Here is a 288,358-nt window from a genome sequence, read left to right as displayed (position 1 = left end):
TCTATGATTTTGCAAGTTTTCTCACCTACAAAGAATGGAGGCAAGCAGCTTGGTGAGAAGGCAACAACTTTTGGCACAATTATTAGAAAATGGAAGAAACACAAGATGATGGTCAAACATCATGGCAGCATGGTGGCTCAGTAGTTAACACTGCAGCCTTGTAGCGCTGGGGTCCTGGGTTTAAATTTCACCAAAGGACAACATCTGCAAGGCGTTTGTATGTTCTCCCATTGTTTGCGTGGGTTTCCTCCAGGTTCTTTGGTTCCATCTCACACTCCAAAGACATACTGATAGGGAATTTAGATTGTGAACCCCAATGGGGACAGCAACAATAATGTTTGGTGGAATTAATGGCACTATATAAGTGTGTAACATAAATAAATAAAATCTTCCTCGATATGGGTGTCAATGCAAAATATCACATCGTGGGGTAAGGATGATTCTGTGAAAGGTCAGGAATTATCTCAGAACTACACAGGAGGACATGATCAATGACCTGAAGAGAACTGGGACTAGAGTCTCAAACATTACCATTAGTAACACATTACGTCGTCATGGATAAAAATCCCACAGGGCATCCAAGGTACCCCTGATCATACCAACACATGTTCGGGCTCATTTGAAGTTCATCAATGACCAGCTGGATGATCCAGAGGAGACATGGAAGAAGGTCATGTGTTCAGATGAGACGAAAATATACCCTTTTAGTATCAACTCCACTGGCTGTGTTTGGGGGAAGAAGGACGAGTACAAACCCAAGAACACTGTTCCAACCATGAAGCGTGGTGAAGGAAACATCATATTTTGGAGGTGCTTCTCTGCAAAGGGGTCAGGAAGATTGGAATGTATTGAAGGGAGGATGGATAAGGTCATGTATTGTGAGATTTTGGCCAACAATCTCTTTCCCTCAGTAAGAGCATTGAAGATTGGTCGTGGCTGGGTCTTGCAGCATGACAATGACCTGAAACACACAGCCAAGGCAACTAAGGAGTGGCTCCATAAGAAACATTTCAAGGTCCTGGAACTGCCTAGCCAATTTCCAGACCTGACACCAAGGGAAAATCTTTGGGGGGAGCTGAAACTCAATGTTGCCTAGCGACAGCTCCAAAACCTGAAAGATGTGGAGAAGAAATGTATGAAAGAGTGGGACAAAATCCCTGCCTCAATGTGGGCAAACTTGGTCAAGAACTTGAGGAAATGTCTGACAATTGTAATTGCAAACAAATATTTCTGCACCAAATATTAAGTTCTGTTTTGCTGCTGTATCAAATATTTATTTAATATAATAAAATGCAAATTAATTATGTAAAAATCATGTAATGTGATTTACTGGTTTTTATTTTTAGATTCTGTCTCTCACAGTTGAAGTGTATGATAAAAATTACAGACCTAATGTCACACACAGTGTGGGAAGATTAAGTGCAACACGAGGGGAAGAGGGGAAGGAAGAAGGAAGCCCAAACGCAAGAGAAAGGTCAAATAGAGACCCCTAGGTAGATCTCGCATATAGCATACTGCGTCCCCTACTGTCCCTATATTGGTTCCACACCAATCGCCAAGCAGGAACCTAAGCCCTGTATATCTCTAGATCCAGACCTTGAATAGGGAAGGGGGATGACCACTGGTCAGTCCCCACTGAACACTAAAGAAAAGGAGGGAGACAAACAAGGGGAAGCAAATTAACTTGAGCAGACTCCAGAGAGATAACACCAAATGTCATCCAACTGCACCAAAGAGAATATAAGCCAACTACTAAAGCTCCAAGCCTTCACAAGGGGAAAATGTGAATATCACCAGCAACTCCCTGAAGCAGACTGGGAGTCTATAAACACTCAGGTGTAGGTGTGTCAATTAGAGCCAGAGGGAGGTTGCCACTGGGTCCAAAAGTCAGAAGGATTAAGAAGGCGTCTGCAATGCCAAACACAGAGACCTTCCACAGCCAGATGCAGAGTGACTGTCTGTAGCAGCTGACACGCCTGTGACAGTACCACTTCTTCTACGAGTGGCCTCTGGACACTCAGGACCAAATTTCTCAGGACAAGAGCTGTGGAATGAACAAACCAACCTTGGGGCATTCACTTCAGATGCTGAAACCCACATCCTTTCCTCTGGGCCATAACCCTTCCAATGCACCAAGTATTGTAGGAAACAACATTGGAGGCAGAATCTACAATCCTCGAAATCTGAAACTCTAGATTTCCAGCAACTATTATTGAGGGCGGTGTTAGGGGTGAGGTCTCAAGACATTCCACATATTTTTTAAGCAGAGACATGTGAAAGATATTGCGAATCTTATGGGCCTAGGGAAGATGAAGACAAAATGCTGCTGAGTTAAGGACGGCGGTTATTTTATATAGGCCAATAAATCTAGGACCCAATTTCCAGGATGGCACCCTCAGCTTGATATTCCTTGTAGACAACCACACAAAGTCATTCACATTCAGGTCCGGACCTGGCAATTGTTTCCTGTCATACGTTTGTACCTGTCTCCCATGATCTTCAAATTATTCAAAGCCCCTCACCACGTCAATGAGAGTGATGAAGCAAAACGTTCCTCCTCAGGAACTCCAAAGCCCCTTCTCCACTAAAAGTACCAAACTGTGGATGGTAACCGTACGCACCAAAAAAAGGTTGACTTGCCGGTAGATTCTTGTCGATGAATATTAATAGCAAATTCTGGCAGCGGTAAGTAGTATGCCCAATCCTCCTGATTCTTGGAGACAAAACACCTGAGGTAAGTCTCCAAATTCTGATTATCGTGCTCAGTCTGTCCAGTCGACTGGGGATGGAAGGCAGAGGAAAAGGACAACTGCACCCTCAGTCGAGAACAGAATGCCCCACAGAACTTGGAAACAAATTGGGTCCCTCAATATGACAACATATCAAAGGGAACCCCATGAAGCTTCACTAGCTCATTTAAAAACACCTAAGCAAGAGTCTTGGCATTCGGAAGTGTCGGTAATGTGATGAAATGAACCATTTTACTGAACCTATGTACAACCATCATAATCACTGTCTAGCCTGCAGATACTGGTAGGTCAGTAATAAAATCCATGTAAAAGTGCGTCCATGGCCTGCTAGGAATACGTAGCGGAAGAAGAGTACCAGACGGATGGGTATGCGATACCTTAGAATGTGCGCAGACACAAGCAGATACGTGTTCAACCACATCCCAATGCAAACCTGGCCACCAAAAATTACAAGAAACGAGGTCCGCAGTTGCCTTGCCACCTGGTTGGCCAGCAAGCACAGAGTTGTGATGTTCCTTAATTCCTTTGCAGCACAGGTTAGATGGTACAAATAACCTTCCCAAAAGGCAGGAGGCTGGGGCGTCCCCCTGGGCATCCAACACCTCAACCTCCAGCTCAGGGTACAATGCCAAAATGACTACTCCCTTCTGCAAAATCGGGGCAGGGTTCATTAGCCTTGACATTTTTGACTACTGTGCAGAAAGTGACAACCAAATTGAACCTAGTAAAAACAGGGACCATCTAGCTTGCCTAGGCTTGAGACATTTAGTCGATTGAAGATATGAGAGGTTCTTATGGTCAGTAATAACAGTAATGGGATGGACAGCCCCCTCCTACCAATGTCGCCATTCTTCAAATGGCAATTTAATCGCCAAAAGTTCCCATTTGCCCACGTCATAATTTCTCTCAGACGAAGACAATTTCTTAGAAAAGAAAGTACATGGATACTATTTACCAAGGGACGGATGGACCCTGAAACAGGACAGCTCCAACCCCCACCTCCGACACATCAACGTGTTGACTGAGTATGGGGATGTGGCAAAACAGCTCTTTTGGGAGGAAAAAGCCTGCAGGGTGGCATCCAACCATTTTGAAAAATCAGACCCCTTCCTTGTCATGTCAGTAAGGGGTTTCACAACTACAAAATAATTTTGGATGAATTTCTGGTAAAAATTAGTAAAGCCCAGAAAACGTTGTAGAGACTTCAGGTTCTTGGGACAGTTCCAATCAAGGACAGTTCTGACCTTCTCCAGATACAGCCGAAAACCCGAACATGACAACAGGTTCCCCAAAAAGTGTACCTCCTGGATGGCAAAAACACATTTTTCTAGTTTGGCATTTAGTTTGTTATCCCTTAATATTTGCAACACATGCCTCTGTTGTGTCTCAAAATCCGTTGAGTAAATCAAAATGTCATCTAGATAGACCACCACAAACCTGCCCACCAAATGATGGAAAATATTATTAATGAAATGTTGGAAAACCGCAGGTACATTGGTCAGACCAAAAATCATGGCCAGACTCTCGAAATGACCCTCAGCTGTATTAAATGCCATTTTCCATTCATCCCCTTCTCTGATTCTAACCAGGTTGCCTTAAATTAAACTTGAAGAACACTTTAGCTTCCACAACCTATCTGAACAGATCTAGAATCAGAGGAAGAGGGTATGGATCCTGGAAAATTTGATTTAATTCCTGGAATTCTAAACAGGGACATAGACAGACATATTTTTTCTTCACAAACAACCCTGCCGCCATGGGTGAAGATTTGGGTCGGGTATGTCCCTTCTCTTTTTCCACAATGAAATCCTTAAACAGTTCTCATGGCAGTAATCTCCCCACTCAATGATCTCACTGGTTTGCCAATCCACCGACGGATTGTTTCACCAACCAGGGAAGACCGAATACAATTGGGGTGGGAAGACCATCCAGGACATAGCAAGGATTTATCTCACAATGAATTGACCCCACCCTCAATCTCACATTATGTACAATCTGAGTGAGAGCTTTTTGTTTTGTGTAAGTGGCGGTGAGTTGATGGCAAAGATGGGAGTAGGCTTAACTAAAATACAGCAAACCAGCACATAAGTTCTAGCAAACTCAGCATCAATCATGCTGACTCCAACTCCACTGTCAACAAACACAGAAGTCTCCTAGGTTTTGCTCTCCAGCACCAACTCTGCTGTCAGGACAAATGGGGAACTGAAGGTTGACAATAAATGCACCCCTTGCTTATTTGACTTCAGACTACCAAGGGTTAAACAAATCTCCTTTTGCTTAGGCATCAAAGGACAGGCCACAATAAAATGTCCCTTTTTTACACAAAAAAAATACACTCTCTTCTTATTGCTAATCTCTAGGGAAAATGTATGATACAGAGGCAACCTCTAACTGCATGGGTTCCTCCACCTTCCCCAGAACTGGTTCATCGCTAGACCACTCCCCTGGCAAATGGGCAATACCCTGAAAAAGAGGCTCTGGTGAAGATGGTCTTACCCACCTGTCTCAAAGGCATCTATCAACACGTATAGCTAACGACATAGCAGCCTCCAAGAACTCATGGGTTTTATACACCCATAACAACCTTCAACCTCTCAGGAAGGCCCTGAAGAAATTGTCTTCTGAGAGCCGGGTCATTCCATTTTGTATCAATTTCCCATCTGTGGAATTTGGAGCTATACATCTCCACTGACCCATTCCCCTACTGAACGCAACCTGGACTCAGCCAAGGATACTTGGTCAAGGACATCAAAGATAAGGGTTAGAGCCCAAAAAAATTCCTCCACAGACTGGAGACAAACCGAATTTCACTCCTGAAATCAGGTAATTTCCTCCTTCCTCGTCCCGACTTTTAATAAGCTCTGCCCTTGGATCCCTGCTATGTAGCAATACCACCATGGGAAGGCTACAGCATGTCTCCTAAGCGGCTGACAGCACCACCACATAGAGCATTTCCTATGTCCCCCAGCATACCACACAAGATGGGTCAACAAAACAGGGAAGATATGGGGACACATAAACAGAACAACAACAAATAGAAAAAGTAACAGATAAAAACTGTTAGGAGGTAATTTGAGGGAATAAAATGTATTTACACTGAATTTAAATGTACATGTCAAAGGGGAAAAGCTCAACTTCAGGGAACCATCACAATGCATCATGGTGGTCAATCATAAAACCCTTGTAGTGGACTTTGGCTTGTTTTTAAAGAAAACATTTAAACTTCTCGCATTTGGACATGAATAGGTTTAATGCATCAACATCCTAAATATAACTTGTTTTTACTGCTTTTTGTTGGTTTAATATTTTTGTGCTTAAAATTATTTATTCTTTTTCTATTACTTCTAAAAGTTGTTGGTACTTGTTTCTATATTTTATTCAGAGTTTATTATACCACACATTTATTCCTTGAATGTTGCAGTTATTCTTTTTATAGGATTTACTTCTTTCCTCAACAACAATCTTAACAAGTAATCTCTTTCCATTTTTGGTATGCCATTTAAATTCTCTGGTACTCTTCTGAGAAATGTATGAATACATTGATAAGTGGGCATTACCATTCTTCTTGTCAATAGGATGTGTTTCTACACCTTCTGGCACTGTCAGTATAGAATGGACATTCTAGTTTTAAAACTAATGCCAATGTATAAACTGGTCACAACTTATTGATGATCTATCCTTTAAATAGTTCACTAATATTAGATCTATGGAAGTCTAACACCCAGCACCCTTCCCCGATCAGCTGCTATTTGCTCCAGTGGCAGCAAGATGTCACAGTTTCTCACATGTCATCATGTATATACAGCAGTCTTAGAGTCTCTTATATAATATACATTGAGTATGGAAAGTATTCAGACCCATTTAAAATTTTCAATCTTTGTTTCATTGCAGCCATTTGGTAAATTCAAAAAAGTTTGTTTTTTCACATTGATGTACACTTTGCACCCCATCTTGACTGAAAAAAACAGAAATGTAGAAATGTTTGCAAATCTAATAAAAAAGAAAAACTGAAGTATCACATGGTCATAAGTGTTCAAACCCTTTGCTCAGACACTCATGACTCCTGTGCAGGCGTACTTTATCTGCCCTGTGGAGGGCAGAGCAAAGTACTGTAGTGCACAGGTGCCGGGAAAGGACACAGAGGCCCGGCGCCTGCACACTGCAGTACTTTGCTCTCCCTCAACAGGGCAGATAAAGTACGCCTGCGCAGGAGCTGCAGCAGGAAGCAAAGAAGAGGACACCATCGTATGAAGATGGGAGGTGCTGGACCCAGACCACAATGCCCATCGGACTGGACCGCACCGGTACCGCCCCTGGGTGAGTATATTATAACTTGTTTTTCTTCTCTTTCAGGTTACATCAGGAGGTTATCTACAGCATTACAGAATGCTGTAGATAAGCCGCTGATGCCGGTGGCCTTAGCTTATAGGCGAATTTAGGGGTGACAAATTCCCTTTAAGTCACAAGCTGTCCATTTCCTTGTGACCCTCCTTGAGATGGTTCAACTCCTTCATTGGAGTCTAGCTGTGTTTAATTAATCTGATAGGACTTAATTTAGAAAGGCACACACCTGTCTATATAAGACCTCACAGCTCACAGTGCATATTAGACCAAATGAGAATCATAAGGTCAAAGTAACTGGCCAAGAAGCTCAGAGACAGAATTCTGGCAAGACACAGATCTGGCCAAGGTTGCAACAAAAGTTCTGCAGTACTCAAGGTTCCTATGAGCACAGTGGCCTCCATAATCCTTAAATGGAGGAAGTTTAGGAACAAATAAGTCTTCCTAGATCTGGCCATCCAGACAAACTGAGCAATCATGGGAGAAGAGCATTGGTGAAAGAGGTAAAGAAGAACCTAAAGATCACTGTGTCTGAGCTCCAGAGCTGCAGTAGGGAAATGGGAGAAAGTTCCATAAAGTCAACTATACCTCCAGCCCTCCACCAGTCGGGCCTTTATGACTAAGTGGCCCGACAGAATACTCCCATCAGTGCAAGACATATAAAAGCCCGCACAGAGTTTGCTAAAAAACACATGAAGGACACCCAGACTATGACAAATAAGATTCTCTGGTCTGATGAGATGAAGCTAGACCTTTTTGGTTATAATTCTAAGTGGTATGTGTGGAGAAAACCAGGCACTGCTCATCACCTGCCCAATACAATCCCAACAGTGAAACATGGAGGTGGCAGCATCATGCTATGGGGGTGCTTTTCATCTGCAGGGACAAAACAACTGGTTTTCATTGAAGGAAACATGAATGCAGCCAATTACAGAGTTATCCTGGACGAAAACCTCTTCCATAGTGTTCTGAACCTCAAACTTGGTCGAAGGTTCACCTTCTAACAAGACAATGACCCTAAGCACACAGCTAAAATAACAAAGGAGTGGCTTCAGAAAAACTCTGTGACCATTCTTGACTGGCCCAACCAGAGCCCTGACCTAAACCCAATTGAGCATCTCTGGAGAGACCTGAAAATGGCTGTCCAAAAATGTTCACCATCTAACCTGACGGAACTGGAGATTATCTGCAAGGAATAATGTCAGCGGATCCCCAAATCCAGGTGTGAAAAACTTGTTGCATCATTCCCAAGAAGCCTCATGGCTGTACTAGCTCAAAAGAGTGGTTCTACTCAATTTTGAGCAAAGGTCTGAATACTTATGACCATGCGATACTTCAGTTTTTCTTTTTTAATAAATTAGCAAAAATTACTACATTTCTGTTTTTTTTCAGTAAAGATGGGGTAAAGAGTGTACATTAATATGAAAAAAAATGATCTTTTTTGAATTTAACAAATGGCTGCAACGAAACAAAGAAAATTTTAAAGGAGTCTGAATACTTTCCGCACCCACTGTATGCACACCAGCCCCAGTGTCTCCTATGAGATGTACATACAGCAGTCTCATTGTCTCCTATGTGATGTAAACTTCATATCTCTCACTACTTAAGTTCTATAAGTGTAAAAAGAGCAGTGAAATTTGCACTGTGAGGAGACTTGCAGTTTAATATATATCTGTGTTCAGAGCAACTCACCGCTGAGATCAGTTCTTTACAAAACTTATTTTGAAAAGTTTACTGCTCTCCAGATCGTTGCAAATCTGGAAGAACAGTTGCAAGTAGCAACATAGTCAATACCACCTAACATCATATATCTTACCAAAAAGAAACCATCTCATTAGGGGTGAGGTAATTGTTTGACCAAATATAGCAGGATAATTTTCAAGTTGATAATTTTGTACTGCCTGCAAATGGGGTTATAAATATCAAAATGGCCATTGGTAGAAAAAAAGGTTCTCTCCCCTGTCATTAAGTATCCAATTACATCCCTAACCTTGAAGTGAGTACACCACCCTAACCTGCCACTGATGCCTTAACAAATTTGTCTTTATCCACAGTCCCCAGTGCTAACCACTCATGCTGATGATGAACTCAGCCAACACTTCCAAAGAAAACATTAGTGACCTAACTTCTTAGTTTAGCACAGATCTCCATCGCAACACCAACCTTCAGTTCACCACCTCCACCTCTATACAAATTAACCAACTTGTTCCTGGGTGACCAGCTTCAGACCTAAATACTACACAGTCCATCAGCATTTAGATCTATCACATAACATCAAGCATTAAAATAAAAATGGCAGAAATTATTTCCTATTGGGTTCTCCCTAAAAAATATTATTGTGCACCATTATAAACAAAGCTTTTGCTTGAAATCATCTGGTTGAATTAAAAAACCGTTACTCCCAGGAATGGTTGGTTGATATTCCTGTATTGATGCCATGATTTTCAAAAAAGTAAGTTGCATATTTGTGGTTTGCAGGGTATACCCTTCTAAAAAGAAAAATACTGTCTCTTAAAAAATAATCTACAATCTTATCAATAAAATTGGCCGAATATTCAGAAATCACATCTAGGAAGAAAAAAACACATCTTTTATGTAGCAGTTTTTTAAGCCCTTACAAATGGAAAAAAATGATGCTAGAATGATGTTAAATCAAATTCAGTTCACAAGATATTGCTATCAAATTTGGTGACAAATTGCTTTTTTTGTAAGCTAATTTCTTTTTCATGCATAGGATGGCATACATCAGTTTAGAAGGAGACAAGAGGTGTTTTTAACATCATCACGAAGTTTAATAAAATAAAAATAGCTCCAGTTAAATTATCCATACAAGTTAAACGTTTCAAGTGTGGAAAAGATCTAATATGCTACAGTATGACATCATTTCACCATATGGCTGTATACCAATTTGTATTTTATTATAGCTATTGAGCTATTTTATTTCTTGACCCAGGACCATTACATAATATGAATTTTACAGCTGCCTCCTTTGCATAACAGTGACAATATTGAAGTCATGATTACTCATGTTAAGAAAAAAGTTTAAAAAGTGGCCAAAAAGTTACTGAAGTTTTTATTAGATTTATATAAAATAAAGTGGATACAATTTCTGTCAAGCACAATAACATTTGTAATGTTATATTCCAATACCAAGGACTTTGTCAAGAAAATGACATTTTATTGCTGTGTATACTTTATGCTCTGATGTACATCACATTTGCATAATTATAGTAAATGCATATCGAAAATGAAAGATTAAGCGTATTCCTTATATTTTAATTAAGATTTTTTTTTTTTAAATTGAAACAACCACATATTTAATTTTAATATCTAACACCCTCAGGGAATATAATATATCCATAGTGAATTTGCTTTTACTGCCTTCCATATTGTTGTTTTTACTTAGAACTAGTGTTGAGCGATACCGTCCGATATTTGAAAGTATCGGTATCGGATTGTATCGGCCGATATCCGAAAAATATCGGATATCGCCGATACCGATACCCGATACCATTACAAGTCAATGGGACACAAATATCGGAAGTGATCCTGGATGGTTTCCAGGGTCTGAAGGAGAGGAAACTCTCCTTCAGGCCCTGGGATCCATATTCATGTGTAAAATAAAGAATAAAAATAAAAAATAGGGATATACTCACCCTCTGACGCGCCCTGGTTGTAACCGCTGCAACCGGCAGCCTCCGTTCCTAAGAATGAGCGATTGAAGGACATTCGATGATGTCGCGGCTTGTGATTGATCGCGTGAGCGGTCACATGAGCGGTTACACGACCAATCACAAGACCGCGACGTCATCGCAGGTCCTTCACTCGCTCATTTTTAGGAACGGAGGCTGCCGGTTGCAGCAGTTACAACCAGGGCGCATCAGAGGGTGAGTATATCCCTATTTTTTATTTTTATTCTTTATTTTACACATGAATATGCATCCCGATCCCGATTCCCGATATCGCAAAAATATCGGAACTCGGTATCTGAATTCCGATACCGCAAATATCGGCTGATACCCGATACTTGCGGAATCAGAATGCTCAACACTACTTAGAACTTAAAGCGGTATTTGACAGAATACAGTTGTGCTCAAACGTTTACATACTCTGGCAGATTTTTTGCTTTTTCAGAGAATATGAATGATAACACCAAAACTCCACTCATGGCTAGTGTTTGGGTGAAGCCATTTATTGTGAAACTACTGTGTTTTCTCTTTTTTAATTCATAATGACAACCCAAAACATCCAAATGACCTTGATTAAAAGTTTACATACCCCATTTATTAATACCGTGTATTGCCCCCTCTAACATCAATGACAGCTTGAAGTCTTGTGTGGCAGTTGTGGATGAGGTTCTTTATTTTCTCAGATGGTAAAGCTGCCCATTTTTCTTGGCAAAAAGTCTCCAGTTCCTGTAAATTCCTAGGTTGTCTAGCACAAACTGCACGCTTGATATCTCCCCAGAGTGGCTCAATGATATTGAGGTCAGGAAACTGAGATGGCCACTCCAGAACCTTCACTTTGTTCTGCTGTAGCCAATGACAGTTTGACTTGGCCTTTTGTTTTGGATTGTTGTCATGTTGGAACATCCAAGTACATCCCATACACATCCAATCACACATCTCCAAAACATCAGCGATACACCTCCATGCTATACAGTAGGAATGGTGTTCCTTTCATCATAGGCTTTGTTGACCTCTTTCTAAATATAACGTTTATGGTTGTGGCAAAAAACGTCAATTTTGAGGCTTGTCTCTGTGCTGTTTTGCATATTGTAGGCACGATGCTTTGTAGCATTTTCGCTGTAATGGCTTTCATCTAGCAACTCAACCATGCAGCCCATTTTTCTTCAAGTGCCTCCTTATTGTGCATCTTGAAACTGCCACACCGCTAATTTTCAGAGAGTCCTGTATTTAAGCTGATATTATTTGTGGGTTTTTCTCCCAATCCCGAACAATTTTCCTGGCAGTTGTGGATGAAATTTTTGTTCGTCTATCTGACCGTGGTTTTGATTTTAAAGAGCCCCTGATTTTTCATATGTTAATCACACTTTGAACACTGCTGACTTGCATTATCAATTCCTTGGTTATCTTTTTGTATCCCTTTCCTGTTTTATACAGTTCAGCTACCTTTTCCCGCAGATCCGTTAACAATTCTTTTGCTTTCCCCATGACTCACAATCCAGAAATGGCAGTGGCTGGCTGAAAGATGCAACAATAAACGAATGGCTAGCACACGACTTGAGTTTGGATTAAAGGTGCTAGTGAACGGGAAACGTGATTCCCTATGTACGTACAAGTCAATGATCACAGCACACTTAATAGGAATTTTGCTTCAAGTGAGAAATATTTATTGATAGGTGATAAGCGACAAGCAAAAAGACATTTCGGCCACTCGGTGGCCTTGATCACAGTGTCGCGTTATATTGGTGCGTCAATAGGTCGTACTTGTACGTTCCGTAGGGGAAAGTTATAATTGGTAAGTATGTCCCCATTCACTGCAGTTAATGCTGAGGCCGCAATCTAGATAATGACTAGCGTATGTCTCGCCTGTTAGATAAAGACGGTACTGGGGCTGCAAAGCCGTATTTGATGAGCGTACATAATGCGGCGGTGTCCGGTATGTGGTGCCTGTTACAAGTCGACATAATGGTGGAGTGGGAAGGCTGGCACGGCTGTGCCTTAGCGTGGAGACATACGCTGGTCATTATCTAGATTGCGGACTCAGCATTAACTGCAGTGAATGGGGACATACTTACCAATTATAACTTTCCCCTACGGAACGTACAAGTACGACCTATTGACGCACCAATATAACGCGACACTGTGATCAAGGCCACCGAGTGGCCGAAACGTCTTTTTGCTTGTCGCTTATCACCTATCAATAAATATTTCTCACTTGAAGCATAATTCATATTAAGTGTGCAGTGATCATTGACTTGAAAGATGCAAGAGTCTGTCTGGATCCTGGAAACTGCCTCAGCCTTTATGCGCGCACACACTGATTACAAGAAAACATTTGTGTCAACTTCTGTGCATGTTATCAGGCCAAAATCACCAGGGTATGTGAACGTTTGATCAGGGTCATTTGGAGGTTTTGGGTTGTCATTATGATTTAAAAGGAGAAAATACAGTAGTTTGACAATAAATAGCTTCACCCAAACACTAACCATGAGTGGAGAAAACATGTTGGTGTTATCTATCTATATAATCATCTAAGGGGTACTTCCATCTGTTTGTCTGTTTGTCTGTAATGGAAATCCCATGTCGCTGATTGGTCGCGGTCGGGAGACCGCGACCAATCAGCAACAGGCTTAAGGTACCTTCACACGAAACGACATCGCTAGCGATCCGTGACGTTGCAGCGTCCTGGCTAGCGATATCGTTTCGTTTGACACGCAGCAGCGATCAGGATCCTGCTGTGATGTCGCTGGTCGCTGAATAAAGTCCAGAACTTTATTTGGTCGCCCGATCGCTGTGTATCGTTGTGTTTGAAAGCAAAAGCAACGATACCCAGCGATGTTTTACACTGGTAACCAGGGTAAACATCGGGTTACCAAGCGCAGGGCCGCGCTTAGTAACCCGATGTTTACCCTGGTTACCAGCGTAAAAGTAAAAAAAACAAACAGCACATACTTACATGCGTCCCCCAGCGTCCGCTTCCTGACACTGACTGAGCGCCGGCACCTAAAGTGAAAGTGAAAGCACAGCAGTGACGTCACCGCTCTGCTGTTAGGGCCGGAGCTCAGTCAGTGTCAGGAAGCAGACGCTGGGGGACGCATGTAAATATGTGCTGTTTGTTTTTTTTACTTTTACGCTGGTAACCAGGGTAAACATCGGGTTACTAAGCGCGGCCCTGCGCTTAGCAACCCGATGTTTACCCTAGTTACCCGGGGACCTCGGCATCGTTGGTCGCTGGAGAGCGGTCTGTGTGACAGCTCTCCAGCGATCAAACAGCGACGCTGCAGCGATCGGCATCGTTGTCGCTATCGCTGCAGCGTCGCTTCGTGTGAAGGTACCTTTAGTCTGGCCTCGAATTGGCCCCTCCCTAATCTCCTCCAGTCAGTGCCCCCTCACTACTCCCCTCCAGTCAGCGCCAGTGTGTTGCCCCATCCCGGAACAACTTTTTACTATTGATGCTGGCTATGGAACATCAATAGTAAAAAGATATAATGTTAAAAATAATAAAAAAAATTAAAAATCATGCTATTCTCACCTTCCGTCGCCTCCGCAGCTGTCCCGCTCCTTGCGATGCGGCCGGCAGCTTCCGTTACCAGAGATGCATTGCGAAATTACCCAGATGACTTAGCGGTCTCATGAGACCGCTACGTCATCTGGGTAATTTTGCAATGCATCACTGGGAACGGAAGCTGGCGGCAGCATCGAGCGCATCGGGACAGCTTCGCTGGACGCCTGAGGGTGAGTATATAACTATTTTTTACTTTGATCATTTTTTTCACAGGGATATGGTGCCCACACTGCGGGCTGTGCTATATACTACATGGCCTGTGTTATATACCACGTGGGCTGTGTTATATACTATGTGGCTGCTATATACTACATCGCTGTGCTGTATACTACGTGGCTGTGCTATATACTACGTTTCTGCTATATACTACATGACTGCTATATACTATGTGGCTGTCTGTGATATATGCTACGTGGCTGCTGTGTATTATGTCACTGTGCTTTATACTACATGGGCTGTGCTTTATACTACGTGGCTGTGCTATATACTATGTGGCTGCTATATATTACGTGGCTGCTATATACTACGTGGCTGCTATATACTACATGTCTGCTGTATACTACGTGGCTGTCTGTGTTATATACTACGTGGCTGCTATGTATTACGTCGCTGTGCTATGTACTACGTGGGCTGTGCTATATACCACGTGGCTGCTATATACTACATCGCTGTGATATATACTACGTGCCTGTGCTATATACTATGTGACTGTGCTATATACTACATGACTGTGCTATCTACTGCGTGGGCTGTGTTATATACAACATCGTTGTGCTATATACTACGTTTCTGCTATATACTACATGACTGCTATATACTACGTGGCTGTCTGTGTTATATACTACGTGGCTGCTATGTATTACGTCGCTGTGCTATGTACTACGTGGGCTGTGCTATATACCACGTGGCTGCTATATACTACATCGCTGTGATATATACTACGTGCCTGTGCTATATACTATGTGGCTGTGCTATATACTACATGACTGTGCTATCTACTGCGTGGGCTGTGTTATATACAACATCGTTGTGCTATATACTACGTTTCTGCTATATACTACATGACTGCTATATACTACGTGGCTGTCTGTGTTATATGCTACATGGCTGCTGTATATTTTGTCACTGTGCTATATACTATGTGGGCTGTGCTTTATACTACGTGGCTGTGCTATATACTACGTGGCTGCTATATATTATGTGGCTGCTATATACTACGTGGCTGATATATACTACGTGACTGCTATATACTATGTGGCTGTCTGTGTTATATACTACGTGGCTGCTATGTATTATGTCGCTATGCTATATACTACTTGGGCTGTGCTATATACTGCGTAGCTGCTATATACTACATCACTGTGTTATATACTACGTGCCTGTGCTATATACTATGTAGCTGTGCTATATACTATGTGGCTGTGCTATCTACTGCGTGGGCTGTGTGATATACAACATCGCTGTGCTATATACTACGTGGCTGTGCTATATACTACATGGCTGCTATATACTACGTGGCTGTGCTATATACAACACGGCAGGCCATGACCAATCAGCGATATTGCCGCGGGATTTAAACACCACTTCGGTGATTAGTCGTGCCCGGCCAACTGCGACCATTTAGCGAAACGCAGTCTGGCCGCGAATTGGTGCGGGATTTCAACGACGCTTCGCTGATTGGCGATTTTGGCGCTGAATTTAACCCCCACTCACAGCGCGACGTACATACATATTCTAGAATACCCGATGCTTTAGAATCGGGCCACCTTCTAGTCATTCATATTCTCTGAAAAAAGGCAAAGAAAGCAATTTCTGCTGGGGTATGTAAACTTTTGAGCACAACTGTATATACATATAACTGTTTTTAAAAGAGTAGTACTCAATCCCTATGCCACCTAGTGAGCTAACCTTGCCCCCTTTCTTCTAGAGAGAAATAATGGAGAAGGGGTTGTGCCTGTGTTAATGTTTATGAGAATTGCTGACTTCTGTTGAAGCTATTAATGTGTAATATGAGAATATCCTATAAATACATCTAATGCCAAGGAAGGAGAATATTAAAACCAATTGTTATACAATAGTACAATTTCAATTAGTTTAACAGTAGTGTTAATGTAAGAATGGAAAAATCACAAAAGAATTAAATTCCTAAATTATTCCCAAAATTAAAATGTGGTCTTCTAGTAATGTGCACATACTGTACAGTACAAATGTTTTAGGCAAGTGAGGAAAAAATACTGCAGAGTAAGAATGATTTCAAATAGAATAGTTTATTTTTATCAATTAACAAAAGTGCAATGTAAAAGAGGAAAGGAGAATTAAAGTCCAATCAATATATGGTGTGATCTCCCTTTGCCTTTGAAACCACATCAATTTTTCTAGTTACACTTGCAAGCAGTTTTTGAAGGGACTTGGCATGGAGTCTTTTCAAAACAACATAGAGACCTACCACAGATCATCTGTGAATGTAGGCTCCTGTAAATCCTACAGCCTCTTCATGTGATCCCACACAGATTTTTAGATCAGGGCTTTCTGTGGGGCAATATCATCACTTCCTGAAGTCCTTCTTTTTTATGCTGAAGACAGTTCTTAATGACATATGTTTACGATTGTTGTCCTGCTGCAGAATACTGTAAATTTTAAGCCAATTAGACACTTTCCTGATGGTATTGCATGATGGATGAAGTATCTGGTCTGTATTTCTTAGCCCTGAGGACAACATTAATCTTGACCAAATTCTCCATTTTCTGTAATGCAGTTGAAACTTATAAGTAACTTCTTCCATGATTCATTGTTGCTTGCAGACTCTCATTATTGTACCACTCTCCATCTCCTCCTGAACAAACTACCTTCTGTTACAGCCACATATTTCAAGTCTTGATTCATCAGGTCAGAGGACCTGCTGGCATTTTTCTGCATCCTTGTATTTTTTTTTATAAATAGCTGAGTAACTTGGCCTTGTTTCAATGTTGACTATATGGCTTTTTAGACACAATGCTTCCATGAAGACCACTTCTGGCCAGACTTTTTCAAATAGTAGATAGGTGTAGCTGGGTCCTATGGATTGCTGTTAGTTCTGGGCTCATGGCTATACTGCACAATTTCTAATTTTAATTTTAAAGATAAGACAGCAGAGATGATTAAATCTTTTGAAACTCAGCAGGAGACGCAGCCGGAGACTTGCGTGAGAAGGCTTGGCATGGTGACGGAGGAGAAAGAAGCTGCAGATAGGGTTGATAGAACAGCTGATGGTTGGCTAGTCCCCATTTTAGAGCAGTGTGATTCACACACTAAGGCATATTGATCGCATATGTGCTGGTTCATGCATGCAGTTGTCAAATTATTGCAATATTTGCCTCTACTGAGTTTTTTCTTTGCAAATTTGACGTGTGTTGGGTCATCCTTTGCCATCTTAAAAAAGGCCCAGGCTAGGCAACCCTTTCGAGCCCTGTGAACTACACACTCATGACTGGCCACAGTGTTATGACCTGGTGGTTAAGGAGCAACACTGATATGACCTGGTGGTTAAAGAGCAACATGGGACAAGCTCTGAGGAGGTGGTATCTTTACTAACCGCAGTTCCTAATCCTAACACCAACACTAGAAATAGCCGTGGAGTGTTCCTGTCTCTCCCTAGACACCTCGTCACAGCCTGAGAACTAACTACCCCTAAAGATGGAAACAGAAAGCTATCTTGCCTCAGAGAAATTCCCAAAAGGAAAGATAGCCCCCTACAAATATTGACTGTGAGTGGAGAGGGAAATAACATATACAGAAATAAAAACAGATTTTAGCAAAGGAGGCCAATACTAATCTAAATAGACAGAATAGGAAAGGATACTGTGCGGTCAGTATTAAAAACTAAAAATCCACGCAGAGTTTACAAAAATGATCTCCACACCGACTCACGGTGTGGAGGGCAAATCTGCTTCCCCAGAGCTTCCAGCTAGCCTGAATATATCATAATGACAAGCTGGACAAAAGGAAACATAACATGAGCTGAGCAATAAAGTCCAAAGCAAATGGACAACAAAGAACTAGCAAAAACTTATCTTTTGCCGAAATGGACAGGCCATCAGAGAAATCCAAGGAGAGATCTGAATCCAAACCAGAAACATTGACAGCTGGCATGAACTGAAGACCAGAGCCAGGTTAAATAGCAAAGCCAGGAGAGACGATCAGTGAAAGCAGCTGCTACAGCTAAACTCAAGGAGCAGCAGTTCCACTCGAAACCACCCCGGGAACCCAAGGGCAGAACTCACAAAAGTACCATTCACAACCACAGGAGGAAGCCCAAGGACGGAATTCACAACAGTACCCCCCCCTTGAGGAGGGGTCACCGAACCCTCACCAGAGCCCCCAGGCCGATCAGGATGAGCCAAGTGAAAAAGCACGAACCAAATCAGCAGCATGGACATCGGAGGCAACAACCCAAGAATTATCCTCCTAGCCATGACCCTTCCACTTGACCAGATACTGAAGCTTCCGCCTCGAAAAACGAGAATCCAAAATCTTTTCCACCACATATTCCAACTCCCCCTCAACCAACACCGGAGCAGGAGGATCAACGGAGGGAACCATGGGCACCACATATCTCCGCAACAAAGATCTATGAAAAACGTTATGAATAGAAAAAGAAGCTGGAAGGGCCAAACGAAAAGACACCGGATTGATAATTTCAGAAATCTTATAAGGACCAATAAAGCGAGGCTTGAACTTAGGGGAAGAAACCTTCATAGGAACATGACGAGAAGACAACCAGACCAAATCCCCAACACGAAGCCGGGGACCAACACACCGACGACGGTTAGCAAAACGTTCAGCCTTTTCCTGAGACAACATTAAATTGTCCACCACATGAGTCCAAATCTGCTGTAACCTGTCCACCACAGAATCCACACCAGGACAGTCAGAAGGCTCAACTGCCCTGAAGAAAAACGAGGATGAAAACCAAAGTTACAAAAGAAAGGCGAAACCAAGGTAGCCGAACTAGCCCGATTATTAAGGGCAAACTCGGCCAACGGCAAGAAGGTCACCCAATCATCCTGATCAGCAGACACAAAGCATCTCAAATAGGTTTCCAAGGTCCGATTGGTTTGCTCCGTTTGGCCATTTGTCTGAGGATGAAATGCTGAAGAAAAAGACAAATCAATGCCCATTCTAGCAAAAAAGGACCGCCAAAACCTAGAAACAAACTGGGAACCTCTGTCAGACACAATATTCTCCGGAATGCCATGCAAACGAACCACATGCTGAAAAAATAATGGAACCAAATCAGAGGAGGAAGGCAACTTAGGCAAAGGTACCAAATAGACCATCTTAGAAAACCGGTCACAAACCACCCAGATGACAGACATCTTCTGGGAAACAGGAAGATCAGAAATAAAATCCATGGAAATATGCGTCCAGGGCCTCTCAGGGACCGGCAAAGGCAAAAGCAACCCACTAGCATGGGAACAGCAAGGCTTGACCCGGGCACTAGTCCCACAGGACTGCACAAAAGAACGCACATCCCGCGACAAGGAAGGCCACCAAAAGGACCTAGCAACCAACTCTCTGGTACCAAAAATCCCAGGATGACCAGCCAATACTGAACAATGAACCTCAGAAATTACCTTACTAGTCCATCTATCAGGAACAAACAGTTTCCCCACTGGACAGCGGTCAGGTTTATCAGCCTGAAACTCCCGAAGCACCCGCCGTAAATCAGGAGAGATGGCAGAAAGAATCACCCCTTCCTTGAGAATACCAGTAGGCTCAAGGACTCACGGAGAATCAGGCAAAAAACTCCTAGAAAGGGCATCAGCCTTCACATTCTTAGATCCCGGAAGATACGAGACCACAAAATCAAAACGGGAGAAAAACAGAGACCATCGAGCTTGTCTAGGATTCAACCGCTTGGCAGACTCAAGGTAAATCAGATTCTTATGATCGGTCAAGACCACAACGCGATGCTTGGCTCCCTCAAGCCAATGTCGCCACTCCTCAAATGCCCACTTCATAGCCAACAACTCCCGATTGCCGACATCATAATTATGCTCAGCAGGCAAAAACTTTCTGGAGAAGAACGCACACGGTTTCATCAAAGAGCCATCAGAACTTCTCTGAGACAAAACGGCCCCTGCCCCAATCTCAGAAGCGTCAACCTCAACCTGAAAAGGGGGAGAAACATCTGGCTGACGCAACACAGGGGCAGAAGTAAAATGACGTTTAAGCTCCTGAAAGGCCTCAACAGCCGCAGAGGACCAATTCATCACATCAGCGCCTTTCTTCGTCAAATCGGTCAGAGGCTTAACCACACTGGAAAAATTAGCAATGAAGCGGCGATAAAAATTAGCAAAGCCCAAAAATTTCTGAAGGCTCTTCACAGATGTGGGTTGAGTCCAATCATGAATGGCCTGGACCTTAACAGGGTCCATCTCAATAGCCGAGGGAGAAAAAATGAAACCCAAAAACAAAACCTTCTGAACTCCAAAGAGGCACTTAGACCCCTTCACAAACAACGCATTAGCACGAAGGATCTGAAATACCATCCTGACCTGCTTCACATGAGACTCCCAATCATCGGAAAAAACCAAAATATCATCCAAATATACAATCATAAATTTATCCAGATAATTCCGGAAGATATCATGCATAAAGGACTGAAACACAGATGGAGCATTAGAGAACCCGAATGGCATCACAAGGTATTCAAAATGGCCTTCGGGCGTATTAAATGCTGTTTTCCATTCATCATCCTGTTTAATACGAACAAGATTATACGCCCCTCGAAGGTCAATCTTGGTAAACCAACTAGCCCCCTTAATCCGAGCAAACAAATCAGAAAGCAAAGGTAAAGGGTACTGGAATTTGACCGTGATCTTATTGAGAAGGCGATAATCTATACAGGGCCTCAAAGAGCCATCCTTCTTGGCAACAAAAAAGAACCCCGCTCCCAACGGTGACGAAGACGGGCGAATATGCCCCTTCTCCAAAGACTCCTTTACATAACTCCGGCATGCTCTGGCACAGACAGATTGAAAAGTCGACCCTTAGGGAACTTACAGCCAGGAATCAAGTTAATAGCACAATCGCAGTCCCTATGAGGAGGAAGGGAACTGGACTTGGGCTCATCAAATATATCCTGGAAATCTGACAAAAACTCAGGAACTTCAGAAGAGGGGGAAGAGGAAATTGACATCAAAGGAACATCACTATGTATCCCTTGACAACCCCAACTAGTCACAGACATAGATTTCCAATCCAGCACTGGATTATGTACCTGTAACCATGGAAAACCCAGCACAACAACATCATGCAAATTATGCAACACCAAAAAACGAATATTTTCCTGATGTGCTGGAGCCATGTACATGGTCAACTGTGTCCAGTACTGAGGTTTATTCTTGGTCAATGGCGTAGCATCAATCCCCCTCAAGGGAAAAGGGCTCCGCAAAGGCTCCAAGGAAAAACCACAGTGTTTGGCAAATTCCGTCCATTAAGTTCAGGGCAGCGCCTGAATCCACAAATGCCATAACAGAAAAGGACAACAATGAGCAAATCAGGGTAACAGACAAGAGAAATTTAGGCTGTACAGTATTAATGGTAACAGACCTAGCGACCTCTTAGTACGCTTAGGACAATCAGAAATAGCTTGAGTAGAGTCACCACAGTAAAAACACAGCCCATTCTGACGTCTGAATTCCTGCCGTTCCGCTCTAGTCAAAATCCTATCACATTGCATAGGCTCAGGACTCTGCCCAGAGGACACCGCCATATGGTGCACCACCTTGCGCTCGCGCAGGCGCCGATCAATCTGAATGGCCAAAGACATTGATTTGTTCAAACCAGCAGGCGTGGGGAACCCCACCATAACATCTTTAAGGGCTTCAGAAAGACCCTTTCTGAAAATTGCTGCCAGGGCATACTCATTCCATTTTGTGAGCACAGACCACTTTCTAAATTTCTGGCAGTATACTTCTGCCGCTTCCTGACCCTGACACAGAGCCAGCAAGGTTTTTTCTGCCTGATCCACAGAATTAGGTTTGTCATACAGCAATCCGAGCGCTGGAAAAAATGCGTCTATATTGAGCAATGCAGGATTTCCTGGCTCAAGGGAGAATGCCCAGTCCTGCGGGTCTCCACGCAGCAGAGAAATGACAATCTTCACCTGCTGAATGGGGTCACCAGAGGAGCGGGGTCTCAGAGCAAAAAACAATCTGCAGTTATTTTTAAAGTTCAAAAATTTAGATCTATCCCCAGAAAACAAATCAGGAATAGGAATTCTAGGCTCTAAAACCGGAGTGTGAACAACATAATCTTGGATACTCTGTACTCTTGCAGCGACTTGATCCACACGCGAGGACAGACCCTGAACCTCCATGTCAGCACCGGAATCCTGAACCACCCAGAGATTAAGGGGAAAAAAAAGACAAAACAGGCTGTAAAGGAAAAGAAAAAAAAATGGCTCAGAACTTTTTTTTTCCCTCTTTTGAGATGCATTCAACACATTGAGGGCCAGCTGTACTGTTATGACCTGGTGGTTAAGGAGCAACACTGATATGACCTGGTGGTTAAAGAGCTCAGAGGAGGTGGTATCTTTACTGACCGCAGTTCCTAATCCTAACACCAACACTAGAAATAGCCGTGGAGTGTTCCTGTCTCTCCCTAGACACCTCGTCACAGCCTGAGAACTAACTACCCCTAAAGATGGAAACAGAAAGCTATCTTGCCTCAGAGAAATTCCCAAAAGGAAAGATAGCCCCCCACAAATATTGACTGTGAGTGGAGAGGGAAATAACATACACAGAAATAAAAACAGATTTTAGCAAAGGAGGCCAATACTAATCTAAATAGACAGAATAGGAAAGGATACTGTGCGGTCAGTATTAAAAACTAAAAATCCACGCAGAGTTTACAAAAATGATCTCCACACCGACTCACGGTGTGGAGGGCAAATCTGCTTCCCCAGAGCTTCCAGCTAGCCTGAATATATCATAATGACAAGCTGGACAAAATGAAACATAACATGAGCTGAGCAATAAAGTCCAAAGCAAATGGACAACAAAGAACTAGCAAAAACTTATCTTTTGCCGAAATGGACAGGCCATCAGAGAAATCCAAGGAGAGATCTGAATCCAAACCAGAAACATTGACAGCTGGCATGAACTGAAGACCAGAGCCAGGTTAAATAGCAAAGCCAGGAGAGACGATCAGTGAAAGCAGCTGCTACAGCTAAACTCAAGGAGTAGCAGTTCCACTCGAAACCACCAGAGGGAGCCCAAGGGCAGAACTCACAAAAGTACCATTCACAACCACAGGAGGGAGCCCAAGGACGGAATTCACAACACCACAGCCAGAGATGGGGCTGAGGATGCAGTGCTTGCCGTGGTTGCATCACTTCATGTCTGTGGGGGAAACTGCAATGTAGCCTCCTCATTGTCCTCCTCTGCCTCCTCTGCTGCGCACCTGTCATGATCCAGACCAGGTTTTGGTTTTGCCTTTCCTTTCCCAATCTGATCACGTCAGGGATCAACTTCCCCTGCCTCGTTCCCGTGTCTGGTCTGCTATATCTTGGTGCTGCTACCTGTGTGCAGTGCCAGCTATATTGCTTGCCTTCGGCGTGCTAGCTTGCTCTGGTGAGTTCCTGATCTGTCCTGCTGCACTTTTCTGACCCGACCCATGTCTGTTTACCTTCCACCTACCCGTACCTGCCCCTTTTTCCTTTGTGTGTTTGGATTTCCCGGTATTGACTTTAGCTTTGCTTTGACCTGATACTGTCTCTCCCTTCTGGTATTTCTGCTACTGACCGATACTGATCTTTTGCTCTTCTCTGTCTCTGCTCTTTGGTTTTCCCTCGATACTGCGTTATCTCCTGGTATCGACTCGGCTCTCTGATTACTCCGCTGCCACCTAGTGGTAGCTCCGCTGTATTACTGTGGGTCTGCTTTATAGCAGGATTCTCAGCTCACTCTCCACTCTATTGCCATCTAACAAAACCACTGGGAAAATAGTGCCATAGTCCAATAATCATGAAGTTTATAGAAAAGTTTATTAGAAAATAATAATAAACTTTTTCTATAAACTTCATGATTATTGGACTATGGCCCTATTTTCCCAGTGGTTTTGTTGTTTGTAACAATAGTGTGTCCCACACTTTTCCATGTTCTGGCTGATTCCATGGGATGTACCTTTTTGGTATTATGACTATATATTCCCATAGCAGCTAGCAGTGTTTGCCTTGCTTTTCATGCTTTCTATTGCCATCTAGTGGAGTCTGTGTTAATCAGCATTAACCCTCAGTACTACAGCATGACATTATAACTGGTCTGAACATTTTTTTCCTCACTCTATAGATCCCCTTCGTACTCTTGCAGGTCAGATGTCAAATTTGAACCACATGATGCAGGATTTGTCAGTGGAACATAGAGCCCTTGCCAATTCCCATAACCAACTTCAGGGGGGAACTTACTGAAGCAGTTAAGATCTATGACACAATCAGTCATTAGGCAATCCGATCCCATTGATATTTCTTTACCCTCTCCTGAACCTACTGTCAGGCTCCCAGATACTTTCTCCGGAGAAAAGGAGAAGTTTCATACATTCAGAGACAGTTGTAAGCTACTTTTCTCCCTTAGACCCAAGGTCCTCTGGAAATGAGAGTCAACGGGTGGGAATAATTATCTCTCTTCTCCAGGAGGGTCCTCAAAACTTGAGATTTATCTTTACCTGTTACTGCCCCTGAATGTATGTCTGTAGATAGGTTCTTTGAGGCTTTAGAACTGATTTATGACATACCAGACTGGGTCAGGGTGGCAGAGGACACGATCTTGGGTCTCTCCCAGGGTAAAATTAATGCTGAATGGTATTATTCTGAGTATAGATGGTAGCCCACCGAGGTGTCTTGGAATGACTCTGCTTTAAGATTCCAGTTCAGGAGAAGACTTTGGGATCATCTTAAGGATGCTCTGGCTCTCCATCCACCACCTAGCGCTTTGGAGGAGGCCATGACTCAGGCCATTCGCATGGATCGGAGATTGCGGGAGAGAGGAGTAATCCAGCAAGAGGCTCCAGAACACCCTGGAAGTGATGCCATATATGGAACCTATGGAGGTTGGGGCCACTAATGTCACGGTGAAGGAGAGGAAGCGGCGATGCGAAGGTAGATTATGTTTCTACTGTGGAAATTTGGGACTTTGGAAGAAGGACTGCCCCTCTTGCTCACCATCTAACAAGCTGCCAGGAAACGCTTAAGTCTGGGTGATTGTCGAGGAGGTCACCCAGACTCCCAGGTACCATTTTCCTAATTCCAAGAGATTCTGTCAGAGGTGGAATTTTTTACGAACATGGTTACGCACCCACTTCAGCTTTTGTGGACTGTGGGTTATATATGAACTTTATTAACTATTCTGGTGTCCAAGAGTAAGTTAGGGACAGTTAGGTTAAACACTCCCATCCATATCATTGCCATTGATAAGACACCATTGGCTCAGAATGTAGTCAAGTTTGTATCTGAGGAGTTTTTCCTCAAGGTGGGTTCTTTACGAACAAAATGCATGTTACGTTCTGGATAACCTTCCTGCGGGACTGGTTTTGGGATTCCCCTGGTTACAGTTGCATAATCCTGTTATTGACTGGGAATCTCGGGATATTGTTAAATGGGGTCCTAATTGTTCTAATAGTTGTCTTTCTGCTGTTTCTGTGTCTTCCGTTAATCTGAAGGGTATTCCGGGGTACCTGAAAGTTTTTGGAGATGTGTTTTCCGAGAGAGAGGCTAAGGTCTTGCCACCACATTGCCCCTATGATTGTACCATTAATCTGATTCCAGGTGCTAAATTGCCCAAGGCCCATTTGTACAATCTTTCTGGCCTGAAACGCACCGCTATGAAAGATTATGTCTCTGAAAGTTTACAAAACGGTCACATCCTTCCCTTTGTCTCACCTGTGGCTGCTGGATTCTTTTTTGTTAAAAAAAAGCTGGTGGTTTACGCCCTTGCATCGATGTTCGAGAACTAAATAAAATTACGATGAGAAATACCTACCCCCTACCGCTCATTCCAGATCTTTACAACCAATTATTTAGGGCTAAGTGGTTTATCAAGTTGGATCTCAGGGCAGCGTATAACCTTATCCGTATTCAGGAAGGGGATGAGTGGAAAACAGCATTTCTCACCTCTGAGGGTTTGTTTGAAAACTTAGTCATGCCCTTTGGCCTTATGAACGCGCCTGCTGTATTTTAAAAATTCATTAATGCTGTATTTATGGTTGCGTAGATGGATGACATTCTTATTTTTTCACCTGACAAAGAATATCACATAGGTCATGTACGTGATGTTCTTCTTAGGTTACGGGAGTGCTTCCTGTTCGCTAAACCTGAGAAGTGTTTATTTTGTGTCCAAGAGTTTTCCTTTCTGGGGTTCATCCTCTCTGCGAATGGGTTTCGTATGGACCCCGGAAAGGTACAGGCCATTGTTGATTGGGTGCAGCCCAGAGAACTCAAAGGCCTTCAGCGCTTTTTGGGGTTCGCCAACTATTATCGTAAATTTATCAAGGGGTTTTCTCAGGTGGTCAAGCCAATCTTGCTTGTAAGGGGGCTGATCTTAAAGTCTGGTGGTCTCAGGCAGTTGAAGCATTTTCAGCATTGAAGAAGTGTTTTATGTCAGTTCCTGTGTTGGTTCAGCCTGATCCATCAAAACCATTCATTGTTGAGGTGGATGCATCGGAGGTGGGAGTGGGGGTGGTGCTGTCTCAGGGATCCGTCACTTTGATTAATTTAAGACCATGTGCTTTTTTCTCCAGAAAATTTTGTCCTGCGGAGAGAAATAATGATGTCGGTAATCGGTAGTTGTAGTTGTTGGCCATAAAAATGGCTTTTGAAGAATGGAGGCTGTTCATCGGATCATGGTGATTACAGATCACAAGAACTTGTATTACATTGATTCTGCCAAATGTTTGACTCCTAGATAGGCTAGGTGGTTGTTTTTTTTCACATTTTCATTTTCCTATCACCTTTCGGCCCGGTTCCTAGAATGTCAAGGCTGATGTCTTATCTTGCAGCTTGGATCCAATTTCACCTCCCTCCTCCATTTTTCAGCATAGGGTGGTCGCTGCTGGGGTGTCCTCTGAATTGGAACTTGAAATACGTGAGGCTCAGTCTCTTGCTCCTCCGTCATTGCCTGATAGCAAGCTTTTTGTCCCAGTTGAGTATCGATTGTGGGTTCTCCAGGAGTTTCACGACTCTGCTCTCAGTGAGCATCCTGAAGTCTCGGCTACCCAGAGAGCTATTGCAAGACTGTTTTGGTGGCCCTCCATGTCTGCTGATGTCGCTGTGTTTGTGTCTGCTTGTGATACTTGTGCTCGTGCTAAAGTCTCCCATAACCGGCCAGCTGGGGAGCTGGTGCCACTGTCAATTCCGGATAGACCATGGACTCATTTGTCCATGGATTTTATTACTGATTTCCCCCTTTCCAATGGCAAGACAGTGGTCTGGGTAGTGGTTGACAGGTTTAGCAAATAGGCGCATTTTGTTCCCTTGCAGGACTACCTAATGCTGAAACACTATCTAAATTGTTTATTGAGCACATTGTACAGTTGCATGGCGTGCCTCTGAACTTGGTGTCTAACAGAGGGGGTGCAATTTGTGTCTAAGTTTTGGAGGGCTTTTTGCAAGAGATTGGGTATTAACTTGACTTTTGCCTACAATCCTGATACTATTGGTCAGAGAGGACCAATCAGTCTCTGGAACAGATTTTACGGTGTCTTGCTTCATCTCAGCAGGATGATTGGTCTTCCTCATTGCCCGTGGCTGAGTTTGCATTCAATAACTGGATTAATCAGTCCACTGGTACCTCTCCGTTTTTCTGTAATTACGGTTTTCACCCCCATTTTGGTGAATTTTCCAGGCTTAATTTGGGGTGTCCAGGGGCTGATTCAGGTTCAACAGATGGGGAAGGTTTGGAGGGAGGTTCAGAAGAACATTGGTGGTTCAAGGCAGACAGAAACATTTTGCAGATAAGCGACGATCTGTAGGACCTAAGTTTCTGGTAGGAGATAAAGTGTGGTTGTCTACCAAGAACATATGTCGGAAACTTCTCTCCATCAAGCTGGGTCCCAAGTTTATTGGTTCTTACGAGATCATTGAGGTTGTCAACCCTGTTGCCTTTCACTTACGCTTGCCTCTGTCGCTTCCTATCTCCATTGTATTTCATAGGTCCCTTCTTAAATTGTTTGTACCTTCCTCTACTGAGTTGTCCCCCCTCCACCTCCTGTTTCTGTGAATGGACAAACAGAATATGAAGTTGAATGTATTCTCGACTCTCGAATGTTTCGAAGCTCGCTTCAATGTTTGGTACATTGGTGTGTTTATGGTCCGGAGGATCGATCGTTTGGGTCCCGTTGCGATCAGTCAATGGTGATCGTTTAGTGCAGGTTTTTTATACACATTTTCCTGGGAAAACCCCCCCTTGAGAGGAGGGTACTGTCATGATCCCGGGTTTTGGTTTTGCCTTTCCTTTCCCGGTCTGATCATGTCAGGGGTTAACTTTCCCTACCTCGTTCCCGTGTCCGGTCTGCTATATCTTGGTACTGCTACCTATGTGCAGTGCCAGTGCTAGCTTGCTCTGGTGAATTCCTGATCTGTCCTGCTGCGCTTTTCTGACCCGACCCGTGTCTGTTTACCTTCCACCTACTCGTTCCTGCCCCTTTTTCCCTTAAGTGTTTGGATTCCCCGGTATTGACTTTAGCTTGGCTCTGATTCTTTCTCTCCCTTCTGGTATTTCTGCTACTGATCAGTACTGATCTTTTGCTCTTGTCTGACTCTGTTATTTGGTTTTCCCGTGATACTGCATTATCTCCTGGTATTGACTCGGCTGTGTGACTACTCTGCTGCCACCTACTGGTAGCTTCGCTGTATACTGTGGGTTCTCAACTCACTCTCCACTCTGTTGCGACCTTGTGGAGTCTGTGTTAATCAGCATTAACCCTCAGTACTACAGCTTGACAGTACCTATGGGTTCACATCAAGTGGGATCTATAACCTCATAGTCAGCCTCTCTGTTCTCAAATACCTCATGCTGAGAGTCACCCTCCTCCTCTTTCTGCCAAGACACCACAATAAAGTCCACATGCACCTCTGGTATCTAAGTGTCATCAGCATCACCTCCACCCTTGGTGCTTAAAGTCTGGTGACGAGCGTTTGGATTCTGATGGGACCTTACTTCGTTTGGCCCCGGATCCAAAATGAAAACATTTTAGGCATCGGTCCTGATGCTTTCCTCCTCTGGATTCTGTGATTCTTTGGAGCAGATTTCTGTTGCCCATGGAATAAAATGTGTAAATAGCTCTGCAAAATGGCCCATTTGATGTTCCTGAAAGTCAGTTGGGCGTTTGGAAATTTTTGACATGGGGAAACAAGGGTGATTGGGTTGCCACCTCTGAGGAAAGTACTGTGTGTAATGTTGAGGTGGAGGAAGAGGAGGAGAGGCTACTTGATGCAGCGCTTGCAATCCACTGTAGCACATGATCTTTCTACGCCTCATCTACAGTGCGTACCACTGTGCAGATGCCAAAGAAAGAAAGTGGAGTAGCCCAGCCAGTAGCATGTTGTCAGTGGTCTTTGGATAGGATGAGATGGTGTTTGTTCAATTGAGCTTTCATTAACATTAACACCCAACCCATGTACACGTCAAACACCAAGCCTATTCCCCCTTCTACCACAACCTTGCTTTTTCCCACTCATGTTGTAAGTAGTCTTCTCCTCTTGTAACAAATGATTTGGAGTAGCTAATTGGGCCTTGTGTCTGCACCCCAATATTAGACCGAACAATTTTTAAGTGGAAATCTGGCCTTCCGATATTTCTCTGAAACAGAGTTTTATCACAGATGATTTGGAGTAGCTAATTGGGCCTTGTGGCTGCAGCCCAATATTAGGCCTAATGATTTTTAAGTGGAAATCTGGCCTTCTGATTTGCCACTGAAACACAGTTTTATTACAAACAATTTGGATTAGCTAATTGGCCCTCCAGGCTGCACCTCAATAATAGGCCTAATGACTTTTAAGTGGAAATCTGGCCTTCTGATTTGTCACTGAAACACAGTTTTATCACCATCGATTTGGAGTAGCTAATTGGGCCTTTTGACTGCACACCAATATTAGGCCTAATGATTTTTAAGCGGAAATCTGGCTTTCTGATTTGTCTCTGAAACACAGTTTTATAAAAAATGATTTGGAGGAACTAATTAGGCCTCGTGGCTGCAGTGCAATATTAGGCCAAATTATTTTTAAGTGGAAAACTGGCCTTCTGATTTGTTACTAAAGCACAGTTTTATCACAAGCAATTTGGACTAGCTAATTCAGCCTCATGGCTGCACCCCGATCTAAGGCCTAATGATTTTTAAGTGGAAATCTGGCCTTCTGATTTGCCACTGAAACACAGATTCATCTCAAACAATTTTGAGTAAGAAACGGTGCCTCCAGAGACTGACACACAGTTTTGCACAATCTAGTAAGATGCTAGAAAATCGATTTCACACAGGACAGGATCCTATCTATTTAGCTGACAAGTTCATTTTCAGCTATAGCACTAGCACAGGAGTGACCTCTGTGCACTGTGACACTGAAATAAAGGTGCCAGCAAAAACAAGATGTCCGCTTTTTATGTGGACAGGGACATGTGACTTCGGCAGCCAATAACAGAAGACCTTGTGTCATGATAATGGGCATGGTTACTGCGCCCTGATTAGCTGCCAGAATCAACACACAAAAAGTTAAGGGAAGAAAAAGAGCACCCCACTCCACTAACCTCTCCACATGGTCTTCTATCCTCTCCAAATCCCCCTCCCCTCATCAAACATGTCTCCCCATTTCCCCCACTCATCATACAGCACCACAATCCTAGCCAAAGTAATAACAAAAGAATTAGTAGAAACAGTGATTTACCGAACTGTGACCAAATTTTGCCGACTTTGAGTAAAAATGCTCACAAATCCGAATGTGCTACGTTCGTGCCAAATTTGAGATTAGCGAATGTTTTCCGAACAAGTTCGCTCGTCTCTAATTCTGACTCTGATTTGTCTAACCTGTATCCCGCTCTCATTCCTGACCTGTCTGTTAACCAACAGCTGCACAGTGTTGATTAGTATCAGTGGTCTCCCTGATTTCTATTCTGAAAGATGGACAGTTTGAACCTGAACCAGTGGCTGTCCTGTCTGCTTTCCAGAAGCCGCACAGTCTGAGCCCATACCAGTGGCCATCCTGTCCTGCTTGGGACACACAAATCTGATCCCTAGGGGTCTGCTGCTACTGTTCTGGACAATGCCCTTCAATGTTACCTGGCAGCTACCTGCCGCACAAGCCTGACCTCACCTTCAGATGCTTCAGTGAATACCAGGTAGCTCCTTAGTTACGCCCCTCCAAGGTAAGTCTGACCATAGCGCAGTTGGCCCACAATCAACAGGCATGACAGTTATCTCAAGTCATGGCCCCAATACCACTCCACTTTCCAAGTTAGATCAGTGGATGACCCAGTAATGTGAGCAGCTGCTGCAAATTTTTAACAATCTTCGATCAGTTAACACCTTGCTTAACACTTCGGTGCCAGCTACTTCTCCCTCTCCAGCATTTGTTCAAGTGTATACCACCACGGCAGCTGCCATTCCAATGCCTGTACCTGGTCTGCATCTATCTGCCCCAAAAAGGTTTCATTAACCAGTGCATGCTGCACTATGAACTGTTGGCTTACCACTTCACCTCCTACCATTCCATGATGGCTTTTCTTATGCATCATCTGGGAGGAGAAGCTCTCACTTGGCTCAACCCTCTGTAGAATGAAGATCCAGTGATCTCAGACCTACAGGATTTCCTCTGACTGTTCTGCAAAGTCTTTGATGAGCCTTTGATGAGCCGGGTCATGTTTCCTCAACCACATCCTCTCACCTTATACTTCATCAAGGCCGCCTTTCACTAGATCAGTTTGCTGTCCGGTTCTGCACCTTGTCATCTGACCTCGGCTGCAACAATGAAGCCCTGGTAGCTGCCTTCTGGAAGGGATTATCCGGGAAGATTAAAGATGAATTGGCGGGCTGTAACATCCCTACAACCCTTGATGAAGTAATTTCCCTGGCTCGTTTCATTGACATAAGGTTGCACGAAAGCGCCAGGGAAGTGGTGCGTGAAAGAAAACCACCTTCCTTGCAAAGGCCGCTTATTCTCCAACAGCAGTAGGTCTCTGCAAGTTCTCCTGAGCTTATGTAGGTAGACCATGTTAGAATGGCCTGGCAACGACAAGAACTTTGTGGAACCAAAGGTTTATGCTACTACCCCGATAGTACGGAACACCTTATCCACTTCTGTCCAGAGAAGTCAGGAAACCTCCAAGCCTAGGGTCAGTTGGAAGGGCCACTTTGGGCGAAAGTAATTATTCTCCACCATTGACTCTATCGATGTCTGTGACAAGTGGCCCTGAGATGACCTAGCTTGATTACAGTGCAGCTAGAAAATTCATGCAAAGAGTCCATGGTGGAACGGTTCTGGATTCCTGTCATCCACCTTCAGAGTTCTTTGATGGTATCATCTGTTGATGGTAAAGTACTGTCTTAAGTCATGAACTTTGTTCATCCAGAATTCATCCTCACCAGCAGGAGCTGGTGTCTTTGGTAAGAAAAAGGACAGAACTTTCCTGACTTATATTGATTATAGGACTCTCAACCAGATCACAATCAAAAACAAGTGTCCCTTGCAGCGGATTCCTGAATTGCTTGATCGCCTTAGAGGAGCCAGGATTCTCATAAAGCTCGATTTGAGAGGTACATATAATCTTATCCGCATTTTTCAAGGAGGTGAATGGAAGACCACTTTCAACACCCGTGATGGCCACTATGAATACCATGTTATGTTGTTTGTGCTCAGTAATGCCCAGTTGTCTTCCATGAGTTTGTGAAGGACATCTTCAGAGATCTCCTCTACTCATGTAAGGTGGTTTATCTGGATGATATCCTGTTTTTTTCTCCAACTCTGTCCTCTCATAGACCAAACTTTCATCAGGTCCTGCAAAGACTTAGAGAGAATTGACTGTGCGCCAAATATGAGGAATGCATATTTGAACAGGATATCCTGCCTTTCCTAGGCTATGAATCAAACTGACCATAAGAGATAGGGAGAAAAAAGGGGAACAAATGATGAGCATGATCTAAGTGTAGTGAAAACTGTTTCTAAATTGCACGCTATAATAGTTGCACTCATCAGAAACAGGCGAAATGAGGCATAAACAGGATCCCACAGGAATCCCGTGGAGGCGGACTGCAGCTCGATCAGCTGGGCTCACAGGAGGCTTCAGACAACTGTGGTGAAAGCAATCAATAGACAGAATGATATACATATTTTTTAAATAACCTGAAGAAGACTCCGGGATGTTGAAGTCAAAACGCGTTTTGTCCTTTAACTCCTAAATAAACGATTATATTTGATTTCCATGAAAATCTTGTGACTGAAGTGCCGACAACTATCTGGGTATCTCCCGTCTATTGATTTCCTAGGCTATATCATTTCTGCCATGAGCCTGAAGATGGATCCTGAAAGTTGACTTCCATCCTTAAGAGCTTGCATCCTACTGGTGTAAGGAAATCCAAAAGATGCTGGGAGTTTATTACTTATTTCTCATCCCGGACTACTCCCATCACTTCTTTGATCCATATCGGTGCTAATTACAAAGTTTGGACTGCAGAGGATGAGGAATATTTATCTCTCGTAAAAAGGGCGTTTTCTTCTGCTTCTGTGCTTCACAGATCCAAAATCAACAAGCAATTCTTTCTGGAGTGAATACTTCTTCATCTGGAGCAGGGGTGCTTTTCACACAAAAATCATCCTACAGTTGTATGGTAATCTGTGTTTTTTTCACCAAGATCTTCTCCATCCCTGAAAGAAACTACTCAATTGGCGACCAGAGTTGCTGGCAATCAGTATGGCTCAGGAGGAATTGCATGGTTTACTTTTAGGAGCAGTTCATCCAGTCATCATATGCACCAACCGTAAGAACCAGGCCTACCTACAGTCTGTGCAAAAGCTGAATCCATGCCATGCTAAGTGGTCGCTGTTCTTTTCCCACCTTGACTTCATCTTACATTTTCACCCACCCGGCTGACAAGAACATTGAGGCAGACAAAATCTCTAGGTCCTTTCTAAATCCTGATCAAGAGGATAAACCCAGCATATTATTAAAGCCTCAAGAATGGTGACTGTGACACCTGTTAACTTGTTTCTAGATATTTAATTCTCTTCTGCTTGTCCTTATGCCAAGAGTTCGCATAACTGTTTTTCAAAGGGGTTTATGATCCATGTAGACCTGGACATTTGTTTATCTGATCACTACATTTATTGTGCCCTGCTGTCTCAATTGAGTTAGATTGATTGGTAACGAGAGGGGGGAAGACCAAAAAAAAAAAATAAAAAGTGAGATCTAAGAGCTGGCCACCTATAAATGTAGATAGAGCTTGGGGAAGCATTCATGCAGGGGGCATTCGTGCACTATTATTCGTGTACATTTTTTTTTTTTTTTTTTTTTCAAAGTACTTTTTTTTCTAAGTATTCAGCAGTTATAACATGGCAGTTAGACAGGGCAGGAGACAGGTAAGACAATCAAAATCTATTCCCTATTCAGTTGGCACACAGCAAATACTCACCATATGTATTTGTATAATCTATATCATGGCTGCTGCTTTCACTCACATTCACCGCCCTTGCATCAACTCTTTACACTCCATCCATATTGGCCCCTCTGTTCTTGCCTCTCCTATGTATAGCACTCATGCTCTGTTCACATTGCTTAACAGCACAGATCCATTCAGTCCCACCATCCAACACAAGAGACGCTCTCACAAATCACTTAACCATCTGCTCACTCTTTCTATCCTCCTTCTCCTAGTTGCTGGAGACATCTCTCCGAACCCCGGCCCCCCATGTTATAGCCAGTCAAACCTCCCAACTGCTACACCCAGAAACCCCTCTAACCTTATTAATATTCCATGCATGCCTTCTGTCTCTTTCAATTGTGCCCTTTGGAATTCTCGCTCTGTGTGTAATAAACTCTCCTTCATTCATGACTTCTTCCTTTCTAATTCTCTTAATCTCCTGGCTCTTACTGAAACCTGGATCCAGCAGTCAGACACCACCGCTGCTGCTGCTCTCTCATTTGGTGGACTACACTTTTCTCATACCCCAAGATCAGACAACAGAGCAGGTGGAGGCGTTGGTCTGCTCCTTTCACCCAAATGTACCTTCCAAGTTATCCCCCAAGTACCCTCACTTGTATTCCCTTCCTTTGAGGTCCATGCTGTCAGATTCTACGTCCCCTTCTCCATGCGAGTGGCGGTGGTGTATCGTCCTCCCGGCCCCTCTCACCAGTTCCTGGATCATTTTGCCACCTGGCTTCCACACTTTCTCTCTTATGACACCCCCACCCTCATCATGGGTGATTTCAATATCCCAATTGCTTCTCCCCTCTCCCCATCTGCTTCTCACCTTTTATCTCTAACCTCCTCCTTCGGCCTCTCGCAGCATACTAACTCTCCAACACATGATGATGGAAACTCCCTTGACTTGGTCTTCTCCCGGCTTTGCTCACTGGATGATTTCACAAACTCCCCTCTCCCGCTCTCTGACCACAACCTTCTTTCATTCTCTATCAAGAACTGCCATCCCGCTCAGGTCATCCCCACTTTCCACACTTATAGAAACATACAGGCCATTAACACCCAGAAACTTATGAAGAACTTGCAGTCTTCATTGGCCCCAATCTCCTCCATCTCTTGTCCTGATTCTGCTCTGAAGCATTACAATGAAACCCTGCAAAGTGCCCTGGAAGAAGCTGCACCTCCTATACATAGAACAACTCGGCACAGACGGCGACAACCGTGGCACACGCTGCAAACACGTTTCCTGCAGCGGTGCTCCAGGTGCGCCGAACGTCTGTGGAGAAAATCTAATCTGCCCGAAGATTTCATCCATTATAAGTTCATGTTAAAAACATACAACTCTGCCCTTCACCTCTCCAAACAAACCTATTTCAACACCCTCATCACCTCGCTGTCCAATAACCCTAAACGTCTCTTTGACACTTTCCGGTCCCTACTCAACCCAAGAGAGCAGGCCCCAACCACAGATCTCCACGCTGACGATCTGGCCAATTACTTCAAAGAAAAAATTGACCACATTCGACAGGAAATCATTTCCCAATCTCTTCATACCAAGCACTGTCCTCCCTCCCCCACTGCATCTAGTTCACTCTCTGACTTTGAACCAGTTACAGAAGAAGAAGTAAGCAGGCTCCTTGCATCTTCTCGCCCGACCACTTGCACCAGCGACCCCATTCCGTCGCATCTCCTCCAGTCCCTTTCCCCGGCTGTCACCTCTCACCTAACAAAAATATTCAACCTTTCCCTCACTTCCGGTATTTTTCCCTCCTCATTTAAGCATGCCATCATACATCCACTACTTAAAAAACCCTCCCTCAACCAAAACTGTGCCGCTAATTATAGACCTGTCTCTAATCTTCCCTTCATCTCTAAACTCCTGGAACGCCTGGTCCACTCCCGTCTTACCCGCTATCTCTCAGATAACTCTCTTCTCGACCCTCTTCAATCTGGTTTCCGCTCTTTACACTCTACTGAAACTGCCCTCACTAAAGTCTCTAATGACCTACTAACAGCTAAATCTAAAGGTCACTACTCCATGCTAATTCTCTTGGATCTCTCCGCAGCATTCGACACTGTGGATCATCAGCTCCTCCTCACTATGCTCCGCTCCATCGGCCTCAAGGACACCGTTCTCTCTTGGTTCTCCTCCTATCTCTCTGGCCGATCCTTCACTGTTTGTTTTGCTGGTTCCTCCTCCTCTCACCTTCCCCTTACTGTTGGGGTTCCTCAAGGATCAGTCCTAGGCCCCCTCCTCTTCTCTTTGTATACTGCCCCTATTGGACAAACAATCAGTAGATTTGGTTTCCAGTACCATCTCTATGCTGACGACACCCAATTATATACCTCTTCTCCTGTTATCACGCCGACCTTTTTAGAAAACACCAGTGATTGTCTTACCGCTGTCTCTAACATCATGTCCTCCCTCTATCTGAAACTGAACCTGTCAAAAACTGAACTCCTCGTGTTCTCTCCCTCTACAAACCTACCTTTGCCCGACATTGCCATCTCTGTGTGCGGTTCCACCATTACTCCAAAGCAACATGCCCGCTGCCTTGGAGTCATCCTTGATTCCGAGCTTTCATTCACCCCCCACATCCGATCACTGGCTCGCTCTTCTTATCTGCATCTCAAAAACATTTCCAGAATTCGCCCTTTTCTTACTTTCGACTCTGCAAAAACTCTTACTGTCTCACTTATTCATTCTCGTCTGGACTATTGTAACTCTCTACTAATTGGCCTACCTTTTACCAGACTCTCCCCGCTCCAATCTGTCCTGAATGCTGCTGCCAGGATCATATTCCTCGCCAACCGTTACACCGATGCCTCTACCTTGTGCCAGTCATTACACTGGCTACCCATCCAATCCAGAATCCAGTACAAAACTACTACCCTCATCCACAAAGCACTCCATGGCTCAGCACCACCCTACATCTCCTCTTTGGTCTCAGTCTACCAACCTACCCGTGCCCTCCGCTCTGCTAATGACCTCAGGTTAGCATCCTCAATAATCAGAACCTCCCACTCCCGTCTCAAAGACTTTACACGTGCGGCGCCGATTCTTTGGAATGCACTACCTAGGTTAATACAATTAATCCCCAATCCCCACAGTTTTAAGCGTGCACTAAAAACTTATTTGTTCAGATTGGCCTACCGCCTCAACGCATTAACCTAACTATCCCTGTGTGGCCCATTCACAAAACTTAAACCATAATCAGGTTCCTCGCATCATGTTCTCATACACTTTATGCAGTTAATAGCCTCTGTGTCTGTACTGTTACATACTTAGGCAGTTAACTGGTTCATGCAGCTTTACATGAACACCCGAGCCTTACACTATGGCTGGTCCAAATAACTAAAGCAATTGTTACCATCCACCTCTCGTGTCTCCCCTTTTCCTCATAGATTGTAAGCTTGCGAGCAGCAGGGCCCTCATTCCTCCTGGTATCTGTTTTGAACTGTGATTTCTGTTATGCTGTAATGTCTGTTGTCTGTATAAGTCCCCTCTATAAGTTGTAAAGCGCTGCGGAATATGTTGGCGCTATATAAATAAAATTATTATTATTATTATTATTATTATTAACTTGCCTCTGGTTCCTCCCGGGAAGACTTTAGTGGCAGAATCGGATAGAAAGCGAGTTCTTCAGTGGGGGCACTCCTCTGCCCCCACTGAGGAACTTGCTTCCTATCTGATTCTGTCACTAAAGTCTTCTGGGGAGGAACCAGAGTCAAGTTTACAGGTAGGCTGACCATGTTGCGCAGAAGACTACTGAACTTATTTCTTGTCATTATTGGTGGCCTAGAATGAGAAAAGACATTATGCAATATGTTTATGCCTGTCCTTCCTGTGCTTGGAACCAAACCCTTAAGCATCTTCCATCTGGGTGTCTTCTATTCCATTATGGATGTTATTATGGACTTCCCTGTGTCCTCTGGCTGCTCTGTCATCTGGGTCATAGTGGACCGTTTTTCTAGAAGATGGCTCACTTCACTCCTTTTCCGGGCCTCCCATCTGCTGCTGGGCTCACTGAGAGGCTCATACACAACATCTTCTGCCTTCATGGGTTTCCTCTCCCCACTGTGTCCGACAAAGGCATCCAGTTAATGTCTATGTTCTGGACAGCTACTTGTAAGCTGTTGAATGTGGTCTTGGAGTTACCATCCTCAGTCATACGGTAAGGTGGAGAGAGTTAACCAGCCAATAGCTGCGAGATACTTATTAGTTAAGCACCTCCACCTGTTGAAAGGTGCCTGAGCAACGTTTGTACAAAGTTAGTTAATACTTGCCTGCCGGCTGCTAGGTCCCCTTGTCTGGTTTGTCTGGCCCTGACCCTGATTTGTCTAACCTGTATCTCATTTGCATTCCTGAGGGGGTCTGCAGCACTGAGAAGCAAATTTTTCTTGAAATTGTAGTTATAGTAGATCAGAATACGACAACCCATTCAGTTGTGTGAAGCTGGATGCACAGAGGGGCAGATAGACATGAAAAAGACACAGGTACAGGAAAAAAACTTTATATTGGGCTTAGCCTGAATAATAATCATAAGTATGAAATTACTGAGCTTTGTGAAAAATTATGCGATTCTGGGAATAACTCTTTAATGCCAGAATCCAGAAGAGTAACTGGAAGCTTTAGCGTTCCAGTGCAAAATGTGTAGTATGGATCGATATGTGCTGTTTTTAACATTCATAGTTTTTAATATAGCAAAACTCCATTAAATCATTGCTAGTACAGAAGACGATCTGCCCTGCCCCCCCACCCTCCCTTTCCTGGCAAAATCATTTGGATTGGATGACAAATCTTACCTGCCCGTATTTAGATACAACGGCATTAAATGTGACAACTGACTATTTCATTGCTTCAAAATGTGTGCCATGACTTAACAATTATGAGCTCACCTGGTTATGCAGGAGAGTCGAGAGTCAAATCTGTGGACGGCACAGGAAAAACATATATATATATAAGCAATTTTAAACCTTTTCACAGGAGTGTAGTAGATTAACAGAGTTAACCCCTTAACGAACCCACCAATACGCATTAAAATGGCGGCAGCTAAGGGGCCTTATTCCCTCATTACTGTTTTAAAACTGCAATCGGGATTAAGTGTATAGCATCTGACAGAGTCCAAAAATCTCCAGGGTCTCAGGAACCAGGGGTAGCTATTAAAATAATTTCTCTATCTTCTGACATGATATAAAATGTCAGATGGGAGAGAAATTATGTCCCCAGGCCCTCCATACCCTGACCATCTTGCTTCATAACCCGGCCATTCACTTCCTCTTCATGAAGAGAAATCGTGGGTGTCTGCACAGAGCGCACGCCGAGATCTGTCTGCCAGCAACGGCACGGATTTTTCTTATTGGTTCCCTTCACCCTATCACCCTGATCAAATGCCCAATAATTAGTAAATGATCCTCCCCTTGTGTAATCCCTTTAGTCAGATTACATTTTTTCATTTATTTTTATTTCTTTCACTCTTTACCATTAGAGATAGAATTGGGCTTAGGGTTAGGGTTGGGCTTAGGGTTGAGCTTAGGGTTAGGATTGGACTTAAGGTTGGGCTTAGGGTTGGGGGATTTTCAAAAATTAAAAAAAAAGGTGACAATATGACCACCTATTCAATAGGACAACCTAATGTTACCAAATTCCGAGTAGCACCTGTGAGTTCAAAATGCTTAATATACATCTGGATAAAATTCTTGAGGAGTGCATTCTCCAAAGTGGGGTCAGTTGTGGGAGGTTTTTGCAGTTTGGGCACCTTAGGAGTCCTGTAAATGTGACAGGACACCCGCAATCTATTTTAGCCAATTTGTGTTCCAAGATTAAAATATTGCTCCTTCCTTTCCAAGTTCTGCAGTTTGTCCAAACAGAGCTTTTTGACTGCACATGGGGTATTGAAAGGCAGTGTGTAACTAACTGTACATTCCACTTTTTGGTGTTACCTCTTAAAAAGGTGAAAAAATTGGGGCTAAAACAACATTTTAGAGGAAACATTCCAATTATTTTTTTTCACTACACTTTGAATTCATTCTTGTGTAGCACGCTAAGGGTTTAAAAATGTAATGACAACAGTTTTGAAGAATTTGCGGTTTTTAAAATGGTATCATTTTTGGGGACTTTCCAATATGTATATAGTTATCATTTTAGCACATTTGCCACATTAATATAAGCTCACAATACATTTCTGTCAAATTATTTCATTTTTACAATGTTTGTTTACATACAATTTAAGCCTTTTTGGAAGGAAAAAGCCTGAATACACCATATCAAGACTCTAAACAAATTTATTGCTAGAGATTTTGTTCCCTAAACGAAGGTGTCGTTACTAGATTAAACCTCATGTGAAAGCTTTTGGCAAGCAGCTGTGAAATAATCTACAAATCTGGTATGTTGTCACTGTAACTCAGGTACAATGAATCAAATAACAAAACTGATTATAGCGACATCATCCCTGAACGCTTCCCCTCTCAGGGATGCCTACTCATTCACTGACGTAGCCACCGTCCTGTATTTCTTCCTCCTGCTGCTGCTGCCCGGAGTCTGAGCATGGCTTGCTGATCTCTGGGCACTGTGCTTAGGGTACGTGCGTGCACTCCCACCCTCTTAAAGGGACAGTGTGCATCATCCTAAAGTGTTCCTAGCCAATGGCGCTATCTTGGAGAAGGAATTTTTCTTCTTCTCCATCAACATAGTGCCGCCGGCGCATGTGCAATAGGAGCTATCGGATCACAGCTATAGACACCGATGGCTGCTACTGCGCAGCCATTTTCAAATTGATTTTTTTTCCCAAGCTGAATGACATAAAGAAAATTTATTTTTGGAACATAAAACTTGCAATTATGCTGCAGAGCACCTGCCTGTAGAGCACCTGTCTTTTTTTAAGCATATACACATATTCATTATGTAAACTAGGGGGCAGGTCAGTGAGGGATCAGTGACCTGTCAGCAAGTCTGCATTATGAATATCTAATCAGAGCACCTCATGCAGACCCCCCTCCAGGTCCGCCCTGTGTCACAAGCATATACTTAGCACAAAACTGAAAATACAGATTAAAGAAAAACCATAAGACGGATCTCATCAACTAAGGTATCATTTTTATCAGTATAATAGGGCCAACCTGACACTGTCTGTAGTTACTGAGCACAATCCTGCTGACAGGTTCCCTTTAATGACAGAGGTCAGGCAAACAGGTGTTCCTATCCTGCTGCACTCTTAGATTTGGGGCACATACCTGGACTGATTATTCTGAAGGTTTGAGATTTAACAGACTGCCCCATATTTACATTTCTGAGCTCTATTAACCTTAAGCAGACATTTGTACTTACATCATCATCATTCCAAGCATAGTTATTAAACACATTAGATAACAGTCAGCTCAAGGTACTTTCGAATAATAACTCAATATACATGTGCACTCCACTTAACTAAGCATGCTTTCAAGGGGTTGGTGTGGTTTGGGGTGGCCCTTGATAGTAAAGTGCTTCCCCTTTGATGGCAGAAATACTGTATATGGTCGAACACGTATCATATTGAAGATTAGAGCCTTACATAAAGCAAGGAGTTTCATCACTTCAACAATCTAGCAAGAGGCAACAACTTGATTTAAACATAGACAATTGGTGTTGTTGACCTCAATTTGCTGATATTTGCTATGCTGGAAATATGTGCAGAACCATCTCCTTTACTTACAACAGTCTGTCTCTTTTTAAGTAGTATCTCTCTTTACTGACAGAACTTTTCTCCACTCAACTGTCACCTCAAATTTACATGACAGTCCCTCATATACAGGCATCGGTCTCCCAGTAGTCCCTGGCATGGCACTCCTCATCACAATCAGGTAACTCTTTACAAATTCCTCTGATGTGGTTAGTTCTCTCTTCTTATTGGCAGGTAATATCTAGCTTTTCTGAGCTACACTCTGTTCACAGTCAGGCATGCTCGCCTCTGCTATAGTAATTATTTCCCCAATGGCAATACTTTCTTGCAGGTGAGTTAGTCTCCTCTACTTGGTATAAATGATAATGGGTGCATCTCAGGAGGGAGCTCTTTTATACTACTGTGTGGCCTCTACTAATCCATGAAGTGGTATATTATAACGGTAATACTTACTCCCACTTGCTAGCTAGCTGTGGTGCAATTGATTCTTATGTGCTGCATAGCTTCTCTTCCCGAGGCTGTTCCATATGCACATGTTTGACTTCTACTGGTGGTTAAGTCCAGGCTTTTAAGCCCTCTGGGTGTTCCAAGGTGAACCTATGACCCAAACATGTCACCAGAAACTCAGTGAACATTAACCCAAGGATACAGATCAATCTCCTAACAAGCAAACCTTGCATAAGTCATTTTTTGAAGAGTGTGCCTCCAATTTATCTGAGGTGGTTTAGTGAATCCTGCATTGTACAGGGGGTTAGACATGATGACCCTTGAGGTCCATTCCAGCTCTAACATTCTATGATTCTATGATTCATTTTTCACTATGATATCAGTACTCACTAAAGACCATGCGGTCTCTCAGACATGTATTTCACAAGTGTAGATATGTTGCATCACAGACATAATAGAGAAATATAATTGCTCAAATATACAGTACCTAAAAGTGTTATACTTCCTTAGGGAAATATCCTTCTGGCGATACACAGCACATATAAGATAATGTTATGTCACATGGCATATAATATACAAATTACCTCTTCATAGAGGAAGAGAACTAGAACTCTAGTGCCACCTATTGGAAATAGCGATCCTAAACATCAATATCGACCCTTTAACGAGCCTTACCACACAATTTATGATAAAAGCCAAACCAGAAACTCAATTTGCAGACACTGTGTTTCGGGGTGCTGCCCCTCATCAGTGCAAAGTATGAGATCTGGTTTGGCTGGGTGAGAGGCGTCTGACTGGGATCCAAGAGGTAATATTTCTCCCTGGGTTGTGTTGGCAAGTCACGCTTGATAAGGAGAAATATTACTCCTTGGATCCATGGCATATAATAAGCACATATATGGCAAAAAAGTGACACCTGCATAGGAATAAAACAATGTAGGTGATTAAAAGGTATTCCACTGTGAGGGTGTGCAAGTACCTGCAGCAACTAACAAAGGATAAAGCAGGACTGGACAATGAAGCACATAACAGTGAGGGTCATCTGATATTAGTCCTTAGTTTTATAAGATGGTTGCAAACCTATTTTCTATTTTGCCAGATCCTTTATCACCCGTGACAATGGTCGGGTATATTGAATTTTAGCATGCCTGATCCTTTTTGTCATTTGATGCTTGAATCGCTTGGCCTCTATACATATTGCATCATTGGTAAAACCCCATGGAAATCATTTCTTCTAATGTGCATGGGCACTTTAACCAAGGTTTTAGTTTATCAGTCACAATAAAGAAGGGTGGCTTTATACCTTTTTATTTTGTAGATAATATACACATGTAGCAGAGCTGAATTTGCAATATGCAGTTAAGCTGGAATTATCATTAATACAATATGGTATGTGTAGTATTACAATAATCTACTGACTGATCGCTCCTCAGTTATCACAATGTCACACAATGCTGCTCTCTAGTGTTAAATGACACGTTCAGCTCTGCTACGTCGTTCTGTGCGTGGAAGGTACACGATATTTGCAAGCATTCACAACAAAATAAAGTGATAACATTATTTAATGACAAATACTTTGCAAGAATATGCCAAAAAACAGCAGAATAAAAACAAACAAGGAATAAGGAAGAGTGACACAAATAATATTAGAGACACAAAAGGAAATACAATGTTGAGGGGAGAAAGAAAGAGAGAAAAAGGGGGAAAGACAGAGATTAGAAAATAAATAGGATGAGTTATACTGAAGAGAGGGAGAGATGGGATGAGTGACAGGAACATCGCATCACTGAGGAGGACCTGGGACTCTATTTAAAGGCAGAGGATCCAGTGCAGACTCCTCAAGGCAGCTCACAGCTCTACAGGAGAGGATCAGTGACTCCAACATCCAGGTACAGCACCCGCTACATGAGCCAATGGGCTATCTGACCTGTTTCCTTCTAGGATATACTGTATCTTTACATTCTGTTAATATGTTTATTTTAGCTAAGTGATACTGTATGAATAGGACTAAGTAGGGATTGTAGGATGTGTTTTATTCTACTGATCGCAGGATGGATTTAGCTGAATTTTGTATTAACAATGACTTAATTCATTCCAATGACTGATGTTTGATCATTTACAAAACTGTAACACAATCTGCACCCAAGCAAACAACTATGTGATGCGCAAAGAGCACAGAAGTAAAGTACAGCACAGACTTCATCACAACCAGCAATGTATATATGTATGTATGTATGTATAGATGTATATATGTATATATATATTTATAAACACAGTCTACTAATTCATTGTAGTTAGAGAATATATCCCCTAAGTATCTACACCTAATGATAATGATAGTTTAAAATAACCAATGTTTATTTCAACACATAATGGAATGGATCCTCTTTCCCTACATTAAATTATTTGGGGAGGTGGAGATAATGTGTATATATATATATATATATATATATATATATATATATATATATATATATATATATATATACGTATATGTATGTATGTATGTATGTATGTATATATATATATATATATATAAAAATCTGTGTGTATGTATATTATATATATATATATATGTATATGTATGCATATATATATGTATGTATATATATATATCTGTATGTATATGTAGGTAATGTATATATGTATGTATATGTATGCATGTATATGTATGTATGCATATATATGTATGTATGTTTGTTGCATACAAATAGACCGTTTACTAAGCACATTCTTGTAATCTGGTATATAACCCCTTTAAATCCATCTCTGTCTGAAATAATCATTGAATAGCACCCATGTGAATAATGCAATTCTGTCAATGTTTTATAACTGATAAAACTTTATGCTGATGATGTCGTCAGCATTAGAGAACGTAGAAAGCAGAGTGGTAACAGCAAATAATGACATAGATGATGAAGACAACCCCTTTTGCTAAGGTTTTTATAGCAGATACTTAATGGAGGTGACATCAACATTAGTCTACACTTTTAACTCTTCCATATCCACATTATTCTGCGTAGATAGGAAGGGAATATTATTTACAAACTTAGGCTATGTTCACATGACCATATTTTCGTCCAAGCTGTGACCTTACACATTCAGCACTCGGGCAGCTTGGATAATGTTTTTTTTTTTACATTGACCTAATGTCCACGTGACACAAATTGCAGCATCCACTAGTTTCTTCCGCATTTCAGATGAGACTTATTCATGTCTATGTGGATCAACTGTATATTATCCGATTATAGATACATTGCCATTATTAACATAGGAAACTATTTTTAGTCTTGCAAATTAGTTCACTGCTGATTTATAACAATAAATGCCATAAGGATGCTATACAGATGAAACTGTCCAATTTTTCTGCATGAAAATTGGACAATTTTCCTAAACTCGTGTGAATTTAGAGTAGTAAGAGAATCCAAATGACTAAGTAGCCAACATCTTGCATAGATAAATGCATGGAGCCATGCTGTAAATATCCTCCAGCAATGATCAAGTATGTAAGAATAATAGAAATGAAACATAAGCGGATGGGTGACAGTAATATGGAAGAGCTAGTAACAGTTATGGCCGGAGTTGTGTCCACATCGCATCTGGTAAGGGATACTTATCTGACTAGTCTCGTATGTAGAAGTCAATCTCTTCGATTTTAAGTAACACTGGATATAGGCACAAGCTATGATAGAAAAGGAACATTCTTCAGGTTTCACAATGTGCCCCTTATAAGAAGATGCAGCAAGTGACACTGTGTAAAACACCATCGTAATAACTGCAAAACTATAGCACTCTCCAATTACATAAATTAATAATTAGCCTCTAAACGTACAGTAATGATAAAGCTAATGACTATACACCACAATAAAGAATGGTGTCTTTTTAGCTTTAATTATGCAGTAACTGGCGCTTTGGGAAATATTCCACGCAGTGTTTATCTCATATCATTATGGACATGATACTTAGAAGAAGAGTAAGCACTCTGACAAACATCCATGTGGATAGGAAAAGGATTCTACTGCCGTGATAAGGTCGTTTATCCTATAGTGATTTGATGTTGCCTATATCTTCTACAAGAATGATCATGGCACACAATCGCCTCTTCCTCCAGAGGGGATCACAATGTAACCTGCTGATATCATACACCGCCAATTACTAAAGCAGCACTTCGCATGCCCACCTTATGATTACCCATCTTATCATTAGCATACATGCGGATGGAATAAGATAATAACCTAGCACGCCATTCTGTTAGATTGTATCTTCCTTCCTGATACTTGCAAATAATGGAAAGAGGAGGCTGGAAAAAGTCTATCACTGCCAGGGTGGATAATCTGTTAGGGGATTTGGATATTGAAGTGAACTATGGTATTAAAGTCAAAGAATTACCTCCATTGATATTGTTCTTGTACTGAATGATTTGCTACCACATTGTTCCCACATATAAAAATTAGCTCCTTGTTATCAAAAATCCTTAAAAAGAAGACGAGCCATACTTTCCACAATTTAAAGAAAAATCCTCACAATGAAAGATCGCTTCGACAGAGCACCCACATACAATACATTTAGACCAGATTCACGTCTCAGCCATTCTAACTATCTATATCTGTTGTAAACACAATTTACAATTTTCTGAGACTGGTTTTAAATGAAACACCGTATGAGGATAAATATTACAAACACAGCAGACTTTTTGCAGAAGATGATGGTCATCAGTTGGTCAAAAACATTATTAATTGTTAACTTTCACCTGGTGAATGGTTAAAATAACTATTTTCATCAACTTTTGTCTGATGCATATGGCCACGTTAAGAAATGCAGTCTGTCGCTAGATGGTTATATTTGGATCCGAGGTAAGTTGTGCACATAACTACATTGGGCATGTACAGTTGTCATTATAGAGCACAATTGATATTTAATAATATTTAACTAGAAAGAGTTATCTAAACCGAAATAACAAATTTACATATGTAACTGGAAATATAAATTCCTCTATAGTTATCTCTTGGGGCATTTTTTCACATGTTGTGTAGTCCTCAATAATTGAACTTTTTCGATTTAGCAATGTTTTGTTACCCTGATTCAGCAGGTCCTCAGCTTCCAAATAGATGTCTACTTTAGATAAACCTCTAAAGGAGTTCTGCAGAGCTTGTATGACACTCGTGAACTATTCAAAGACAAGCTTAAATGACAGGGGGGGGGGGGGGTTGCCACCAAATGACCAAATAAGAAGTGATAATAACCTTTATTAACCTTTATTTTTATTTGGCGCTAACATATTCCGCAGCGCTTTACAGTTTTGCACACATTATCATCGCTGTCCCCCATGGGGCTCACAATCTAAATTCCCTATCAGTATGTCTTTGGAATGTGGGAGGAAACCGGAGTGCCCGGAGGAAACCCACGCAAACACGGGGAGAAAATACAAACTCCTTGCAGATGTTGTTCTTGGTGGGATTTCTCTTTTTAAATAGTTTTAATTTTAAGTAAAAATATTCTACTATTTTGCGTCTGTAATTTCCATGGTAATAGACTACAAATTAATTCTGTAGATACTATAGCTTTCCATTAGTGTTGAGCGATACTGTCCGATACTTGAAAGTATCGGTATCGGATAGTATCGGCCGATACCCGAAAAGTATCGGATCTAATCCGATACCGATTCCCGATACCAATACAAGTCAATGGGACACCAAGTATCGGAAGGTATCCTGTATGGTTCCCAGGGTCTGAAGGAGAGGAAACTCTCCTTCAGGCCCTGGGATCCATATTAATGTGTAAAATAAAGAATAAAAATAAAAAATATTGATATACTCACCTCTCCGACGCAGCCTGGACCTTACCGATGTAACCGGCAGCTTCCGTTCCTAAGAATGAGCACTTGAAAGACCTTAGATGACGTGGCGGCTTGTGATTGGTCACGTGGCGGTCACGTGACCGCTCACGTGACCAATCACAGGCCGCGATGTCATCTAAGGTCTTTCAAGCGCTCATTCTTAGGAACGGAAGCTGCCGGTTACATCGGTAAGGTCCAGGCTGCATCGGAGAGGTGAGTATATCAATATTTTTTATTTTTATTCTTTATTTTACACATTAATATCGATCCCGATACCGATTCCCAATATCACAAAAGTATCGGATCTCGGTATCGGAATTCCGATACAGCAAATATCGGCCGATACCCAATACTTGCGGTATCGGAATGCTCAACACTACTTTCCATCTGTGCCCTAATAAGTTCTAAACTACTGAATGTAAGATAGGAAGATGTAGAAACAGATACAAAATTCCTAACTGTCCAAATTTTATCAGTTTTCTCTGTGAAACAGACCTTAAAGAGGTAAGTTTTATATAATTGCACCTTAACTCCTTAAGGGTTGAGCCACTTTGTACGTTAATGACCGAGCCTCAATTTTTTAAATCTGACCAGTGTCACTTTATAAGGTAATAAGAACTCTGGAATGCTTCAACGGATCCCACTGATTCTGAGAATATTTTTTCGTGACATATTTTGCTTCATGATGGTGGTATCATTTGTTCAATATGACTTGCGTTTATTTGTGAAAGTAATTTGACAAAAATTTCACAATTTTCAAACTTTGAATTCTTTTACCCTTAAACCAGAAAGTTATATCACACAAAATAGTTAATAAACAACATTTACTGCATGTTTACTTTTCATCAGAATGGAAAGAATTCCGGAACTCACGCGTAGAATAATTTCTTATTTATTCCCGTGAAATCCAAACAACAGAAGTTTCAGCCCACCCCAGGCTTTTCTCAATGACTTGTTAATGTTTTCACTGGACTAATCACCATCCATCCTGATGGAACTGGAGAGGATCTGCAAGGAAGAATGGCAGAGGATCCCCAAATCCAGGGGTGAAAAACTTGATGCATCATTCCCAAGAAGACTCATGGCTTTACTAGCTTAAAAGGGGCTTCTACTCAACACTGAGCAAAGGGCCTGAATACTTATGACTATGTGAAATTTCAGTTTTTCGTTTTTAATAAATTTGCAAAAATTATTACATTTCTGTTTTTTTCAGTCAAGATGGGGTGCAGAGTGTACATTAATGAGAAAAAAATGAACTTTTTTGAATTTACCAAATGGCTGCAATGAAACAAAGAGTGAAACATGGAAAGGGGTCTGAATACTTTCCATACCCACTGTATATCATCCGAGACTCGCCAATGCAAGTCTATGGGTGCGAGAAAAACTCAGACACGGCATGGACTAGCTTGCGACAAATACGCACACATTTTCCTCATTGCAGCCCATTGAGCCATTAAATTCAATGGGGAAAAGCAATGAGAAATGTAAAGTCATACGCATGTCATACGGATGTCATGGATGCAAGAAAATCACATCATCATATTGCAAACTCATTACACACGGATGACCATATGGAGAACACTTGTGCGACTCCTGGCAGGGAGACTCGGACCGATTTTTCTTACGTTAAGTGTGACCCCAACCTTAGACTGTGGATGGAAAGCTGGAGAAAAAGCAAGATGAATCCACAAATGAGCGCAAAATGTTTCTAAAATTTGGAAATAAATTGCACCCCCTGGTTGGAAACAATATCAGTAGGAATCCCATGTAACTTCACAAATTCTTTGATAAACATTTGAGCCAAAGATCTTGTCGTTAGGTAAAGTGGGTAACGCAATGAAATGAGACATGTAAAAAATGGTAAAAATTATGTTATGTGTTAACTTACATAATGTTGCTAGTGAGATTAGCCAGTGTGATCAGCCACCAGAGTCTGGTAAGTATGGGTAGTAATAACAGGCTGAGGAGTTAACTCCCAAGATCCCAGTAAGCTCTCTCCAGCCCATTCATTTCGGAGCAGTAAGCTGCTCACCTCCAACTACTTTTCATCTCATAACAATAATAATAATTTTATTTCTATAGCACCAACACATACAACAGCAATTTAGATATCAGAGCTGACATGTATGAACTATAAAAGACATTGAACAGCAATACATTATTCAAAAATTAAATAAGATTAGTGAGAGCCCTGCTCACAAGCTTACAATCTATGATGAACAGAAGCTGCTATCAGTCTTGAAACATGACAATCCCTTGCCTTACTTTTTGGCAGTTTCCATAGCAGTACTCCTATTCATTACTCATTTGAACAGTGTGCTTATTCAAATGCCCTGTTATCTCTATATGCAAACAGTGTAGACTCCAGAACAAGCATTGACAGACTGGCAATGTGGCACAGAACCATAAACTCAGCAGCAGAAAACTAAACCAGAACTGTCACTCAAGAAGAAATTCCTGCCCTACCACTCCCTAGCTAAAAGAAAGTGAAAGAAACTAGAGAGCTATACTGTGTTAGGGTATGTGCACACGTCCGGATTTCTTGCAGAAATTTCCTGAAGAAAACCGGAAATTTTCTGCAAGAAATCCGCATTTTTTTTTGCGTTTTTTTTCCGTTTTTTTCGCGTTTTTTTTTAGCATTCTGCAAGCATAATTAGCTTGCAGAATGCTAAAGTTTTTCAAGCGATCTGTAGCATTGCTTGGAAAACTGACTGACAGGTTGGTCACACTTGTCAAACATACTGTTTGACAAGTGTGACCAACTTTTTACTATAGATGCTGCTTATGCAGCATCTATAGTAAAAGATAGAATGTTTAAAAGTAATAAAAAAAATAAAAAAAATGCTTATACTCACCCAGACGATCTCTTCAGCGGCGTCCGTTCCTCTTCCTATAGCTGGTGTGTGCGCGCAAGGACCTTCCATGACGTCGCGGTCATGTGAGCGGTCACATGACCGCTCACGACCAATCACAAGACAGTGACGTCATCATCACAGGTCCTTCACCGCACACCAGCTATGAGAACCGAAGCGGCAGCATACAGCGGTGAGGCGGGAACACTCCGGAGACCTCGAAGGTGAGTATAGGACTATTTTTTATTTTAATTCTTTTATTTTTTACCACTTATATGGTGCCCAGTGCGTGGAGGAGAGTCTCCTCTCCTCCACCCTGGGTACCAACCGCATATAATCTGCTTACTTCCCGCATGGTGTGCACAGCCCCGTGCGGGAAGTAAGCAGATCAATGGACTCCTAGGTGTGCGGAATCCCCGCAATTCCGCATTTTTAATGAACATGTTGCTTTTTTTTCCGCGATGCGATTTTTTTGCGGAAAAAATCGCAACATTTGCACAAAAAATGCGGAATACACGGTAAATAATAGGAGGCATATGTTAGCATTTTTTTCGCGTTTTTATCACGTTTTTATAGCGAAAAAACGCAAAAAAACCGCTAAAAATCCTGAACGTGTGCACATGGCCTTAGAGACAACTTGAGAATCTTCCATTAACACCTTCATGGCATTTGACGTAAGCAATCATGCGGGCACAGGAGCAGTGACCGCACTATCGCTGCCAGGAGAACGGTTTAAATGAAAGTCATGTCTGTCACTGCAAGGAGCGGTGTCTGCACTTCCCTGGGCCAGTTAACCCTCTAAGCACCATGATTGATAGCGAATGCAGTATTTAGAATGCGGAGAGAGAAAGGGGGCTTCCTTTCCCTTCAAATCAGCTTTTCCACAACATCATTGCTAGGGTCTAATCATCGGGGTCAATTAGCTGTGACAAGCTTGTTAGACCATGCGTGGTCTTAGAGGCTTCTATCAGTGCAGCACTCACATTGCAATGCATTATACCAATAAAAGTTAAAGTCCCTTAGAGGGACTAAATAAAACACTTTTAAAAATCTTTAAAACAATGGAAATATATAAAAAAATTATAAAATAACTAAACAAAAAAATGAAAAAAATATTAAACCATCAAATAGGTATATTTATGTAAAAAATGATCAAACAGAATACACATATTTGGTATTGTCGCATTTGGAACCACCTGACTAGAGATGGGCAAACACTTGGATGTTCGGGTCTGGCGGGTTCAGCCGAACAGATAGGCTGGAGTTATACACATAAAAAATCGGTCCATTTTACACGAACGAGAATCGCAGAAATTTTCCCTGAACAGTGACCCATTTGTCATTCGTGTGCAGTGTGATGATGCAATTTCCTTGCATCTAGGCATCCATGTGACATCCGTATGGTATCCATATGGCGAGATTTTCTCGCCGGCTTGCAAAATGGACATATAATGGATCCATGGCCTCAAATATTTGTGAAAATATATATACAGTCTATATATATACAGTCATATGAAAAAGTTTGGGCACCCCTAGTAATGTTAACCTTTTTTCTTTATAACAATTTGGGTTTTTGCAACAGCTATTTCAGTTTCATATATCTAATAACTAATGGACTTAGTAATATTTCTGGATTGAAATGAGGTTTATTGTACTAACAGAAAATGTGCAATCTGCATTTAAACAAAATTTGACAGGTGCATAAGTATGGGCACCCTTATCATTTTCTTGATTTGAACACGCCTAACTACTTTTTACTGACTTCCTGAAGCACTAAATTGGTTTTGTAACCTCATTGAGCTTTGAACTTCATAGCCTGGTGTATGCAATGATGAGAAAAGCTACTTAAAGTGGCCCCTTGCAAGTTGCTCTCCTGTTTGAATCTCCTCTGAAGAGTGGCATCATGGGCTCCTCAAAACGACTGTCAAATGATCTGAAAACAAAGATTATTCAACATAGTTGTTCAGGGGAAGGATTCAAAAAGTTGTCTCAGAGATTTAACCTGTCAGTTTCCACTGTGATGAACATAGTAAGGAAATGGAAGAACACAGGTACAGTTCTTGTTCAGCCCAGAAGTGGCAGACCAAGAAAAATATCAGAAAGGCAGAGAAGAAGAATGGTGAGAACAGTCAAGGACAATTCTCAGACCACCTCCAGAGAGCTGCAGCATCAACTTGCTGCAGATGGTGTCACTGTGCATCGGTCAACTATACAATGCACTTTGCACAAGGAGAAGCTGTATGGGAGAGTGATGCGAAAGAAGCCGTTTCTGCAAGCACGCCACAAACAGAGTCGGCTGAGGTATGCAAAAGCACATTTGGAGAAGCCAATTTCTTTTTGGAAGAAGGTCCTGTGGACTGATGAAACTGAGATTGAGTTGCTTGGTCATACAAAAAGGCGTTATGCATGGCGGCAAAAAAAACACAGCATTCCAAGAAAAACACTTGCTACCCACAGTAAAATTTGGTGGAGGTTCCATCATGCTTTGGGGCTGTGTGGCCAATGCCGGCACCGGGAATCTTGTTAAAGTTGAGGGACGCATGGATTCCTCTCAGTATCAGCAGATTCTTGACAATAATGTGCAAGAATCAGTGACGAAGTTGAAGTTACGCAGGGGATGGATCTTTCAGCAAGACAATGATCCAAAACACCGCTCCAAATCTACTCAGATATTCATGCAGAGGAACAATTACACTGTTCTGGAATGGCCCAGTCCCCAGACCTGAATATCATTGAACATCTGTGGGATCATTTGAAGAGGGCTGTCCATGCTTGGCGACCATCAAACTTAACTGAAGTGGAATTGTTTTGTAAACAGGAATGGTCAAAAATACCTTCATCCAGGATCCAGGAACTCATTAAAAGCTACAGTAAGCGAATAGAGGCTGTTATTTTTGCAAAAGGAGGATCTACAAAATATTAATGTCACTTTTATGTTGAGGTGCCCATACTTATGCACCTGTCAAATTTTGTTTAAATGCAGATTGCACATTTTCTGTTAGTACAATAAACCTCATTTCAATCCAGAAATATTACTGTGTCCAACAGTTATTAGATATATGAAACTGAAATAGCTGTTGCAAAAACCCAAATTGTTATGAAGAAAAAAGGTTAACATTAATAGGGGTGCCCAAACTTTTTCATATGACTGTATATTAATAATAAAAATTATAATAATAATCTTTATTTATATAGCTCCAACATATTCCGCAGCGCTTTACAGCTTAACAGTTCCACACCCAAGTCATAAGTAACAACGTTAACAATACAATAATTAAAGCACAATAAGATGACCCTGCTCGTGAGAGCTTACAATCTACAATGAGGTGGTGGAAATACAAAGTACAGGAGCTTATTTACAATGATGTATTTACAATGACGGTCCAGCCATCTTCATGGGGTGGGGGATAGATGAAGATAGTGAATTGGGCAACCATCCCTTACACATAGAATGACTTTTATTAGGGAACGTGATAGGCCGCTCTGAACAAATATGTTTTGAGGGAGCGCCTAAAACTATACAAATTGTGAATGGTCCTAATTTCTTGGGGTAGAGCATTCCAGAGAATCGGCACAGCACCGCGGGAGAAGTCTTGGAGACGGGAGTGAGAAGTACAGATTTGTGCAGAGGTTAGTCGAAAGTCATTTGCAGAGCACAGTGGTCGGCTAGGCCGATAGACAGAAATAAGGGGGGGGATGTAAGGGGGTGCTGCACTGTGAAGAGCTTTGTGGGTGAGAACAAGTACTTTGAATTGGATCCTATAATGAATGAGCAGCCAGTGTAATGACTGGTGAAGAGCAGCTGCATCTGAATACCGATTAGCCAGGTAGATGACCCTGGCTGCTTCATTAAGGATAGACTGGAGAGGGGAAAGTTGAGTGAGGGGGAGGCCAATAAATGAAAAGTTACAGAAATCAAGGCGGAAGTGGATCAAGGCGACAGTGAGAGTTTTTGTTGTTTCCATGGTGAGAAAAGGGTGGATTCTAGAGATGTTCTTTAGGTGTAAGCGGCAAGAGAGGGCAAGAGATTGTATATGGGATGTGAAGGAGAAATCGGAGTCAAACATAACACCCAGACAGGGTGCCTGCTGCCGGGGTGTTATTATGGTGCCACCCACGGAGAGGGAAATGTAAAGTTTAAGGAGATTAGTAGACAGTGGGAGCAGAAAAAGTTCAGTTTTGGAGAGGTTGAGTTTTAGATAGAGAGCAGACATGATGTTGGAGACTTAGGACAGTCACTGGCATTCTGTAGTACAGCGGAGTAAGGTCAAGGGATGACGTATATAGTTGTGTGTCATTGGCATAAACATGGCACTGAAAGCCAAATCTGCTGATGGTCTGTCCAATTGGGGCCGTGTATAGGGAGAAGAGAAGTGGGCCAAGAACTGAGCCCTGAGGTACCCCGACAGTGAGAGGAAGAGGGGATAAAGAGGAGCCAACGAACGATACACTGAAGGAGCGGTCATAAAGATAGGAAGAGAACCAGGAGAGAGCAGAGTCCTTAATGCCTAGTGACTGGAGCCTAGACAGTAGGAGATGGTGGTCAACAGTGTCGAAAGCTGCAGAAAGGTCGAGAAGAATGAACAGAGAGTGGTCACCATTACACTTTGCTGTCAGAAGGTCATTGGTCACATTGATGAGTGCAGTTTCTGTCGAATGTAGGGGGCGGAAGTTGGACTGTGAAGGGTCTAGGAGGGAGTGAGTGGAGAAGTATCTGGTAAGGTGGGACCAGGCGCTCCGAAAGTTTAGAGATGAAGGGGAGATTTGAGACCAGTCTTTAGTTACAGGACAAGTGACTTGCAGCTGTAGTCGCAGCAAAAGGTGGCGCAACAAAGTATTAACTTAAAGGGGCCGAATAATATTGCACGCCCCACTTTTCAGTTTTTGAATTTCCACAAAAATGTAAAATAACTAATAAATTTTGTTCAACTTCACAATTGTGTTTCACTTGTTGTTGATTCTTCACCAAAAATTTACATTTGGTATCTTTATGTTTGAAGCATGATGTGTGGGAAAAGGTTGAAAAGTTCAAGGGGGCCCGAATACTTTCGCAAGGCACTGTATTTGTGCAGGATGGATCGAGAGAGGGTTTCTTTAGTAATGGAGTACTGATAGAGTGTTTGAAGGAGGGGAAAATGCCAGAGGAGACGTAAAGATTAAGGGCTCATACTCACATGCGAGAAATTCGGATGAGTCTCGCATGTCAATACCAGGCACTGCACCCGGAACTCAGGAGCGAAGCGTGCGGCTGCATGTATTGCTGTGCGGTCGCATGCTCCGCTCCTGAGTGCTGGGTGCAGTGCCGGGTATTGACATGTGAGACTCATCCGAGTTTGTAGTTAGGTGACTTGTGACGACTGGAGAGAGCGACTGGAGGAGGTGTGAGGGAATGGGGACAATAGTGCATGTAGTCGGATGATAAGAAGAGAGGAGCCTGGAGACTTCTTCTTCTGTGATGGGATCAAGTGTGGAGAGTGAGCCAGGGGAAATACAACATTGTAAATACACACCTGTACTTTGTATCTCCCCCACCTCATTGTAGATTGTAAGCTCTCACGAGCAGGGTCGTCTTATGTTGCTTTAATTATTATATTGTTAACATTGTTACTTATGACTGTTGTGTTTGAAACTGTTAAATTGTAAAGCGCTACGGAATATGTTGGCGCTATATAAATAAAGATTATTATTATTTATTAAATGCATGGAGGGATGAGAGTCACTGCACTTGGTGGCTGAGAGCGGATTTCGTGATGGATATTATCTATTTTCTCTATAAAGTGGGGGGCCAGGTCATCAGCAGAAATGTCTGTGATAGGGGTTTGTGATTTTGGCCTGAGGAGGGAGTGAAAGGTGTCAAAAAGTTTTTTGGGGTTGTTGTATAGCAAGGAGATCAGGGTGGTGAAGTAGGTCTGTTTGGCAAGGTGAAGGGCAGAATTATAGGTTCTTAACATAAATGTGAAGTGGATGAACTTTTCTGGTGTGCGAGTTTTCTTCCATAAGGGTTCAGCACTTCTAGAGCATAGCTGGAGAAGCCGAGTTTGCGATGTGATCCAGGGCTGTTTTACTCTGTGTTTGGAGGTTCTGAGGGTGAGGGGCGCTACTTGGTCTAGGGTGCTTCTAAGAGTGTCATTGTAGTGATGTACAGCCAGATCAGGACAGGAAAAAGAGGAGATTGGGGACAGTGAAGAGTGTAAGGAGTCTGAAAGAGTAAGAGAGTTAATGGCGTGTAGATTTCTGAATGTGTGGTAGGTAGGAGTATGCTGAGGTAGGCGAGGAATTGTGAGTGTGAAGGAGAGAATGTCAGAGAGGGAAGCAGTGAGTTATCTTGGTAGTAGATTGAGCAGAGCCGGGCGAAGACCAGGTCAAGGGTGTTACCATCTTTGTGTGTTTCAGAGGTTGAGAGCTGTGAGAGGCCGAGAGAAGTGGTTAGTGATAGAAGCTGGGATGCAGATGTGGAAGTGGGGCTGTTTATGGGGATGGTGAAGTCTCCCAAGATAAGGGTTGGAGTTCTGAGGACATGAAGTGTGGCAGCCAGGCAGAGAAATGGTCCAGGAAGTGGGTGGGCGAGCCTGGGAGCCGGTATATGACCGCTACTCTGAGGGAGAGGGGACGAAAGAGCCTGATGGTGTGGACCTCAAAAGAAGGGAATGAGAGTGATGGAACTGGGCGGATGACCTGGAAGGTGCATTGTGGGGACAGGAGTATGTCTGTTTGTGGGTCTCGGGAAATGGGAGAATTGTAGGCCACCATGGGAAATGGCAGCAGGGGAGACAGTGTCAGAATCCTGAATCCAGGTTTCAGTGAGGGCCAACAGATTCAGAGAGTTGTTCAGAAAGTAATTGTGCAGAAAATAAAATTTATTACATACAGACTGTGGATTTCAAGAGCACAATTAAAACAAGGATATGAAGGAGTGGAAGTAATATTAATAAGATTAGTGTGGTTATGATACGAGGTAGGATAGGGGTTGAGGTTGGGGAATGGTGGACCAGGGTTTGGAGAGATATCCCCCGAGATCAGAAGGAGTAGGAGGATAAAGAGCAAGTAGTTTTTGAAATTGTACAAAGTATTTTTGTGCAGTGTGTTTGGGCAAGATGGGCTGAGGTTTTTCAGGAAGGTCAGAAGTGCAGGGGAGCTGTACATGGGAGAGGGAAGGAGAGAGGAGCTGATGTATATGAGTCGTGATGTCGGGGGGATGGGGCATTGAACGTGGATGTCAAGGGAACATACGAGGATAGGAATATAGCACATGGATAGAAGGGAGAGCAGAGTGTGGGTTACATGACTCCTGCCCTGACTAACTGCCATGGAATAACTGCTTTATCTCGATGCTTATCTTCCGGATGCTTTGCTTCGAGAATGCTCGCGTGCACCCCCACATGCGCGCACCCCTAAGGATGTTTCTAAATTTATAGTCCAGAATGCTGGGTCAGAAGAGATGTATTGTGGGAACTGATTAGGGATAATTTGGCAGCTGGGGCCAGCACACCAGGGGGTGGTTAGAAGATCAAAGACATTGGGGCTGGCTACATCTACACTGTGTGCAGAATTATTAAGCAAGTTGTATTTTGATCACATGATACTTTTTATACATGTTGTCCTACTCCAAGCTGTTCAGGCTTGAGAGCCAACTACCAATTAAGTAAATCAGGTGATGTGCATCTCTGTAATGAGGAGGGGTGTTGTCTAATGACATCAAAACCCTATATAAGGTGTGCTTAATTATTAGGCAAAATGGGTCAGAAGAGAGATTTGACGGACTCTGAAAAGTCCAAAATTGTGAGATGTCTTGCAGAGGAATGCAGCAGTCTTGAAATTGCCAGACTTTTGAAGCGTGATTACCGAACAATCAAGCTTTTCATGGCAAATAGCCAACAGGGTCGCAAGAAGCGTGTTGGGCAAAAAAGGCGCAAAATAACTTTCCTTGAATTGATGAAAATCAAGCGTGAAGCTGCCAAGATTTGCCACCAGTTTTGCCATATTTCAGAGCTGCAATGTTACTGGAGTAACAAAAATCACAATGTGTGCGATACTCAGGGACATGGCCAAGGTAAGGAAGGCTGAAAAACGACCACATTTGAACAAGAAACATAAGATAAAACATCAAGACTGGGCCAAGAAATATCTTAAGACCGACTTTTCAAAGGTTTTATGGACTGATGAAATGAGAGTGACTCTTGATGGGCCAGATGGATGGGCCAGAGGCTGGATCAGTAAAGGGCAGAGAGCTCCACTCCAACTCAGACGCCAGCAAGGTGAAGGTGGGTTACTGGTATGGGCTGGTATCATCAAAGATGAACTTGTGGGACCTTTTCGGGTTGAGGATGGAGTGAAGCTCAACCCCCAGACCTACTGCCAGTTTCTGGAAGACAACTTCTTCAAGCAGTGGTACAGGAAGAAGTCGGTATCGTTCAAGAAAAACATGATTTTCATGCAGGACAATGCTTCATCACATGCCTCCAACTACTCCACAGCGTGGCTGGCCAGTAACGGACTCAAGAAAAAATAATGACATGGCCCCTTTGTTCACCTGATCTGAACCCCATAGAGAACCTGTGGTCCCTCATAAAATGTGAGATCTACAGGGAGGGAAAACATTACGCCTCTTGGAACAGTGTCTGGGATGCTGTGGTGGCTGCTGCAGGCAATGTTGATCGTAAACAGATCAAACAACTGACATAATCTATGGATGGAAGGCTGTTGAGTGTCATCATAAAGAAAGGTGGCTATATTGGTTACTAATTTTTAGGGGTTTTGTTTTTGCATGTCAGAAATGTTTATTTCTAAATTTTGTGCAGTTATATTGGTTTACCTGGTGAAAATAAACAAGTGAGATGGGAATATATTTGGTTTTTATTAAGTTGCCTAATAATTCTGCTCAGTAATAGTTACCTGCACAAACAGATATCCTCCTAAGATAGCCAAATCTAAAAAAAAAAAACACTCCAACTTCCAAAAATATTAAGCTTTGATATTTGAGTCTTTTGGGTTGATTGAGAGCATAATTGTTGATCAATAAAAAAATAATCCTGTAAAATACAACTTGCCTAATAATTCTGCACACAGTGTATATGCTATAACACCTGCCACCAATTAACATCTGGAGTGACCACAGTCATGGATATACATCAAACAGTGAGTAAAACGTACAATGCAACAAATGAATTATACCAATCATTAAGCAGGCACATTAAAATATGTTGCTAAATGGTAAAGTGGCAGATGACAAAGAGCAAGCAGAGGTGGGAGGTTGTACCATTAGAGTCTATTGCAGCAATGGAATAACTGCTTTATCTCGATGCTTATCTTCGGGATGCTTTGTCAGTGAGACACACACACATATATATACAGTACAGAGCAAAAGTTTGGACACACCTTCTCATTTAAAGATTTTTCTGTATTTTCATGACTATGAAAATTGTAAATTCACACTGAAGGCATCAAAACTATAAATTAACACATGTGGAATTATATACTTAACAAAAAAGCCCTCGTTCTTCTGTAAAAAATTCCAAAATCAAAAAGCAACAATATCCCATACCTGTCAAGTCCCACGCTGCAATCCATCTCAGGGGGTTAAATAATTTAAAACCTGGAGCAGTGCTAATGCTACCAGAAGGGCTGCAAGCCACGGAGGAATGAATGAAAAGCTGCCTGCGCAGCCTCCCCGCCTTACCGAACATGAATTCATTAGCGTGGGAAAGTTTCTGACCATTTTCCCACGCTGTCAAATTCACCGCATCAGGCTGGGAGTCTGCGCAGCCTCAGTGACTACCACTAACCAGGCTTAATGTCACCTTACAATAGTAAGGTGACATTAACCCCTTATCACCCCATATGCCTCCGCTACAGGGCAATGGGAAAAGAGAGACTAAGTGCCGGTTTTCTGGGGTGGCTGGGGCAGATGTTTTAAGCTAGGGGGGCAATAACATGGTCCTTCTCTAGGCTATGAATATCTGCCCATAGTCACTGGCTTTCCCTCCCTGGCAGAGAAAATTGCTTGGGAGCCCATGCCAGTTTTTTCCGTGAATTAATCCTTTAATTTAACACCTACAGCTCCAAAATTTTACACACATACACTACTAACATTATTAGTCAGGGACATACATAAATCTAATGGATAAGCAATGGTTTACTTTATGTAAACAATGTGTCATATCCTATCGGGTTCTGCAATGATTTTACAGAGCCTGACAATTGAATTATCGGCTATTCTGCTATTTAACTATCTATGAAATATAAGGATATATATACACTCACTGGCCACTTTATTAGGTACACCTGTCCAACTTCTTGTTAACACTTAATTTCTAATCAGCCAATCACATGGCGGCAACTCAGTGCATTTAGGCATGTAGACATGGTCAAGACAATCTCCTGCAGTTCAAACCGAGCATCAGTATGGGGAAGAAAGGTGATTTGAGTGCCTTTGAACGTGGCATGGTTGTTGGTGCCAGAAGGGCTGGTCTGAGTATTTCAGAAACTGCTGATCTACTGGGATTTTCACGCACAACCATCTCTAGGGTTTACAGAGAATGGTCCGAAAAAGAAAAAAAATCCAGTGAGCGGCAGTTCTGTGGGCGGAAATGCCTTGTTGATGCCAGAGGTCAGAGGAGAATGGGCAGACTGGTTCCAGCTGATAGAAAGGCAACAGTGACTCAAATCGCCACCCGTTACAACCAAGGTAGGCCTAAGAGCATCTCTGAACGCACAGTGCGTCGAACTTTGAGGCAGATGGGCTACAGCAGCAGAAGACCACACCGGGTACCACTCCTTTCAGCTAAGAACAGGAAACTGAGGCTACAATTTGTACAAGCTCATCGAAATTGGACAGTAGAAGATTGGAAAAACGTTGCTTGGTCTGATGAGTCTCGATTTCTGCTGCGACATTCGGATGGTAGGGTCAGAATTTGGCGTAAACAACATGAAAGCATGGATCCATCCTGCCTTGTATGGAGCATCTTTGGGATGTGCAGCCGACAAATCTGCGGCAACTGTGTGATGCCATCATGTCAATATGGACCAAAATCTCTGAGGAATGCTTCCAGCACCTTGTTGAATCTATGCCACGAAGAATTGAGGCAGTTCTGAAGGCAAAAGGGGGTCCAACCCGTTACTAGCATGGTGTACCTAATAAAGTGGCCGGTGAGTGTATATATATATATATATACACTATGTGCAGACATTTATTTTATCTATTCTATTTTAACCTGTCAGTGTGATTTTACTGTACACCGCACTGAACTGCCGGCTTTTCTATAGGACACGGATGCATATTTCTCGCAAGTCACACTGATGGTCCATGTGGTGTGCGAGTTTTTCTCTCACCCATAGACTTTCATTGGCGAGTCCCGGCCGATATATGGTGCAAATCGTAGCATACTGCGATTTGTCTCGCACGTATAATATGGCTAAGAAAATAATGGATGATGGGAGCTGCCCCATATATTAACATTGGTCCAAGTGCTATGCGATTTTTTATACAGTGGCAGGTAAAAGTTTAGGCACCCCTGGTCAAAATTACTGTTATTGTGAACAGTTAAACAAGTTGAAGATGAAATGGTCTCTAAAAGGCCTAAAGATGAAGATGACACATTACCTTTGTATTTTAGGCAAATATATGTATAGTCATTTTTTACATTTTAAAAACTACAAAATGGGCCAATGCAAAAGTTTGGGCACCCTTGGAGATTTGTTTGCTTAGATAATTCTCATCAAGGTTGCAGACATTAATTTGCCTGTTAGGGTTATGACATCTTCACTATCATTGTTAGGAAAGGCCAGATTATGCAAATTTGACAGCTTTATAAAAACCCAGCCTCCTCTACCCTTGTGCCAGAAACAGCAGCCATGGGTTATTCTAAGCATCTGCTAAGCACTTTGAAAATAAAAATGGCTGGGGCCTACAAAGCAGAAGAGTGCTATAAGAAGATACCAACATGTTTTCAAGTTGCCCTTTCCTCAGTTCAAAAAGTAATTAAGAAAGGGCAGTTAACAGGAACAATGGAGGTCAAGGTAAGGTCTTTAAGACCAAGCTAAATTTCTGCTCGTAGGATTGCTGGAATACAGATCCCCCACTTGACTACAAAAGACCTCTAGAAATATTTAGGAGACTCTGGAGTTGCAGTACATTGTTCTACTGTTCAAAGACACCAGCACAAATATGGCCTTCATGGAAGAGTCATTAGAAGAAGATCTCTCCTGCATCCTCACCATAAAAATCAGCATCAGAAGTAGGCAAAACAACATCTAAACAGGTCTGATGTATTTTGGAAACAAGTCCAGTGGAACGTTGAGGTTAAAATAGAACTCATTGACCACAATGATCAAAGGTTGATTATGAGAAAAAAGGGCACAGAATTTCAGGAATAGAACATTTAGCCAACCATTAGGCATGGGGGTTGGATCAATCATGCTTTGGGGTGGTGTTGCAGCCAATAGCACTGGGGAACCTTTCACAGATAGATGGAAAAATGTATTCAATGAAATTTCAACAAATTCTTGCAAACATAATACCATCTGCAAAAAAGCTAAAGTTGAAAAAAGGATGGCTTCTACAAATGGATAATGATCAGGCTCGGACTGGACAACAAGGTAACAGGGGAATCCCCCGATGGGCCCCTATGCAGATCTGGGCCACCAACCCCACTGTATGGGCAGTACTTGGCATAATTCACATGATATACTCTCTACAGAAAAAAAACAGCATCTCATTCAGTAACCAAACTACCTAGCTTATTATTATGTAGAGATAAAGGTAAATTTGTGAATGAGGGTAGTCAAATATTTGTATGCAGGTGAAAAGTGGGCCTCCAAAGTCAATGTTACTGGTGGGCCCTTGGCATGCCAGTCCGACACTGATAATGATGATTCTAAACAAACTTCAAAATAATAATATAATAATAATCTTTATTTTTATATAGCGCTAACATATTCCGCAGCGCTTTACAGTTTTTACACACATTATCATCACTGTCCCCAATGGGGCTCACACTCTAAATTCCCTATCAGTATGTCTTTGGAATGTGGGAGGAAACCGGAGTACCTGGAGGAAACCCACGCAAACATGGGGAGAACATACAAACTCCTTGCAGATGTTGTCCAAGGTGGGATTAGAACCCCGGACTCCAGTGCTGCAAGGCTGCAGTGCTATCCACTGAGCCACCGTGCTACCCCCAATAGACTACCTCAAAAGGCACAAGCTGAAGGTTATACAACGGCCCTCATAGTCCTCTGATCTGAACATCATTGAAATTCTGTGGCTAGACCTCAAAATAGCAGTGCATGCAATACAAAACAGAAATGTCACAGAACTGGAAGAATTTTCCAAGGAAGAGTGGATGAAAATCCCTCAAACAGGAATTGAAAAACTATTGAATGGCTAGACAAAGCGTTTACAAGCTATGATACTTTCAAAAGGGGGTGCTACTAGGTGCTAACCGTGCAGGGTGCCTAAACTTTTCCATTGGCCCATTTTCTTTTTAACATTTTTAAAATGTAAAAGATGAAAATATATACACATACTGTGCCTAAAATACAAAGGAAATGTGTCATCTTTAATTTCAGGCCTCTTAGAGATCATTTCTTTTCCAACTGTATATCTAATAGATGGAACTGTGGATATAAAATGGCATGATATTGTTATACATTTTGTTAACTGTGTTTTATATCAGCATTGGAGCAACAAAAAATGGTAAAGAAGTTTAACGTGTCATATACCACTATTCAGTTAATAGCAATTACACTATGTTATGCAAATTAGAAGTGGGAACAGAATAAAACACTTACATCTTTGGTATGTGTGCGTGTACGCAATTTGACATCAGTTCCATAATTATAGGCATATAGCATTTCATACTGTACAAGACATACTGTTATTTAGACTTCACAGTTCTGAAGTAAATTATGTTAGCAATATTTACTCTATTAGATAAGGTGAACTAAGATCCATTTTCATCCAGTATCAATAAACGTGTATTTGTTTTTAAATAGTAACCCTTCTCCCCATCCATCGCCCCAAAGACCAAACAGTTATGAGTTGTCCCCTACTGGACAACCCCTTGTATATAGGCACAAGAAAAAGAAGAAAAAATAAAACAGAATATTCACTTCAAGGAAAGTCTCCACTCCTCCATGCTTAGCATTGTCTCCCCTGCCTGTCTCCTGGTATTGACATGAACCCATTGAATGGATTCTGTCACCACATTTAATGTACCATATTTTCTGGTTTATAAGACGACTGGGCGTATAAGACGACCCCCAACTTTTCCATATAAAATATGGAATTTGGGATATGCCCGCTGTATAAGACGGGGGTCATCTTATACGCCCAGTCATCTTATACGGCGTGTGGTTCCCAGGGTCTGAAGGAGAGGAGACTCTCCTTCAGGCCCTGGGATCCATATTCATGTAAAAAATAAAGAATAAAAATAAAAAATATGTATATACTCACCCCTCCGAGAAGCCTGGCTGTCACTGCTGCAAGCGTCTGCCTCCGTTCCTAAGAATTGCAGAGCATGAAGGACCCTCGATGACGTCGCAGTCCTGTGATTGGTCCGTGACCGCTCATGTGACCGGTCACCTGACCGTGACGTCATCGAAGGTCCTTCACGCTCTGCAATTCTTAGGAACGGAGGCAGACGCTTGCAGCGGTGACAGCCAGGCTTCTCGGAGGGGTGAGTATATACATATTTTTTATTTTTATTCTTTATTTTTTACATGAATATGGATCCCAGGGCCTGTAGGAGAGTTTCCTCTCCTTTAGACCCTGGGAACATCCAGGATCGCTCCCTGCACATGCCGTACCTGGCGTATAAGACGACCCCCGACTTTTGGGACAATTTTTAGGGGTTAAAAAGTCGTCTTATACGCCGGAAAATACGTCATATAAACTATTAGTATGGGCATACAGGTTATAGACTGCTAAAAAGACCTACCTGTGTGTCTCATATCAGATGCCTTGTTGTTGACAAATAATATTTTATTTCTTCATATAAATGGTGTCTTCTAGGCTATGTGGAGGATGGTGCCTGGAAAATAACTCTGCCTCCAGAGCTTATTTTACATGAAGGAGAGTTACCACTGTGAGACAAGTAACTAACACAGAACAGGAAAAATTTAATTTGTTTTCTTGCAAAAACATTTTTGCTTGCCTCTGAGCTCTGCTCCAGGCAGCAATTCTGAAGGCAAAGAAGAACACCATAGCCTAGAGCAGGGGTCCCCAACCTGTGGCTCGGGAGCCACATGTGGCTCTCGGGCTCATGATATGTGGCTCGCGACTGCCTGCCCGCTTGGTGCATTAGCATTAGGTCTACCAAACAACTATGAAGAGTAGGTCTCCAGATGGTGAATTTTGTGGGTAGCCCTGTACAAAAGAGCAGATCTGAATGTGCATATTCTGGCCTTGGGGGATAGGAAATAATTTAAGTATGTTAAGCTGGAGACCAGATGATGTGAAATGTCAAGTGGAGGTGCGTAAAGCTAGATGCGACAATATGGTAGGGGTGGTTGATGTGAGAAGACTCTCTCTTGGACCTAAATGTGGCCCGCGACCTTCTCTCAAAGCTGAATGTGGCTCTCGTGACAGAAAGGATGGGGATCATTGGCCTAGCGCATGCTATTCTTGTGTGAAAATGTAATGAAATACAGCCAGATCTCACTGGAAGAGCAATTAAAAGTTGCTTTGGGCACAGCAGATTTAAGTGGCATTACTGACACCTTTGGACTTTCATCTCCTTGGAGTCCTTTTGTGTTGGGGTGATGGGGTGGGCTGGACAGCTGAGTTTAGCAATGTTACATTACAGTTATCAGCTCTCCTTTTCTCAAAGCACTTGAACCTCTGCTGTACTATCTCTCTCTCCATAGTGCCTCTCTGGAGATGAAAGCTGTCTGAAATTCACTCAGGTCTGTTGTGCTCAATTTCTCAATGGTTTGCATGTTTTATTCTGCTCTACAGCCGCTATTACTTCCTCTGTCCAATTCACCTTTAAACATTTGGTGAAAGGTTATTTTTAAATATCATAGCTAACGTTTATTAGGTGAATATGATTCAAGGAAAACAGAAAAAAACAGATTTAATGGAAAGATTAATCAAATTGTAATTTTGTATTGTAATAAATGTGATCATCATCACTAATCAATCCTGTATACACATAGATACAATAGTTCAGATTGATGTTGCCCAGATTCAGACACTGGAGCCAACTCTACGTATTCAATAATGACATACTACTAGCCTACATGGTTAACATAAACATGGTGATATAACCTTCCCTCTCCTCTTTGAAAGATGTTTAATCCTGTATAAATCAACATCACACCAGACCTACGGAAGTTTCTAGGATAGCACCCTGGGGCTCCCAATTGCTTTTGACTTCAGATAAAAGGGCAGTGTTGGCAGCTGGGAGATCCCCTTCAAAGCAAGGATAAAGTCAGCTTGTAAGAAGTTCTAGGAAGATAGTGGATGAGCTGTGGACTGCAGTAATTTATATGTGCATCTCATAACAAGCGGAAGGAGGAATCCAGTTTCACAGGATAAAACTTACCTTTATTGAACACACTCAAATAAAAAAGTTAAAGATAAAAACATGGATGGAATATCACAAAAACTTCATTGTACTAGTAATAGAAGCTGTAGGAGGCAAAGGAGCGCAGATAGGGTCTTATCCCACAGATTTCAATATTAGTTTTTTACCAAAAACTTCTCACCTGGTAGTATAGAAAGAAAGCATATGTGTCAGCTGCCGCGGGTCCACGGGTCGGCAAACAACCATAACAGAAATGTTATAGAGGAGATTTGTGGATTGTATCCGCGCTGCCAGACAATTCAAATGCAGACGTGGTTGAAAACGTAATGGTGGTTTATTCTACGCGTTTCGAAGTCTCTATGACATCTTCTTCATGAAATACCACATCACTATTTAGGAAAAAAAATGTTGGTTTGTTAGAGCTAATTTATCAGCAAATGTTGCAATAGATGCAGTAAGGCGATGACAAATGAAAATGGGAATACAATTTATAAAAAGATATATGGATTAAGCATAGTGTTGGGGATGCAACTCCGCTGCCTCCAATCACCAAGACAATTAGGCAATTGGCTGATGATTGATGAACGAGGCCACAGTTGCTTTCACTACTAGGCTGGATATTAGGGAGCTCACAGTGAATGTATAGTACCGTATTTTTCGTATTATGAGACACACTTTTTTTCCCCAAATTTTTTTGGGGGAAATGGGGGTGCGTCTTTTAGTGCAGATATACCTTACTGGCCTCGGTGGAGCAGGGTCCAAGGGTTGCTGCTGGAGGAGGCAAAAGTGGAGCGTTGCTGCAGGCCACGAACTGGGATGAAGGGGTGTTCAAATGTGCGCCGCTGCGGGTGTTCGGTGCCGACATTTTGTGAAAGCCCAGATCCCCCGCACTTACATGGTTTACTATGCGGTAGACTCTGGTTAAATGGCTCCCGGGGGTGGCGCATGCACAGATGGAGATCTCGGCATTTTTTCAGCAGGATTATCACTACATGATTATTATTATTGTATATGGTACCTCCTATTCAACTGCTTTGTGTAATCTCGCCCCACCACTGATTAGCAGCTTTGGTCAGTTTACAGTGTACGCAGAAATCTGCCAATCAGTGGTGTGGGCGGGGTTATACAGAGCGCAGCATTATGAGTGCCACCAGATAAGCAGTATAGAAAACATTGATTGTATAAAATGACAGCAGGAGGATAAGCAACTGACACATCAATGGAATTAGGATCTTTGTCCCTCCCTATACCATGTTTCAAATTATTATGCAAATTATATTTTTCTCGGATATTCCTAAATGGTCGGTGCAAATGACAGTCAGTCTAATAAAAGTCATCACCCGTTAGAGTATACATCAAATTTTATTAAAGAAACCTCCCAATGATAACAGTATAATCTCCAAAATGAATAACAACTCAAAATGCACTGTTCCAAATTATTAGGCACAGTAGAATTTCTAAACATTTGATATGTTTTAAAGAACTGAAAATGCTCATTTGTGGAATTTGCAGCATTAGGAGGTCACATTCACTGAACAAAAAAGCTATTTAACTCCAAAATATCCAGGCCAAGTTACATGTTAACATAGGAACCCTTCTTTGATATCACCTTCACAATTCTTGCATCCATTAAACTTGTGGGTTTTTGGAGAGTTTCTTCTTGTATTTCTTTGCAAGAAGTCAGAATAGCCTCCCAGAGCTGCTGTTTTGATGTGAACTGCCTCCCACTCTCATAAATCTTTTGCTTGATGATACTCCAAAGGTTCTCTAGAGGGTTGAGGTTAAGGGAAGGTGGTGGCCACGCCATGAGTTTATCTCCTTTTATGACCATAGCAGTCAATGACTCAGAGGTATTCTTTGCAGCATGAGATGGTGCATTGTCATGCATGAAGATGATTTTGCTCATGAAGGCACGTTTTTGCTTTTTATACCATGGAAGAAAGTTGTCAGAAACTCTATATACTTTGCAGAGGTCATTTTCACACCTTCAGAAACCTTAAAGGGTCCTACCAGCTGTTTCCCCATGATTCCGGCCCAAAACATGACTCCTCCACCTCCTTGCTGATGTCGCAGCCTTGTTGGGACATGGTGGCCATCCACCAACCATCCACTACTCCATCCATCTGGACCATCCAGGGTTACTCGACACTCATCAGTAAACAAGACTGTTTGGAAATTAGTCTTCATGTATGTCTGGGCCCACTGCAACCATTTCTGCTTGTGAACACTGTTTAGGGGTGGCCGAATAGTAGCTTTATGCACCACAGCAAGCCTTTGAATGATCCTACACCTTGAGGTTCGAGGGACTCCAGAGGCACCAGCAGCTTCAAATAACCGCTGCGTTGTAATGGTATGTTGGCAGCTGCTCTCTTAATCCAATGAATTTGTTCGGCAGAAACCTTCCTCATTAGGCCTTTATCTGCATGAACTCTGTCTGTGCTCTGTTTCAGTCACAAATCTCTTCACAGTATGATATCACTCTTACGTTTTCGTGAAATATCTAATGTTTTCATACCTTGTCCAAGGCATTGCACTATTTAACGCTTTTCAGCAGCAGAGAGATCCTTTTTATTTACCATATTGCTTCAAACCTGTGGTCTGCTTAATAATGTGGAACATCATTTTTAAGTAGTTTTCCTTTAATTAGAATCACCTGGAAAACTAATTATCACATGTGTTTAAAATTGATTTCAGTGATCCATTGAGCCCTGAGACACAATACCATCCACGAGTTTATTTGAAAAACAAAACAATTAAATATTTATGACACTTAAATCCAATTAGCATAATAATTTGGAACACAGTGTATATCATGCTGCTCTCAGACTACATAGGAAAAACCTGCTGACAGATTCACTTTAACAATCTTGTAATTATATGTGAAATAGAATGCAGAAAGTGAATTTTACGGAGGAAGTGTTAGGCGACAGGATTCTCCTGCTGCTTGGGATAGATCCCAAGCCTTATCTGCCTCCGCTAGTATCATTTATGTGCGGCTATGTGAGTGAAGACTCTATCTCTCTATGTGCATGTGTTGTATGTCTGCCTAGCTCTGCACTGTACACGTAGGCAGGCAGCTAGCGTCAGTGGAGGCAATTAGCCACTTGGCTTAGCATCTGTTACCTACATGTGTTCGGTTAGCACAGTAGAGTTTCAGAGCAAGCTCAACCCGTAGTCAGGGTTTTATACTCAGCATCGGTTTCGTTCCTGTGTGCAACTGACATGGTTCAGTTGCAGTGCGAGTTCAATTCATGTGCTTGTCCTGTGACATTCAGGACATGGCACTTAGTACTCATTTGTACTGTTTCTTTCCTGTGGCGTAACCGAGCTTGGAACTCAGCTTTCTATTCACACTGAGTGGCGGAAACTCAGTGTGTATAAGGCTGGTTTCACATTTGCGTTCATGGGCTTTGAGGAGGGCTGCGTACTTCCTCAGTTAAGCTCCGCCTATTTCCGCTTACTTCTGCATGCCTCCGGGGTACCTATCTTTAACATTGGGTATGCAGGACATGCGGATGTATGTTGATGCGTTGTTTTGACGCGCCCGCCAACAGCACAGGAACGCAACAAGTTGCATCATAACGGAGGAAGTACGCAGCCCTCTGCAAAGCCCCCAAATGCAAATGTGAACTTAGCCTAAGTAATGGCTTGCCGTGTGTTCTGTCATTGCCCACTAGCAGCAGTTTAACATCTCTGCACAGTGCACCCTGGGTTGCGATTGCACTTTATTATTTATTTTATTTAGTGCAATCCGTCAACCCTTATAATAAAACTTCAACAGGAAGTTTTATTATAACTGCAATGGACATGTATTTGGCCTTGTACAGGAATCTATCTTACAATTAATAAAAAATGCTTAGATGAAAAAAAACCATTTCTTTAACCTGATATAAAATTATTCCATTATCCACACACAAATAAAATAATGATAAAACTAGACATGTAAGGCTACGTTCTCACATTCAGTATTTGATCAGCCTTTTACATCAGTATGTGTAAGCCAAAACCAGGAGAGGATGAAAGTGGTGACGTGTTTCTATTAGTGATGAGCAAATATACTCATTACTCGAGATTTCCCGAGCATGCTCGGGTGTCCTCCGAGTATTTTTTTAGTGCTGGAAAATTTAGTTTTTATTGCAGCTGAATGATTTACATCTGTTAGCCAGCATAAGTACATGTGGGGGTTACTTGGTTGCTAGGGAATCCCATGTACTTATGCTGGCTAACAGATGTAAATCATCCAGCTGCGGCAATAAAAACTAAATCTCCGAGTACTAAAAAATACTCGGAGGACACCCGAGCATGCTCGAGAAATCTCGAGTAACGAGTATATTCGCTCATCACTAGTTTCTATTATTCTCCTCTGATTGATAAACGTCTAATTTTAGCTTACAAATACTGATGTGAAATATTGACCAAATACTGAATGTGTGAATGTGGACTCAGAAAAGGAGTATTTTATGAAGATATAGCAATAGAGTCAAAACAACTATTCGGGATGATTGCGACAAGAAATGAGCAGATAGATTCACACCGGACTCTGGTCCAGCATTCAGGTCAGTGGTACCGGGTTCCTGGACGAGAAGACCTAGAACCTCTTACCTTTTGTCTTCCCCAGCGTGGCTTTTGATTAGCCAGGACTAACATAACATCATCTGTGCAAAAATGTAACAAAACTCTAATTCTGAGGCAGTGTTCGCACTTAGCGTAAATGGTGCATTTTTTCCACTGATTTTTTCTCTGCACATTTTCTGCAGGTGTCCGCACCAAATGACGCAATGACAATTTCCCGAGATCCTTGCTGCATTTTTTTATGCATCTCCCCCCTATATTTGATATGTTTTTGGTGCAGAGGTGGAGCTGCGATTTTAACATTTTTTTAATAATAGAGAAAAGCACATCCAGTAAGCACATCAGGTGAAATTGGCATCTGAGGGCAGCTGCTCCCGTATAGTCCAGGTCAGGGTCACACTCTCTGTGACCAGGACCGTTATGCCCCTGTCCACATAGAAGTCTCTAGAGAAAAGAAGCACTAAAACTGCACATTTTTGCAGCGTCTTAGATGCACAGTGGGCGTAGTTTTCATGAAATCACATCCGATTTGCTTGGAGACTTAAACTGAGCAGAATTTTTTCTGGAATTCTCAATAAAAAATTTCTGAAAATGAGGTATGCATTACATAACTGTCTGTATCTCCTGACCCAATCTTTGTTGCAAATACAGTAGGCACCCTAGCCAGTCTGCTATCGTTGCCCAGACCCTACAAGCATTTCTATATAGTATTACCTCATAATTCACTAGTGTTTTGTCATTTGCTGTACATAAAATCTTCTCAGTGCTAAATCATTGATTTATTTATCTTTGATTTCCAGTTGTTCCTCTCAGTGACAGAAGAAGACCATTGTCCTTGATAAGATGAGGAGTTTCGCCCTAGGCCTGGCATTACTTTTTTTCATGGCAGTGAGAACTTGTCGAGGAAGTTGTCCAGAACCACAAGATTCACAGGACTCTGGTGCACAGTTTAAGGTAGGACAGTTATTTCTTAGGCCCCCTTCACACATCCTGGTCAATCCTGTACTAGAAAAAACAGTACTGGTGAAATCCGTGGTCCATGTCCATATGATTCGTGTGTACGTATGTGAAATTCATGTGACATCCATTTGTCTGTGTACTGTCATTCTGCTGTCAATATAACCAAGAAACTGTAGGAGAAATCAGCGCAAATAAGGTCTTATCCGAGAAATATAAAGTTAGTTTAGCTCTCAGATTAAACTCACCTGTTCAATCTGTTAAAGACTCATAATATAGAAAATCAGCCGCAGCAGATCCACGGGTCAGCAAGCAACCATCAGGCATCAGACTGTAGAGGGAGTTAGTGGACAATATTCCGTGCTGCCGACAGAATGGAAACGTATAACCAGTATGCTACAGTAAGAAGAAGTTACTGTATATATTTCGAAATGCGTTAATATAAACCACCACCTTACTGTACCATACTGGGATATACGTCTCCATTCAGTCGGCAGCGCGGAATATTGTCCACTAACTGCCTCTACAGTCTGAAGTCTGCTGTCATTGTGACACCTATGGAATGAAATAGAGCATAGCTATTAAAGAGTTTTATGCATTAAAGATGTTCAAAGATAGAGATAGATAGCAATGAGGAACATTGAATTTAGATAGATAGATAGATAGATAGATAGATAGATAGATAGATAGATAGATAGATAGATAGATAGATAGATAGATAGATAAAAAAGAAAAAAGGAGGCAGCACTCCAATAAATGATGGAGAAAGGCTTGAGAAAGGCTGGTCACAGCCGAAACATTGCCACACTATTTAGACTAATAAAAGTCCACTTTTTTCATCATTTATTGGAGTGCTGCCTCCTTTTTTCTTTTTTATTATTTATACAAATGAATATTTGTTTGGAGGGCCCTGCACCCTGAAATCATCTATACGGTGCTGTTCCATTTTTTTCTTCTAGATAGATAGATAGATAGAATAGATATGTATGGAGAAAAACTTCAGCACTAAAGTTGTACAGTATGTGAGGAACATGATAGATAGATAGATAGATAGATAGATAGATAGATAGATAGATAGATAGATAGATAGATAGATAGATAGATAGATAGATAGAATAGATATGTATGGAGAAAAACTTCAAGTTGTATATGAGGAACATGATAAATAGAAATATTTTAGTGTGATTTCTATTCAGTGCTTTGCATGCATTTTTTTTGTACTTGTATTTATTGTTTAAATAAATAAAAAAAAATGGCATGGGGTCCCCCTTAACTTTCAGAATCAGCTGACGGAAAGCCAATGTTAATATTTTAGGAAGGGGCAAATAGCCATAAACATTCCCAGGCTATTAGTATCAGCTCACAGCTGTTTGCTTAGCCTCTACTGGTTATTATAGGGGCCCCCTAAAAATGATGCGGGAGCCCCCCCCTATATTTAACCAGCAAAGGCTAAACAGACAGCTGCGGACTTATATTAATAGCATATATACAAGATAAGCATCAGTTGTAAGTGTCCAAAAGAAAAGTAATAATGGCGACTCAAATAACAATCATATAACTCAGGAGAACTGTGAGTCCAAAAATAGCCAATTAATAAATATTCTCATATTAAATTTTATTGAAAAAATTCAACTTAACATAATACAAAAATGTTACCATATATTAAAATCATGTGAAAGATCTGTGGATACAGCAAATGACCCGAGATCAAGGACAGGGACACTGCTGGACATGCCAAATGTAAGCACGTATTTATAAACTGTACAGCCAGTATGCCGCCATCATGTCCGTTGAACTATCCATAGAATGTGGCGATTAAATTGAATAATTTAAACTGCATCATAAATGCTGGTAATATCGCCACATACCTGTGTACAAAATAGTATGCCACGCCCCCTAAGGAAGCGGGATTTACCATACGCGAAACACGCGTTGGGGTATTTTTGACCGGGATCTGGACGGGACCTGTCGCATCTATGGGTAATTGACTTTTCCTTTGTTATTTGGCATACTATTTTGTACACAGGTATATGGCGATATTACCTACATTTATGATGATGGTTATTGTAGGCTGTAGGCTTTCCTGAAGAGTTGGGTTTTCAGGTTCCATCTGAAGGATCCGAGGGTGGTGGATAATCGGATGTGTTGAGGCGTGGAATTCCAGATGATGGGGGATATTCGGGAGAAATCTTGGAGGCGGTTGTGTGAGGAACGAATAAGTGTAGCGGAGAGTAGGAGGTCTTGGGAGGATCAGAGATTACGTGAGGGAAGATATTGAGAGATTAGTTCAGAGATATAGGGAGGGGACAGGTTGTGGATGGCTTTGTAGATCAGTGTTAGTAGTTTGAACTGGATTCGTTGGGGAATTGCGAGCCAGTGGAGGGATTTGCAGAGGGGAGAAGCAGGGGAGTAGCGAGGAGAGAGGTGGATTAGTCGGGCAGCAGAGTTGAGGACAGACTGGAGTGGTGCAAGAGAGTTAGCGGGGAGGCCACAGAGGAGGGTGTTGCAGTAATCGAGGTGGGAGATGATGAGAGCATGCACAAGAGTTTTGGTAGATTGTGAGCTGAGGAAGGGACAGATTCTGGCAATATTTTTGTGTTGGAGGCGACAGGAGGTGGCAAGAGTTTGGACGTTTGGTTTGAAGGACAGGGCAGAGTCAAGAGTTTCTCCGAGGCAGCAGATTTCAGGTGCGGGAGAGAGCGTGATGCTGCTTACCATAATAGAAAGATCAGGTAGGGGGTGATATAGAAGGGTTAATGTTTTGCTTTTAATTGCCTATTTAGCCTTTAATTGCTAGAATTGCTAGAATTTATTCTTATGACACTGTAGTCTGGTAGTCTCCTCTTCAAGGATTGTATTCTTCTTATCTTATATGTTTTCAATAGTCAGCAAACAGCATGTTCTGGGTACGTGGGAAATAAAGGTCAGCATGGCCTGGGGTAACAGGGGGGAGGGCTACATGAATTAAATTGAGAGTTACATTTGTTGTAAATGGTATAAAATACTGCCTCTTGCTCCATTAGATCAGATAAAGTGACTTTGCTCACAGCATGTGTGCAGTTTCCTTTTTCTCCAAGCGCGCTTGTCAATGAAGGGCGTAACCTTCTGATTTGGCCTCACTGGTGATCTGGCATATCTGACATTGGGTCAGAACCCAAACAGCTATGACAGGGGGATACGCGAGATGGGGGAAAGATGATGAGTTTGGTTTTGTCTACATTGAGTTTTAGGAAGCGAGAGGTGAAGAAGGAGGATATGGCTGACAGACACTCCGGGATTCTGGACAGCGGAGAGGTGACATCTGGGCCAGAGAGGTAGATTTGAGTGCTATCTGCATAAAGGTGGTACTGGAAGCCATGGGACTTTATGAGTTGTCCTAGGCCAAGGGTATAGATGGAAAAAAGTAGGGGCCCCAGGACAGAGCCTTGAGGGACTCCAACAGAGAGAGGACAAATATGCAAATATGATTAGTTTACCTTCAGTTCCCATATCTAAGTCATTTATAAAAATGTTGAATAACACTGGGGCCAGGACAGAGCCTTATGGTACACAACTTGAAACACTCTCCCAATTGGATGTGCAAGCATTTATTACCACTCTTTGAGGATGATCACTGAGCCAGTTATTAATCCACCTAATGTAGCCTTGTCAATCCCATTACTGGTCATTTTTTCAATAAGAATGAATAGTATGAGATACTTTATCACATGCTTTGCTGAAGTCGAGATATACTATATGTATCACACTTCCCTGATGCACCCAGTCAGTAATTCCATCATAGAAGGAAATTAGATTAGTCTGGCATGACTTGTTTGCTACAAACCCATGCTGGCCATGGTTAGTTACTGTATTCTTATCCAAATACTTATATACATGCTGTTTAATAATTTGTTCAAAGATCTTTCCTGGTATAGAAGTAAGGCTGGCCTGTAATTTCCTGGCTCCATCTTCTTTCCTTTTTTCAAGATAGGAACAACATTTGCCCTTTTCCAATCCTAAGGGACTTCTCCTGTTCTCCAGGATTTGTCAAAGATTCTGGCTAGTGTTTCTGCAATATCCTCTGCTAACTCTTTCAGTACCCTAGGATATATCTCGTCTAGGCCAGGAGATTTACATTTATTTAAATTAGCTAAGTGTTTTCTTGACATTTTTCTGTTTATAGATAGTGTGGATTCTATTATTCCTTCAATGGCACCGTGAACATCAGTTAATGTTACAATTGCTTTCTTAGAGAACACAGATGCAAAATAGGAATTTACAAGTTCGGCCTTGTCAACATCATTTTTTGGCCACTTCACCCTTTTCATCCTGTAAAAATCCTATAGCATTTTTGACTTTTCTTTTGCTTTTAACATACTCCCAAAATGCTTTTCTCCTGCTTTTGGTCTCCCCTGCAATCCTCACTTCATTACTGACTGTAGCATATTTAACGCTTGTCCTGCATTCCCTGCAAACAGCATTACATTCTTTTTTAGATATGCCCCCTCTTTCCATTTAATATACATTTCTTTTTTCCTTTTTAACAGTTGATTAAGTTTTGTGTTCATCCTTCCTGTTCTCTTTAAGTGCTCCCAATTCTTTCTTCTTTTCGGGATTGTTACTGATTATGCAGTGGGAATTTCATTTAGCAAAATCTCCCATCCATCTTGGACATTTCTATCCTTTAGAACATCCAGCCATTGGACCTTTCCTACCCTCTTTCTGAATTTATTACAATCTGCCTTTCTGAAGTCCAGCTTTAGGCTGCGTTCACACGGTGCGGTTTTTGGTGCGGATCCGCAGCGGAATTGCAGCTGCGGATCCGCATCCTTTTTCCATGCAGGTTACAGTACAATGTAACCCAATGGAAAACAAAACCCGCTGTGCCGACGATCCTTTTTTTCGCAGGAAAATCCGCGCGGATTTGCCTGCGGAAAAAATAAGTACCATGTCAATTATTTCTGCGGATTCCGCTGCGGGTTTCCAACAGCACCAATAGGAAACTGCAGTTGGAAACCCGCAGTGGAATCCGCAGTAGAAAAAGGATCAAAAACCGCAGTGAAAAGCACTGCGGTTTTCACTGCGGATTTTCCAAAAAAAGGACCTGAAAAATCCGCAGTGAAAAAAGGATCGTGTGAACGTAGCCTTTAAAGTCTGAGTCCTCGCTGGTCTTCCTCCTCTTGTAATCTAAGATTTGAGGATAGCATGATCGCTGCCTCCTAGATTCCCAGCCACCTTTACTTCCTCAATCATTTTCTCCCTTTTGGTAAAAATTAAGTCCAAGACTTATCCTTATCTACAGGAAAACATCTACAGGAATACAGTGGGATTGACCGACATCTCTCCCACACATCAGTCTGTCAGCACTCCAATATATTTTTGTTTGCTAAACCCACTGATATCGGCGGATTCGTCCAACATTAGCCTAATGTGTATGGGGGCCTTTAGGTACAGTGATTGCAACATGATGCCTACTCAATCATCCCTCTCGCAGCGTAGGCCATGTTCACACGATCCTTTTGTTTATCCTTTTTTTTTCAGGTCCTGATTTGGAAAACCCGCAGTGCAAAACTGCACTGCTGATTTTCCTGCAGTTTCTTCTGCAGATTCCTCTGCGGGTTTTCAACAGCACTTTCCTATTGGTGCCTGTTGAAAACAGGAGCTGAATCCGCAGAAAGAAGTGACATGGTACTTCTTTTTTTCTGCAGGCAAATCAGCGCGGATTTGCCTGAGAAAAAAAGGATAGTGGGCACAGCGGTTTTTGTTTTCCATAGGGTAACATTGTACTGTACCCTGCATGGAAAAAGGATGCGAATCCGCAGCCTGAAAAGCGCTGCGGAACAGCAGCAAAAAAAGGATCGTGTGAACATAGCCTTACTCTGTGTGGAATTTTTTCAATGACTCTTTTAACTGATTTTTGGTGAATGAACAGCTTTCTGAACAATTACTTAGATCTTGCAGTCAGGGAAAGGAAACAAAAGAGTGCTTAGTAGGGTTTAGCGAAACGGATCAGACAAATTCAAAAACCGCCGACTTTCGGCAAAGTCGGGTTTCATGAAACCCGACCCGATCCTAGTGTGGGATCGGCCATGAGGTCGGCGATCTGCGCGCAAAAGTTGCATTTCGTATGACGCTTTCAGCACCATTATTCAGCCAATGAAGGAGGACGCAGAGTGTGGGCAGCGTGATGACATAGGTCTCGGTCCCCACCATCTTAGAGAAGGGCATGACAATGATTGGCTTGCTTTCTGCGGCTTCACAGGGGCTATAAAGGGGCGTGCATGCCGACCGCCATCTTACTTCTGCCGATCTTAGCATAGGAAGAGGTTGCTGCAGCTTCATCAGAAGAAGGGATATAGTTAGGGAGGGAAGATTAACCCCCAAACCGCTTGTGCTGTAGCGATTTCCACTGTCCAACACCACATTTTTGCAGGGACAGTGGAGGCTATATTTTTGTGCATCAGCTCTGTAGCTTATTAGGCTGCCTTATAAGGCTCCCTGATAGCTGCATTGCTGTTTGCCGCTGCTGTGCAAACCAACTGCTTTTTTAAAAGCAAAAATCCTGTTGCTCTTTTCTGCACAGTTATCTTGTTTATTTGTCCACACTTTTGTGTGCAGCAGTCCTTTTTATTGCTGCCATGTTTGTCCTGAGATCATTGTAGGGAGATTAAAATTGTACTAGAGTCCTTGTATTTTTTCATATATCTTCCAGCCACTTTATGCCACTTACATTGTGTTGTTTTATACACTGGGCCTCAGTTTTGGTTCAGTCTCCCCCCAAAAAAGTGAGATTCAAATTCTCACAAAGTGGATATACTTCAGTCCTGTTAGTTTGTCGTATATCAGCCAACCACTTTCCGCCACCTACATTGTGTTGTTGTATACACTGGGCCTGAGTTTTGGTTCAGTCTCCCCCCAAAAAAGTGAGATTCAAATTCTCTCAAAGTGGATATACTTCAGTCCTGTTAGTTTGTCGTATATCAGCCAGCCACTTTCTGCCACTTACATTGTGTTGTTTTATACACTGGGCCTGAGTTTTGGTTCAGTCTCCCCCCAAAAAAAGGGAGATTTAAATTCTCAACAAGTTTATATACACCTTCTACCTTGTTTTACAGTACCATATAACGGTTGTTATTTTGGTTACACTTTCCAAAAAATGAGGAAGTCTGGTGGAAGAGGCCGTGGGTGGTCGTTGCCAGCTGGTACTGATGGTGGTGGTGGTGCATCTGGTGGTAGTGGGAAAAGCACAATAGCACGTAAGGCTGGAGGTGTTGAGCCATTGTCATCGTCTGGCTACACATGGCCTCGAAGGCTCCCTTATCTGGGAGTAGTAAAACAGCTTTTAAAGCCAGAGCAGCAGCAAAATGTTTTGGCTTTCCTTGCTGACTCAGCCTCTAGCTCTTTCGCCTCCTCTTCAGAAAGTTTCAAATATAAAAGCAGCGAGTCGTCAGTGGATGCTCCCGGTCAGGAACAAGACGTTTCCTTGTGTCCTTCACCCAAACCAAAAGTGAAGATGCGTCAGGCGACACTACAGGTTACTCCATGGAGCTCTTTACACATACCGTGCCTGGGTTAGAAAGGGAAATTGTTAACTGCCCATTACAAGATGAATCGGACATGGAGTGCACTGATGCACAGCCACAGCTAGATTATTATGCTGTTCCATTGACTCAGATCACTACATTGCCCTCGCAGTGTACTGAGCCAGAATCTGACCCTGATGAGACTATGGTGCCCCGTCCTGAACGCTATAGCACCTTACACGGTGACACAGAGGAAGGTGCACATGACATTAAAAAGGAGGTGATAGATGACCCAGTTGTTGATCCAGATTGGCAGACATTGGGGGAAGAGGGTGCCGCTGCCAGTAGCTCAGAAGCGGAGGAGGATGATCTGCAGCAGCCATCTACATCGCAACAGCTGTCATCTGGCAGGCCCGTATCAGGCCAAAAACGTTTGTCAAAAACAAAAACAGTTTTAGGACAGCATGGCCATCCGTTGAAAGTAGCACAGCGTGCAATGCCTGAAAAGGTATTCCTTAGTAGGAAGAGTGTAGTGTGGCAATTTTTTAACCAAGATCCAAATGATCAGTGCAAAGTTATCTGTAAGAAATGCTCAAAGACCTTTAGCAGAGGGAAGAATCTTCAAAATTTAAATACAACGTGCATGCTTAGACATTTAACCAGCATGCACTTGCAAGCCTGGACTAACTACCAAACGTCACGAACCGTTGGTGCACCAGCTCAGAATGAAGGTAGTCAGCAACGCTACATTGCTTCCCTCACTGTAAGCCCACCGGTTAGGACACCACCAGCAGCAAATGTGGAGGTATCGTCGCAAGGCCAAAGCAGTCAGGGAATCACAAGGTTATTGGTAGGAAACACTGTATGTAGGCCAACATCAAGAATGCCATCACCAACCCTCTCTCAATCTGCCATGTCCACCACCACCACCGCTAGTTCCACCATATGCAGCTCTCCAGTCCAGCTCACCCTACAAGAGACTCTCATTAGGAAAAGAAAGTACTCATCCTCTCATCCGCGTACACAGGGTTTGAACGCCCACATTGCTATACTAATCTCGTTAGAGATGATGCCCTACCTGTTGGTTGAAAGCGAAGCTTTCAAAGACCTGATGGCCTACGCAGTACCATGCTGTGACCTACCCAGTCGGCACTTCTTTGCGAGAAAAGCCATCCCAGCCCTCCACCAGCATGTCAAAGACCGCATTGTCCATGCACTGAGGAAATTAGTCAGTGGAAAGGTGCACCTCACAACAGATGCATGGACCAGTAGGCATGGCCAGGGACGTTACGTGTCCATCACGGCACACTGGGCTAATGTGGTGGATGCAGGGTCCACAGGGGACAGCCATAGTGGGACAGTTCTGCCAAGCCCACAGTCTAGAAAACAGTTGTCTGTAGGCATTCACCACCCCTCCTCCTCCTCCTCCTCCAGAAGCGAAAGCTCGTCCACAGAGCGCAGTCACCCTACCACTCCATCCGCAGCTGCCAGTGTTGCAGACGAGGTGTCCCATTATCGAACAGCTAGTGTAAGCGTCACCAGGCTGTGTTACAAATTAAGTGTTTGGGCAACAACAGACACACCGCGGAAGTACTGGCCGAGTACTTGCAGCAATAAACTCAGTCATGGCTTGGCAGTGTACATCTTGATGCAGGCAAGGTAGTCAGTGATAACGGAAGGAATTTTATGGCTGCCATAGCCCTTTCAGAACTGAAACACATACCTTGCCTGGCTCACACCTTGAACCTGGTGGTGTAGTGCTTCCTCAAAAATTATCCGGGGTTACCAGCCCTGCTCCTGAAGGTGCGAAGAATTTGCTCGCACATCCGCCAGTCGCCCATACACTCCAGCCGTATGCTGAACCATCAGCGATCGCAGAATCTTCCCCAGCACCACCTAATAATCGACGATGCAACAAGGTGGAACTCCACACTGCACATGGTTCAGAGGCTGTGCGCACAGAGGCGTGCTGTAATTAATTTGTGGGAGGATACACATACACGGGCAGGCACTTGGATGGCAGACATGGAGTTGTCTGGTGTGCAGTGGTCGAAGCTACAAGACCTCTGTCAAGTCCTTCAGTGTTTTGAGGAATGCACACGGCTGGTAAGTGCAGACAACGCCATCATAAGCATGAGCATCCCACTAATGTGTCTGCTGATGCAAAGTTTGACGTACATTAAGGAGCAGGCATCTGCAGCCGAGGAGGAGGGAAGCCTTGATGACAGTCAGCCATTGTCTGCTCAGGGAACTCTCCTGGACGAGGTGGCGGACGAAGAGGAGGAGGAGGATGGGGATGAATATTTATGGGAGGAGAATGCTTCTCAGGCTGGCATTAGAAACTGGTGGCGTTGCAAGGTCAGGTACAGGGTTTTTGCGGGACACAAGTGATGTTGATTTGCAAGAAAGTGCTCCTCAACCCAGCACAAGCAGTGAATTGACACCTGGAACATTGGCCCACATGGCTGAGTATGCCTTGCGTATCCTAAAAAGGGACCCCCGCATTATCAAAATGATGACCGATGATGATTACTGGTTGGCCTGCCTCCTGGATCCATGATATAAAGGAAAATTACAACATTTCATGCCACATGAGAACCTTGAGCAAATATTGGCAACCAAACAAGCAACTCTTGTAGACCGTTTGGTTCAGACATTCCCAGCACACAGCGGCGGTGATGGTTCTCACACGAGCCGTAGGGCGCAACATGGCAGAGATGTTAGAGTTGCACAAATCTGAAGTGGCTTTGGACAGAGGGGTTTTATGACAAGGTTGTGGAGTGATTTCGCAATGACCGCTGGCACGACAGGTACTGCTGCATCGATTCAAAGTGACAGGAGACCGCATTTGTCCAGTATGGTTACGAAGACTTTTCCTCCCTTATCGATGTTCTCTGTTGTGAAATTGGATTCTGGGCTCCCCCGGTGGCCACTTGTGGAATTGTACTTGTGTGCATCATCCCCTCTGTTCACCTGCTCCTATCAGGATGTGGGAGTCGCTATATAACCTTGCTCCTCTGTCAGTTTCATGCCGGTCTGCAATGTAATCAGAAGCCTTTCTGTGCATGTTCCTGCTACTAGACAACTCCCAGCTAAGTTGGACTTTTGTCCTTGTGTGTTTTTGCATTTTGTTCCTGTTCACAGCTGCTGTTTCGTTACTGTGTCTGGAAAGCTCTTGTGAGCGGAAATTGCCACTCTGGTGTTATGAGTTAATGCTAGAGTCTTAAAGTAATTTCTGGATGGTGTTTTGATAGGGTTTTCTGCTGACCATGAAAGTGCCCTTTCTGTCTTCTTTCTATCTAGTAAGCGGACCTCGATTTTTGCTAAACCTATTTTCATACTACGTTTGTCATTTCATCTAAAATCACCGCCAATATATGTGGGGGCCTCTGTCTGCCTTTTGGGAAAATTTCTCTAGAGGTGAGCCAGGACTGTCTTTTCCTCTGCTAGGATTAGGTAGTTCTCCGGCTGGCGCTGGGCATCTAGGGATAAAAAAACGTAGGCATGCTACCCGGCCACTTCTAGTTGTGCGGCAGGTTTAGTTCATGGTCAGTATAGTTTCCATCTTCCAAGAGCTAGTTCTCATATATGCTGGGCTATGTTCTCTCGCCATTGAGAATCATGACAGTTTGACCGGCCCAAAAAAAAGGGTTAAATTACTGGCTGAGAAAGGAGAGAAAAAAGAAGTCTGCTACAATTTTTTTTTTTTTTTTTTTTTTTCCCCCTCTAGTTCTGAGTGTGCTCTTAATTGAATCACTTGCTAGTCTGCCTATACTGCAGCCTTCCTCTCTTTCTCTCCTTCTTATCCTTGAATGGCTCTGTGTTCACCTGTTTCAAATGGATCTTCAGAGTGTAGCTACAGGTTTGAATAATCTCGCCACAAAGGTACAAAATTTGCAAGATTTCGTTGTTCATGCACCTATGTCTGAGCCTAGAATTCCTTTGCCTGAATTCTTCTCAGGGAATAGATCTCACTTTCAAAATTTTAAAAATAATTGCAAATTGTTTTTGTCCCTGAAGTCTCGCTCTGCCGGAGACCCTGCACAGCAGGTCAGGATTGTAATTTCCTTGCTCCGGGGCGACCCTCAAGACTGGGCTTTTGCATTGGCACCAGGGGATCCTGCGTTGCTCAATGTGGATGCGTTTTTTCTGGCCTTGGGGTTGCTTTATGAGGAACCTCATTTAGAGCTTCAGGCGGAAAAGGCCTTGATGTCCTTGTCTCAGGGGCAAGATGAAGCTGAAATATACTGCCAAAAATTCCGCAAATGGTCTGTGCTTACTCAGTGGAATGAGTGCGCCCTGGCGGCGATTTTCAGAGAAGGTCTCTCTGATGCCATTAAGGATGTTATGGTGGGGTTCCCTGTGCCTGCGAGTCTGAATGAGTCCATGACGATGGCTATTCAGATCGATAGGCGTCTGCGGGAGCGCAAACCTGTGCACCATTTGGCGGTGTCTACTGAGAAAACGCCAGAAAATATGCAATGTGATAGAATTCTGTCCAGAAGCGAGCGGCAGAATTTTAGACGAAAAAATGGGTTGTGCTTCTATTGTGGTGATTCAACTCATGTTATATCAGCATGCTTTAAGAGTACTAAGAAGCCTGACAAGTCTGTTTCAATTAGCACTTTACAGTCTAAGTTTATTCTATCTGTGACCCTGATTTGTTCTTTGTCATCTATTACCGCGGACGCCTATGTCGACTCTGGCGCTGCTTTGAGTCTTATGGATTGGTCCTTTGCCAAACGCTGTGGGTATGATTTGGAGCCATTGGAGGCTCCGATACCTCTGAAAGGGATTGACTCCACCCCATTGGCTAGTAATAAACCACAATACTGGACACAAGTGACTATGCGTGTTAATCCGGATCACCAGGAGGTTATTCGCTTTCTGGTGCTGTATAATCTACATGATGTTTTGGTGCTGGGATTGCCATGGCTGCAATCTCATAACCCAGTCCTCGACTGGAGAGCTATGTCTGTGTTAAGCTGGGGATGTAAAGGAACTCATGGGGACGTACCTTTGGTTTCCATTTCATCATCTATTCCCTCTGAGATTCCTGAATTCTTGTCTGACTTTCGTGACGTTTTTGAAGAACCCAAGGTTGGTTCACTACCTCCGCACCGGGAGTGCGATTGTGCCATAGACTTGATCCCGGGTAGTAAATACCCTAAGGGTCGTTTATTTAATCTGTCTGTGCCTGAACACGCGGCTATGCGAGAATATATAAAGGAGTCCTTGGAAAAGGGACATATTCGTCCTTCGTCATCTCCCTTAGGAGCCGGTTTTTTCTTTGTGTCTAAGAAAGACGGCTCTTTGAGGCCGTGTATTGATTATCGACTTTTGAATAAAATCACGGTTAAATATCAATATCCGTTACCACTGCTTACTGATTTGTTTGCTCGTATAAAGGGGGCCAAGTGGTTCTCTAAGATTGATCTCCGTGGGGCGTATAATTTGGTGCGAATCAAGCAGGGGGATGAGTGGAAAACCGCATTTAATACGCCCGAGGGCCATTTTGAGTATTTGGTGATGCCTTTTGGTCTTTCAAATGCCCCTTCAGTCTTCCAGTCCTTTATGCATGACATTTTCCGCGATTATTTGGACAAATTTATGATTGTGTATCTGGATGATATTCTGATTTTTTCGGATGACTGGGACTCTCATATCCAGCAGGTCAGGAGGGTTTTTCAGGTTTTGCGGTCTAATTCCTTGTGTGTGAAGGGTTCTAAGTGTGTTTTTGGGGTTCAAAAGATTTCCTTCTTGGGATACATTTTTTCCCCCTCTTCCATCGAGATGGATCCTGTCAAGGTTCAGGCTATTGGTGATTGGACGCAACCCTCTTCTCTTAAGAGTCTTCAGAAATTTTTGGGCTTTGCTAACTTTTATCGTCGATTTATTGCTGGTTTTTCTGATGTTGTAAAACCATTGACTGATTTGACTAAGAAGGGTGCTGATGTTGCTGATTGGTCCCCTGATGCTGTGGAGGCCTTTCGGGAGCTCAAGCGCCGCTTTTCTTCCGCCCCAGTGTTGCGTCAGCCTGATGTTGCTCTTCCTTTTCAGGTTGAGGTCGACGCTTCTGAAATCGGAGCTGGGGCGGTGTTGTCGCAGAGAAGTTCCGACTGCTCCGTGATGAGACCTTGTGCTTTTTTTTCCCGTAAATTTTCGCCCACCGAGCGGAATTATGATATTGGGAATCGGGAGCTTTTGGCCATGAAGTGGGCTTTTGAGGAGTGGCGTCACTGGCTTGAGGGGGCCAGACATCAGGTGGTGGTATTGACTGACCACAAAAATTTAATTTACCTTGAGTCTGCCAGGCGCCTGAATCCTAGACAGGCGCGCTGGTCGTTGTTTTTCTCTCGGTTTAATTTTGTGGTGTCTTACCTACCGGGTTCTAAGAATGTTAAGGCGGATGCCCTTTCTAGGAGTTTTGAGCCTGACTCCCCTGGTAATTCTGAGCCCACAGGTATCCTTAAAGATGGAGTGATATTGTCTGCCGTTTCTCCAGACCTGCGGCGGGCCTTGCAGGAGTTTCAGGCGGATAGACCTGATCGTTGCCCACCTGGTAGACTGTTTGTTCCTGATGATTGGACCAGTAGAGTCATCTCTGAGGTTCATTCTTCTGCGTTGACAGGTCATCCTGGAATCTTTGGTACCAGGGATTTGGTGGCAAGGTCCTTCTGGTGGCCTTCCCTGTCACGAGATGTGCGAGGCTTTGTGCAGTCTTGTGACGTTTGTGCTCGGGCCAAGCCTTGTTGTTCTCGGGCTAGTGGATTGTTGTTACCCTTGCCTATCCCGAAGAGGCCTTGGACGCACATCTCGATGGATTTTATTTCGGATCTGCCTGTTTCTCATAAGATGTCTGTCATCTGGGTGGTGTGTGACCGTTTCTCTAAGATGGTCCATCTGGTTCCCTTGCCTAAGTTGCCTTCTTCTTCCGAGTTGGTTCCTCTGTTTTTTCAAAATGTTGTTCGTTTGCATGGTATTCCGGAGAATATCGTTTCTGACAGAGGGACCCAATTCGTGTCTAGATTTTGGCGGGCATTCTGTGCTAGGATGGGCATAGATTTGTCTTTTTCGTCTGCTTTCCATCCTCAGACTAATGGCCAGACCGAGCGGACTAATCAGACCTTGGAGACATATTTGAGGTGTTTTGTGTCTGCGGATCAGGATGATTGGGTTGCTTTTTTGCCTTTGGCGGAGTTCGCCCTCAATAATCGGGCCAGCTCTGCCACCTTGGTGTCCCCGTTTTTCTGTATTTCGGGGTTTCATCCTCGATTTTCCTCCGGTCAAGTGGAATCTTCGGATTGTCCTGGAGTGGATGCTGTGGTGGAGAGGTTGCATCAGATTTGGGGGCAGGTGGTGGACAATTTGAAGTTGTCCCAGGAGAAGACTCAGCTTTTTGCCAACCGCCGTCGTCGTGTTGGTCCTCGGCTTTGTGTTGGGGACTTGGTGTGGTTGTCTTCTCGTTTTGTCCCTATGAGGGTTTCTTCTCCTAAGTTTAAGCCTCGGTTCATCGGCCCGTACAAGATATTGGAGATTCTTAACCCTGTGTCCTTCCGTTTGGACCTCCCTGCATCCTTTTCGATTCATAATGTTTTTCATCGGTCATTGTTGCGCAGGTATGAGGTACCGGCTGTGCCTTCCGTTGAGCCTCCTGCTCCGGTGTTGGTTGAGGGTGAGTTGGAGTACGTTGTGGAAAAGATCTTGGACTCTCGTGTTTCCAGACGGAAACTCCAGTATCTGGTCAAATGGAAGGGATACGGTCAGGAGGATAATTCTTGGGTCACTGCCTCTGATGTTCATGCCTCCGATCTTGTCCGTGCCTTTCATAGGGCTCATCCTGATCGCCCTGGTGGTTCTGGTGAGGGTTCGGTGCCCCCTCCTTGAGGGGGGGGGTACTGTTGTGAAATTGGATTCTGGGCTCCCCCGGTGGCCACTTGTGGAATTGTACTTGTGTGCATCATCCCCTCTGTTCACCTGCTCCTATCAGGATGTGGGAGTCGCTATATAACCTTGCTCCTCTGTCAGTTTCATGCCGGTCTGCAATGTAATCAGAAGCCTTTCTGTGCATGTTCCTGCTACTAGACAACTCCCAGCTAAGTTGGACTTTTGTCCTTGTGTGTTTTTGCATTTTGTTCCTGTTCACAGCTGCTGTTTCGTTACTGTGTCTGGAAAGCTCTTGTGAGCGGAAATTGCCACTCTGGTGTTATGAGTTAATGCTAGAGTCTTAAAGTAATTTCTGGATGGTGTTTTGATAGGGTTTTCTGCTGACCATGAAAGTGCCCTTTCTGTCTTCTTTCTATCTAGTAAGCGGACCTCGATTTTTGCTAAACCTATTTTCATACTACGTTTGTCATTTCATCTAAAATCACCGCCAATATATGTGGGGGCCTCTGTCTGCCTTTTGGGAAAATTTCTCTAGAGGTGAGCCAGGACTGTCTTTTCCTCTGCTAGGATTAGGTAGTTCTCCGGCTGGCGCTGGGCATCTAGGGATAAAAAAACGTAGGCATGCTACCCGGCCACTTCTAGTTGTGCGGCAGGTTTAGTTCATGGTCAGTATAGTTTCCATCTTCCAAGAGCTAGTTCTCATATATGCTGGGCTATGTTCTCTCGCCATTGAGAATCATGACAGTTCTCCCTCACACGTCATTCCCCTTTGATTACTGGGCATCTAAAATAGACACCTGGCCTGAATTGGCAGAATATGCATTACAGGAGCTCGCTTGCCCTGCTGCTAGTGTGCTATCAGAAAGAGTCTCCAGTGCTGCTGGTTCAATACTGACCGAAAAAAGGACACGTCTGGCTACCCGAAATGTTGATGATCCAACCTTCACTAAAATGAACCAATCATGCATTTCATATTATTTGGCCCCACCTTCCCCTGCTCAGGGCCGGCGTCAGCACCCGGCGCACCCGGGCAAGTGCCGGGGCCCTGGCGAGACTGGGGGGCCCATAACGGTAAGGCACAGTAGACACTTATTATGCTGACACTGATGCACAGCGCATCATGCGCTCCTGGGGGGCCCCCGAAGCCTGACTACATCATCATTCCCGAGTCTCTGACCCTCCCTCCCTCCCTGTGCTAGTGTGCTGTGTGCTGCACTCACTGTCTGTGTGACTCCAGCCAGGAGTCGGAGGCGAAGCTGGAGCAGTGGAGCCGGAATGCGGATATATGATTTCTCAGCAGCAGGAGGCGGGACTCCCTGACTGGGACAGGAATACTCACCAATCACCTCCATGGGGATAGGAGAGTCACTTCCGGGCCGGCGGTCGTCACTTCCGGGTGAGAGTGAGGAGCTCATCATCCTAAGAAGAGCAGCGCAGCGCTGAAACACACAGCAGATCGTCCGGGTCCGGGACCAGCGTCCACCGTCCAGTAGTTCCAGCGCAGCGAGGAGCAGAAAGAGGAGCAGCAGTCCACAACGGTCGGGGCGACGGCGATGGCGTGGTGGTGGGTGAGTGAGAGTCGACTCGTGACTGACTGGTGACTGAGTGACGTCACGTGACGTTAAAGTGAAGCAGTGTGACTGACTGTCTTCCTTTCAAGTTCCTGGTCCCAAGCATTGCGGGGGGAATGGATGCAGCCTGCCTGGGACTTGTAGTCAGAGTCCTACACTACACAGACAGACCTCTACAGTATGGCATCTGATGATGCTGGGACAGGACTTGTTGACTATATACTACATGGCTGGCTGTGCTATATTATATACTATGTAGGCTGCGTGTGTTATATACTATTCTACGTGCAACGTGGGCTGCATGTGTTATATACTACGTGGGCTGCCTGTGTGTTATATACTACGTGGGCTGCCTGTGTTATATACTACGTGGGCTGCCTGTGTTATATACTACGTGGGCTGCCTGTGTTATATACTACGTGGGCTGTGCTATATACTACGTGGGCTGTGCTATATACTACGTGGCTGTGCTATATGCTACGTGGGCTGTGGTATATGCTACGTGGGCTGTGGTATATGCTACGTGGGCTGTGGTATATGCTACGTGGGCTGTGGTATATGCTACGTGGGCTGTGAAAAATGCTACGTGGGCTGTGAAAAATGCTACATGGCCTGGGCTATATGCTACGTGGCCTGGGCTATATGCTACGTGGCCTGGGCTATATGCTACTTGGCTGTGGTATATTTCTCTGCTGTATCTGTGCATCATGAATCGTGGTATGTGTTAAAGAGGGGGCCCACTGAGACTCTTTCGCCCGGGGCCCTCAAAAACCTGGAGCCGGCCCTGCCCCTGCTGACACGTAGCTTGCCTGAAAAATGTCTTGCTTTTGGCCTCCTCTTACTGACTTCTCCAGTTCCTCCATTTGCAGCTGCTGAATGTCCACCATAGGCCATTTTTATACCTCCCTAAATGGGCTGACTCCCCCCACAGGGCCGTGGTCACCACCTGGTGCAAGCACCCGTGCGAGTGCCATTTGCCTGGACAGGTGGGTGTGCCCACTCTTGGGAGACGGCACTGGCACAGGGTCCCTCATAGTACAATGAAGTGTCTCTGATGGTGGTGGTGCACAACCAACGTCTGACACACCGTCGTAATATGAGGGGCCCTGTGCCAGTACCGCCGCCCACGAGAGAGTGTTCCCTGTTGTGAATTCTGTCTGGGCTCCCTCTGGTGGCCTTTAGCGATACTGCGGGTCTGGAGCTGGGCTCAGCTGCCTCATTTCCTGCTATGCTGGTTCCTATTTAACTCCACCTGCACCTTTGTTTGTTGCCTGCTGTCGTTGTATTCAGTACTGGTTCTGATCTCTCTGGACTTCCTTGTGACCTGTCTCCATCCGGAGAAGCTAAGTCTTGCTAGTTCATGTTTGCTCATTTTTCTCTTGAAAATATGTTTCATTATATGATGAGTTCAGTCCAGCTTGCTTATATGTGATTTTTTGCTTGCTGGAAGTTCTGGGGTGCAGAGTGCGCCCCTCACATCGTGAGTCGGTGTGGGGGTTCTTGTATTTTCTGCGTGGATAGTTTTTGATAGTTTTTGTACTGACCGCACAGATCCCTTGCTATCTTCAGTCTATTTAGCGTTAGCGGGCCTCATTTGCTTAAACCTGTTTTTCATTACTACGTTTGTTGTGTATCCGCTTTTTGGGCTCCCCTGGTGGTTGCTGGTGGTACTGGTGACTTGTTTGCACTTTGCTGCTTCTGTTCACCTGCTTCCATCAGTGTTTGGGAGTTTCCTATTTAGCCTTGCTCTCCAGTCATTTCCTTGCCGGTCATCATTGTAACCAGAGCCTTCGGTTGCATGTTCCTGCTACTAGTCTGCTGATCAGCTAAGTGGACTTTGTCCTTTTGTTTTGTACCTTTTGTCCAGTTTGCAGTTTTTGTAATTCTCTGTAGCTGGAAGCTCTTGCGGGCTGAAATTGCCACTCCTGTGTCATGAGTTGACACAGGAGTCTTAAAGTAATTTCAGGATGGTTTTTGAAAGGGTTTTCAGTTGACCGTGAAGTCCTCTTTTGTATCCTTCTGCTATCTAGTAAGTGGACCTCTCTTTGCTAAATCTACTTTCATACTGTGTATGTCTTTTCATCTTAATTCACCGTTATTACATGTGGGGGGCTGCTATCATCTTTTGGGGTATTTCCCTAGAGGTAAGCCAGGTCTGTTTCTTCCTCTACCAGGCGTAGTTAGTCCTCTGGCTGGCGCGTGGCATATAGGAAGCCGTAGGTATGCTCCCTGGCTACTGTTAGTTGTGTGGTAGATTTAGCTCACGGTCAACTCGAGTTTCCATCACCCGAGAGCTCGTTCGTTACTTATATGTTTCTTACGTTCCCTTGCCATTGGGAACCATGACAGTATGACCGGCCTGTGTTAAACTTATTGGCAGAAGAAAGGAGAGAAAAAATAAGTCTGTAAATTTTTTTTTTCCCCTTTTTCCCCTATGCTTGCTCCATAGTTGGATCAGTTGTATTTCAGCTTTAATTACAGCCTTTGCCTTTCTCTCCTTATAATCCTTGAATGGCTCTGAGCTCACCTGTTTAAAGATGGATCCTCAGAGTTTGGCTGCAGGTTTAAATAATCTTGCTACGAAGGTTCAAAATTTACAAGATTTTGTTATACATGCTCCTATTTCTGAACCTAAAATCCCTACACCAGAGGTGTTTTCCGGAGATAGATCTCGGTTTTTGAATTTCAAATATAATTGTAAATTATTCCTTTCTCTCAGACCTCACTCCTCAGGAGATCCTGTCCAGCAGGTTAAGATTGTAATCTCTTTGCTGCGAGGTGACCCTCAAAATTGGGCATTTTCATTGGCACCAGGGGATCCTGCGTTGCTCAATGTGGATGCGTTTTTCCTGGCTTTAGGGTTGCTTTATGAGGAACCTAATTTGGAGATTCAAGCTGAAAAAGCTTTGATAGCCCTATCTCAAGGGCAAGATGAAGCGGAGATATACTGCCAAAAATTTCGTAGGTGGTCTGTGCTTACTCAGTGGAATGAGTGCGCCTTAGCGGCAAATTTCAGAGAGGGCCTTTCTGATGCCGTTAAAGATGTTATGGTCGGGTTCCCTGCGCCTACAGGTCTGAATGAGTCCATGACAATGGCAATTCAGATTGATCGGCGTTTGCGGGAGCGCAAACCCGTGCACCATTTGGCGGTATCTTCTGAAGAGACGCCAGAGAAAATGCAATGTGACAGAGTTATGTCCAGAAGCGAGCGGCAGAATTATAGGCGTAAAAATGGGTTATGCTTCTATTGTGGTGATTCTGCTCATGTTATATCGGCATGCTCTAAGCGTACTAGGAAGGTTGACAAGTCCATTTCAATTGACACTTTACAGTCCAAATTTATTTTGTCTGTAACCTTGATTTGTTCATTATCAGTTATTACCGTGGATGCCTATGTGGACTCTGGCGCCGCTCTGAGTCTTATGGACTGGTCCTTTGCCAGGCGCTGTGGGTTTGATTTAGAGCCTCTGGAAGTCCCTATACCTCTGAAGGGTATTGATTCTACACCTTTGGCTTGTAATAAACCACAGTTCTGGACGCAAGTGACTATGCGTATGACTCCAGACCATCAGGAGGTGATTCGCTTCCTTGTGTTGTACAATTTACATGATGTTTTGGTGCTTGGATTACCATGGTTACAGTCTCATAACCCAGTCCTTGACTGGAAGGCTATGTCTGTGTTAAGCTGGGGATGTCGGGGGGCTCATGGGGACACTCCTATGGTGTCCATTTCGTCATCTATTCCATCTGAGATTCCGGCATTTTTGTCTGATTATCGTGATATTTTTGAAGAGCCTAAGATTGGTTCACTCCCTCCTCACAGGGATTGTGATTGCGCCATAGATCTGATTCCTGGCAGTAAATTTCCAAAGGGTCGTTTGTTTAACCTATCTGTACCTGAACATGCTGCTATGCGCGAGTATATTAAGGAGTGGCGTCATTGGCTTGAGGGTGCCAGACATCAGGTGGTAGTTTTGACTGATCACAAGAATTTAATTTATTTGGAGTCTGCCAGGCGCCTGAATCCTAGACAGGCACGTTGGTCGTTGTTCTTTTCCCGGTTTAATTTTGTGGTCTCGTACTTACCGGGTTCTAGGAATGTGAAAGCAGATGCTCTTTCTAGGAGTTTTGAGCCTGACTCTCCTGGGAATTCTGAACCTGCTGGTGTCCTTAAGGATGGAGTGGTTTTGTCTGCTGTCTCTCCAGATTTGCGACGTGCTTTGCAAGAATTTCAGGCGGATAGACCTGATCGTTGTCCGTCTGGTAGACTGTTTGTTCCTGACAAGTGGACCACTAGAGTCATCTCGGAAGTTCATTCTTCTACTCTGGCAGGTCATCCGGGAATTTTTGGCACCAGAGATTTGGTGGCTAGATCCTTCTAGTGGCCTTCCCTGTCTCGAGATGTGCGTGTTTTTGTGCAGTCTTGCGATGTGTGTGCTCGGGCCAAGCCTTGTTGTTCTAGGGCTAGTGGGTTGTTGTTGCCCTTGCCTATTCCGAAGAGGCCTTGGACGCACATCTCTATGGACTTTATCTCGGATCTCCCTGTTTCTCAGAAGATGTCTGTCATCTGGGTGGTGTGTGACCGTTTTTCTAAAATGGTTCATTTGGTGCCATTGCCTAAGTTGCCTTCCTCATCTGAGTTGGTCCCTCTGTTTTTTCAAAATGTGGTTCGCTGGCATGGTATTCCGGAAAACATCGTTTCTGACAGGGGTACCCAGTTCGTGTCTAGATTTTGGCGGGCAGTCTGTGCCAGGTTGGGCATTGATTTGTCCTTTTCGTCTGCATTCCATCCTCAGACCAATGGCCAGACGGAGCGAACTAATCAAACTTTGGAGACTTATTTGAGGTGTTTTGTGTCTGCGGATCAGGATGATTGGGTTGCCTTTCTGCCGTTGGCGGAGTTTGCTCTTAATAATCGGGCTAGTTCTGCCACTTTGGTTTCTCCTTTCTTTTGCAATTCAGGGTTTCATCCGCGTTTTTCATCTGGTCAGGTTGAATCTTCGGATTGTCCTGGAGTGGATGCGGTGGTGGATCGGTTGCATCGGATTTGGGGACAAGTGGTGGATAATTTGGAATTGTCCCAGGAGAGGACTCAGCAGTTTGCTAACCATCGTCGTCGTGTTGGTCCCCACCTTCGCGTTGGGGACTTGGTGTGGTTGTCTTCCCGTTTAGTCCCTATGGTTTCTTCTCCCAAATTTAAGCCTCGGTTCATCGGTCCTTATAGGATTTTGGAGATTCTTAACCCTGTTTCCTTTCGTTTGGACCTCCCGGCATCTTTCGCTATCCATAATGTGTTCCATCGGTCGTTGTTGCGGAGATATGAGGTACCGGTGGTTCCTTCTACTGAACCTCCTGCTCCTGTGCTGGTGGAGGGTGAATTGGAGTACGTCGTAGAGAAGATCTTGGACTCCCGTATTTCCAGACGGAGACTTCAATATCTGGTTAAAAGGAAAGGCTATGGTCAGGAAGATAATTCTTGGGTAACTGCCTCGGATGTTCATGCCTCGGATTTGGTTTGTGCCTTTCATAGGGCTCATCCAGATCGCCCTGGCGGTTCTTGTGAGGGTTCGGTGCCCCCTCCTTAAGGAGAGGGTACTGTTGTGTATCCGCTTTTTGGGCTCCCCTGGTGGTTGCTGGTGGTACTGGTGACTTGTTTGCACTTTGCTGCTTCTGTTCACCTGCTTCCATCAGTGTTTGGGAGTTTCCTATTTAGCCTTGCTCTCCAGTCATTTCCTTGCCGGTCATCATTGTAACCAGAGCCTTCGGTTGCATGTTCCTGCTACTAGTCTGCTGATCAGCTAAGTGGACTTTGTCCTTTTGTTTTGTACCTTTTGTCCAGTTTGCAGTTTTTGTAATTCTCTGTAGCTGGAAGCTCTTGCGGGCTGAAATTGCCACTCCTGTGTCATGAGTTGACACAGGAGTCTTAAAGTAATTTCAGGATGGTTTTTGAAAGGGTTTTCAGTTGACCGTGAAGTCCTCTTTTGTATCCTTCTGCTATCTAGTAAGTGGACCTCTCTTTGCTAAATCTACTTTCATACTGTGTATGTCTTTTCCTCTTAATTCACCGTTATTACATGTGGGGGGCTGCTATCATCTTTTGGGGTATTTCCCTAGAGGTAAGCCAGGTCTGTTTCTTCCTCTACCAGGCGTAGTTAGTCCTCCGGCTGGCGCGTGGCATATAGGAAGCCGTAGGTATGCTCCCTGGCTACTGTTAGTTGTGTGGTAGATTTAGCTCACGGTCAACTCGAATTTCCATCACCCGAGAGCTCGTTCGTTACTTATATGTTTCTTACGTTCCCTTGCCATTGGGAACCATGACATACGTTTGTATTTTCCCCTTAACTCACCGTTATTATTTGTGGGGGCTGTCTAAACTTTGGGGTCATTTCTCTGAGGCAAGTGAGGCGTGGCTTTCTCTCTAGGGGTAGTTAGTTCCTCAGGCTGTGACGAGGTGTCTAGGTTTTTAGATAACGCTCCACGGCTGCCTTTAGTGTGTTTTGGATAGGTTCAGTGTCGCGGTCAGTATAGTTTCCACATCCCCAGAGCTCGTCCTAATATTCTGGTTTACCTATCAGGTCAGTTTGGTGATCCTACCACCGGATCATAACAGTACAGCAGGCCAGTAAAGAGTTAATGCATCGCAAAAGAGGGATAAGAGAAATCCTGAGTTCATTTTTTTTTTTTGCAGTGTGTCTAGCCTCTCTCCTCCCCTTAATCTCTGGGTGGTTCAGAATTCAGCTGCAGCTATGGACCTTCAGAGTCTGTCTTCTAGTGTGGATCAACTCACTGCTAGAGTACAAGGCATTCAGGATTATGTAGTTCGCAGTCCTATGTCAGAGCCTAAGATACCTATTCCTGAGTTGTTCTCCGGAGACAGATCTAGGTTTTTGAACTTTAAAAATAATTGCAAATTGTTCCTTTCTCTGAGACCTCGTTCCTCTGGTAATCCGGTTCAGCAAGTTAAAATTGTTATTTCTTTGTTGCGTGGTGACCCTCAGGATTGGGCATTCTCTCTGGCGCCAGGAGATCCTGCATTGCAAAATGTGGATGCGTTTTTTCTGGCACTTGGAGTGCTTTATGAGGAACCTAATCTGGTAGACCAAGCAGAAAAGGTTTTGCTGGCTCTCTCCCAGGGTCAGGATGAAGCAGAGGTTTACTGTCAGAAGTTTAGGAAATGGTCTGTGCTCACTCAATGGAATGAGTGTGCCCTGGCAGCGATTTTCAGAAAGGGTCTTTCTGAAGCCATTAAGGATGTTATGGTGGGGTTCCCCACGCCTGCGGGTCTGAATGAGTCAATGTCTTTGGCCATTCAGATTGATCGGCATTTGCGGGAGCGCAAACCAGTGCACCATCTGGCGGTATTTTCTGAGCAGAAGCCTGAGTCTATGCAATGTGACAGGATTCTGACCAGAATTGAACGGCAAAATCACAGACGTCAGAATGGGTTGTGCTTTTACTGTGGTGATTCTGCTCATGTTATCTCAGATTGTTCTAAGGGCACAAAAAACTTCGCTAAGTCTGTAACCATTGGTACTGTACAACCTAAATTCATTTTGTCTGTTACTTTAATTTGCTCTCTGTCATCCTACTCAGTTATGGCTTTTGTGGATTCAGGTGCCGCCCTGAATTTGATGGATTTGTCTTTTGCCAGGCGCTGTGGTTTTGTCTTGGAGCCTTTGCAATTCCCTATTCCACTAAAGGGAATTGATGCCACGCCATTGGCCAAGAATAAACCTCAGTACTGGGCTCATATGACTATGTGCATGACTCCTGCACATCAGGAGGTGATTCGCTTTCTTGTGTTACATAATTTGCATGATGTTGTCGTGTTGGGTCTGCCATGGCTGCAGGCTCATAATCCAGTCCTGGATTGGAAAGCAATGTCTGTGTCAAGTTGGGGTTGCCAGGGGATTCATGGCGATGCTCCTTTGGTGTCAATTGCTTCTTCTACTCCTTCTGAAGTCCCTGAATTTTTGTCGGACTACCAGGATGTATTTGATGAGCCCAAGTCCAGTGCCCTACCTCCTCATAGGGATTGTGATTGCACCATAAATTTGATTCCTGGTAGTAAGTTCCCTAAGGGACGACTTTTTAATTTGTCTGTACCAGAACATGCCGCTATGCGGAGTTATATCAAGGAGTCTTTGGAGAAGGGGCATATTCGCCCGTCCTCGTCCCCTTTGGGGGCGGGGTTCTTTTTTGTGGCCAAGAAGGATGGTTCTCTAAGACCCTGTATAGATTATCGCCTTCTAAATAACATCACGGTCAAATTTCAGTATCCTTTGCCACTGTTGTCCGATCTGTTTGCTCGGATTAGGGGGGCCAGTTGGTTCACCAAGATAGATCTTCGTGAAGCGTATAATCTTGTGCGTATAAAGCAGGTCGATGAATGGAAAACAGCATTTAATACGCCCGAAGGCCATTTTGAGTACTTGGTGACGCCTTTTGGGCTTTCTAATGCCCCTTCTGTGTTCCAGTCCTTCATGCACGACATCTTCCGAGAGTATCTGGATAGGTTTATGATTGTGTACCTGGATGATATTTTGGTCTTTTCTGATGATTGGGAATCTCATGTGAAGCAGGTCAGGATGGTATTTCGGGTCCTGCGAGCCAATGCCTTGTTTGTGAAGGGCTCTAAATGTCTCTTCGGAGTCCAGAAGGTTTCCTTTTTGGGCTTTATTTTTTTTCCTTCTACCATTGAGATGGATCCAGTCAAGGTCCAGGCTATTCATGACTGGACTCAACCTACATCGGTAAAAAGTCTTCAGAAGTTCTTGGGTTTTGCTAATTTTTACCATCGCTTCATCACTAATTTTTCCAGTGTGATTAAGCCTTTGACTGATTTGACTAAGAAGGGTTCTGATGTGACGAATTTGTCTCCTGCGGCCGTGGAGGCCTTTCAGGAGCTCAAACGTCAGTTCTCTTCGGCTCCTGTCTTGCGTCAGCCGGATGTCTCTCTACCATTCCAGGTCGAGGTTGATGCTTCTGAGATTGGAGCAGGGGCTGTCTTGTCACAGAGAAACTCTGATGGCTCTGTGATGAGGCCATGTGCTTTCTTTTCAAGAAAGTTTTCGCCTGCCGAGCGGAATTATGATGTTGGTAATCGGGAGTTGTTGGCAATGAAGTGGGCATTTGAGGAGTTGCGACATTGGCTTGAGGGAGCCAAACATCGTGTGGTGGTCTTGACTGATCACAAGAATTTGACTTATCTCGAGTCTGCTAAACGGCTAAATCCTAGACTGGCTCGATGGTCGCTGTTTTTCTCCCGTTTCAATTTCGTGGTTTCATACCTTCCGGGTTCGAAGAACGTGAAGGCTGATGCTCTTTCTAGAAGCTTTGTGCCTGACTCTCCGGGAGTTTCTGAACCGGCTGGTGTCCTCAGAGAAGGGGTGATTTTGTCTGCCATCTCCCCTGATTTACGACTGGTACTGCAGGAATTTCAGGCCAATAGACCTGATCGTTGTCCACCGGAGAGACTGTTTGTCCCGGATAGATGGACCAGTAGAGTCCTTTCCGAGGTTCATTCTTCTGTGTTGGCAGGTCACCCTGGGATTTTTGGTACCAGGGATTTGGTGGCTAGGTCCTTTTGGTGGCCTTCCTTGTCGCGGGATGTGCGTTCCTTTGTGCAGTCCTGTGGGATTTGTGCTCGGGCCAAGCCTTGCTGTTCTCGTGACAGTGGTTTGCTTTTGCCTTTGCCTGTCCCGAAGAGGCCCTGGACGCATATTTCCATGGATTTTATTTCGGATCTTCCAGTCTCTCAGAAGATGTCTGTTATCTGGGTGGTTTGTGATCGTTTTTCTAAAATGGTCCATTTGGTGCCCTTGCCTAAGCTGCCTTCCTCCTCTGATTTGGTTCCACTGTTTTTTCAGAATGTGGTTCGTTTGCATGGTATTCCTGAGAATATTGTGTCTGACAGAGGATCCCAGTTTGTGTCCAGATTTTGGCGGTCCTTTTGTGCTAAGATGGGCATTGAATAATCTTTTTCATCGGCCTTCCATCCTCAGACGAATGGCCAAACCGAACGTACTAATCAGACCTTGGAGACTTTTCCTGAGATGTTTTGTTTCTGCTGATCAGGATGACTGGGTGACTTTTTTGCCATTGGCTGAGTTCGCCCTCAATAATCGGGCTAGTTCTGCTACTTTGGTTTTGCCTTTTTTTTGCAATTCTGGTTTTCATCCTCATTTTTCCTCAGGACAGGTTGAGCCTTCTGACTGTCCTGGGGTGGATTCTGTGGTGGATAGGTTGCAGCAGATTTGGAACCACGTGGTGGACAATTTGACGTTGTCACAAGAGAAGGCTCAGCGCTTTGCTAACCGCCGTCGCTGTGTGGGTCCCCGACTTCGTGTGGGGGATTTGGTGTGGTTGTCTTCTCGTTATGTTCCGATGAAGGTTTCCTCTCCTAAGTTCCAGCCTCGTTTCATCGGTCCTTATAAGATTTTGGAAATCCTCAACCCTGTGTCATTTCGTTTGGACCTCCCAGCATCATTTGCCATTCACAATGTGTTCCATAGGTCATTGTTGCGGAGATATGTGGTGCCTGTGGTTCCTTCTGTTGATCCTCCTGCTCCGGTCTTGGTCGAGGGAGAATTGGAGTATGTGGTGGAGAAGATCTTGGATTCTCGTGTTTCAAGACGAAGGCTTCAGTACTTAGCTAAATGGAAGGGCTATGGTCAGGAGTATAATTCCTGGGTTGTCGCCTCTGATGTCCATGCGGCCGATTTGGTTCGTGCCTTTCATTTGGCTCGTCCTGATCGGCCTGGGGGCTCTGGTGAGGGTTCGGTGACCCCTCCTCAAATGGGGGGTACTGTTGTAAATTCCGTCTGGGCTCCCTCTGGTGGCCTTTAGCAATACTGCGGGTCTGGAGCTGGGCTCAGCTGCCTCATTTCCTGCTATGCTGGTTCCTATTTAACTCCACCTGCACCTTTGTTTGTTGCCTGCTGTCGTTGTGTTCAGTACTGGTTCTGATCTCTCGGGACTTCCTTGTGACCTGTCTCCATCCGGAGAAGCTAAGTCTTGCTAGTTCATGTTTGCTCATTTTTCTCTTGAAAATATGTTTCATTATATGATGAGTTCAGTCCAGCTTGCTTATATGTAGTGTTGAGCGATACCGTCCGATACTTGAAAGTATCGGTATCGGAAAGTATCGGCCGATACCGGCAAAGTATCGGATCTAATCCGATACCGATACCCGATACCAATACAAGTCAATGGGACTCAAGTATCGGACAGTATTCCTGATGGTTCCCAGGGTCTGAAGGAGAGGAAACTCTCCTTCAGGCCCTGGGATCCATATTAATGTGTAAAATAAAGAATTAAAATAAAAAATATTGCTATACTCACCTCTCCGACGCAGCCTGGACCTCACCGAGGGAACCGGCAGCGTTCTTTGCTTAAAATGCACGCTTTTACTTCCTTCCGTGACGTCACGGCTTGTGATTGGTCGCGTGCCGCCCATGTGGCCGCGACGCGACCAATCACAGCAAGCCGTGATGTAATTTTCAGGTCCTCAATGCCTAATTCTAGGCATTCAGGAATTTAAAATTACGTTCCGGCTTGTGATTGGTCGCGTCGCGGTCACATGGGCGACGCGACCAATCACAAGCCGTGACGTTACGGGAGGCAGGAGACGCGCGCATTTTTAAAATTACGTCACGGCTTGTGATTGGTTGCGTGCCGCCCATGTGACCGCGACGCGTGTTGTCGCAGGTCTCGACCTACTCTCTGATGAGTCCACTGTAGAGATGAAGTCACGGCACCGGAGAGATAAGACACAGTACGCCAGGGCTGTATTTGAAATATCTCTAGTCTTTAATGAGCTTACACACACTTTTATGCATTCTTGTGTTGGAGGCGGATTCCCCATGTATCGGCTAAGCGTTGGAGTGTTTTACTCCCTTATCTCCCTGCAGTTTTGCAGACATATTTTACACAGTACATCATTCTTTATCTTTCCAAGGACATTCACTCCTTCCATTAGTTCTTAGGAATTCACGATAACAGCACAATGAAGAATAGTGAATTATATCTTACTTTTCTGACCTCTAATAACACTTATACAAAATGGAGGCAAGCAAAATAAAATGGATTCTGCTCTAACATTCCCCCATTTTATTCACTATTCTGAATAAGCTGTACCCCTTTTTTTTTTTTTTTTTTTTGTTAGTATATATCATCATCATCTATGTGAGTGCAGAATTTCCCAGTACATACAGAGATACACTTAAAAACTATTTTAAACACTATATATGCAATAAGGACAATCGCTACTATATGCAACAGGCTTTGCAAAACCCCAGCTACCCAGCCCCCGATCCCCTTAAACCAATTGGCTGGGTTTAGGAAAGAGAAAGTATCTGACCACCAGCTGTTCTTAGTGCGATCATTATCTTTGTCATATCGGTCTCTGAGTCTTTGAACATCTTCTAACTTTAGCTTCATCTTTAGAGTGCTATTTGGATCTATATAATGGCAGCAAGCAGGTCCAATAACCTGACACATACCACCTTGTGCTGCTGTTACATAGTCTAGTACTATAGTATGAAGTCACATCAAAACTAATTTGCAAATCATAAGTTGGAACTCGCCCTAAATCTGTTAGTCCAGTCTTATTCCTAGGTACCCAGGCCCCACCCTCATAGGCCAAATATTGTAGATGTGTACTACTTCCTGAGAGATTACCTTGCCACCACGGGTATCCCACCCATCCTACAATCAGTATACCCACTGTAGTGTTCCATAACTTAACATTGTTTGTGGCATTGTTGGCGAGTGTGTCAGAACAATCAGTCCAGGCAAACAGTTCCTCAGGTGACACAGGGATAGCTAGGAAGGGGATACTTGTGGCTGACGTGGGTGAGTGCGTACAGATCCAACAGTCTGATAAGGGCTGGGAATTTTTCAACAAGTCATCTATCAGTTTTCGGTGATGTTGCACAAACTTTTTATTCAAGGATGTTGAAGAATCCAGACTGTCCCATGCGATTACGCATAATATCATGGAAATCGAAACCAGCCAAAACATTATGTTTCCTTTATCGGCTGTCCGGTTCTTTAACTTGCTTGCAGTGTGATGCGTGGATCCAACTAGGTTTTCCTTCGAGCTTGACAGCTGTGGCTGTGGTCAGGAGCACTTGGTATGGTCCGTCAAATCTTGGATCCAGGCTCTTCCGGACGTGCCGCTTTATCACTACCCAGTCTCCTGGCTCTAAGGGATGGTGTCCAGGAACCTTGTCTGGGTCTGGAAGAGAACTGAAGACAGTTAAATGCACTTTGGCAAGGTGTCCATGTAAGGCCTGCACATAGCTAGTCAAGTCCTGGTACTTGAGCTGCAACTGTTGTGGAAAGAAACATCCAAGATTGGGGCCCCTGCCAAACAGAATCTCATACGGTGACTGTCCTGTCTTCCTGTTTGGGGTATATCTTACTGAAACAAAGCTAGAGGAAGGCAATCTGTCCATGGTTTACCAGTCTCTGCCATTGCCTTCTGGATTTTAAGCTTAAGAGTTCCATTTAGTCTCTCCACTTTTCCACTGCTCTGTGGATGGAGTATGCAATGCTTGACTTACCCCCAGTGCTGCCATTACCTCTGACATGATCTCTCCAGTAAAATGGGAACCCCGATCGCTTTCAATGACTTCAGGAACTCCATACCTGCATATGATCTCAGCTATCAGTTTCTTCACCGTTGTCTTAGCCGTAGCTTTGGCAACTGGGTAGGCTTCTGGCCAACCTGAAAATAAATCAATGCAGACCAACACATACTCATACGTCCCTACCCTAGGCAACTGAATATAATCAATCTGCAGTCTCTGGAATGGGTAAAGGGGCCGGGGAGTGTGTTTGGATGGAGTTTTCACTGTCCTACCCTGATTATGTGTGGCACATACCATGCAGCTCTGTACCTGCCTTTCTGCGCAGGTGGAAAACCCGGGGGCAATCCATTGTCTCTGTAGGGTGTCACACATGGCCGTCTTCGAGTGGTGCACATTCCCGTGCAGAACCTGTGCCATCATTGGGTACAGTACCTGTGGTAGGCAGACCTTTTCACCCCTCCCCCATAGTCCAGTGACGGTATCAGAGCAAGCCCCTATCTTTTGCCACCTATCTTTCTCCTCCTTACTTGCCTGTTCTTGTAACCGGGCTAAGATGTCTTTCAACACAAGTGGAGATGGTGGGGTGTCTAGGTGATGTACTTTAGAGGCTACAGGAGTGCTTGCTGCTTTCTTGGCAGCCTGGTCTGCCAGTGCGTTACCCTTTGTCCGTCCATCAGTGCCTTTGGTATGTGCCTTTACCTTTATGATGCCTGCTTGGGTGGGAAGCTGTAGTGCATTCATAAGTTGCTGGACTGCCTCAGCACGTTTAAAGGGGTGGCCATTTGCTGTCAGGAAAGCCCTGGCTCTCCAGATAGGCCCATAATCGTGTGTAATGCCAAAAGCATACCTAGAATCAGTGTAGATATTTACAGTCTTACCTTCTGCTAGTTTGCTCTGCTTCTTGTGCAGACATATGAGCTGGCATTGACTCTGCCTTGATTACCTCATGTTCTGAGACCACAGCATATCTGGTACAGTAGCGTCCTTGGTCATCTTGGTGACGGGATCCATCTACAAAAAGCTCAAAATCAGCATTAGGTACTGGCACACTAGAGACAGTAGGGAGACCAGCCGTCTCCTGAGACATCAATTCCAGACAATCATGTGGTTTAGATATCTGATCTTTTTCCTCTGGATCCATTCTGGAAAGAAAAAGAGTGTCTTTTTCCATGTCACCTACCCCTCCCCCATTTGGATCCATAGGAACTAGGAGAAGAGTAACGGGGTTCAGGACAGTGCACCTTTCCAAAGTCACATTAGTAGGCATGAGAATAGCACACTGAAGTCGCAGCTGTCTGGCCATAGACAGGTGGCTAGGTTGTACTTGGTTAAGGATACTATGTACATCATGCGGGGTATGGACCGTCAGTGGGTGATCCAAAACAATCTCTGAAGACTTGTGTAGCAACAGCTGGACAGACAACACAGCCCAAACACAGGAGGGACTTCCTCTTGCCACCTTATCCAGGCGGCCGCTGTAAGAAGCGACAGGTCTCTGTTTGTCTCCATGAAGCTGAGTCAGCACACCCGTAGCATGTCCTGCATTCTCATGAAGAAAAAGGTTAAAAGGAAGGGCATAATTGGGGATGCCCAAAGCTGGAGAAGAAACAATGCACAATTTTAGAGAGTAAAAACAGTCAAGTGCCTCTGGTGTAAGACAGAAGGGGACAGGTTGCATACGGTCATATAGAGGTTGCATTAAGATGTAGGCAGAACGAATCCATGGACGACAATAGGAAGTTAGTTCTAGAAACACACGGAGGCCCTGCACATTCCGTGGGGGCTGCATGTCCATGATAGCCTGTTTTTGCTCAGGGGTGAGGTGCTTTTTCCCTGGAGAGAGACAATGTCCTAGAAACACAACAGTACTTAAGCAAAACTGTAATTTTTGTTTGGATACCTTGCACCCCTGTTCATGGATGAAAAAGAGTAAAGAGATCGTGGCCATTTTACACAGAGAATGAGAAGGAGCACACAGCAATAGGTCATCAACATACTGAATGAGAACTACTCCTTTAACATGCCAGCCTTGTGATACTGACAAACTAGGTGCAATGGAACACTGAAAAAGGCATTTGCTAAGTCAATCACTGAAAAACAAATACTGTTAACCAGTATGTGTGCCAACAAGGTGTGAGGGTTAGGAACCAAGGGAGCAAGCAGTTCTGTTGCGGCATTGACTGCTCTGAGGTCATGGACCATTCTATAATTCACCGGCTCCCCAGGCCTAACCTTCTTCTTTACTGGATACAGGGGAGTGTTGCAAACGGACTGTGTAGGCACAACAACCCCTGATTCCAGCAATTTTTGTAACTGTGCGTCTGTTGCAGCCTCCTGAGCAGCACTCAAGGGGTACTGACGCAATAGGGGTGGTTCTACCCCTGGTTTCAATTTGACTATTATGGGAGGAACTTTTAGTTTTCCCACATCAGTTTTGCCTTTTGCCCACAGATCAGTGGGGAGTTGATCCAAGGCAGGTGCAGTGAATGGATCACTTTCTGCAGTACTTGCAGCTGCATCCAGGGCCATAATCCTGCAGAGGGTACTGGGTTTAAGTTGAGGGGTCATAGTCACTGTTCCGTCATCATGGTAAGTAATAACCGCCTGTAGTTTCCGTAACACATCAGCACCTTGCAAATTGCATTGTCCCCTGGGGACTACCATTAACTGTGTCAGAATGGTCTTCCCACAAATGGAGAGGGGAATGGTTTCCGTCATTCCCAAGGTCTGGGTCGGCGCTTTGAAAGGTGTGGCCATGACAAAGTCGGTGGTGTCACGGAAGGGTAATGGACAGTCTGAAAGCGTGATAACTGAGTTGTCAGCTCCTGTGTCAACCTGAAAGTCTGCTGTAGTTCCTCCTGGCAGGCTCACCTGTACTGTGCAGTCGGGGGTGGGAACCTTATCTGGGTATGGGTTTGTGCGACAATCTTTCCTAAAATGTCCTGGTTTCTTACATCCGTAACACAATCTAGGACCCGTAGTGGGTCCTCCACCTCTCTGTGAGGGTCCACTCCTCTGAAAGTGAACCTTAGTTTTCTGCTTCTGCGAGTCCAAACTGACTCCATGTGCAATCTTAGCAAGATCGCCTGGGGGGGCAGGATCTCCAATCTGGTCTACTTGCCATCACCTTCTCTCTCACATACTTATCAATCCCTTGCATATATGCATGACTTAACAAACGTGTCGCAGTTCTATCATCTTCACCATAACCCATATCAGACCATCGTTGTTGCAACCTGTAGAAATAATCAATGGGGAGCTCCTTCGGGTCCTGTACACAGTCTTCTAAATGCACCGATACTTCCTCCTGTCTAATCTTACAGGCTTTTTCCAGTGCCTCAACAAAGTCAGACCCTGACCTGGCATTGTTAGGTTCTCCGTCTTGGGGACCATTTCCCCCTGGGTACATTTTAAATGTCTCAGCTGTCAGTCGGGTGGAAGGTGCTTCCCCCAGGGCTGAACGCACTAACTGTTACACGTCCTGTCTGGTTGCCTGGTAAGTGTGCTGTATCACCCCACACTGTCTGGCAAAAGTCATAGGTCCTTGGTTAATGTCTGGCAGCTGGGCAGTCAAAGACATCTGTTCTGTGGGAGACCATGGCTGATACCTACTAGTAACATAGTAAGTCGGAGGTCCACTGTCAGCTGCACCGTGTGGGTTTTCATGAAGTCATGCCATTTACCTGAATCTAATTCCCCTGAGGGGCGGAAGCCTCCTGCCTTCAAGAGCACACTAACCTGCTTCTGGGATTCCTTCCCTTCTGGACTATTCTCTGGACTAATTCTCTAGCACTATGGAACCCTGTACTTAGTTCCCAATTCTATTGCTAGTATACGTGCAGGCTGAAAACTATCAGACAGACCTTTCCTCCTCACCGAGAGAAGGCTATGTCATCCTGCGTTAGCCCTAAACATGCAGGCTGAAAACTATCAGACAGACCTTTCCTCCTCACCTAGAGAAGGCTATGTCCTCCTGCCTTAGTCCTAAACCTAAACTATAGGTTTACTGTGCTTACAGGTTATTGTATTAGCTTGCTTCCAAGATTGATAACACAGGTATATGAACAGACAAACCACAAACACTCCACAAGCACACCATACAAAGATCATGGGGTCAATCATTTTAATCTAACAGTGGAGTCATCAGTAACCACACATTGAGGGTTAACATCTGGGTTCAAGGGTACCTGAGCCGGGCAAAACCCGTGATCTTACCTGGTCCTGGTCGACTAGAAGCAGGGGAAAACCCATCCACAAGTGGAATGACGTAGGCAGAATATAATCAGTATACTCACCCCAGCGCTGTGTGATGCCACTAGTCCCGGGAAGTCCCCTGGTCCATTACTGGAGTTGGCCGGATCCCAGATGAAGCACTCAGGTTCCTGTTCGGGCAGCCAGAATTGTTGTCGCAGGTCTCGACCTACTCTCTGATGAGTCCACTGTAGAGATGAAGTCACGGCACCGGAGAGATAAGACACAGTACGCCAGGGCTGTATTTGAAATATCTCTAGTCTTTAATGAGCTTACACACACTTTTATGCATTCTTGTGTTGGAGGCGGATTCCCCATGTATCGGCTAAGCGTCGGAGTGTTTTACTCCCTTATCTCCCTGCAGTTTTGCAGACATATTTTACACAGTACATCATTCTTTATCTTTCCAAGGACATTCACTCCTTCCATTAGTTCTTAGAAATTCACGATAACAGCACAATGAAGAATAGTGAATTATATCTTACTTTTCTGACCTCTAATAACACTTATACAAAATGGAGGCAAGCAAAATAAAATGGATTCTGCTCTAACACGCGACCAATCACAGCAAGCCGTGACGTAATTTTCAGGTCCTCAATGCCTAATTCTAGGCATTCAGGAATTTAAAATTACGTTCCGGCTTGTGATTGGTCGCGTCGCGGTCACATGGGCGACGCGACCAATCACAAGCCGTGACGTCACGGGAGGCAGGAGACGCGCGCATTTTTTAAATTACGTCACGGCTTGTGATTGGTTGCGTGCCGCCCATGTGACCGCGACGCGACCAATCACAGCAAGCCGTGACGTAATTTCAGGTCCTGATGCCTATTTCTGCATTGAGGACCTGAAATTGCGTCACGGCTTGCTGTGAATGGTCGCGTCGCGGTCACATGGGCGGCACGCAACCAATCACAAGCCGTGACGTAATTTTAAAAATGCGCGCGTCTCCTGCCTCCCGTGACGTCACGGCTTGTGATTGGTCGCGTCGCCCATGTGACCGCGACGCGACCAATCACAAGCCGGAACGTAATTTTAAATTCCTGAATGCCTAGAATTAGGCATTGAGGACCTGAAAATTACGTCACAGCTTGCTGTGATTGGTCGCGTCGCGGCCACATGGGCGGCATGCGACCAATCACAAGCCGTGACGTCACGGAAGGAAGTAAAAGCGCGCATTTTAAGCAAAGAACGCTGCCGGTTCCCTCGGTGAGGTCCAGGCTGCGTCGGAGAGGTGAGTATAGCAATATTTTTTATTTTAATTCTTAATTTTACACATTAATGTTGTTTCGATACCGATACCCGATACCACAAAAGTATCGGATCTCGGTATCGGAATTCCGATACCCGCAAGTATCGGCCAATACCCGATACTTGCGGTATCGGAATGCTCAACACTACTTATATGTAGTGTTGAGCATTCCGATGCTGCAAGTATCGGGTATCGGCCGATACTTGCTGTATCGGAATTCCGATACCGGGATTCCGATACTCTTGTGGTATCGGGTATCGGGTATCGGAACAACATTAATGTTAAAATGTGTAAAATAGAGAATTAAAATAAAAAATATCGCTATACTCACCTGTCCGACGCAGCCGGGACCTCAGCGCAGGAACCGGCAGCGTTGTTTGTTTAAAATTCCCGCTTTTACATGGTTACGCGAAGTCCCGGCTTGTGATTGGTCAGGGCGGCCATGTTGCCGGGCCGCGGACCAATCACAGCAAGCCGTGACGAAAATACGTCACGGCTTGCTGATTGGTCCGCGGCCCGGCAACATGGCCGCCATTAACCAATCACAAGCCGTGACGTCACGGGAGGCTGGAAACGCGCTCATTTTAAAAAGGGCGCGTGTCCAGCCTCCCGTGACGTCACGGCTTGTGATTGGTTGCGTCGCGGTCAACCAATCACAAGCCGGGAGGCTGGACACGCGCCCATTTCAAAATGAGCGCGTCCAGCCTCCCGGCTTGTGATTGGTTGATCGCGGCGCAACCAATCACAAGCCGTGACGTCACGGGAGGCTGGACACGCGCCCATTTCAAAATGAGCGCGTCCAGCCTCCCGGCTTGTGATTGGTTGATCGCGGCGCAACCAATCACAAGCCGTGACGTCACGGGAGGCTGGACACGCGCCCATTTTAAAATGAGCGCGTGTCCAGCCTCCCGTGACGTCCCGGCTTGTGATTGGTCAGGGCGGCCATATTGCCGGGACGCGGACCAATCACAGCAAGCCGTGACGTAATTTCGTCACGGCTTGCTGTGATTGGTCCGCGTCCCGGCAACATGGCCGACCTGACCAATCACAAGCCGGGAATTCACGTAACCAAGTAATAGCGCGATTTTTAAACAAACAACGCTGCCGGTTCCCTCGCTGAAGTCCCGGCTGCGTCGGAGAGGTGAGTATAGCGATATTTTTTATTTTAATTCTTTCTTTTACACATTTATATGGTTCCCAGGGCCTGAAGGAGAGTTTCCTCTCCTTCAGACCCTGGGAACCATCAGGGATACCGTCCGATACATGAGTCCCATTGACTTGTATTGGTATCGGGTATCGGTATCGGATTGGATTCCGATACTGTGACGGTATCGGCCGATACTTTCCGATACCGATACTTTCAAGTATCGGACGGTATCGCTCAACACTACTTATATGTGATTTTTTGCTTGCTGGAAGTTCTGGGGTGCAGAGTGCGCCCCTCACATCGTGAGTCGGTGTGGGGGTTCTTATATTTTCTGCGTGGATAGTTTTTGATAGTTTTTGTACTGACCGCACAGATCCCTTGCTACCTTCAGTCTATTTAGCGTTAGCGGGCCTCATTTGCTTAAACCTGTTTTTCATTACTACGTTTGTATTTTCCCCTTAACTCACCGTTATTATTTGTGGGGGCTGTCTAAACTTTGGGGTCATTTCTCTGAGGCAAGTGAGGCTTGGCTTTCTCTCTAGGGGTAGTTAGTTCCTCAGGCTGTGACGAGGCGTCTAGGTTTTTAGGTAACGCTCCACGGCTGCCTTTAGTGTGTTTTGGATAGGTTCAGTGTCGCGGTCAGTATAGTTTCCACATCCCCAGAGCTCGTCCTAATATTCTGGTTTACCTATCAGGTCAGTTTGGTGATCCTACCACCGGATCATAACAGTTCCCCCCAGCTTGAACAGTGCTCTACCACTTGCAATACTTACCTCCCCTTGCTCCTCCATTGTGTAGTCTGTGCTGTTAAATCCTTCAATGGCACTGCTAATACAAATTTGTTGAAATGATAGATGATAGTTAAAATATACAGGGGCCCTGGCCTCCATTTAGACCAGTTAATACTTTGTGCCTACTACCACTGTCTGCTACTCAGCAGAGGAGCCCACCCCTGTACCTAGCTATGCCACCTGTTTATTTATGAACAACATTTGGCAGACATTTAGCCCACTTTCTTATTTGGGCCTACTAACTGTGTCTGCCACTCATTACAGTTGTCCTCTACTGAACAAAGCAATGCCGCCTGTTTAGTCCTGTTACCAATTTTGAACTGCATTTAGCCCACTTTATTATTTGGGCCTACTAACTGTGTCTGCCACTCATTACAGTTGTCCTCCACTGAACAAAGCAATGTCGCCTGTTTAGTCCTGTTACCAATTTTGAACTACATTTAGGCTACTTTATTATTTGGGCCTACTAACTATGTCTGCCACTCATTACAGTTGTCCTCCACTGAACAAAGCAATGCCGCCTGTTTAGTCCTGTTACCAATTTTGAACTACATTTAGGCTACTTTATTATTTGGGCCTACTAACTGTGTCTGCCACTCATTACAGTTGTCCTCCACTGAACAAAGCAATGCCACCTGTTTAGTCCTGTTACCAATTTTGAACTACATTTAGGCTACTTTATTATTTGGGCCTACTAACTGTGTCTGCCACTCATTACAGTTGTCCTCCACTGAACAAACCAACGCCGCCTGTTTAGTTCTGTTACCACATTTGAACTGCATTTAGCCCACTTTCTTATTTGGGCCTACTAACTGTGTCTGCCACTCATTACAGTTTTCCTCCACTGAACAAAGCAATGCCGCCTGTTTAGTCCTGTTACCACATTTGAACTGCATTTAGCCTACTTTATTATTTGGGCCTACTAACTGTGTCTGCCACTCATTACAGTTTTCCTCCACTGAACAAAGCAAAGCCGCCTGTTTAGTCCTGTTGCCACATTTGAACTGCATTTAGCCCACTTTATTATTTGGGCCTATATCTGTGCTTCCTCCTCATCCTGCCCATTGCCCAGCCACTGCTAGATGAGTCTGCTGGTACATTGACCCAGACCACTACATTCCCTTTGCACTCTACACAGCCAGAATCTGACCCTGCTGAAAGTCAGGTTCCCCTTCCTGCATAGTATACCACCTTACACGGGGACAAAGAGGAAGGCGCAGATGAAAGTGCAGGTTCCTTCATCAGGTAGGGGGGCATACTCATTGGCTACGTCACTGGCACAGGGCCCCTCATAGTACGCAAAAGTGTCTCTGCCTGTGGGAGGCGCCACCCGCCGTCAAACACACTGCCGTACTATGAGGGGCCCTGTGCCAGGGCCAATGCCAACGAGTGGGCCCCCGCGGCTTGCTCAGGATCACAGCACTTCCAAAGTTGAAATACTTACCTCTCCCTGCTCCACCGCCGTGATGTATTCCGCGTTTCCTGGGCCCACGAAAATCTTGAGCCAGCCCTACCCCCCCACAACTTTAGCCAAATGACCCCCAGTTTTCAATGCCTAACTATTATTATAAAGTAAATTAAGATTGACAAGCTTCAGTAATAAGAATTGATGTTTTTGGCATTAAAATGGGCACTGTAGGTGTTTTCCTGTCCTCCACTCACTACCGACTTTGATTCCTCATTGACTTGCATTGGGTTTCGTGTTTCAGTCGGCCCCCGACTTTTCGCAATAATCGGCCGATTTCACCCGACCCGACTTTTGACAAAGTCGGGTTTCGGGAAACCCGACTCGATCCGAAAAGAGCAAAAGTCGCTCAACTCTAGTGCTTAGTGGTGAAGAACTTCTTATTAGAAACTTTCATGTACCATTGTTTTATGTAAAGCAACATGAATAGGAACAATGTAATCCTATCCAGGAGCAGTTCTATACAGAAATGAGAATCAGTTACAGTAGAATCATAGAATGATAGAGTTGGAAGGGACCTCCTGGGTCATCTGGTCCAACCCCCTGTTCAAAGAAGGATTCACTAAATCATTCCAGGCAGATGTCTGTCCAGCCTCTGTTTGAAGACTTCCATGGAAGGAGAACTCACCACCTCTCATGGCAGTCTGTTCCACTCATTGATCACCCTGCCAAAAAGTTTTTTCTAATATCTAATCTGTGTTTCCTCCCATTCAGTTTCATTCCATTGCTTCTAGTCTTTCCTTATGCAAATGAGAATAAAGATGATCCTTCTACAATATGACAGCCCTTGAGATATTTGTAGACAGCTATTAAGTCTCCTCTCAGTCTTATTTTTTGCAAGCTAAACATTCCCAAATCCTGTAACCATTCCTCATAGGACATGGTTTGCAGACCGGTCACTATTCTGGTCACACTTCTCTGAACTTGCTCCAGTTTGTTGATGTCTTTTTTTACATGTGGTGCCCAAAACTGGACACAGTATTCCAGATGAGGTCTGACCAATAAGGAGTAGAGGGCAATAATAACTTTGTGTGATCTAGACTGTATGTTTCTGTTAATACATCCCAGAATTGCATTTGATTTTTTTGTTGCTGCATGACCCTGTTGACTCATGTTCAGTTTATGATCAATTAGTATACCCAAATCTTGTTTGGGTTGTTGCTTAGCCCTATTCCTCCCATTCTGTATATGCTTTTTTCATTTTTATTGCCCAGATATAGTGTATCACCCCAAGAATTTGGTGGTCACAGTGGTATTGCCTTCCTCATGGGGAGGGTGATGCCATGCCTGGAAGCAAGAAGGATCGCCTTAACAGGTAACACTTACAAACAACACTTTTCTGACTCCAGGCCAGAAGGGGGAGCTCTAGACCTGGTTTGAGGGTAGCTTCCCTAGATATATTCTGGCTGGAGGAGGAGTTGAGGAGTGAGCAGTAGGGAGTCTATGAGGAAAGCTGGAGCTGAGCAGATGTGCAGTTCTGCAGCTCCTGACAGAAGAGTCTGTATGAGACAGAGGGTAGAAGAAGCACAGGATGAGAGAGAAACTGGAGTGGAGCTGCAAGTGGGCTCCCTCCAGGTTCAAGCGCAAGAAACCGGAGGTTGGAAGTCCGAGGTGGTGGGGGAACTGTATGCCCCAGAGCATAAACCGACGGACAGGAGATTCCAGGTATCCTGGCCACAATTACACCCAAAAGCACAGCAGCAGATTAGAGCCCGAAGTCACCACGAGAAGGGACACCTGTAAATAGGCTCGAGTTGCCTGCCATGCGGGTAGTATCCACCTAAGAGGACAGATTGAGAGAGAACCTTGTATGAAGCCTAGGGCAGCAAGGGACTTAGAACACAGCGCAGAGAGGAAGGCTTCCAACCCCACCTGGCTAGGGGATTCCGAATCGCTTCCAGGCTGCCCGGATTCCAAAGATCACCTGTAAACTGTACATGAACATCATCAGTAAAAGGTAAAGAGACTGCAAACCTGTGTCCTCCAATTCTTTCCTGCACTTCACCATCTATCATCCTGACCAACCACACCGGGAGCCCTGGGGACTAAGCTCCACCTGTGGGGACCTATAACACCTATGCTGCAATACTGTCATCCCCAGAGGACCCCTTTAAGCAGCGTTTGCTATCCCTGGCCGATTACCACAGGTGGCATCACGAACATACTACATTAGACTTTATTCCCATTTCTGTTAATCCCCTTTTTTTACTGGACGCCCAGGGCCACAGACCGGGTCACTGCCATTGTGACCACCCCTATAAGAACAGAACTGGCCCAGTACCAAGTACCCCATGGTCCTAGAGGGCGTTCCAGTAGTACTTTGCATTTTTCCTTGTTAAAAACCATTCTGTTAGTTGTTGCCCACTGCTCCAGTTTATTTATATTCTTTTTAATCCTCTCTCTCTCTTCTCTAGTATTAGTTATCCCTCCTAGCTTTGTGTCATCAGCAAATTTAATCAATGTACTCTCAATTCCTTCATCTAAATCATTGATAGACATGTTGAACAATACAGGGCCCAGGACAGAACCCTGTGGTACCCCACTTGAGACATTCTTCCAATTGGATGTGTATCCATTTACGACCACTCTTTGGGTCCGATCACTAAGCCAGTTATGAATCCATCTAACAGTTGCCTTGTCCATTCTATACTTAGTCATCTTTTCAATAAGGATGGTGTGAGATACTTTGTCAAATGTTTTGCTGAAGTCAAGATATACTATATCTACAGCATTTCCCTGATCCACCCAGTCAGTGTTTCTGTCATAGAAGGATATTAAGTTAGTCTGACATGACTTATTAGTTACAAACCCATGCTGACTCTGGTTAATCTCTTCATTCTTATCCGGGTACTTACATGTTGTTTAATAATTTGTTCAAAGATCTTTCCTGGTATAGAAGTCAGGCTCACCGGCCTATAGTTCCCTGGGTCCACCTTCTTCCTCTTTTTGAAGATAAGAAGAAACATTGCTCTTCTCCAGTCTTCTTGGACTTCTCCTGTTCTCCAAGAATTATGTCATTTCAGCAGTGTCGGCTCACGTAAGGTTGTTACATCATGTGAGCCATGTGTCCAATTAGGCATCACTGTCCCCGCCTTCAGATGTATAAGTTATCAATAGGAGGTGAGGGGTGTGAGTGGCCACTCACTTCCTTTCGATTACTTATAAGTCTGAATGTGGGGATAGTGACGCCAGTGCTGATTGGATGCAGGGCTCACGTGATGTAACAATCTCACATGGTCTCCAGAAACACAAGTTCCGTCACTGCTGGAACAGCACCAGCACAGGAGGTGAGTATGAGTGTTTTTAATTTAACAGGGAAAAACATTTAGATAAATAAGAGGTTGTCCTATTAATGGACCAACAACCCCTTTTAGTAGAACACAGTTTTCTGTTTGCATGTACTGTAAAACAACTGACACAACCTAATGGATTGCAGGGGAGAGGGAACACAAGAAAATAAGGAACACAAAGTCTCATTAAGAAAGCTGATGAGGGACAACTATGGTTGCCATCTGCCGGGTAAACCACTGTTCTGACTGATATTAGTCCCTTTGAAGACATTTTTCACTTGTGCACTAAGAAAATCTAACAGCTCCTTCTGCTTTGATCTTTCACTGAGCAGTAGGACAAGAAGATCTGAAGTCTAAACTCCTCTCTTCAATGCAATGACATAGGAGGAAGAGTGCACAAAAAACTGAACAATTTTCATCAGAGTTTAGCTAGTCACATTTTACCATCAGTTTCATCAGTTTTTCTCATATTCCCCCCAAAAAATGCACATTTCTGAAGCTTATCCTAATGAACAATCAGTGAAAAACGAAGAGTGCGTGGATGGCATCCAAGTGCTCTCAGATTTTTTCATGGACCATAGACTTGCATTGGTGATATTGATATATGACTCAGATTAAAACCAGAAATATCTCTGATTTGGTGCACACCACTCAACCTTCAAAAATGCACCCCCATAAACAATAGATATGATTTCTATCCATGAAAAACAAAGGTTGAACTTGTACAGTAAAACTGCTTTCTGAATAAATCTTTATGGGTCTAAAAATGATGATGACCTATCCTAAGGATAGGCAATTAGCGTATTCAGGCTGAGTGCCTTGGGAAGCAGTAGCAGTAAGGCCCTGAACATATATCATAAGTTTGGGATTGTTTGATATTTATCATTCAAATGATCTAATATGGGTACAGATTATGTACTAATCATGACACACAGTTGGTGCTGTGTCTGCCTGCCCACGTTTGGCACGTAATGCATCACTATGTTAATAGGTGTTTTGATTGTTACCCGTTTACAGAATGCCTTTCCATATCCAGTAATCTTCTTTTGCATTGAATTTAGCAGTTATTATTTGTGCACATAATCTTGGCTGCCCTCAGTGAATTAATGTGCTACTCCAGTAGACAGTAATACATTTATGGAAACTATGAATTCACTCTAAAGCAGCGCACATTAAATAGCTAAACACTTCTGCAGCCGGCAGCCATTTCTTTAGACTTTACTATAAACGTGCTCATTTAGTTAAGCTCCATGTGTAGGAATTCTTCAATTAGCAGAGTGGAATAAACCATTGTCAGACCACCCTGCCAGTGGCTTATGTCTCATGGGAATAAAGGATCGGAAATGTTGACATTTTCCAATCCATCTCTATATTTGCCTTGGTATTTTCTGTTGGAGAATAGTTTAGCGTTTCTCATATACATAACATCGACACATTCAGTTAACTGTTTTATGCGTTTTGATGGCTTAATGGGTACTAAATGTTTGTAAAAAAATAAGCAACTTTGCCCTTGTCCTATTTTTAAAAATCCTCTCTGTTTTGAAGAATGGAGTATTGTTTAATTTTAGTAATTACTGCTCTCTTTCTAGGTTACTGGCCACCACTGTAGACTAGCAGCACTGGAACATCTTGTAGGGCTTGTGAACAGTGGGGAAGCTTGTAGGACTTAATGCAAAGTCTCCAACAGGGCCCTTTTCTATTGGTCAGTTATTGATATATTGGTCTTCTTATATGTGCCCAGTTTGGGGCCCTTAGGCTCCAAGACCCAGGTAGAACTGCAACCGCTGCACCTACTTTTGTTACACCCCTGCTTGTAAGCACAGCTCTGAAAACTATGAAAATTGTGAAACTCTGCACTTTCCTCTCCTCTGCAGCATCAGAGGAGCGGAATTTGGGCCAGAGACGGCAATGCCACTGGTCCAAACTGTCAATCAATTTGCTTACCCCACAGCAAGTGCAGCGCCCCAGAGTCCTGGTCATTGCAGTGCTGTGGCTTCGCCACTAAGGGGAGCTATGGTACGTCTGATGGCACTGAAGGAGTTCATCTGATCAGGTATCACAGACACCAATACATTTCACAGTCGGGCCTCCGGGGGGAGCTAAGGGTTCTATTCACTAGGCCACTCCCCACCATAGTGGGTAAACTGGGGGTCAGGCAGGAAGTTAGATCAGAAAGCTGACTGGTTTGGAACCAGGCAACACCTTGTGGCAGAGGGTGTTGCAGGGGAAGATACAGTAGGGTCTCTGTCAGGGGTGGGATCCTGACAGAGGCTTGGCAACTTGAGCGAACGTAACGGGACCGTGCCTGCTCAGGATAGCGGCGGTGCCCAAGGAAGGATTAGAAGCGAGATAGATTGTGCTGAGTGAGAAACGAGATCAAAGCAAGAGGAGAATATAGCAGTAGGAGTCGTGCTGTAAGACCGAGGCAACATCCTACTGAGGCGCACTACCGGTGGCCGGAACGCCGAGGGAGTATTATAACATTCAGCTTCAAGCAATACTCTAAACAGCGGCAGGACAGTCAGTCTAAGGCAGGCTATCTCACTTAAATCACCTATGCAGTCTTGGGGGACAACTTGTGGAGAGGGGCGACTCTAGGGTCCCGGAAGAGCTCCGAGCCTACCCGTCAAACGGGTGCCGTCCCAACCAGAACATCAGGGAGGGACGGAGGATTAGCAGAACATCATCTAATCGAGTTGTGAGGGAACTTAAGAAACAGACACAACAGTTGTGGGGACTTTCTGTAAGCACAGCAGGGAAGGACCGCAACACATAGCGCTAGAGGGAAGGCACAGATTTCCACCTGTGAAGAGAACTCTGGAGGTGCCATTGGACCGGCCGGACTTGCGCAGCCTGGTGAACCGTATTCTGGACTGAGGACCCAGAGATCTTCAGTAAAGAGGTAAAGAGACTGCAACCTGGTGTCCTCGTTATTTACTGCACCGCACCACTACAGCATCACTAACATCTATCCATCCATCATATCTATCACTGTACGCCCCTCAGCAGGGTCATGGACCGGGCCTAGCCACCGTGACAACCCCAGAGCAGAGACTCAGAGGCCCGGTACCGGGTACCCCTCGGCCCTGCGGCAGTGGGGGCGCTTCAACTTGGCGTCACGAACAGGATCTACTTAAGCCTGAAGAATCAGGTCATGTGTGCCTTGGAACTGTGATTTATTGTGCTTGGACTGTACTTTATTGCAAAGACTGTGTACTGCCATTTACCGCCAAAAATTCCCGCCAAAAGTCGCCACCATTGCGGCGCCACAGGGAGCGCAGAGGAAGAAGAAAGGCGTGCCATGGGAGGATACCACCAAAACGGCGCCAGAAGTAGCGACCGCCCCCTCCAACTCCTGCTGCGAGAAGACGACCTGCCCAGCAGTAGAGAAGAACCGCCCCCTAACTTGCAACGGCGGGAAAGAGGTGAAGGAGGAGCTCGACCCTGGAGAAATGGTGGAGCCAGGTGCATGCGTTGCCGCCGAATGCCCGACAGCGACGATGAGCAGCAAGTGCCCGAGCCACAGCGAGGTGATCCTGGCCTGCCCCTGCCCATCAGAGACGGACTTGCGTCCACCGCCGGTGAAGGATCTGAACTCCTGGGAGCCGCCGGTGGAGGAGCCGAGCTTACCTATCCCAGCCACGGAGCCATGGAGGGCGGAGCCACATCCAGAGACCACTCCGGAAGAGCCGCGGTCCGGGCTGCAGCCGATTCCAGTGTCCTTGTCAACGGACCGGAGCGACATCGGTGGAACCACATCAGGCGCAGGTATGGACGGCACCCCTACTCCCCTGGCCGATTCTGCTCTCCCGACCGATCCGGCTCCACTGACCGATCCCGCTCCTGTGACCGCTCCTCACCCCAGCAATAATCGTTCCTTCTTGGTGGAGCGGGTGATCCTCACCTCTAACGCGATGGGGAAGCTAGTGCCTCCGCTACCAACCAAGATGGGAGAACCCATAGATGTGGGCTTAGACGGGGTGATCCTCCGGTGGGACACCCCCTGGACCGGGCCGGATGGAACCCGGGAGGACGGCCTCACCCTTGCCGTGCTCACTTGGGAGCAATATAAGCAATGTCTAATCCACCACTGGAAGGATCGAGACGAGGCCGAACAACATGATACACAACGTAGAAAGTCTGCGCACGGCAGGAAAGACGTGGTAAAGCGGGGAACTGTGCTGGCCTACCACCCGAAGAGGGGATGGGGCTCCATACAGGAACCGGGACTACCAACTGATGTCTTTGTTACTAGTTATAACGTGAAAACCCCCTGCTGCAGTCGAGATGGTGACCCATTACAAAGGGGGGATCAGGTGACCTACACCCGTTATCGGAATGCACAAGGATGGTGCGCCCGGAACGTTTGACGGTGTGAACCTAAGAGAGCGCCCCCTGTTGCCCCGATCATGACTGATCCCGATTTGCCAGATCTTGTTCCTATCACCACCGTACGCCTTGTAGCGGCTACTGAACTTGCAAGCAGGATTAGCCTTCAAATCCAGACACCGGCTGATCTAATGGCATCTGAGAGACCAACTACCAGTACAGGTGCTGCGTCGGCCGGGGAACAAAGACCACCCCCAGACTTAGAAGGATAAACCTCGATACCATGAGTATGTATATAGTTACTGTTCTTCTCTTTTGCTAAACCTGTTCAGGGTTAACTTTTAAAGGGATTCCTTGTTGACCCGGGATCCCTATTACTTTTTGGTTATTTTTATTATTTTCTTCTTTGTTATAAAGAACTGCCGCAATCATGAACAGTGCATGATACAAACTTTTTGTACATAGTTTGCACCTTATTAAAGGTGCTCCCTACTGGTTTTACTTCAAAAAGGACTCTTTGTGAAGATACCACACTGGAACCTTTGCTGAGTACGGACTGGTAGCTTGAGAAGATATGCTACCTCATAGAGACTTGGTCCCCTCTTAAAGGGGATGTTCATTTGTTACATTTAAATGGTGATATTGCTTTAAGACAGGTAGCAATAATGTTTTGACGAAAAGAAAGTGATGATACTGTTTGTATGAGAAAGTTATATGTGTCATGATTCTCAATGGCGAGAGGACATAGCCCAGCATATATGAGAACTAGCTCTTGGAAGATGGAAACTATACTGACCATGAACTAAACCTGCCGCACAACTAGAAGTGGCCGGGTAGCATGCCTACGTTTTTTTATCCCTAGATGCCCAGCGCCAGCCGGAGAACTACCTAATCCTAGCAGAGGAAAAGACAGTCCTGGCTCACCTCTAGAGAAATTTTCCCAAAAGGCAGACAGAGGCCCCCACATATATTGGCGGTGATTTTAGATGAAATGACAAACGTAGTATGAAAATAGGTTTAGCAAAAATCGAGGTCCGCTTACTAGATAGAAAGAAGACAGAAAGGGCACTTTCATGGTCAGCAGAAAACCCTATTAAAACACCATCCAGAAATTACTTTAAGACTCTAGCATTAACTCATAACACCAGAGTGGCAATTTCCGCTCACAAGAGCTTTCCAGACACAGTAACGAAACAGCAGCTGTGAACAGGAACAAAATGCAAAAACACACAAGGACAAAAGTCCAACTTAGCTGGGAGTTGTCTAGTAGCAGGAACATGCACAGAAAGGCTTCTGATTACATTGTTGACCGGCATGAAACTGACAGAGGAGCAAGGTTATATAGCGACTCCCACATCCTGATAGGAGCAGGTGAACAGAGGGGATGATGCACACAAGTACAATTCCACAAGTGGCCACCGGGGGAGCCCAGAATCCAATTTCACAACAGTACCCCCCCCTCAAGGAGGGGGCACCGAACCCTCACCAGAACCACCAGGGCGATCAAGATGAGCCCTATGAAAGGCACGGACAAGATCGGAGGCATGAACATCAGAGGCAGTGACCCAAGAATTATCCTCCTGACCGTATCCCTTCCATTTGACCAGATACTGGAGTTTCCGTCTGGAAACACGAGAGTCCAAGATCTTTTCCACAACGTACTCCAACTCACCCTCAACCAACACCGGAGCAGGAGGCTCAACGGAAGGCACAGCCGGTACCTCATACCTGCGCAACAATGACCGATGAAAAACATTATGAATCGAAAAGGATGCAGGGAGGTCCAAACGGAAGGACACAGGGTTAAGAATCTCCAATATCTTGTACGGGCCGATGAACCGAGGCTTAAACTTAGGAGAAGAAACCCTCATAGGGTCAAAACGAGAAGACAACCACACCAAGTCCCCAACACAAAGCCGAGGACCAACACGACGACGGCGGTTGGCAAAAAGCTGAGTCTTCTCCTGGGACAACTTCAAATTGTCCACCACCTGCCCCCAAATCTGATGCAACCTCTCCACCACAGCATCCACTCCAGGACAATCCGAAGATTCCACTTGACCGGAGGAAAATCGAGGATGAAACCCCGAATTACAGAAAAACGGGGACACCAAGGTGGCAGAGCTGGCCCGATTATTGAGGGCGAACTCCGCCAAAGGCAAAAAAGCAACCCAATCATCCTGATCCGCAGACACAAAACACCTCAAATATGTCTCCAAGGTCTGATTAGTCCGCTCGGTCTGGCCATTAGTCTGAGGATGGAAAGCAGACGAAAAAGACAAATCTATGCCCATCCTAGCACAGAATGCCCGCCAAAATCTAGACACGAATTGGGTCCCTCTGTCAGAAACGATATTCTCCGGAATACCATGCAAACGAACAACATTTTGAAAAAACAGAGGAACCAACTCGGAAGAAGAAGGCAACTTAGGCAAGGGAACCAGATGGACCATCTTAGAGAAACGGTCACACACCACCCAGATGACAGACATCTTATGAGAAACAGGCAGATCCGAAATAAAATCCATCGAGATGTGCGTCCAAGGCCTCTTCGGGATAGGCAAGGGTAACAACAATCCACTAGCCCGAGAACAACAAGGCTTGGCCCGAGCACAAACGTCACAAGACTGCACAAAGCCTCGCACATCTCGTGACAGGGAAGGCCACCAGAAGGACCTTGCCACCAAATCCCTGGTACCAAAGATTCCAGGATGACCTGCCAACGCAGAAGAATGAACCTCAGAGATGACTCTACTGGTCCAATCATCAGGAACAAACAGTCTACCAGGTGGGCAACGATCAGGTCTATCCGCCTGAAACTCCTGCAAGGCCCGCCGCAGGTCTGGAGAAACGGCAGACAATATCACTCCATCTTTAAGGATACCTGTGGGCTCAGAATTACCAGGGGAGTCAGGCTCAAAACTCCTAGAAAGGGCATCCGCCTTAACATTCTTAGAACCCGGTAGGTAAGACACCACAAAATTAAACCGAGAGAAAAACAACGACCAGCGCGCCTGTCTAGGATTCAGGCGCCTGGCAGACTCAAGGTAAATTAAATTTTTGTGGTCAGTCAATACCACCACCTGATGTCTGGCCCCCTCAAGCCAGTGACGCCACTCCTCAAAAGCCCACTTCATGGCCAAAAGCTCCCGATTCCCAATATCATAATTCCGCTCGGCGGGCGAAAATTTACGGGAAAAAAAAGCACAAGGTCTCATCACGGAGCAGTCGGAACTTCTCTGCGACAACACCGCCCCAGCTCCGATTTCAGAAGCGTCGACCTCAACCTGAAAAGGAAGAGCAACATCAGGCTAACGCAACACTGGGGCGGAAGAAAAGCGGCGCTTGAGCTCCCGAAAGGCCTCCACAGCATCAGGGGACCAATCAGCAACATCAGCACCCTTCTTAGTCAAATCAGTCAATGGTTTTACAACATCAGAAAAACCAGCAATAAATCGACGATAAAAGTTAGCAAAGCCCAAAAATTTCTGAAGACTCTTAAGAGAAGAGGGTTGCGTCCAATCACCAATAGCCTGAACCTTGACAGGATCCATCTCGATGGAAGAGGGGGAAAAAATGTATCCCAAGAAGGAAATCTTTTGAACCCCAAAAACACACTTAGAACCCTTCACACACAAGGAATTAGACCGCAAAACCTGAAAAACCCTCCTGACCTGCTGGACATGAGAGTCCCAGTCATCCGAAAAAATCAGAATATCATCCAGATACACAATCATAAATTTGTCCAAATAATCGCGGAAAATGTCATGCATAAAGGACTGGAAGACTGAAGGGGCATTTGAAAGACCAAAAGGCATCACCAAATACTCAAAATGGCCCTCGGGCGTATTAAATGCGGTTTTCCACTCATCCCCCTGCTTGATTCGCACCAAATTATACGCCCCACGGAGATCAATCTTAGAGAACCACTTGGCCCCCTTTATACGAGCAAACAAATCAGTAAGCAGTGGTAACGGATATTGATATTTAACCGTGATTTTATTCAAAAGTCGATAATCAATACACGGCCTCAAAGAGCCGCCTTTCTTAGACACAAAGAAAAAACCGGCTCCTAAGGGAGATGACGAAGGACGAATATGTCCCTTTTCCAAGGACTCCTTTATATATTCTCGCATAGCCGCGTGTTCAGGCACAGACAGATTAAATAAACGACCCTTAGGGTATTTACTACCCGGGATCAAGTCTATGGCACAATCGCACTCCCGGTGCGGAGGTAGTGAACCAACCTTGGGTTCTTCAAAAACGTCACGAAAGTCAGACAAGAATTCAGGAATCTCAGAGGGAATAGATGATGAAATGGAAACCAAAGGTACGTCCCCATGAGTTCCTTTACATCCCCAGCTTAACACAGACATAGCTCTCCAGTCGAGGACTGGGTTATGAGATTGCAGCCATGGCAATCCCAGCACCAAAACATCATGTAGATTATACAGCACCAGAAAGCGAATAACCTCCTGGTGATCCGGATTAACACGCATAGTCACTTGTGTCCAGTATTGTGGTTTATTACTAGCCAATGGGGTGGAGTCAATCCCTTTCAGAGGTATCGGAGCCTCCAATGGCTCCAAATCATACCCACAGCGTTTGGCAAAGGACCAATCCATAAGACTCAAAGCAGCGCCAGAGTCGACATAGGCGTCCGCGGTAATAGATGACAAAGAACAAATCAGGGTCACAGATAGAATAAACTTAGACTGTAAAGTGCTAATTGAAACAGACTTGTCAGGCTTCTTAGTACGCTTAAAGCATGCTGATATAACATGAGTTGAATCACCACAATAGAAGCACAACCCATTTTTTCGTCTAAAATTCTGCCGCTCGCTTCTGGACAGAATTCTATCACATTGCATATTTTCTGGCGTTTTCTCAGTAGACACCGCCAAATGGTGCACAGGTTTGCGCTCCCGCAGACGCCTATCGATCTGAATAGCCATCATCATGGACTCATTCAGACTCGCAGGCACAGGGAACCCCACCATAACATCCTTAATGGCATCAGAGAGACCTTCTCTGAAAATCGCCGCCAGGGCGCACTCATTCCACTGAGTAAGCACAGACCATTTGCGGAATTTTTGGCAGTATATTTCAGCTTCATCTTGCCCCTGAGACAAGGACATCAAGGCCTTTTCCGCCTGAAGCTCTAAATGAGGTTCCTCATAAAGCAACCCCAAGGCCAGAAAAAACGCATCCACATTGAGCAACGCAGGATCCCCTGGTGCCAATGCAAAAGCCCAGTCTTGAGGGTCGCCCCGGAGCAAGGAAATTACAATCCTGACCTGCTGTGCAGGGTCTCCGGCAGAGCGAGACTTCAGGGACAAAAACAATTTGCAATTATTTTTAAAATTTTGAAAGTGAGATCTATTCCCCGAGAAGAATTCAGGCAAAGGAATTCTAGGCTCAGACATAGGTGCATGAACAACGAAATCTTGCAAATTTTGTACCTTTGTGGCGAGATTATTCAAACCTGTAGCTACACTCTGAAGATCCATTTGAAACAGGTGAACACAGAGCCATTCAAGGATAAGAAGGAGAGAAAGAGAGGAAGGCTGCAGTATAGGCAGACTAGCAAGTGATTCAATTAAGAGCACACTCAGAACTAGAGGGAAAAAAAAAAAAAAAAAAATTGTAGCAGACTTCTTTTTTCTCTCCTTTCTCAGCCAGTAATTTAACCCTTTTTTTTGGGCCGGTCAAACTGTCATGATTCTCAATGGCGAGAGAACATAGCCCAGCATATATGAGAACTAGCTCTTGGAAGATGGAAACTATACTGACCATGAACTAAACCTGCCGCACAACTAGAAGTGGCCGGGTAGCATGCCTACGTTTTTTTATCCCTAGATGCCCAGCGCCAGCCGGAGAACTACCTAATCCTAGCAGAGGAAAAGACAGTCCTGGCTCACCTCTAGAGAAATTTTCCCAAAAGGCAGACAGAGGCCCCCACATATATTGGCGGTGATTTTAGATGAAATGACAAACGTAGTATGAAAATAGGTTTAGCAAAAATCGAGGTCCGCTTACTAGATAGAAAGAAGACAGAAAGGGCACTTTCATGGTCAGCAGAAAACCCTATTAAAACACCATCCAGAAATTACTTTAAGACTCTAGCATTAACTCATAACACCAGAGTGGCAATTTCCGCTCACAAGAGCTTTCCAGACACAGTAACGAAACAGCAGCTGTGAACAGGAACAAAATGCAAAAACACACAAGGACAAAAGTCCAACTTAGCTGGGAGTTGTCTAGTAGCAGGAACATGCACAGAAAGGCTTCTGATTACATTGTTGACCGGCATGAAACTGACAGAGGAGCAAGGTTATATAGCGACTCCCACATCCTGATAGGAGCAGGTGAACAGAGGGGATGATGCACACAAGTACAATTCCACAAGTGGCCACCGGGGGAGCCCAGAATCCAATTTCACAACATATATGTATCCAACTAGTTAATTGTACAGAAATGCTGATAATGTTCCCTGAAAGAAAGTGAAAGCTAGAAGAAGGAAGCAGTGGGCCCGTAGGGGTAGACGTAGTGTCCTGCATACGTGTTAGTAAGAAGGTAATGAGAAGGTTTAATGTTATGTAAAGAAAATGGTTGATAATGTTGATAGACAACGAGGATAGAAGGTGAACCCTGAGTCCTCCTGGGAGCCATATAGAGATGGCTCAGTGCTCTTAAACTGAAAGTAATGTTATGTTCTATACTGTGTATAGTAGTTGAAAAGGCAGTAGGCCCGGGCTGAAAGGGGCGGTCCTGCATACAAAGGAGAGGCAGTAGGTCTGGTGCCGTTAGGACAGGCGGTCCTGCAGACTTAAAGAAGGAGAATGAAAAGTTAACTTGCCTTATAATGTGATTATAAGAAGGTCTTTAGCGGATTCAGAGTGTACATCCTTAAAGGCGATATTAAATTATTGTTCAACAATTTTGCACTTAGTAGAATACCCGGTTGGGTAAAAGGAAGTTATTTATAGCATGTTGCTATGATATTTAATCATGTTTGTAACGTTCAAGTGTCCTCACCTCCCATAAAGTCTGTTTAAATATGCTTATTGTTATTGCACTCAACAAAACTGTATGTCTTTTTGCTAACCTGTATTGTTGTTTTCTTCTCAGTCCCGGAGTACTGTATTTAACCAGGGGGGAGTGCAGCGCCCCAGAGTCCTGGTCGTTGCAGTGCTGTGGCTCCGCCACTAAGGGGAGCTATGGTACGTCTGATGGCACTGAAGGAGTTCATCTGATCAGGTATCACAGACACCAATACATTTCACAGTCGGGCCTCCGGGGGGAGCTAAGGGTTCTATTCACTAGGCCGCTCCCCACCATAGTGGGTAAACTGGGGGTCAGGCAGGAAGTTAGATCAGAAAGCTGACTGGGTTGGAACCAGGCAACACCTTGTGGCAGAGGGTGTTGCAGGGGAAGATACAGTAGGGTCTCTGTCAGGGGTGGGATCCTGACAGAGGCTTGGCAACTTGAGCGAACGTAACGGGACCGTGCCTGCTCAGGATAGCGGCGGTGCCCAAGGAAGGATTAGAAGCGAGATAGATTGTGCTGGGTGAGAAACGAGATCAAAGCAAGAGGAGAATATACCAGTAGGAGTCGTGCTGTAAGACCGAGGCAACATCCTACTGAGGCGCACTACCGGTGGCCGGAACGCCGAGGGAGTATTATAACATTCAGCTTCAAGCAATACTCTAAACAGCGGCAGGACAGTCAGTCTAAGGCGGGCTGTCTCACTTAAATCACCTATGCAGTCTTGGGGGGCAACTTGTGGAGAGGGGCGACTCTAGGGTCCCGGAAGAGCTCCGAGCCTACCCGTCAAACGGGTGCCGTCCCAACCAGAACATCAGGGAGGGACGGAGGATTAGCAGAACATCATCTAATCGAGTTGTGAGGGAACTTAAGAAACAGACACAACAGTTGTGGGGACTTTCTGTAAGCACAGCAGGGAAGGACCGCAACACATAGCGCTAGAGGGAAGGCACAGATTTCCACCTGTGAAGAGAACTCTGGAGGTGCCATTGGACCGGCCGGACTTGCGCAGCCTGGTGAACCGTATTCTGGACTGAGGACCCAGAGATCTTCAGTAAAGAGGTAAAGAGACTGCAACCTGGTGTCCTCGTTATTTACTGCACCGCACCACTACAGCATCACTAACATCTATCCATCCATCATATCTATCACTGTACGCCCCTCAGCAGGGTCACGGACCGGGCCTAGCCACCGTGACAACCCCAGAGCAGAGACTCAGAGGCCCGGTACCGGGTACCCCTCGGCCCTGCGGCAGTGGGGGCGCTTCACAAGCATAAAGCCAAGAGGTTGGGGAGTAGAGCAACCCTTCTTGATAAGATGGAACAGCCTCTTTAAGCGCTGATCTACACAGCAGGTATCCATAAAGTTTAATTGCCTATTTGTTGTAAATACATAACATAGAAGTCTAGTTTTCTGCTGGTAAATGTGAACAGAGTGCGTACAGTACCGCAGCGGTAGTCACTGCAGGATAGACGCAGTATATTTTGTGCATGGTGCTGGATGGCACTATCTGGCGCTAGACAGCTACAATACTTGGGAGCATTCAACAACTCTAGGGATGGGAATGATTCGGAGCTTTCACCAGAACAGGCATACAGGCATACAGACAGACAGACAGGCAGGCAGGCATATACACACACACACACACACAGACACACACACACACACACAGACACACACACACACACACACACACACACACACACACACACACACACACACACACATACTGAATTATACTAGCGCATGGCCGAGCGGCAATGTGAACCTTTTATAGCTGCAGCTCTTCAAGACTTTCCTGGTGGACCAATAGGAGCTGCTACAGGACCTGAACGTGTGACCTCCGACCTCCAATGAGAGATCTTCCCTTGGGCATGCCCAGAAGGAGAAAAGCAGGACTTTGTCCCAGGGACGCCTGCTCGCTGTTGAACAGTATTGGTTATAATGGCTGAGCCTGGAAGGGCAGACGTAACCAAACGTGCAGCATCTGTCTGAGCCAGGGGCTGGGACCGACATCTCCACTGAGCAGGCTCCACTGTGGCTGGAGAAGAATGGGAGACTGCAGCGGAGATGGTTTGTGATTTCCCCTCTGCAGCGGCGGGAACTCGACACCTAACATTGCCCCCCTTCTTGGACCTCGCTACTCTCAAAGGCAGCAATGAGTTGTGGAGCTCGAATGTGCTCAGCAGGCTCTCAGGACCTGTCCTCTGGGCCATATTCCTTCCATTCCACCAAATAAAATTTTTTGCCATGTACCACCTTACACCCCAAGATAGCGTTCACCTCATAATCATCCGTAGATGAACCCGATGTTCTGGCAGATGACTCAGAAAACCGGGGCATGTGAATGGGCTTTAGAAGAGACACATGAAAGGTATCAGTGATACCTAAGCATGAAGGAAGGGCCAGACGGTAGACCACAGGGTTAACCTGTTCCAGGACTTTGAAGGGACCCAAGTAGCGAGGTGTAAACTTAGTGGACTCAACTCACAGTCTGATGTTACGGGCGGAGAGCCACACTAAGTTGCCAGGAGCAAAGGTCGGAGCGGAGCACCGATGTGCATCAGCGGAGGACCTCATTCTCTCCTTGGAAGCCTGGATGGCATCCTGAGTGCGGTCCCAAATGTCACGTGCCTCCACAGCCCAGTCTGCCACCCTGGAATCGGAGGAAGACACGGGCATAGGCACAGGAACCTGCGGATGCTGGCCGTAGTAGGAGGAATGGGATCTGTCCAGTGGAGTCAGCTATGGTGTTGTTTAGCGCAAACTCTGCCCATGGTAGCAAGGATGCCTAGTCATCCTTCCTAGCAGAAACAAAATGTCGCAGATCTGTGTCCAGGGTCTGCTTGGCCCCCTCTACCAACCCATTCGTCTTGGGATGGTATGATGAAGAGAGATTTAGCTCGATGCTGAGTAGACAACAGAGCTCTCTCCAGAACCGAAAGGCAAACTGGGGACCCTGCTCACTGACAATTTTGTCCGGCATACTGTGTAGGCGGAAAATGTGTTTAATAAACATCGCTGCCAAGGCCCATGCAGAAGGTAGCTGTGGAAGAGGCACCAAGTGCACCATTTTAGAAAAATGGTCGATGATTACCCAAATGATGGTGCAGCCACGGGACTTGGGTAAGCCCACCACAAAGTCCATCCCGAACATCTTCCAGAGCCTGTCCACCACTGGCAGGGTTTAAAGCAACCCAGCTGGCCGTTGTCGAGGAGACTTATTCTTTGCGCAGGAGACACACGCCCGAATATAGTCTCCAACGTCACGGGCCATATGCGGCCACCAGTACGTCCTCGCCAGAAGCTCAGATGTCCTTTTGGTCCCAAAGTGTCCACCCACCCTGGACGAGTGAGCCCAAGAGAGAACCTCCGGTTGCAAATTTGATGGCGCAAAAGTCTTGCCCGGGGCACAGACTCTAGCGAAACCGGGGCCACGGTCCTCAGGCTCTCAGAAGGGACAATAAGCCGAGGTTCCTCCTCCTCCGCTGATGACACTACGGAGCGGGAGAGAGCGTCGGCACGAATGTTCTTCTCCCCGGAGAGAAAATGGAGGGTGAAATGGAACCGGGAGAAGAACAGGGACCATCAAGCCTGGTGAGAATTTAGCCACTGGGCAGTCTGTATATAGACCAAATTTTTGTGGATGGTGTAAACTTGGAAGGGAAAGTGAGCCCCCTCCAGGAGGTGTCTCCACTCCGAGAAAGTCAACTTCATGGCTAGCAACTCCCTGTTCCCGATGGAATAATTCCTCTCCACTGGAGTGAAGGTCTGGGAGAAGAAGAAGCAAGGATGCTTCTGACCTTGAGCATACTTCTGGAAGAGGACTGATCCAGCACCGATGGAAGAGGCATCCACCTCCATAATAAAAGGTTTATCAACATCGGGGCAATGTAAAATGGGAGCACTAGCGAAGTGTGACTTAATTGAGAGAAAGGCTTTGGAAACCTCCTCCGACCACAATTTGGGATTTGCTCCCTTTTTGGTGAGGGCAACCAAGGAAGCTACCAAAGTTGAGAAGAGGGGAATGAACTGGCGATAGTAATTAATGAACCCTATAAAGTGCTGCACCGCTTTGAGAGAATGGGGTTCCTGCCAGTCCATCACAGCCTGTAGCTTGGCAGGATCCATAGCCAATCCCTGGGCGGAGATGGTATAGCCAAGGAAAGGCAAGGACTCCTGCTCAAACACACACTTCTCCAACTTGGCGTAGAGGGAGTTTGCCCGTAGGAGGTCGAAGACTTTGCAAACATCTCTCCGGTGGGAATGTATATCTGGAGAGTAGATGAGAATATCATCCAGATAGACTATGACCGAGGTGGAGAGCATATCCTGGAAGATATCATTCACAAAGTCTTGGAAAACAGCAGGAGCATTACAGAGTCCGAAGGGCATCACCAGGTATTCATAGTGCCTGTCCCTGGTGTTAAATGCCGTCTTCCATTCATCCCCCTCATGGATGCAAATCAGGTTGTAAGTACCCCGCAGATCTAGTTTAGTAAATACCCTCGCTCCCCGCAACCTGTCGAATAGCTCTGATATCAGAAGCAGAGAGTATTTGTCCTTAACGGTGATGGCATTAAGACCCCTGTAATCAATGCATGGACGTAGTTCTCTGTTCTTCTGCACAAAGAAGAACCCAGCCCCTGCAGGTGACACTGACTTCCTAATGAATCCTCTTGCCAGATTCTCCTGGATGTATTGGGACATCACCTCCATCTCCGGGAGAGACAGGGGATAGACTCAACCCCGGGGAGGCTCTGCACCAGGCAAGAGGACAGTCATAGGGGCAGTGGCACAGAAGGGTCTCCGCAGCCCTCTTGGAAAATACGTCCTCATAGGGCCAATAGTGCTTGGGGAGAGAGGAAAGATCTGCGGGTACTTCAGTAGTAGCAACCTGAACGCACTCCCTCAGATATCGGCCCTCACAAGATTCACTCCATCCCAAAATTCTCCCTGAGGACCACTCAATATGAGAGGAGTGGTAACGTAACCAGGATATCCCTAGCAGGATCTCGTCTATTCCCTCGGGGATGACAAGGAGGGAAATAATCTCCTGATGGGATGGAGACATAGATAATGTAAATGAGATGGTCTGGTGTGTTATTTGTGAGGGCAGTGTCGACCCATTCACCACTCGTACAGTCACCGGCTTGGTGAGCATCACCAGAGGCATTGCGTTGCTTTGGGCGAAGGCTGAGGACAAAAAATTCCCCTCCGTCCCAGAGTCCACACAAAGCTCGATCTTGAGAGTGGAAGGGCCAAAGGTGATTGTCTCCTTAAAGGACAGTTTGGAGGAAAACGCTGCTGTGTCTAGTAAACCTCCTACGGTTACTAGACGCTGTCGTTTTCCCGACCGCTGGGGACATTTCTTGGCATAATGTCCTATCTGCTGGCAGACATTGCAGACCCGGGACTTAGGTCCTGCTCGAGATACTTCCATGGCCTCATGGGACTCGGATGCCTGAACCGGAGATTCCAGAGGAATGGTGACGTTAGGAGCCAACCGGAACCTCTGCCTACACTGGGTTCGCTCCAACCTTCATTCCTTAAAACGAAGGTCGATGCGGGTAGAAATAGTTATAAGCTCTTCCAGTGTGGCAGGAATCTCCCTGGTGGCCAAGGCGTCCTTCACATGGTCAGCCAGTCCCTTCCACAACACCGGGATAAGGACTTTATCTGGCCACTCCAGCTCAGATAGCAAAGTCCGGAAGTGGACGGCGAATTGACTGACCATGGACGAGCCCTGTGTCAATGCCAGCAGTTGGAGCGCCGTATCATGGGTGACACGAGGTTCCATAAAGACCTGTTTCAGAGAGTCCAAGAAGCAAGGAGCACTCTGCACCACGCGATCTTCGCGCTCCCACAGCGGCATTGCCCACTCCAATGCCCTGCCCGACAGAAGGGATAAAATAAATCCCACTTTAGCCCATTCCATGGGAAAATGTGCAGCCAGGAGCTCTAGATGTATTTCCACTGGTTCATGAATCCCCGACAAAGCTTACTGTCACCAGCAAACTTGTCTGGTAACGGGAGACGGGATAAAGCTGGAGCAGGGTGGCAGAGGAAAAACTGGCTGCAGCTACGCTAGCAGCCTGAACAGCAACTGCAGTGACATCCACAGCTGAGGTTGTGCGTTTAAGAGCCGCCAACCTACCCTCCAGCTGCTGGATGTACCGTTGTAGACGCTGATCGTCCGCCATAACTAGCCAGATCCTGGCGCTAGTATACTGTTAGGGCTGGCGGAATGCACTAAGTAAATATAGAGCTAGTATAGGTGTGTTCGCAGCCCGGGGTCCACCATGCAGGAGTGGAACCTTCTGCTAGTAAATGGCGGCACTATATGGTGGTACTACGCCTGAATAGACACGGGTACCATCATCCAGTCTGTATAGGAGTGAACTCTGTTGCTTCACAGAGTCGCCGGGATTAAAGATAACGCTGTGCCCTGTTAGCATTCACAGGAAGCAGCAAATGGATACTAGTGGGATCCCTGCAACTCACCCCCACTATGCTGGTGGTTGATCCCGCTCTGACCCTCGGTGGCTTTTGAGCCCGCGCCTGAGAATGCCCTGAGTCAGATGTTGGGATCAAATGGGAGTTCCCACCCTACACTGACGGATTGTCAGGAGACGCTAAAGATAGCTGCACAAAGTGCGTATAGCACCACAGCTGCGGTCACTGCAGGATAGACGCAGTATATTTTGTGCCTGGTGCTGGATGGCACTATCTGACAGCTACAACACTCGCAAGCATTCAACAACTCTAGGGATGGGAATGATTCGGAGCTTTCACCAGAACAGGCATACATCCACACACACAAAAATACTGATTTATACTAGCGCCATGCAAATCTTTTAGAGCTGCAGCTCTTCAGGACCTTCCTGGTAGACCAATAGGAGCTGCTACAGGACCTGAGTGTGTGATCTCCGACCTCCAATGAGAGATCTTCCCTTGGGCATGCTCAGAAGGAGAAAAGCAGGACTTTGTCCCAGAGATGCCTGCTCGCCGCTGAACAGTATTAGTTATAATGGCTGAGCCTGGAAGGGCAGAAGTAACCAAATGTGCAGCATCTGTTCGAGCCAGGCGCTGGGACCGATGTCTTCGCTGAGCAGGCTCCAATGTGGCTGGAGAAGAATGGGAGACTGCAGCGGAGATGGTTCGAGATTCCCTCTGTGCAGTGGCGGGAACTCGACACCTAACAACTGTAGCCCTAACATTAACCCTAATGGCAAAAAGGAAATAAATGCATTTTTTAACATTTTATTATTTTTCCCTAACTAAGGGGGTGATAAAGGGAGGGGTTGATTTACTTTTATAGCGAGTTTTTTAGCGGATTTTTATGATTGGCGGCTGTCACACACTAAAAGACGCTTTTTATTGCAAAAAACTGTTTTTGCGTCTCTACATTTTGAGAGCTATAATTTTTCCATATTTTGGTCCACAGAGTCATGCTGGGACTTGTTTTTTGCGGGACGAGTTGATGTTTTTATTGGTATCATCTTCGGGCACGTGACATTTTTTATTCGCTTTTTATTCTGATTTTTGTGAGGTAGAATAAGCAAAAACCAGCTATTCATGAATTTCTTTTTAGGGGGGCGCTTATACCATTCCTTGATTGGTAAAATTGATAAAGCAGTTTTATTCTTCGGGTCAGAATGATTACAGCGATACCTCATTTATATTTTTTTTATGGTTTGGCGCTTTTATACGATAAAAACTATTATATATAAAAATGATTATTTTTGCATCGCTTTATTCTGAGGACTATAACTTTTTAATTTTTTCATTGATGACACTGTATGGTGGGTTGATTTTTGCGGGACAAGATGACGTTTTCAGCGGTACCATTGTTATTTATATCCGTCTTTTTGATCACGTGTTATTCCACTTTTTGTTTGGAGGTATGATAATAAAGAGTCATTTTTTGCCTCGTTTTCTTTTTTACGCTGTTCACTTAAGGGGTTAACTATTGGGACAGTTTTATAGGTCGGGTCGTTACGGACGTGGCGATACTAAATGTGTGTACATTTATTGTTTGTTTTTTTATTTAGATAAAGAAATGTATTTATTGGAACAATTTTTTTTTTTTTTTTACACTATGTGTTGTAGTGACCCCTATTACAGGTAGGGGGCGCTGTATAGGCTTCCCAGAGTGCACATGCAGGCGTATGGAGGCCATAGGAATGCATGGCAATCGCAGATATAACTGTGGTGATGAGTCAAAGTCTGGCATTATTATGAATGGCCGGTATGTGTGTCGCAGAGGAAGACACTCTGCACTGTCAGCCTGAAGTAAGGATGTTCTGGGACCTGTAGTCCTACAAGTGAATTGTGTTGTTTAACTAGGGAGGCTGGCAGGGCTAGTTCTGAGAGATGGGCGGGTCAAACTAGCCACACACACTCCCATCTAGGGGAGTGGTTACAACCATATAATGTGACTGAGGTCTAGTCACATGGTCTCTGAGTGTGGACCTGAATGGTCTGTGCTGGAACGTCCTGGAGAGCCTATGTGTTGGGAGTGTCATCTCCCTGAAGAGCACATGGGGGGGCTTTGGACCTGGCACATGCCAGTGTGTGGAACGGTCTGATAACCGTGGGTAATACTGACCGGGGTCAGTGAGAACATCTGAAGGATACCTCTGAGGAAGAGAGGTATCCGAGAACCTGTGCGGCACCAACAGGTAACGGAAAGGGATCCGTGTTAAACTGACCGGGGTCAGAGAGTAAGAAAGAGAGAGACAATGTGTATGGGACGCCTCTGAGGCCGAGAGGTGTCCAGGAACCTGTGAAGGTCACCAACAGGTAACGGACGAGGTCCGTGTGTTATGCTGACCGAGGTCAGTGAGGTACTGTGGTAAAGCTGAATATGTGCAGACGGTGTTCAAGCTGTTATCAAGTTCCTGAGTATGTGGTTTATAGTGTTGTGAAATAAACCTAAGAGACTGTGTTTTGTAAGAAAACCGTGCCTGTATGCGTTAATCCTGTGCCAAGCGAGTGTCCCCCAAGACACAAAGTAGGGGAAACGCTACAATTGGTGGAGAATGCAGGCAAATGGTCCAAGAAGCACATGTGCAGTGCTGGCTGAGCCAGAGCAGTCGATGGTCTGACAAGTGTTGTGAATTTGGTTTTTGGGCTCCCCCGGTGGTCACTGGTGGTACTGGATTTGTGTGCTTCACTTTCTCTGTTCACCTGTTTCCATCAGGATATGGGAGTATCCTATTTAGCCTTGCTGCTCAGTTATTCTAGTGCCGGCCATCAATGTAACCAGAGCCTTTCTGTTGCATGTTCCTGCTTCTAGACTACTATCAGCTAAGTTGGACTCTTAGTCCTAAGTTTGTTTTGCATTTTTGTTCCAGTTCACAGTTATGTTATTTTTCTGTAGCTGGAAGCTCTTGTGGGCCGAAATTGCCACTCCGGTGTCATGAGTTGACACATGAATCTTAAAGTAATTTCGGGATGGTATTTTAATAGGGTTTTCAGCTGACCGTGAAGTTCCCTATTGTATCTTCTTGCTATCTAGTAAGCGGACCTCGCTTTGCTGAACCTACCTTCATACTGCGTATGTCTTTTCCTCTGAACTCACCGTCAATATATGTGGGGGCTTCTGTCTCCTTTTTGGGGGAATTTCCCTAGAGGTAAGCCAGGTCTGTCTTTTCCTCTATTAGGATTAGTTAGTCCTCCGGCTGGCGCTAGGCGTCTAGGGATAAAACGTAGGTACGCCACCCGGCCACTGTTAGTTGTGTGGTAGGTTTAGCTCACGGTCAGCTCGAGATTCCATCACCCAAGAGCTGTTCTGTTATTTATGTTCTCTGACGTTCCCTTGCCTTTGGGAACCATGACTGTATGGCCGGCCCAGTGTTAAAACCGTTGGCAGAAGAAAGGAGAGAAAAAGAAGTCTGCAGATTTTTTTTTTTTTTTTTTTCCCTCTGAGCTTGCTCTATAGTTGACTTAGTTGCATTTCTGCTCTAATTGCAGCCTTTGTCTCTCTCTCTCCTTCTAATCCTTGAATGGCTCTGATCTCACCTGATTAAAATGGATCCTCAGAGTTTGGCTACAGGTTTGAATAATCTTGCTACGAAGGTTCAAAATTTACAGGATTTTGTTATTCATGCTCCTATATCTGAACCTAGAATTCCTATACCAGAATTTTTCTCCGGGGATAGATCTCGTTTCCTGAATTTCAAAAATAATTGTAAATTATTTCTTTCCCTGAGATCTCGCTCCGCTGGAGATCCCGCACAGCAGGTTAGGATAGTAATTTCCTTGCTGCGGGGTGACCCTCAAGACTGGGCATTTGCATTGGCACCCGGGGATCCTGCGTTGCTCAATGTGGATGCGTTTTTTCTGGCTTTGGGGTTGCTTTATGAGGAACCTAACTTAGAGATTCAGGCTGAAAAAGCCTTGATGGCCCTATCTCAAGGGCAAAATGAAGCTGAAATATACTGCCAAAAATTTCGTAAATGGTCTGTGCTTACTCACTGGAATGAGTGCGCCCTGGCGGCGAATTTCAGAGAGGGTCTCTCTGATGCCATTAAAGATGTTATGGTGGGGTTCCCTGCACCTACAGGTCTGAATGAGTCCATGACAATGGCTATTCAGATTGATCGGCGTTTGCGGGAGCGCAAACCTGTGCACCATTTGGCGGTGTCTTCTGAGAAGGCTCCAGAAAATATGCAATGTGATAGAATTCTGTCCAGAAGCGAACGGCAGAATTTTAGGCGAAAAAATGGGTTGTGCTTCTATTGTGGTGATTCAACTCATGTTATATCAGCATGCTCTAAACGTACAAAAAAGGTTGATAAGTCTATTTCAATTGGCACTTTACAGTCTAAGTTTATTCTGTCTGTGACCTTGATTTGTTCATTATCGTCAATTACCGCGGATGCCTATGTCAACTCTGGCGCCGCTTTGAGTCTAATGGATTGGTCCTTTGCCAGGCGCTGTGGGTTTGATCTAGAGCCTCTGGAAGTTCCTATACCTCTGAAGGGTATTGACTCTACACCATTGGCTAGTAATAAACCACAATACTGGACACAAGTGACTATGCGTATGAATCCAGACCATCAGGAGATGATTCGCTTCCTTGTGTTGTACAATCTACATGACGTTTTGGTGCTCGGATTACCATGGTTACAATCTCATAACCCAGTCCTTGACTGGAAAGCAATGTCTGTGTTAAGCTGGGGATGTCAGGGGGCTCATGGGGACGTACCTTTGGTTTCCATTTCGTCATCTATTCCCTCTGAGATTCCGGAATTTTTATCTGATTATCGTGATGTTTTTGAGGAGCCTAAGCTTGGTTCACTACCTCCTCACAGAGATTGCGATTGTGCGATAGATCTGATTCCGGGCAGTAAATTTCCAAAGGGTCGTTTATTTAATCTATCTGTACCTGAACATGCTGCTATGCGAGAATATATTAAGGAGTCCCTGGAAAAGGGACATATTCGTCCTTCTTCATCTCCCTTAGGAGCCGGTTTTTTCTTTGTATCTAAAAAAGATGGCTCTTTGAGGCCGTGTATTGATTATCGACTCTTGAATAAAATTACAGTCAAATATCAGTATCCTCTGCCACTGCTTACTGATTTGTTTGCTCGAATAAAAGGGGCTAAGTGGTTCTCTAAGATTGATCTCCGTGGGGCGTATAATTTGGTGCGAATTAAGCAGGGGGATGAGTGGAAAACCGCATTTAATACGCCCGAGGGCCATTTTGAGTATTTAGTAATGCCTTTTGGTCTTTCAAATGCCCCTTCAGTCTTTCAGTCCTTTATGCATGACATTTTCCGTGAATATTTGGATAAATTTATGATCGTGTATCTGGATGATATTTTGATTTTTTCGGATGACTGGGATTCTCATGTCCAACAGGTCAGGAGGGTTTTTCAGGTTTTGCGGGCTAATTCCTTGTGTGTGAAGGGTTCTAAGTGTATTTTTGGGGTTCAAAAGATTTTTTTGGGGGGGTACATTTTTTCCCCCTCTTCCATTGAGATGGATCCTGTCAAGGTTCGGGCTATTTGTGATTGGACGCAACCTTCTTCTCTTAAGAGCCTTCAGAAATTTTTGGGCTTTGCTAATTTTTATCGTCGATTTATAACTGGTTTTTCTGATGTTGCTAAACCTTTGACTGATTTGACCAAAAAGGGTGCTGATGTTGCTGATTGGTCCCCTGCTGCTGTGGAGGCCTTTCGGGAGCTTAAGCACCGCTTTTCTTCCGCCCCTGTGTTGCGTCAGCCTGATGTTACTCTTCCTTTTCAGGTTGAGGTCGATGCTTCCGAGATCGGAGCTGGGGCGGTCTTGTCGCAGAAAAGTTCCGACTGCTCCGTGATGAGACCTTGTGCGTTCTTTTCTCGAAAATTTTTGCCCGCCGAGCGAAATTATGATATTGGTAATCGGGAGCTTTTGGCTATGAAGTGGGCTTTTGAGGAGTGGCGTCATTGGCTTGAGGGGGCTAGACATCAGGTGGTGGTATTGACCGATCACAAGAATTTGATTTATCTTGAGTCTGCCAGGCGCCTGAATCCTAGACAGGCGCGCTGGTCGTTGTTTTTCTCTCGGTTTAATTTTGTGGTCTCATACTTACCAGGTTCTAAAAATGTGAAGGCGGATGCCCTTTCTAGGAGTTTTGAGCCTGATTCCCCTGGTGATTCTGAACCTACAGGTATCCTTAAGGATGGGGTGATATTATCTGCTGTTTCCCCAGACCTGCGACGGGCTTTGCAGGAGTTTCAGGCGGATAGACCTGATCGTTGCCCGCCTGGTAGACTGTTTGTTCCTGATGATTGGACCAGTAGAGTCATCTCGGAGGTTCATTCTTCTGTGTTGGCAGGTCATCCCGGGATCTTTGGTACCAGGGATTTGGTGGCTAGGTCCTTCTGGTGGCCTTCCCTGTCTCGAGATGTACGAGTTTTTGTGCAGTCTTGTGATGTTTGTGCTCGGGCCAAACCTTGTTGTTCTCGGGCTAGCGGATTGTTGTTATCTTTGCCTATTCCGAAGAGGCCTTGGACTCACATCTCTATGGATTTTATTTCTGATCTCCCTGTTTCTCAGAAAATGTCTATCATCTGGGTGGTGTGTGACCGTTTTTCAAAGATGGTTCATTTGGTGCCCTTGCCTAAGTTGCCTTCCTCATCCGAGTTGGTTCCTCTGTTTTTTCAAAATGTGGTTCGCTTGCATGGTATTCCGGAGAATATAGTTTCTGACAGGGGGACCCAGTTCGTGTCTAGATTTTGGCGGGCGTTCTGTGCTAGGATGGGCATTGATTTGTCTTTTTCGTCTGCGTTCCATCCTCAGACTAATGGCCAGACTGAGCGAACTAATCAGACCTTGGAGACTTATTTGAGGTGTTTTGTGTCTGCGGATCAGGATGACTGGGTTGCCTTTTTGCCGTTGGCGGAGTTTGCCCTCAATAATCGGGCTAGTTCTGCCACTTTGGTTTCTCCTTTCTTTTGCAATTCGGGGTTTAATCCTCGTTTTTCTTCCGGTCAGGTGGAGTCTTCGGATTGTCCTGGAGTGGATACTGTGGTGGATAGGTTGCATCGGATTTGGGGACAGGTGGTGGACAATTTGGAGTTGTCCCAGGAAAAGACTCGGCATTTTGCTAACCGCCGTCGTCGTGTTGGTCCTCGTCTTCGTGTTGGGGACTTGGTGTGGTTGTCTTCTCGTTTTGTCCCTATGAGGGTTTCTTCTCCTAAGTTTAAGCCTCGGTTCATCGGCCCGTATAAGATTTTGGAGATTCTTAACCCCGTGTCCTTTCGATTGGACCTCCCAGCATCTTTTTCTATCCATAATGTCTTCCATCGGTCATTATTGCGCAGGTATGAGGTACCGGTTGTGCCTTCCGTTGAGCCTCCCGCTCCGGTGTTGGTTGAGGGTGAATTGGAGTACGTTGTGGAGAAGATCTTGGACTCCCGTGTTTCCAGACGGAAACTTCAGTATCTGGTCAAGTGGAAGGGCTACGGTCAGGAGGATAATTCTTGGGTGACAGCCTCTGATGTTCATGCCTCTGATTTGGTCCGTGCCTTTCATAGGGCTCATCCTGATCGCCCTGGTGGTTCTTGTGAGGGTTCGGTGCCCCCTCCTTGAGGGGGGGGTACTGTTGTGAATTTGGTTTTTGGGCTCCCCCGGTGGTCACTGGTGGTACTGGATTTGTGTGCTTCACTTTCTCTGTTCACCTGTTTCCATCAGGATATGGGAGTATCCTATTTAGCCTTGCTGCTCAGTTATTCTAGTGCCGGCCATCAATGTAACCAGAGCCTTTCTGTTGCATGTTCCTGCTTCTAGACTACTATCAGCTAAGTTGGACTCTTAGTCCTAAGTTTGTTTTGCATTTTTGTTCCAGTTCACAGTTATGTTATTTTTCTGTAGCTGGAAGCTCTTGTGGGCCGAAATTGCCACTCCGGTGTCATGAGTTGACACATGAGTCTTAAAGTAATTTCGGGATGGTATTTTAATAGGGTTTTCAGCTGACCGTGAAGTTCCCTATTGTATCTTCTTGCTATCTAGTAAGCGGACCTCGCTTTGCTGAACCTACCTTCATACTGCGTATGTCTTTTCCTCTGAACTCACCGTCAATATATGTGGGGGGCTTCTGTCTCCTTTTTGGGGGAATTTCCCTAGAGGTAAGCCAGGTCTGTCTTTTCCTCTATTAGGATTAGTTAGTCCTCCGGCTGGCGCTAGGCGTCTAGGGATAAAACGTAGGTACGCCACCCGGCCACTGTTAGTTGTGTGGTAGGTTTAGCTCACGGTCAGCTCGAGATTCCATCACCCAAGAGCTGTTCTGTTATTTATGTTCTCTGACGTTCCCTTGCCTTTGGGAACCATGACAGACAAGTGTGTGTTATGTTGACCAGGGTCAATGAGAATTTGTGTTTGTGCTGTAATGCCTGTAACTCATCGGGGTTATGAAGGTGACAAGCGTCTTACTGTGGATTGGCGGGTCCATGAAGGGAACAAGCAGGTCCACGAAGTCTGTGGTGGAGCCATACAGAGCATTGTGGAGTGCAGCTGCAGTTGCAGTAAGAAGTTTGGCAGCAGCGGTTTGTGATCGGCAGCCGGAGGTGCCGGTGGTTTGTGACTACAGCAGGAGCTGTGGCAGTGCCAGCAGGAGCTGGTAAGGTGTTGAGAAAAAGAAAAAAAAAGAAAACATTTTGTGCAGACTCTTAAAGGGCCAGTGCGAACCAAAGAGACATGTTTTTTTCCTGTACTGTGTGAACTGGTGCCGGAGAGTACTGTGAGGAGTCCACGAAGTGTACCCCAGGGAAGGGGTGGTTTCCCAAAAGGTAGGAGTTGCCCAATAAAGGGTTGTGACCCTAAAGGGGGTGGAATCCCGCGGAATGGTGGTTTCCCAAAAGGGGGCGGTAACCCGAACAAGGATAGTGGTCCAAAAGGGTGTGGAGACCCGGGGAATGCCAGTTTCCAAAAAAGGGGCAGAGCCTCCTGAAGTTATAGGGGTGGCGCAGACTGGTGGCCCCAGGGGCAATTGTACTATGCAGGTCCATGCTATACTGTGAATTGCTCAGCTAATGATTTATCACGACAGTGCTCTTTTTTGTTGGATGGAGAATGTGTGATGGGACTGAGAGATACAGGGAGTAAAGCGACTTTGCTGAGAACCCCTTCTGAATGCACTGTGTCACCTGGGTTAGGGACAAGAGTGAATGACACAGGTGGGGATGTTAAAGGACATTTGACAGCCTGCCTCTACATTGACATGACAGAGGAGTCCACGTTCCACGATGTAAGGGTAGTCTCGGACTTACTGTACACTATGGTAATAGGACGAGATTTGGGAACCCTGTGGGACTGGTGGATAAAAGGGAAAGTGTCTGTGGAATTAATGTGTATGAAAATTAATGCAGAGAATGCACCAACTATAGTTGACAGTCCTAAGTTAGGCGTAACCAAGAAAAATGGTGGACGACCCCAACTTACGGACATGATGTCACCTAGTGTGTCCTACAATATGACTGTTAGTGATGTGGTAGATAAAACGTGTGGAGCTGATACCCAGAAAGAGTGTGACTTGGGGGTTCACCATACTGTGGGGTATGACACAGACTATGCGGGTGACTGTGACTCTGAGAAAGTAAGGGAGTACAGTAAAGAAGAGGCCCACCAGAAGGAAAAGTCCTCCCGTCACCAGAGACGTAAAGGGTGCAAAGAAGTGGTACCGGTTGCACCTGGTGAAGAAGTGGAGGAGGCCACCAAAGGAGTGGGGCCTGAAGTAGAAACCCGGTTGAAGCAAGAGGAGCTTTGGAGACAGGCTGCTGAGTGCCGTGTGGGTGCCTTAGAGAAAGAGGTGACGGAGCTCAGAGGTCACCTGGAAGAAAGCCAGTCAATGCATAAAGCAGCCTGGGATAAGATGGAGCGGCAGGTGTCTATCCTGGCCAAACATCTGGAAGCTGGTGATATTCAGAGTAAGTTGGCTCTGAAAGCTGAACAAGATGGGTGTCTAATGACAGCAGAAGAGAAGGAGAGTTCTTTGTTCAAATGCTTGCTAGATGTACCTGAAGACCTGAGAGAGGCATGTGCCAGGGAGTCTATGCATGAAGGGTTCAAGAAGGCTGTGGGGGCGTGTAAGGTGAACTGGACCCCAGAAACTAGTCAGTTAGTGATACTGTCCACAACTGATGTCCCAGCTAAGAGGGTAGCTACCTTGAGTGACATGCACTTGAGATATGTGCGTACAAAGTGGATGATCCAATTGCGGAATGAAGACACTGCTAGGCGACTGGAGCATGTGAGAAAAGCTCGGAGTCTTCAGAAAGATGTAATACAGGTACCCGTCTCTAGGGTGAAGAAAGTCATTGGAAGGAATGGTCAAGCCATGCAAGAAATGGTGGATAAGTCTGGAGTGGTGAGGTTGAGAATACCTGGTGTCCATGAAGACCAGTTACCCTGGGAAAAGGGTATGGTTCCCTTTTTTGTTGTGGGAACAGAGGAGAGTCTTAGCGAAATACGGACTCTGCTGGAGTATCGTGTGGCATATGTAAGAGAGGTGGAGCAGTTAAGGCTTGAAGGATGGTGCCTTACAGGACTGCTGCGCTCAATTGATGGAAGATGGCTGCCACGTTTGACCCGAAATGTGGACAAACAAAGGGGTGAAAGTACCCAGCCTAATGAAAGAAGTAGTGTCACCTCAGTTAACTCAGGGATGAGTGACATAGGTGGGAGACCTTGTAGCAAAAATGTGGTGACTATCGGTCTGGTGACGCAGACGGACTGTGACTTGAGAGCTAAAGATCAAAACCTACATGTTGACCGCTGAGGGCGGAAAAACCTAACAAGGGTGTGATGATGAAGCATGCTCAAATCCGACTGAGATGGTCCTCTCGACTGGTAGTGCAAGGTGACTTGGGTACCGGGTCTCGAGATCCCGGTTGTGTGATAAGTGTTCAACCCCACAGGTTTGAACAGAGGGGGAGAATATGTGGTGTAGTGACCCCTGTTACTGGTAGGGGGTGCTGTATGTATGGGCTTCCCAGAGTGCGTATGCAGGCATATGGAGGCCATAGGAATGCATGGCAATCGCAGATATAATTGTGGTGATGAGTCAAAGTCTGGCATTATTATGAATGGCCGGTATGTGTGTCGCAGAGGAAGACACTCTGCACTGTCAGCCTGAAGTAAGGATGTTCTGGGACCTGTAGTCCTACACGGTCTCTGAGTGTGGACCTGAATGGTCTGTGCTGGAAGGTCCTGGAGAGCCTATGTGTTGGGAGTGTCATCTCCCTGAAGAGCACATGGTGGGGCTTTGGACCTGGCACATGCCAGTGTTTGGAACGGTCTGATAACCATGGGTAATACTGACCAGGGTCAGTGAGAACGTCTGAAGAATACCTCTGAGGAAGAGAGGTATCCGAGAACCTGTGCGGCACCAACAGGTAATGGAAAGGGATCCGTGTTATACTGACCGGGGTCAGAGAGAAAGAAAGAGAGAGACATTGTGTATGGGACACCTCTGTGGCCGAGAGGTGTCCAGGAACCTGTGAAGGTCACCAACAGGTAACGGACGAGGTCCGTGTGTTATGCTGACCGGGGTCAGTGAGGTACTGTGGTAAAGCTGAATATGTGCAGATGGTGTTCAAGCTGTTATCAAGTTCCTGAGGATGTGGTTTATAGTGTTGTGAAATAAACCTAAGAGACTGTGTTTTGTAAGAAAACCGTGCCTGTATGCGTTACCGTGCCAAGCGAGTGTCCCCCAAGACACGAAGTAGGGGAAACGCTACAACATGTAAATATTTTTTTTTTTACTTTATAAAATAGCCCCAGGGGGGACATCACATTATAGTGACAGATCGCTGATCTGACACTTTGCAGTGCACTGTGTTAGATCAGCGATCACACAGGCACTGCAGGGAGGCTTCCTGGTGCCTGCTCTAAGCAGGAGCTTGAAAGCCACGTCCCTGCAAGACCCGGAAGGCCCCCATGGCCATTTTGATTCCGGGCCTGCTGGGAGGAGGAGGTAGGAGACCCTCGGAGCAACGCGATCACATCGCCCCCTCCCTGCGCGATGCTTCCCTATGCCACCGGAACGCTGCGGTCATGTTTGATTGACATCTGGCATCGATCGGTCATGCTGCCCCCCATGAGCGCTGTCGATTGACTATGACGTACTATTCCGTCACTGGGAATTAAGTCCCAGGTCACCTTGACGGGATAGTATGTCATATGGAAATAAGGAGTTAAAGTCATAGGGTTAAAATTGAAAAAATGCTTCAATACACTGACACGGACAGCACACGGACAGCACAGGGACAGCACATGGACAGCACAGGAGAAGCTGCCAGCGCTGAGAGGAGAGTGGAGACATCGCGGGAGCTGGGTGAGTATTTCTCTGCAAGGGGCCGGGCGGCGCACTGGGGATGGGAGGCGGGAGGTCACCTGCAAACTTTATTTTTAACAAAAAAGAAAAAAACTTGATCTTTTATCTCTTCTCTCCTGCGGGGGAGAAGAGATGAATGCCGGCTTCAGCACCACACAGGGGGGACAGCGCTTACTGTAGCGCTGTCTTTCCTGCGGGCGGTACGTGCACACAGAGGAGAGTGCACACTGTTCTCCTTGTGCACGTGTGCAGGACGTATTGCTGTACGTGCTGCCGGAGAAAAACGGACATGTCTCCGTGTTTTGCACACGGACACACGGTCCGTGAAAACACAGAGACATGTGCATAGACCCATTAATTTGAATGGGTCTACGTGTGTCAGTGTCTCTGGTACGTGAGAAAACTGTCACTACACGTACCGGAGACACTGACGTGTGAAAGAGGCCTAAGAGAGAAGTCTAGACGGCACATAACCATAAGACCATGTTCAAATGTTCAGTGTTTGGTCAGAATTTTAAATCATTATTTATAAGCCAAAATCAGGAGTGGAAATATCAGAGGAAAAGTATAATAGAAAAACGTCACCACTTCTGGATTTATCACCCACTCCTGGTTTTGGCTTACCAATACTGAGGTAAAATACTGACCAAATACTGAACGTGTGAACTTGGCCTAAGCATGAAAACTTCATACACGCAGGCATGTGAACACGCACTTACTCTGGGAATTCTGGAGAAATCTGACAGTGTGAACACCGCACACTGTCACAATTCAGCAGTCCACAATCATGTAGAATGAGTGCAGACTTTTGTGTTAAACGTGGATATTCCATTTATTGCCAACTATATGACCCTCAATGTGTCTCCACAGTGCTCTACTACAATTTAAAAAAAAAAAATCACCTGTCCCTGATCCCACACCAAGCGGCTCATACCTCTTCTGTCTTTTACTGGCTAGTTCCATATAAATAATATATTTTATATCTTATTTATATGGGCGTCATATCATGGAAAGAAGGCTGGCTAGTCTGAGGCAACTAACACCCCATCGACTAGTCAAAGTCCTCATTAACATAGGAAACGGGGACAATATAAATGCTTTTTTTATACCTAATTTTTACAGAAAAATGTTATACAGAGATAGTTAAGCAGGGAATTTACTCATAACTAAGGAAATGTTTCTGGGTTGGAGGGCATGGGGCACCTGACAGGTCCCCTTTAACCCCTTTCTGCCATTGGACGTACTATTCCGTCCATGTGGGGTGGGCCCTACTTCCCAAGGACGGAATAGTACGCCCAGCACGATCGGCCGCACTCACGGGGGGAGCGCGGCCGATCGCGGCCGGGTGTCAGCTGCCTATCGCAGCTGACATCCGGCACTATGTGCCAGGAGCGGTCACGGACCGCCCCCGGCACATGAACCACCGGCACACCGCGATCAAACATGATCGCGGTGTGCCGGCAGTACAGGGAAGCATCGCGCAGGGAGGGGGCTTTCCTGAGACCCCCGCAGCAACGCGATGTGATCGCGTTGCTCTGAGGGTCTCCTACCTCCTTCCTCGCTGCAGGTCCCGGATCCAAGATGGCTGCGGCATCCGGGTCCTGCAGGGAGGGAGGTGGCTTACCGAGTGCCTGCTCAGTGCAGGCGCTGGTAAGCCTGCTTCGCTCTAAGTCAGATCGGTGATCTGACAGAGTGCTGTGCACACTGTCAGATCACCGATCTGTGATGTCCCCCCCTGGGACAAAGTAAAAAAGTAAAATATAAATTTTCCACATGTGTAAAAAAAAAATTAAAAAAAATTCCTAAATAAATAAATAATAATAAAAAATTATTCCCATAAATACATTTCTTTATCTAAATAAAAAAAAAATCAAACAATAAAAGTACACATATTTAGTATCGCCGCATCCGCAATGACCCCACCTATAAAACTATATCACTAGTTAACCCCTTCAGTGAACACCGTAAAAAAAAAGAGGCAAAAAACAACGCTTTATTCTCATACCGCCAAATAAAAAGTGGAAAAACACGCGATCAAAAAGATGGATATAAATAACCATGCTACCGCTGAAAACGTCATCTTGTCCCGCAAAAAACAAGCTGCCATACACCATCATCAGTGAAAAAATAAAAAAGTTATAGTCCTCAGAATAAAGCGATGCCAAAATAATTATTTTTTCTATAAAATAGCTTTTATCGTATAAAAGCGCCAAAACATAAAAAAAATGATATAAATGAGGTATCGCTGTAATCGTACTGACCCGAAGAATAAAACTGCCTTATCAATTTTACCAAAAGCGGAACGGTATAAACGCCTCCCCCAAAAGAAATTAATGAATAGCTGGTTTTTGGTCATTCTGCCTCACAAAAATCGGAATAAAAAGCGATCAAAAAATCTCCCGTGCCTGAACATGTTACCAATAAAAACGTCTACTCTTCCCACAAAAAACAAGACCTCACATGACTCTGTGGACTCAAATATGGAAAAATTATAGCTCTCAAAATGTGGTAACGCAAAAAATATTTTTTGCAATAAAAAGCGTCTTTCACTGTGTGACGGCTGTCAATCATAAAAATCCGCTAAAAAACCTGCTATAAAAGTAAATCAAACCCCCCTTCATCACCCGCTTAGTTAGGGAAAAATTAAAAAAAATTAAAAAATGTATTTATTTCCATTTTCCCATTAGGGTTAGGGTTAGGGCTAGGGTTAGGGCTAGGGTTAGGGCTAGGGTTAGGGCTAGGGTTAAGGCTAGGGTTAGGGCTATGTTTAGGGTTAGGGCTAGGGCTAGGGTTAGGGTTGGGGCTAGGGTTGGGGCTAGGGTTAAGGCTACATTTAGGGTTGGGGCTAAAGTTAGGGTTAGGGTTGGGGCTAAAGTTAGGGTTAGGGTTTGGATTACATTTACAGTTGGGAATAGGGTTGGGATTAGGGTTAGGGGTGTGTCTGGGTTAGAGGTGTGGTTAGGGTTACCGTTGGGATTAGGGTTAGGGGTGTGTTTGGATTAGGGTTTCAGTTATAATTGGGGGGTTTCCACTGTTTAGGCACATCAGGGGCTCTCCAAACGCGACATGGCGTCCGATTTCAATTCCAGCCAATTCTGCGTTAATAAAGTAAAACAGTGCTCCTTCCTTTCCAAGCTCTCCCGTGCGCCCAAACAGGGGTTTACCCCAACATATGGGGTATCAGCGTACTCGGAACACATTGGAGAACAACTTTTGGGGTCCAATTTCTCCTGTTACCCATGGGAAAATACAAAACTAGGGGCTAAAAAATAATTTTTGTGGAAAAAAAAATTTTTTTTTATTTGCATGGCTCTGCATTATAAACTGTAGTGAAAGACTTGGGGGTTCAAAGCTCTCACAACACATCTAGATGAGTTCCTTAGGGGGTCTACTTTCCAAAATGGTGTCACTTGTGGGGGGTTTCTACTGTTTAGGTACATTAGGGGCTCTGCAAACGCAATGTGACGCCTGCAGACCATTCCATCTAAGTCTGCATTCCAAATGGCGCTCCTTCCCTTCTGAGCCCTTCCATGCGCCCAAACGGTGGTTCCCCCCCACATATGGGGTATCAGCGAACTCAAGATAAATTGGACAATAACTTTTGGGGTCCAATTTCTCCTGCTACCATTGGGAAAATACAAAACTGGGGGCAAAAAAATAATTTTAGGGGGAAATTTTTTTTTTCTTTTCACGGCTCTGCGTTATAAACTGTAGTGAAACACTTGGGGGTTCAAAGTTCTCACAACACAACTAGATAAGTTCCTTGGTGGGTCTAGTTTCCAATATTGGGTCACTTGTGGGGGGTTTCTTCTGTTTAGGTACATTAGAGGCTCTGCAAACGCAATGTGACGCCTGCAGACCAATCATCTAAGTCTGCATTGCAAATGATGCTCCTTCCCTTCCGAGCTCTGCCATGCGCTCAAACGGTGGTTCCCCCCCAGATATCAGGTATCAGCGTACTCAGGACAAATTGGACAACAATATATAGGGTCCAATTTCTCCTGTTACCCTTGGAAAAATACAAAACTGGGGGCTAAAAAATAATTTTTGTGGAAAATTTTTTTTTTTTATTTGCACGGCTCTGCGTTATAAACTGTAGTGAAACACTTGGGGGTTCAAAGCTCTCACAACACATCTAGATGAGTTCCTTAGGGGGTCTACTTTCAAAAATGGTGTCACTTGTGTTTTTTTTTTTACTGTTTAGATACATTAGGGGCTCTGCAAACGCAATGTGACGCCTGCAGACCATTCCATCTAAGTCTGCATCCCAAATGGCGCTCCATCCCTTCCGAGCCCTCCCATGCGCCCAAACGGTGGTTCCCCCCACATATGGGGTATCAGTGTACTCAGGACAAATTGGACAACAACTTTTGGGGTCCAATTTCTCCTGTTACCCTCGGAAAATTACAAAACTGGGGGCTAAAAAATAATTTTTGTGGGAAAAAATTTTTGTTTTATTTTTATGGCTCTGCATTATAAACTTATGTGAAGCACTTGGTGGGTCAAAGTGCTCACCACACCTCTAGATAAGTTCCTTAGGGGGTCTACTTTCCAAAATGGTGTCACTTGTGGGGGGGTTTCAATGTTTAGGCACATCAGTGGCTCTCCAAACGCAACATGGCCTCCCATCTCAATTCCTGTCAATTTTGCAGTGAAAAGTCAAACGGCGCTCCTTCCCTTCCGAGCTCTCCCATGCGCCCAAACAGTGGTTTACCCCCACATATGGGGTATCAGCGTACTCAGGACAAATTGTACAACAACTTTTGGGGTCCAATTTCTTCTCTTACCCTTGGGAAAATTAAAAATTGGGGGTGAAAAGATCATTTTTGTGAAATAGTATGATTTTTTATTTTTACGGTTCTGCATTATAAAGTTCTGTGAAGCACTTGGTGGGTCAAAGTGCTCACCACACATCTAGATAAGTTCCTTGGGGGGCCTACTTTCCAAAATGGTGTCACTTGTGGGGGGTTTCAATGTTTAGGCACATCAGTGGCTCTCCAAACGCAACATGGCGTCCCATCTCAATTCCTGTCAATTTTGCAGTGAAAAGTCAAACGGCGCTCCTTCCCTTCCGAGCTCTCCCATGCGCCCAAACAGTGGTTTACCCCCACATATGGGGTATTGGCGTACTCAGGACAAATTGTACAACATCTTTTGGGGTCCATTTTGTCCTGTTACCCTTGGTAAAATAAAACAAATTGGAGCTGAAGTAAATTTTGTGTGAAAAAAAGTTAAATGTTCATTTTTATTTAAACATTCCAAAAATTCCTGTGAAACACCTGAAGGGTTAATAAACTTTTTGAATGTGGTTTTGAGCAGCACCTTGAGGGGTTCTGTTTTTAGAATGGTGTCACACTTGGGTATTTTCTATCATATAGACCCCTCAAAATGACTTCAAATGAGATGTGGTCCCTAAAAAAAAATGGTGTTGTAAAAATGAGAAATTGCTGGTCAACTTTTAACCCTTATAACTCCCTAACAAAAAAAAAATTTGGTTCCAAAATGGTGCTGATGTAAAGTAGACATGTGGGAAATGTTACTTATTAAGTATTTTGTGTGACATATCACTGTGATTTAATTGCATAAAAATTCAAAGTTGGAAAAAACGCAGGTAATATCAAAGAAATTTTACCACTATCATGAAGTACTATATGTCACAAGAAAACAATGTCAGAATCACCAGGATCCGTTGAAGCGTTCCCGAGTTATAACCTCATAAAGGGACAGTGGTCAGAATTGTATAAATTGGCCTTGTCATTAACGTGCAAACCACCCTTGGGGGTGAAGGGGTTAAAGATTATTTCACTATATTTTGTTTCACTGGAAAACCCTTTTTATATTATTATTATTTCCTCAATGCCAAAATAGTCGGAAAATATATAAACAAACAAAACAATTCTAGTTAAGGCAAGGCAGATTATATTAATTCCCAGAGGAATATAAAAAAAAGTGTACAATATACAATCTATCAGAAGAAATCACAAACCCCATGTAGAAATGCTGTGGTGCATATTGTCCTAACGGCTCCAGATGCCAGATGTGAGGCTTGATTCCAAGGCTTAATTATCATATTGATGAATCTGTCTGAAGAGCCAAGATCTTTACTGCAATGTCTTTATAAGGCCTGTCACCTAATTAATCTTAACCCTTTATGTCCAGTTCTCTATCAGTATAAATCATTTATGTATATAATCTTAACAAATGTCTTAAGAATACATTATGGCAACTATAAGATACACAATAAAGGAAACCTTTTCTTGTCATTGCACATAATTATAAGAATGTGTACAGTTTATCTTTATTAATCTCATTAAACATCCATGCCGTTTTTATTTATTGCTTAGTATAACGTTTCATGTATTATTTTTATTTTTCCAATATGCTGATTCTATTGTAAAATCAGATTTAAGGGAAACCTGATTCGGGAATTATATCCAAGCTTATGTTTGGTTTTATCCAGTATCTGGAATTGATAAAAGCTCAACAAAAACCTTTGCAAATGTACCTACTGGACATTTCAGTAGTGGATACATTATGGTGTCATATTGTCCACATTAAAACACTGAATTCTGAAATATGGACCCATATTTAGACACTATTTTCCATAATCAGTACATACAGGAGTGGAACGCTAGGTTCACATCACGTTTTTTGTGTCAGACCCTCCATCAGAGTTCAGTTTTTCCATCTGAAACCCTGAAAACCAGGATTAGTACAGAAACGCTTACAGGGCCATTGACTTTAATGAAGCAGACGGAGTCCTTTGTGCTATGTATGTCTGATCTCTTTTTCTGTAGTGTCCATCTTTTTGAGCTGGGCATAAAAGCGCAGATAACCAAACTTTTGTGACCATCTGAAAAAGGCAAAATATTGGGCAATTTGTATATTTGATTATTAATTGTATTATTGAAGAAGGTTAAGAAAGTAAAAGTGAGGATTTGTCTTTCATTTGAGAATATCTATGTGTGAAGAATTACTTGAGCAACTATAAATGTGCAGAATTATTATTCAAATAAATGAAACACATACATTTTCTCATCTCAATTATTTACTGTCATCTGTCACAGTGAGAACAATAACCAAACAGCTAAAAATGTAAAAAATACATCACACTTAAAAAAAATCAGTGACCAAAATATCCACCCTCCTTTTTAATAACAGTCATAAACCTTCTATTCATGAAGTCTGTCAATAGCTTAATCTATTGATTATCAACTTTGGACAGCACCAATCAGAGCCTACTCCGTACAAAGAAATGTTGTCATGGGTATACCGCAGGAGAGGGCACAAAAGACCATGTTGTCTGATTTCATGTACTCCTGCACTGATTAGAAGCACCATCATATTAAACAGGGAAGGTTTCTGCTAGTAGTGCAGGGGTTAATCTGTTCAGCTGAGAGCTCCTGGAGCTTTCCTGCTCTGAAGGTCTCAGCTGTTCAGTGTTGGCCACTCCCCTCTGCTATATGTACTTGCCTCTGGCAATCAGGGATTGCCAGTGTTAGTTTAATACTGTCTGGTTCTGGAGTTGGACGTATTGGTTGTTTGAGGAGGCATTAGGAGTGTTGTTCTGAAGACTGTTGCTTGATGATTTGTCTGTGTGCATATTATCATCCTCTGTTAATTTTCTTCACCTTCCTTTACATGTCAGTGTTCCTTTCTGTTGTTTGTGAGGGCATATTTATAGGATTGGTATTTTCATTTATATCTGTAAGTCTTCCCTTGATAGTCTGGTTTGTGCATTCTTATACACTACAACTCCCCCCTTCCCTGGGAGGGGGGAGCGGACAGAGGCCCCTTTCACACATCAGATTTTGCCGTCAGTCACAATCCGTTGGCTCTACGGATCCCTTGCAGATTGTGAAAAACTGATGTGACGGATTCATTTTTTGAAGCGTAGACAAAAACTTTACTATGTCCATTGTCTCCGGCCCCCGGACAAACAATTTTCGACGGATCCGGCGAACGACGGATGAAACGTGAGGCCAACCATCGCAATCCGTCGCTAATACAAGTCTATGAGAAAAAACAGATCCGGCGGCATAATTTTTTCTAAATTCGACGGATTGCAACTGATGGCAAAAAACTGATGTGTGAAAGGGGCCTATGGGCTGATTTAGGAGTTGAGCAAAGCATGTGGCCCCAGTGTCTTCACCATCAAAAGAAATCTGGTGGCAGTAATAGGTAGGGAGGCCATAGCTTTAGGGAAAGGGAAGGGGCCCCTAGCTACGGGATATCCTGCAACAGTGCCATGACAGGTGTACTATTTTTCTTTATTGTAAATCTGCCATTTAAGAAGGGTCCACAAATTCTCAATAGGGTTTAGGTCATGTGAAGAAAGGGTCATGTCATTATTCTTTCATTGTTAAGTGGCCAGTCAAGCAGTGAATTGCTTTGATGCATGTGATTGAGCATTGTCCTGCATAAAAGTCATGCTTTTCTTGAAAGGAGCAGTCATTTTCCTGCATTATTGCTTGAAAAATTGAAATTGTCTTCTATAAACAGGTAGTTTGTTTGGAAGTTGACTTTGAGTCTATCTTCAACATGAAAAACTCCTAGCTCATCTTTAATAATACCAGCCCATAGAAGTACCCCACCTTCACCTTCTTGGCATCTGAGTTGAAATGAGGCCTGTGCCTGTTACTGATCTCGTTATGGGTCCATTCATCTGGTCCGTCAAGAGTCACTTTCTTCTCATCTGTCCATAAAACCTTTGAAAAAATCTGTTCAGATATTTCTTGTTCCAGTCTTGAAGTTTGAACTTCTGTGTCTTGTTCAGTGGTGATCAGTTTCAGCCTCCCGTACCTTGGCCATGTCTCTGAACACAGAACACCTTGTACTTATGGGCCTCCAGGGAGGTTGCAGTTTTGGAATATGACAGCACTGGAGGATAATGACTTCCTGATCACTTCACGTTTGATTCTTCTCAAATCTTTGGCAGTTAATGTGCGTCTTTTTTTTCTCAACATGTTTTTTGTGACCCTGATGACTATTTGCAACCAAAATTTTGATGGTTCTGTGATCACGTCCCAATATCTTAGCAAATTCAAGAGTGCTGCATCACTCTGTAAGGCTTGTAACAATTTTTGACTTTTCAGAGTCAGTAAAATCTCTGTTTTGGCCAGTTTTGCCCTTAGGAAAATGGGCTGTCTAGTAATTCTGCACACCTTCATATCCTTAGTTCACAGCCTCCCTTATTACACAAATTCACATCACCTCATCTGCTTCATCCAATCAGCATTCAGGTTTACACAGCTTTCAGCTAGAAAATGTGCTTAAAAATGATGATATGGTCAAAATACTCACTTGCCTAATAATTATGCACATAATGTAATGAAAAGAAAGTCAGAAAGAACATAAAGCGGCTCAGTCTGCTTTAATAAAGTCAGTGCTCCCATCAACAGCAACAAAACCACCTGCTATTATATTTTTGTGCATACCAGTCTCAATCTATTTCTGCTAGTGTTTACAGGTAGTCATACTTTTTAGTTTATTTACTGTGTATAAGTGTGAGCTCCCTGCCCCATCAGTATATCAGATTTCCATTAGAGGTTTGCGCATATATTTTTTATGATGACATCTGGTGTCCTATTAGGTCCATGTTAACACTACACATAGCACTATGTTCCTCTTTAGGGGCAATGCTTCTATTCAGTGTGAACAAAGCCTTATACAACATGAGACAGAATATTTTTCTCTCACAGATTCCATTTGAATCCTGCAGCATTCACGAGTTTATAGTCAGAATGAATATCATCTACTATATAAACTACAAACAAATAAAATACAGTAAGGGAAACTTTCTTTGGAACTATAGGATATTTCTTCTGAATTCTAAAGTGCTGCGGATAATATTGTTGCAAAAAAAAATACTATTGTTACTATTGCCAATTCATTTTCTGTTGTCACCTTTCCTAGCTGGCTGGTATGAGAAAAACAAAGGCAAAATTGATGAACTGATGAATACAAGTATACAGTAATATACAGTGAATTCCGGTTGATATCTCTACGTACTGGGTAAATTTAAAACTAAACTGAAGGCTTACTTTTACGTATAATAATAGATACAAATACATAATGGCTATTCTTCTTTCTTTCATTTCTTGAAAACAGACATTTTTCTGTAACAAGCATTAAAGCATTGGATTGTCTAGAGAGCATTATTATGCTTCATTTTCTTCTCGCACATCTTCCTTATATCTAGTGTTAGAGAACATGCTATTTTAACCTTTACTAGAATCCAGTAAAAAATAGAATGTACAAGTATAGACTTACAGAAAAAATACAATATCCATGCAGAATAAGAGGAAATGACAGATCATATTTGTATAAAGTAAAGTGTCATGGAAATATTAGCAAAATGTCATGGAAATATTAGCCACAATCTATTAGTGTGGAAACAATACTGTTATACCAAATATGAGAAACACAAAGCTTTTACATTGCATCATTAGTCTAAATAAAAACACAAAGAGTATATATAGTGACATATCGCCTTTGATTTAAAACCTAGAAGTTTCCTCCAGCACACCATGTGTTGAGAGGGGTTAATAAGCCATTTTAAGGGCTGGGCTTTTGTGGACAACATAGAGCAGGTGGGAGGCTGTCCACCTTATCTCCACCCCAGGGTATGGTCTGGGGCTTAAATAGTTAGCCTCCAAAGTCATTCAGGGTTCAGTAGGTCTGGAAAGAGGAACTCCAGCGCTTTGTGTCCTCAGAAGGAAAAACTGAACTAGTGAGTGGTTATTATCCTGAGTGGGCGGATCCCAGCAAATGCAGAGGCTGGATACCATGTTACTTTATTTTCTTGTTTTGCCCGAAGGGCTGTGTTTATTTTTCACTTTGGGTTTGCTTATGCCACATGTATAATAAATCAACAGAAGATTTGGTTTATAAACACAGTGTACCTGTGTCTACCTCCATGTGCAGCCAAGTGAGCTGATCTCCCGCAATATATATACTGTACATATGTACATTTATACTTACATATATACACACATATATAGATGGATAGATAGATATAGATAGATAGATATAGATAGCTATAAATATATAAACATATATATATATATATATATATATATATATATATATATATATATATATAGTTATATATAGTTATATAGCTAGATATACAGTGGGGAAAAAAGTATTTAGTCAGCTACCAGTTGTGCAAGTTCTCCCACTTAAAAAGATGAGAGAGGCCTTTAATTGACATCATAGGTAGACCACAACTATGAGAGTCAAAATTGAGAAAACAAATCCAGAAAATCACCTTGTCTGATTGGCAAGATTTATTTTTCAAATGATGGTGGAAAATAAGTATTTGGTCATTAACAAAAGTTCATCTCAATATTTTGTTATATATCCTTTGTTGGCAATGACAGTGGTCAAACGTTTTCTGTAAGTCTTCACAAGGTTGGCACACACTGTTAGTGGTATGTTGATCCATTCCTCCATGCAGATCTCCTCTAGAGCAGTGATGTTCTGTGTCTGTCGCTGGGCAACACAGACTTTGAACTCCCTTCAAAGGTTTTCTATGGGGTTGAGATCTGGAGACTGGCTTTGCCACTCCAGGACCTTCATATGCTTCTTACAAAGTTACTCCTTCATCGCCCTGGCGGTGTGCTTGGAATCATTATCATGCTGAAAGACCCATCCACATTTCATCTTCAATGCCCTTGCTGATGGAAGGAGGTTTGCACTTAAAATCTCACGATGCATGGCCCCATTCATTCTTTCATGTTCGGTCATATACCTGGGTCAGTCATCCTGGTTCCTTTGCAGAGAAACAGCCCCAAAGCATTTTGTTTCCACCCCCATGCTTCACAGTAGGTATGGCATTCTTTGGATACAACTCAGCATTCTGTCTCCTCCAAACACGACAAGTTTTGTTTCACCCAAACAGTTCTACTTTGGTTTCATCAGACCATATGACATTCTCCCAATACTCTTCTGGATAATCCATATGCTCTCTAGCAAACTTCAGATGGGCCCAGACATGAACTGGCTTAAGCAGGGGGACACATCTGGCACTGCAGGATCTCAGTCCCTGGCGGCATAGTGTGTTACTGATGGTAGCCTTTGGTACAGTGGTCCCAGCTCTATGCAGGTCATTCACTAGGTCCCCTTATGTGGTTCTGGGATTTTTGCTCACCGTTCTTGTAATCATTTTGACCCCACGAGGTGAGATCTTGTGTGGAGCCCCAGATCGAGGGAGATTGGTCTTGTATGTCTTCCATTTTCCTATTATTGCTCCCACAGTTGATTTCATCACACCAAGCTGCTTGCCTGTTGCAGATTCAGTCTTCCCAGCCTGGTGCAGGGCTTCAATTTTGTTTCTGGTGTCCTTTGACAGCTCTTTGGTCTTCACCATAGTGGAGTTTGGAGTGTGACTGTTTGAGGTTGTGGACAGGTGTCTTTTATACTGATAACAAGTTCAAACAGGTGCCATTACTGCAGGTAATGAGTGGAGGACAGAGGTGCCTCTTAAAGAAGAAGTTACAGGTCTGTGAGAGCCAGAAATCTTGCATGTTTTTAGGTGACCAAATACTTATTTTCCACCATAATTTGAAAAATAAATCTTGCTAAAATAAGACAAGGTGATTTCTGGATTTGTTTTCTCATTTTGACTCTCACAGTTGTGATTTACCTATGTCAATTACAGGCCTCTCTCATCTTTTTAAGTGGGAAAACTTGCACAATTTGTGGCTGACTAAATACTTTTTTCCCCACTGTATATATAAAGATTTTGCAGAGTACAGAAGTAAAATAGCAAATCAGTCAGGTTGCAGCTTTTCTCTTCCAAAGGTTCTCTTACAAATGAATGGTGGTGTTTAATTGTTTGCTAAAGATGAATTTGCTTTTAGTTTCACAAAAAAATTGGATGCACCAGAACCCAAATTTTTTGTAGTTAGATTTTTCAAAACTAGAATTATAGCTGCCTGCTGGCTACTATTTTGCTTCATTCTTTTAAGAGCCAGTAAGAGGTTAAAAAACAAAATTATACTTACCCATCACCTGTCCCGTCAATGCAGCTCTCCTCCTGGTTCACTTCCTTTTTGGGATCCAGTCTTCTATCTCCAGTTTTGCACACTGTTCGGGGGCCTCAGGCATTGACTAGGCCTCAAGTGATATCATGATGACTTTTGTGGTTTAGGGAAGCGTTGGAGAGTTAAGCCAGAAAAGAAGCCTGGTAGTTGAGAGAAAAAGTGAAACAGTAAAAGACCAGGTGGAGGGTTGCAGATAATATATTTTATTTTTTAACCCCTCTATTTATTACGCTTTGGAATTTGGAGACACCTTAGAGCGTAATAAATCGTTTTTTCCAGCATTTCAGTTTTCGTCAAAACATTTGACAAATGAAATTTCCATGCCAAATTTGAGTGAACCTGAATAATCTGATTTCATCAGATTCTCTTTTCTCTATTCGTTGCTATTAACTACTCCATTCTTCATTTGAGCTGCTTTTAATAACTCTTCCCAGTTCATTGTGATATCAGTTCACTATTCATAAGGCCAAATAAACATCAATATGATTACAATGATGCCTTTTCCCAAATAATGCTTCTATTCACATGGCCTGTCAAAATTCAGCTGAACTCAAATCTCCCAGTAACGCCCATCTGGATATTTAAAGGACTCAGCACAGAATGACTGTTCTAATCAACTACAGACACCGCATCATGGCGAGCCAATCATTTATATGCATTTTCCACCTCCACCTGCTTGTTTTCCATCTATCTCTGCCCTTGTCTGGGTTTATGAAGACAAGGACAGAAATAGAAGAAGAGGTGGTGGAGACTGAGGGAAAACAAGAAATTGGGGCAGGTGTATATAAATGATTGGCCTCGCCATAATGCCCCGAATGGTGAGACTTAGCTTGAAACGACATTCTGTACTGATAGAGTCCATTTAACCCCTTCACGCCGCAGCCCCATTTTTGAGTTACTGTTTTTCGCTCTCCTTCTTCCCAGAACTATAACTTTTTTCTTTTTCCATCAATATGGTCATGTGACGGCTTTTTTTTTTGCCAAATGAGTTGTACTTTTAATCGACAACATTGGTTTTACCATATCATGTACTGGACAACGGGACAAAAATTCCAAGTGGGGTGAAATTGCAAAAAAAGTGGAATTCCACAATTGTTTTTGTTTTTTTATTACCATTTTCACCAAATGCTACAACTGACCTGCCTTAATGATTCTCCAAGTCATTATGAGTTCATAGATACCAAACATGTACTGTATAAGTTTTTTTATTATTTACGTGGTTAAAAAAAATACAAATTTTGTTTTAAAAAAATTGGGTCATTTTCCAAGACCCGTAGTGTCTCCATTTTTCGTGATCTGGGGCTGGGAGAGGGCATATTTTTGCGTGCTGAACTGACGTTTTTAGTGACACCATTTTGGAGTTCAAATGATTTTTTGATCGCTTGTTATTGAATTTTAATGCAATGTTACAGAGATTAAAAAAATTAATTCTGGCATTTTTACTTTTTTTTTTCGCTTACGCCGTTTGCCGATCAGATTAATTCTGTTTATAGCTTGATAGATTTTTTTAATTGCTTTATTTTGAATGGGGTGAATGACGGGTGATTTGAATTTTTTTCACCATACACTGGCTTCAATAGTTTCCATGGGAGACTAGTAGCTGTGATGATCTCATCATTAGTGCTACATAGAGCTGGGCTGCAGCCCTTCTCTGTGTAGCAGAAATGCTCACTTGCTATGATTGCCGACTGCTGGGCGCCACTCAAAGCAATCCAGCAATGACATCCACAGGTTGTCATGCCAACCCATCAGCAACAAGCGGTCATGTGACACGGGTGCCGATGGGCGGGATTAGTGATGTGTTTCCGGCGCGATCACATTAAATGCCGCTGTCAGAGATTGACAGCGGCATTTAACAGGTTAACAGCCATGGGTGGATCGCGATTCCCTCTGCGGCTGTTAGGTACACATGTCAGCTGTTCAAAACAGCTGACATATGTTGGGAAAAATGTGGGCTCCGCGCCGAAGCCCACATCAAAGGGAGAGACACGACATGCGCAATGCATGTATGGTGCATGTTGTGAAGGGGTTAAAATCTCTGCTTCTACAGCTAATAGCTATTCCTGGTGGTCTTGTTGCTGGTAATAGTGGTGTCAGTCCTGTGGACATCTCTTGGTGTTAATGTCGCAACTATAAATGGTACATTGAAACAATAGGAATGTCAGTGACCTTGGTGTCGCAGTTTGCTATTTTTTCATGTTTCCCTAAATACAAAGATTTTAGCAACCTAGAAAAACTTTTGAACTCAGCAAAATTGTGCTTACAGGTCAATATGAGAATGCAGTTTTTCATAACTCCGGGTCAGTAAAAAAATAAATAGTCATGTACAGGTACTTCTTACTAAATTAGAACATCATCAAAAAGTGAATTTATTTCAGTTCTTCAATATAAAAAGTGAAACTCAGATATTATATAGAGTCATTGCAAACAGAGTGATCTATTTCAAGTGTTTATTTCTGTTAATGTTGATGATTATGGCTTACAGCCAATGAAGACCTAAAAGTCATTATCTCAGTAAATTAGAGTACTTTATAACACCAGCTTGAAAAATTATTTTAACATCCGAAATGTTGGCCTACTGAAATGTGTGTTCACTAAATACACTCATTACTTGGTTGGGGCTCCTTTTGCATCAATTACTGCACCAATGCAGCATGGCATGGAGGCGATCAGCCTATGGCACTGCTGAGGTGTTATGGAAGCCCAGGTTGCTATGATAGTATCCTTCAGGTCGTCTGCATTGTTGGGTCTGGTGTCTCTCATTTTCCTCTTAACAATACCCCTTAAATCTCTATGGGGTTAAAGTCAGGTCGAGTTTGTTGGCCAATCTAGCACAGTGATACTGTTGTTTTTAAACGAGGTATTGGTACTTTTGGCAGTGTGGACAGGTGCCAAGTCCTGCTGGAGAATAAAATTTCCATCTCCAAAAAGCTTGTAAGCAGAAGGAAGCATGAAGTTCTCTAAAATTTCCTGGTAGATGGTTGCGCTGACTTTGGTCTTGATAAAACACAGTGGACCTACACCAGCAGATGACATGGCTCCCGAAACCATCACTAATTGTGGAAACTTCACACTAGACCATTCTTCCTCCAGACTCTGGGACCTTGATTCACAAATGAAATGCAAAATTTACTTTCATCTGAAAACAACATCTTGGACCACTGAGCAACAGTCTAGTTCTTATTCTCCTTGGCACAGGTAAGACACATTTGGCGTTGTCTTTTGGTCATGAGTTGTTTGACACAAGGAATGCGACACTTGTAGCCCATGTCCTGGATACGTCTGCATGTGGTGGCTCTTGAAGCAATGACTCCAGCAGCAGTCCACTCCTTGTGAATCTCCCCCAAATTTTTGAATGGCCTTTTCTTAACAATCCTTTTAAAGCTGAAGTTATCCCGGTTGCTTGTGCACCTTTTACTTCCACACTTTCCTTCCACTCAACTTTCCATTAGTATGCTTGAATAAAGCCCTCTGTGAACAGCCAGCTTCTTTAGCCATGACCTTTTGTGGCTTACCCTCCTTGTGTCAATGACTGCCTTCTGGACATCTGTCAAGTCTGCAGTCTTCCCCATGATTGTGGAGCCTACTGAAACAGACTAAGGGACCTTTTTAAACACTTTTTCTACTGTACTAAGTAGTGTTGAGCATTCCGATACCGCAAGTATCGGGTATCGGCCGATACTTGCGGTATCGGAATTCCGATACCGGTATTCCGATACTTGCCGCGTATCGGATACCGGAATCGGAAGTTCCCAGATTCAAAATGCACAAATTCAGCCAATGAGAATGATTCCAAGTGTGGGCACATCCTGTTTAGCATGGAGGGCATGAAACTACTGGCAAGGCTGTGATTGGCTGCTGAAATGATGTCATGATGCAGTTTAAAAGTCGCTGGCGCCATTTTGCGATCACTCTGCTGTGAATTCAGTTAGTGACAGGACGCTGTTTGCTGACTGAGGGCCAGTTTAGAGATAGCGATTTGCTTCTTTGTGCTTTCCAAAGGCTAATTTAGCAACCGCTGTGTTCACCTACTATTCACCTTGCTTTTGCCTTGTAGCGCTGTTTTCACAGCGATCTGCAAGGTCTGTGTGTGTGTGTGTGTGAGTGCAGCCCACTCTCTAGTCTGAGTGCAGCCACATAGGCCATCCATAGCTGGTTGTATTCAGTTCAGGGAGGGTGGTTCATTGCCTCATACTGTTCTTTTTTTTTTTTTTTTTCCAAGTAGTGTAGTCTGCTGCTAATTTATTCAAAAAAATCCTATTAGTGTCTTTCCACCCGTCTCCAGCTAATTTGTGGAAAAACACTACATAGGATAACGTAGAGGAGGGTTTTTGGGCCTTGCAGCGCCGTTTACGGCTGTCTGCACGGTCTCCGTGTGACTGCAGCTCGCCCTGTAGTCTGTGAGCAGCCATAGCCTGGTTGTCTCCAGCTCAGGGTTCTTCACTGCGTCATACCGCCAAATCAATTTTCATTTTGTTTTAAGTAGTGCAGGCTGCTGCACATTTTTTCAAAAAATTCCTATTAGTGTCTTTCCACCCGTCTCCAGCTAATTTGTGGAAAAACACTACATAGGATAACGTAGAGGAGGGTTTTTGGGCCTTGCAGCGCCGTTTACGGCTGTCTGCACGGTCTCCGTGTGACTGCAGCTCTATCTGTTGTCAGTTCAGCCCCCAAAAAATAAATAAATAATAAAGTTCACCAAACACACCAGTTACACCACTTTACATTTGTGTAGGCCACATTAGCTCATATTAAAGTCTAGTCCACACTTTAGAAAATTAGTGTTTCTTATACCTGTTAGGAGGAGTTGTTCAGGAATAAGCACACAAAGCCGTTAGTACTTTTCTGCTTATCTTTATCAGTCAACCAAGATGAAGAAGGCAGTGAGTAAGGCACGTGGGCGTGGGCGCGGAGCAGGGAGGGGACGTGGGGATTCTGTGCCTGCTGCGGGCACCGGTGACTCATCAGCACCCACTTTCACCAGGCAACAGTCATTCATGCGCAGCTTTGTGTCAGAGCGCCGTACACCGCTGCTGCATGAAGAACAAATTGAAGCCGTTGTCGGATGGATGGCAGCTAATGCATCAACTTCAATTAGTGCCACATCCTCTCAGACACAGAGCACTGGAGAGCAGACATCTGTCTCTTCACCACCTGCCAAATTGCCCAGGCAGACAGAGAGCCCAGGACAGGAGCCGTCTCTACTTCTGTTCTCTGAATCTCTTGGCTTGGAATCAGGGGGCCAGCCAAGCAGCATTGGAGAAATGGAAGAAGAGGCAGGGTGCAGTGATGCCCAACAGCTTTTTCTCTCTTCCTCTGAAGAGGCGGGTGGGCCAGTGGCTCCGGTCACCACATCGCAGGCCGCATCAGCTGATGATGACACTCAGGTGCCACTTACTGGTGCGTGCTCTGCTGCTGAGACTACCCAGGAGGAGGAGTTGGGGGCAGAGGGTAGTGTAGATGATGAGGTCCTTGACCCATCTTGGCGTGAGGGACAGGAAGGTGGTGGGAGCAGCTCTGAGGAAGAGATTCCCCGTACGACCCAAAGAGGGAGAGGGAGGGGGAAGACTGCGGATCCTGCAGCCTCCGCTTTGGCACCCGTTAGGAGCATGTCTCTTCCAAAAGCCAAAAAGGGCGCTCCCAAGACTTGCAGTGCCTGGTCCTTTTTTGACACAGTTGCAGATGACATTTGCTATGTCAGATGCAAGGTGTGTCATCAAAAAGTCAAAAGAGGGAAAAATGGCAGCAACCTCAATACCTCCAACATGTGGAAACATGTGCGCACCAGGCACCCGGCGGAGTTAGAAAAACACACTGAAGAGCTAGGCCAACCAACAGCGGCAGCTAACACCTCTTCAGCTCGTGTTGCCTCTTCCTCCAGCTCACACGCAGCTGGTTCGGCTTCCTCCCAGGATCGCCGTGGAAGAACCTCTGGCCCTGTTGTCCAGAGACCCGCTGTAATTCCACCCGCAGCACCACTTTCCCAGTCATCCACACACTCCCAGCCCAGTCTACAGCCATCGGTAGTACAGGCATGGGAGAAAAGGCGGCCTTTCTCGTCAAACCACCCACGAGCACAGGCTCTGACTGCAGGCATTGCCAAACTTCTGTCACTGGAAATGCTGTCATTCAGGCTGATGGAGACTGACAGCCTCTGTGACTTGATGTCATTGGCAGTCCCACAGTACAATGTGCCCAGCCGCTTTTACTTCAGCAGGCAAGCCGTCCCTGCCCTGCACAAGCATGTGGAGGGACACATAAAACACGCGCTACTGAACGCCGTCAGTAGCAAGGTCCACCTCACCACCGATGCGTGGACCAGTCAACATGGACAGGGGTGATACCTTTCCCTCACTGCCCATTGGGTTAATGTCGTTGAGCCGGGTACAGACCGTGCGAGTGGCGCAGGACGTGTCCTGCCCACTCCAAGGATTGCAGGAATCCATTCTGTACGCATTGACTCCTCCTCTTACACCAGTTCCTCAGAATCATCGCTGCAGGAGCCGTCACAGTCCACCTCCACATGGACCCGTGATGAACGTGTACCTGTTACGACCGACATGAGCACAGCCGTGGCCAAACGTCAACAGGCCGTCTTGAAATTAATTTTTTTGGGAATCGTAGCCACACAGCGCAGGAGCTCTGGAATGCCATCAAGCAGGAGAGCGATGTGTGGTTTGTGCCAGCGAATCTCCAGCCAGGCATGGTAGTGTGTGATAATGGCCGAAATCTGGTGGCAGCTCTGGGCCTCGGCAACCTCACTCACATCCCATGTCTGGCACATGTGCTCAATTTGGTCGTGCAGAGCTTTTTGAGGGACTATCCGGATCTTGATGCACTGCTGCACAAGGTCCGCCTAGAGTGTGCTCACTTGCGGCGTTCCAGCATGGCAAAAGCGCGCATTGCGGCTCTGCAGCGCCGACACCGCCTGCCGGAACATCGCATCATATGTGACCTACCTACCAGATGGAATTCCACGTTACATATGTTGGAGCGGTTGTGTGAGCAGCAGCAAGCTGTAATGGAGTACCAGCTGCTTCAGGCGCAAAGAAGTCGCACTCAGCGCCGTACAGACTTCACAACCACAGAGTGGGCCACTATGAATGACGTCTGCCAGGTTTTGCGTCCCTTTGATTATTCCACGCGGATGGCGAGTGCAGATGATGCACTAGTCAGCATGACTGTCCCCCTTATCTGCCTGCTTGAAAAATCACTGCAAGCGCTAAGGGATGATGTTGTGGAAGAGGTGGAGGATGAGGATTCACCATTTCCATCATCTTCTGGACAGTCAGCGCCACGTGGTTCCTCACAAACGCGTAGGCAGGGGACAGTTTGTGAGGAGGATGAGGAGGAGTCAATGGAGGAGGAAGACATCCGTCCAGAGGAGGGAGTTACACAATTGTCCAGTAGTCAGTGTGTACAGCGAGGGTGGGGTGATGACGAGCGGGCAGAGATCACGCCTCAAGCAGGGGACAGCGTTTCTTGGCCAGTTGGCAGTCTGCAGCACATGGTGGATTACATGCTGCAGTGCCTGAGAAACGACCGCCGCATCGCCCACATTCTCAACATGTCTGATTAATGGGTGTTCACCCTCCTCGATCCTCGCTACCGGGACAACGTAGAAAGCCTCATCACACCGTTGAACTGGGAGCGAAAAATTCGGGAGTACCAAGACACACTGGTGAATTCCATCATCTTCTCCATTCCAACTGAGAGAAGTGCTGCTAGTGCATTCCAAAGCAGCTCAGTGCGTCCAGGCAGTGGTGGAGGCTCTGCACAAAGAGGGAGCAGAAGCAGTGCCTCTGCCCAAGGCAAGACCAGTATGGCCCAACTGTGGCACAGTTTTCTGTGCCCCCCACAAAAGTCTACACCATCACAGACGGCTCCAGTCAGCAGGAGGCAACGGTTCCGTCAGATGGTGACAGACTACATGTCTTGCCCTCTTGCTGTACTCCCAGACGGCTCTTCCCCTTTCAAGTTTTGGGTCTCAAAGCTGGATACATGGCCAGAGCTAAGCCAGTATGCATTGGAGGTGCTGTCTTGCCCTGCGGCCAGTGTATTATCGGAACGTGTCTTTAGTGCTGCAGGTGGTGTACTAACTGACCGTCGCATGCGACTATCCTCCGATAACGTTGACCGGCTTACTTTCCTGAAAATGAACAAGGCCTGGATCTCGCAGGAATTTGCCACTCCTCTTCCTGATTAAATAATTAGGTCACTGTATACGTTATCCAGGTCTCCTGTTGTGTTCATCTTTCTACCACCTGAACTTAAATTCCTGGGCTCCAACACCGCCAGTTGAGGCTCAGAAGTGCCGTCTGCACAGTCAAAACATACGACCCAGTGTTATTGGGTTTCAGTAACGTCAGCTGATCCCCAGCTGTGTAGCCGGCAATGTGTCCTGCGACCGCCACGCTGACACAACAACTGAAATGTAAGGGAATCTGTCCCCCCCCAAGGCGTTTGTTACTGAAAGAGCCACCTTGTGCAGCAGTAATGCTGCACAAGGAAAAGGTAGCTATTTTTGTTTAGCTCCTTGCACACGCAGAACTTAACACTTATAAAATGTGTCCACTGATACCGTAAAACCGTCCCGGAGGTGGGACTTTCCTTCGTAATATGACGCAGCACAGCCGTCATTCCTACCCCCCCGGCGCCGTGCCCCGACTCCTCAGCGTTGTTTGATTCCGTCCCGGAGCCTGCGCTGTTATGTTATCCCGTGGCCAGGCACACTTAGCGCTGCCCGTCTTCTGGCATCATTTGGTGTCAGGATGGCTGTGCCTGTGCGGCCGCGCTGGCCGAGAGCCCGCCTCGCAGTGTCTTCTGATTTAATCCCACTGGGGGCCTGGGATCCATGGACATGCGCAGTGCATATCTGAACCTCCACCTCTCACTCATCTCCCTATGGCTTCTTCAGACTGTTCGGTGTCAGCTGGTCCCTAATAGCATGCCACGGCCGTGACACCGCACAGTCTTAAGAAGCCGTAGGGAGGGGAGTGAGAGGCGAGGATATGCACTGCGCATGGCCATGGATCCCAGGCCCCCAGTGGGATTAAATCAGAAGACACTGCGAGGCGGGCTCTCGGCCAGCGCGGCCGCACAGGCGCAGCCAGCCTGACACCAAATGATGTCAGAAGATGGGCAGCGCTAAGTGTGCCTGGCCACGGGATAACATAACAGCGCAGGCTCCGGGACGGAATCAAACAACGCTGAGGAGCCGGGGCGCGGCGCCGGGGGGTAGGAATGACGGCTGTGCTGCGTCATATTACGAAGGAAAGTCCCACCTCCGGGACGGTTTCACGGTTTCAGGGGACACATTTTATAAGTGTTTAGTTCTGTGTTTGCAAGGAGCATGATGAAAAGAGCCACCTTTTCCTTTTGCATCTTTTGTGCTGCACAAGCAGGCTCTTTCAGCTACAAACGCCTTGGGGGGGGTTAAAGGTTCCCTTTCGACTTTCTCAGGCTTCGGCCTACATTGTGTTCCTCTGCTTTTCCACCTGTCCCTGGGCTCCAACACCGCTAGTTGCAGTCCAGAAGTGCTGTCCGCACAGTCCCAACAGTCGCTCCTCTGTTATTGGGGTTCAGTAACGTCAGCTGTTCCCCTGCTGTGTGTGTGGCAATCCCTCCTACCTCCTCCACCTCCTCCTCCTCCACCTGTCCCTGGGCTCCAACACCGCTAGTTGCCGTCCAGAAGTGCTGTACGCACAGTCCCAACAGTCCCTCCTCTGTTATTGGGGTTCAGTAACGTCAGCTGTTCCCCTGCTGTGTGTGTGGCAATCCCTCCTACCTCCTCCTACCTCCTCCACCTCCTCCTCCTCCACCTGTCCCTGGGCTCCAACACCGCTAGTTGCCGTCCAGAAGTGCTGTCCGCACAGTCCCAACAGTCCCTCCTCTGTTATTGAGGTTCAGTAACGTCAGCTGTTCCCCAGCTGTGTGTGTGGCAATCCCTCCTACCTCCTCCACCTCCTCCTCCTCCACCTGTCCCTGGGCTCCAACACCGCTAGTTGCCGTCCAGAAGTGCTGTCCGCACAGTCCCAACAGTCCCTCCTCTGTTATTGGGGTTCAGTAACGTCAGCTGTTCCCCTGCTGTGTGTGTGGCAATCCCTCCTACCTCCTCCACCTCCTCCTCCTCCACCTGTCCCTGGGCTCCAACACCGCTAGTTGCCGTCCAGAAGTGCTGTACGCACAGTCCCAACAGTCCCTCCTCTGTTATTGGGGTTCAGTAACGTCAGCTGTTCCCCTGCTGTGTGTGTGGCAATCCCTCCTACCTCCTCCTACCTCCTCCACCTTCCTCCACCTGTCCCTGGGCTCCAACACCGCTAGTTGCCGTCCAGAAGTGCTGTCCGCACAGTCCCAACAGTCCCTCCTCTGTTATTGGGGTTCAGTAACGTCAGCTGTTCCCCAGCTGTGTGTGTGGCAATCCCTCCTACCTCCTCCTACCTCCTCCTCCTCCACCTGTCCCTGGGCTCCAACACCGCTAGTTGCCATCCAGAAGTGCTGTCCGCATAGTCCCAACAGTCGCTCCTCTGTTATTGGGGTTCAGTAACGTCAGCTGTTCCCCAGCTGTGTGTGTGGCAATCCCTCCTACCTCCTCCTCCTCCACCTGTCCCTGGGCTCCAACACCGCTAGTTGCCATCCAGAAGTGCTGTCCGCACAGTCCCAACAGTCGCTCCTCTGTTATTGGGGTTCAGTAACGTCAGCTGTTCCCCAGCTGTGTGTGTGGCAATCCCTCCTACCTCCTCCTACCTCCTCCTCCTCCACCTGTCCCTGGGCTCCAACACCGCTAGTTGCCATCCAGAAGTGCTGTCCGCACAGTCCCAACAGTCGCTCCTCTGTTATTGGGGTTCAGTAACGTCAGCTGTTCCCCAGCTGTGTGTGTGGCAATCCCTCCTACCTTCTCCTACCTCCTCCTCCTCCACCTGTCCCTGGGCTACAACACCGCTAGTTGCCGTCCAGAAGTGCTGTACGCACAGAGCCAAACACCTCGCCAATGTGTTAGTGGGGTTCAGCACCGCCAGCTGTTCCCCTGCTGTGTATACGGCAACGTGTACTGCGACCGCCACGCAGGCACAACAAGTTAAATTTAAGGGAACCTGTCCCCCCCCCCCAGGCGTTTGTTACTGAAGGAGCCACCTTGTGCAGCAGTAATGATGCAAAGGGAAAAAGTGCCTCTTTTCGTGGTGCTCCTTGCACATGCTGAACCTAACACTTATGAAATGTGTCCCCACACACCGTTAAACCGTCCGGTAGGTGGAACTTTCCTTTGTCGTGTGACGCAGCACAGCCATCATTTTTACCCCCTTGGCGCCGTGCGCCGCCTCCTCAGCGTTGTTTGAATCTGCCCCGGAGCCTGCGCTGTTAGGTTAGCCCTTGGCCATGCACACATGTTGCGCTGCCCGTCTTCTGACATCATTTGGTGTCAGGCTGGCTGCGCCTGTGCGGGTGCGCTGGCCGAGATCCCGCCTCGCAGTGTCGTCTAATGTAATCCCACCGCGGGCCTGGGATCCGTGGCCATGCGCAGTGCATATCCTCGCCTCTCACTCCCCTCCCTACAGCTTCTTCAGACTGTGCGGTGTCAGCTGATCCCTAATAGCATGCCACGGCCGTGACACCGCACAGTCTGAAGAAGCCGTGGGGAGGGGAGTGAGAGGCGAGGATATGCACTGCGCATGGCCATGGATCCCAGGCCCGCAGTGGGATTACATTAGACGACACTGCGAGGCGGGATCTCGGCCAGCGCACCCGCACAGGCGCAGCCAGCCTGACACCAAATGATGTCAGAAGACGGGCAGTGCAACATGTGTGCATGGCCAAGGGCTAACCTAACAGCGCAGGCTCCGGGACAGATTCAAACAACGCTGAGGAGGCGGCGCACGGCGCCAAGGAGGTAAAAATGATGGCTGTGCTGCGTCACACGACAAAGGAAAGTTCCACCTACCGGACGGTTTAACGCTGTGAGGGGACACATTTCATAAGTGTTAGGTTCAGCATGTGCAAGGACCATAATTAAAAGAGCTAAGTTTACCTTTTCCAGCATTAGTGCTGTACACAATGGCTCTTTCAGCTACAAACGCCTGGGGGGGGGGGGGGTTAAAGGTTTCCTTTCAACTTGCTCCAGTGCAGGCTTCGGCCTACACTCCGCTCCCCCTGCTCCTCCTGCTGACCCTGGGCTCTAACACCGCCAGTTTTGGCCCAGATGTGCTAGCTGCACAGAGAAAAACACCAGCCAATGTGTCAGTGGGGTTCAGCACCGCCAGCTGTTCCCCTGCTGTGTAGCCGGCAACGTGTCCTGCGACCGCCACGCAGACACAAGAACTGAAATTGAAGGGAACCTGTCCACCCTCCCCCAGGTGTTTCTATGTTTTACAGCCACCTTGTACAGCAGTAATGCTGCATGTGTGCAAGGTGGCTCAGAAACTTATTCTCCTTGCACTCGTGGAACTGAACACGTCTAAAATGTGTCCTCTGTGACCATTAAAACGTCCCTCAGGTGTGATTTTCCTTTGTATTGACACGCAACAAGCTCCTTGGTAACGCTGCCCGTCTTCTGGCATCATTGTTTGGCTGGGTGCGCCTCTGCGGCCGCCTTGCCCCACACAACGCCCCTCGGTGTCTTATTTATTTTGACTGCGAGGGTGTGATTGACGGGCATGAACGGTGCATTTCTTCGCCTGTCTCTCATCTCCTTCTGCCTTCTTCGGACTGTGCGGCTTCATGGCCGTGGCATGCGATAAGGGATCAGCTGACGCCGCATAGTCTGAAGCAGGTGTAAGGACCCGAGTGTGAGAGGCGAACATATGTGCTGCGCCAGGCCATTAATCCCAGCCCCGCAGTGTTTTAATTTTTTCAAGACACTGCGGGGCTGGGATTCATGGGCATCGCAAACCGCACCGGCCGACATCAAATGATGTCAGAGGACGGGCAGCACTAACAGCGCAAGGCCAAGGGATAACACGACAGCGCAGACTCCTGTGCAACAAATAACGATGCTCAGGAGGCCGCGCAAAGCACCAAGGTGGCATTTTTGCAAGCTGTGCTGCGTCTCCTTACGAGGGGAACTCACGCCTCCAAAACAGTATGACTGTGTAAGGGCCTAAATGTTGTACGTGTTCCTTTCAGCGTGTGCAAGGAGCAAAATTAAAAGAGCAACCTTTCACTTGTGCAGCATTACTGCTGCCCAAGCTGTGGCTCTTGTAGTTTTTCACCCCTAAGGGGGGTTAAAGGTTACTTTTAAAATCGGTTCAATTAGGCTTCGGCCTACACTCTGCTCCGCCTGCAGAGCCCGGGCTCCAACACCGTTAGTTGCTGTCCGGAAGTGCTGGCTGCACAGAGCCAAACACCTCGCCAATGTGTCAGTGGGGTTCAGCACCGCCAGCTGTTCCCCTGCTGTGTAGCCGGCAACGTGTCCTGCAACTGCCACGCAGGCACAACAGACCCAAAGCTGCCGCCAGTGCAGGCTTCGGCCTACACTCTGCTCCCTCTCCTCCTCCTGCTGACCCCGGGCTCTAACACCGCCAGTTGGGGCCCGGTACTGCTAGCTGCACAGAGAAAAACACCAGCCAATGTGTCAGTGGGGTTCAGCACCACCAGCTGTTCCCCTGCTGTGCAGCCGGCATCGTGTCCTGCAAAAGCCACGCAGACACCAGAACTGAAATTGAAGGGAACCTGTCCCCCCTCCCCCAGGCGTTTGTACGTTTTACAGCCACCTTGTACAGCGGTAATGCTGCATGTGTGCAAGGTGGCTCATAAACGTATTCTCCTCGCACATGTGGAACTGAAAACACGTCTAAAATGTGTCCTCTGTGTGACCATTTAACCGTCCCGGAGGTGTGACTTTCCTTTGTAATGACACGCTGCAACCCCCTTGGTAGCGCTGCCCGTCTTCTGGCATCATTGTTTGGCTGCCTGCGCCTCTGCGGCCGCCCTGACCCACACAACGCCCCTCGGTGTCTTATTTATTGGGACTGCGAGGGTGTGATTGATGGGCATGATCAGTGCATCAGTTCGCCTGTCCCTCATCTCCTTCCGCCTTCTTCAGACTGTGCGGCTTCATGGCCGTGGCATGCGATAAGGGATCAGCTGACGCCGCACAGTCTGAAGCGGGTGTAAGGACCCGAGTGCGAGAGGCGAACATATGTGCTGCGCCAGGCCATGAATCCCAGCCCCGCAGTGTTTTAACAATGTTAAGACACCGCGGGGCTGGGATTCATGGTCATCGCGAACCGCACCGGCCGACATTAAATGAGGTCAGAAGATGGGCAGCGCTAACAGCGCTAGGCCAGGGGATAACACGACAGCGCAGACTCCTGTACAGCAAATAACAACGCTCAGGAGGCTGCACCCAGCACCAAGGTGGGATTCTTGACATCTGTGCTGTGTCTCATTACAAAGGGAACTCGCGCCTCCAACACAGTTTGACTGTATAAAGGGCTAAATGTTATACGTGTTTCATTCAGCGTGTGCAAGGAGCAAAATTAAAAGAGCAACCTTTGACTTGTGCAGCACTGCTGCTGCATAAGCTGTGGCTCTTCTACTTTGTAACCCCTGAGGGGGGTTAAAGGTTACCTTTGAAATTGGTTCAATTAGGCTTCGGCCTACACTCTGCTCCCCCTGCAGAGCCCGGGCTCCAACACCGCCAGTTGGGGCCCGGTACTGCTAGCTGCACAGAGAAAAACACCAGCCAATGTGTCAGTGGGGTTCAGCACCGCCAGCTGTTCCCCTGCTGTGCAGCCGGCAACGTGTCCTGCAACTGCCACGCAGGCACAACAGACCCAAAGCTGCCGCCAGTGCAGGCTTCGGCCTACACTCTGCTCCCTCTCCTCCTCCTGCTGACCCCGGGCTCTAACACCGCCAGTTGGGGCCCGGTACTGCTAGCTGCACAGAGAAAAACACCAGCCAATGTGTCAGTGGGGTTCAGCACCGCCAGCTGTTCCCCTGCTGTGCAGCCAGCATCGTGTCCTTGTACCTTCTGCTCCCCATCCTGGTTCCAGTACCGTCAGCTGGTTCCGGGCAGAGCCTTTGGCTTAGGTGCCTCCCTCTGGGTATCCGAGTTCCACCAACGTCAGGTGGTCCTTGGAAGTGCTTTCAGGCACGGGTACCTCCTGCTTAGTAACCGGGTTCCAGTAACGTCAGCTGGTCCTCGGTAGTTCCATTGGCTCTTGGACCTTCGGGTAGCCATCCGAGTTCCAGTTCCATCAGCTGGTTCTCGGCATTTTCTCAGCCTTCTTGTACCTTCCAAGTTCAAGAGACTAAACACGATGACCCGGAAGACCACCCCTAAGATGACGACGACACCAGAGACGACAACCACCGTGATGACGACGACCCTGGAGACGATGACCCTGAAGACCACCCCGATGACGACGACCCCGGAGACGACGACCCTGAAGACCACCCCGATGACGACGACCCCGGAGACGACGACCCTGGAGACGACGACGACCTGGAAGACCGAGAAGCAGAAGAACAAGAGGCTGCAGAACAAAGAGCAGAAGAACATTAAGCATAACACTAAATATCAGAGCAAAAAATATTATCTACATTATAAGCAGAAGAAGACTAAGCAGTGTATGGGGGTGAGTCCGTTCCTCCTCGTGGTGCCCCTGGATAAAGCCTGATGCTGCAGGCCAAACTGAACGCGGACAAATGTAACTGTTTTGTGACAGGCAGAACGGAAGGTGTAATCTTCAAACTTTTATAGATAACAACTACGGGAATGCCTGTCACAAATAAGAATATGATGAAGAAGTAGAATATGATGAAGATAATAGTAAAATAAAAAGAATATGAACAATGTAACCAAAAAAATAATAGGTAGAAGATGAAGAAGAAGATGAATAAGGTGAAGAAGTTGATGTCAAAGAAGCTGATGATGAGGATAATGAAGAAGAAAGTGTGGGAGAAGTAAAAAAGAAGGTGAAGGGCGTGGAAGTAGTGAAACATCAATATCTGACAAAATAAAAAAAAAATTAACAGTCAAAATCTTTCTAACGCCGAACGTCATAAAAAACAAAACAAAATCCTGCTATTCTATTACATTGGGCTAAACCTCTGTGCCTTTAATGTCTCCGCCACGTCCCCCAATACATCCTACATTATTCTTAGTTGTTTTCCTTCATGTAGAATGAACCTACAAGTTTATAAAGGGTTTATTTTAATTCCGATATTTTCGTCCCATTGACTTGCATTGGGATCGGGTATCGGTATCGGATTAGATCCGATATTTTGACGGTATCGGCCGATACTTTCCGATACCGATACTTTCCGATATCGGAAGGTATCGCTCAACACTAGTACTAAGATAATGACTTTTGGATTTGCATTGGCTGTAAGCCATAATCATCAACATTAACAGAAATAAACACTTGAAATAGATCACTCAATTTGTACTGACTCTATATAATATCTGAGCTTCACTTTTTGTATTGAAGAACTGAAATAAATTAACTGTTTGATGATATTCTAAATTTATCAGAAGCACCTGTATATTCAGTTAATTAGCGTTTGTAAAGATGGAGTCATTTAGACATATTTTAGTAAGTACTTTTCATCAGTATTTTTAAGTCAAAACCAGTGGTGAAAAATAAACAGTGAACAGAGCAATGGATCATGGAAAAATTTGCCACTCTTCCATGTTTTGGACTCAACTTCTGGTTTGGGCCTTCAAGTAATGAAGTAATGCAAAATATCAACCAAAAACACAAATATAGTTTGTAGCATCTATAAACGGATTTTAAGGTAAAAATATGATTAATACTGCCATCCTTTCTTAGTTATAATGGTTTTGTTTGCATTTATATCTATGAAATCTCTGGAATTGCTTTAATAAAGATTGAGAGCACTCTGGTGATGCTCAGCTTTGATGTTTAGATTAATAGGCAGAACTCAACAATTCTTGTTTTTATGGTAAGAGTATTTTGTCTGTCACTTTCGGTGATTTGTATTTCAATCTTCTTTTTCCTTTGACTGCCTTCAAGCACTTTCATCTTAAATCATATTAAAATAGTTCTGGTTAAGACATTCATTTTTCTTTACAGTTGTTTGGTTTTAATGGGGAGAAATTAATCTGACATTTTCCGAAGACCAGCTTTATACAGATTATTATGAAAGTCACCCGTATCAATACATGCTAGCTGTAAACTGTACATTATGTGGAGGTCAATCTAGATCAAAGTTGAATCCTAGCATACTTGTCATAATTTCTATGATTTTAGGATATCATTTTAACGCTAGCTAAATAGTGTCTTTATTTAATTGTATTCTAGCTTGGCCAAAAAATATTTAAAAAATTACTGTCCACTCTGTTGGTTCTATTACAACAACAAATTTTTTCTGGAGGCGAAAAAACTAAAAGAAAAAAGCCCCTAGAAAAGTAAATAAAGCAGAGGACAACCAAAGCACTGCATATCACATTACAGATAAAAGAGAGCATACAATTAACATGTTCATGATTAAGTGAAAATTACCCCAACTGCAAGTATTATATAAATGCGCCCATCACTCAAAACAATAAGACCACCGAAAGTTTATGTGCATATAATTGATAATCTCACTAAAGTGGTACCTCTCATGAGGTGAAATACAGTTAGGCCCAGGAATATTTGGATAGTGACCAAATCTTTGTGATTTGGGCTCTGCATGTCACCATTTTTTATTTAAAATGAAACAACTGAGGTGTAATTGAAGTGTAGACTTTCAGGTTTAACTAAAGGGGTTAAACAAACTTATCCTGTGAAACTGTTTTGACTTGCAACACTTTTTCTAAACAGTCTCCTCATTTCAGAAGCTCAAAAGTAATTGGACAAATTAACTTTGCCATAAATAAAATGTTCATTTTTATTACTTTTTAGAGAATCCTTTGCAGACAATTACTGCCTGAAGTCTGAAAGCCATAGACATGACCAAACACTGGGCTTCCTCCTTTATGATGCTTTGCCAGGCCTTTACTGCAGCTGACTTCAGTTGTTGCTTGTTTGTGGATATTTCTGCATTAAGTTTTGTTATAAGAATGTGAAATGCATGATTGATGGGGTTGAGATCTGGTAATTGACTTGGCGATTGCAGAATATTCAACATCTTTGCCTTAAAAAATTCCTGGGTTGCAGTATATTTTGGGTCATTGCCCATCTGTACTGGGCTGCCTTATTTAGATGTTCTTTTGGCAAAGTCTAATCTGGCCTTTCGATTTTTGAGGCTGCTTAAATAGTTTGCACCTTGTGGTTAACCCGCTGTATTTGTTCTCATAAAGTATTCTCCTTAGGTCGGGGTCACATTAGCGTAGAATACGGATGAGTGCTATGTGAGAAAACATCGCATAGCACTCAGACCAGTGTTAGTCTGTGGGGCAGCTCCCATCATCGTAATTTTTTTCAGGCGTATTCGACTTGCGTGTAAAATCGCAGCATGCTGTGATTGCACGCGTACATCGTCTGAGACTCCCCAATGCAAGCCTATGGGTGCGAGAAAAACTCGGACACCACACAGACCATTAGTTGCAACAAATACGCACATATTTCCCTCATTTCAGCCAATTGAGCCATTAAATTCAATGGTGAAAAGCATTTTTTCCTGAGTGCACCAATACCCTACATGTAATCGGGAACTATTTTTCAGGCACAGTGCAAAGCTCAGAAAACAAAGAGTGCCAGATTTTACTGTTATGGTTTGCAGCTGCCATGATGACCCACTGGGAGAGCCCATGAGGTGCCAGAACAGCAGAACCCCCATAAGTGATCCCATTTGATGAACTACGCCTCTGAATTAATTAATCTAGGAGTGCAGTGATCATATTGACACCATGGGGGTGTCACAGAAATTTATACCATTGGGCAGTGAAGACAAAATAACTACAATACCCTATATGTGGCTGTACAGTACTACTTAGCCATATGGAGAGACTCGGGAGGAACAGAGCGCTATATGCCTATTCAAGTGAATAGGTCTGTGCACATGTCTGTCATGTCGGACGCTGTTCAGACCAGGTCGTCCGACAGACAGAGGTAATTCCGCTTTTGTCCACTATGCGCTCATTGGCGTCGGCTAGATTTTATCTAGCTGGTCCGGGGTTAATTTACCTGGTGCTCAGATTGGAAGCTGGGCCATGCCCACTGCCTTTAAATAGTTCTCCTGAACATTGGGCGTCGCCGATTATAGCTTCTGTCTTGTGCGTCTTTATCTTGGTCTGGAGTGGTGAGCTAAGCAGTTGGAGTATCGTTGCTGGTGGTGTATTTCCCTTTGTCTTATTTTCTCCTTCCCATATTTGTATTTGTTTTGCCCTTTGCATTTATAGTGTATTCCTGAGTGACTGCGGCGTGGTGCTTATTTTTCCGTTATCCTTGTCTGTGCTTACTGTGGGTATTGGAGTGTGGTCTCTTCACTGGTGGGGGTGGTGGTTTCAGCCTAGGGTTGAAACAGGAGATAGGGCGAGGGTGGAGGCCCAGACATGCACACCATCAGTGTAAACTCTGGGAGAGGGTCAGTCAGGGTTTCCCTAGTCTGAGGGAAATCGCAGGGGCCCGGGTTATAAGCTCTTTCCTACCTAGGTCTCCCGTGACATTATAATCAGCCAACATTATTTCCATGGATCCCATGATTTCCATAACCCGCCAGTTGGAGGCGCTGTCCCTACAGGTCACTGAGTTGAGGGGGCAGTGCAGCAACAGGGACTAGCAGTATCTAATGTGCAAGCCGGAGTTACAGGTAAAGTTGCTGAGCCTAAGTTTCCTTTGCTTGAAAAGTTTGCTGGGGAACGCAGTAAATTTGTTTCTTTTCGTGAAGCTTGCAAACTGTATTTCCGTATGCGCCCGATCTCCTCTGGTAATGAGGCTCAGCGTGTGGGCCTGGTGTTGTCATTATTAAGCGGGGATCCCCAAGCATGGGCGTTTTCTTTGCCATCTGATTCTGCTACATTTAACTCAGTGGAGAGTTTTTTTTCTGCTCTAGGACACATTTACGACGATCCGGAAAGAATGGCTCTAGCAGAATCTAAGATATGCACTATTCGCCAGGGGGAGCGTGTTGCAGAGGATTACTGTTCTGAATTTCGCCGCTGGGCGGTCGACACACAGTGGAATAATCCCGCGCTGTGGAGTCACTTTATTCATGGAGTTTCTGATAGGGTTAAAAAAGCCCTCCTGATGTACGAGACTCCTGTTTCACTAGATTCCGCTATGAGTCTTGTTGTCCGCATTGATCGCCGTTTGCGTCAGGGGGATCATGAGACGCCGCCTGTGGAGAAGGTTTAGGTTCACGTGAGGTTGCTGCAGGTGAGCCCACGGAACCTATGCAAATCGCAGGGGTATCACATGTTAAGCATCGAGCCCCTGTACTCAGGAAGCAGGGAGCCTGTTTTTACTGCGGTAAAACTGGTCATTTTATTAATATCTGTCCTCTGCTGTCAAAGAAAAACGCAACGGCGGAATACTTCTAAGCTCAGAGGGTGTGGAGGAGTCCAATCTGAGCTTATGTATATCCTCCATGATGGTTTCTCAGTGCATGCTCCCTGCCAAAGTTGTTGTCGCTGGCAGAGAGCTGCCAATCACTGTTTTTGTGGATAGTGGTTCTGCCACAAATCTCATTGATGAGGAGTTTGCGCGCACTGCTGGTTTTAGGATAGAAAAACTGCCTCATCCTATCCGCGTGGTGACCATCAATTCTGCTCCTCTCCCACAGGGGGAGATTACTGAGTTTGTGGCTGAGGTTAAACTCCACATTGGGATTCTTCATTTTGAGCAGGTTACATGTAAGGTGCTCAAGAGTCTTCCGGCACAATTGGTTCTGGGTTTTCCATGGTTGTCTACACACAACCCGGTTATTGACTGGAAAACTCAGGACTAGTGTTGAGCATTCCGATACCGCAAGTATCGGGTATCGGCCGATACTTGCGGGTATCGGAATTCTGATACCGAGATCCGATACTTTTGTGGTATCGGGTATCGGTATCGAAACATTAATGTGTAAAATAAAGAATTAAAATAAAAAATATTGCTATACTCACCTCTCCGACGCAGCCTGGACCTCACCGAGGGAACCGGCAGCGTTCTTTGCTTAAAATGTGCGCTTTTCCTTCCTTCCGTGACGTCACGGCTTCTGATTGGTCGCGTGCCGCCCATGTGGCCGCGACGCGACCAATCACAGCAAGCCGTGACGTAATTTTCAGGTCCTTCTAGGCATTCAGTATTTTAAAATTACGTTCCGGCTTTGTGATTGGTCGCATCGCGGTCACATGGGCGACACGACCAATCACAAGCCGTGACGTCACGGGAGGCAGGAAACGCGCGCATTTTTAAAATTACGTCGCGGCTTGTGATTGGTTGCGTGCCGCCCATGTGACCGCGACGCGACCAATCACAGCAAGCCGTGACGTAATTCAGGTCCTGAATGCAGAAATAGGCAAATAAGGCAAAAAAGCAAAGAACGCTGCCGGTTCCCTCGGTGAGGTCCAGGCTGCGTCGGAGAGGTGAGTATAGCAATATTTTTTATTTTAATTCTTTATTTTACACATTAATATGGTTCCCAGGGCCTGAAGGAGAGTTTCCTCTCCTTCAGACCCTGGGAACCATCAGGGATACCGTCCGATACTTGAGTCCCATTGACTTGTATTGGTATCGGGTATCGGTATCGGATTAGATCCGATACTTTGCCGGTATCGGCCGATACTTTCCGATACCGATACTTTCAAGTATCGGACGGTATCGCTCAACACTACTCAGGACATAATTCAGTGGAGTGATTTCTGTCAGGAGAATTGCTTGGCCACATGTGTTTCTGCTGTGACTTCAAGCGTTCCTGAGTCACTTCTGGATTTTGTGGATGTGTTCTCTGAGAAGGGTTGTTCAGAGTTGCCACCACATCGCTCCTATGACTGTACTATCAGGTTTAAACCAGGGGCCAAATTGCCTAAAGCAAGGATGTTTAACATCTCCAGTCCGGAGAGACAAGCGCTAAAGGATTACATTGCTGAAAGATTGAGCAAAGGGCACATCAGGCCTTCATCCTCACCAGTGGCAGCAGGGTTCTTCTTCGTTAAGAAGAGAGATGGTGGACTGCGGCTGTGTTTGGATTTCAGGGAGTTAAACGAGATTACGGTTCGTGATCCATACCCTATGCCATTGATACCGGATTTGTTCAACCAGGTGGCAGGTGCTAAGTGGTTTACCAAGCTTGACCTCAGGGGGGCGTACAACCTCATAAGAGTCCGTCAAGGTGATGAGTGGAAGACGGCTTTTAATACCCCTGAGGGTCATTTTGAAAATTTGGTGATGCCATTTGGGTTGACAAACGCACCTGCAGTGTTTCAACATTTCATAAATGATGTGTTCTCGCATGTTTTGGGGAAATTCGTTATTGTGTACCTGGATGACATCCTCATATATTCTTGCGACCGTGATACTCATTTAGATCATGTCAGGCAGGTGTTACAGCTTCTCAGAGAGAATAAGCTATATGCAAAACTGGAGAAATGTGTATTTTCGGTACAGGAGTTGCCTTTCTTGGGCTATATTGTGTCTGCTTCTGGTTTCAAAATGGACGCCGCTAAGGTGCAAGCGGTGTTGCATTGGGAACGGCCTGATAACCTAAAAGCACTTCAGCGGTTCCATGGGTTTTCTAACTACCATAGGAAGTTTATCAAGGATTTTTCTATCATTGCTAAACCGCTAACCAACATGACTAAAAAGGGTACCAATTTCTCCGTTTGGTCTGAGGCTGCTGTGTGCGCATTTGAATCTCTTAAGAACAGGTTTGTTTCGGCTCCCATTCTTGTGCAGCCAAATGTATCGAAACCTTTTGTTGTAGAAGTCAATGCGTCTGAGGTTGGTGTGGGGTCGGTGCTGTCACAAGGCTCATCCTTGAGCGGTTTGCGTCCATGCGCCTATTTTTCCAAGAAACTGTCGCCCGCCGAACGTAACTACGATATCGGCAACAGAGAGTTGTTGGCAATCAAATTGGCCTTTGAGGAATGGCGACACTTCTTGGAGGGATCGGTTCATCAGGTTACTGTTATTACCGACCATAAGAATTTGCTTTATTTGGAGTCTGCCAAGCGTCTGTCTCCCAGGCAGGCTCGCTGGGCATTGTTTTTCATGCGGTTCAACTTTGTTGTCACTTACAGACCTGGTTCTAAAAACACTAAGGCGGATGCTTTGTCCAGGTGTTTTCCGGGGGGAGAGCCTCGGGAAGATCCAGTACCCATCCTCCAAAAGGGTGTTGTGGTTTCAGCTCTCACTACCGAGGTTGAGGCTGAGATTGCCGAAGCCCAGGAGGAGGTACCATCTGAGCTTCCCATCAACAAAATGTTTGTACCGCTTCATCTCCGCTTAAAGGTTTTGGTGGAGCATCATGATGCTGTCCTGGCTGGCCATCCAGGGGTTAGGGGTACCTTGGAGTTGGTGTCACTTCGGTTTTGGTGGCCCAAGATCCAACTGGTCTCATACGTGTCAGCTTGCACCACGTGCGCTAGGACTAAGACGCCCCGCTCCCGTCCTGTTGGCACTCTACTTCCTCTCAAGGTAACTAGTAAGCCATGGACGGAAATCTCCATGGATTTTATCACTGACTTGCTCTCCTCAGCTGGGAACACGGTCATCTTGGTGATTGTTGATCGGTTCTCCAAAATGTCGCACTTTGTGTCTTTGCCTTCGTTGCCTAACGCTAAGACTCTGGCTCAGGTATTTGTGCAGGAGGTGGTCAGACTTCATGGGGTTCCGTCTGACATCGTTTCTGATAGGGGGTCTCAGTTTGTGGCAAAATTTTGGAAAGCATTTTGTTCACGGCTGGGGATCAAGTTGTCTCATTCTTCGGCGTTTCATCCTCAGTCAAATGGTCAGACCGAGCGTATGAACCAAAATTTGGAACAGTACTTACGCTGCTTTGTTTTGGATAACCAGGAGGAGTGGTCGAAGTTCCTTCCTTTGGCTGAGTTTGCCATCAATAATCACCGCCAGGAGTCGTCTGGGGAGTCTCCGTTTTTTTGTGTTTACGGGCTTCATCCTCAGTTTTGTACTTTGAGTCAGGGGGGCTCTTCCGGCGTCCCGGAGGAAGACCAGTTAGGAGCACAATTATCATCAGTCTGGAGGAGAGTTAAACAGCGCCTGTTGAGTGTGGGTGCTAGGTACAAACGTGTGGCTGACAGTAGGCGTGTGCCAGGTCCGGACCTGAGTGTGGATGACTGGGTGTGGTTATCCACAAAAAACATAAGACTCAAAATACCATCCCTTAAATTGGGTCCACAGTTTATTGGTCCATTTAGGGTCGCCGCTGTCATTAACCCAGTAGCGTACCGGTTGGAGCTTCCTACGGTGTATAAAATACACAACGTGTTCCACAGATCGTTGTTAAAGAAGGTTGTCGGTCTTGTGGACGCGACACCAATGCCTTCTCCAGTTTTGGTGGATGGTAATTTGGAATTTGAAGTCTCCAAGGTGGTTGGCTCTCGTGTAGTGCGCCGCACTTTACAGTACTTGGTACACTGGCGTGGTTATGGGCCTGAGGAGAGGTCCTGGTGTTGTGAAATTGGATTTTGGGCTCCCCCGGTGGCCACTGGTGGAATTGAACTGGTGTGCATCATCCTCTCTGTTCACCTGTTTCCATCAGGATGTGGGAGTCACTATTTAGCCTTGCTCCTCTGTCACTTCCATGCCGGTCAACATTGTAATCAGAAGCCTTTCTGTGCATGTTCCTGCTGCTAGACAACTCCCAGCTAAGTTGGACTTAGTCCTTGTTTGTTTTTGCATTTTGTTCCAGTTCACAGCTGTAGTTTCGTTTCTGTGTCTGGAAAGCTCTTGTGATCTGAAATTGCCACTCTGATGTTATGAGTTAATACTAGAGTCTTAAAGTAATTTCAGGATGGTATTTTGATAGGGTTTTCAGCTGACCATGAAAGTGCCCTTTCTGTCTTCCTGCTATCTAGTAAGCGGACCTCAATTTTGCTAAACCTATTTTCATACTACGTTTGTCATTTCATCTAAAATCACCGCCAATATTTGTGGGGGCCTCTGTCTGCCTTTCGGGGAAATTTCTCTAGAGGTGAGCCAGGACTATATTTTCCTCTGCCAGGATTAGTTAGTCCTCCGGCCGGCGCTGGGCGTCTAGGGATAAAACGCAGGCCACGCTACCCGGCTACTGTTAGTTGTGCGGCAGGTTTAGTTCATGGTCAGTTTAGTTTCCATCCTTCCAAGAGCTAGTTCGTATGTTTGCTGGGCTATGTTCTCTTGCCATTGAGAACCATAACAGTTTGACCGGCCTAAAAGGGTTAAATTAATTGACAGAGAAAGGAGAGAAAAGAGAAGTCTGCTGAAGATTTTTTTTTTTTTTTTTTCTCAGTTCTGAGTGTGCTTGTAATTGAATCTCTTGCAAGTCTGCCTATATTGCAGCCTTTCTCTCTCTCTCTCCTTCTAATCCTGGAATGGCTCTGTGTTCACCTGTTTAAAATGGATATTCAGAGTTTAGCTGCAGGTTTGAATAATCTCACCACAAAAGTTCAAAACTTACAAGATTTTGTTGTTCATGTTCCTATATCTGAACCTAGAATTCCTTTGCCTGAATGTTTCTCGGGGAATAGATCTTGCTTTCAAAATTTCAAAAATAATTGCAAGTTGTTTTTGTCCCTGAAATCTCGCTCTGCTGGAGATCCTGCTCAGCAGGTCAGGATTGTGATTTCTTTGCTCCGGGGCGACCCTCAGGATTGGGCTTTTGCATTGGCTCCAGGGGATCCTGCGTTGCTCAATGTGGATGCGTTTTTTCTGGCCTTGGGGTTGCTTTATGAGGAACCTCAGTTAGAACTTCAGGCGGAAAAGGCCTTGATGTCCCTATCTCAGGGGCAAGACGAAGCTGAAATATACTGCCAGAAATTCCGTAAATGGGCTGTGCTTACTCAGTGGAATGAGTGCGCCCTGGCGGCGAATTTCAGAGAGGGTCTCTCTGATGCCATTAAGGATGTTATGGTGGGGTTCCCTGTGCCTGCGGGTCTGAATGAGTCCATGACAATGGCTATCCAGATCGATAGGCATCTGCGGGAGCGTAAACCTGTGCACCATTTGGCGGTGTCTACTGAGAAGACGCCAGAGAATATGCAATGTGATAGAATTCTGTCCAGAAGTGAACGGCAGAATTTTAGACGAAAAAATGGGTTGTGCTTCTATTGCGGTGATTCAACTCATGTTATATCAGCATGCTCTAAGCGTACTAAGAAGCTTGATAAGTCTGTTTCAATTGGCACTTTACAGTCTAAGTTTATTCTATCTGTGACCCTGATTTGTTCTTTATCATCTATTACCGCGGATGCCTATGTCGACTCTGGCGCCGCTTTGAGTCTTATGGATTGGTCCTTTGCCAAACGCTGTGGGTATGATTTGGAGCCTCTTGAAACTCCTATACCCCTGAAGGGGATTGACTCCACCCCATTGGCTAGCAATAAACCACAATACTGGACACAAGTAACTATGCGGATTAATCCGGATCACCAGGAGATTATTCGCTTTCTTGTGCTGTATAACCTACATGATGTGTTGGTGCTTGGATTGCCATGGCTGCAATCTCATAACCCAGTCCTTGACTGGAAAGCTATGTCTGTGTTAAGCTGGGGATGTAAGGGGACGCATGGGGACGTACCTGTGGTTTCCATTTCATCATCTATTCCCTCTGAGATTCCTGAATTCTTGACTGAATATCGTGACGTTTTTGAAGAACCTAAGCTTGGTTCATTACCTCCGCACCGGGAGTGCGATTGTGCCATAGATTTGATTCCGGGTAGTAAATACCCTAAGGGTCGTTTATTTAATCTGTCTGTGCCTGAACATGCTGCTATGCGAGAATATATAAAGGAGTCCTTGGAAAAGGGACATATTCGTCCTTCGTCATCTCCCTTAGGAGCCGTTTTTTTCTTTGTGGCTAAGAAAGATGGCTCTTTGAGGCCGTGCATTGATTATCGGCTTTTGAATAAAATCACGGTTAAATATCAATATCCGTTGCCACTGCTGACTGATTTGTTTGCTCGCATAAAGGGGGCCAAGTGGTTCTCTAAGATAGATCTTGTGGGGCGTATAATTTGGTGCGAATTAAGCAGGGGGATGAGTGGAAAACCGCATTTAATACGCCCGAGGGCCACTTTGAGTATATGGTGATGCCTTTTGGTCTTTCAAATGCCCCTTCAGTCTTTCAGTCCTTTATGCATGACATTTTCCGTGATTATTTGGATAAATTTATGATTGTGTATCTGGATGATATTTTGATTTTTTCGGATGACTGGGACTCTCATGTCCAGCAGGTCAGGAGGGTTTTTCAGGTTTTGCGGTCTAATTCCTTGTGTGTGAAGGGTTCTAAGTGCGTTTTTGGGGTTCAAAAGATTTCCTTTTTGGGATATATTTTTTCCCCCTCTTCCATCGAGATGGATCCTGTCAAGGTTCAGGCTATTTGTGATTGGACGCAACCCTCTTCTCTTAAGAGTCTTCAGAAATTTTTGGGCTTTGCTAACTTTTATCGTCGATTTATTGCTGGTTTTTCTGATGTTGTTAAACCATTGACTGATTTGACTAAGAAGGGTGCTGATGTTGCTGATTGGTCCCCTGCTGCTGTGGAGGCCTTTCGGGAGCTTAAGCGCCGCTTTTCTTCCGCCCCTGTGTTGCGTCAGCCTGATGTTGCTCTTCCTTTTCAGGTTGAGGTCGACGCTGCTGAAATCGGAGCTGGGGCGGTTTTGTCGCAGAGAAGTTCCGATTGCTCCGTGATGAGACCTTGTGCTTTTTTCTCGCGTAAATTTTCGCCCGCCAAGCGGAATTATGATGTTGGGAATCGGGAGCTTTTGGCCATGAAGTGGGCTTTTGAGGAGTGGCGTCATTGGCTTGAGGGGGCTAGACATCAGGTGGTGGTATTGACTGACCACAAAAATCTAATTTATCTTGAGTCCGCCAGACGCCTGAATCCTAGACAGGCGCGCTGGTCGTTGTTTTTCTCTCGGTTTAATTTTGTGGTGTCCTACCTGCCGGGTTCTAAGAATGTTAAGGCGGATGCCCTTTCTAAGAGTTTTGAGCCTGACTCCCCTGGTAATTCTGAACCTACAGGTATCCTTAAGGATGGAGTGATATTGTCTGCCGTTTCTCCAGACCTGCGGCGGGCCTTGCAGGAGTTTCAGGCGGATAGACCTGATCGTTGCCCACCTGGTAGACTGTTTGTTCCTGATGATTGGACCAGTAAAGTCATTTCTGAGGTTCATTCTTCTGCGTTGGCAGGTCATCCTGGAATCTTTGGTACCAGGGATTTGGTGGCAAGGTCCTTCTGGTGGCCTTCCCTGTCTCGAGATGTGCGAGGCTTCGTGCAGTCTTGTGACGTTTGTGCTCGGGCCAAGCCTTGTTGTTCTCGGGCTAGTGGATTGTTGTTGCCCTTGCCTATCCCGAAGAGGCCCTGGACGCACATCTCGATGGATTTTATTTCGGATCTTCCTGTTTCTCAGAAGATGTCTGTCATCTGGGTGGTGTGTGATCGTTTCTCTAAGATGGTCCATTTGGTTCCCCTGCCTAAGTTGCCTTCTTCTTCCGAGTTGGTTCCTCTGTTTTTTCAAAATGTGGTCCGTTTGCATGGTATTCCGGAGAATATCGTTTCTGACAGAGGTACCCAATTCGTGTCTAGATTTTGGCGAGCATTCTGTGCTAGGATGGGCATAGATTTGTCTTTCTCGTCTGCTTTCCATCCTCAGACTAATGGCCAGACCGAGCGGATGAATCAGACCTTGGAGACATATTTGAGGTGTTTTGTGTCTGCAGATCAGGATGATTGGGTTGCTTTTTTGCCTTTAGCGGAGTTTGCCCTCAATAATCGGGCCAGTTCTGCCACCTTGGTGTCTCCCTTTTTCTGTAATTCGGGGTTTCATCCTCGATTTTCTTCTGGTCAGGTGGAATCTTCGGATTGTCCTGGAGTGGATGCTGTGGTGGAGAGGTTGCATCAGATTTGGGGGCAGGTAGTGGACAATTTGAAGTGGTCCCAGGACAAGACTCAGCTTTTTGCCAACCGCCGGCGTCGGGTTGGTCCTCGGCTTTGTGTTGGGGACTTGGTGTGGTTGTCTTCTCGTTTTGTCCCTATGAGGGTTTCTTCTCCCAAGTTTAAGCCTCGGTTCATCGGCCCGTACAAGATATTGGAGATTCTTAACCCTGTGTCCTTCCGTTTGGACCTCCCTGCATCTTTTTCTATTCATAATGTTTTTCATCGGTCATTATTGCGCAGGTATGAGGTACCGGTTGTGCCTTCCGTTGAGCCTCCTGCTCCGGTGTTGGTTGAGGGCGAGTTGGAGTACGTTGTGGAAAAAATCTTGGACTCCCGTGTTTCCAGACGGAAACTCCAGTATCTGGTCAAATGGAAGGGATACGGTCAGGAGGATAATTCTTGGGTGACTGCCTCTGATGTTCATGCCTCCGATTTGGTCCGTGCCTTTCATAGGGCTCATCCTGATCGCCCTGGTGGTTCTGGTGAGGGTTCGGTGCCCCCTCCTTGAGGGGGGGGTACTGTTGTGAAATTGGATTTTGGGCTCCCCCGGTGGCCACTGGTGGAATTGAACTGGTGTGCATCATCCTCTCTGTTCACCTGTTTCCATCAGGATGTGGGAGTCGCTATTTAGCCTTGCTCCTCTGTCACTTCCATGCCGGTCAACATTGTAATCAGAAGCCTTTCTGTGCATGTTCCTGCTGCTAGACAACTCCCAGCTAAGTTGGACTTAGTCCTTGTTTGTTTTTGCATTTTGTTCCAGTTCACAGCTGTAGTTTCGTTTCTGTGTCTGGAAAGCTCTTGTGATCTGAAATTGCCACTCTGATGTTATGAGTTAATACTAGAGTCTTAAAGTAATTTCAGGATGGTATTTTGATAGGGTTTTCAGCTGACCATGAAAGTGCCCTTTCTGTCTTCCTGCTATCTAGTAAGCGGACCTCAATTTTGCTAAACCTATTTTCATACTACGTTTGTCATTTCATCTAAAATCACCGCCAATATTTGTGGGGGCCTCTGTCTGCCTTTCGGGGAAATTTCTCTAGAGGTGAGCCAGGACTATATTTTCCTCTGCCAGGATTAGTTAGTCCTCCGGCCGGCGCTGGGCGTCTAGGGATAAAACGCAGGCCACGCTACCCGGCTACTGTTAGTTGTGCGGCAGGTTTAGTTCATGGTCAGTTTAGTTTCCATCCTTCCAAGAGCTAGTTCGTATGTTTGCTGGGCTATGTTCTCTTGCCATTGAGAACCATAACATCCTGGGTTGTTTCTCTGCCGCCATCCGGACAAGCCGGGTCCTATAAGCCGTGAGGGCCCTGGGGTCCCTCGTAGAAGGCGGGGTACTGTCATGTCGGACGCTGTCCAGACCAGGTCGTCCGACAGACAGCGGTAATTCCGCTTTTGTCCACTATGCGCTTATTGGCGTCGGCTAGATTTTATCTAGTTGGTCCGGGGTTAATTTACCTGGTGCTCGGATTGGAAGCTGGGCCATGCCCACTGCCTTTAAATAGTCATCCTGAACATTGGGCGTCGCCGATTATAGCTTCTGTCTTATGCGTGGTTATCTCGGTCTGGAGTGGTGAGCTAAGTAGTTGGAGTATCGTTGCTGGTGGTGTATTTCCCATTGTCTTATTTTCTCCTTCCTATATTTGTATTTGTTTTGCCCTTTGCATTTATAGTGTATTCCTGAGTGACTGCGGCGTGGTGCTTATTTTTCCGTTATCCTTGTCTGTGCTTACTGTGGGTATTGGAGTGTGGTCTCTTCACTGGTGGGGGGGTGGTGGTTTCAGCCTAGGGTTGAAACAGGAGATAGGGCGAGGTTGGAGGCCCAGACATGCACACCATCAGTGTAAACTCTGGGAGAGGGTCAGTCAGGGTTTCCCTAGTCTGAGGGAAATCGCAGGGGCCCGGGTTATTAGCTCTTTCCTACCTAGGTCTCCCGTGACAATGTCAGTGTGTTTTCACGGGCAAAACACACTGACATGTCCGTTTTTAATGTCAGCATGGGCTGCAAAATGTTCCGCACATGTGCTCACGCATAACACACGTAATGTCATGCAGCTGCGGTGCAGTACAGCGCAACCTACACCAGGGGGAGCTTTATCGGGAAGCGAGACTGCACACACTGAGCAGCTGAACAGATGCCACCAAGTGGCAAGAGAGTAGTCAGAAAAAGCCGAGTCAGGGCACAAGATAACACGTCAGTACAAAAAGGATTAACACAGAAAGGATAGTCAGGACGTAGCAGAGATCAGTCAACCGGGACGAGCAAAATACGGTACAAAAGGGACAAATCCAAACAGAGTCAAATAGCCAAGCCAGGAGATCAGAATCAGGGAATCAAGCAGGACAGACAAACGCAGGGAAAGGGCAGACAGAGGGAGATAACAGACACTGGACAAGTCAGGGTTCACAGCAGGACAAACCAAGGGTTTCCATAGTCAGGTTCACAAGCCGAAGACAGAACTATAGCTGACACTGCCAGCAAGATTCCTGGGAGCTAAATAGTCAACCTGAACCCAGAACGAGACAGAGCAAAGTTAACCCTTGACATGATCCGTCCAAAAAGGGCAGAAACTAATAAACCCTGAAACGGATCATGACAGTACCCTCCTCTCAAGGGGGGGCCACCGGACCCCCAGGTTTCCCAGGATAACGTGCATGAAATGCCCAGATCAATCGATCAGCATGGACAGATCGCGCAGGGACCCAAGATCGATCCTCAGGACCAAATACTGAAGTGAACTACGGACCATACGAGAATCCACGATCCGTTCAACTTCATACTCGGTCTGACCATCCACAGAGACAGGAGGCGGAGGGGATGGAGGCCCAGCTGAAGATGGTACAAAGGACTTAAGAAGTGATTTATGGAACACATTGGGGATCCGAAGTGACTGAGGAAGGCGTAAACGAAAGGCAACTGGATTGACCACCTCAATGATCTCGTAAGGACCGATAAACCTAGGACCAAGCTTAGCAGAAGGAATCTTAAGACGAATGTTCTTGGTAGACAACCACACTTTATCTCCTACCAGAAATATAGGTCCTACAGACCGTCGCTTATCAGCAAAAAGTTTATGTTTGCCCTGAGACTTCCCAATGTTCTTCTGGACCTCCCTCCACACCTCCCCCAACCGTTGTAATGCCATATCAGCCCCTGGACATCCTGAATCCAGCCTAAAAAATTCACCAAAATGGGGGTGAAAACTGTAGTTACAGTAGAATGGAGAGGTGCCCGTGGACTGGTTAATCCGATTATTAAATGCAAATTCAGCCACGGGCAATGAACAACACCAATCATCCTGCTGAGATGTAGCAAAACACCTCAAAATCTGTTCAAGTGACTGATTGGTCCTCTCCATCTGCCCATTGGTCTCAGGATGGTAAGCAGAGGAGAAGGTCAAACAAATACCCAATCTCTTACAAAATGCCCTCTAAAATGTGGACTTAAATTGTACCCCTCTATCAGAAACCACATTCAAAGGCACACCATGCAGCCGTACTACATGCTCAACAAACAATCTGGATAGTGTCTCAGCATTAGGCAATCCTGCCAGAGGTACAAAATGCGCTTGCTTACTGAATCTGTCAACCACTATCCAGATAACAGTTTTGCCATTGGAAGGAGGGAGATCAGTGATAAAATCCATGGACAAATGAGTCCAAGGTCTATCTGGAATTGGCAATGGCACCAATTACCTGGCCGGCCTGTTATGAGAGCTCTTAGCACGGGCACAGGTATCACAAGCAGACACAAACACAATGATATCGGAGTTCAAGGAGGGCCACCAAAACAGCCTAGCAATAGCTTTCCGGGTAGCAGAGATCCCCGGGTGACCACTAAGGGCAGAATCATGGAACTCCCGGAGAATCCTCAATCTGTATTGAACTGGGACAAAAAGCTTATTGTCAGGCAAAGAGGGAGGAGCAAGAGACTGAGCCTCTCGAATCTTCTGCTCCAATTCAGAGGATACCCCCGCAACAACCACCCCGTGCTGAAGAATGGAGGAAGGAGGTTCGGGGGGGTGATATCGGATCAAAACTGCGAGATAAGGCATCAGCCTTGACATTCTTGGAACCAGGCCGAAAAGTGATTGAAAAATGAAAACGAGAGAAAAAAAGCGACCACCTAGCCTGTCTAGGAGTTAACCGTTTGGCAGTTTCAATATAAGACAAGTTCTTGTGATCAGTAATCACCGTGATCCGATGAACCGCCCCCTCTAAAAAATGCCTCCATTCTTCAAAAGCCAATTTTATAGCCAATAACTCCCGGTTTCCAACATCATAGTTCCTCTCAGCAGAAGAAAACTTCCGGGAGAAAAAGGCACATGGTCTTAAGTTGGTCAAAGTAACGGGTCCCTGAGACAACACCGCCCCTACTCCCACCTCTGATGTGTCCACCTCTACAATGAATGGTTTAGATGGATCGGGCTGAACTAATACAGGAGCAGACATAAAACACTTTTTTAATGTAATAAATGCTTCAACTGCCAAGGATGACCAAACTTTGAGATCAGCCCCCTTGCGAGTGAGATCGGTGATTGGCTTGACTACCTGAGAAAACCCCTTGATGAATTTCCGGTAATAATTGGCAAAACCCAGAAAACGCTGCAGACCCTTGAGGTCTCTGGGTTGCACCCAATCAACAATGTCCTGTACCTTTCCGGGATCCATCCGAAACCCATTCGCAGAAAGGATGATCCCCAGAAAAGAAAGCTCCTGGACACAAATCAAACATTTCTCTGGTTTAGCGAACAAAGAATTTCCCCGTAACCTGTGAAGAACAGCACGTAAATGACCAATGTGAGATTCCTTGTCAGGCGAGAAAACAAGGATATCATCCAGGTATACAACCATAAAGTGCCCGATAAAATCAGAAAAAACATCATTTATGAAATTCTGAAACACTGCGGGCGCGTTCGTGAGACCAAAGGGCATGACCAAATTTTCAAATAGGCCCTCAGAGGTGAGAAATGCCGTTTTCCACTCATCCCCTTCCTGAATGCGGAGAAGGTTATATGCTCCCCTAAGATCAAGTTTGGAAAACCACTTAGCCCCAGACAATTGGTTATAGAGATCAGGAATGAGTGGGAGAGGGTAGGTATTTCTCACCATAATTTTATTTAGTTCCCGGAAATCGAGGCATGGACGTAAACCACCATCTTTTTTCTTGACAAAAAAAAAAACACGCGGCCACAGGTGAGACAGAGGGACGGATGTGACCTTTGCGTAGACTATCAGAGATATAGTTTTTCATAGCAGTACGTTCCGGGCCAGAAAGATTGTACAAACGGGCTTTGGGCAATTTAGAACCTGGAATAAGATTGATGGTACAATCATTAAAACGATGGGGTGGTAAGACCTCAGCCTCTTTTTCGGAGAACACATCACCAAAGTCCTTTAGGTACTCCGGAATACCTTCCGGACTAATCGCGGACACAAACACAGCAGAAAGACAACCATTGGAACAATTAGGACCCCATTTAACAATATCACGAGATCCCCAGTCTATAACAGGATTATGCCTCTGCAACCAGGGGAACCCCAACACCAGTCCCGCAGGAAGATTATTCATAACATAACATGAAATTCGTTCCTGGTGCAAGGAACCCACCTTGAGGAGGAACTCCTCAGAGACAAATTTAAGCACATTTTGAGCCAACGGTGTCTTATCAATGGCAACGATATGGATGGGAGTCGCTAGCCTAACTGTCCCTAACTTTAACTTGGACACCAGACTATAGTCAATGAAGTTCATGGAAGATCCACAGTCCACAAATGCTGAAGTGGATGCAAAAACACCTCCATAACACAGTTCCACTTCTAGCAAAACTTTTTGAAATGACGAAAATGGTACCTTAGAGTCTGGGTGACCTTCTAGACTATCACCCAGACTCGGCAGCTTGTTACTTGATGGACAAGAGGGGCAGTCTTTCTTCCAATGTCCCGGATCTCCACAATAAATACATAATTTCCCATCACGTCGCCGTTTCCTCTCCTTCTCCTTGAAATTGATGGCACCAACTTCCATAGTCTCCTCAGACTTGATAGGCAAAATAGGAATCTCGTTCTGGATAATTCTTCTCTCCCGTAATCTCTGGTCCATACGAATGGCCTGAGTCATGGCCTCCACCAGGGAACTGGGTGGCGTATGAAGGGCCAGCGCGTCCTTGAGATGATCAGAAAGTCCTCTCTCAAACAGGCGCCTCAGAGCAGAGTCATCCCAAGACACCTCAACGGGCCACCGCCTAAACTCAGAACAATACTGTTCAGCAGTGAGTTAATTCTGGGAGAGACTCATGATCATGTCCTCTGCAACCCTGACCCGGTCCGGTTCATCATAAATAAGTCCCAGAGCCTCAAATAATCTATCCACAGACACACATTCAGGGGCAGAAGCAGGTAAAGAGAAAGCCCATGATTGAGGTCCCTCCCGCAGTAAGGAAATAATTACCCCCACCCGCTGACTCTCATCTCCAGAAGATCGAGGTCTAAGAGAAAAAAAAAGCTTGCAACTCTCCTTAAAAGTAAGAAATCTCTCCCTCTCCCCAGAGAAGGTATCTGGGAGTTTGACAGTAGGTTCAGGAGAGTGCAAAGAGACATCCACTGAGTCACCAGGTAGACTAACATCATGAGAGGTGTCTCCCTGCATGGTCATAACAGTCTCAGTCAGTCTTTTCTGTAAGTGAGTATGAGATGAGACAAGGTACTGATGTTTCACAGAAATATCCAACACCATCTGTGTCAAACTGGACACTTGATCCGCCAAGTTATGCAGCGGATCCATGACAAAAAAAAAAAAATGCAAAATCCAGTTTAAATGTCAGGTCAGCTATTATGTCATGCAGCTGCGGTGCAGTACAGCGCAACCTACACCAGGGGGAGCTTTATCGGGAAGCGAGACTGCACACACTGAGCAGCTGAACAGATGCCACCAAGTGGCAAGAGAGTAGTCAGAAAAAGCCGAGTCAGGGCACAAGATAACACTTCAGTACAAAAAGGATTAACACAGAAAGGATAGTCAGTACGTAACAGAGATCAGTCAACCGGGACGAGCAAAATACGGTACAAAAGGGACAAATCCAAACAGAGTCAAATAGCCAAGCCAGGAGATCAGAATCAGGGAATCAAGCAGGACAGACAAACGCAGGGAAAGGGCAGACAGAGGGAGATAACAGACACCGGACAAGTCAGGGTTCACAGCAGGACAAACCAAGGGTTTCCAGAGTCAGGTTCACAAGCCGAAGACAGAACTATAGCTGACACTGCCAGCAAGATTCCTGGGAGCTAAATAGCCAACCTGAACCCAGAACGAGGCAGAGCAAAGTTAACCCTTGACATGATCCGTCCAAAAAGGGCAGAAACTAATAAACCCTGGAACGGATCATGACACGTGGATTTCATCTGTGTGACACGCATCGGTGCCAGAGAAGAAGCGTTACAGTAAGCGCTGTTCCCCAGCACCAGGTGGTGAACATGGCTCTCATCATTCTCCCCTGCTCTGCCGGCGATCGGCACGAGCAGGAGAGAATGATGAGAGTTACATTAAAGTGATAAAAGAGACAGCAGCCACTCCTGTTGTCACTGTTATTAGCAGCAGCAGGGGTAGACTGATGGGAGTTATAGTCCCATCAGCCGCCGCCTGCTGTCTCTTTTATCACTTAAATATAATGTAATCATTCTCCCCTGCTTGCGCCGATCACTGTCAGAGCAGGGGAGAATCATGAGAGCTGTGTTCAGCACCCGGCGCCGAGGAACAGCGCTTACCGTAACACTTCTTTCCTGGCACCAGTCCATGTGGTACTGATGCGGCACACGGATGCCACATGTGTGCCGCAAGTATTGCATACACGGACACTGACCTCTCTGGTAGCGGAAATATTCAAGACGTGTGAAAGAGGCCTTATAGCTGGCTTGGTTTTTTGTAGGACGAGTTGATGTTTTTATTGGCACCATTTTTAGGCACATGACATTTTTTGATCGCCTTCTATTCCGATTTTTGGGAGGCAGAATGAACAAAAAACAGTAATTCATAAATTTCTTTTTTAGGGGTGGTTTATGCCGTGCCGTGTGTGGTAAAATTGATAAGGCAGTTTTATTCTTCGGGTCAGCATGATTACAGCGATACCACAGTCATATTTTTTTTATGTTTTGCCGTTTTTATACAATAAAAACTATTTTATAGATAAAATACTGTAATCATTTTTACATCGCTTTATTCTGAGAGCTATAACTTTTTTATATTTCCGCTGATGGAGCTGCACGGTCGCTCGTCTTTAGTGGGACAAGATGGTGTTTTCAGAGGTACCATGTTTATTTATCTCTGTCTTTTTGATTGCGTGTTATTGCACTTTTTCTTCAGCAGTATAAGCATTGTTTTTTGCCTTGCTTTTTTTTTAAGGTGTTCACTGAAGGGGTTAACTAGTGGGACAGTTTTATAGGTCGGGTCATTGCGGATGTGGCGATACAAAACATGTGTACTTTTACTGTTTATATATTTTTTCCATTCAAATATTTATTTAGATATAGAATATATATTGATTTTTTTATTATTATATTTGATTTTTTTTAATATATATTTTTTATATATATTTTTACAATTATTAAAAACATTTTTCTTACTTTTTTTTCTAACTTTTTTACTTTATCCTACTATGGGACTATCATTTTATGCAGGCTGATCGCTTCTATAGCATGGAGATGAAGCAGCATCTGCATGCCATAGAAACTGTCAGCTCTGCACTGACAGAGAGACTTGCTGATCATGCACTGCACATGATCAACAAGTCTCCTAGCTCTGGGGACCCGGATGTCGTCATGACGATATTGGGTCACCATGGCAACGATCAGGACCATGCGGGGTCTCTGATTCAAAGGCAGAGGGGCTGTCAGCCCTATGCCAGCTTCGGGAATGCTGCGATCGTGTTTATTCACAGCATTTCTGTGCTTAAAGTGCCGGGAGCTGTCTGTGACAGCTCCTGGCACCTACCGCCGGGTGTCAGCTGTGAGAATCAGCTGACACCCAGAGGCGATCGGCCGCGCACTCCCCGTTTGTGCAGACGATCGCGATGACATAATGATCCATTCCTGGTTAAATAGGCCCAGGGCACATGGACGGATCATTACGTCCATTGTCAGAAAGGGGTTAAAGAACTTTTTAGATATTTATCCATATATTTTTGGTCCCTTTAAAAAGAGGCAGCTACGTATTAAAAAGCTGTAATTCCTAAACCTTTGCTCCATTTATGATGTGAATAACCTCAAAGCTGAGAGTCTACACTTTAAGCCCATATTGATTATATAACTGTATCTTGAATATGTTTTGATGAACAGATAAAATGCCAAAACCTGTCTCACTGTCCAAATATTTCTGGACCTAACTGTATATTAGGAGTCAGGTGAATTGTCTTTTCTTTAACTACTTCTGCATTGCCTATAGATTTTAAATGTTCAGGTGGTCCACACTTTACTCTGTACTGATGTTCTAAAATCTCAGTGCAAAGTAAGCAGCTTGCATGAGATAATTCAGTTACAGGATGAGGATCTAGCTATCAAACACTGCCAAACTAACAAAAGAGAATCAGGACAAAATATATTATCATGTTGCTCTCTTGATTGCTGAGTACACATCTTTGACGCCATATAGCACCACCATTGATGGCAAATTAAATGTCTCTGTTTTATCCAAGGTTACTCAGCCAAGAGAATTTGGGGTAGTGCGATGGACAATTCCTTTTTGTGGAACTCAAATATATAAGTCTCCACAACTTGTTATTACAGTAATATGATGCATGCAGTGATGGAATGTGGTAGTTAAAGAAGTAGTTATTTTATTTTGGAAAAGTGTAAAGGGGTCTACTATAGCATTATATGGAACATGCCTCAATGTGCTTACATATCACAATCAATTATTCACAGAGTTCAAGGTTTTAGGCATTACAAAATTAGGTGGACTCATTAAGTCACAGGTCCAAATGACCACATGTACTGAGGGCAATGGTCCAGCAGGTCAAACCTTCCAGTTGGCACATTAAGCATCAAGGATCAGTACTACAGGCAGAAAAGTGGAGCAAAATGCATCAAAACTCACATAACAAGTTGTCTAGCTTGTCATAGTTGTCATTGTAAAATCTATAAAGCCATATCATAGTTTTCATTCTGAATTGAAGGGAACAAAATCTAGCACTATATTAACCAGCATATGTCCCTTATTTGGCTAGGACCTACCTGCTGCAAATAGGTAATTTAAGTTGGTTATCTGATGGATAGCAAACATGAAATTCATGCACAGCTATCAGAGGAATTTGTGAGGCGACAGATTTATGACCTGTGACCATTGGCCTATCTATGTCCAGAAAGTTGCAAGCAGACTGCTTGAGTTCAGACTCCAGTTATGAATATTGAGGTTTCAAGGAACGGTATAAAAAATTACAGGTATGAGAGACATATTTTCGGCATTGTGATGAAATGGTGAACATAAAATTTATCTTATATCACTAAATGGTCACGGCGCACCTTCAAATTAATATCAGGCAGATGGATTATATGCTATATTTCCTGTCTATAGATAGCTAAAATCAGGATGATAAATATGGCATTAATATCTCCTGCCTGAGACCTCCAGGGGCGAAGCTATTGTGAAAGTTTCTAAAGACTTAACCACATCACATGACCAGTCCTGTTATAAGTCACCGAAGGGGAGGTATGTGGGCGTGACTTAAAAAAAGAAAATACTGAACTATAATAATTGTCAGTTATGGGATTCAGTTCAATGTATTTTTGTACTGTTTCCAAAAATGAAGAGTTCCACTTCATAAGAGTCAGAGTCATACGTGCGACATCAAGTTTAGTACATTTCTTTTGTTATTCCTTCTTATTTTGTGGTTGTATGTATTGTATTATATATCTTTGTATATTTTAATAAACACTGCCTACTTTTCGGATTACATATGTAAAATTTAATAGCTTCATTTTTCTTGCCCTCTAAACTGAATCCCTGAAGCCATATGCTATCTGTAACAGGTGTCCAATCGGTCTGTATAAAAGATTAATAGTGGCAGCTAGTACCTTTTGTTGTTGTGTTGTTTGGCAGTGACCATATCAAGGTACTGTATATACAGTGGGGAAAATAAGTGTTTGATATACTGATGATTTTGCAAGTTTTTCCACTTGGAATGGAGAGCTCTCTAATTTTTATTGAAGGAACACTTCAACTGTGAGAGACAGAATCTTAAGAATAAATCCAGAAAATAACATTATGATTTTTACATAATTAATTTGCATTTTATTGCATGAGATAAGTAACAGAAAAAAAACAACTTAATATTTGATACAGAAACCTTTGTTTGCAATTACAAAGGCCAGACATTTCTTTAAGTTCTTGCCAAGTTTGCACACACTCCAGATCTTTCAGGTTTTGGGGCTGTCACTGGGCAACATTGAGTTTCAGCTCCCTCAAAAGAATTTCTGTTGGGTTCAGGTCTGGAGAAGGGTTAGGCCACTCCTGGACCTAGAAATGATTCTTACGGAGCCACTCCTTAGGAGCCCTAGTTGTTTGTTTTGGGTCATTATCATGCTGGAAGACCCAGCCATGACCCATCTTCAATCCTCTTACTGAGGGAAGAAGGTTGTTGGCCAAAATCTTGCAATGCATGACCCAATCCATCCTCCCTTCAAAATGGTGCAGCTGTCATGTCCCCTTTGCAGAAAAGCACCACCAAAGTATAATTTCCCCCACCATGCTTCACGGTCGGGATGGTGTTCTTGGGGTTGTACTTATGCTTCTTCCTCCAAACACAACTAGTGGAGTTGATACCAAAAATTTCTATTTTGGACTCATCTGAGCACATGACCTTCTCCCACGCCTCCTCTGGATCATGCACCTGGTCAATGGTGAACTTCAAACGGCCTGCACATGTGCTTGGGTGAGCAGTGCCCTGCAAGATTTTAATCCATGACAGCATTACTGATGGTAATGTTTGAGACTATGGTGCAGGTCTACAGTTTTGTCCCTAGTATTTTTAGATAGATTTTTGGTCTTGACCATGGTTGAGAGGTTGGAGTGTGATTGATTAAGTGTGTGGACAGATCTTTTTTATATTTTTAGTTAACAAGTTCAAATAGATGTAATTAATACAGGTAATGAGTGTAGATTAGGAGGGCTTCTTAAAGAATAACTAACAGATTTGTGAGAGCCAAAATTCTTGCTGGTTGGTAGGTGATAAAATACTTATTTCATGCAATAAAATGTAATTTAATTATTTAAAAATCATGAGATGTGATTTTCTAGTTTTTATTTTTAGATTCTGTCTCTCACAGTTGAAGTGTATCTACGATAAAAATTACAGACCTATCTGTAAAGATAAACAGCCGCAACCTCGTCCATCGCTGGTCAATAAATTGTTTAATTGTCCTGATGACTGGAGGCGGAGGAGTAGTGTTCTCTGATAAATTGGTACCAGCTGAGAGATCTGCATGATCTTGCTGTTCTTCCCCTGACATAGACAAACATAGAATTGTAGTTGTACAGATTGTCCAGGAATAACAGCAGATTTGGTGTGTGAACTCGTCCAAAGAAAATCTCATAATGCTTTTAGCAGATGAAGGGTTGATAAGTAAGAAATGGATAGCCACTGGCAGTAAACATGGAGAGGAAAACTAGTTTATGGAGAAGATACAGTTGTGTGAAAAAGCATTTGCCCCCTTCCTGATTTTGTATTCTATTACATGTTTGTCAAACTTAAATGTTTCAGATCACCAAGCAAATGAAAATATTAGACAAAGATACTATAAGTATACACAAAATGCAGTTTATAAATGAAGGTCTTTATTATTAATGGAAAAACAAATCCAAACCTACAGGGCCCTATGTGAAAAAGTGATTGTCCCCCCACTTATAACATAAATTAACTGCGTTTTTTCAGATCTTTGGGAAGCTGAGTTCAAATTTCCTAGCCACACTCAGGCCTGATTACCCCTCACCTGTTCTCAATATAGAATTCTCTTAAATAGGACCTGCCTGACAAAGTGAAGTAAACCAAAAGCTCCTCAAAATTTAAACATCATGTCGCGATCCAAAGAAATTCTGTAACAAATAAGAAACAAAGTAATTGAGATCTATCAGTCTGGAAAAAGTTATGAAGCCATTTCTAATGCTTTGAGACTCCAGAGAACCATAGTGAGAGCCATTATCCACAAATGGCGAAAACCTGGAACAGTAGTGAACTTTCCCAGGAGTGGCTGACTGACCAAAATTACCCAAAATTATCCATGAGGTCACAAAAGACCCCACAACAATATCCAAAGAATTGCAGGCCTCACTTGCCTCAGTTAATGTCAGTGTTCATGACCCACCATAAGAAAGAAAGTGGGCAGAAATGGCCTGCATGGCAGAGTTCCAATATAAAAGAAAACCCACTGCTGAGCAATAAGAAGATAAAGGCTCCTCTAAGTTTTGGGAGATTGCTCTGTGGACTGATTAGACAAAAGTTAAACTTTTTGGAAAGTGTATGTCCCATTACATCTGGCACAGAAGTAACTCAGCATTTCAGAAAATAAACATCACACCAACAGTAAAATATGGTATTGATAGTGTGATGGTCTCAAGCTGTTTTGCTGCTTCAGGACCTAGAAGACTTGCTGTGGAACCATGAATTCTGCTGTCTGCCAAAAAATCCTGAAGGAAAATGTCCATCCATCTGTTTGTGACCTCAAGCTGAAGTGCATTTGCATTATGCAGCTGGACAATAATCCAAAACACACCAGCAAATCCACCTCTGAATGGCATAAGAAAAACAAAATTAAGACTTTGGAGTGACCTAGTCAACGTCCTGACCTTAAGTCGATTGAGATGCTGTGGCATGACCTTAAAAAGGTGGTTCTTGCTCAGAAACACTCCAAAGTGACTGAATTACAACAAATCTGCAAAGATGAGTTGGCCAAAATTTCTCCAGAGCATTGCAGTTGTTGCTGCTATAACGATGGCACAACCAGTTATTAGGTTTAAGAGGCAATCACTTTTTCACACATGGCCCTGTAGGTTTGAATTTCTTTTCCTCTTAATTATAAATAACTTTATTTAAAAAATGAATTTTGTATTTACTTGTGTTATTTTTGTAATATAATGTAATGTAATATTTAAATTTGTTTGCTGATCTGAAACATTTAAGTGTGACAAACATGAAAACGAATAGGAAATCAGGAAGGGGACAACACTTTTTCACACAACTGTACATTCTATTGCAAAAGCGATAGCAAATGTGAACAGACTCTAGAGAGGAGTTCTTTATTTTTACAGCAGGTGAAGGGTTAGTTGCCGGTCTGAGCAATGAGGTAAACAATGTTTTGATAGAATGTTATCACCTTAATATACTGGTGGAACAAACTAAATGGCAGAAGATAAGAAACATAATCCATATTTAATACTGTGGCACACATACGTGTTCAAGTAAGTCTTAAAAGGCCATAGCTGATGGTGTCACTGGAGTTTGACAGATAATTTGTGAAACCCAAAGTGAAGCACAGTAAAGGAGGTGTCAGCCATAGGGGAAGACAGCAGAGCCCAACTTTGGAGCTGAGACAGGTGCATACCAAAAGTTAAGTTGATGAGTGCTGCTTTTAAAAAGGTTGTGCCTTTTCAGAAATGCTTATCATATAAGCTCCGCTAATAGTAAAAACTGTGTTTTACTTACCCTTAGCGGGTCCAGAGCTAAGTATCCGCTGCTGCTCCTGTGTCAATTATTGTCTGCTATCTGATATATCATGTTGACAGCACAGCAACCAATTCATGAACTCAGCAGCTCATACCATCTACATCAGCAAAGCCAGTAATTGCCTTCAGCTTTGTCAGCGTGATGTCAGCTTTGCAAGCACAAATCAGCAGTGGAGACCCCACGACGGAGATAGGGAGTCTCAATAAAGCACAATTTGTTTTTTTCACTACTAATGGAGCCTGTAGGAAAAACTTTTGTGAAAGGGTACAACCCCTTTAAGGATCCGTACTTCATTGACCTGTAGGACAATTATGTGCATGAAGCCATAATGTGGTGCTTTTCCACCTATTAATAAAGGCCCCTTTAACTGAAACAGCTCTAATATGTAGTGTTCACTTGTAATATCCATCTGAGTCTTGGTTTTACTCATTTAAAGCCAGCAGCATACCTCCTCTTGTGACAAGAGTAAGTCATCAGTGGTACATGGACAAGACAAGAAGTTCTTATAATATAATTAGGATCATTTCAACTTGACGCATAGTGTTAGAAGAATCATTCGATTCTTGAAGTATCAGAATTACTGTCATATGTCATCATTTTACATGAGGATTTCTGTTCAGTTGGATAACATTTCCCTATCTTAAATCAAGTTAAAACTACTCATATAATTACTGGTATTTTTTTTCGAAAAGCTCAAGTACACAATCTGTACGAAGGCATGATTTCTTCTTAGGGATTATTGAGACATTGTATTCTCCTTCAGATGCAATTCTTCTATGAGAGACTGCTGGCATAATGTAGCATGTAATAGGGCATGCCATGTATACTATGTTGTGTCAGGACAATTGTCTTACTTTCACCAAACACTAATGAAATCTGAATTATAAAATAAAAAATTGTTTTATATTCTGGTTTATCGATTTACAAGAAGAAATTGTTACACATTCACCAGAACTAAATAAATCAGATACCTTCACTATCCAAGATCAGATAAACATTTAAGTCATAAAGTCGACTGACGTCCTGATTTGGCAAGGGGAATGATTTGATGCTTTATATGTACTGAGTTTTTTGAGGATTTTTTGAGTGATAATACTGCCATTCTAATAACACAAGTATGTAATATTTGGGTTTATGAAAATTGTTTCAAATCCAATGACTAATTCTTATGTTTTCTTATGCCCTGAATTAAAAAAACACTTCCATTTTAACTATCACATATGAATTTTGCGCAAAATGAGATTTAAATTGCGCAAAGCGAAATGAACAAGAAAAATCTTTATTGCGGCAAAAATGTACACAACATTATATATAGAAATTTATTGAACATTCATTCTGCAACTTTATTGGAAATTAATTTTTGGGCCTTTTCCTTTTCTATTCTATTCTCTTGATAATTTTCTCTTATTATTATTATTTTTTATTTATATGAGAGTGGTTGATAGTCGGACGTGTTGAGGCACAGAATTCCAGAGGATGGGGGATATTCAGGAGAAGTCTTGGAGGCGATTAGGTGAGGAACGAATAATTGTGGAAGAAAGAAGGAGATCTTGGGAGGACCGGAGATTACGTGAGGGAAGATATCGGGAAATTAGTTCAGAGCTATATGGAGGAGACAAGTTATGGATGGCTTTGTATGTCAGTATTAGTAATTTGAACTGGATATGCTGAAGGAGTGGGAGCCAGTGAAGAGATTTGCAGAGAGGAGAAGCGGAGGATTAGCGAGGAAAGAGATGAATTAGTCGGGCAGCAGAGTTAAAGATGGACTGGAGAGGTGCAGGAGTGTTAGCATGGAGGCCACAGAAAAGGATGTTGCAGTAGTTGAGGCGGGAGATGATGAGGGCATATACAAGCATTTTAGTAGATTATGGGTTTAGGAAAGGATGGATTCTGGCAATATTTTTGAGCTGGAGGCGACAGGAGGTGGAAAGAGCTTAGATGTACGGTTTGAAGGACAGGGCAGAGTCAAGGGTTATTCCGAGGCAGCAGACTTCCAGTAAGGGGGAAAGCGTGATGCCATTAATTGTGATAGATAGATAGATAGATAGATAGATAGATAGATAGATAAATAGATAGATAGATAGACAGATAGATCAGGTAAGGAAAATCTGTGAGATGGAGGAAAGATGATGAGTTCAGATTTGTCTACATTGAGTTTGAGGAAGCGAGAGGAGAAGAAGGAGGCTATGGTTGATAGACACTCCGGGATTCTGGACAGCAGAGAGGTGACGTCTGGGCCAGAGAGGTAGATCTGATTGTCATCAGCATACAGATGGAACTGGAATCCATGGGACTTTATGAGTTGTCCAAGATCAAGTGTATAGATTGAGATGAGTAAGGGTCCTAGAACAGAACCTTGGGGGACTCCAACAGAGAGAGGGTGGGATGAGGAGGTAGTGTGGGAGTATGAGACGCTGAATGTGCGGTTGGAAAGGTATCAGGAGATCCAGGATAGGGTGAGGTCTTTGATGCCTAAGGAGAAGATCTGTAGTAGGAGGCAGTGGTCAACTGTGTCGAAAGCAGAGGAGAGGTCTAGAAGGAGGAGTATAGAGTAATGTCCGTTATCTTTTGCTGTGAGTAAGTCATTAGTTATTTTGGTCAGGGCAGTCTCAGTGGAATGACAGGGACAGAAACCAGATTTTAGATTGTCAAAGAGCAAGTTAGATGAGAGGTGGGAGGAAAGTTCAGCGTGGACGTGCTGCTTCAGGAGTCTTGAAGCGAAAGGGAGCAGTGATATTGGGCAATAGCTGGACATAACGGTTGGGTTGAGGGTTGGCTTTTTAAGGATAGGTGTGATCGTGGCATATTTGAAAGCAGAAGGGAAGGTACCAGAAGTTACTGATAGGTTGAAGAAATGGGTTAGGGATAGGATAAGTGTGGTGGTGAGGTTGGGGAGGAGGTGGGATGGGATGGGTCTAGTGCATAAGTGGTGAGGAGTAATTTGGAGAGGAGACAATTAAGCTCCCTTTCAGTGATGTTGGACAGGGAGGTTATGGGGTTTGGGCATTAGTCTGGTATACAAAGCGGTTGTGGTGGTTGAACAATAAAGACTTGCCATGTTTGGTCGATCTTATTTTTGAAGTGTGCGGCAAAGTTCTCAGCAGAGATGTGGGAGGTTGGAGGGGCAGTGGTGGGCGGAGGAGGGAGTTAAAAGTTTTGAATAACTGTTTGGGGTTGAAGGCCTGCGGATCTTCTCTGTGAAGCATCCAGCAATAGTCTCCCATCATGTTCACATTCCATCTACCTTGATACAACCTGATGAAATCTTTCTCCTTGCTCTTCGCTAACAGCACCAAGGTTTTCAGAAAAGTAGTTCAAATAGGAATATAAAAAATGTAACTTTAAATTCATCAGACAACCCAACGCTTTGAAATGTTTCTGCATGTTCTCCACGATGGAATTAAATTTGGATCTTTGTTGTTACCTAGAAATTTTTTTACAACTTCCTTAAAAGAATCCTAAGACCTTTTCTCTACAGCTTTCATTTTTTTTTCAAACACGTCATCTTTCATGAGTTTCCAAATATCTGGACCCACAAAAATGCCTTCCTTCTGTTTTGCTTTCGTCAGTCCCTGAAACTTGGTATACAGATACTTAAAAGTCTCTCCTACGTTTGATAGAGATTTCACAAACTGCTTTATCAATCCAAGCTTAATGTGCAGTGATGGTAGGAGAACTTTACTGGGATAAACTAAACTTTCCGCAACTATATTCTTATAACTAAGTCCAGGTTGCAAAAATGTTCTTGTTTGCCAACTTTTCTGGCTCCAGGGATGAGTACTATCCTGGCTGTCCCATTCACACAAAAAGTATGGCTACTTTGTGTAACCTCCTTGCTGCCCAAGGAGCAAAGAGAGAACTTTCAGATCACCACATATTGACCATCTGTGGAGACACGAGAATCAGTGGGTGTTCTTGTCCTCTGGCCTGGGGGTCTTTAGAAAGACTGCTTGAAACAGGGCTCATTCCACTGAATGCCCATTCTACTTCCCTGCGGTCATAATATTACTCCGACAACACAGTGTGAGGGTAACACAATACGGTAATAATTTATTGCATCACCAACTATCAACAACATGTAGTACAGTCCCAGCAAATACACAAGATGGTGCAAATGACAGAGTCTCATCCTTCTGCTGGGTCGCTGAGATTAGAGCAGCTGTGACTTACAGGGCCCAATACCCCAACTAGTAGCACCACACTTTTGGAGGATACCAACAGAGAGGAGTTTAGGAAGATGACATAGTACTATGAGATATGTGACCAGGTGACCTGGTTGTCCCAACCCGAGTTCTCCAAATGTCTTTAAGGGTTCAGTTATTATCAATAGAGCAAATCTGTATTCCTCCAGTTGGATGTTGTCCTGTGGAATCAGAAGCAGATCCCCTTTTATAGTTCACAGCTCTTATTCAGTAATTTTTCCATAGGGTTGGGGGAAGGTGGTCATCTCTCATTGTTCGAGTGTTCAATTAACCTGCATATTTTGTCCTGTAATGTTTGCAGAATAACAAGCTGCATAGACTGATACAATGGGTAATCAGCATATTAACAAACATGGATTGTTCAATTAACCTGCGTTTTTGTCCCTCAAGCATAGCAGAACAATAAGCTGCAAGGACGGATACAATCGGTAGTCAGCAACCATTCAACAAATGAACAAACATCAATTCAACCTAGAATAAGAGGATTCAGTCTCCTATGAATAATAAGCTGAACAAGCTGGGCCTACTGAACAATATGTCTGACATAATTAAGAACAAAGGCGGTGTTGACACACCACTCTTGATCTTCCCTGTTAAGTTTCTTGAGAATAAAGTCTAAATCTAAATTCTCATAGCTTTCCTTCAAGTGCACAGAATGTGCTACAGGCAATGAAGCATACTTGCTGACATTGTGAAGTAGCACAGCTTTCAGATTTTTTGGGATGAGTAAATAAAAAGCCTCCACTCATTTACATTGTACTCAATGTTACATTTTTCCATCAGCCGGACAACATCACTGCAAACAAATAGAGCATCGTCTTGAGAAAAGTGTGGAACAAAAACAGGTAGCAGGAGCTAGCTGGTTCTTTTCCTTTATTGTGGAGCTTAAACGTTATGCAGAATGTTTAAGAAGGTGCAATTACCTGGCTAAACATTAAATTTGAACTGTGCAAAAAAGCTGTGGTAATCTAATGAGAAAATCATCCACAAAAAGTCACGCAAAGGGGTCACAGTATGGTGCAAGAAAAAGCCTATGGAGTCAGTGTTTGTTAAAAAAAAATGTTTGTGATAGAATTTTTTGGAGTTCAGCAATCAAAGTATATAAAATGCACTTCTTATTTTTTTAAAAATGTTACCCTTGCAGACCTGTGTCATTAATCATAACCATTGTTTTAAGACTAATATCACTGCTATACAGTGACCATTTAATGGTGATTAGTGTTGAGCATTTCGATACCGAAAGTATCGGGTATCGGCCGATATTTGCTGTATCGGAATTCCGATACCGAGTTCCGATATTTTTGTGATATCAGAAATCGGAAGTTCCCAGTGTATGGTTCCCAGGGTCTGGAAGAGAGGAGACTCTCCTTCAGGCCCTGGGATCCATATTCATGTAAAAAATAAAGAATTAAAATAAAAAATATGGATATACTCACCCCTCCGGCGGCCCCTGGACCTTACTGATGTAACCGGCAGCCTCCGTTCCTAAGAATGCAGTGAGTTTAGGACCTGCGATGACGTCGCGGCTTGTGATTGGTTGCGTGAGCGGTCACATGAGCGGTCACGCGACCAATCACAAGCCGCGACGTCATCGCAGGTCCTTCACTCGCTCATTCTTAGGAACGGAGGCTGCCGGTTGCAGCGGTTACTACCAGGGCGCGTCAGAGGGTGAGTATATCCCTATTTTTTATTTTTATTCTTTATTTTACACATGAATATGGATCCCAGGGCCTGAAGGAGAGTTTCCTTTCCTTCAGACCCTGGGAACCATCCAGGATACCTTCCGATACTTGTGTCCCATTGACTTGCATTGGTATCGGGTATCGGTATCGGCGATATCCGATATTTTTCGGATATCGGCCAATACCATCCGATACCAATCCCTTTGAGTATCGGAAGGTATCGCTCAACACTAATGGTGATATTAGTTTTACACCAGTAATCTACAGACCATACACACGTGGTCAAAATTGTTGGTACCCCTTGTTTAATGACAGAAAAACCCACAATGGTCACAGAAATAACTTGAATCTGACAAAAGTAAAAATAAAAAAATCTATAAAAATCAACAAATGAAAGTCAGACATTGCTTTCCAACCATGCTTCCACAGAATTAAAAAAAATAAAACTCATGAAATAGGCCTGGACAGAAATGATGGTGCCCTTAACTTAATATTTTGTTGCACAACCTTTTAAGGCAATCACTGTAATCAAACGCTTACTGTAACTGTCAATGAGACTTCTGCACCTGTCGACACATATTTTGGCCCACTCCTTAAAAGCAAACTGCTCCAGTTGTCTCATGTTTGAAGGTTGCCTTTACCAGACAGCATGTTTCAGCTCTTTCCAAAGATGCTCAATAGGATTTTGGTCAGGGCTCACAGAAAACCACTTCAGAATAGTCCAATGTTTTCCTCTTAGCCATTCTTGGGTGTTTTTAGCTGTGTGTTTTGGGTCATTATCCTGCTGCAAGACCCAGGACCATGTAAACCAGGATGGGGACAGACATACCAGGTAGGAGGCATATATACCAGGATGGAGACCATGTGGACCATATATACCAGGATGGGGACCATATGTACCAGCATTGGGAAATTTGGAAAATTTTCTGTGTGGGCAATTTTCTGTGTGGGCAATTTTCCATGTGGGCAATTTTCCGTGTGGGCAATTTTCCATGTGAGCAATTACACATGTCCTGCCATACACCAATGCATGGAATAAATATATGTTTACCCCGGTATGGTTACCACCAACTCCACAATTATAGAAGGAACTAGCAGCCACCACCAAGCATTTATATAGGCTGATTGGAAGTCCATTACAAGTAGCATATTACTTCAGGGGTGCAGTTTACAGATCAAGAGTAATGGAACTATTCAATTTTATATATTTAGTCCGAAAGGTAGTGTTTATAAAAAATATACAAAGATGTTGCAAAATGGAAACAAAACAATACAGTATATACAAATAAAATAAATCAAAAGAAAAGTACTAAACCTCTGTCACGGAAATGGCTCTGAGCTTAGAGGAGGAATGCACTCCTTTTAAGAAAACAGACAGTACCACAGCAAGCTGTATCTCTCTGGATTGACAAATAATAAAAACCCAAAGTCTGATTTTTATTAGAATAAGATTACACCCACAGATCTCCCCTTAGTGAGCTCATATGGGAGGCTGGTTGTGGGATGTGAACAATCTTTAGAAGATTACGAGACCCCAACTTTCAGGATATTTTCCCCCTGGAGGTCCCAGGCAGGAGATCAGAGAGTCATAGAATGTTAGAGTTGGAAGGGACCTCCAGGGTCATCATGTCCAGCCCTCTGTTCAATACAGGATTCACTAAACCATCTTAGGCAGATGTCTGTGCAGCCTCTGTTTGAAGGTTTCCAGTGAAGGAGAACTCACCACCTCACGTGGTAGCCTATACCACTCTTGGCAGTCTGTTCCACTCATTGATCACCCTCACTGTCAATAAGTTTTTTCTAATATCTAATCTTTATCTTCTACTTTTCAGTTTCATTCCATTGCTTCTCGTGTTTTCATGTGCAAATGAGAATAATGATCCTTCTACACTGTGACATCCATTTCAATTTTTGTTGACAGCTATAAAGTCTCCCCCTAGCCTTCTTTTTTTGCAAGCTAAACATTCCCACATCCTTTATCCGCTCCTCATAGGACATAGTTTGCAGTCCACTCACCATCCTGGTAGCTCAAGTCTGAACTTGTTCCAGTTTTTCATTGTCTTTTTAAAAGTGTGGTGCCCAGAACTGGATACAATATTCCAGATGAGGTCTGATCCAAGGAGGACTAGAGGGGGATAATTAATTCACATGATCTAGACTATGTGCTTCTCTTAATACATCCCAGAGCTGTGTTTGCCTTTTTACTGTTACATCAAACTGTTAACTCATGTGCAGTCTGTGATCTATTAGTATGCCCAAGTCTTTTTCACATGTGCTGTTGCTTAGTTCTACTCCTCCCATTCTGTAGATTTAATTATTGTTTTTGTTGCCAAGATGGAGAATCTTGCATTTCTCCCTGTTAAATGCCATTCTATTAGTTGCTGTTCATCGTTCAAGCTTATCTAGATCCTTCTGAATCCTTTCTCTGTCTTCTCTAATGTTAGCTATCCCTCCTAGCTTAGCAAATTTGATTAGCTTACCTTCCCTTTCCTTATCTAGATCATTTATTAAAATGTTGAACAACACTTTGGCCAGTACCCAACTTAAAACACTCTTCCAATTGGATGTGCAACTATTTATTACCACTCTTTGAGTACAATCACTGAGCCAGTTATAAATCCACCTAATCGTAGCCTTTTCAATCTCATACTTGGTAATTTTTTGAATAAGGTTAGTATGAGATACTTTGTTAAATGCATGGCTGAAGTCAAGAAATACTATATCTCCCCTGATCCACCCAGTGAACGATTCCATCATATAAGAAAATTAGATTAGTCAGGCATGACTTGTTTGCTACATACTCATGCTGGCCATGGGTAATTACTATATTCTTATTCAAATACTTACATACACACTGTTTAATAATTTGTTCAGAGATCTTTGGCATAGAAGTAAGGCTTACTTGCCTGTAATTTTCTGGCTACATCTTTTTTCCTTTTTTGAAGGTAGAGACAACATTTGCCCTTCTCCAATCTTCTGGGACATCCTGTTCTCCAGGAATTTTCAAAGATTATAGCTAGTGGTTTAGCAATTTTCTCTGCTAACTTTTTCAGTACCCTAGGATGTAGTTAATCTGGACCAGGAGATATAAATTTAAATTACCTAAGTGTTCACTAACCATCTCTCTGTTTATTGATAGTGTGGATTATTTTATTCCTTCGATAGCACAGTGAAAATGAGTGGATGTTACCTTTGCTTTCTTAGGCTACTTTCACACATCAGGTTTTTGCCATCAGGCACAATCCGTCGAATGTTGAAAAAACTGATGCGACGGATCCCTTTTTCGACGGATCCAAATAGCATATTCAGATAATTGGAATAAAAAAAATTGGAGCATGCACAGTTTAAAAAAACGGAATCCGGCATCGGAATCTGACATCTTCTGGATCCGGCACCTTTCGGCTCTCATAGGCTTCCATTCTAGCAAAAAGCAGGACGCGCCGGATCCGGCGCTTCCGGCTTTTTCGCTGGAGACAAAAAACGTTACTGTGTACGTTTTTTCCAGACGCCGGAAATGACATTTTTGCTGGATCCGGTGAAAACCGGAAGAAAAGTAAGGTCATCTGGTGCAATCCGGCGCTAATACAAGTCTATGCGAAAAAACTGGATCCGGCGGCACCTTTCGCCGGATCCAGTTTTTTTTAAATTTGCCGGATTGAGCCTGACGGCGAAAGACGGATGTGTGAAAGTAGCCTTAGAGAACACAGATGTAAAATAGGAATTTATAAGTTCATTCTTCCCAACATCATTTTTGACCACTTCATTCTTTTCATCCTTTAAAAATCATATAGCATCATTGACATTTCTTTTGTTGTTGACATACCCCCAAAATCCTTTTTTATTGCTTGTAGTATCCCTTGCAAGCCTCACCTCATTACTGTATTGAGCTCTTCTAATGCTTGCCCAACATTCCATGCAGACAGCATTGTATTCTTCCTTAGATATGTCCCCCACTTTCCATTTAATATACACTTCTTTTTTCCTTTTCAGCAAGTGTTTATGTTCTGTGTCCATCCATCCTGGTCTCTCTAAATTCTTCCAATTCTTCCATTCTTTTTGGGATTGTTACTGATTGTGAGACTTTAATTTAGCAAAATCTCCCATCCTTCTTGGACATCTCTGTCATTTAAAACATACAGCCATTGGACCTTTCCTACTCTCTTTAGGAATCCATTAAAATCTGCCTTTCTGAAGTCCAAGCTTAAAGTCTTCCTCCTTGCAGGTCTTGCTCCTCTTGTAATCCAGATATTGTAATGTTTTTCATGATTCTACCTTTCTATAGAGATGAAACATGGCATAGATAGCATAATCCATGTTTCTGATATTAAGATGGAAGTGTTGGGCTGGCCTCATATTGATGTGAGTGAGTTATGTTCGTCCCTTCGTTACAACGCCGAAATATACCTCCCATAAATATCAGATTGATGCAAACCCCAATATTCATCACTGAGCACTGGCTCCAGCGTGTCTGAGCTAATTCCTTTGAACATAGGAAGCCCCTGTTCTTCTTTGTCTCTGAGTATATAAATCCTAGACTTGGCTGGTTCTCAGCAGTTATTTTGCTGTAATTATCTGTTCACAGCAGGACGTCCTACCTTAATGTAGGTTGAAGTGTCCGCTCGTTCCCACGTCATCAGTTATAATTAATTTCATGTGTTCAATGTATGCGTAATATGTCCCCTCTCTGGAGATGTATTTATGTATTTTACAATTTTTCTCTACGACATTAGGACTTTCATAACCCCTAAACAGTATGGTGTCTCCACATAGATGGATGCCCCCACATTCCTCCACCTAAACAGTATGATGTCCCACAGCACGCTGCACAGTAAGATATCCACAACACCTCCCCATATACAGTGTAATGTGCACCACAACCCTTTTTGACCACCATACTTTACAAAAACCCTTATAAAGTATGAGGGTCACCACAGTCCCCAACACAGTATGATGGTCCACCACAACCAGTCATATACAGTATGATATCCATCACAGTCCCCCATATACAGTATGATGTCCATCACAGACTCCTATATACAATCTGATGTCTACAAAAGCCCTCCATGCAGTATGATGGTACCCCCACAGCTTTCCATGTGGTATGATGGTCACCCACAGCTTCTTATGTGGTATGGTGGTCCCTCACAGCTTCACAAGCAGTATGATGGTCCTCTCCACAGCCTTCTATGCATTATGATGGTCCTCCCCACAGCCTCCCAAGTATTATGATGGTCCTCCCTCTGTCTCCCATGTGGTATGATGGTCACTCCATAGCTTCCCATGCAGTATGATGGTTCCCCACAGCCTTCCATGCGGTATGATGGTCACCCCATTGCCTTCAATGAGACATTATTGTACAGTGATAGCATGAAGTAAAGCTCTTGTAACTCTGACCTGGGGTCATTGGAGACTATACAGGAGGGAGAGATGACATTAAAAGGCTGATTATTCTCACTCCTCTCTATTATCTTTTAGAGGCGCTATGCAGTTATTTTTTCCCATTTTCAACAGACCAAAATTTTTACCCGTTTTTTAATGTAGTGAATAGCAAAATGAATGGTGGAATTCAAAACTACAACTTGTCCTGGAAAAATAAGCCATCTTAGAGCTCTGTAGAAAGAAAAATAAAAAAAGTTATTGCTCTTGGAAGAAGGGGGAAAAAAGCGCAAAAACGAAAAATGGCTGAGGATGGAAGGGTTAAAATAGTCTCTTGCAAACTATAAAAATATTGATACCATTTTACTTATTTTTACTTGGGAACACAAACTTATATACATTATTTTAGATTCGCTTACATGAACATCATATTGTATGCAGAGATCGTATTGTTGAACTTAATATCTAACTGATTATTATGTGCATAGTAATAACTTTTTATGGTAAAACCATTGCTAATATGAAAATTAATCATGACATTTCGTGATAGACTATGCAATATCAAATGAGCTTTGCCGCTTTATTGAAATAAGGCTTAATGAATCATTGCATTGCAAAAAAAATTGCAATGCAATGTGTCTGATGTACAATGGGGATGATTCATCGAGACTGGTGCCTCTTCTGAATGGTGGACGCCTTCATGCACTCTGTCAGAAATGCTACTGCAGGTACTGTGTTCACAGGACAAGTGCTTATTGATTCCAGAGAAACAGAGAATTTTAAGGACTTCTCTTTGGCCAAAAGGCTGAATATTACTTTAGTTTCCTTACAGATGCTGCTGACGCTAACTTCTGTCAATGACTCTGCGATTCCAGGTGGTCGCATCCAATTCTGGACAGTGAAAGATTGTCGCACTGCATGTTGAGGATATTTCTTTTTTAGTTTTGCCCCTTTCTGATGCATCTGTTGTTTTGGAACTTTCATGGCTTTGACTGCATGCTCCAGTCATTGTCTGGTTATCCGACCAGATTGCCCAGTGGGCATTATAACTGCTTTAAAATTCCACCTCAACCACCTTCTAAGAAACGTTGGTCAGCATCCACTGCCTCTAATATTCCTGCCTTCTATCAGGATTTTGCAGATGTCTCCTCTTGGCATTGGGACAAAGAGAACCATGAGAAAGACATAATAGCCTGAGCATGTCCTTGCTTGATTATTGAATTTTCATTACTTTTGCTCAAAATAAGTATGAATTTTCATTGAAAAATCCTGAGTGACAACCCTCTATGATTATAATAGTGCCCTCACCCCAACAGAGGCCTATTGTAATTTTTTTTAACAATGTGTAAGCAAATGTAATTGTAAGCAAACTGTCAGCAAACGGCATAAGCTTAGCAAGAAAAAGTATTGAAGATGGAGAGAAGCTGAAAAAAATACTTTAGGATGTAAAAGAACTTTATGTTAGGCTGGTTTCACATTTGCGGTTGTGTCCGCAGCGTTTCTGATGAATACATCTGCATGCATCTTGATTTCATATCTTTTACATTGTGGACGCAGGTTCATGCGTTTGCATGCGTTCGCCTGCGTTTGCTTACGCATGCGTCTTTTAGCGGTGTGCGGCGGGGCGCTGCTAACGCACCTTGTTGCAATTTTTGAGGCGGAAAATTTCCGTCAAATATGCGCATGCATGCGCATGCAGATGAGTATGTTAAAAATCTGCATTACTGCCTATGGGAACACATGCATACGCATGTATTTGCGTATGCATGCGTTCGCTGCGCTTGCGTATTTCAGGCTGTACATGTCCAGGAACTAATTTAGACACGCCCATTGAGACATGCCCTCCTGGAAATATCAAAAGCGCAAACGCACGCAAAAAGCACATGCAAACGCATACAAACGCATACAAACGCATGCAAACGCAGCGTTTTTTTGCCGTCATGCATAAGCTGATGCGGATAAAAAATGCTGCGTTAGCATGCGTTTTTGCATGCGTTTGCAGACAAGACTCTGTGGACTCATCCGCAAATGTGAAACTAGCCTTAAAGAGGTCCTCTAAGAACAGAAAACAAACAATATGAATTATCATTTCTAATTAAGTTTATTTTCATTTAGCCAATCACACTCATTTACTCTATGGAGGTAATCATTATAATTCTGTATTTTAAAATGTCCATGGTCTTATTACACTGATGGAAACCTGTTCTAGAATATTAGGACAGGTGCCTGTGATCATGTGTTGTAGAAAACTCAGCCCTTTCTTCATGTGTAGAAAGAGGTGCTCCCAGTGGTTATTCTGATACAATACTGAAGAGATCAAGAGTGCTGAGGTAAGAAGAGGCTGATCATGCTGCTGTCCACCATGTCTTTCTGATCTGATATTGGAAATATCAGGGTTGCTGTTTTAAAAAGACGCTGCTCAAACTGCTGACTGATGTCCACCATGTCTATCTCATCCAATGCTGAAAACACATGGGGTGCCGAGGTAAATAAATGCTAGTCAAACTTCTTTCCACTCTGCCTATCTGATCCAGTACTGGAAATTTCGGGGTGCTGAAGAAACGTAAGAAAAGACTGCTCACTATGCTATCAATCTTATCCAAAACTGGAGATACCAGGAATGCTGAGATGAGAATAGGATGCTCACACTGTTGACTGATATTCACCTTGTCTATCTGATCCAATACTGGAGCTACGAGAGGTGTTAAGGTAAGAAGAGACTGCTTTAATTGCTGTCCACCCTGCCCATCTGATCCAATACTGGATATACTGGGGGTGCTGTTTTCTGAACTAATATTGAAGATACCAGGGGTGCTGAGGTACAAATAGGCTGTTCACACTGCTGTCTGATGTCTACAATGTCCTAATGATCCAATACTGAAGATACCAGGTATGCTAAGGTAAGAAGAGGCTGCTCACACAGCTATTTATCCTGTCTAACTGATCAACTACTGGAGAAACAAGGGGTGCAGAGATAAGAACAGGCTTCTCAAACTGCTGTCCACTCTGTGAATCTTATCTAAAAGTGGAGGTACTAGGCTTGCTGATGTAAGAAGAAGTTGCTCACGCTGCTGTCCACGCTATCTTTCTGATCTGATAGTGAAGATACCCGGGTTGCTTAGCTAAGAAGAAGATGCTCACACTGCTGACTGATGTCCACCTTGTCTAGCTGATCCAATACTGAAGATACCAGGGATGCTGTGGTAATAAGAGGATAGTCAAACTGATGTCAACCCTGCCTATCTGCTCTAATACTGGAGATAACCAGTGTGCTGATGTAAGTAGAACCTGCTCATGATGCTCTCCATCCTGTCGATCTGATCTACTAATGGAGAAATCAGGGCTTCTGAGGTAAGAAGATGCTCACACTGCTGTACATCCTGTCTTTCTAAACTAATACTGGAGATGCAGGAGTGTTGAGGTAAGAAGTGGCCGCTAACCCTGCTGTCCAAACTTTCCAGCTTATTTATTACTGAAAAAAATAGGGGTGCTGAGGTAAGAAGAGGCTGCACACACTGCTGTCCACCCTGTCTTACTGAATGCTGAGTGGCTGACAGTACGTGACAGTATGTACTGACAGGGTATGGTATATGTTATCTCCAAGACACAGTAGGGAAGCTTTCTACTGAATATGTTCACAGGCACCTGTCCTAATAACATTTGAAATTTTAAGAATGTATTTATAATGCCATTTCATATATTTATCTAGGTTTTCAAACTGATCTGCATTACGATTATAAAATGTACCGGTATACATTTCACAAAATTACTATACAGTTAGCAATGATTGTTTTCTGTCAGCTTTCCAAACTCACCAGCTGCAAGTTCTCTCATGTTTGTGAAATAGGGCACTTGGTGGGAGATATCAGAGAACCAGTGTGAAGGAAATTACCATACTTGCTGCTACTGGCAGATATCAGTGGTCTATACAGGTGTAAGACACCACTTAGCTGCCATCACTACGGAGAGCTTAGGTTGATCTGAGCATTCAGTTTTCACTTTTATTCCAGAACAAGTAGCTAAATAAGGATGTTTATGGTTCAAGAGCAAAGCTTTGCAATGATTGGAAAATAAGTTTATTACAGTGGCATCAACTGCAATTCTGCCACTTGTCACCATTGTCGCAGTGATCCAGAGGATTCTCCAGGGGAACCAGGTTCTGTAACTACTGCATATGGCCAAATAACAACAGTTCATATCAGGAGGAATTGCTGACAGTGAAGGGTCCCTGTGCAGGACGCATGTCTGCCCCCTCCCTCCATCAAGATCCATTTGCTCACACAAACATATGCACATGTTCACATATTACGCACACATACATTGCTCTGCATAAATGACTACACCCCCTTTGAAAAATAAAATTTTAATCAATCTTTCAATTAATACAAGAACGAACAATTTCCAGAATGCTAAAGACTGAGTTTCATAGAACATTTTTTAACCAATAGCATGAAAGTAAGTTTAATAATAAAACTTTCATTACAAAATCTTCAGTTTTCCTCAATATATATTTTATGCAGAAATGAATACACCCCACATGAAAAACAACTACATCTTGTATTTTATATGACCTCTATGTTTTTTAAGGACAGCACCAAGTCTTCTAGGCATGTGTTGTAGCTGTTTGCGTTCTGACCCAATGTCAGACATCCAGATCACCAGTGAGGCCAAATCAGGAGGTTACACCCTTCATTTACAAGCGCGCTTGGAGAAAAAGGAAATCGCACAGCAGATTGTGAGCAAAGTCACTTTTATCTGACGTAATGCAGCAAGAGGCAGTATTTTATACCATTTACAACAAATGTAACTCTCAATGTAATTCATGTAGCCCTCCCCCTGTTACCCCAGGTCATGCTGACCTTTATTTCTCACATACCCAGAACATGCTGTTTGCTGACTATTGAAAACCAAATGAACAAGTTGTCGACATATTGCAACCTCTATCTTTTTCCATTCTTCAAGAATTACCTCTTTTAGAGACTGGGTGCCGGATGGAAAGTAATGCACAACTTGAATTTTCTGAACACTGCATAGGTGTTTCAGTTGGGCTCAGCTCAGGAGACATACTTGGCCACTGAATCACTTTCACCCTGTTCTTCTTCAGAAATGCAATCGATGTATGTTTTGGATTATTGTCATGATGGAAAAGTGCACATACACCAAGAGCACGGAGTGATGAAGCATCTTCTCTTTCAATATACAGTGGCTTTCAAAAGTATTCACCCCCTTGGCATTTTTAGTGTTTTGCTACTTCACAACCTGGAATTTCACTGGGTTTTTTGAGGGTTTGCATCAGCTCAAAAAAGAACATACCTACAATTGTGGACATTTAGTTTTCTTTTTTTTGTGACACACAACAAATAGGAGAAAATAAATGAAAACTTCAGTGTGCATAACTATTCACCCACCTAAAGTCAGTACTTTGTAGAGCCTCCTTTTGCAGCAAATTCAGCTACAAGTCACTTTGGATCAGTCTCTATGAGCTTTCCACATCTTGCCACTGGAATTTTTGCCCATTTCTCAAGGCAAAACTGCTCCAGCTCCTTCAAGTTAAATGTTTTCCTGTTTTGAACAGCAATCATCAAGTCTGACCACAGATTCTCATTTGGATTAAGGTCTGGGTTTTGACTAGGCCACTCTAAAACAATTACATATTTCCCCTTGAACTACTGGAGTGTTGCTTTAGCAGTATGCTTTGGGTCATTGTCTTGTTAGAAGGTGACCCTCTGTCCCAGTCTCATATCACTATTAGACTGAAACAGGTTTTGCTCAAGAATATCCCTGTATTTTTCATCATCAATCATCCCCTCAACTCAGACCATTTTCCTTGTCCTTGCTGCTAAAAAAATGTCCCCACAGCATGATGCTGCCACCACTATGTTTCACTATGGGCATGATGTTCTTGAGGTTATGAGCTGTATTGGTTTGGTTTCAGTGATAGCAATTACCTTGGTGGCCAAAAAGTTAAATTTTGGTCTTATCTGACCATAGCACCTTCCTCCATACATTTTGGGAGTCTCCCACTTGTCTTTTGGCAAACTCAAAATGAGCCATACAATTTTTGTGTGCAAGTAAAGGATTTTTTCTGCCCATTCATCCATAAAGGCTTATTGTGGTCATATGGACAGAAACCCCAATCTCTGCTTGGGAACTCTGCAGCTCCTTTAGGGATACCTTTGGTCTCTGTGCTACCTCTCTGATTAATGCCCTCCTTGCCTGGGCTCAGAATTTTTGGTGGCCGACTGTCTCTTGGCAGGATTGTTATGTTTCCTTCCATTTGATGATAATGCATTTAATGATGCTCTGGTGATCATCAGAGATTGAGGGGTTTTATTTATAATCCATCCCTGACTTGTAGTTCTCAACAACTTTGTCTCTGACATGTTTGAAGATCTCCTTGGTCTTCATTGTGGTGTTGTTTTGTTGGTGCTGCCTCTTGCTTAATGGTGTTACAGCCTCTGTGACCATTCAGAAAAGATGTGCATATACTGACAGACCATGTGACACTTGGATTGCGCACAGGTGAACATCCATTTTTCTGGGGGGAAACTTGAAGGAGGTGGACCTTCCCCTGCAGCCTGGGGGAGGCCTGAAGGAGCCGGAGCTTCCTCCTGACCAAGGGGGCAGAGAGAGCCAGAAAAGGGCGCTCAGCAGCAGAGGGATAAAAGGAAAAAGCATGCGAAGCAAGTCAGTGTGGCACCAGAGAGTGTAGAGCAGTGCGCTCTGCTTCTCCTACCAGAGTGTGTCGGGGCTGCGGCAGGCCATGCTCCAACAGACCTGAAGGATGGGGTCTGCTGCATTGAGGGAAGTTTTGTGCCCCGCAGCAAGCAGGAGAGAAGGACCGCTGCAGAGCAGAGCCCTGCAGAGCAAAGCTGTGCAGAGCCGTGCACACAGAGCAGAGCCGTGCACATAGAAGAGCTGTGCACACTAAGCAGACCAGAAGGACAGGGACTGCTGCTGAGGGGAGCTGCATGTCTAGCAGCAGCAGCCAGAGAGAGGAGTGCTCCATCCAGAGAGCACCAGCATTATGCAGGCCAGCGTCTGCCATCTACCGCCGCCAACAGTGGGGATTAGAAAGGAATAGTTAAGTGCAGTGTGTGCCTGGTGACTACAGAGAGAGGTGCAGTGTACCGGTGACTACCGGAGAGCAAGGCGCTAAACACACCATGTCTGTGAGTACAGCACACGTAGCCCATAAGAGTGACTGGGGACAGGACAGACCCTTGCACCCTGACTGTGCCATTATAGATTTGCAGAGCCATGTTGGCCTCGTACAGGACTGTGGCCCGTACCCTTGTCAGACACTATAGGAGGGACCAGTGAGTGCTTCAGTCCCAGAGCATCCGTACAGCGTAGACCCGTGCGGAAGCATCGCCACCACTGACAGAGACTCTGTGGGGAGTCCTGCGGGTGCCATGTGGGGCTCAGACAGTGCCGTAACCCATGCTTCTCCAGCCACATCAATATATGGACTAGGGCTCAGCAGAAGGTACCGGAGACCGACCGCTGCCACCAGTAGATAGGGCACTGATGCCCACAGGACCTTCCTGGAAAAGATACCATGCCGGTTCTTGTTGGCGCTATCCAGTAGCGTAGCTAGGGGGGCAGAGGGGGCAGAGGGGGCCATCACCCTGGGCCCCACACTCTGAGGGGGCCCACCGGGAGCTATGCCACTGTAACTGCATCGGCGCGCGCAGTGCACTGATGCAGTTACATTCTGCTGCAGAGCAGGGAGAATCGATCTCCCTGCTCTGCCGCTATGGGGCCCCTGAGCAGGAGGGGGGGCCCGTTGCCAGCAGTGGGCCCCCCGCCCATCATCTCATGGTGAGCTGTATTGGCATATTATTTAACAAAAAAAGAATTGTGATGTAATTTCTTTGTCCAACCTCTTCTTTTTCATTCTTCATTGAAGACCATAATATCATTACATACCATGTTCAAATATAATGTTTACACACAAGAAACAAATATAAGTGAATATATTATATAGATATATATATGTATGTGTCAGCCAGATACCCTCATTAATAAAATGGTACATAAAGAGTTAAATAAAAGACACACACACACACACATGAAATTTGCGTGAAACGCAATATCTGTTTATTTAAAAAAATAAATAAAAAAAATTGTGTGGGCTCCCGTGTAATTTTTATAACCAGCAGAGGGAAAGCTGATGGCTGAGGGCTGATGTTAATATTCTGGGAAGGAGCCAATAGCCATAAAGGTTCCCAGGCTATTAATATCAGCTCACAGATGTTTGCTTAGCCTTTACTGGCTAGTTTACAGGGGGACCCCAGAAATTGTTTTTACATGGGGTCCCCCTATAAAATCAAATCAGCAAAACCTAGGCAGACAGCTGTGGGCTGATATTAATAGCCTGGGAAGGGGCCATGTATATTGGCACCCCCTAGGCTAAAAACATCAGCTCTCAGCCGCCCCAGAAATAGCGCATCTTATAGATGCGCCAATTCTGGCACTTGGCGCGCTCTTCCCACTTGCCCTGTAGTGGTGGCACATGGGGTAATATTTGTGGGGTTGATGTCACCTTTGTATTGTCTGGTGACATCAAACTCACAGCTTAGTAATGGAGAAGCGTCTATAAGACACCTATTCATTACCAATCCAATAGTTATATGGTAAATAAAGACACAGCCAGAATAAAGTCCTTTAATTAAAATAATCACACAGACTCCTTTATTGAATCTTAATTTATCATACTTACTGCATCGCCTAATCCCCGAATCCTTTGATCTTCTGCAACAAAAATAAAATAATAAACCAACATAAATACTCCCTGTCCGATGTAGTCCATTTATCGAGTGTCTCACGACGATCTCACATGTAGAATAGTCACATCGGGAGATGTGACCGCTCTACCCGGCCTCTGGTGAATACACTGATAGGAGCTAATCGCTCGTGCTGTGTATCACTGAGAGTTCACCGGAGTTCGTGCTCTCACTTACGGCACCGTTGCATGAGCATTTTCTCACGCAGCGGTGCCACAAGTGAGAACCGGAGCTGATCAGCTGATGAACTCCAGTGAACTCTCATGGCAGCACAGTGATACACTATGGAGGGATCACCTCCTGTCAGTGTATCGCCGGAGGTCCGGTTGAGCAGTCACATCTCCCGATGTGACTGTTCCACACGTGGGATCATCATGGGACACTTGTTATTAAATGGACTACTGCGGAAAGGTAAGTACATTTTGGCTTATTATTTTATTTTTGTTACAGAAGACGCAGGCATTGGGGATTAGGTGTTTGGTGAGTATGAATTTTTTTTTTTTGCTTTACAATATGTGACAGCAGACATAGCCGGATGAGAGTAGTAGTCACATCAGACGATGCCTGGCTACACACACAGACACCAGCAGACAGACACCTGCAAACAGACACAGACAGACATGCACATATTCTCTGCTCACACAGACTCTCCGCCCACGCACATATTATCAGTCCACACACTCTTCCTCCTTTTTTTCTGCAGCGTTTTTGGCATGTAAATCCGCAGACCTTTTTACACCTGCAGTTTGGCTGTGGATTTGACTGACTCAATGTAAGTCAATGGGTGCAAAAATGCGTCAGATCCACAAAAAGAATTGACATGCTGCAGAAATTAAAATGCTGCAAATCAGTGCGTAATTTTCTGTAGCATGTGCACACCAATTCTGGATTCCCATTGATTAACATTGCTTGAGCACTCCTTCGCAGATTTGGTGCAATTCCGCATGGAAAAAATGCAGTGGCTCTGCAACAAATCCGCAACATGTGCATATAGCCTAATAGAAATGAGTGAGCACTAAAATGCTCGGGTGCTCATTGTACGAACCTAGCAATTCCTAATACTCGCATGATCATTTGGAGTAGCGAGTATAATGAGAGTCAATGTGAAAGTCAACCTTTTTACCGTCAGACCCTGCAAAGAGGGGTAGTGAAAATGTTCAAATGGATGGGAAAAGTGCTGAATGGAAGGAGAACATGGGGAAGACCCCTGGAAGCATCTCTGACTCCCAGATTGCTGATGAGAACAACAGTGTCACACTTTTACTCCACTTTAGGCTGGTTTCACATTTGCGTTTGTTGCCGCAGCGTTTGTACCGCATATAAACGCATGCGTCATGTTTTCCTATATTTAACATTAAAAATGCATGCGGTTTTTTTTTGTTCGCGTTTTGCCGCGTTTGACGACGCATGCGTTGTCTCGTCGTTTGCAGCTTGGCGCAGAAATGCAACATGTAGTAATTTCTAGAGGCGTCTATTTGCCGCCAGGAAACGCATGCGGTCGATTGCGCAAGGATTGCGACCAAAAAACGCATTGCTGTCTATGTAAACGCATGCGTTTTTTAGCACATGCGTTTGGTTGCGTTTTTGAACACATGCGTTTCAATTGAGAAAAACATGTCTGGACACTGATAAGCCACCCCCCACCATCAAGGTGATAAAAGGGAGGGTGTGGACAGTTGCAGGTCACTTCTCACCAGACAGCCAAGCAGAGCAGACGGACCACAGTGGACAGCCAAGCAGAGCAGACGGCCGACAGTGGACAGCCAAGCAGAGCAGACGGCCCACAGCAGACAGCCAAGCAGAGCAGACGGCCCACAGCAGACAGCCAAGCAGAGCAGACGGCCCACGGCGGACAGCCAAGCTGAGCAGACGGACCACAGCACCTTGGAGCAAACAAGGCTCAGAACAATGTGAGTATATCCTAGCCAATGCCTTTATTTTCTATTTTCTGTCTCTACATGTCCTAATTACTGCAATTTCTTTCTTTCTACATGCATCAGAATGTCTTCGGATTCTTCATCTGGTGAGGAGTTTCAGCCAGGACAGTCAGAAGTGGAGCATGTCAGTGAGGTGAGTACTTGCTTTGTCAGATTGGTAAGTATTCACTGTCACATCGACACATGTGACAATTTAAATTTTTCTTTTTTTAGAGCTCTTCTTCTACTGCGGCAGAGACAGGGCAGGAGCAGCGGAGTCAAGGTCCGGTGGAAAGACGGCAGCGGGTACGTATACAAGGCTGACTGTCCTCAGTGTAATATTCTTGAATCTTCCTTTCTTTCCATTCTTATTTCTTTACTTTTTTCTTGTGGAATCCTGTTGTATGTTGACTTTACTATTCATGCCATTTCTCAGCATCTTTTTTCTTTCTTTTCCTTCTGTTAATTGAGCAAACTGTAATGACTTTCTTTAATTTTTAGGTTTCACAACGGGAGGATGATCTGATAGAGAATGACCTCCTCATCCCCCTGGTCCAGGAGAGAGTTCCGTTGTGGGACATCCGGGATCCACTGCACTCAAACAACGTGACGATCCGTTGGTTATGGAATGAGGTGGCCCAAGCGATGTGGGATGGCTGGAACAACGCCCTGACACGGGTCCGAGCTGCATTTGGTAAGTATTGCACTGCAGTGTGAAGCAGCAGAGACCTTGGCCGTGCTCACTCGACTGTGTGTGATGAAAGAAACTTTCTGGAGTTTCTCTCATCACACACAGTTGTGTGAGCACGGCCAAAAGTACTTTTTCTGACCACCATTTTTTTTTTAACAGTATCCAAAGTCAAAACACGTTGGTGTTCGATGAAGGACCGCTTCAACAAGGACCTGCGTCAAGAGAGCCGTGTTCCCAGTGGTTCAGGAGCAAGGATCAGAAGATACAAATACCATCGAGTTCTGGTATTTTTAAGACTGGTCCTTGCCCAGAGAACGTAAGTATTTATCACGTGCATTCGGTTGTATTGTATTGCCATAATCTGTATTTTTACATTCCACAGGATTTTGCGTCTGTTAAATTTTTGATAGTAATTTTCTTTTTCCTTTTTTCACAGCACATACAGCACTACTGTTGGCCCAGGTTCTGGAGCGGTCATTCATCCGACAGCCACAGACCCGTCCCAGCCATCCAGCAGCGCAGTAGCAAGTGGGCCTTCCATGCTAACTGGAGACCAGGGAGCTGGTCCATCAGGTCTTCCCCTTTCGCAGTCCTCTTCCACTGCCCCTTTTTTTGGGGGCTCCTCTTGGCAGTGGCAGAGGGCTTCGGACAGGTCACTCATGCCTGAGTTTTTGCACTTGAGCTCGGTTTTACACGAAGCAATCAAGGCTTTGGGTGACCGAATGGATGTGTCACATAGCCTCTTGAATGCACGTATCCAGGAGGTCAGCAAAAGCCTTGATCAAGTGAAAGCCGACCTCCAGAGGCCAGCACATCATTTTTTTAACCAAATTGAGCAGGGCATGTCGGAACACCTTACTCCTGATCTCCAGCTGAGTGTCATGCAGGCCTGCAATGCTGCTTACGTGCAGGCTATGCAGCAGAGTCGGTATTTCCAGCAGACAGTGGGGGCATATCCACCTGTGCCTTCACTGTCACGCTTGACCACAATGTCGACCTCTGCTGCATCCCACTGCACGGCCACCTCAATTCCTTCCACAGCCGGACACCACTACAGCACCACCACCATGCCGAGTGCAGTTGGACATCCCACCGCCACCACCATGACTTCCGCTGCTCCTGCTTGGACCTCCTCCACTGACACCATGATGCAGCAGGACCCTGGCATGGCCTTCCGTACCGCCACCTCCACGATGCAGCAGGACCCTGGCATGGCCTTCCGTACCGCCACCTCCACGATGCAGCAGGACCCTGGCATGGCCTTCTGTACCGCCACCACCACGATGCAGCGGGACCCTGGCATGGCCTTCCGTACCGCCACCTCCACGATGCAGCAGGACCCTGGCATGGCCTTCCTTTTCACCACCTCCATGATGCAGCAGGACCCTGGCATGGCCTTCCGCTCTACAAGTGCTATGGACTCTGGCATGGCTGCACGCTCTACAAGCACTATGGACTCTGGCATGGCTGCACGCTCTATGAGCACTATGGACTCTGGCATGGCTGCACGCTCTACGAGCACTATGGACTCTGGCATGGCTGCACGCTCTATGAGCACTATGGACTCTGGCATGGCTGCACGATCTACGAGTACTATGGACTCTGACACAGTGCAGCCGGACCCTGACAGGTCACCGGCCACCACGCCATGCCATATGAGCCCACCAAGACCTCCCACAACCAGGCAAACCAAAAAGAAAACACAGATAAAAAACAAACAAAGGACTCTTAGCATTCCTCTCCCCTTCACCTCCCAATGTGTCTGTAATGTCAGGTTTGTCTCACCCTTCCAGTGCGTCTCAAGCCTCTCATGTGTCAAGCCCCATACCCGAACTTCCAGACCCTTCTAGTTTCATTGCCCCTTCTCCTGCCACCTCTGCGTCATCCATGGTTAGCCAGGCCTCTGTTCTTCACACCCCCTGTTTACATCACTCTACCCCAAGCCGGCGCCGTAAATAATTTTTTGAGTTGTTTACAAAATAAAAAAAGTTTGATTTGCCACAATTATGTTTGGTTTCTTGTGTCTTCCGACGCCGGCAACACACACCATGCGCCAAGAAACTTCGCCACACACTTACTTTTTGGGCCACATCATATCTCCAGTAGTTAAAAATAAAAAACTGCAGCTTTGTGTGTCTTTAGTATACAGATATGAGGTGGGCCAAAAAATATTACATGTATCTCCATAATCTCTTTTTGTCTGTGCCTAGTGTGGCAGTCTGAAGAGAAAATGGTGGAAATACAGTGCAGACCTCTACTGAACAGGTCAGGTGTCAAAAAACTCATTAGTTATGACACCTGAACTGTTGAGTAGAGAAATGCCTTGTATAACCACCATTTTCTCTTCTTTATACATAATCTATTACACACAAATTGAGGGACAATGGTGGTCACACACTGCATATCTATGCTCACCTGCACAGGTGTCAGAAATAGTGAATTCATGAGGCTGTTATATGTGCCTCATGAATTCATTATTTCTGACACCTGACTTGATGAGTATAGATAGTGTGACAGTCATTGTCTCTTCAGTTTGTGTCCAATGGATACAGGAGAAGAGAATCATGACACAATGACGTCAACAAGCTTACCAATAAAGCAACATGGCTGCCATTACTAGCAGTATGTGCCCAGTGTTGTATATCAGTATTTGTAAGCCAAAACAAGGAGTGAACAATTAGAGGTAAATTATTATATTAACATAATAACTATCACCCACTCCTGGTTTGGGATTACAAAAAATGATATTAAATACAGATCAAATATTGCAAGTTTAGGACAGCCTTGGTTTGGAGAGGAAAAAGATAGGAGACACGGTCAACTCAACCAAAACTAAAGTTTATTAATGAAAAATATTATAAAGTTTATTAATGAGAAATATTATTATCATTGTAGAAAATAACTGGTACAGATCTAATTACAACTGAACATTTACACATTGTCCTGCCATGACACACGTCCAATATCTGAATAAATAAAGGCCGCAAATTGGTCCCGCATGTGACCAACTGCTGCAGTTGACCGCAGCAGGTGATGCTGGAAATCGGGCAGTGGGTGTGCAACTGGTTCATCCAGTTCAATGTTGGGTTGCTCCTTAACCATTATATAATTATGCAGAACCACACAGGCTTTGACCACCTCGTCGACTGTTTCCACTTTTAGATTTATGGCTGATGCAAGAATGCGCCATTTTGCGACCAGAATGCCAAAGGTACACTCTACAGTTCTTCGGGCCCTGGTCAGTCTGTAGTTAAAGATCCTTCTAGTGTGGTTCAAGTCCCGACTGGAATAGGGCTTCAGTAGGTTTTCACACATCTGAAAGGCCTCATCCCCAACCATAACAAATGGCATTGGTGGTCCTTGAGTGTTGGGGAGAGATTGTGGCGGGGGAAAATTTAAATTGTTGCCATACACACGGCGGCCCATATCCAAGTTCTTGAAAGTCTGGGAATCGTTGCCACATCCAAAAGCTCCAATGTCCACGGCGATGAAGTGACAGTTCGCATCGGCAATTGCCATGAGCACAACAGAAAAATATTTTTTGTAATTGAAGTACTCCGATCCTGTTCTGGCTGGTTTGATAATGCGAATGTGCTTTCCATCCACCGCTCCTAAACAGTTGGGGAAATCACACACACTCCAGAATTGTTCCGCAATTTCAAGCCACATGTCAACGGTGGGTAAGGGTATAAACTCATCCCGGAGTACATTCCACAAAGCCCAGCAGGTGTCCGCAACTATTCCGGACAGGGTGGATATTCCAAGCCGGTATTGGAAGTGGAGGGATGATAAACTCTCTCCGGTGGCCCGAAATCTTGAAGAAAAACAAACACAAAAAATAATTACAATCTATTCTTTTTATGGTGTGGTTACGCTAAAGAAAGAAAGGAAAATACCCAAAAAATACATGTCTGAAAACACTAAATTTGGACTGTCATTGGTTTAGATTTTGAACGAACCTTAACGTAACCAGCAGACGTTCCTCGGGTGGAATTGCTCTACGGAGCTGGGTGTCCTGTCGCCGTATGGCTCCTTGGACACGAGAAAGCAAATCCCGGAACGAGTCTTGCGACATTTGTTTGTATTCCTGGAATTTCTCCGGGTTGGCATTAAGCTCGGCATAGAGCGTGTGGTAGGCTCCACGGCTCTCACGTAGTTCGATAATGGGGTGCCTCCAAAAACGCCTACGTTGTCTCCTTCTCCATCTTTGGCGATTTCTGTCTTGCTCCCAAGCAAAAGCACAGGCAAGAAACAGTTTGAAGCTGAAATCCAGGTTGAAATAAAAGCTCTCCATGCGAAGATCCATGATGACACAGGATACAGTAGCAAACTGTTAAAATTTCAGTAGCCCTAGGGTCTATATATAGAGATTCCATAATACACGCCCTCTGTAGTCCCATTGGCGTTGTCTGGTTATCTAGATTTTTCTATTGTGAAATTTCTCATCATGCGCACCAAAAACGCAAACGCAGGAAAAAAGACATGTAAACGCGTACAAACGCGGCTTTTTTAACCGCATGCATCAACGCATGCGTCAAAAAAACGCCGCGTTTGTACGCGTTTATATGCGTTTTTTCCACCACTTGCAGATGCGTTTTAAATGCTGCGGATTTAAACGCAAATGTGAAACTAGCCTAAGAAAGTGACAATAAAACATTCCAAAATTATGAGAAATTGCATTTTACAGCAAAAAAATGTTAAGAAGCATTTTATCCTGCATGACTTGTATATGAGGCAAAATTGAAAAAGGATTTAAAAAATATATAATTTAAGCAAATCAAAATTGATTTTTCTTATTAAAAAAATGGGAAATTTCAGTGTTCCGTATTTTTCGGACTATAAGACGCACTTTTTTCCCAAAAATTTTTTTGGGAAAATGGGAGTGCATTTTATAGTCGGAATATACTTACAAATACCGTGGCGGCGGTCCCGGTCCGACGCTGCAGCCTCCCTTCCCAGGCTGGTGTGGCGGTGGTAGCCTGTTGGGGCAGAGGTGGCGGTGCTCAGTGGGACAGTGGCAGCGGTGGCGGTAGTCCGTGGGGCAGCGGGACTCCACTGGCATTCTGTGAATTCCTGCAATGCGGTAGCCTCTGGGAAAATGGCCACTGGGGGTGGCACATGCTCAGATTCAGATCTCTTGGTATACATGTTACCAAGCAACGGCCATCTCCCGGCTGACGTAGTGGCACTGTCACTACACGTGGCTATCCCTGATTGGCTCCTTGTTAGGGAGCCTTCGGTTGGCTAGTGAGAGTGAGCGTGAGTGTTGGGAGGCGGTACGTAGTTTATTTAAGCTTAGGATTTGTGCCGCCGCCCACGTCTCTCATCATGGCCGGAAGTAATAACGTAAACATATGATCATAAAACAATGGGGCTAAGCCTCCTGATGTACCCTAATATAAAAATGTAGGGCGAAACGCATTGAGGCGAGAATATAGGGGTGTCATAGAGCCAAATATCACGGCTTGACATCTCAAACAGAATGAAGGCACCAGCTCAGTTATAAAATAGGGACAGTGCTAGACTGCAATGGTGTGAGAGAGACTTAAAAACACAGCTCAGCACCTCGTGCAGACTTGAATATTATTCTCATTCAGATGAAGGAATTACATGAGCATATGAGAAGTGACATTAATGAGCTGAATATATGAGTGTATCCATTTCGGACATTTGATGTCACCTGATTATATCTAATAGGCATTGGAGCCTTTGTGTAGTATAATTGAACACTGTATGAGGGAGAATTATACTTCCGCTGGGACAACGTGCCATGGTATATGCACTTTAGTCTACTGACAGTCTTTCTTTCAATGGACTGATTAGTGAATTGGAATGATGCCGTGTTGTAAGTTAAGCAGAAGGGTATAGTGAATTAATTGTTGAACACTTCCCTTGAGGAATATTTTGTAATGTTTCCCTAAGAATTGAAAGGAATTTGTAAATACAGTGCTAATTAATTAGTATAGTGTCCTTTGTGTCGCCCTTTAATAGGAGTTTTATGGGACAGACTGCACACAAGTACGGTGGATTAATAATGTATTGTTCAATCACGATTTATTAAAAGTTAAGTTTTAGTTTTTATCCACCACAGTGATTTTTTTTTATTTTTCCACTGATGGAGCTGTATGGCAGCTTGTTGTTTGCGGGACAAGATGACTTTTTTTGTCGCATTTTATTTCACTTTTTGCTAAGCGATATGACTAGTGTTGAGCGATACCTTCCGATATTTGAAAGTATCGGTATCGGATTGGATCGGCCGATATCCAAAAAATATCAGATATCGCCGATACCGATACCCGCTACCAATACAAGTCAATGGGACACAAATATCGGAACGTAATAGGGAGCGATCCTGGATGGTTCCCAGGGTCTGAAGGAGAGGAAACTCTCCTTCAGGCCCTGGGATCCATATTCATGTAAAAAATAAAGAATAAAAATAAAAAATATGGATATACTCACCTCTCCGACGAGCCCTGGCTGTCACCGCTGCAAGCGTCTGCCTCCGTTCCTAAGAATGCAGAGAGTGAAGGACCTTCGATGATGTCGCGGTCACGTGAGCGGTCACATGAGCGGTCACGCGACCAATCACAAGACCGCGACGTCATCGCAGGTCCTATACTCACTGCATTCTTAGGAACGGAGGCAGACGCTTGCAGCGGTGACAGCCAGGGCTCGTCGGAGGGGTGAGTATATCCATATTTTTTATTTTTATTCTTTATTTTTTACATGAATATGGATCCCGATCCCGATTCCCGATATCGCAAAAATATCGGAACTCGGTATCGGAATTCCGATACAGCGAATATCGGCCGATACCTGATATTTGCAGTATCGGAATGCTCAACACTAGATATGACTAAAAAGCATTGTTTTTCCCTTGTTTTTTTATGGTGTTCACTGAAGGAGTTTACTAGTGGGACATTTTATGGGGCAGGTCCTTGCGGATACGGCGATGTGTACTTTTTTTTGCATAAAAATAGAAATGTATCGTGTTTTCTTTATCCCACTATGGGACTTTCACTGTCAGCAGCCTGATTGCAGTTATAATTAATTGCTGCCCTGACACAAGCCCCTGGGATACATGGTCTGTGTGCATGGTCTGAGTGTTTGCTGCAGCCTGGTGACCCAGATGTCGTCATGATAACATAGGGTCAACATGGCAATGATTGGCCCCCGCAATGCCTTCTAAATGCTGTTATCACTAATGATCACAGCATTTAGGGGGTTAAGGTTCAGAGAGTGGTGCGTGCCAGGTTTCAGCTGTCAGAATCAGCTGACACCTAGCATTGATTGTGCGCACAGCCCCATATACGCCCAAAATTGCCTGGATGTACTTAGTACATCTAAAGTTGGTAAGTGCCAGCATACAAAGATGTAATGAAAACGTCCAATTTCTTGAAGGGGTTAAAATAATAGGTATAATGAATATGTTAATATTAATATTGATCAGAATTAACTTCAACCTATTGGTTTGGATCTCCACAACATTCAAGTGCTTTCATGTGGTCCAACGGGAAAATGAATTGCCCACCCCTGCATTAGGTAAAAAATGTGCTTTCTTTGCTTTCTGTCTGTACCTTTGCCATCAAGTTTGTACTGTTAATTCTATTTTATCGAATTAAAATATCTGTACCTTTTTAATTATGTTGTACTATTTGACGAAGAATCTGCTTATCACCATTTTACATGTGGCTAACAAGATTATTGCTGTTGTGCTGTGCTAACCCTTCTTTATATGAGTTATAATAGGCATAAATCCATATTTGTCATTGTGCCCAAGATTACTCAGTGTTATCTACTACACGGCAGCTGTAACTGAAGATGGCTCATGAAAAATTTCCATCTATTTAAAATAGAGATATTACAAAATTAGGAGGCTGCTAATCATACGCATAAAATATATTCAATATACTGTATATAAATATACAGTATGTCTGTTTATAGTAAAGAAAAAACTAAAACATGCATGTGCTTTACATACTAGCCAACTACTGAAAGGGTTGTCCAGGCTGAAACATCACCCAGGAAATACCAGGAAATCATCATGCTGTGTGCTGTCACTCACAATTCAACAGTTTGCAATCAACATAAAATCATAGCAGACTTTTCATTTCAGCTTGGACAACACCAATAACAATTAAAGTTGGATAGTATGCATAGAGTAAGATATTGATGAAATCTCTAATCAAGGTATCTTGTTTATCTCAGATAAACAAGGTATCTCCTATCCATAGTCAAAAGTCCAGCTCACTGTAATCGACATCCTTAGGTGTTCGGAGCACAGGAAATGCTGTGTCAAGGCGTGGAGCAATCAAAAGCAAGAGAAGTCCAGCTCAACAAACTTGTGAACAAACTTCTTCCTTTATACACCAAAAGTGCTCAGCAGAGAGTAAAGCAACATCAGCGTTGATAGTTACATGATATGCGACATCGACGCGTTTCAGGTGGCTGATGTTGTTTAACCCTTTGCTGAGCACTTTTGGTGAATAAAGAATGAAGTTTGTTCACAAGTTCGTTGAGCTGGACTTCTCTTGTTTTTTATCTCCTATCCATACCTTGCTGATCACTGAGTTGTCTGACTGTTGAGACTGCCAACTATCCCAAGATGAGAAGGGCATTGGAATCCCAAGAAATGGGGCTCCCAGCCCCAGCTCAAAAAACAATTGTGTAATTGAGTTTTTTTCACCATTTCACCTCACTTGGATTTTTTCCTCTTTTTCAGTAGATGATATGGAGAAATGAATGGTGTAATTAAAAACTACAACTACTAAATCCAAATCTTTGATGTTTTTAAACAGAAATCTTCAGATGCCTACAAACTCCCAGCATCACTTCTGAAAAGGTTTTATGAAGACAATTCTTATGATGGTTTTGTTGGACTTATGGGCAGAAGAAACTCCGGTAACATAAAATGACATTTTGTTTATACATTTATTATATTTCTTTTTAGACAATATTATGTCATTTCTCTATTTGAGCCATACTAGGGTCATTTTATAGGAAGTCAATTACCAGTCAATACGTTTTTATTTTGGAGTGTGAGACTTAACTGTAGGACTCATAGAAAACCCTGATAAGCATAGGAAGAACATACAAGTTCCATATAGTTGTTGTCCTGGCATTTCATCCTACTACACAGTTTTACAAGGCATTACAGCTAAGACTTTGGGCCTAATTCATTATTACATTTATACATTTGCACTTTGTCTGTTTTTTGGCGTTTTGCCTGTTTTTTTAATTTGCGCCTACTTCTTCATTTAATTTGTGCCTTTTTAAATCCTAGTTTATGTGTTCACCCATTTTTGATATTTTTTCTGTTTGCCATTGTGGAGTTTTTGATTTCCAGATGATTTGGCTGATTATTCATCAATTGAAACTTTTTAAAAAGTGACATTTAGATGAAATATACTCCATCCCCCTACCACATCCCACCCCAAGTGATTTTCCATATGGCAGTCAGTTTTGTATAAACTTTTACATCATTTAGTGAATGTGCAAGTTTTTAAATTTAAAATTCCCAAAACAGATCAAACACAAAAATGAAAAAAGCATTATTTACTTTGCACCAACTATGTATAGTTGGTGTTTATGTATAAACTATGTGCTTCATTTTCAAGAATTTAGTGTAAAAAATGTCAAAAAAAAAAAAGAAAAATTACATTTAAAAAATGCAAATGGTAAATTGAACTCTTTATATTAAGACGAGAGGGGAATAATCTGCTTCCAGACTCTTCAGGCTGTGACTTAAAAGGGGTTATTCTAAACACATTTATCACCTATCCACTAAGTTTAAAAAGACTAACTTCACACAAATTTATAAAAAAAAAGTCCAATTTTCATGCAGAAAGAAATGGGCAATTTTTAATTTGTTTAATTTAATGCTAAATATAAACGGTAATGAGTACTCAGCTGTTCTAACCGAAATCAGTGGATTCACATCTGCTTGTCCCAATGAAAAACAAGCAAACAAGTTTTCACAAAGCTGCATCTATGGAAAATTGAATGTAAGGTATGCATCTCAGAATATAGAGACACAGCTTTTCATTTTAAAGAGGTTTTTAGTTTTCAAAAGAGAGAAAATATAACAAATGTAGACATTTGGCATCACTGTAAACATTCTGAAACACAACATACAGTTCAGGTCATTTTAAATGCAGCTTAAATGGCATAAGAATGGAATTGAGTTTTTATTTTTTTTTCAAATGGAACTTTAATAATTAAAGCAAAATAAGACGACCCTGCTCGTGAGAGCTTACAATCTACAATGAGGTGGGGAGATACAAAGTACAGGTGTGTATTTACAATGATGTATTTACAATGATGGTCCAGCCATCTTCAGGGGGTGGGGGATAGATGGAAGTAGTGAATGGGCTACACACACACAAACATAAAATGACTTTGATTAGTGAATGTGAGAGGCCGCTCTGAACAAATATGTTTTGAGGGAGCACCTAAAACTATGCAAATTGTGGATGGTCCTAATATCTTGGGGTAGAGCATTCCAGAGGATTGGCGCAGCATGGGAGAAGTCTTGGAGTCGGGAGTGGGAGGTACGGAATATTGCACAGGTTAGTCGAAAGTCATTTGCAGAGCGCAGTGGTTAGTTAGGCTGATAGACCGAAATGAGGGAGGAGATGTAAGGGGGTGCCACACTGTGGAGCACTTTGTGGATGAGAACAAGTACTTTGAATTGGATTCTATAATGAATGGGCAGCCAGTGTAACAACTGGCGAAGAGTGGACATGTCTTAATACCGATTAGCTAGATGGACAACCCTGGCTGCTGCATGAAGGATAGACTGGAGAGTGGAAATTCGAGCAAGGGGGAGGCCATTTACTAGAGCATTGCAGTAGTCCAGGTGGGAGTGGATCAAGGCGACAGTAAGGGTTTTTGTTGTTTCCATGGTGAGAAAAGGGTGGATTCTAGAGATGTTCTTTAGGTGTAAGTGGCAAGAGCAGGCAAAAGATTGTATATGGGAAGTGAAGGAGAGATCGGAGTCAAACAAAACACCCAGACAGTGCGCCTGCTGCTGGGGTGTTATTATGGTGCCACCCACAGAGAGGGAAATCTCAGATTTAGGGAGGTTAGTAGATGGCAGGATCAGAAAAAGTTCAGTTTTGGAGAGGTTGAGTTTCAGGTAGTGAGCGGACATGATGTTGGAGACTGCGAACAGACAGTCAGTGGCGTTCTGTAGTACAGGGGTAAGGGGTACAGGGTAAGTAAGGTAAAGGAATGATGTGTATAGTTGTGTGTCATCAGAATAAAGATGGTACTGAAAGCCAATTCTGCTGATGGTCTGTCCAATTGGGGCCGTGTAGAGGAAGAAGAGAAGGGGGCCAAGGATTGAGCCCTGAGGTACCCAACAGTGAGAGGAAAAGGAGATGAAGTGGAGCCAGCGAACAGAACACTGAAGAAGCTGTCAGAAATATAGGAAGAGAACCAGGAGAGAGTAGTGTCCTTAATGCCTTGTGACTGGAGCCTAGAGAGTAGGAGAGGGTGGTCAACAGTGTTGAAAGCTGCAGAAAGGTCAAGAAGAATTAGCAGAAAATGGTCACCATTACATTTTGTTGTCAGAAGGTCATTGATCACCTTGATGAGTGCAGTTTCTGTCGAATGTAGGGGAAGGAAACTGGACTGTGAAGGGTCTAGGAAGGAATGAGTGGAGAGGTAATGGGTAAGGCGGGAGTAGATCAGGCGCTGCAAGAGTTTAGAGATGAAGGGGAGATTGGAGACTGGTATGTAGTGGTTTGTGCAGTATGGGTCGAGAGCGGGTTTCTTTAGTAATGGAGTAATGATAGAGTGTTTGAAGAGGAGGGGAAAATGCCAGAGGAGAGAGTGAGATTAAAGATTGTAGTTATGCGAGTTGTGATGACTGTAGAGAGAGTCTGGAGGAGATGAGAGGGAATGGGGACAGTAGTTTATGTAGTCGGAAGAGAAGAAGAGAGGAGCTTAGAGACTTCTTCTGTGATGGGATCAAATGTGGAGAGTGAGCCAGGGGAAATTGTTATGATCTGGTGGCCTAAGAGCAGCATGAGATGTACTCTGGAGAAGGTGGTACCTGTACTGACCGCAGAACCTGAACTTAACACCGCAACTAGAAGTAGCCGTGGAATGTACCTATCACTCCCTAGACATCTCGACACAGCCGGAGGACTAAATACCCCTAGAGATAGAAAAGGGAAAACTATCTTGCCTCAGAGAAAATCCCCAAAGGATAGACAGCCCCCCACAAATATTGACTGTGAGAGGAGAGGGAAAAAACATACACAGACTGAAATCAGAATTTAGCAAAGGAGGCCACTTCTAGCTAAATAGAAAGGATAGGACAGAGTACTATGCGGTCAGTATTAAAACACTAGAAAATATCCACCACAGAAAATACAAAATCTCCAAATCTAACTAAAGATATGGAGGGTATATCTGCATCTCCAGAGATACCAGCTTGGCTAAACAAATCCTTATACAGACCAAGCTGGACAAGACAAAAACATGGAAAAGAACTGAACAATAAGGCCACAGCATGTGGACAGCAAAAATCAAGGCCAGAACTTATCTTTGTTGAAAAGAACAGCAAAGCAGGAGAGACCAGGCAGGGATGTGAATCCTCCAGGAACAATGGACAACTGGCACTGACTAAAGGGTCAAGCAAGACTAAATAGCCCAGTCAGAATTGCAAAAAGTGAAAACACCTGATAAATGCTGTGATCCAGAGACAGCAGTGCTACCACTTATAACCACCGAAGGGAGCCCAAGAGCAGAATTCACAACAGGAAATGCAGGGAGGGATGGGAGTCACTGCACTTAGTGGCTGGGAGCGGATTTCCTGACGGATATTATCTATTTTTTTCTATAAAGTGGGAGGCCAGATCATCAGCACAAATGTCTGTGATAGGGGCTTGTGCTTTTGGACTGAGGAGGGAGTGAAAGATGTCAAAAAGTTTCTTGGGGTTGTTGGATAGTGAGGAGATCAGGGTGATAAAGTAGGTCTGTTTGGCAACGTGAAGGGCAGAATTATAGGTTCTTAACATGAATTTGAAGCGTATGAAGTCTTCTGGTGTGCGAGTATTCCTTCATAAGCGTTCAGCACACCTAGAGCATCGCTGGAGAAATCGGGTTTGCGATGTGAGCCAGGGCTGTTTTACTCTGTGTTTGGAGGTTCTGAGGGTAAGGGGAGCTACTTAGGGTGCTTCTAAGAGTGTCATTGTAGTGATGTACAGCCAGATCAGGACAGGAAAAAGAGGAGATTGGGGACAATAATGAGTGTAGGGAGTCTGAAAGTGTATGAGGGTTTATAGCATGTAGATTTCTGAATGTGTGGTAGGTAGGAGTGTGCTGCGGTGGGCGAGGAATTGTGAGCATGAAGGAGAGAATGTTGTGGTCAGAGAGGGGAAGCGGTGAGTTATCTAGATAGGAGATTGAACAGAGCCGGACAAAGACCAGATCAAGGGTGTTACCATCTTTGTGTGTTTCAGAGGTTGAGAGCTGTGAGAGGCCTAGAGAAGTGGTTAGTGATAGAAGCTGGGATGCAGATGCGGAAGTGGGGCTGGTAATGGGGATGTTGAAGTCTCCCAGGATAAGGGTTGGTGGTTTAGATGACATGAAGTACGGCAGCCAGGCAGAGAAATGGTCCAGGAAGTGGGTGGGTGAGCCTGGGGGCCGGTATATGATCGATACTCTGAGGGAGAAGGGACGGAAGAGCCTGATGGTGTGGAAATCAAAAGAAGGGAATGAGAGTGATGGAATTGGGGGGATGACCTGGAAAGTGCATTGTGGGGACAGGAGTATGCCGACTCCACCACCATGTCTGTTTTTGGGTCTTGGGGAATGTGAGAATTGTAAGCCAACATGGGAAATGGCAGCAGGAGAGACAGTGTCATAATCCTGAATCCAGGTTTCTGTAAGGGCCAACAGATTAAGAGAGTGTTTCAGAAAGTAATTGTGTAGGAAAGGAAGCTTGTTACATACAGACCGTGGATTCCAAAGGGCACAATTAAAAGAAGGAGATGGAGTGCGACTAACTTAAGTAAGGTTAGTAGGGTTTCGATGTGAGGTAGGGTAGGGGTTGAGGTTGGTGGATGGTGGATCAGGATTGGGGGATATGTCCCCTGAAATCAGTAGGACTAGGAAGATAAAGAGCAAGTAGTTTTTGGAATTGTACAAAGTTTTTTGTGCAGTGTGTTTGGACAAGATGGGCTGAGATTTTTCAGGAAGGTGAGAAGTGCATGGTTGCTGTACATGGAGAGGGAAGGAGGGAAGAATCTGATGTATATGAGTCGTGAAGGAGGTGGGATGGGGTGGTGGAAGTGGATGGCAAGGGAACATAGGAGGATAGGAATAAAGCACATGGATAGCAGGGAGAGAGTGTGGGTTACCTGACTCCTGCCCTGACTAACTGCCATGGAATAACTGCTTTATGTTGATGCTTATCTTCTGGAATGCTTTGCTTCATGGATGCTTGCATGCACCCCCACATGTGTGCACCCCAAAGGATGTTTCTAAATTTATAGACCACAATCCAGGCTCAGGAGAGATGGATTGTGGGAACTGGTTGGGGATAATTTGGCAGCTGGGGCCAGCACACCAGGGGGTGGCTAGATGATCAAAGACATTGGGCCTGGCTACATCTATTTGCCATAGCACCTTCCACTAGATAACATCTAGACTGATACCAGTCATGGATATGCAACAGTGAGTATTAAGTACAATGCACCAAATGAATTATACCAATGATTTAGCAGGCACATTAAAATATGCTTCTGGATGGTAAAGCGGCAGATGACAGACAGCAAGCAGAAGGAATTTGTACCATTAGAATATATTGCAGGAGATGAGACAGCAAGCAGAAGGAATTTGTACCATTGGAATATATTGCAGGAGATGAGACAGCAAGCAGAGGAAATTTGTACCATTAGAATATATTGTAGGAGATGAGACAGCAAGCAGAGGGAATTTGTACCATTAGAATATATTGCAGGAGATGAGATAGCAAGCAGAGGGAATTTGTATCTTTGTGAAGAGAGAAGATGGATGTTAGTTCTTTGCCATGGAATAACTACTTTATCTTGATGCTTATCTTCTGGGATGCTTTGCTTTGGGGATGCTTGTGTGCACCCCTAAGGATGTTTCTAAATTTAATATAGACAACAGAATAGAAATTATTGGCAATTATCAAGACACACTCAATAAAAGTGGGGGCCACAGACCACATCTCAGTACCAATGCTTTCTGGCTGATGTTTTGGTCACTTTTGAATGTTGGTTGTGCTTTCACACTCGTGGTAGCATGAGACGGACTCTACAACCCACACAAGTGGCTCAGGTAGTGCCGCTCATCCAGGATGGCACATCAATGCGAGCTGTGGCAAGAAGGTTTGCTGTGTCTGTCAGCGTAGTGTCCAGAGGCTGGAGGCGCTACCAGCAGACAGGCCAGTACACCAGGAGACGTGGAGGGGGCCATAGGAGGGCAACAACCCAGCAGCAGGACCGCTACCTCAGCCTTTGTGCAAGGAGGAACAGGAGGAGCACTGCCAGAGCCCTGCAAAATGACCTCCAGCAGGCCACAAATGTGCATGTGTCTGCACAAACGGTCAGAAACTGACTACATGAGGATGGTCTGAGTGCCCAACGTCCACAGATGGGGGCTGTGCTCACAGCCCAACACTGTGCAGGATGCTTGGTATTTGCCACAGAATACCAGGATTGGGAAATTAGCCATGGGTGCCCTGTTCTCTTCACAGATGAAAGCAGGTTCACACTGAGCACATGTGACAGACGTGACAGAGTCTGGAGATGCCATGGAGAGTGATCTGCTGCCTGCAACATCCTTCAACATGACTGGTTTGGCAGTGGGTCAGTAATGGTGTGGGGTGGCATTTCTTTGGAGGGCCACACAGCCCTCCATGTGCTCACCAAATGTAGCCTGACTGCCATTAGGTACCGAGATGAGATCCTCAGACCCCTTGTGAGACCATATGCTGGTGCGGTTGGCCCTGGGTTCCTCCTAATGCAGGACAATGCCAGACCTCATGTGGCTAGAGTATTTTAGCAGTTCCTGCAAGATGAAGGCATTGAAGCTATGGACTGGCCCGCCCGTTCCCCAGACCTGAATCTGATTCAACACATCTGTGACATCATGTCTCGCATCATCCACCAACGTCACATTGCACCACAGTCTGTCCAGCAGTTGGCGGATGCTTTAGTCCAGGTCTAGAAGGTCTTTAGGCATTTCCACTGAAGTTGGATCAGCCTGTAACTTCATTTTCTACTTTGATTTTGAGCATCATTCCAACTCCAGACCTCCGTGGGATATTAGTTGTGATTTATGTTGATAATTTTTATGTTTTATGGTTCTCAACACATTCCACAATGTAATGAATAAAGATTTACAACTGGAATATTTCATTCAGTGATATCTAGGATGTGGGATTTTAGTGTTCCCTTTATATTTTCAAGCAGTGTATATATATATATATATATATATATATATATATATATATATATATATATATATATATATATATATATTAGAATATTCATAGTTTTCGAAAGGCGAAAAAATATGAAAACTTGTTGTGAGGGGAAGGGGTATGCCATGTATTTTTTATTGTATTCCCGAGTACATGGGGTTCAGTGGCGTGATGTTGAATAATATTTATCTCCAATGTGTTGCTGTCTATTCTTCCTAGGCACCAAACAGGCACTACCTGCTGGGAAATGTTAGACAATATGTACTATTATTATTGTTAACTCAAATTGTTAAAACCAGTATGAAATTGTTCTACTTGCTAATATAGCCTGTCCTGGCAAAAAGTGCATGTGTTATTAATATCACTTTACTATAGTTTATTTATAAGACTTCCAAGGAGATAGTGGTGCAGTGTAATGGGGCATAGAATGCAGTACATGTAACATTTATACATAATAGATAGCAGTATGTAGGGTGTAAAGAGCAGCCGGGCAGGAAGTAGATGTGAGCAGCAGGTGTGATGAAAACATGGTATTAACCCTTTCACTTAACATTCTTTATATAAAAATATGTAATTTCAAATATTATGGAATGAGCCATTATGAACAAAAATGTTTATTGTTTTATAGATTCCAAGGAGTTTTCATCATCAATGCCATTAAAACGTAAGTACAATTATAACATATTATCTGACAAAATTTCCATATCAAAGTGTGGAGGATTGGAGTGTAGAGAAATTAAAAGGCTGCTATTCATAGGGCCTGTGATTTTTTGTTATTTCTACAGCAGGATTCTCCATGTAGGATGGCTTGCACATTCAAGTTTGAGCCATGAAGAACACACAGTAGATATAAAAAGTCAACACACTCCTGTTAAAATGTCATGTTTAGTCATTTAAAAAAATCATAGCAAGAAGAGTCATTTAAAAAATGTTTCCACATTGAATGTCACATATAATCTGTACAAATCCATAGAGAAACAAACTGAAATAATTTTGAGGGAGGAAATAAAAAAACAAAACTAAAAGAATGTGAATGCATAAGTGTGATACAGTAAAGATATATATCTTGGTACTGTGTTAGCCAGTGGATAGAAAAATATTTAGAATTGAGAGCCCTCAGTGGTTGATACCTTTTAATGGCTAACTGAAAAGATGGTAACAAATTGCAAGCTTTCGAGACTACTCCGGTCTCTTCATCAGGCATAGACTAATAGAAATTCTGAAGAATCACATATTTATGCACAACACAGCATAGAAATAATGCCATAGAAAAGACAGGTGATGTGTAGCAGAACTACTATAATAAACAGTTATGTCCATAAATATTTGAGCAGTTCAAAGATAAGGAATGTGAATGTTTTCTTGTCCTCTGATTGGGGTCTGGTTCTGTTATGATGACCCCACATGGTCCAAGAAGCAAATTCCTTAGTTCCTTAGTTGATGTAAAAAGACATAAATCCATGCGACACATTCATTCCTGCACTGAGTGTGTCAAAGGTAATCATCAGCTTATCTTCCCAAATTCTTTGGTCTCTTTGAGATTTGAAGTTACTTTTTAATACAAGTAATTTCATGTCCATCATGCTATGATTGGGGAGAGAAAAGTGTATTGCCACAGGTAGATCCATTCTTTTTTCTCTTATTGTATGGCAATGAGAATTCATTCTTGTTCTAAGCTTTTGCCCTGTCTCCCCTACATACAGACCCCCAGTTGGACATTTAGTGCGATTAGTATGATTTTTTTTTTTTTTTACAAATTTTGGATTTTATTTTTACCACTTAAAATAACCTATACATGTTTGGTGTCTGTGAACTTGTAATGACCTGGAGAATCATAATGGCAGGTCAGTTTTAGCATTCAGTGAACATGGTAAAAAAGAAAAACAACAGCTGTGGAATTGCACTTTTCTTTGTTAAAACCAATGGTGTTGTTCAAAAGTACAACTTGTCCCACAAAAAACAAGCCCTCACATGGTCATATTGACCGAAAAATAAAATAGTTATGGCTCTGGGAGGAAGGGGAGCAAAAAACAAAAATGGAAAATGGCCTGGGTTTTAACGGGTCAAAGGGGTTGTGCATCATTATGCTACTAGTTTGCAGTCTCTCTATGTGACTTCAGACTTCTGAATCCAGTACTGCATTCTGTGAGGTGTAGGGAGTGGGCAGTCATGTGGCCGCAATTATACAATTAGCATATTACCTGCCACATTCCAGCTAGCCTGTGTGCGGCCTCACTTAATACACATGCGTTGAATGAGGCCACACTCATCTATTCGTTACATGACCGCATGTATCCAAATCACATACTTTCTGTCATGCGAAAAAAAGTGGAAAATCTAGCAACCGCAAAATTCATTAAAACAACACTTTTTTTTGTAGATTAAAACATGAAAAAATAAACTTAAAAAAACATGTTAGAGCAACGGTCAACACGTTTCAAGCTACATTAGCTCTTAATCATGAGCTCAAAACGCGTCGACCGTTGCGCTAACAAGTTTTTTAAACTTTACTTTTTCATTTTTTCATGTACAAATAAAAGTGGTGTTTTAATGAATTTTGCGGTTGCCGGATCGTCCACTTTTTTTCATGGTTCACTTGCTCAGAAAACTAGCCTGAAACCTCTGTGCACCGCACCCTCATTCCAGGCATTTCTCATCCCAGTGAGCTGATGATTGCTTTATTGTGTTTTTCTAACTTGCTGTCACCGCCTGCCCACTCCCAGTGCACCTTGAAGATTGTAGCCTAAGGCCGTAGAACCCCTTTAAAGGGAACCTATCACCCCGTTTTTTAAAAATTAGATAAAAATAGTGTGAAATAGGGGAAGATGTTGTGAATTTGGTTTCTGGGCTCCCCCGGTGGTTTCTGGTGGTACTGCACTTGTGTGCTTCATCTCCTCTGTTCACCTGTTTCCATCTGGATGTGGGAGTTTTCTATTTAACCTGGCTCCTCAGTCATTTCTATGCCGGCCAACAATGTTACCAGAAGCCTTTCTGTTGCATGTTCCTGCTCCTAGACTACTATCAGCTAAGTTGGACTTGTAGTCCTAAGTTTGTTTTGCATTTTTGTTCCAGTTCTCTGTGATTGATTATTTCTGAGGCTGGAAGCTCTTGTGAGCTGAAATTGCCACTCTGGTGTCATGAGTTGATATTAGAGTCTTAAAGTAATTTCAGGATGGTGTTTTGAAAGGGTTTTCAGCTGACTGTGAAGTTCCCTTTTCTGTCTTCCTACTATCTAGTAAGCGGACCTCAATTTGCTAAACCTATCTTCATACTTCGTATGTCAATTTCCTCTGAAATCACCGACAATATATGTGGGGGCTACTGTCTGCCTTTTGGGGAAAATTTCTCTAGAGGTAAGCCAGGTCTGTATTTTCCTCTGCCAGGGTCAGTCAGTTCTCCGGCTGGCGCTGGGCGTCTAGGGATAAAACGTAGGCACGCTACCCGGCCACTGTTAGTTGTGCGGTAGGTTTAGCTCACAGTCAGCTCGAGTTCCCATCTTCCAAGAGCTAGTCCTTTTTGTATGCTTTACTATGTTCTCTTGCCATTGAGAACCATGACAGTTTGGCCGGCCAAGGGTTAAAATAATTGGCAGAAGAGAGGAGAGAAAAGAACCCTGCAGAGAATTTTTTTTTTTTTTTCCTGAGTTTGCTCATTAGTTGATTCACTTGCATCTCTGCTTACTGCAGCCTTCGTCTCTCTCTCCTTCTAATCCTTGAATGGTTCTGATTTCACCTGATTAATATGGATCCTCAGAGTTTAGCTACAGGTTTTGGATAATCTCGCTGTGAAGGCTCAAAGTTTACAGGATTTTGTTATTCATGCTCCTATATCTGAACCTAGAATTCCTTTACCTGAATTTTTCTCTGGGGATAGATCTCGCTTCCAGAATTTCAAACATAATTGTAAATTATTTTTGTCTCTGAGATCTCGCTCCGCTGGAGATCCTGCACAGCAGGTCAGGATTGTAATTTCCTTGTTCCGGGGCGACCCTCAGGACTGGGCATTTGCTTTGGCACCAGGGGATCCTGCGTTTGGAGATTCAGGCTGAAAAAGCCTTAATGGCCCTGTCTCAAGGGCAGGATGAGGCTGAAATATACTGCCAAAAATTTCGTAAGTGGTCTGTGCTTACTCAGTGGAATGAGTGCGCCCTGGCGGCGAATTTCAGAGAGGGTCTCTCTGATGCCATTAAGGATGTTATGGTGGGGTTCCCTGTGCCTACAGGTCTGAATGAGTCCATGACAATGGCTATTCAGATTGATCGGCGTTTGCGGGAGCGCAAACCTGTGCACCATTTGGCAGTGTCTACTGAGAAGGCGCCAGAGATTATGCAATGTGATAGAATTCTGTCCAGAAGCGAACGACAGAATTTTAGGCGAAAAAATGGGTTATGCTTCTATTGTGGTGATTCAACTCATGTTATATCAGCATGCTCTAAACGTACTAAGAAGGTTGATAAGTCTGTTTCAATTGGCACTTTACAGTCTAAGTTTATTCTATCTGTGACCCTGATTTGCTCTTTATCGTCTATTACCGCGGACGCCTATGTCGACTCTGGCGCCGCTTTGAGTCTTAGGGATTGGTCCTTTGCCAAACGCTGTGGGTTTGATTTAGAGCCTCTGGAAGTTCCTATACCTCTGAAGGGTATTGACTCCACGCCATTGGCTAGTAATAAACCACAATACTGGACACAAGTAAATATGCGTATTAATCCGGATCACCAGGAGATTATTCGCTTCCTTGTGTTGTATAATCTACATGATGTGTTGGTGCTTGGATTGCCATGGCTGCAATCTCATAACCCAGTCCTCGACTGGAAAGCAATGTCTGTGTTAAGCTGGGGATGTCAGGGGACTCATGGGGACGTACCTTTGGTTTCCATTTCGTCATCTATTCCCTCTGAGATTCCGGAATTTTTATCTGATTATCGTGACGTTTTTGAGGAGCCTAAAATTGGTTCACTACCTCCGCACAGAGAGTGCGATTGTACTATAGATCTGATTCCAGGCAGTAAGTTTCCAAAGGGTCGTTTATTTAATCTATCTGTGCCTGAACATGCTGCTATGCGGGAATATATTAAGGAGTCCTTGGAAAAGGGACATATTCGTCCTTCGTCATCTCCCTTAGGAGCCGGTTTTTTCTTTGTATCTAAAAAAGATGGCTCTTTGAGGCCGTGTATTGATTATCGGCTTTTGAATAAAATCACGGTTAAATATCAGTATCCTTTGCCACTGCTTACTGATTTGTTTGCTCGAATAAAGGGGGCCAAGTGGTTCTCTAAGATTGATCTTCGTGGGGCGTATAATTTAGTGCGAATTAAGCAGGGGGATGAGTGGAAAACCGCATTTAATACGCCTGAGGGCCATTTTGAGTATTTAGTAATGCCTTTTGGTCTTTCAAATGCCCCTTCAGTCTTTCAGTCCTTTATGCATGACATTTTCCGTGAATATTTGGATACATTTTTGATTGTGTATCTGGATGATATTTTGATTTTTTCGGATGACTGGGACTCTCATGTCCAACAGGTCAGGAGGGTTTTTCAGGTTTTGCGCTCTAATTCCTTGTGTGTAAAGGGTTCTAAGTGCGTTTTTGGGGTTCAAAAGATTTCGTTTTTGGGGTACATTTTTTCCCCCTCTTCCATTGAGATGGACCCTGTCAAGGTTCAGGCTATTTGTGATTGGACGCAACCCTCTTCTCTTAAGAGCCTTCAGAAGTTTTTGGGCTTTGCTAATTTTTATCGTCGATTTATAACTGGTTTTTCTGATGTTGCTAAACCGTTGACTGATTTGACTAAGAAGGGTGCTGATGTTGCTGAGTGGTCCCCTGCTGCTGTGGAGGCCTTTCGGGAGCTTAAGCGCCGCTTTTCTTCCGCCCCTGTATTGCGTCAGCCTGATGTTACTCTTCCTTTTCAGGTTGAGGTCGACGCTTCAGAAATCGGAGCTGGGGCGGTTTTGTCGCAGAAAAGTTCCGACTGCTCCGTGATGAGACCTTGTGCGTTCTTTTCTCGTAAGTTTTCGCCCGCTGAGCGAAATTATGATATTGGTAATCGGGAGCTCTTGGCTATGAAGTGGGCTTTTGAGGAGTGGCGTCATTGGCTTGAGGGGGCTAGACATCAGGTGGTGGTATTGACCGACCACAAGAATTTGATTTATCTTGAGTCCGCCAGGCGCCTGAATCCTAGACAGGCGCGCTGGTCGTTATTTTTCTCTCGGTTTAATTTTGTGGTTTCTTACCTACCGGGTTCTAAAAATGTGAAGGTGGATGCCCTTTCTAGGAGTTTTGAGCCTGATTCCCCTGGTAATTCTGAACCTACAGGTATCCTTAAGGATGGAGTGATATTATCTGCTGTTTCCCCAGATTTGCAACGGGTCTTGCAGGAGTTTCAGGCGGATAGACCTGATCGTTGCCCGCCTGGTAGATTGTTTGTTCCTGATGATTGGACCAGTAGAGTCATCTCGGAGGTCCATTCTTCTGCGTTAGCAGGTCATCCTGGAATCTTTGGTACCAGGGATTTGGTGGCTAGGTCCTTCTGGTGGCCTTCCCTGTCGCGAGATGTGCGAGGTTTTGTGCAGTCCTGTGATGTTTGTGCTCGGGCCAAGCCTTGTTGTTCTCGGGCTAGTGGATTGTTGTTATCCTTGCCTATTCCGAAGAGGCCTTGGACTCACATCTCCATGGATTTTATTTCTGATCTCCCTGTTTCTCAGAAGATGTCTGTCATCTGGGTGGTGTGTGACCGTTTCTCTAAGATGGTCCATTTGGTTCCCTTGCCTAAATTGCCTTCTTCATCCGAGCTGGTTCCTCTGTTTTTTCAAAATGTGGTGCGCTTGCATGGTATTCCGGAGAATATCGTTTCTGACAGGGGAACCCAATTCGTGTCTAGATTTTGGCGAGCGTTCTGTGCTAGGATGGGCATTGATTTGTCTTTTTCGTCTGCTTTCCACCCTCAGACTAATGGCCAGACCGAGCGAACTAATCAGACCTTGGAGACTTATTTGAGGTGTTTTGTGTCTGCGGATCAGGATGATTGGGTTGCCTTTTTGCCCTTGGCGGAGTTTGCCCTCAATAATCGGGCTAGTTCTGCCACCTTGGTTTCTCCTTTCTTCTGTAATTCGGGGTTTCATCCTCGTTTCTCTTCCGGTCAGGTGGAGTCTTCGGATTGTCCTGGAGTGGATGCTGTGGTGGAGAGGTTGCATCAGATTTGGGGGCATGTGGTGGACAATTTGGAGTTGTCCCAGGAGAAGACTCAGCATTTTGCCAACCGCCGTCGTCGTATTGGTCCTCGTCTTTGTGTTGGGGACTTGGTGTGGTTATCTTCTCGTTTTGTCCCTATGAAGGTTTCTTCTCCTAAGTTTAAGCCTCAGTTCATCGGCCCGTACAAGATATTGGAGATTCTTAACCCTGTGTCCTTTCGTTTGGACCTCCCTGCATCTTTTTCTATTCATAATGTCTTCCATCGGTCATTGTTGCGCAGGTATGAGGTACCGGTTGTGCCTTCCGTTGAGCCTCCTGCTCCGGTGTTGGTTGAGGGTGCGTTGGAGTACGTTGTCGAGAAGATCTTGGACTCCCGTGTTTCCAGACGGAGACTTCAGTATCTGGTCAAGTGGAAGGGCTACGGTCAGGAGGATAACTCATCAGCCTCTGATGTTCATGCCTCCGATTTGGTCCGTGCCTTTCATAGGGCTCATCCTGATCGCCCTGGTGGTTCTGGTGAGGGTTCGGTGCCCCCTCCTTGAGGGGGGGGTACTGTTGTGAATTTGGTTTCTGGGCTCCCCCGGTGGTTTCTGGTGGTACTGCACTTGTGTGCTTCATCTCCTCTGTTCACCTGTTTCCATCTGGATGTGGGAGTTTTCTATTTAACCTGGCTCCTCAGTCATTTCTATGCCGGCCAACAATGTTACCAGAAGCCTTTCTGTTGCATGTTCCTGCTCCTAGACTACTATCAGCTAAGTTGGACTTGTAGTCCTAAGTTTGTTTTGCATTTTTGTTCCAGTTCTCTGTGATTGATTATTTCTGAGGCTGGAAGCTCTTGTGAGCTGAAATTGCCACTCTGGTGTCATGAGTTGATATTAGAGTCTTAAAGTAATTTCAGGATGGTGTTTTGAAAGGGTTTTCAGCTGACTGTGAAGTTCCCTTTTCTGTCTTCCTACTATCTAGTAAGCGGACCTCAATTTGCTAAACCTATCTTCATACTTCGTATGTCAATTTCCTCTGAAATCACCGACAATATATGTGGGGGCTACTGTCTGCCTTTTGGGGAAAATTTCTCTAGAGGTAAGCCAGGTCTGTATTTTCCTCTGCCAGGGTCAGTCAGTTCTCCGGCTGGCGCTGGGCGTCTAGGGATAAAACGTAGGCACGCTACCCGGCCACTGTTAGTTGTGCGGTAGGTTTAGCTCACAGTCAGCTCGAGTTCCCATCTTCCAAGAGCTAGTCCTTTTTGTATGCTTTACTATGTTCTCTTGCCATTGAGAACCATGACAGGCAGAGCTGGGCTTTACATTAGTGCCTTTTTGGTGCCTTTACACCCCCGTTAGGCTGCCGAAATACCTTTGTGAAGTGGCCGTTTTGTCCTGTCACTCAAGTTGGTCAGGTCGGATGGGCGTGGTCACAGCGCTGTTTCTCCCCCAGATCAGGCTCATCATTACGTTGGTGGCGTAGTGGTGTGCGCATGTCCAAAGAGAAGATCCACTGCCCAGGAGATTCAAAACAGCGCGGTCTACGCTATTCGCCGTTTACCGGTGGGCGCGGCCATCTTTCCTGTGGCCGCGCGTGCGCAGATAGAGCGCTCTGCTGCCCGGGGCTTCAGGAAAATGGCCGCGGGATTCCGCGCGTGCGCAGATGGAGATCGCGGCGGCCATTTTCCTGAAGCCCCGGGCAGCAGAGCGCTCCATCTGCGCACGCGCGGCCACAGGAAAGATGGCCGCGCCCACCGGTAAACGGCGAATAGCGTAGACCGCGCTGTTTTGAATCTCCTGGGCAGTGGATCTTCTCTTTGGACATGCGCACACCACTACACCACCAACGTAATGATGAGCCTGATCTGGGGGAGAAACAGCGCTGTGACCACGCCCATCCGACCTGACCAACTTGAGTGACAGGACAAAACGGCCACTTCACAAAGGTATTTCGGCAGCCTAACGGGGGTGTAAAGGCACCAAAAAGGCACTAATGTAAAGCCCAGCTCTGCCCCTATTTCACACTATTTTTATCTAATCTTTAAAAAACGGGGTGAAACGTTCCCTTTAAGGGCTCTTTTCCATTTGCAAGAAATACGTCCGTGTCTTGCATGTGAAAACCAAGCTCTGGCGCCGGCACTCCGGAGCGGAGAGTACGGCTGCATAGCAACACATGGAGCTGCACTCTCCGCTCCAAAGTGCTGGTGCCAGAGCTTGGTTTTCACATGCAAGACACGGGCGTATTTCTTGCAAATGGAAAAGAACCCTAACAGTATGAATATTATTTTAGTTCTTTTATTATTTTTCTTTTTGCACCTGAAAAGATTTCCGCTTGTTTCTCAATAGATTTATGCAGATTATGGGTAATAGTAAGAGTGGAAAAAGTTTAGAAAATTACTCTTTTTGGTATGGTTTTTTTTTTACATGACAAAAATCTGGTATTGTAACAGGGGCTGAAAATATTAATATTCTTATAGGAAAATAAAACATTATTTTAAAATGTAAGGTTTCTTTAAAAAAAATAATTTCCAACTGTACCTTACAGGAGACATGCATGACTTCTTTGTGGGTTTAATGGGGAAGAGAAATCTACAGCCAGGTATGTCTTTATTTCCATGGAGTGATCCATTATATTCTATGTGGCTGTTCTCATGTCTGTTTTTGATCCGAGTCACAGATCCAAATTTCCCATGCAAGTCTACAGGTCCATGAAAACTCACTGACATCATATAGTGACTGCAATGATGACAACGCAGTGATGATGTAGTGGATAGGAGATGCTTTGCAATTTATTAGTGTATTTAGTTATATGAGAAAATTACTGATAAAACACAGATGGTAAAAACTGACACTGATCAAACACTGATGAAATTCAGATCCAAAACACTGAGGAAACTTGGACCATTTTTTGTGCACCTGAAAATCACCGCTATCTTAGGCCGGTTTCACACGTCAGTGGCTCCGGTACGTGAGGTGACAGTTTCCTCACGTACCGGAGACACTGACACACGTAGACCCATAAAAATCAATGCATCTGTGCAGATGTCATTGATTTTTTGCGGACCGTGTCTCCGTGTGCCAAACACGGAGACATGTCAGTGTTCGTGGGAGCGCACGTATTACACAGACCCATTAAAGTCAATGGGTCCGTGTAAAACACGGACCACACACGGATGGTCTCCGTGTGCAGTCCCTGTGGCGTGCAGGAGACAGCGCTACAGTAAGCGCTGTCCCCCCCACATGGTGCTGAAGCCGCGATTCATATCTTCTGTGCAGCAGCGTTTGCTGCATAGAAGATATGAATAATAATGTTTAAATGAAAGATCTATATGTCCGCCGCCCTCCCACCCCCTGTGCGCCCCCCCGCTGTTCAGAAAATACTCACCCGCTCCCACGTTGGCTGTCGCTGCTTCCTGATCTGGCCACGGCTTTTACTGTATGCGGTCACGTGGGGCCGCTCATTTACAATCATGAATAGTCGGCTCCGCCCCAATGGGAGGTGGAGCCGCCTATTCATGACTGTAAATGAGCGGCCCCACATGACCGCATACAGTGGAAGCCGCGGCCAGACCAGGAAGGAGCGACAGCCAACGAGGGATGCGGGTGAGTATTTTCTGAACAGCGGGGGGGCGCACAGGGGGTGGGGGGGCGGCGGACAGGTAGATCTTTCATTTAAACACTATTATTCATATCTTCTATGCAGCAAACGCTGCTGCACAGAAGATATGAATCGCGGCTTCAGCACGATGCAGGGGACAGCGCTAAACTTTAGCGCTGTCTCCTGCACGCTCCGTTTGGTACCCAGTCGCCACACGGGCGGCACACGTGTGCCGCACGTATGGCCTACGTGAGCTCACGGGCACACGGACACGGATAACTCCGGTACCGATTTTTTCCGGTACCGGAATTATCTGAACGTGTGGAACAGCCCTTAATGTCACTTAAAGGGGTTGTCCACTACTAGGACAACCCCTTTAAAGCTGTGCACACACAATGCAGTATGCAAAAAGCCTGCACTACTTTTTCATGAAGATTTACTTGTGTATGCTTATACAAAGGGTTTATTTCAATTTCAATTTTCAGGAGTGCCCCACTGGCAGACACAGACAGAAAAGGGCACGTGTGCAAGAAGAATATAAGGGCCCTTTGAAGCCCAAGAGCACCTAAAAATGCAAAATTGCACATGCTTTGTAGGTAGAAATGGGCTCCCTTACCTCTTGGGCCCCTGTGCGACCACACAGGTTGCACCAATGATATGTCTACCCCTCTACCTCCTGGTGTCCTGCTTTGCTGGAGAAGGGGGAGGCGGTGAGCTCCTGATGATTGACAGTTTGGGCAGGCAGCATGGCTGAGCCGCGGATCTAACCATGCACTTTCCATTGCCGTTAGGAATGGTAGATTTGCCTCAGTAGCACCAAAGGAGTCAGAAGCACTGAATCTACCTAGATCCAGCGAACCGGCCATCTTCGGTGCAGAGCCTGCAAGCAATGGACAATGAGCTGTAAGCTAGCTCCAGAATTAAAAAGCTCTTGGTTCTTGAGTGCTGAGAGAGTTTTTAATAAGTAAATTACAATGTACTAGTGAAGACAAATATATTTGCATTTTTAACAATTCAATAAGATGAGACAACCCTCAACCGCTTATCATTAGCAAAATTCACAAAACAGCTGCAAAACATAAAAAATTAATAGGGTATGAAAAACCTGAAATCACTAAACTGTGTCACATAGGTTTCCCAGTACGTTACGAAACTGCTGAACAAAACTTTACAACTCTACAAAAGGAGACTACTCATGTTGAAGATTTCCAGAATTGAAGAACTGCTCCATACATGTCCAGGTTGCATCTGTAGCCTGTGCACAGATTTTTACAAAGCCCTTGTTCAGATGTCTGGAACAACCACAATACCAGTCTCCAAGTTTAGCAATTGAAAATAATTTTTTTCCCAGTATATACTGTAGCACAAACTGCCCGAAGCCATAGAGCCCATTCAACTATTTCTATTTCATGACTTACAATGTATCAGGGTATTTTTACATAGTTTTGACGAAAACGAGAGATATATTTTAAAATGTTAAAAGAATTAAGCATTATTTTTTTTTATGCATAACTGAAGCATTTCTGTTTAGATACCTTATTATTTCCATATACTAACCATATAAATCTTTAATATTTCAAGGCAACCCTAATAATGAAGAGAATGAAGCTGAGCCTGATTTCAGGTACTCAACAAAATGCCGAATGAAGTAAGTATCTGCTCAGTTATACGGTATATTAACCATCAATGAAAGTCTCAAATATCCCCATCCTCTGGAATTCTGTGCCCCAACACATCCGGTTACCACCACATTTAGATCCTTCAAAAGAAACCTGAAAACCCACCTCTTCAAGAAAGCTTACAGCCTGTAAAGACCACACGGCCACCTCCACACCATCGGAGCTCCTGCAACCCTCGGCCTACTGTCTCCTTCCCCATAAACCTGTAGAATGTAAGCCCACAAGGGCAGGGTCCTCTTCCCTCTGTACCAGTCTGTCATTGTTAGTTTTGTTTACTGTAAGTGATATTTGCATTTTGATGTTTCCCCTTCTCATGAACAGCATCATGGAACTAATGGTGCTATATAAATAAATAATAATAATAATAATAATAACTCACTTTCTAACTCTAAAATAGCTGTACAGTAGCTTTCAAAGAGATGGCCAGGTGGTTTATACCCGCTAAACTTTCTACATCAGTAGGTTGGGAACTTGTGAGATTATCTAAATAAGCTGGAAAGTGATTACACCACATTATTCTTTGGGTCGGTGCGATTACAGGTATACCAGATTTATATCGGAGTTTTATAATTGGCAGCTATCACGCACTAAAAGATGCTTTTTTTTTGCAAAAACTAGTTTTTGCATCACTATATTTGAGCACTATAATTTTTGCATATTTGTGCCTACAGAAACATGTGAGAACTTGTATTTGCAGGACGAATTCATGTTTTTATTGGTACCATTTTTGGGCACATGACATTTTTTAATTGCTTTCCATTTCGATTTTTGGGAAGCAGAATGAACAAAAGGTAGCATTCAGGAATAGTTTTTTTTGGTGAGGAGGGGAGGTTTATGTCATTCCACATCTGGTAAAATTGATAATTCAGCTTTATTCTTTGGGTCAGTACGATTACAGTGATACCACATTTATATAATTTTTTATGCTTTTGCACTTTTATGCAATAAAAACTGTTTAGGAAAAACAATTACCATATTTTTCAGACTATAAGACGCACCAGACAAAAAGACTCACCTATGTTTTAGAGGAGGAAAATAGAAAAAAATTGAAGCCTCACACACGTTATGGGGAGGATATTTTCTGCTGACACTGTTATAGGGCTAATGTTCCCCAATTCTGTACTAATACGCCCATCCTGGTATATATGGCCCCCCCATCCTGATATATATATATATATATATATATATATATATATATATATATATATATATATATATATATATATATATATCTCCAACCAGGTGTATTTGATCCCCATCCTGGAATATATGACTCCCCATCCTGGTATACACTCCCCCATACTGATATATATGGACCCCCCTTCCCCATCCTTGTATACTTGGCCCCTTAGCCTAGTATACATACCCTCCTTCCAGGTATACATGGCCCCCCATACCAATCCTGGTATACATGCCCCCATGCCAATCCTGATATCAATGGTCCCCTCGTCCCCATCCTGGTATACATTGTCCCCTCATCCCCATCTTTGTATACATGGTCCCCCCATCCCCACCTTGTATACATGGCCTTCTCATCCCCATCCTGCTATATATGGTCACCTCATCCCCATCCTGGAATTCATTGTCCCCTCATCCCCATCTTGGTACACATAGCTCCCATTTCCATTCTGGTATACATGGCCCCTTTCGACAACCTGGTATATATGGCCCCCATCCCCATCCTGGTATACATGGCCCCCATCATGCTGCAGACATTAAAAAAAATAAACAATTCTACCATCTTTCCCTGTGATCCCTTGTAGTAAGGCGTCCTATGCTAATTTGATTGAGTCGAACTGGCTCTGATGGCAATGTGAGCGTGAGAACTTTCTCACACTCACGGTGACAACAGTGAGATCAAAGGATTTCATTGGATATGGCACCCTTTATCATATTAATGAGTGGCATTGAGCAAGCATGTGCAGCTCAGTACCTCTGCTGGATGGCATGCTGTATAGTTGCATCATGCAACAATGCAGCCTAACATCTAGATGTAGAGTAGGTATTGGTGTGCACTCAAGGTCACTGTAGAAGTGAGGTGCTGGTAGAATGGACTGTGGTGGTCCCTGAAATTAATAGCAAAAATTCACTGCACACTCTAATGGAATGATTTGTAATCATCTGTGGAATTTTATTTTAGACAAAGAAAAAAAGTGCCAAGTTACAAAAATTTGGTCCAAAACCCAGTAAAGTAGAGACACCCTTTACTGGGTTTTGGACTTTTTGTAACTTGGCACTTTTTTTCTTTGTCTAAAATAAAATTCCACAGATGGTTGCAAATCATTCCATTGTGCGGTGAATTCTTGCTATTTTTTTAACTTCTAGATGTAGCAGAGCTTGACCGCGTATGGCCAAATTGGGCTTTTTCCCTATATCCACACCTCCAACCCCTCCCGCCACCACCATTTAAACACTTATCAAACAATAAAAACATAACACGTTAAATTCTTTGGATAGTTTTGGCCACAGCGGCCAGTTTATTAACAAGCAAAACATAATAACAATATAACAAAAATATGAAAAACTTGAGGGGAGGGTTCTTGGAGCTAAAAGATCTGGCATAGTATATATAGGTAAAACACCAAATTTTAACCAACACATTTTACCCTCAGCTGTGACCACCAGCTCGAGGGCACCATGTAACCCTTTTTCGGGCAGACCAAAACCCGAAAGGATAATCCCGTCCAGAGCCCGTAACCACAAGCCAGATCAACCCCCAGCCAATTTAATCATCGTAATTTAACATACAATTCCTTCCTCCAATGAAACATCACCAACTCCAAGAACCCCGCCCCCCGCCAACCACGAACAGCCCTGATCACCTCAGGTTCGTGAGTGCCCCACCACCGCCAGAGCCCTCACAACTCACTACTGTATTCCAAGCGCCTACAAATCAATACCTCTGTCAGTGTACACCATCCTCTCTCCAAAAATTACCGACCCCAGACGCCAACTCAAAATGCCTAACCGCAATCCCCCCATTCCTCGATACAAAATTTGCCACCGCCCTATTAAGTTTAATCCTGGCCCTATTTATTCCTTTTAAAGATCGAGCCACCCTCCATTGTTTTCTAGGCATTATGTCAGACCATACCGCTAGAATTCCAGGATAAGAGACCCACAATCTCAAAAAATCAAAACGGATATCCCTAATCAACTCCCTAACTGGTTTTGTACCCAAATCATTCCCCCCATGTGTACCAGTAAAATATCTGGCGCTCTGTCCAAACGCACGGCCCGCCAATACCCTATTCCACAACATACCCCTAAACCCCAACCATCGAATCACCACTGTATCACAGCTAAAACCTAATTGCCTACCATCCAGTCTATCGTCAGTATAAAACGCACCCCAATACATGAACAAGTGTCCGAAAATCCAGGTCAATAAAGGGGCCCGACCTGAAAAACAGAACAACAGTTACGGACCCGCACAAAACAATAGGCCCCCAACATGCCTAATGACGTACGTAAGTCAAATAACAATTCGATCTCCATCTGCCAATCCTTTTAATCGAATCCACTCCCAAACCGCCGCCGCAGCCCCGATTCTAAAAGAGTGAGGCCCATAACTACCATAACTAGTCGAAGCCTAACTCCGCCAACGCCTTCTTTAACACAGCCAAAAATTGAAAACGTGACAAAAAGGCCCCACCTTGGTGACGTAACAATGGGCCTGATCTACCCGACCAAAACTCCAGTACTCCTCCAAAGAGCGCTGCAGGCACATTAAACCTCCATCGACCCTCCCCAATACAACCCGCTTACCCTTTCCCAATTGGTCGGTTTTGGAATGCCTGATCCAGATCGTAATGCCTCCCGCCCAGAAATCTACATCCTCCGCCAACAAACTCCGAGCCCCAAAGAACACCCAAGAATAAGCCAACCTGAAAAGCACCGCTTCAAAATGAGAACAACAGATTCTCCCAACCACCTCACCCAATTTTTCCAACATGCTAAACGAAATAGGTCTGCGACTGTCGAAACTACTCTTACCACTCCAAAAACTCAACTATCAACCGCTCCCTGCAGCTTAAACCCAAAAGCCAGGCCTGCAATAAATTTGTTCACTTTAGAGACGGACCAACCCCATTCTGCCGCTTTGCCAACCAAGCACAACACCGCCAACTTCCTATCACTATCAGATTCGACCGTTCCCCACTGACCCGACCAGAGTTCCCATATATTTCAAGCTGATTCATAAGCTAACCACGTCTGCTTCGAAACTGAGGCTTGAATCAACCGACCTCCTTGTCCGCAACAATTTGCCACAAATGTGAAGGGCATCCTACTCCTGAGGCCTCCGCGCCTGGCACCAACTCCCGGAAACGATCCAACTGTGAACGAGATAAAGCATCTGCTATCGAATTTTGCACACCCGGTACGTGCACTGCAGAAATGTAGGCATTCAACTCCCAACACTGCAGCACCAATTCCCTAACCAACCTGATCATGGGGGGGGGGGAGAAGGAAGTTAGTCTATTAATAACCGAGACCACACTCAAATTATCACATTGAAACCTAACCCTCCGATTTTGAAAAATGTCACCGCAAATCACAACCGACACCACAACAGGGAATAACTCTAGCAGTGCAAGATTCTTGGTCAAACCTTGTGTGTGCCACCATTCTGGCCACAACCCCGCACTCCACCTACCACCGCAATAAGCACCGTAACCAACCCCACCAGCTGCATCAGTGTAAATCTCGCAATAAAAATCATTCAAAGTTTCCAGCTGGATCAACGATCTTCCGTTGTAATTCTCCAAAAAACGCTGCCACACAACCAAATCTTCCTTGTGTTCCTTATTCAAGCGAACAAAATGATGCGCTGCCCTGATTCCTGCTGTCGCCTTTGACAACCTGTGGCAAAAAATCCTGCCCATGGGCATGATCCGGCACATGAAATTCAAACATCCTGACAATGACTGCAACTCCTTCAAAGTCACCTTGCGCAGTCTCACGATCCTCTGAACTTCCTGTTTAAGCAACAAGAGCTTGTCCTCCGGTAACCTACACTTCATTCTCTCCAAGTCAATAAGAATGTCCAAAAAACTCAAAACCATGCCAGGGCCCTCCATTTTTTCTCTTGCCAATGGAACACCGAACAGCCCAGCCATCTACTCCATGGTAGCCAACAAATTCCTGCATAAAGCAGAGTCTGGCGGACCAATAAACAAGAAATCATCCAAATAATGAATGGTGGAAGAGACTCCGGTAACGTCCCCAACCACCCACTCAAGAAAAGTGCTAAATATTTTAAACAACGAACAAGAATTCGAACAGCCCATAGGCAAACATCTGTCCAAATAAAAACCTCCATCCCAAAAACAACCTAGCAAAGGAATACTATCGGGGTGAACCGGAAGCAATCTGAAGGCCGATTCAATATCCGTCTTAGCCATCAAAGCCCCTTCCCCATACCACCGTACCCACTGCACCTCTGTATCAAACGAAGTGTACACCACTGAGCATAACTCGTCATCGACCTACCCTTTGGATAAGACAAATGATGGATCAACCGAAATTTGTTCGGTTCCTTCTTGGGCACCACCCCCAACGGGGAAACAACCACACCTTCAACAGGCAAACAACTAAATGGCCCCGCCATCCTACCTAGTTCCACCTACTTTGCCAACTTACTACTAACAACCGCAGCATGAAAATCCGCTGACCTCAAATTCCTAGTAGTAAAAGGGACTGTGTGGTTAGGTGGAGGAATCCTAAACCCATCTGAAAAACCACGTAAAATAATCCCCGCTTTCTCCTGATCCGGGTACCTACTTAGATAAGGGGCCATCTTTTGAAGCCTCACTGGCGTCTCCCCCTTGACCGCCACCCACTGCTAGCTTACCTCGTGCTTTCTTAAAACATTTTGACGCTCCATGGGAAGCTCCGTTACAGTGGGAACAAACATGTTTGAAGTTACAGGTGTTTCCATACTTACATTGGCCATCGTTAAATTGCCAACATGTGCCCGACTTGTCTTTTGCACCCTGCGTCCCTTGACCCCCTCTTCCATGTCCATACTGCTGGTTGTTGGAACCTCCGCTCCCATGAAAGGACTGCCCATACCTCACAGGAGCCATCACCTTCAACCAAAGCCCAATATCCTTTTGATCCCATCTGATTTCTGGTCGAACCGCCTTCCTCTGACGAAACTGCTCATCATAGCACAGCCATGCCTGGCCCCCATAAGTACGGTGTGCCTCCCCTATCGCGTCCACATAGCAAAAGAGACCCAAACAGTTGTCTGGAAATTTCTCATCTATAACACTAGCCAAGATTGCAAAAGCCTGCAGCCAATTAACAAATGTCTGCGGAATCAACTGCCACCTCCTCTTCTCCTCCTCCTCCTCCTTCTTACTGTCGTCCTTTATACCCTTGTCCAAGTTAAATTTTTCCAATGGAAGAAGGGAGAAAATCTCCACATACTCATCCTTCCAAATTTTTTCCTTCACTTCTTTAAATGTGTACCGAGCGGACCCTCAAAGCTTACATATACCTCTCCTTTTGCTCTATGATCCAACTTCACTGCATCATCCTTGTCTTTTTCGGTCTGCAGCGACGCCGATACCCCCGATGCCTGAGCCAACAACCCTGATCTCCCTGTGTCGCTCACTTGCAATCCACAACCCTACCCCTGTAACCAGGCCCCCCTCTAAACTCCTCAAAAAATGCGACACCCCGCCAGAATATCGCTAATGCCTGACACACCTGAGCTACCCACTCCAGTTAAGCCACTAACATCTGCCACTACACCCTGACTTCCCCTAACCTCCCCTAACCCAACCTTCACTGGTGACAAACGAGACATGGACATATACTCACGAAGCTGCACGGGTGCTGTGTCACCGCCAGCCGGACATCCGCACTCCTGCTGCTCTCCATCCTCCAGCTGCTCACTCCCAGAATCGCACATGTCGTTGTCCCTTTGCTGCTCCAGGCCCACGCCCCTGGCCTCCATGTCACCAGGGGGACCAAAGCTGGGGATATATGTCGCTCCCTTGACCTCCTGTTGGACCTCGATCTGTCTGTGGCTGCAGTCTCCCATGGCCGTCCTTCATTTGCTGTCTGTGGTCTTCGAGGGCACGGCTGAGCCCCTTGCGGCTGCCTGCGCGCCATCCTGCTCTGCTGACCGCTCCCCCTGCCAGGTGCTCCCGTGTTGGCCGCTCCCGGGGTACCTGCCGCTGTCGCTACCGCCCGACGTCTATCCGCAGCTGCTGCTCCCAACTGCCTTCCTCCCACCCCCGACGACCTGGCCTCATGCACCGCTGCTCCACCGCAGCTGCAGGACTCTCTCTCAGCCTGCGCTGCACCGTGTTATGCCCAAGCAGGCCTCACTTCCGGAGCAGCCTGCACTTCCGGTGGAGCCTTGCTGGCCGTCGCTGCCCTCGCCGCTGGAATGCGCCGCCGACCTGCGCCGGCAGAGCGGGTGCTGGGATTCCTGCCGGAGGGAGCACAGGGCGGGTTAGTCGCACTGCTGCACCCAGCCACCACAGCGTCCCTGGAGGGGCTCCGTGGCCTCCGTCTGCCGCGCGTCGCCATGTCTGGTGACAGCCGTTCTGGAAGCCTCGTCCGCCTGGTCCTGCTGCCTTGCCGTCCTCCATCGCCCAGTAAAGAAGATAGCTGCTCCTCCAGCCTGATGCCCCTTCTAGAATGAACCACGTCCCGCAATCGCTCCACCAAGCCATCCACAGAATCCATGGTGAGTCCGCCTAAGGGGAGGGTGGGTGGTCTTTCCATGCTGGATTCCCTCAGGTAAGTGGCGATTCTCCCACACTTTCCCACCACTGAATCCTGCTTCCAACCCCCAACTCCTCCCCTAAAATCCCCCTACCAATCCCAATCCAAGCATTTCAATATTCAAAGATAAACCCTCCCTTGGCAACGCAGTCATGGGGGCTTACAGTTAGCTGCACTCATTCCAGCCCCATCTAGACGTGTCATCTGACAAATGGATTATTATCTTCATGTCAGGAACAGGTGAGGATGATGTTGCTTTATTATTTTATATTTATTACAGAAGGCATGGGCTACAATGGATTGGGCATAATGTGAGTATAACTCATTTTGGTTAATTTAGAATCAATAAACCTCCAAAGAAGTATAAATCCGCACAGCCGGGAAGTCCACTCATTGCACAGGTATTGCATGAACCGATACTGCAGGCATATACAGCAGTAAGTGCTCCATGAGCTGGGGTGCCGCTTCAAAGAAAATAGACACAGTGAATTCAAAAATCAAAAGAAACGGATGGCACTCACCAGTTAAAATGTGACCAGTAGAAGCGCCACTGCAGCGTGAAACGGCTGTCATCCATTCCACTCCTGCTCCCATCCTCCTGACGACGATGTTTTAAAGTATTGGAATAAAGAAAAAAAAATTTTAACCAGTGAGTGCCATCTGTTTCTTTCGATTTTAAAATCAATAAAGGAGTCTGTGTAATTTGCTCAAATAAACTTTATTCTGGTTGTTACTTTTTTTATACAGTTTGACTATGGGATTAGTAATGGGACTGTCTTACAGATACCTCTCCAGTAATAAAATATATGTACATTAAGCTACACTGGCAAAACACTCATTATATATTTCACTCACAGATTTATATATATCTTTCTGTATCTATCTATCTACAGTTCTGTGAAAAAATGTTTGCCCCTCCTGATTTCCTATTATTTTGCATGTTTGACACACTTAAATGTTTTGGATCATCAAACTAATTTAAACATTAGACAAAGATAACACAAGTAAACACAAAATGCATTTTTTACACGAAGGTTTTTATTATAAAGGGAAAAAGAATCCAAACCTACAGGGCCCTGTGTGAAAAAATGATTGCCCACTAAAACTAATAACTGGTTGGGTAACCATTGGCAGCAGCAGGTGCAATCTAGTGCTTGTGATCACTGGCAATGAGTCATTTACAATGCTGTGGAGGAATTTTGGCCCACTAATATTTGAAGAATTGTTGTAATTCAGCAATATTGGAGAGTTTGAACCACCTTCTTAAGGTCATGCCACAGCATCTCAGATGGACTAAGGTCAGGACTTTGACTATGCCACTCTAAAGTCTCAATTTAGTTTTTCTTAAGCCATGAAGAGATGGACTCAAGACTTACACTACTCCATCTGTGTGTTTAGTGATGTAAGGTTTGTTTGCAGCTGCTCGGTCATGCCATGAATATACTATCGAACCATTTTTATTCTGATGTTGCCAGAGGTGTTTGGGCTGGCATTTGGCGACCAACCTCTGTAACTTTGTGCGGTCTGTTAGCTTATGATTGAGGTTCTTTAGTTATGAAATGCTTTAAAAAAAAAGAGTTTTCAAGCAGAAATCATTTCAGAAAACCTTCCTCATTAGTAGTGTTGAGCATTCCGATACTGCAAATATCGGGTATCGGACGATATTCGCTGTATCGGAATTCCGATACTGAGTTCTGATATTTTTGCAATATCGGATACCGGAATCGGAAGTTCCATAGTGCAATTATGCACTATAATGGAGTGTGGGCGGTGCGTGGGTGGAGACTACGTGTGTGTGTGTGCGGGCGGGGTCTGTGCGTGCCTGCCGGGGCTCTGTGCGGTGTCCCGGGGCTCTGTGCGGCATGCCGGGGCTCTGTGCGGCCTGCCGGGGCTCTGTGCGACATGCCGGAGCTCTGTGCGACATGCCGGGGCTCTGTGCGGGGCTCTATGCGGCATGCTGAGGCTCTGTGCGGGGCTCTGTGCGGCATGCCGGGGCTCTGTGCGACGTGCCGGGGTTCTGTGCGGCGTGCCGGGGCTCTGTGCGGCCTGCCAGGGCTCTGTGCGGCATGCCGGGGCTCTGTGTAGGGCTCTGTGTGGCGTGCCGGGGCTCTATGCGGGGCTCTGTGTGCCGTGCCGGGGCTCTGTGCGGGCTGCCGGGGGTCTGTGCGTGTGTGCAGGCATCGTCCGATGGGACTACAAGTCCCATCGGACGATGCCTGCAACAGTGACAGTGATTGACACATTAGCCAATGATGGGACAGTAGTAGTCCCATCATCCGACTAATGTGTTGAATGTAAAAAAAAAAAATACTACATACATACATACATACTACATACATACTACATACATATATACATACATACCACATACATACTACATGCATACTACATGCATACATACTACATACATACATACTACATACATACATACTGCATGCATACTACATACATACATACATACATACATACATGCTACATACATACTACATACATACTACATACATACATACTACATACATACATGCATACATACTGCAAATCCAAACAAATGTAGATACTCCAGCTCCAGTAAAACAGGTAATGTCTTTATTAATCCAACGTGGTTAAAAGATTATCCTTACAAATGGTGGACCAAACAGGTGATTGTAATAGTTATGGCAATGCGTTTCCACCAATATAGGTCTTACTCATGCCCATGTTGTTTCAGAAATGAGAACTACACATATAGCGTTCATAGACCCATGACACACTCCTCATTAGTCACATAATTTAACGGGAAGGTCCTGAAATCACATATATCAAATATCTTAAAATATTTACTAAAAACACTAACAAAAATTAACAATAACGACACAATATTTCGTTTCTTTTATTTAGGCCTGCAGGGAAACGAGTATTAAGGTTATAAATCCAAAATGCTTCTCTAGTGAGTAAGCGTCTCTTCATGTCACCTCCACGATTATGAGTGTAGATTTTCTCAATACCATGCACTTTAAAAGCTGTAGTACCCCATTATGTTTTGTGTAGAAATGTCTTGCTGCCATTGAAACATTCCTGCTTAATATATTGCAATTATTCACATCCCTAAGATGTTCTGTTATGCGCGTTTTCAATTTCCGCGACGTACATCCCACATAGGATACCTGACATATTGCACAGTCTATTTTGTACACCACATTTTTTGTATGGCAATTAATAAAACTATTTATACTATAATTTTTAGTTTTTTCGGAATTTTGAAAAGTATTACCCAACTGCGCATGTGCACATGTACTACAAGCTGCGGTACCGCATTTATAAAAGCCCTTACAATCAAGCCATGTGTTAGACCTAGATTTAGGCAAAACCGAATTAGGGGCAATTATATCTCCAATAGTTTGTGCCCTTCTCACTACTACATTAATTCCGTCCTTCAGTATGCTCATTAGTGTATTATCCTCATATAAAATGGGTAATCTTTTATTGATTATTTTCTTGATTTGATTAAATTGAGGAGAGAATTGTAAACATAAGTGTGGTTTATTTGAAAGTTTTTTCTTTTTAGAAATATTAGTTGCACTAGGTACCAGCAATTCCTCTCTGCGTTTTTTGTCCACTATATCTGTTGCTCTGTTTAGTGTCCAAATCGGATAATTCTGGACCTTAAGTTTTTTTTTAGTTCATGAAATTCTTTTATTTTATCCTCTTCTTTGCTACAATTTCGTTTCAACCTAGTGAGCTCCCCCACAGGTATAGATTTAATCATGTGGGCTGGATGGCTACTATCTGCATGTAAGATCGTATTTCCACTAATTGGTTTTACATGGGTCCGGCTAATGATATATTCCCCAGCAATACCGCATAATTCCAAATCTAAAAAATATATATTTTGCTGATCATAAACAAATGTAAATTTTATACCAAAATTATTCGAATTAATGTATTCCACAAATCGCGGTATGGCAGACACATCACCCCCCCAAAAAAAATAGTGAGGGTGTCATCGATGTATCTGCCATACCAGGAGATGTGGTCAACATAAGGATTTTCTGCAGACTATATAAATTTCTGCTCCCAATATGCCATTGTCAAATTAGCTAAAGACGGTGAGTATTTGGCCCCCATAGGTACTCCCGACTTTTGTATAAATATTTCACCATCAAACGAAAAAATGTTATGTTTAATAAGAAAAAATGTGACTTTTAACACAAAATTGATCAGATCTTGAGAATATTGGCCATAGTCTGTTAAATAGAATTGTAAAGTTCTCATTGCTATATCATGGGGTATGCTTGTATATAGTGATACAACATCACAACTGAGCCAAGTATAGCTCTGTTTCCATTTCCAACCCTTAAATGTTTTTAAAATTTCTCTAGAATCCTTCACATATCCCGCCATTTTCATAACTACAGGTTGCAATAACGAGTCCACCCACTCACATAAATGTTCAGACATGGACCCAATACCCGATACTATCGGGCGCATCGCTGGTAAACCGTCACATTTATGTACTTTTGGGAGACCATACATGATAGGTAATTTTGGGGACTCTACATAAAGATATTCCGCTTGTTTTTTATTAATGACTGCTAAAATAACACCCTCTTCAATTATTTTCGCAATTTCATCATTACATTCTTTGGTTGGATTCCTTTTTAATTTCTCATAAGTGGACATATCAGACAACAGTTCATACATTTTGTCCTTATAATCATTTTCGTTCAAAATGACCACCTTTGTCACTTTTTTTGATAGTAATATTCTTCAAAGACTTCAATTCATTTAGTGCTCTTCGTTGTTTATATGATAAATTTTTACTCATTTTTTTATCCCAATTGTCTTGTAACATTTTTAAATCTTTTTCAATCAATTCCTGGAACCTGTCAATACATTCTACTCTAGTCTGTAGATGATAAAAATATGGATTTGTTGTTGTAAATTTACTTGATATATTGACAGATCCTTCTTTTATTTCTTCCTGATTTTCTTTGGATAATTTCATTAAACAATTTAGCACAACTTGTTCCCTAAAATCAAGATTTTCAAGCTCATTTATTTCAGGGTCAGGATCATAACTTGAAATAGTTGCCTCTTCCAAGAAAAAATTCACCTGAGGTCTATTGGTTGGTCTGTAACGAGCATGACTATTCCTCAGAATGGACTTGGGTGATTTATAATTCATTTCCCATCATCCCCAATCATATACACTGTCAGTTGAATAGTCATTAATGTCTCTCTCAAACTTACAACTCTTGCGGTTCATTATTTATTTACATACATACATACTGCATGCATACTACATACATACTACATACTACATACATACTCAGGGCTGCCACCAGGAATTTCAGGGCCCCATACTGGCAAAATTTTCGGGGCCCCCTTGAGACCGCCCAGGCTACACCCCAGCTCCGCCTCCACCCATCCAATCTTCCACAATCCCACTGCCCACCCTTGGAAAAACTCCACTTCTGCACCGCATCCTCAGCAATCACACATTATCAGTTCCCATCGAATATCAGATCACATACATAACCAACAGCTTTTGTTTTGGCCATAAGATTTTTTCATACGCCACCATGGCAAGGTAGACTCTTTTGGGACAGTAATACTCTAACCTATTAAAAATTTATTTAAATATCCAATACTCTTTTTAGGTATATTTTTATTCAAGGGAATGTGTCACATACATTTTTTTAAATGAACAATAATACCATATACAAGGGACAAATACTGTCACACCATGACAAGTCCACATACAGTATTACCATTAGAGATAAGTGAATTTGCTCAGGTTACCTCTTATTTGGCATGCTGCAGAGGGAACCTGCGGGCCAATCAGATGTTCGGCTCCGCAGCTGCATGTGTCGCGGCTGTGTGACAGTCACGACACATGCATGAAGAGCACAACAAACAGGCCACCCATGCATGTGTCTTGACTGTGACACATGCAGCTGTGGAGCCGATCAGCTGAATAGCCCGCTCTATCCAGGAAGCTTGCTGAATAAGAGGGAACCCGAGAAAATTTGCCTCTCTCCAATTACCATCACATAATGAACAAATAATACCACATACAAGGAACAAATACCGCCACACCATGGCCGGACAACATATTACCACCACATAGTGACTGAATAATACCATGCACAAGGAACAAATACCACCACACCATGACCGGACCACATATTATCACCACACAATGACCTATAATACTACATACAAGGGACAAATACCACCACACCATAACCAGACCACATATTACCATCACATAGTAAACAAATAATACCACATACAAGGGACAAACACCACCACACCATGTCCAGACAAAATATTACCACCATATAATAAACAGATAATAAAGACGAACTGAAAGGATCTGCCACATAGTGTATGTCAGATTAATGTTCTACTGTTAAACGGAAAAAATTGAGACCCAGCGGTGGCTTCCAGAAAAGGAAGATGACAGCGCATGTGCCATTCTCTTCATTCATTTCTATAGGAACTGCGAAAATTTCTGAATGACCCTGGTGGGACATTTATGTATGTAACATAGATTGTATACCCCATCAATATGCCATAAATATCACTGATGGGACAGGGAACTTTCTAATTACATGGTCAAGATATACAGACATACACCTGTACTTTAGTCAGAGATAAGTATACCCTAATATAACCAATTCTACCCCCATGAAGTGGCCATATTGTGCTCAGATAGCAGGTCTGTGCAGGCAGCAGAGGATTTTAACGCTCTGAACTTTACAAGAGTCTACAGCACTGATCAGCCTGTTCTTGGGAGAGGTAATAAGGACCTTTCTGCCATCTTCACTAAATATATGAATAAATTGACAAATGGCTGACACCATTCATCTGTGTCCCTACCAGTCTAATCTTGGCTGATTGCTGCCGACAGTATCAGACTGTATGGACGCATCTTATTTAGAAGAGGAATGGTGATCCCTAGTTGTCAGTTAGGCCTGGGATACAGATTTTGCAATGCGACTGATTAATTTAACCCATCGAGTGAAAGCTGCAGTTCTAATAATTGCACGGCACACAGTAAATGGCTTTGTACAGCAGCTGTAGCCATATAGGTAACATCAGGTAGTTGTGTCTGCTTAGGCCAGGCGCTATACACACATTTCCAGGAGTAACAACAGAGGATGTGCACAACAAAGGGTCCACATGCATTGTATATTAAAGTGATTGTCCACTACTAGGACAACCCCTTCTTGATGTTAATGTTCGGCCCCGATAAAATAATAAAGCCTGTACTCACCACCAGGGGTGGATTAAGGGTAGCCAGGGCCCTGGGCTGTTCAGACACTGTGGGCCCCCCCCCCGCCGGTCATGTGACGGGGGGGTCATGTGACAAAGAGTTTGTAAGCCGCCACCATAACACGGTAGACACTTTTGGCCGGGCCCTACTCTGCTGTAACCTATTAAATATTTGTTAAAATATGCAATACAATTTAAGTATATTTTGATTTATTTTTCAATTTTTAAAATGACCAATAATATCACATACAAGGAACAAATACCACCGCACCATGACCAGACCACATATTACAACTACAGTGATCGAATAATATCACATACAAGGAACAAATACCGCTACACCATGTCAAGACCACATATTACCACCACATGGTGACCAAATAGCACATACAAGGGACAAATACCGCAACACCATTTCCAGACCACATGTTACCACCACATAGTGACTGAATACTACAATACTGATCAGTGATAAAAAAAAACAAAAAAAACACAATATTATCACCATAAGTGCCAGTATTCACAGGCGATCTATATTTAGTATGCAGTGTCTGTGTAGAGGTTATACAGTGATCACCGGTGACATTATACACAGGAGCTCTGTATATAGTGTATAGGTAATACAGTGATCACTGGTGACATTGTACACAGGACCTCTGTATATAGTATACAGTGTATAGTGTCAGTGTATAGGTAACACTGACTCACCAGTGACGTCTCTAGGTGAAGTCCTTCATCTTTCATCCAGCACAGACCGCCATCATTTCTTCCAGCCAGGGCTCGTCTCTGCAGGAAATAACACAGTTATCTAGAGCTCCGCTTGCAGAACACATTACTTAATTTTTCCCAACTTCTACATTACACCACATGAAGAAAAAAAGGCGACATAGTGTCACTCTGCACAGTAACAGGACTGCCCCCCCATTTAAAACAATATACTCAAAATAAAATAAATACATCACTGCAGTAATAATATCCCTTAATTAGCCCCTATGATAATAATATTTCCCATCCTGGCCCCGTGTGTCTCATTCCTGGCTCCAGCCATATGTTCTCGCATCCTGCCCTCATGAGTATCCATTCTACCCCATATGATCTCCCCATCCTGCCCCATCTGTCTCCATCGTATCCATCCTGCCCCATAATCCTATCCTGTCCCATGTCTTTCATTCTGCCCCGTGTCTCCAATCATGCCCCCCATCTACATACTGCCCATGCCTCCAGTCCTGCCCCCAGTGTGTCCAGCATACTGCCCCCAGTGTCCAGCATACTGCCCCCAGTGTCCAGCATACTGCCCCCAGTGTCCAGCATATTGCCCCCAGTGTGTCCAGCATATTGCCCCCAGTGTGTCCAGCATATTGCCCCAGTGTCTACAGCAATCTGCCCCCAGTGTCTACAGCATATTGCCCCAGTGTCTCCAGCATATTGCCCCCAGTGTCTCCAGCATATTGCCCCCAGTGTCTCAAGCATATTGCCCCCAGTGTGTCCAGCAATCTGCCCCCAGTGAGTCCAGCAATCTGCCCCCAGTGTGTCCAGCAATCTGCCCCCAGTGTCTCCAGCATATTGCCCCCAGTGTCTCCAGCATATTGCCCCCAGTGTCTCCAGCATATTTCCCCCAGTGTGTCCAGCAATCTGCCCCCAGTGAGTCCAGCAATCTGCCCCCAGTGTGTCCAGCAATCTGCCCCCAGTGTCTCCAGCAATCTGCCCCCAGTGTCTCCAGCAATCTGCCCCCAGTGTGTCCAGCAATCTGCCCCCAGTGTGTCCAGCAATCTGCCCCCAGTGTGTCCAGAAATCTTCCCCAGTGTGTCCAATATTGCCCCCAATCTGTCCAGCAATATGCCCCAGTGTGTCCAGCATTCTGCCCGTGTCTCCAGCATATTGCCCCCAGTGTGTCCAGCATTCTGCCCCAGTGTGTCCAGCATTCTGCCCCAGTGTGTCCAGCATTCTGCCCCAGTGTGTCCAGCATATTGCCCCCAGTGTTTCCAGCATATTGCCCCCAGTGTGTCCAGCATATTGCCCCCAGTGTGTCCAGCATATTGCCCCCAGTGTGTCCAGCATTCTGCCCCCAGTGTGTCCAGCATATTGCCCCCAGTGTGTCCAGCATTCTGACCCCAGTGTGTCCAGCATTCTGCCCCCAGTGTGTCCAGCATTCTGCCCCCAGTGTGTCCAGCATTCTGCCCCCAGTGTGTCCAGCATTCTGCCCCCAGTGTTTCCAGCATTCTGCCCCCAGTGTGTCCAGCATACTGCCCCCAGTGTGTCCAGCAATCTGCCCCCAGTGTGTCCAGCAATATGCCCCCAGTGTGTCCAGCAATATGCCCCCAGTGTGTCCAGCAATATGCCCCAGTGTCTCCAGCATTCTGCCCCAGTGTCTCCAGCATATTGCCCCCAGTGTGTCCAGCATTCTGCCCCAGTGTGTCCAGCATTCTGCCCCAGTGTGTCCAGCATTCTGCCCCAGTGTGTCCAGCATATTGCCCCCAGTGTGTCCAGCATATTGCCCCCAGTGTGTCCAGCATATTGCTCCTAGTGTGTCCAGCATAATGCCCCCAGTGTGTCCAGCAATCTGCCCCCAGTGTGTCCAGCATATTGCCCCAGTGTCTCCAATATTGCCCCCAGTGTCTCCAGCATATTGCCCCAAGTGTGTCCAGCATATTGCCCCCAGTGTGTCCAGCATTCTTCCCCCAGTGTGTCCAGCATTCTGCCCCCAGTGTGTCCAGCATTCTGACCCCAGTGTGTCCAGCATTCTGACCCCAGTGTGTCCAGCAATCTGCCCCCAGTGTCTCCAGGATATTGCCCCCAGTGTCTCCAGCATATTGCCCCCAGTGTGTCCAGCATTCTGCCCCAGTGTGTCCAGCATTCTGCCCCAGTGTGTCCAGCATTCTGCCCCAGTGTGTCCAGCATTCTGCCCCAGTGTGTCCAGCATTCCGCCCCAGTGTGTCCAGCATATTGCTCCCAGTCTGTCCAGCATTCTGCCCCCAGTCAGTGTCTCCAATCTGCCCCAGTGTCTTCTCTCCAGCATCCCCAGTGTGTCCAGCAATCTGCCCGTTCGCAAAGAAAAAAAAAAAAAAAAAAAAGAGTTCTCCTCACCTGTCCTGTGCTCTCCAGCGGCGAGCTCCCTCCTGCAGCGCACACTCGCCGGCGACTGACAATGATGTCAGACGCCGGAGACGTGTGCTGCGCCTGTGGCAGACTTCAGCTGCCAGCCTCCAATTGGCTGGCGGCTGTTGTTAACTATTGACGTGCGGGCGCGCAGTTGAAGCGCCCCCACCGCCGCAGGGCCGAGGGGTACCCGGTACCGGGCCTCTGAGTCCAGCATTCTGCCCCAGTGTGTCCAGCATTCTGCCCCAGTGTGTCCAGCATTTTGCCCCCAGTGTGTCCAGCATATTGCCCCCAGTGTGTCCAGCATATTGCCCCCAGTGTGTCCAGCATATTGCCCCCAGTGTGTCCAGCATATTGCCCCCAGTGTGTCCAGCATATTGCCCCCAGTGTGTCCAGCATTCTGCCCCAGTGTGTCCAGCATTCTGACCCCAGTGTGTCCAGCATTCTGACCCCAGTGTGTCCAGCATTCTGACCCCAGTGTGTCCAGCATTCTGCCCCCAGTGTGTCCAGCATTCTGACCCCAGTGTGTCCAGCATTCTGACCCCAGTGTGTCCAGCAATCTGCCCCCAGTGTCTACAGCATATTGCCCCCAGTGTCTACAGCATATTGCCCCCAGTGTGTCCAGCATTCTGCCCCAGTGTGTCCAGCATTCTGCCCCAGTGTGTCCAGCATTCTGCCCCAGTGTGTCCAGCATTCCGCCCCAGTGTGTCCAGCATATTGCTCCCAGTGTGTCCAGCAATCTGCCCCAGTGTGTCCAGCATATTGCCCCCAGTGTGTCCAGCATATTGCCCCCCGTGTGTCCAGCATTCTGCCCCCAGTGTGTCCAGCATTCTGCCCCCAGTGTGTCCAGCATTCTGCCCCCAGTGTGTCCAGCATTCTTCCCCCAGTGTGTCCAGCATTCTGGCCCCAGTGTCTCCAGCATATTGCCTCCAGTGTCTCCAGCATATTGCCCCCAGTGTCTCCAGCAATCTGCCCCCAGTGTGTCCAGCAATCTGCCCCCAGTGTGTCCAGCATATTGCCCCAGTGTCTCCAATATTGCCCCCAGTGTGTCCAGCATATTGCCCCCAGTGTCTCCATCAATCTGCCCCCAGTGTCTCCAGCAATCTGCCCCCAGTGTCTCCAGCAATCTGCCCCAGTGTCTTCAATATTGCCCCCAGTGTCTCCAGCATATTGCCCCCAGTGTGTCCAGCAATCTGCCCCCAGTGTGTCCAGCAATCTGCCCCAGTGTGTCCAGCAATCTGCCCCCAGTGTGTCCAGCATATTGCCCCAGTGTCTCCAATATTGCCCCCAGTGTCTCCAGCATATTGCCCCCAGTGTCTCCAGCAATTGCCCCCAGTGTCTCCAGCAATCTGCCCCAGTGTCTCCAGCAATCTGCCCCCAGTCTGTCCAGCATTCTGCCCCCAGTCAGTGTCTCCAATCTGCCCCAGTGTCTTCTCTCCAGCATCCCCAGTGTGTCCAGCAATCTGCCCATTCGCAAAGAAAAAAAAAAAAAAAAAAAAGAGTTCTCCTCACCTGTCCTGTGCTCTCCAGCGGCGAGCTCCCTCCTGCAGCGCACACTCGCCGGCGACTGACAATGATGTCAGACGCCGGAGACGTGTGCTGCGCCTGTGGCAGACTTCAGCTGCCAGCCTCCAATTTGCTGGCGGCTGTTGTTAACTATTGACGTGCGGGCGCGCAGTTGAAGCGCCCCCACCGCCGCAGGGCCGAGGGGTACCCGGTACCGGGCCTCTGAGTCTCTGCTCTGGGGCTGTCACGGCGGCTAGGCCCCGGTCCGTGACCCTGCCATGGGGCGCACAGTAGAAGATGTGGATAGGTGGTGTTAACGGTGCGGTGCAGTTGTGGGGTGCAGGTCGCGGTAAATAACGAGGACACCAGGTTGCAGTCTCTTTACCTCTTTACTGAAGATCTCTGGGTCCTCAGTCCAGAATACGGTTCACCAGGCTGCGCAAGTCCGACCGGTCAAATGGCACCTCCAGAGTTCTCTTCACAGGTGGAAATCTGTGCCTTCCTGCTTGCGCTATGTGTTGTGGTCCTTCCCTGCTGTGCTTACGGAAAGTCCCCACAACTGTTGTGTCTGTTTCGTAAGTTCCCTCACAACTCGATTAGATGATGTTCTGCTAATCCTCCGTCCCTCCCTGATGTTCTGGTTGGAACGGCACCCGTTTGACGGGTAGGCTCGGAGCTCTTCCGGGACCCTAGAGTCGCACCTCTCCACAAGTTGCCCCCCAAGACTGCATAGGTGATTTAGGTGAGACAGCCCGCCTTAGACTGACTGTCCTGCCGCTGTTTAGAGTATTGCTTGAAGCTGAATGTTATAATACTCTCTCGGCGTTCCGGCCACCGGTTGTGCGCCTCAGTAGGATGTTGCCTCGGTCTTACAGCACGACTCCTACTGGTATTCTCCTATCGCTTTGATCTCGTTTCTCACTCAGCACAATCTATCTCGCTTCTGATCCTTCCTTGGGCACCGCCGCTATCCTGAGCAGGCACGGTCCCGTTACGTTCGCTCAAGTTGCCAAGCCTCTGTCAGGATCCCACCCCTGACAGAGACCCTACTGTATCTTCCCCTACAACACCCTCTGCCACCAGGTGTTGTCTGGTCCAACCCAGTCAGCTTTCTGATCTAACTTCCTGCCTGACCCCCAGTTTACCCACTATGGTGGGGAGTGGCCTAATGAATAGTACCCTTAGCTCCCCCTGGAGGCCAGACTGTGAAATGTATTGGTGTCTGTGATACCTGGTCAGATGAACTCTTTCAGTGCCATCAGACGTACCCAGGGGTGGGATTCAGCCGGTACGACCCGGTACGGGGCAGCCGTTTACTAAAATTTCTATCTGCCAGCGTTCCGGGAGCCGGCTCTGCAGCGTGAGTGAACCGACTCTTTTTTTTTTTTTCCTTCCTTGTCTGGCACCTGCAGCCTATCAGATTCAGCGAGCTCAGTGAGTGTGACTGTGACTCATGTGGGAGGAGCAGACAGGAGAGAGGGAGATGTGAGTCTGTGGAGTGTAAAGAAATGCCGGTGAGTCCAGTGATGTGATCACAAAATCAGTCCCCACTCCCTAGGAAGGCACAGCCGGGTGCGGTTGAAGTGTCGCTGTATTGTTCCCCTCAGCACCCGGGCATTCACCTCACACAGGTACCGCAGCTGTGCAGCCTGTAGCCTCCCGTCAGGCCAGGCTTGTGCTGGAGAGGTGGCCATGCTGTTAGTATCAGCTCCCTCTAATAACGGCTGCAGTTCTGTGCCATCTCCAATTATCTGACACTCTGCAGCTCTTCTTGTCTTTACACTTTTGCAACCTTTTTAATGCACCCAAAATATCTGCAAATCATGGTGATTAACCCCTTCATGTTGCAGCTATTGTTCTTTTTCTGCCACAACTTTCAGGAGCCTTTGTAAGGGCTTGGGGTTTTGTTTTTCTTTTTTGCAGGACAAGTTTTAGTTCTGAATGAGCCCATTTTACCATATAATGTCCTGAAAAACCAGGAAAAAAAAAGTTCACAGTGAGGTAAAATGAAGGTGGGGAAGCAATTCCACCGTATAGTTTGGGGGATTTGTTTTGCGTAGTTCAGAGTGCACGGTTTCATTTGAGGTGGTCTCACACGTGGCATCACAGGAGGCTGGGGCTGCACTCGCTTCTCTGCAGCGTCTCGCCACATTGATCACCTACAGTAAGGGTACCGTCTCACAGTGGCACTTTGGTCGCTACGACGGCACGATCCGTGACGTTCCAGCGATATCCATACGATATCGCTGTGTCTGACACGCAGCAGCGATCAGGGACCGATCAGAATCGTACGTCGTAGCAGATCGTTTGAAACTTTCTTTCGTCGCTGGATCTCCCGCTGTCATCGCTGGATCGGCATGTGTGACACCGATCCAGCGATGTGTTCGCTTGTAACCAGGGTAAACATCGGGTTACTAAGTGCAGGGCCGCGCTTAGTAACCCGATGTTTACCCTGGTTGCCATTGTAAATGTAAAAAAAAAAAAAAACACTCACCTTCTGATGTTTGTCACGTCTCCCGGTGTCTGCTTCCCGCACTGACTGTGAGCGCCGGCCGTAAAGTAAAAGCAGAGCACAGCGGTGACGTCACTGCTGTGCTGTGCTTTACGGCCGGCACTGACAGTCAGTGCGGGAAGCCGCCGGCGGGGGACATGACAGACATCAGAATGTAAGTATGTAGTATTTGTTTTTTTTTACATTTACAATGGTAACCAGGGTAAACATCGGGTTACTAACCGCAGCCCTGCGCTTAGTAACCCGATGTTTACCCTGGTTACCTGGGGACTTCGGCATTGTTGGTCGCTGGAGAGCTGTCTGTGTGACAGCTCCCCAGCGACCATACAACGACTTACCAACGATCACGGCCAGGTCGTATCGCTGGTCGTGATCGTTGGTAAATCATTTAGTGTAACGGTACCCTAAGGCCAGGCCATCAATGTTAGTCATGGACAATCTCTTTAAACTTGTTCTATCTGTAATACTACCTCAATCATATTTACTGTAACTTAACTGTTAATAAAGTTGGTATGTAACTAGGGTTGCAGTGCCATATTCTGTTTGACTTGCTGGGATTTGTAGTGCTGTGCACCACCAGCAGGAGTTGATGGTATAGTAGCAATTATACATTTCTGTTCCACGTTGTGTTGAAATAAACTGAGTTTACTATTCCGTATGCTTTGCACAGCGTGTGTGTGTGTACAGTGTATACATTGCGTATGTACACAGTGTATGTGTGTGTAGTGTGTGTACAGTGTGTGTATACAGTGTGCGTGTAAGGCTACTTTCACACTAGCGTTGTTTGGTGTACGTCGCAATGCGTTGTTTTGGAGAAAAAACGCATCCTGCAGAATTATCTGCACGATGCGTTTTTTCTCCATAGACTTTTATTAGCGACGCATTGCGATGTAAGGCCACACGTCGCATCCATCGTGCGACGGATGCGTTGTGTTTTGGTGGACCGTCGGCACAAAAAAAGTTCCATGTAACTTTTTTTGTGCGTCACATCTGCCATTTTCGACTGCGCCCCCTCCTCCCCAGACCTTACAATGGGCAACGGATGCATTGAAAAACTGCATCCGCTGCCCACGTTGTTCATTTCTTTCACAACGTGCGTCAGTACATCGGGCCGACGCATAGCGATGGCCCCGTACCGACACTAGTGTGAAAGTAGCCTTAGCACAGTGCTTGCAGCATGCCTTTATTTTTATGAATTACAATCTTATACAGCACCAACATATAGCACAGCACTTGCTAATTCAGAAAGGACGTGTACAAAAAACGGCACATATTACAAAGTAATACAGGTTAGGCTGGGTTCACATTGCGTTAGTGGCGTCTGTTAGACGGACTACGTTACACAGCGGCATAAACGCGGTGTAACGCAGTCCGTTACGGCCGCCATTGACTCCAATGTCGGACGCATCAGTAGCGCACACCCACAATGGGCGAGCGCTAGGGATATGCCATCATTGAGTGATGGACCCTGAGCCGCGGGCTGCAGCGTTTCCGGGTCCGTCACTGCTAGCGCAGATAGAGCTAGAAGATGCTCTATCTGCGCTAGCGCGATGTAACGTCGGCACTTGCGTTAACAGCAGCCAGTTAGCATATGTGCTGAGCGGGCTGCTGCTAACGCAGTGTGAACCCGGCCTTAGGACTACAACCAAGTAGCGCGGGCTCTGTTCACAAGAGCCAACAATCTGCGGAAACAGCAACGCTAAAAAACAGTCTTTACTGCTTCACTAGATACTTACACAGGTGTATCATGAGGCTGTCACTTTACAGGCAAAGAGTGGGAACGATGACAGAGTAAAATCTAGTTTTATTTAAAAAAGAGCCGGTTCACGAGCCGAAAGAGCCGGCTCTTTATAGTGAGCGGAGCCGAAAGAGCCGGATCACCAAAAAGAGCCGGACTGCCCATCACTAGCTCTCAGCGACTGCACAACTGCAGCTCGCCCTGTGTGAGCGGTCACATGGTGCCGCCTCATTAAGGTGATGAATATTCATGAATATTCATCATCTTAAATGACCGCTACCACCTGACCGCGGCGCTCACACAGGACGAGGAGGACGGAGCAGTGCTGCGCAGGGACAGAGCGAGGTGGAGGATTCCGTTCCTCTGCTACGCGGTGTGTGAGCCTGTGAGGTGACTCCGGTGACCATGAATCATTCCAGCCAGGGAGGACGGGGGAGCCGGCGGGGAGGAGGAGGTCTGCGGTGGACGGCCAGGACGGGGAGCCATGCCCATGAATGATACAAGATGGGACTGGGAGCGTCGGGGAGCCGGCGATGAGCCACGCATGGGGGGGGGGGCGGCGGGATGAATCATGAATCATTCCAGGCAGGCAGCCAGGGAGGATGAAGGGAGCCGGCGGCGAGCATGTAGGAGGTCCGCGGTGGACGGGGAGCCATGATACAAGATGGGACTGGGGAGCTGCGCCGGCGATGGGCCACGCATACGGGGGGGGGGGGGGTATGGGAGATGAGCCAGTGCCTGAGCCACCCATGCATACATAACGTATTCTTGTCATTAAGGGAGACAAACTGCTCCCAAAAATATGAATCGTGCCACTGGGCGTGGCTTATTAGTATGGGCGGGGTTATTGAAAATGGGCGTGGCCAAAATTCCGGCGACTTAGAGGACCTGTTGTTAAAAATTTGAATCCCACCCCTGGACGTACCATAGCTCCTCTTAGTGGCGGAGCCACAGTACTGCAACGACCAGGACTCTGGGGCGCTGCACGCCCGCACGTCAATACTGAAACTGCCGCAGCGCCTGTAGTGGCCCAGTGAGCAGATTAGACGGGGCCCGATGCGGGCCCCCTCTCTGCCACCCGGGCCTATACGCCAGTCAGGGCAGTAATGCCCTGACTGGCAGTGGGCAATCTGAGCGGTAGCCCAGGGCCCCCCACACCACTGGGCCCTGGGCTGCCGCCCAGATTGACCCTATTATAATCCGCCCCTGCTTACCACCCGTGCGGCATCATTCCTGTGGTGTCGGCATTTGCTCTCCCCAGGGCTCTCCTGTGGTGTTGGGTCATACATGTAATAGTTTGTGAAAAGATAAAAAAAGACCTCAGCGACCATATAAAACTGATATGATAATCACTGCGGACCCTGACCGCACTCATCTCTACACCTACATATAGTGAAATAACCGCGGCTTTACTGCGTGGACTATTGCGTCCATTATATAATGACCATAATGATAAACATGAGAATGCAGAAACACTGGATCCCACCTGTGCTCTGAACTTGTTCACATACTGTTTTTTTGGATGCCGGTTTTCTGCTAAAAAAAAATGCAGTGTTGGCAGGAAACATGCTGCGCACATTATGTGCATATTTGATGCATTCATTTAAAAAGGTAAAAGAAATGCAGCAAAACTCTGGAAGAATTGACACGCTGCAATTTTTTAAAAGAACACACAACGCAAGAAAAAAATATTTTGCGACTACTGTAAAATGCTCACATATATACATACACGCACAATAAATACCCCACACAGGCACAGTAAATACCCCACACACAGGCACAGTAAATACCCCACACAGGCACAGTAAATACCCCACACACGCACAGTAAATACCCCACACATACAGTAAATACCCCCAACACACACACACAGTAAATACCCATCACATACAGTAAATACCCCCTAACACAGAAAATACTCCCCTCACACACACAGTAAATACCCCCATACAATAAATACAACACACAGTAAATGCCCCCCCCCCCCAGTAAACACCATCCACACTCAGTAAATACAACACACAAACTAAATGCATTGTGGAACAGAGGAGGTGGGTTTGACAGGAGATTCAGTAATGTGCACACCATCTACCTCTGTACTCAGGGGTTGTTTTGCACCTGAGCCTGACTATATGGCCCAGGAAAATTACATCACAGAGGTTTATCGGATTGTATGGCCATCCGGTGTGCAGAGGAACAGAGGGACCCTGTGGCAGAAGGAGAAGGACGCAGCACCAGCTTGCAGCTTTTAAGGCTTAAAAACCTCAAGCACTCAGCCACTCACACTCAAGCAGCGGGAGCTGCCTTTGGCCAGTCCTTCCCTTTGGTGCGGCTGAAGGACCTGCACAGACACCTCTCTCCAGGCCACAAGGTTAGATCACGTGACCGCATTCAATCCATCTTCCCCCTAATGTAACTGGAGGACCTGCTGTGACGCCTCCCCCTGGGTCACATGATTGGGACCTTAACAACTGCGCTCCCTGTTTCTCTTTTTTCTGCATCTTTGCTGGATGGGCAGACGGACGGACAGATGGGCGGGCGGGCCCCTAAGTACTCTGGGCCCCGTCGCAGCTGTGACCGCTGTAGTTACGCCCCTGTCTTACAGTAATACTTCATTTAAAAATACATCCTTAATAGAAGTTATGGTAAAACAATATAGTCACATTACAACAGTTGTGCATTCTAAATTTGAGCTGGTGTTGTATCTAGAGATAATATTCGCTATTGATAAATTATATAAATAACAATCTAATCTATAAATGTACTAATTGTGTATTGTGCATTGATTACATATGTTGCATTTTTGTGTCAACAGGTTCAGGCGCTCAGTATAGGATGGACAGAAGAAACAGTCCCATCTACATAAACATTAATGGTTCAATGCCAACCACGCTGGATTTCTTATTTTGTATCACTGGAGAAAAGCCCCACATATGTTGCAATATAGCTTCACCCTCCTCTGTGTGGCCGTGTCCCATCATGCTAATTTATTAAAACATCACATATCAAACAAAAGGACAAGTGACACATATGAACTGTAGTGATGTCTTTCTGAGCTGTACCATTTACATCTGCATATAGTTTGGCCCATGTGTTGGTCATATCATGTATGTAGTTTACACTTGCCACATCTTTTCTGATCTCTGTGAGTAGCATTTTAATATTGGCAATTTATTTTTGGAGAACACTGAGGCAATGATAATGCTGTCCTTGAGTAATTTAATTTCTTAGTTTGTCATTCAAGCGATTGACTCTTACAGAAAGTTTAACGATTGATAACGCTGGGTGCCTTGTAAACGAAGGATGCAAACAAGAAAGAAGCTTGAGGGTTTGGGTTTTGGAAAGGTCAGACTTTCAGCCATGCCAGATACAATGTAGCTTCAACAGGAAATAATCCGTTCAAAAATAATAACAATATTTTTACATATGATCTTCTGAGTTGAGTCTTTTTCTCTGAATACAATGTACCCTTTGTTACAAACAGTAACATGAACGTGGTATAGACATCACTTAGAGGGGTTGAGACAAAGTAGAGACCAACCTAGTATCAATGGCTCATGGTGTGGCAGACCCGACTCTTTGTATACATTCACTGCTCTGCTTTATAGGTCAAGGTCCTTAATTGTAGAACTATTAAAGAGGTTGTCCATTACTCAGCTGACATCTATTGAACGCAGGTAAATCCACGTGTTCCTTCAACCGTGCGAATTTACCACATCCAATACATTCTAGTGGTGAAGTTTCACTTGTGGAGACTAGTGTCTCCAAAATTGACATGCTGTGGTAAGGAGAGATGCGCCGCATGTCAGTCTCCTCTGGTGATCCGCTGGCATCTGTGGACACATAGTGGACATGGGATTTCTTCATTTCCCAAACAATTTTCTGTAACATCTGTCCGTTGCGGGTTTGACACTGCATAAATACGCAGAGTCAAACCCGCAACAACTCTGGATCGTGGGCACATACCCTATGCCAATAAATATATATATTTATGTAAAAACAAAACAAAATAAAAAAAAGTACACATATTTGGTATCACTTCTTCTGGAATGACCAGACCTTTAAAACTGTTACACTAGTTAGCCCTGTCAGTGCACACCGTAAAAAGAAAAATGGCAAAAATAACTATGGTTACGCCAAAAGTAAAATAAAACTCGATCAAAAAGTCAAATGTATATAAAAAATGGTACCCCTGAAAACATCATCTTATCAAGCAAAAAACAAGCCACCATACAACTCCATAAGCAGAAAAATAAAAAAGCTACACTGGCTTGCGAAAGTATTTACTCCCTTGGCTTTTTACCTATTTTGTTACATTACAACCTGTGTTTAAATATTTTTGTAATCAAATGTGTGTGTGATACAGTACAGACCAAAAGTTTGGACACACCTTCTCATTTAAAGATTTTTCTGTATTTTTATGACTATGAAAATTGTACATTCACACTGACGGCATCAAAACTATGAATTAACACATGTGGAATTATATACTTAACAAAAAAGTGTGAAACACCTGAAATTATGTCTTATATTCTAGGTTCTTCAAAGTAGCCACCTTTTGCTTTGATGACTGCTTTGCACACTCTTGGCATTCTCTTGATGAGCTTCAAGAGGTAGTCACCAGGAATGGTCTTCCAACAATCTTGAAGGAGTTCCCAGAGATGCTTAACACTTGTTGGCCCTTTTGCCTTTACTCTATAGTCCAGCTCACCCCAAACCATCTCGATTGGGTTCAGGTCTGGTGACTGTGGAGGCCAGGTCATCTGGTGTAGCACCCCATCACTCTCCTTCTTGGTCAAATAGCCCTTACACAACCTGGAGGTGTGTTTGGGGTCATTGTACTGTTGAAAAATAAATGATGGTCCAACTAAATGCAATTCGGAAGGAATAACATGCCGCTGCAAGATGCTGTGGTAGCCATGCTGGTTCAGTATGCCTTCAATTTTGAATAAATCCCCAACAGTGTCACCAGCAAAGCACCCCCACACATCCGACCTCCTTCTCCATGCTTCACGGTGGGAACCAGGCATGTAGAGTCCATCCGTTCACCTTTTCTGCGCTGCACAAAGACACAGTGGTTGGAACCAAAGATCTCAAATTTGGACTCATCAGACCAAAGTAGATTTCCACTGGTCTAATGTCCATTCCTTGTGTTCTTTAGCCCAAACAAGTCTCTTCTGCTTGTTGCCTGCCCTTAGCATTGGTTTCCTAGCAGCTATTTTACCATGAAGGCCTGCTGCACAAAGTCTCCTCTTAACAGTTGTTGTAGAGATGAGTCTGCTGTTAGAACTCTGTGTGGCATTGATCTGGTCTCTAATCTGAGCTGCTGTTAACCTGAGATTTCTGAGGCTGGTGACTCGGATAAATGTATCCTCAGAAGCAGAGGTGACTCTTGGTCTTCCTTTCCTGGGGTAGTCCTCATGTGAGGCAGTTTCTTTGTAGCACTTGATGGTTTTTGCCACTGCACTTGGGCACACTTTTAAAGTTTTCCCAATTTTTCAGACTGACTAATGATGGCCACTCGTTTTTCTTTAGTTAGCTGCTTTTTTCTTGCCATAATACAAATTGTAAGTCTATTCAGTAGGACTGTCAGCTGTGTATCCACCAGACTTCTGCACAACACAACTGATGGTCCCATCCCCATTTATAAGTCAAGAAATCCCACTTATTAAACATGACAGGGCACACCTTTGAAGTGAAAACCTTTCCCGGTGACTCTTGAAGCTCATCAAGAGAATGTCAAGAGTGTGCAAAGCAGTCATCAAAGCAAAAGGTGGCTACTTTGAAGAACCTAGAATATAAGACATATTTTCAGTTGTTTCACACTTTTTTGTTAAGTATATAATTCCACATGTGTTAATTCATAGTTTTGATGCCTTCAGTGTGAATGTCCAATTTTCATAGTAATGAAAATACAGAAAAGTCTTTAAATGAGAAGGTGTGTCCAAACTTTTGGTCTGTACTGTACATCAGCACTAAGTAATCTAAGTTGGTGAAGTGAAGTGAGAAAAATATAGGCATAAATTAAATTTATGGTATCAAATAAGTAAAAATTGTCATGTGCATATGTGTTGTGGATTCTGTTTGTGGGCTCCCTCTGGTGGTTACTGCTGGTACTGGGTGACTTTGGTGGGTTGCGGCCTTTGGTTTCCACCTGTCCATCAGAGGCTGGGTGTTTCCTATTTTACCTGGCCTTTCTGTCATTTCCTTGCCGGCTATCAATGTATTCAGATGTGCTCTGTTTTGTTCCTGCCTACCTGCTCCCAGATCTTTCAGGATAAGCTAAGTGCTGATTTTCAGTTGTTTGGTTTTTTGTCCAGCTTGCTTATTATGTCTCTATGCTAGCTGGTAGCTCTAGTGGACTGAGGTTCTCCCCATGTGCCATGAGTTGGCACATGGGTTCTTGTAATCTCAGGATGGTTTTTTGATTAGGGTTTTTTGCTGACCGCTCAGACCCCTTTTGTATCATTCTGCTTTCTAGTTTACAGCGGGCCTCAATTTGCTAAACCTATATATATCATCTCTATGTGTGTGCCTTCCTCTCATTTCACCGTCAATACATGTGGGGGGCAACTACACCTTTTGGGGTTCGTTCCTCTGGAGGCAAGTGAGGTCTTTATTTTCTCTGCAGTACTAGTTAGCTCTTAGGCTGGTGCGTGGCGTCTAGAACCAACATAGGCACGCTCCCTGGCTATCTCTAGTTGCGTTTGTCAGGCGTAGGGCAGCGGTCAGCCCAGGTTCCATCACCCTAGAGCTCGTCCGTTATATATTTGTACCTTGCTTGTCCTGTGCTATCCCTAGCCATTGGGATTCATGACACATATGTATTCACACCTTTTGCTATGACGCCAGTAAAAGTTTCGGGTGCAAGCAATTACCTTCATAAGTTACATGCTTAGTAAAAGGAAGTCCACCTGTGTGCAATCTAAGTGTCACATGTTCTGTCAGTATATACACACCTTTTCTGAAAGGCCACAAAATCTGCAGTACCATTAAGCAAGAGGCACCACTAACCAAACACCATGAAGACCAAGGAGTAGTGTTGAGCATTCCGATACCGCAAGTATCGGGTATCGGCCGATATTTGCAGTATCGGAATTCCGATACCGAGATCCGATACTTTTGTGATATCGGGAATCGGTATCGGGATCGATATTAATGTGTAAAATAAAGAATAAAAATAAAAAATATTGATATACTCACCTCTCCGACGCAGCCTGGACCTTACCGATGTAACCGGCAGCTTCCGTTCCTAAGAATGAGCGCTTGAAAGACCTTAGATGAACGTCGCGGCCTGTGATTGGTCGCGTGAGCGGTCACGTGACCGCCACGCGACCAATCACAAGCCGCGACGTCATCTAAGGTCTTTCAAGCGTTTGAAAGACCTTAGATGACGTCAGGGCTTGTGATTGGTCGCGTGGCGGTCACGAGGTGAGTATATCAATATTTTTTATTTTTATTCTTTATTTTACATATTAATATGGATCCCAGGGCCTGAAGGAGAGTTTCCTCTCCTTCAGACCCTGGGAACCATACAGGATACCTTCCGATACTTGGTGTCCCATTGACTTGTATTGGTATCGGGTATCGGTATCGGCGATATCCGATACTTTTCGGGTATCGGCCGATACTATCCGATACCGATACTTTCAAGTATCGGACGGTATCGCTCAACACTACCAAGGAGATCTCCAAACAAGTCAGGGACAAAGTAGTTGAGAAGTAGAAGTCAAGGTTGAACTATAAAAAATATCACAATCTCTGATGATCCACCAAGCACCATCAATTCCATTATCATTAAATGGAAAGAACATGGTACCACAACAAACCTGCCAAGAGAGGGCCATCAACCAAAACTCTCAGCCTGGGCAAGGAGGGCATTAATCAGAGAGGAAGCACAGAGACCAATGGTAACCCTGAAGGATCTAAAGAGTTCCCAAGCAGAAACTTATCCAAACTCAGTTGCAGCTGTAATTGCTGCAAAAGAAGGCTCTACAAAGTACTTGACTTTAAGAGGGTGAATAGTTATGCACACTGAAGTTTACAGTTATTTTGTCTTATTTGTTGTTGCATCACAATAAAAAGAAAACCAAATGTTAAAAGTTGTAGAAATGTTCTTTACATGAACTGATGCAAACCCTAAAAAAACACGAAAAATGCAAAAGAGGTAGATACTTTTGCAAGCCATTGCATAGCTCTCACCTTATGTGATGCAAAAACAATTATTTTTCTATAAAATAGTTTTTATTGTGTAAAATCGGAACAACATTAAAAAATAATTAAAAAATATAAATGTGGTATCGCTGTAAACATTCCCACCTGAAGAATAAATTTTAACACACATGGACCAGCATAAAAAAGCCCCCCAAAAAATCAATTGCAGAAATGCTTTGTTTTTGTTCATTCTGCCACTTAAAAACCAGAATAGAAAGTGATTAAAAAATGTTATGTGCCTGGAAATGGTATCAGTAAAAACATCAACAAGCCCTCACATGACTCTGTCAGCCCAAATATGAAAAAATTAGAACTCACAAAATTTGGAGATGCAAAAACTTTTCTTTGTAAAAAAAAAAAGCATTTTTAGTGTGTGATAGCAGCCAAACATAAAAAAGACATAAATCTGGTATTGCTTAAATGGCATCGACATGAAGAGTAACGTTGTCTAATCACTTATACTGCACAAGGAACGACAAAAAATAAATAAAACTAATTCATGACCTCCTATTTATTTGTTCATTCTGCCTCCTAAAAATCACATCAATATGGTTCAGCTCAACTTTATCCTGCGCTCTGGGCTGAGTACTTATGCCTGGATTCCGTGCAAATCTCTGAAATACATGATTTACATTTTAGATGTTCATATACAACAGTCATAGTACAAAAATTAAACCAAAAACAATCACAACCCTGCTTGTAAGACCTTACAATCTACGATGAGATGGAGGTGATACAAAGTACAGGCGCTTATTTACAATGATGGTCCAGCCATCTTGGGCTATATATAAAAGAACTTCAATTAGGGAGCGTGATAGGATGCCTTAAACAAATGTGTTTTTAGGCAGTGCCCAAAATTGTGTAAGTTGTGGTTAGTCCTAACTTCTTGTGGTAGAGCATTCTAGGGAATTGGTGCAACTCGGGAGAAGTATTGGTGCCGAGAGAGGGAGGTATAGATTAGTGCAGATGTTGCTTGGGAGCGTAGAGAACTGGTAGGCTGATAAACAGAAATGAGTGAGAGGATGTAGGAGGGTGTCACACTGTGGAGAGCTTTGTGGGTGAGAACAAGCAATTTAAATTGGATCCTATAATATATGGGCAGCCAGTGCAATGACTAGCACAGAGTAGAAGCATCCGAGTAATGATTAGTCAGATAGATCACCCTGCCAGCTGCAGTAAGGATGACTGAAGAGGGC

At 44.6% G+C, this 288,358-nt stretch overlaps 1 protein-coding gene across 1 annotated transcript; it reads left to right on the top strand.

Annotated features, from left to right (window-relative positions):
* Nucleotides 1-44,858: 44,858 nt before the first annotated feature.
* TAC3 (tachykinin precursor 3) lies at nt 44,859-282,378 on the top strand. The gene is made up of 7 exons (XM_077299748.1): nt 44,859-44,997; nt 73,695-73,848; nt 234,978-235,080; nt 243,273-243,308; nt 252,359-252,412; nt 254,993-255,059; nt 281,764-282,378. The coding sequence occupies exons 2-7, from the start codon at nt 73,738-73,740 to the stop codon at nt 281,780-281,782; spliced, it is 390 nt and encodes a 129-aa protein (XP_077155863.1). The 5' UTR covers nt 44,859-44,997; nt 73,695-73,737; the 3' UTR covers nt 281,783-282,378.
* Nucleotides 282,379-288,358: the final 5,980 nt, after the last annotated feature.

Source organism: Ranitomeya variabilis, chromosome 3 (genome assembly GCF_051348905.1).
Source record: "Ranitomeya variabilis isolate aRanVar5 chromosome 3, aRanVar5.hap1, whole genome shotgun sequence".
Lineage (NCBI taxonomy): Eukaryota > Metazoa > Chordata > Amphibia > Anura > Dendrobatidae > Ranitomeya > Ranitomeya variabilis.
The sequence above is the reverse complement of the archived record's forward strand: the minus strand, read 5'-3'. Positions and strand labels throughout refer to the sequence as shown.

Excerpts from the sequence above, each read along its gene's own strand:
- TAC3 (XM_077299748.1), top strand. The coding sequence starts at position 73,738 with ATGAGGAGTTTCGCCCTAGGCCTGGCATTACTTTTTTTCATGGCAGTG. Across the intron at positions 73,849-234,977 it reads ACTCTGGTGCACAGTTTAAG|AAATCTTCAGATGCCTACAA; the intron begins GTAGGACAGTTA and ends GTTTTTAAACAG. Across the intron at positions 235,081-243,272 it reads TATGGGCAGAAGAAACTCCG|ATTCCAAGGAGTTTTCATCA; the intron begins GTAACATAAAAT and ends ATTGTTTTATAG.